This window comes from Canis lupus, chromosome 4 (genome assembly GCF_003254725.2).
Source record: "Canis lupus dingo isolate Sandy chromosome 4, ASM325472v2, whole genome shotgun sequence".
NCBI lineage: Eukaryota > Metazoa > Chordata > Mammalia > Carnivora > Canidae > Canis > Canis lupus.
In genome coordinates, this window is record NC_064246.1 from 62,074,084 (window position 1) to 62,362,441 (window position 288,358).

At 37.8% G+C, this 288,358-nt stretch overlaps 2 protein-coding genes and 1 pseudogene across 9 annotated transcripts; 1 reads left to right on the plus strand and 2 right to left on the minus strand.

Moving 5' to 3' along the window:
* Nucleotides 1-641: 641 nt before the first annotated feature.
* Nucleotides 642-114,211, minus strand: NDUFS4 (NADH:ubiquinone oxidoreductase subunit S4). 6 transcript variants are annotated; one of them, XR_007410346.1, is made up of 7 exons: nucleotides 113,909-114,066; nucleotides 70,210-70,288; nucleotides 34,238-34,410; nucleotides 19,551-19,624; nucleotides 14,440-14,538; nucleotides 13,645-13,786; nucleotides 642-860 (listed from the first exon to the last, which is right to left on the minus strand). XR_007410346.1 is itself a non-coding variant. In XM_049109274.1 (6 exons), the coding sequence occupies exons 1-5, from the start codon at nucleotides 114,004-114,006 to the stop codon at nucleotides 17,928-17,930; spliced, it is 453 nt and encodes a 150-aa protein (XP_048965231.1). In that variant the 5' UTR covers nucleotides 114,007-114,066; the 3' UTR covers nucleotides 642-860; nucleotides 17,903-17,927. The 6 variants fall into 6 exon arrangements, 4 of the variants coding, with proteins under 4 accessions (XP_048965231.1, XP_025290146.3, XP_025290147.3 ...); XR_007410345.1 differs by having other exon boundaries at nucleotides 14,292-14,538; XM_049109274.1 differs by lacking the exons at nucleotides 13,645-13,786; nucleotides 14,440-14,538 and adding an exon at nucleotides 17,903-17,956.
* Nucleotides 114,212-166,019: 51,808 nt separating this feature from the next.
* Nucleotides 166,020-172,574, minus strand: FST (follistatin). Of its 3 annotated transcripts, none has more exons than XM_025434845.3 (6): nucleotides 172,335-172,574; nucleotides 170,119-170,310; nucleotides 169,454-169,672; nucleotides 168,856-169,080; nucleotides 167,960-168,187; nucleotides 166,020-167,231 (listed from the first exon to the last, which is right to left on the minus strand). In XM_025434845.3, exons 1-6 carry the CDS (start codon nucleotides 172,417-172,419, stop codon nucleotides 167,149-167,151), a joined length of 1,032 nt encoding a protein of 343 aa, XP_025290630.1. In that variant the 5' UTR covers nucleotides 172,420-172,574; the 3' UTR covers nucleotides 166,020-167,148. The 3 variants fall into 3 exon arrangements, with proteins under 3 accessions (XP_025290630.1, XP_025290629.1, XP_025290632.1); XM_025434844.3 differs by having other exon boundaries at nucleotides 167,960-168,190; XM_025434847.3 differs by having other exon boundaries at nucleotides 166,020-167,494; nucleotides 167,960-168,190.
* A 69,547-nt stretch (nucleotides 172,575-242,121) lies between these two features.
* On the plus strand, nucleotides 242,122-265,507 carry LOC112651644 (microtubule-associated protein RP/EB family member 1-like; annotated as a pseudogene).
* Nucleotides 265,508-288,358: the final 22,851 nt, after the last annotated feature.

A 288,358-nucleotide genomic window follows, 5' to 3' on the forward strand; every position in this document is an offset into this window, starting at 1 on the left:
ACAGTCATGAATGTGAATTTCTGGGCAGAATTTAGTATGGAACACAATTAATTTAGAATCAGACTCAAACTCAGAAAATATGAAGTTCTAATTGAAGAAGAACTTCAGAGGTGCCTGGCTGGCTCAGTCAGTTAACTGTCTGATTCTTGATTTTGGCTCAGGTCATGATCTCAAGGTTATGAGATCAAGCCCTACACTGGGCTGGGTGTGAAGTGAAGAGGAGAAGAAAGAGAGAGAAGCTTAAGTAGACTTAAATTAAAAGCTTAAATTTTAAGTAGACTTAAATTTAAGCTTAAATTTTAAAAAATTTTTAAAGAAAAATAAACAAGAGAACCTCAATAATAGGGAGATTTGGGTTTATGAGATTGCAATATAATCCAAATTTCTCTAATCTCAGAACAAGCAAATTTCTAAGATAGCATTATAATAATGATGGCTGGTAATTTATAAACACTCTTAACTTGAGAATGGCTATAAAGAACCAAGTGTAAGACTTCAATGTTGCAGCTGATTTCAAGCATTCCTTTTAATGGATTTTATGTACTAAAAGTATGATCACCTCAAATCTCTATAAATAGGAAATTGAAACATGTTCACTTTGATACATCAAAAAATATTAAAATAGGCACCGCAAAATATACTTATGGTTAAAGGTCAAATTTATTAGAAGATTAAGAGATGTATTATACCTGGACTATAAATACTGCACAGCTGACTTTATTCACAGTCAAGCACAGAGATATAGTCAGTGCCAACCTATTTTGTGGATACTCTTGTTCTTTTGTTCCAAGAAAAATTTGCACCGTAAGACTTGGACTTGGGTTTTGGAACCTTCCTCTCTTCAATGTCATAGCTCCACCCTACAAAACAAAAACAAACCCAGAGAAACACAATTAGAGATATCTCAAGAGCACAGCAAGTAGAAGCTAACTTTCATAAATTTAATGTTCATTTATTATGAAGAGTACATGTCAGCACATCTGAAATATACTTAGTAATGTTTTCCCTTATAATCCTGTGACAAGAGAGTCCAAAATATTGCCTGAAGATGATTTATTGTATCTCAAAACTGTCACCCATGATGTGACTTCTCCTTGCTCAATATTCTTTGTTCAATTACTTATGGTTATGTATTTATGTAAAATTTTTTATTTCTCTATGTGGTATAATATGCATCCTCTTTAATAACTGCAGTGCGGAGCATTGAGCAATATAGTCTGTCTCACTGTTTTCTAAAAGCTCATGTTTTCACAACAGTTTGGATCTCACTCAAAGCAATACAGGAAAGTGTACATAGTTATATACATATCTATGTACATAAATAATGGATTCGGAGCATTAAAAGATTACTTGGTCTAGCTCTTTGGACTATGGCAGGCTACTGATTAAATTCAAGAACTTTTTCAGCATTTGTATCAAGGGCTATCTATTTAGAATCCCATGGAAATACTTGATAACAATGCAAATTCTTTGTCCTGATCAAAGGCTCGCTGGATCTAATTTCTGGTAGGGGCTTGAGAATCTGTACTTCAACTATTGATCCTAGATTTTTATGCATAGAAGTTGAGAACTACTGGCCAAAACGATCTATTATCTTCTGAGAGTCTTTGTATCTTCTCTCCAAAGCCCTTCTCATTGTTTTATGATTTTGAAAAGTAGATTTATTCATGTCCATGTCTTCTGCTTTATTAGTTACTCAGTTCTTCTAAGTTATGGAGAACAACCCTTCAACATCCTCCTCTTTGAAAATCATTCTATTCCCTAGTGCAAGCAACCTCTGTAACTTTTACTTTTCTTCATAAGATTCATTTTCCATTCCTGTAGTTTATCATTCTATCTGAGGATTTTCTTCAAATAACTCATCTTGAAACACTTGATTCATTACTGAATCATGCAGTCATGTAAAAATGTCCACCAAACTCAGTATTATATGTCTAATTAAGTAAACTTCTTGATCTTGTGAGTCATTCTAAGTTCTAGTGCCTCTTGGTCAGTATAGTATTTGCTGCCACAAAAACTTATATTTCAATAGCTCCCTACAATGCAATTTTGCCATCAAAGTGAAGCCTGTGAAAATCAAAGCATATTGCTACTGCTGCTTATTTTAGTGTCCAAAAAGAGAAAATAATTAATAATTCCATTGCCAAAACTCCATCTTCAAAGAAAATCCATGTGCTATAAGGAAATTGAGGCAGGAAAGCAAATGAAACAAATGGTTTAAACATACAAACAAAACATCAGAATCCAGGAGAGAAAATATTGATTCAATTTACTTGCTTAAACACAGCCTTACTTTCATGGAGTAAAGTTTTGAGTACTTTCTAATCCATTAAAACAGAAAAAAATTAAAAAGCTGTCTCTTACTTTAGGAGGACCTGAACTTGTAAGTACATTAATAAGTGGCAAATAGCATTTCAAAAACTTTACTAATGGGCCTAAGAAAGTACCTACTTCATAGGTTGTCATGAGGATTAAACAAGCTTATTCATGTGAATGCTTAGAAAACACCTGGCCCTTAATCATTTATTGGGTTCTATGAAAAAGGTACTTTTCTAAAACCTTTATATGAACTAATATTATTTCCTTTATATAACTAAGGAAACTGAGGCACAGAGTGGTTAGTTAACTAGCACAAGCTCACTTGGCTAGGAAGGGACAGAATCAGGACTTATCAACAAAGACAATCTGGGGCGCCCAGGTGGCTCAGTTGGTTAAGCATCTGCCTTTGGCTCAGAGTCCTGGGATCAAACCCCACATGATGCTCTCTGCTTGGTGGGGAGTCTGCTTCTCCCTCTCCTTCTGTCTGCAGCTTCCCCTGCTTGGGTGCTCGTTCTCTCTCTCTCTCTCTCTCTCTGTCAAATAAATAAATAAATACAAATCTTATTTAAAAAAAGGACAATCTGATTCCAGAGCTTCTGCCTTAACTAATACTGTGTCTCATGTGGTTTACAGCAAGCACTTGATAAATAAGCTATTCTTTCTGTCTCAAATTTTATTTGCAACTTTCTAGCAACACATCTTCTATATGAAGTGAAGCATTAATGTGAATAAAATTTCCATCACATTGGAACCCATTACTTTCGAATTAACTATAGAAAGGAATTTTGGTAAGCAAATTAATATTGTGAACTGAACATGATAACTTTAACATTATAAACTTCTCAAGCATCTCCTACATTAACCAGCAAATGATGCTGTTAATTATTTAAAAAAAACTCAATTCAATAAAGCAGGTATAATAATATTTACTGAGCATTTGCTATTCATTTAATAAACATTATTAATTGCATACTGTATGTCAGGGACTGCTGAGACACCAGAGGTAAAGCTGTGAATAAATCCCCAAACTACTTCAAGCTAGCAGAAGAGAAACTGATAAGTAAATGCATAGTATATTAGGTGTTAATATAGTAATATCTATGATTAAAAATACATATTTTATGCTAATGAGCACTAAAGAGAAAACACCTTAGAGTAGGTACACAGGGAAACCCACCCTCCTTGAGAAGGTCACATTTGTCTGAACACCTGAAGGAGGTCAAACAGTTAGCCGTGTGGATGTCTGGGAAAAGAGCTTGAGGCAGGAGCATATCTAGTATTCTATGTTGTTAAGTCTTCTACTAAGTGCTTTAAATGTATTTTTACAGAATTTTAAAAGATCGTAGGTTGCCTGGTTTATAAAGTAGGCATTATATATACTCCAACTTTATATCTAATTATTAAGGAAAAATAAAGCACAGAGAAGGTAAATAAGCAGCCTAAAGCCACACAGCTAAGTGGCAAAGTCAGTGTTTTACTGAGGTCGACTTTAAAATTATGGACCGAATCACGTCATAAATAGTTTAAACTGCATTTCTTTAAATGCATCTTGTAATTGTAATTTTTATCTATTTCACCCATTTCCTTTCAATCTTTGTGATTTTTAACCCCCCCCCAGTTTTTATAAATGTGTCTCAAGAATGCCTGGAAAGTAAGTCTATGTTCATCATATGTCCTCCCACTCCCACCCCAGTTGTGGAGGAAGGAAAAGGTTTCTAGTGTAGATGCTACATCCTGTTATAATGATTGTTGGTAAGTTATCCAAGGCCTCCATGATCTCTTCTTGCCAAATGATGGGTGAGAGAATCTATGCTCCCTCCCTACCCCTGCTTCCCAATATATACTCTCCAGCCCAATAAAGACATTGTAAGAGGAACTGAAGAAGAAATGAGGAAACACTTGGACATATTTAGGAATTGGTATTATACACAAATAAATACATACCTGATACTCTCTCATTTACATGGTTAATCTTTCAACCACTGGGGAGAAAAATTTTTTTTTACTGCATCAGAATGCAGATGTAGCTCTATTATCTGTTTTGTTCATGGAGTTTCAAAATGCTGTCGGGGTCACTGCAATGTGAGATGACTGGGATTTTGTACACATAAAAAAACAACTGGTTTGGGTTTTCTCCTTTAACAAAGGAGTGACCTGGCTCTTGGGAATTGTGAGCCAGATCATAGTTGCTGTTGATGGTGATAACAATAAATAGAAGTATCATTATAGGGACTGGAATGTGGACGGGCAAAGCACCTTGGAAAAACAAAAACACACGTGGAAGAAACTAATATTTGCTAAGAATACCCATCTCTATATTATTATTGCTCTACCACAGCCACCATGATTATTAGGATGTAGAGGGGGGAAAACCCTTTTTCTCGCATTTTTCTGTTAGAAACAACTTTGTTCCCAAAGCTGCACAACCAGCTAATACACTTCTCTGATTAAGTAGGTATGAGGAAATCTAATGATAACTCACAAGAGACTGAAACTCAAGTCAGAGTCTACATAAATCTCCATTTGGATTTTCTATCACGGAGAAAATTTTTCTACTATGTAGGACTGATGCTAGGATGAAAATCTGCTCTTTTGAGGGGGGGGGGGGTCCTCTATTACAAATCAGACCACATTTCCAAGCATTCTTCTCCAAAGTATTTACCTTACAATGTGTAGATAAATTATTTTATTGGTCCCACTATACTTCATACTACATACAATCTTTCCCAAGTTATTTTTTCTAATATTGTGGCAATATACCAGCTACTGGAACAAGCAGTGAACTTTAGCTAAAAACACAAAATAACCATAAGAATAACAACACTTGAAAGGACTGTAAACATTTGTACTTAATGGATAAGTTACATGAATTATGCTTATTTTCTACTTCCTATTTGGAAGTTGTTCTTAAAAAGAACATAACCTGGAAGAAACAACATAAAAATTTAAGAATGGAATTTTATATGTAAAGTGTTAAGCTTCTATAAGAAATTTCTTTTCAACACTAAGAGTTTTTTTTAAAAACTCAAACTTAAGTTTCTGTATTAGATCATGGAAGTGAAAACACTTGCATTCTCTGAAGAATGCTTATACAAAATCAAGGTGTAGTGTATGGCAGTGGTCCCAATATGTTGTTCTATTAGGACACTGAAAACCAGCCCTTACTCTTCCCAGCTGTGCAACAGAAGAAGATCAAAGCAACTGAGTCCAAAGCAGCTGCCCCAGGGATGGAGTAAGCTCCTAGGGCTGCCGTCACTTCCCACTGAGGAGAGCAGCCATATGGCACGGATTAACCACAAATCCAACCACCAGCACCTAAATGATGAGAAGCTGACTCCCTTTGCTGTTTCACACACTGGAATGCTTTCACAAAAATATTTTGATCTTTAAGCCCTAGTATCAGAGAAGTACCTCTGGCAAATACTGTAGTAAACTTAAAATGTGACCTGTAATATCTTATGCTCAATTTCATTTTTGGAAATATGCCCATTTATTTTGTTGATCTCCAGGCTGTGGTTGAGTTATTCTACTTCCTACAATATGAATGTTTGGTGAAATCTTTCAAATGCACCTCCATAAAAAAGCCCCAAACTCAAGAATCAAAGACCAAAAAACAACACAAAAGGCCTCTGAACAAAACAAGACCATGAAAATTAACTTGTGAGTTCTATGTATGAGACAGAAAATTGATTCCATTCACTTTTATATACAGAACCATTTTATTTATGGTTCAGTAATGCAAAAATAGAGAAATATTCATTAGTGCTTTTATTGTTTGTGAAATGTTACTTCTGGTAACCTTGGTTCAAGTCCTATAAAATGTCTTTCTCCTGTAATAATCTAATCTCAAACCCTGATAGTTCAGAAGTGAATAGTTTAATAGTTTTTCCTACTCTCCTTCTGTGTACAAAGCAAGAAGCACTGCATAATTTGGCACAAAATGACATAACTGGGAGTCACTGCTAACAGAGGCAGAGGATCAGAATAGAAAATGCTTTGGGAAGCCAAAGCAAGATATATTGATACTTGAAAGGTTTTGTATCCACATTATGCCTCCGTAAAAGCACAGCATAAACTTTTAAAATATAATTTAAAGAGGGGGGAGAGGGCTGTGATAGCCTTTGAGGGATTTCACTTTACAAGTCTTGGGCCAGAGCAGCCCAGGTGGCTCAGCGGTTTAGCGCCGCCTTTGGCCCAGGGCCTGATCCTGGAGACTTGGGATCGAGTCCCACGTCAGGCTCCCTGCATGGAGCCTGCTTCTCTCTCTGCCTCTCTCTCTGTGTGTCTCTCATGAATAAATAAAATCTTTAAAAAAAGAAAACACTAAATTAAAAAAAAATAAAAAATAAAAGTCTTGGGCAGCCTGGGTGGCTGAGTGGTTTAGCACCACCTTCAGCCCGGGGTGTGATCCTGGAGACCCCAGTCCCACCTCGGGCTCCCTGCATGGAGCCTGCTTCTCCCTCTGCCTGTGTCTCTGCCTCTCTCTGTGTCTCTCATGAATAAATAAATAAAATCCTTTAAATGAGTGAGTGAATGAATGATAAGTCTGTCTACTTTGAAATTCCCAAGTACCTAATACTTGGCAAGGGAAGAGGTTCAGATTAATTTGCAAGCATCTTAGATCTTCTTTTAGAAAATAATATGGAGAAATAACAGGGGTTGGGATACATTTGCAAAGTAACTCTTTCCACAAAAATTATATAAAATTATTTAAACAAGCAAATAAGGTGAAAATGTGAGGCACCTGAAATATTTATTAGATTAGTAACATTCTACACCTGCCACAGCTGCAACACCTCAAAAATAAACCCACCTTTGATGTGATAGTCAATGGCCCCCTTAAATTTTATCTTTTCAAATAATATAGTTGCTATACAGTATTATTTTTATTTTCAAAGCAGTAATTGGAACCACATTATTCAGAATTTGCCACAAAATAAACTGGTCGGTGTTCCAAAAGTACATGTGAAAATCAGTCATTAGAAATTGAGAACATATTTTTTCTAGAGAAAGAAACTATACAACAGTGGTACATGTCCAAAAATCACTCTCAGAGATTTTGATGTAACTGGTTTGGGTGTGGTCTGTGCATAGGGATTTCCAAATCCCATTTAACCCATAATATACTAGGAACCTCACTAAGCCACCACGTATAACCTTATCTCCATGAGAAAAATTATTTTAGACCTCCAACAGGAAATTTAAATCTCTCTCCCCACCCCAACATTGTCTGTTTCTCAAGAAGCTTAGCAGTTCAGGAGTCAAGCTGAACATTTTTCTGGCCACAGGACAGTACCTGGGACTGGGGATTGAGAAGAAAGAACTACAAAGAAGAAAACTGGGGCTTCAACAAAAAATTATGCAGTGTCTATAGCATGCCAGATCTTAGCCCTGATCGTGGTCCTTGAGTTATATTGAAACCTTGTAAGATGTAGGTACAAATAATCCTCATAATTTGTGGATTCTGTATTTGTGAATTTGCCTGTTTACTAAAATTTACTTGTAAACTCCAAATCAATATTCATAATGCTTCCATGGTCATTAGTAACATGCACAGAGCGATGAAATTTGAGTCACCCAACATATCACTTCCTAATTGAGGTCAAGCAAGGTAATGCTCTGCACCTTCTTGTTTCAGATCTCATACTGTAAACGAGTGTCTTTTTCCGTGGTCTATTTACAGCTACATTTTTTTGCTTTTTTGTGCTTCTTGGTGATTTTGCTGTTTAAAACGGTGCCACAAGTATAGTGCTCTAGAGCTTTTTAGTGTTCCCAAGTGTAAGAAAGGCTCAGATATATCAATACGTATGCTAGATAAACTTCATTCAGGCATAAGTTACAGTGCTGCTAGCTATGAATTCAATGTTCATGAAATCAATAATATGTATTAAATAGGTGTTTTTTTTTTAACATTTTTTTTTTATTTTTTTAATTTATTTATGATAGGCACACAGTGAGAGAGAGAGAGGCAGAGACACAGGCAGAGGGAGAAGCAGGCTCCATGCACCGGGAGCCCGATGTGGGATTCGATCCCGGGTCTCCAGGATCGCGCCCTGGGTCAAAGGCAGGCGCCAAACCGCTGCGCCACCCAGGGATCCCTAAATAGGTGTTTTTAAACATTTGAACACTGGAGACGCCTGGGTGGCTCAGCGGTTGAGCTCAGGGCATGATCCCAGGATCCCGGGATCAAGTCCCACATTGGGCTTCCTGCATGGAGCCTGCTTCTCCCCTCTGCCTGTCTCTACCTCTCTGCTGACTCCCTGTTTTGTTTTTGTTTTTTTTTTTAACTTTGCTCTCTACTAAGTTTGGGAATTGGTTTTATGGTCTAATCATTTGATAATTCCCTTAAATAAATTAATGGTTTCAGAGATCTGTTGTCTAAATGGGTGAAAAAAAAAGACAGAAAATCTGGTCTGTTGGACTTTGCAGTCTATTTGAGCTCAAACAAATGAAGAATTTGTATTCACTAAGAGAACAGCTATTTAGCATGGATTACTGAATTTCCTAATTCTGTTACCTGTGACTGAAAGTTTAGAACTAAAGTTATAAGCTGTGTGACTGACTACTGACTGGTCTGTCTATATGTGTTAATTCAGAAGGGTCTTTACCTCTCATTATATGTATGGGTAATGTTTTTCCACCTCTACATGTTATTAATGAATTAGATTATAAAATCTCTTAAAGGGGCTCTGTTCTGAATGGCTTATAGAAAAAAATAATTCCTAAAATTCTTAGAAAATAAGGAAATTCAACTTCTAAATAGTCTTAATGTGGTAGCTCAATAAGGCATTCAACTCTTGATTTTGGCTCAGGTCATGATCTCAGGGTCATGAGACTGAGCCCCAGTGGCCTCCACATTCAGTGGTGAGTCTGCTTGAGATTCTCTCCCTCTGTATCCTGCCAGCCCTTGCTGGGACTCCCCAACTTCCCTCCCCTTCCCCCGCCTCAAAAAAGTAATCTGAGAGACAGAGAGAAAGAGATGGAGGCAGAGGGAGAGGAAGGCTTCCCACAGAGCATAGAGCCCGACGTGGGACTTGATCCCAGGGCCCTGGAATCACGACCAGTGCTACAGGCAGATGCTCCACCGACAAAGCCATCCAGGCGGCCCTCAAAAAAGTATTCTTAAACATCTAAGGAATTCGAGTTCAGGGCAGCCTGGGTGGCTCAGTGGTTTAGTGTCACCTTTGGCTCCCCAGCGTGATCCTGGAGACCCAGGATCGAGTCCCACGTAAGGCTCCCTGCATGGAGCCTGCTTCTCCTTCTGCCTGTGTCTCTCATGAATAAATAAATAAAATCTTTAAAAATAATAATAATAATTATTATTATTATTATTCAAATTCAGATAACATAGATGAGTCTCGGGGTGCCTGGCTGGCTTAGTCAGAAGAGCAGGCAACTCTTGATCTGAGGGTTGTGAGTTCGAGACCCACACTGGGTGTATAGATTACTTAAATGAATAAATAAAAACTTAAATAAATACTTAAGTCTTTGAAAAATACATATAGCTGATCTTTGGGAAATAAGACAAATTTAACAATTTTGATTTAATAAAAGCAGCTATGTTTATTTAATAAAAGCAGCTATGTTTTCTTTATTAGTGTTAAATATAACACAAGCACAGAACTTTATTGTTTCAATATGTTCTTTCTAAACTTATTTTAAATTTACAGATCAAATAAGCTAGCATTACTTCTGTTTAATGTTTATAATCCTAAAAAATATAAATTTGCATTTATCCAAAATCATTGATTATTCTGGTAATTTTAACAGTAATTGTGTTTTATAGTATGTCACTTTGAAAAATAATTTCCAAGATCTTTGGATAACTTAAAACCTTAGATGATGTTAATGGATATTTATTAAATACCTAGATCATTTCTAAGAATACTGAACAACCGATTACTAAGCAAAAATTTAAGTTTATATACTTTTGCTTCTTGATTTTATATGGTACAGAGAGGTTGTACCTTTGGGTTTGTTAATGGATGCGTTCATTTTTGCCATTTAGAGAAGTTCCACTATAAAGAGTGCATGTGGTTGTAGAAAGTTGTTAAGTGAATTTATAAGTTTTGCTAGTTTACTTAAATATTAGTGTGTAACAGTTTTCAATGATCTCTGTTTCCTCTATGAAATCAGAGTAACTTTGATTAAAAGATATAATTAACATACAAAATTTTATTAGGAGCAATAGTGGCAAAGAGGTATAACTTCATATGCAAGGTAATGAGATGTGTTTCTGTTCTTCAACAGAAAAAAAAAAAAACAGTATAGAGAGGTCCCTTTCAGGCAACTGACCTGAATAATGGAAACTTGATCAAGAGAAAAGGACCCAGCGTGACCACCAAGCTCATGGTAAACAGGCTCACTAAGCTACCCACCTCAAAATAGCCATAGGCCCTAACTGACCAATTACAACTAGGCACACAGTTCCTAAGATTACCAAAAATTCCATACTCTTTCACTCTGCCCAATAACTGTGGTCCCTCACCACCTCCTCATCTCAGTCTTTCCTTTGCGGTCTTGTCCACAGCTTCCTTGCAGTGTATTCAATAAACCTCTATCTCTTTTGTTGTGCCTTGGGTGAATTCTTTCACCTCCTGCACTGTCACAGCCACCCTTATTAGTCAGGTCACCCCATAGTTAAGTCCTAAAGCTAATGTTCAGAATGAGAAAGAGAATGGTGAAGGACAAAACCTGAATGGATGCTGAAAGTTATGTAAGATTTAAAAAAGAAAGTTGTGTTTGGCTTACGGTATGTCTAAAAAGTCTGAAAAGCTATGAAATGTGTTAAAATCTTAGCAAAGTTTGCTCAGTTTGGGTGCGCTTATTTCATTAGTTCACTGTTTACTGCCTCTATCTACAACACGAAGGGTTATTCTTTTTGTCTAATCTGCCTAGATTTCAAAGTTTCTGCGGCTTACCAGAATAACTTTAAATGCTTTATGCTGACTTTAGGTCCTTGATGACGTCTGTAAGAGCTCAGGATCTTTACAGTCATGTTACCTTTTATGTCTATAAGTTTTATTATCCCTTTGAAATGAGCAGTCAAGTACTGTTTGTCCAGCACCCACGATCCTATTCCTATCCTAAGTGTGCAAATCTACTGACATTTTTAAATTTTTGTCTTCCCAAAATAACAGCCTAAATGTAAAATAAGATTCAGATTATCTTTGTACCTAAGAAACTATTTTCATGATTCCCCAGAGGGCCTCTGGAATATCACAAAGATGTATTCTTTCAACCTTGTGAAAAGAGAGATACTGGAAATAACTGGGTTTATTCGACATGATACTATTTACGAATATAAGAGTTATCAAGTCAGAAGATGCTTAACCCTCCTGAGGTTAAATCTATATGGGTAAAATGTTAATAGAAATATTTCAGAAATTTATGTTATATGCTAAATATAGATTCTCAGTGCCCAGTAGTCCATGATGTTTTATTTATCAGACACAATTTCACTTATCTTTAAAAACATTAACTTGGTTGCATCTTCCATAGTTTGGAATCCTAGAGGATCATAGTTTGGATCACAGAGGCCAGTATATGCAAATTGGGAATCCAGATCACTTATCAATGGAGTTTTATTAATATGCAAATATTTAGGATCTACCCCAGATTTACTGAATCTCTTTACTTGATTTTCTTGACATATTTTTGGTATATTCTTACTATATGTTTGACACATTCAGGGTATATTATATCTTAGGATTAATTATTTCTCTGTAAATATTATGTTCACGTATTTTTATAAATTAGATGCACATTCACTGTTTTCTTTGAAAACAGGCTTTATGGTTTAGCACCGCCTTCAGCCCAGAGCCTGATCCCGGAGACCCGGGATCAAGGGGCTCCCTGTATGGAGCCTGCTTCTCCCTCTGCCTGTGTCTGTGCCTGCCTCTCTCTCTCTCTGTCTCTCTCTCTCTGTGTCTCTCATGAATAAATTTTTTAAATTTAAAAAAAAAAAACAGGCTTTAATACTGATTACAGATATTTTGTCTATAACATTTTTGGTATGACTTTAAGTTGCATTATTCTTATTTTGAATGCTTATATTTCATTTCTGAAATTTACCAGTAATGTTAATTACAGCCATCTTAAGTCTTTTATCACTTAGGAATAGATTTTTTTGTTTTATCCTGATGCTATCCTGAAATCCATTACAGGCCAGAGTGCTTTGTCTTCAACAAAGAAAGAGCCTCAGAGCTCCATGGAAGACTTAGGTATTCTTGGGTATAGGCTTCTGATGCCGTAAATAATTGTAAGACCATACCAGTAGACTGAGTCAGGATTTCCAGAACTCTAGCTGAGGAGCAGACAAATTTATGACACAGTGAAGCCAGAGTTAATGATACAGGACTGAATGCATTGATGAAGGCTGAATATAGTTTTTGTTTGGAATATTTCTGATATTGTTTCAATGTTCTATTTTCTGGGCAGTTAAGGAAGTCCTTTCCCTTTTCTCCTGGGGTATCTATAATTTAATAGACAGTGTTTTGTAAATTAAAATTGGAGTCATTTGTAAATGATATTAGTTTCCCTGCATGACCCCTACAGAACTGGGTAACTCTTGTTGAATATTCTTATATTCATGGCAATATAGTAATTGGCACATTTTCAATATGTCCTCCTTTTTATTAGAAAATAAGTGTAACCAATGGCTATGAAATGAAGGCCTTACCTAGATTGACATATTTGACAATGCTACTCATTTAATCAGATATGACCACATACTTTTAAGGAACTAAAGTTGACAAAAATCCTTCTAGGAAAGTGGCCTGGCACCAGGCTAACTTAAAAATTCCTCAAGGTAGGAAGGAACCTTATTTTGAGGACTTTCATATTTCCCTGAGAAGGGAAGGAAAATTTGCCCAAAGTAATAGGTATCACAGAAGAAATCTGGTGGCAAGTTATTGGTTGCGAAAAGCCTAACCTGAGATTCCTTATGAAAAATTTCAGCAAAGCAAACTTAAGAAAGCTTATATGGTGAAGAGCAGCAGAACTGTGGCCTCCCAAAATGCCTTTTTGGCATACGGATTTGGAGCTGGTTATTTAAAAAAAAAAAAAAAGTAAACACAGGAAAATCTCTGAAAATGAAGAAATTGCCCTTTTGTGAGGGACATTTACATTTATAAGGGAAATCTCCATTTGTAAAGGTGTCTCCCACTCTGTATTAGGAAGTAGAGGATGACTAAAACTCTGGAAATTCACCAATGGAGAAGCGTTGGAATTAAATCTGCCTAACAGTTATACCCTTCTTTATGGTGCATTGCCTCCCAAGACTCACTCTCCCCAGCATCCTCTCCCCAGATCTATTGTCTTTACCTGGAGATTTTATTTAGGTGGTGGTAAAGGTCATTCTGGAGTTACACAGTTTTCCCGGGTGTACAGGAGGTATACATGTTACTAAACCTGTTTTTTTCTCTGTTAATCTTCCAATTATGAGGGCAGAGGTCTCAGCCAAGACCTATAAAGTTAAATGGAAAATTATTTTTCCTCCTCTACAATTGCAAATTATTCATTCTTGCTATACCTAAATAATCAGGCCAAATATTAGCCCAATATTTTGTGATCATAAATCTTTGGGATTTTCTTTTTAACAAAGCAGAAGGGTAGAAACAAATTATGTTTCAATAGAAAACTGCATTATCTATAGTATGCCTTTCCCCTTCCAGGTTATCAGATTTCAGTTTAATTCCTAGTCTTTCAGCTATTTTATTTCTTTTTAAGTTGTATGACTGATAGATATGCAAATTATGTCCTGTGTCCTACTGGTAGTGATTTAATTAACTGCCCTTCCCCCACAAAACGTCCATCTGTCTCCATTTGCATTCCTTTTTTCCACATACATTTGTGCTGTTTTGACTTTTACTTTGAACTGGCTATAACATCTACCTAGTTCCTTTATATCGCATGAATAAAATAAATTCTTTAACATGAATTTTTATATCTGTAGGAGTCCTGATTCTTACCTTTTGAAACAAAGGTGTCTTTTTAACAAATGAGTGAATGTTAGCTTGAGACCCTTGTTAGTAGGTTTTAAGGTAGGTGGAAGTCCAGACTTTGCTGATGGGTCTACTTCTGGGATAACTGTAAATCCTGGGTTGCAGTTCCAATTACCTCCATATTTTCCTCAATCCAGGGCTTGACCTGTCTGCTTCCTCCCCTGCTTCTACCTTCTATTACTTCAGAGGCGGGTTTTCTTCCCCAATAGATCCACTGTGGACAGAATGCAGTTTCACAGTTTATCCTCTATCCTCCTACTCCTGAAAGAAACCCTCCTCTATTTTGAGAATTTCAAAGAGTTTTTACAGCTAACAACAATGAGAAAAACACAGGGGGTAAAATGACCTACCAAAGGAAAGTCACAAAGTTTCAAATCAGATCAAACGGGGAAAAGGCCATTTCTGGTTTCATTAGCATGTAAATGGTAGGAGACCCTACCCTTCTATCACTGACATTTTTCCACAGCCATCTTCTCCGGCTCTCCTAGACGCAGCTTCCTTCTCCTCCCCGCCCTCACCCTCAACCCTAGAAGGAAACACTAGGAAAGACAAAAGCCACAATGGGTGAGAAAGGTAGGTCTTTTCAGTATACAAAGAACTAAAGTGAGGTTCATCTACATTTCAGAGGAAACCCCAGATACTCTTTTCTCTTTTTACAAAGAAAGGTTATCTTTGAAGAGTTCCTCTGGAATATTTGCTGAGCTCAAAGAGAGACCTTCAGGAGGAGGCCCTGGGGTTAAAGCCAAAAGACACAGGGGTATTTATATTTTCTTTACTTAGTGTGTATGGGGGAGGTTGAGAAGTAAGATTTGGAGGAGTGGAAGGTAGGGAGCAGGGAGAAAAGCCACAGGGAGGGCATTCAGTCTTTTCTCCTTTCCCATACCCTAGTTTCACAGAATTAGCCCTCTGAAGAAGCGAGATATGGTGAGAAGAGAGACCTAAGCAAAACAGAAGCAGGGGGGTAGTTACAGGAGTTATTAATAGCAAGAAGAAGAGAACTTCTTTTAGTCTCAGAAATTATATATTCTTACATAAAATTCTTATATAAAAAGATGAACCTGCACAGTACCTTATATGGTTAAGAAATGAAAAACGGGTGATTAATGGGATCTTGTGGTATAATATAGGTCTCTTTTAGCTATTTTATTTCATTATTATATTACGTGTAACATAAGAGTTTCCACTTATCCTTGATTCATACTGAGTAAGAGTAAAGAATAGAACTATACTTCTCAAAATACAAAACGTGAAGTTTTCAAAGTTGGATAAGGTTTTCATATTTATGATATTCACTATAGAATATGTATTAGTGATTCAGAATATGTATACAACGTATATTCTGTACATTGCTAATAAGTACTATAGATCAGTGCTGTCCAATAAACATAATGTGAAACACAAATACTTTTAAATTTTCTTTTCTCTTCTCTTCTCTTCTCTTCTCTTCTCTTCTCTTCTCTTCTCTTCTCTCTCTTTCTTCTTTTCTTTTCTTTTCTTTTCAAGTTCATTTAAGTAATCTCTATACCTAATGTGGGGCTGGAACTCCAGAGCCCAAGATCAAGAGCTGCACAGTCTTCTGACTGAACCAGCCAGGTGCCTCAATTTAATTTTAAATTTTCTGATAGCCACTTTTAAAAAATGACTAAGGAAATATGTAACATTTATTTTAATTGTATTTTCCTAGCCCAATATATATCCAAAATGTTATCACTTAAATATGTAACCAATGTAAAAACTTAAGTTTTTTTTATACCAAGTCTTTGAAATACGATGTATATTTTACACTTATTGCACATTTCAATTTGAACTAGACACATTTCAAGTGCTATACAATCTCATGTGGCTACTGTATTGGACAGTGCTGACTTAACTGATGTAGGAAACAAAGGCAAAAGAAAAAAATTAAATTTCCTTACTGTCTACAGCCCATTGAAAGTCCTTGAAATAGGCAGAATGACCTTCCTCAGAGAGCTTAGCTATCCCCATCCCCAGGATCCTGTAAGTCTTAATATATAAATATTTCTTTGAAAACTTCCTTTATCTCTACCCCCCCCAAGATACTTAGCAAACATATGGCCCACTGACATACATCTGAAAGGTCTCAAGACTGAGTTTTTACCAAACAGTAATAAATGACCTTTTCCTAATAGCTAGCCCCCTCAGGATCCTGGAAACCTTGTTTCCAAAATACTCTGGAGGCTTGTGCTGTCCCTTACCCCTTCCCAACCTGAAAGTATATAATCAGTCACCCAGCACAACCTCAGAGCTTTGGGTCCTGTCCCTGTGGGTCCTGTTCCCGTGCTTTTAATAAAACCACCTTTTCACATCGAAGAAGCCTTGTTCCTCATTGTACTGATTCTCAAATAGTCCCTGAGTATACAAACTATCTTTTCCTTGAGGCAGTTTTACCCTAACTTCCTATTTCTTGACACTATTAAAAGGCAAACATTTAATACTCCTAAATGCATAACCTTTGCCAGGTTTTTTCATTATCAACACAGAATCATCTATATTCAACAAAAACACATTTTCCCTCTAGAGCATAAAATGGATAAGGTACTGGGCTAGAAAGTAAAGAAATAAAACTGGATGAGTTGGCCCATGAGCTTAATTTCCTTAAACCTGTAGTTTTTGAGTATTATCTAATACAACTTTTCATTTCAAAGAGGAAGGAATAATGTTTATCAAAGGTTAAGTATAGTGAAACAAGACTTGTTCAAAATCTCCTGTATAGCAAGCAGACAGTTATGGAATGAGAATCCTAGTTACTAATCTCAGTCCAATAGTTGTTACATATTAGTGCTTCTAAATTCTTTCTAATGCTTTCATTAACCAGGACATTGGTTCATCCAACCTTCAATAGCATTATCTTATAAAAAAATGATGTGGAGGGAGAGTGGATCCTTTTTTATGTCCCCACCACTATTCACCTACCCATGAGAGGCAAATCCGAATGTGATAAGATGTGGGTAATTTGGAAAAGATCCTCAATCCCATGATTCTGTACCATTTCAATGATTTGCTTAGACTTGCTGCCTCAATAACTAGAGAAACAGGACTATCTATATAAAGTCTCTTTACATAAAATGATTTATATTGCTGACTTAAATAAATGAGGCAGCTCACAAGTATTATAGTGAATTCAAGGGTGGAATAATCAGCTTCAAATTCCTTTTGCAGAGAAATGTATTTTACAAAGTCCGTAATTTTACCACGTATCGCATGTCCATTAAATAGGTTTTGTGCGACATGTTGGAGACAAGGCAGTGGCTAAGATGGATATGATTCCTGCTACATTGTAAGGTTAAAATTCCTGATCCACTGTTAGCCTGCAGTATTATAAGACACTACCCACTAAGCTTTTTCAAGTTATACTGTTTATTGACTTTGATAACGTTCCTCAATTTTCTTGCCCAGGGAGCAGAAATCAGAGTGGGAAAGTACCTGATTTCAACAGCAGCAGAGACTAGTTCACACCTGCAATTCACATGGCAACTGTAGTCATGTAGTCCTGGTGACCACTTAGACATTAACCAGAGATTTAACAGTTTAATTAGATTTCCTGTTATTAAACTCACATTGCAGACCTCAAATGAATAATTTTCAAGGTGTCAGACATGAAATATGGTAGGCTGCAAAGATGGAAAACATTAATAGAACTGTTTTTGATAAGCTATATTAGTTTAATTAAAAAGCAATTTAATTTAAATCAAAATAATATTTTAAAGACCACGATCACTTTGAGAATAATTATATAATTAAGAAATTTAGAAACTGCCAAGAACATGTTTTAATAAGAAGCTTTACTTACTAAATTTGTTTTTAGATCTTAAAAAGTCTACTACAAAGAATAGGATAAACTTATAAATGATTATAACTTAACTATGTTCTTTTTTTTTTTTCTTAACTATGTTCTAAACACTTATTAACTACTTCAATCCTTATAACAATGCCCATTGTACGTAGGAGAAAATGGAAGTGCAAAGGCATACAAATACTAAAAGAGCAACATGGATCTAAACTCAGGCAGTTTGGCTTCACACTCTTAATCATAAGCTATGTAACACTAAATACTAAAAGGCAAGTATTTTAGATAACAAGCTTTATATAGTACTTTCACATTTATATGTCAAATATGTTACATAACACTAATAATATTTTACATTTACATATTGCCTTAAATTAACAGCTTACTTAAATAGACATTATCTCATTCAAATAGATAACTTAGATTCAAATTCACCTGCTCATTTAGAATAGAAGAATGCATTAGGTAAAAATACATACTAGTGCTTGTAAATCCAACAGAAATACAGCAGAAATGTCAGATGGAGAGAGGTAAGGGTCAGAACTAATAATTATCAAGTATCTGTCATGTATGAGATACTGGGCTAGGTACACTATGAGTTAAGTATCATGACTTCAAAGGAAAAAAGTCCATTATGAAATTAACCCAAAATCATGTAGCTTCCAAATTGGCATAATAAGGATCAGAATTCAGACTGGACTGACTCCAAAGCCTCTCTTCACTACCATGTTGCATGGCTTAATAGATAATGAGAAAAAAAATTTTGCATTTTTGTTTTAGGAACATCAATATAAACAATAGTTTTAGGTGGCTACCTCAAAAACTAATACCCTCTTAGGCTGCATTAATCTAATTGCAGAGTTGAGATTATGCTTGGTACTATACCCATCATATCTAGAAAAGTAGCCCACAGACATTTAGGCTTACATGAAGTTTTACAGAGAATAAGGGAGCAATAACTATTTTCCAAATAATCGAAGAGCCATTAGGTGGCATTATAGATTATAGATGGAGATTTTTGTCTCAGAGTAAGAATAATAAACAGGTATCAAAACTAGGATAGGCTGCCTGCCTTATGAGATGTTCAACTAGAGTTTATAAACTAAATGTTAGTGATTTTTGCAGAGGGAGTCCTAAATAAGGTAGGAGTAGAAGTAGTTTTACTCCCTGCCTCTATTTCAAATTAGAGCATTTTGGCTCTTACAGGTTATGTGGGCATTCCATTTTAGACTTTTTTTTGGAGGGAGGAGATGTTCTAATGGTATTAAAAAAAAACTAAAAACTACTGGATTAGATATACTATAAAACTTCTCTCAACTCAAATTCTATATCCCTGACTGGTTTTGATTAAGGTCAAGAATATAAAATCATATCTTGATTTTATTTGTCAAAGCAAAACAAAAACAGACCAAACATACCATTTTTTTCTGCAAAGGCAGCTGCATCTTCTTTAGTACTGAAGGTTAAAACCATGTTGGACAAAGGGTCAGCCCTGTAAGAAATTTTTTTTCCAGGATTTAGCATTAAATTTGCTTTAAAAAACAAAACAAAACAAAAAAAAAACCATGTTTAAAATACAGTAAATGTTTAGAAAATAAATGGTACAATATCAGATAAGTATACTATTGAAGGAATATCTTATTTTAAAACTGCTAACTCCTTGAATATCTTTTCCTATGTTAAACTGAGATTTTCTTTTTCTTTTTAAAGATTTTATTTATTTATTCATGAGAGACACAGAGAGAAACGGGCAGAGACCTAGGCAGAGGGAGAAGCAGGATCCATGCAGGAAGCCTGATGTGGTATTTCGATCCTGGGACTCTGGGATCACACCCTGAATCCAAGGCAGACGCTCAACTGCTGGGCCATCCAGGCGTCCCAAACTGAGATTTTCTACACTATACTGTCAAATTTAAAAATTTATAACTGCAAAGACATTCTGCAATTTTGGGGCTTTAATAAAATCATTTATTCACCCCTTCAGGAAAAAATAATAGAATTGAATATTTAAAATCCCAACAAAATTCTCAAATTGACCTTATAAATTCAATATCAAGATATTTACTGGTGAGTGCAATTGTCAGTACTATCATTACCCTAAAAAATAGATGGCAACAACACCCACTCTTCTAAATGAACCTTCCAGCATTACAGACAATAATTAAGCATATGACCAGATGAAAAATTAAAGCTCCAAGAATTAACATCTGATTGAGTTCTTCAATACAGGATAGTGATAATGTTTACAAGTCTACAAGGAAACTTCTTGGGTGCCTGAGTGGCTCAGTTGGTTAAGTGTCTGCCTTTGGCTCAGGTAATGATCCCAGAGTCCTGGGATGGAGCTCCACCTCAGGCTCTTGGCTCCAAGAGGAGCCTGCTTCTCCCTCTCCCTGCTGCTCCCCCTGCTTGTTCACGTATATGCACTCTTTCAGTGTCAAATAAATAAAATTATTTTTTAAGAACCCAAGTTTATATAGAAACTTCACAAAATGCACAAAATATATTATTTCAGAAATATCACTTTTATCAGTACATTTATTAAAAGGTAGAACACGGTTTGCTCCAAAAGTTTATTATAAATCTCTCAAAGGCAAATATAGCATTCTGTGAAACATCATTTAGAAATGTGGAAATAAAAAACTAAGATTTAGAAAGTAATGTGGATAATGGGAAGATATGAGATACACATAGGGAGAGAATTTATGGGAAGTAGCCCTCACTGGAATTAAGATCCATAAATTATTGCTGCTGAACTTCTAGTCCTCTATTATGGCTCCTTTGAGATCCTCATAATGATAGGTATTCTTACCATGTCCTCTCCTTGTAAGGAAAAAATGCTTTACACATTGGTTAGCTATATTAGTACCAATAACAAGTAATTTATTGACCTCTCCTTTATGCACAAATGGTTTCTCAGTTGATAATTTGGATAAAATATACTGAGAACAAAAATGGCAACATAAATATGATTCAGTAATTTTTTAAAAAGATTTATTTATGAAAGAGAGAATGAGCAGGAGGGGCAGAGGAAGAAGGAGAATCTCCAGGAGACTCCCCACTGAGCACAGAGCCCAACACAGGGCTCAATCCCACAGCCTGGAGATCACAGCCTGAGCCAAAACCAAGACTCAGACGCTTATCTGCGCCACTTAGAAGCCTCTGATCCAGTAATTTGGTAAGCACTGACATTCATGTTAGCTTCGTTGAGAATAGGAAACAAAACAAAAACTGTAGGAAAAAATTGGGAGCCAAAAGCTCCATTTTCTGCAAAGGTGGTATTGCCATTATTATTCTCATTTTATTGAGGAAGAATTACATACATAAATTGAACAGTAACAATGTGCATCAATAAGCCAACATTTTTCCAGCACTCCGTTTCTATCCTTTTCATCCTCCATCACCTACCTTTTGAAGTTCTAAGTATGTTGCCACTACCAGCGTTCACCCTTTCTTATCCTTTCCCCAAACTACCATACTTTCCTAACTAATCTTTCTTCTCCCTCCTTGACTCCAATCTACCCTTGACCATGTTGTCAGCTTAATTTTCCTAGTTTGACTCTTAAATTCACTGTCCAACTAGAAAACTTAAAATAGTTTCCTCTGTTTACCACATGAATTTCAAAATTTCCTACACTTTAGCATTCCAGCACTTCTCCAATATGATCAGAACCCACTTTCTACTCTTCTTTTGAATTATGCCCCTTGGAGGTAACCAACTAGCCAAACAGATTGCTAAGTGTTCCTCTAAATGTAGCCTATATGTTCCCACCAGCTCAATCTGTTCCTCCCACTAGAAATATAGAGGAAGACCAATATACAGCATAGAGAAGTCCATCCCAACCATCTCTCATGGTTTACAATGAATATCAGTCTTTTCTATGAAGTATTTTCTTTTATATCCAACTTCCTCCAACTATAAATAACCTCTTTTCCATCTTTACTAAATATAATTTGTACTTATGTTTTTAAACTTTACATGCTCAATCCCCAATTACTGAGGTTCCAATTTTGGTAATGGCAGATTTACCTACCATTAAAATAAGATTCATCTGCCTAACAATTACATAATAAGCTGCGGACAAAACAAAAAAAAATCCAACTGTCTGAAGGGAAGAGCGTGACCAAATGCAGGAATGAAAATGGAAAGGATTAGACCTTTGAAAGAAGGGAACCACAATGGATTAGATTCAAATTGATTGAATTTTCCCCCTAAAGGTACTCTCTGGTACAGACATTAAAACCCATCTAGAACTCAAGCAGAAAGCCATAGTCTTATCAGCGCAAGGAATCTGAGGACCGGAGTTTTTAGGATTGCCAGAGCAGCTGCAAAGTAGGGGAGGAAAGAGTGAAAAGGAGGAATTTGCAGAGGAGGGAACTTCTGCAAACAAATGGGCAGGGCTCTAAAACAATAGCTGAGAAGCCTGAAAGAATTAACCAGAGATTTCAGCAGCTGTTTCCTTGCTACAGGGAAGACTAAATTTGGAGTCCCAAAGAGTTAGAAGGACTTGGTTAAGTACTTTGTGCTTTCCACCAAGACCTGCCTTTTTATTATTATTTTTCAAATTTTAAGTAGGCTCCATGCTGGGCATGGAGCTTAACCTGGGGCTTGAACTCATACCCGGAGATCAAGACCTGAGCTGATATTAAGAATCAGACACTTAACCAACTGGGCCACCTATGCATTCCTATACCTTTTTATTTTTTAACACTATGTTTCTAGGACTATGACTACAGAGTAAAACTGAAACAGACCCACCCTACAAAGCATAAAATATACCCTCTACAAATTCAAGGTAATCTATTTGTAATTTAACTGTCTGCTGGAACAAAACTCATCACATTACCAGTGTCATTAAGTGGATAGGCATAAGGATAGAGAATTTAGAGAATTATACTTTTTTTTTCTTTTCCTTTTTTCAGAATGAAACTTAATAAAAATTGGCTTGATCAGGATTAATTAGCATATTAATAAAGTCATAGGTTCACCTGATGTACAAGAATCTTCATTTTAGTATTATGCATAATAACTCCAACTGAAAATTGTTGTTCAAAAGACAGCAAGCCTGGGGGCACCTGGGTGGTTCAGTAGTTGAGTGTCTGCCTTCGGGTCAGGTTGTGATCCCAGGGTCCTGGGATTGAGCCTGCTTCTCCTGCTACCTATGTCTCTGCCTCTCTCTGCCTCTCTCCTGAATAAATAAAGAAAATCTGAAAAAAAAAAAAAAAAAAAAAAAAGACAACAGGACTAAAATGGAGTCACTTGTACTTAGCCCCATATCAGCAAATCAGCACTTGACACCTATCTTAACTGCAATTTCAATTTCTCTCAGGAATGAATAAGTCTTAAACTAGTCAAGCTGGAATACCAATCAGAGGCAAGGTAATCTGTTCTTTCCTTGTCCTTGTCCTTGTCCTTTTTTGCCCGTAAGTCTTTCATTTTGTAAAGCTTTTAGTAGCTTCTATTTGCTAGATGGAATGCTGCTGGATTCATGAATCACTGAATTAAGCCAATTTGATCTTCAAATTTACTCAGCTGAATTTTGTTTTTAACCAATTTAGTGGCAGCTGTGGGATCTGAAGCAAATTTCTGATGGCATTCAGATACAATAAGCAACAGGTGTGGTACCCACAAACCCTTGAATTCTTGGTTCATCATTTCCAAGAGCCATGAGTAAGTTTCTCTTGATTCTGGGCTCCACTCTCTCTGCACAATCCCAATCTAATTGGCTTACAAGCCAGTTCCATGCTGGAATTCTGGCTTAACTGGTGGAAACCCCCAGTGTTGATTCTGTCCCAAGACCCATGTGGGAACTGTTAGTGGCAGCTGCAGTTTCCCGCTGATGTGGTGCCTCCAGTCCCCATCTGTTGGTGTCGGCTAGTTTAATCCTTTCCCCAGTCCAAGGTTCCATGGTGGAAATCACTGGTGGTACACACAGGACTATCTCATGGCCAAACACAGTAACATCTCTAGGTTATTGCCAATATACTACGATATACATGTTTGTTTGTCTTGTGTTGGGTAAAGGCTAATGCTAATGCGGATCTTGGAAGCAAAGAAGCTGCAAAAATTGGTAGGAACATATTGAGCACTTAAAAGCTGTTAGAGCATTCACCAACTAACTCAAAGATCCCCACGTTAGTATAAATTGGCTGCAGAATAGATTAGATTGACACTATATCACTGCCAACCTCAAAATATCTGTGCAATGAGGTACGCTGCAAAATATCACAAAATCCCCAGTGTAGCAGCACATCCCTTTTAGGTATACGTTTGGCTCTGAGAGATCCAAAGATTTAGCTTTAAAAGAAAAAAAAAAAGAAAAGAAAGAAAAGAAAAGAAAAGAAAAGAAAGAAAAGAAAGGAAGAAAGAAAGAAAAAGAGATCCATAAATTCTAAAAAGTTAAGCATGCCACCTTCTGGCACACCTGCATATTTTGTCTAAAAACTATGGTCTCAGAAGTTCTATAGCTTGGTGAAATATCTACCAAAATGTCAAAATTTTATTAGAGACAACCTAGAATTACACTGGCCATTATGGAAAACGTTCCAATTAGATGAGATCATTCATTTAAGAAATGCACTTGAAAACAAGGGTTCCTGAACTGAACAAACAGAATGGGATACGTATTTTAATTGGTATTCAGAAGATTGCAAAATGTATCAAGATTCCAAAATTACTTCATTAAAAAATATGAAGCAAAAGGCTAATGAAAAATTAAAGACACAAGAGGTACTTTAAAAAGATATAAAACCGGAATGATTCCTATTGCTCCCCTCTAATCTTCCTTTACTTTAGTATTCAACATTCTACTGATCTATCTAAACTGCCTTTCCACCCTGAAGAGACTATTCAAAGGTTACCTTTTATGATAAAATCATTCTTTCACTCCTTGATCAAAGACCAAACTAAAAACCATAGTTAAAGAACTTCCTAAACCCAAGGATGATCCACAAAAGTTTTCTGAAGAATTTATTCAAGTCATTATGAGGACTTATGACCCCAGGCTGCCAGATCTTGTGCATATGCTGGTGGGACGTGGGGAAGCCCAAACAGGATACAAAGCAGGATGGTGTAACTCCAAGGATGATATCCCAGATCCTTAACCTTCAACCTGGTTCCCTTGTGGACAAGAAAAGGCTCACAGAACAGCCCACTGATTTTTTTTTTTAAGATTTTATTTATTTATTCATGAGAGACAGACAGAGAGAGAGAGAGAGAGAGAGAGAAAGGCAGAGACACAGGCAGAGGGAGAAGCAGGCTCTATACAGGGAGCCCGACATGGGACTCGATCCTGGGTCTCCAGGATCACACCCTGGGCTGAAGGCAGCGCTAAACCTCTGAGCCACCGGAGCTGCCCCCACTGATCTTTAAAAGACATTCCTAGAGTCTTCCCTGTTCACATTGGTAAATTATTCAAAAGTGCAGAAAAAAGAAAGATGAATCTACCGCAGACTTTAAGCTTACTTGGAAGCTCTCTTCCTGTGGCATTCTGGGCTCTATACAATAACTGAGGTCACCCAATTTGCTCTAACTGTCCTATTTGTAAATGGATTATCTCTTGAGATTAGTGGATTGACAAACAAGCAAAAAACAGGATGGGAGACAACTGACTGAACCTGTAATCACAGCTGAGCACTTTGAAAGGACTTGGGAACAGCACCACGAACAGAATTCTGCCAACCTACTAGCCTTACAACTACAATAGCTCCAAGACCAGGCACCTAAAATAATGTCCAGGTCCCCCATATCACACCCTCCTAGGGGTCCACAATCAAAACAATGGCCCAAGTGTTGATGCTTCATTTGCAATCAACCAGGACACTAGAAAAAAGTATCCTCAAAGGTTCTATGCAAATCTGTCAACATCAGCTCAAGTGAAGCAGATGTTTCCTCCAGAAACATTAGTAAAAAAAATTTTAAATATATATATTTTAAGATTTTATTTATTTATTCATGAGAGATACAGAGAGAGAGGCAGAGACACAGGCAGAGAGAGAGAAGCAGGCTCCATGCAGGGAACCCAACATGGGACTCGATGCCAGGTCTCCAGGATCAAGCCCTAGGCTGAAGGCAGGCGCCAAACCGCTGAGCCACCCAGGTGTCCCCAGAAACATTAGTAAAATCTTTAGCTAACTGAGCAGATAACCTTAATTTATTTTATCTACTAGAAAAACAACTTAGATTCAACTTCTTTTATAACTAGTGAGTTATATATTACTACTGTACCTGATTCATGGCAGTAATTTTAAAATAGAAGTTATAAGTTCTCTATTACATCTCTCTGTAGATCTATGTGTTGCAGATAAGTTATTTTTTTTTATCTCTAGACGGTATTGGTAAAATTAATTTGTAAAAGAGTTCTATTTAATTGGCTTAAGGAAAATTAAGCACTTATATGAATTAAGGTATTCCTAAAATTCTCAGATAGACAATAGAAACTAATCCAACTGTTACTCAGATTCATGAGATCTGGGAAAATATTCAGCATCAAAGCTAATTTAAGTTTGTTGGTTTAATTAAAATAGTTCTTTAGAATTATCAATAGTGAATTTAATGCAGACATACAACTTTTATTCTATTTGGGCTTAATAGTCAAGTATGTTCATATTATCTCTGTTATGGAACTTGTCAGGAAAAAAAATAATATGAATTTTCACAAGTGATCTAAACATAATTTTTGAAAATGAGTGAATTAAAGATTTATTTATTTTCGAGAGAGCACACATGTGCCAGAAAGGGAGGAGGAGCAGACAGAGAAAGAGAGAAAGAGAGAGAGAGAGAAGGAGGGAAAGAGGGAGGGAGGGAGGGAGGGAGAAAATTTCAAGCAGACTCCTCACTGAATGTGGAGCCTGACTTGAGGCTTGATCTCATGACCCTAAGACTAAGATCATGACCAGAGCCAAACTAACAGACACTTAACTGACCAGGCTACCCAGGTACCCTAAGAACAAATGAATTAAAATAGGCTTAAGCAAGATAAAAAGCTTTAAATGAATTTTTAGAATAGTTTCCCCAGATTTTTTTTAAGATTTTATTTATTTATTCATGAAAGACACAAAAAGAGAGAGGCAGAGACAGGCAGAGGAAGAGAGGTAGGCTCCTTGCAGGGAACGTGATACAGGACTTGATCCCAGAACCCCAGGATCACGACCTGAGCTAAAAGTAGACGCTCAACCACTGAGTCACCCAAGTACCCCTCTCCAAGTCTTTTTTTAACCCGAGACCTTAACGTTGTGTTAAATTAAGTGATGGAATATAATTAAATCTCTAGATCATTTACAAATAATATAAAAACTGAAACATTACTGAATATACGTTTATCTACTTTTGGCTTCCTTTTACTGAGGAATTAAAAGTATTTGGATCTATTAGTAAACATGCTTTGTGCCTGAGAAAATTATTATGAGAAAACAAGCATTTCTAGAAATAACAAAAAGTTTAAGTCTGCCAATCCACAGAATGCTAAAGACAATTCATTACTGTTTACTTCTTAATTTTCATTAAAAATTAAAATTTTTAGGGGCACTTGTTTGGCTCAATCAATAGAGCATGCAACTCTTGATCTCAGGGTCATGAATTCAAGCTCCACATTGAGTATGGAGCCTACTCAGGTTTTTTTTATTATTATTATTTTTTAAGGTTCTAGGGTTAAAAATTCTAACATATATAATTAAAGCCACTAAGGTTTATGGAAAAGGAATTTTTGGACAGGAATATTAAGCATGGTCAAGACTGGCTAAGACCAGAATGACTTTAAGTGAATGTGTTTTATAGTAAGCTAGTGCAGGAGTGCCTGGGTGGCCCAGTCCATTAAGCACCTGACTCTTGATTTTGGCTCACGATCTCAGAGTTTTGAGATCTAGCCCTACATTAGGCTCCATGCTGAGTATGAAGCCTGCTTAAAATCCTCTCTCTCTCCCCCACGCTCCTCCCCAAATCACATGATAGATAGATAGATAGATAGATAGATAGATAGATAGATAGATAGATGATAGATAAAGGGAACTAGTGCAAAATCAGAATGTGGTTTTCACTCTGTTAAAAGAACAAAGTTTTCTTGGACTATTTGGTCTGCTTTTGATGAGAGACTAAAAGATTCTTTTTCCTTTACCTTTTTATATAATCTGCCTAGAAAACAAAGATTTTATCTTGTCAAAATAATTTCCTGTGTTTCATGTTTTTATCACATCTTTAATTACTTAAGAAAACTGAATCTTGGGCAGCCCAGGTGGCTTGGTGGTTTGGCGCTGCCTTCAGCCCAGGGCGTGATCCTGGAGACCCGGGATCAAGTCCCACATCAGGCTCCCTGCATGGAGCCTCCTTCTCCCTCTGCCTGTGTCTCTGCCTCTCTCTGTCTCTGTGTCTCCCATGAATAAATAAATTAAATCTTAAAAAGAAACAAAAACAAAAACAAAAAAAACTGAATCTTCCCCATTAAAAGAACTAAGGTTATTATTTTGCAATGATCTAACTTTTTCTATTTGCCTTCCAAGTCTTTAACTGTCGCTACGGTTAATTGGGTAACTACTGTTTCACAGTAACCTATGATCCCACCTGACCAAGTGTTTTCTAATCTGTGATTTTTTGATCAACTTCCCAAAAATCATAGTATTTCTGACTTAAACTAATTTTAGTATTTTTCTAGGGGGTCCCTGGAAAATTGGAAAAGATTTGTATTCTCTCCTTATAAAAAGAGAGATGTTAAACTAATTAGGCCTACTTGAAATGTTAAATGAGGAAAAGCACTGTCAACTAGTATTAAGCCTTCTTTATGTTGTTTTTATATAGGCATGTATTATAAGTGTTCTAAAAAATTATATGAAATTCCTAGAAATCTGATGTCCTGGTATAATGTTATATCATTCATAATTCTACTTATCTTAAAATGATGTGTAACACACACACACACACACACACACACACACAAATTTCCTTGTCTATTCCATTTTAAGGGACTCTTGTCAGACCTTTAACACAGTTAAGTCTTTTAAGGCTTTTGTCACTCAGAGATGTTGTTTTACTCTGATGCTTAAGTGTTCCTGCAAAAGTACTACACATTCATGGAAAGGATTTTGACAAGTACAGGTTATTTTTTTTTTTAAGATTTCTTTTTAAGTAATCACAATACCCAACATGGGGCTCAAACTTACAACTCCAAGATCAACAGGTACATGTTCTACTGACTGAGCCATGCCAGGTGCCCTGCCAATGACAGGTTTCTGATAACTAAAATCATACAACTGAACTAGAAATTCCTATTTCCAGAACTATTAGAAAAAACTGGATTTAAGAATTAATAACATGGTTGGCTCAGTTCAGTAGAACATGTGACTCTTTAAAAAAAATATATTTATTTATTCATGAGAGACACACACACACAGAGAAAGAGAGAGAGAGAGAGAGAGAGGCACAGACACAGGCAGAGGGAGAAGCAGGCCCCATGCAGGGAGCCCGACATGGGACTTGATCCCAGGTCTCCAGGATCACACCCTGGGCTGAAGGCAGGCGCTAAACCACTGAGACACCTGGGCTGCCGAACATGTGACTCTTAAAGGCCATGAACCCCATGTTGGACACAGAGCCTACTTAAAAAAATAAAGAATAACATAGGACTGAATGAGGAAAATTATAATTTTTATCACTTCTTGTTTGAAATACTGCTGGTTCTTTAATGTTTTGCTTTTCCAGATTTGGCAATTTGGTAAAGTATACCTTTGTAAATAAAGATGAAATACTAAAGTATTCTTTTTTTTTTTAAGTAGGCTCCACACCCAGTGGGACTTGAACAAATGACCCTGGAATCAAGAATTGGCTGCTTAACCAACTGAGCCACCCAGGCACCCCAGGAGTATTCTTTTCATAGTAATATAGTTAGTTATTTACATAACTTCAATAAAAGTCTGTTCTCCTTATAACATAACTGAAAGTACTGGTTATGGGACACCTAGGTGGCTCAGCAGTTGGGCATCTGCCTTCAGCTCAGGGCGTGTGATCCTGGAGTCCTGGGATCAAGTCCCACATCGGCTCCCTGCATGGAACCTACTTCTCCCTCTGCCTATGTCTCTTTCTCTCTCTGTGTGTGTCTCTCATGAATAAATAAATAAAAATAAAAAAAATAAAAAAAGGAAATACTAGTTATGTCACCAAGGCTTTAACTGGAGGTTTTACAAGTAAAATTTGATGGCCGGTCCTTCAGAGGCTTTTGAAAGTCCAAAGATTCCTTAATAAAAATTTCAGCAAAGCAGTCTTCAAAAAGAGCTTATATGGTCAGTCACTATTCTCACTGCACTTATATAAACAATCAGGCCAAGTTTACTGTAAACAAATGAGTTTTATGGTGATTATCTTTGAGTTTGTTTTTTTGTTTTGTTTTGTTTTTTTTTTTAAAGAGTGGAGTTACTTGTAGAGAATAAGATGTTTGTACCTTTTAAATGTCAGATTCTGGCCCTATTAACTATTTTTGAGGTTTTGTTACATGTCTGCATGTATCCTGAATTTTTCTAGTTTCCTCAAATATCTGGCTACAACTCTCAAAACTAGTTTTTCTTTTTTTTTTTTTTTAAGATTTTATTTATTTATTCATTCATAAGAGAGAGAGGAGGCAGAGGGAGAGGGATAAGCAGGACCCTGGGACCACAATTCAAGCTGAAGGCATACACTTAACCAACTGAGGCACCCCGGTGCCCCTAAACTAAGATTTTCAATTCTCTCCCACCTTTGGGATCACTAAGAGTGCCCTTCAATCTCCTTGGAAAGGTCTCTACCAGTTCCCCCTCACCACCTAGATGGCAGCCAAACTCCAAGGATTAGAAGAACCCCAAGCACATATTTCACAGCTTGAAAAGGCTTCGCCTAATATCTAGTCCTGTGAAAATGTTGGAAACCTTCTAAATAAACTGAAGAAGTAGGTAACATTGATGTATGCTACTTCCTCCCAAGACACCAGATCAAGACCATATTTTAGCCAATATCCTCTTTGTCATAAAAAACTCTGATAGATATACTAAAGACCCCTCAGTCCATTTTCCTGTCTTTTATTAACCTTAAAACTTGGGGAACTTTGCATCCAGGCTCTATATAAAGAAAAGGACACGAGACAAGGGTAACCAGAATAAAACCACAAGTGCGGTCTACAAACCATTAAAATATTACTGGCTTCCATTGCTGATGCCTTTCCAGTCCAGAGCCACAGATTAAAATGGGAATTACTGGGAGGCATTCAGGATTCACTTCCTTTGGCAGGACTCTCTTTCCCTGGTCAACACCACCTGCTATGGATTACCACTTCTGAGGAAGTTGAAACTCAGTTACATAAGATCACTGAGAAAGCCACTTGGCAAAAAAAGGTGAGTCCCTCCAGGGAGTCTTTCTTTGACTTAATTGATTTTGATTGGTTTGGGTCTTAGAGAGTCCTCGGTTCTAAAGTCCAATCCAAACACTGGGAATTATCTCACTTATTATAATCATACTAGTTTTCCCTGGCATGCTGTGTTCTCTCAAAGGTTTTAAATGCATGTTCGTAGCCTCTACCCACTAAGCAAATGATCTCCCTAAGACTGAAACATCAAAAAAGAAAAGAATGACCAGCTTAAAAATATGAACCTGAAGCTGGGGTCTGTCAAAGAGATCAAGACCTGTGACGACACACAAAGGATCAACAAAAGCTGTGAGAACTTTAAAAAGTGGTAGCTGGGAACAATGTTAATGCCTTAAATTTTAATCATATCTCTCAGTTAAGCTGAGAGTCTAATCCAAAAGGTGAGGGGTCGGTGGGGGTGGGGGGCAAGGATTGTTAAAAATATAAAAATAGGCCCAAAATGGGGTCACTTGTGCTAAGCCTCACATCAACAAAGAAAGATTTCATACCTAACCTAACTGTAGTTTCAACCTTTCCCAGGAATGTAATCTTAAACTAGTCAATCCTCGAATTTCCTAGTCAACAATAGTGAGGTAATCCTCCCAATAGGCCTCTTCTGTCCCCAAAGAAAGATGAGGTAATCCATGCTTTCCTTATCTCTTGCCCCTTCTGCCAATAAAAGTCTTCCATTGGGATACCTGGGTGGCTCAGCAGTTGAAAAGTCTGCCTTTGGCTCAGGGTGTGATCCCGGAGTTCCGGGATGGAGTCCCACATTGGACTCCTGCAGGGAGCCTGCTCCTAACTCTGCCTATGTCTCTGCCTCTCTGGGCCTCTCATGAATGAATGAATGAATAAATAAATAAATAAATAAATCTTTAAAAATAAATAAATAAAATAAAAGTTTTCCATGTTGGAGGCGCCTGGTTGGCTCAGTCAGTAGAGAATGTGACTGACTCTTGATCTTGACTGTGAGTTCAAGCCCTATGCCAAGTGTAGAGACTACCTGAAAATAAAAATTTAAAAACATAAAAAAACGACTTTTCCATTTTGTATAGTTCTTTAGAGATCCTATTAGCTAGATGGGATGCTGTCTGATTTATAAATTGCTAAATAAGGCCAATTTGATGGTTAAATTTATTAACAAAACTACCCAAATACCATCAATAAATAGTGCAATGGATATGAGTCTTACATATAGAGAAAAAACATTAAAATCTCATGTAACTTAAAGAGCAATCATGACATTTCAGGGGCACCTGGGTAATCAGTCGGTTCATCATCTGTCTTCGGCTGGGGTCATGATCCCAGTAGTCCTAGGATTGAGCCCTGCATTATTAGGCTCCTTGCTCAAGGGAGTCTGTTTCTCCCTCTTCCTCTACTCCTACCTCTGCTCCAGCTCCTTCTCTCTCTCAAATAAAATCTTGAGTAAAAAAAAAAAAGGAGTAATCATGACATTTCAAATACTGAGTATGGATACCTAAAACACTCTTTATATATTATTTTACACATAAGATATAATTCTATATATTTTGTTAAGATATTTATTTATTTCAGAGAGAATACAAGAAGCATGAGTGGTAGGAGAGGGAGAAGCAGACTCCCTGCTGAACAGGGAGCTTTAATGTGGGGCTCAATCCCAGGACCCTAAGATCATGACCCTAAGACCATGATCATGAAGGCAGACTCTTCACTGACTCAGCCACCTAGGTGCCCCTATAATTCTATTTAAATTGCAACATGGCAGATGCTTTAAAAACTCTCCAGGTACTTTGATAAAAGAAGATGTTAAATGTCATACTTTTCTAAAATTGGACATAATTTAAATGGATAACCACCTTCAGCTGGAGACTGAACACATAAAATGTTCTAGAGTCTCAATTAGACTGATAATTTTTTGGGACGCCTGGGTGGCTCAGTGGTTGAGCATCTGCCTTCAGCTCAGGGCATGATCCCAGGATCTGGGATCTGGGATCGAGTCCCACTTTGGGCTCCCTGTGGGGAGCCTGCTTCTCCCTCTGCCTATGCCTCTGCCTCTCTCTCTCTGTCTCATGAATAAATAAATCTTAAAAAAAAAAAAAAAGACTGATAATTTTCTAACTTATCTGGCTATTTTCTCTAGTAGCAGCAGCTTGTATTGAACTAGGGGTAGTTCTGCTATTTAACACAGATATTCTATTGTGTTCTACAAAGAACACAGTTCTGCTATTTTATTCCACCACAGATATTTAGGTCACTGACTTACTTCACTGGTGCCACAGAATTTATAACCACTTTGTTCCAATGCACTGTAAATCTGTTAATCACAAGATCACAGGAACTTACAAGTTTCCCTCAAAATAGCTAATTTCTAAACTCATCTCCTTACAAACAATGACAAAAAATAATTTAAAAATAAACAACAAAAAAATAAACAAAAGTGTTATTAAATTATTAACACTATTCATACATCGTATCTTAAACTAATATACGACATTTGAGAACATACTAACAGTGCTCACATTATCAGTCATTTCATCCAATAAATACTCCGAAAAGACTGGTTCTAGGATTTATTGTGCTGGGCCACACATACATAAATACTAAATATATATGTCTATCATTGAACACGATATCTACATAAATGGTCTCTCAAAAAGTACTATCAAAGGATATACTGTACATGAAAAAGTTTACAATTCAATATATTTACAAGGAAAATCTATACAGAAAGAGGGCAGAAAACAATATTCAAATTAAACCAAAGTACTCACGTTGATGCCCAACCCATCAAAGGATTTTCCCATCGCTCCCTGGTATCAAACTCCATCTTCCATTTCTTTGTGTTATTTACTCCAGACTGCATGTTATTGCGAGCAGGAACAAAGATCCTGACTTTTCTAGTTTTGATATGCTCTTCTGGAACACCAGTTAAAGTAGTAATATCCTACAGAAAAACAAGCAAACACATTTCTAACAGCTCATATACACTCTGATGTACTTTTGCTGCTTTGTATACCCATATAACCCTATTCAGATTTCTCAACTGGGGTTTTTAGCTTTCTGATTTCACCAACTCTACTATTTACCCTATATATTGCTATTTTGACATCTGAAAAAGATATATTGGGAGTAGTTAGGGTACAGTAGAAAAGGGTTCATGAAAAAAAAATTTAGGTGCCTTCTGTCCAACAAAACATTGGTAATTTCTGAAGTGTTTGCTCGTAGATGAACCTGTCATCAGTAGACTCTTATTTCATGAGCTGGTATAACTAGTAAGAGAGAAAAATTGTGAATGGAGTAAGGAGATATAAAATATTGATAACTTTTAAATAGAAAAAAGTCCATTACCAGTGATTTGTGTCAAACTGCTTACAACAAGGCATTTCTTTAGAGAAAGGCCTAAGCATTTTGGCAAACAAAATCAATTAACAACTTTAGATACTACCATTTTATCTCTCTTTGGTGAAATCTACTGAAAAGAAAATGATACATCAAATCTACTCTGCAAAAGTAAACCAAAAAAGTTACCATTGTTTTCATTTCACCTTTCTGTAAAAATTGTGTAGCTTTCTCTTTTTGAAAAAAAATTTTATCTAGTAACAAATGCTCAACTGACAAATGCATATAATTCTGATACCCCAGTTTAGACCTATTTCTCAAATATGGTACAATCAGGACACAAAATAGTAAAGTAATTCAGAATTTAAGTCTCCATTCAGTAATAGTAGAAACACTATATTTGATCAAAGTAAGATCATATCAGGGTTAACCATATTCTTATAAATGAAGCATTATCATATCATGGTTCACTTACTAAGGTAAATTTTAAATAACTGGTTAAAAACAACAGAGTAAACATGAAAATGATACCAAACTTGTGAAAACCGGAAAATTCTGTGAATTTCAATTTAATTGTAATAAATCCACTAAAGACAAATGTTTATTTAATTTATAGTTCCACTCTAAACAATATTATGGACCAAATAATTGTGTTAACACTTGGTGCTGCAAATAGGTACTGGGCAAATACTAAATATATTTCTGACTGCACTGGCCTTCCTACTCAGACTTAAAAAAAATTGTTTAGGGGCACCTGGGTAGCTCAGTCCATTGAGTGGCTGCCTTGGGCACTGGGCAAAGGTCAAGATCTCAGGATGCTGGGATTGAGCCCTATGTCAGGCCTGCTCAGTGGGGAGTCTGCTTCTCTCTCACTCTCTCTCTACCCTTCCCCCTGCTATGCTCAGGCTATCTTTCTCTAAATAAATAAATAAATAAATAAATAGTTTAAAGTTATTTTAGCTGGCAACCAATCTTCTGCTTGACATGATGTCTTTCTACTTACACCAATAACTAGGTGTGGTTACTTTGTCACAGCTTGTCTGGAGAAACTACCAAAATAACCCATATAAATATTTATTATACAAATACGCACTTCTAGTACATACCTACATTTTTAAAGTTTCTTTGTATACAGGATAAAAGCAGAATATGCACAACTGGCTCATAATTTTTAAACATATAACTAAACTAAGTTTTAGTTGATCATTTTTAATTGTCAAGTTCAATTTCAAAGAAATTTCAAGTATGATGACATCTGATGACTTAAAGAGCTTAAAGAAACTCATGGGAAGTCCTCAATAATTTGTCATATTAACTTATTTAATATTATATATTGATGTTAAATACATATATTTATTTTATACATTTTTTCAGCTATAGCTGAAGTGGGATATAACAAACAATGCACATGTATTATAAAATTACAGGATAAGGTATCATTTCCAAATTCCACAGCAAACCCTCCAATATGAGTTGAGTCCATAAACACTGGATCTACAAGTTAGCTACTTTTTAAGACTTACAGGAAAGGAAACTATTAAACTCTTAACACTAATTAATTAGCTCAGAAAGATGAGATGACAGGAAACATTACTTTCTCTTTATAATCTCCTATATTGTGAGATATATACACTAAAGTAATTTTTTAAACTTTTAAAAAAGGAAATAGCATTTCTTGATTTGTACTATCTATTAAAATAGAATAGGAAAATGATTTTTTCTTTAGGATGGAAAATCTCTCTTAAGTGGCTATAAAATGTTACCGAGCTCTTTTTATTTTGAACAACCATGAGTGCCTCCATAGCTTCTCAAAGTATAGCATTTTTTAAATTGATATTCCCCAATTTAAAGTTGATATTCCTCAATTTAAAGTTGGCACTGGCACAAATAAGTTACTGAATTTTGAAGACCAAGTTGTCCTGACACAGAATCCGTTTTTGCCGGCAAAAGACATGTAAGGTACTGCAGCCCAGTTGAGCTGCTGCCAAAGACGAGGATGAAAAGGCTTGGCATCGCTCACATACTTGACACCTAAAGGGCACAGAAGCTCTAAAATTCCTAGTCCCTGTAGGCACACTCTTAGTCTAGACAAACTGATTTCTCACACTTTTAAAATGCATTACGACACTATTGTTATCATTTCATCCACACAGCTTCAGCTAGTGACAGAAGAACCTGTCCTTTAAGCCACATTTCAATGGGCTAAAAGCTCCCACTCCAAGATTCCATTAAAACAATGTAATACTTGAAAAGAACTATGAGGCACTATATTGAAATCTTTACTTGTGCCTTGAAATCTTTGCTCTCCCTCAAAATAAATAAATAAAAACATCTGCAAACTAAACTACACTGAACCAAAAACCAAAGACATCAACTCTAGATTTCTACTCTGGTATTGCAATTTGGATCACCTGTGGTTTAAAACAAAACAAAACGCTGCTTATAAAAGATATGTTTTGAAGATGTCAATATTGCCTTTTATAGATTTCTCATTTTACTGGTAAAATATTTATAAATAACAATTCATGATATTCTATGACCACAGAAAAGCTAAATCGCATTTGATAAGAAGTCTTAAAGATTTTACCTGAAGAAACTCAAGACTCACTAGCTAATAATTATCTATAAATTTTAACACATCAAGTTACCCTTTGGATAATACACACTAATTTACTGAATTTCAAAACTTTTAAACAGATGAGTAAGCATAAAACCTATATTCCAATTATTAAAGAATGTCATTATCTTAAGTTTCACAATCATAGGTATAATAATGTGATTTTTAAGAAGCAATAATTAGTGATTTGTAGACTGAAAGGCATTCAAATATCTGCTACTGAAAAGATGCATATCATAATTCCAAAGTTCCACTCTTTCAGTATCATCTCTTCTACAATTTTAAATTCTGGAAGAGCGTACAGCTGACCTTCTATTTCATAAGTCTAGTTCAATGGAAGAGGAATTTTAAAAATCATTAAGAAAGTACATGCCAGCATATGTAAATAAACTTTATTCTTTCAAACACCGATTTCCATTATAAAATATTAGTTTTCCATATAAAAACTGTATGATTCGGTTATCAACTGTCCCCATTTATGTTGTGTGAATTCAACTTTTTTTTTTTTTTTTTTTTTTAACAAAGGAAGCAGGGAACAAGCAATGGGAAGTTGGTGTCAAAATGCAGAAAAACCTCCCAGCAAGCTTCTTGCAACCACCCAGGATTTAGAGTCTTGCTGGTCGCTCTCTTTTCAATACCAGAATTTCACACATTTCAATGACTATTATGACTTCAAAGAATCAAATTTTCATCATTGTCCGTCATCTGCCGGTTGATTTGTATAAAGGAGTTCTTCTGCATGCACTCCAAACAAAAGCCTCCTTACTTTTGTGGCTATATATCAAGTTTAAAAGTTTTGTTTGTGACAGTTGTGTCTTTGGTAAATTAGGGTAACACTGAAGGAGTGCAGCTGCTCTGCAGGAACCTCCTTTTTGGCACCATTTCACTTAAATAAAAACTGAATAATTAGCTTCTGCCTTTATTAAACCACAAAAATGCCACTGGCCTTAGTAATTACTTCCAGTTGCCCCACCCACTTAACCTTAATAGTTTACACTTGTCATAAAGAGAAATAAATGAAAAAGGTTTTCACCACTTTGGGGAATTTTTGATCTCCCCGTACATCCGTAAGAGCCAAAATTTTAACCAGGCTTTTTGATAATAAGTTCACTAAAACACACTGTTGAAAAGTTTTAATAAAGCACATACTGGAACATTAAGTACAAATATTGTTACAGAAACTTGTTCTACTGCAAACTTTTAGTTACCAATTATGTATTTAAATTTATTCCAGGGCTAAAACTGATCTAAATTTGAAGACTGCGTTTATATTCTACTTCAACCATGAGAGATGTTAAAAAGAAAACAATTTTAGATCTGTAATAAAAACTTCCTTTCAAGTACCCCACAGATACTTAGCACAAGAAATTCATGAAATGATCTCATAAATAATGAAGGGCATTTTATAAAATAAATTTTACACTTTGAAAAATATAAAGAGTTGACAGCATAACCAACAAATGTATTTAGTTATCACGGAAGAACTTGAAGCACTTCTAAAAAAAAAAATCAGTGGCCATAAAAATTAAGATACAAATAAAAATTGCAAAAATGCACTGATGTGGGAATCCAACCAGGTGATGAAACAGTGTTGGAATATAACATTACATTTTGCATACTGGGTAAGGGTATCATGGAACCAAAAGCTTTAAATAAAATGTTAAGATAGAAATAGTAACATGCAAATGACTGCAAATCATAAAACAAGTAAAAAAACTAAGAATTAGAGACATTTCTCAATCTCAAACCATTTTCATTACTCCCAGATCCTTCTGAGCAGGAGCAATGGTTAAAGCCAAAGGGCTGAGTCCCAAATGTGGGCAAACGAATAAGCTTTTCTTAATTTGCTATCTATAAAATCAAAATGAGGTAAAATGACAACTAACATACATAAAATGCATACCTCAGACAACAAAAAGAATATATCTCATTTACTCAACATATTTTTCAGCACCTACTATGTATTAGTTATTGGACACAATGCTCAAAACAGTACATGCATCGTCTCTATTCTCATGAAAATTAATATGAACTTTTTAAAAAGGACAGGGTGAATAAATAGTAAAAAGCTGGTGTTAAGATGCAGAGAATCTCCCATCTTCCTTGAAAACTTTGTAATCAAAATACAACAAAGGGTTTTGTAATTAGAGTCAGTAAATTGCTACAAGTCTGGAGAAGAGAAAAATGTAGCTTTTCCAAAGAGCTGAATGTCCCATTTGTTGTATACATCAAAAACACGGAGTCAAATATACATTAAATTGGTTTTACAAAGTATGAAAACACATACTAGTAAGCCTATGACACTCATGTAATTGAAAAAATAAGATATAATTTGCCTTTATTTGTTTCAACTCAAAATCAAAGATCCTACTATGCCAATTTAGTTATGCCAGGGGCTGCAGAGCATATAAAGACAAAATTTTGGAACACCTGGGTGACTCAGTGGTTGAGCATCTGCCTTCAGCTCAGGGCGTGTTCCCAGAGTGGTGGATAGAGTCTCTCACTAGGCTCCCCACAGGGAGACTCCTTCTCCCTCTGCCTGTCTCTGCCTCTGTGTCTCTCATGAATAAATAAAATCTTAAAAAAAAAAAAAAAAAAGACAAGATTTTATTCCTAAGTTTACAATTTGTACACCCATAGTGGGAGTAATGTGTGGGAGAAATAACTAAATAATCATATCGTGAAATACAATATTGGGTAACAGCAAGGAAGTAGAATTCAGATAAATCTGGAGGAAACCCAGCCAGCTCCACCATTTGTTACATGTGCAATACTGACAAGCTATTTCACCTTTCTGTATGTCCGTTTCCTCCTTTAAACTGTATCACAGTACCTGTGTCATAGCACTGTTTGGAAGGATTAAATCAGGTTTTAAAGGTGAAAGAGTATCAGAAAATACATGATGATGAGGGACAAAGAAGATGATTCCTTCAGGATACTTATGATTTTAATGAGACTGGTAAACACTGTAACAGTATTAGAAATTTATAAAAATATATCCATATGCCTAACACCCTAGCAACTGTTTTAACTGTTTTTACCTACCAATAATTATCCATATCATATCCACTTTACATAGTTAAACCAATAATATTTTGCACTGATTATTTTTAAGTATCATATCACTACGTTTTTTAACCCAGTGCTCATATTTGTTTTAATGGCCTCATTAAAAATCTATTAAGTTGATATGTCACATTGTCTTAGCCATTTTGTCAGGGAGCCCTCTTGTTTAACTATAGATGCCAATAGTTAACCAGAAATAGACAAGACTGCTTAACTCAAGTTCTAACTAAAACCCATTGTGCTTATTTCTTATTGCACTTCTTCAGGCATTGACAAAGACATTTTGCAATGACTGGAACATTCCAACACCAGACCAGAAAAGCCCAGATAGTAATGGAATGCCTAGAAGACCATACCCCACGTATCCCCTTCTCAGCCCATATGGGATCATGGTCTAAACACATATGGACTGCCACCCATGATCATACACTCTGCTTGCTTTCTTATATGGAACCCCCACCCTCCTCAAACTCTCCCAATAAAACTCTAGGTATCCATTTTGCCAGCAGAGAAGTAGGTTGTAAAGGCTTGTGCCTGCCACTTGCAAAGGCTGCTGGCACCTGAATTAAATTTCTCTCTTTCTCTTTTCCAAATCCTTGTCTCTTGAGTTATTGGCTTCTGTCGCAACAAGTTTGTTCAGCAATAGTGTTGGCAAACACAGCTAGAAGCTATGCTTCAGATTTTTCCAGGCCCCTCAGGAATCCCTGGGATGGAGCAGTTGGCTAACACAGTGCACGGGGATTCACTCATTTATTTCCTGAGTTAGTGGCTATGACAGACTGATCAGCAACAATTTCTCATTGTTGAAAAATCAAATTGTTTCATTATTATTGCCTTTCAAATACACTGCAATGAAAATCCCAGTAAGCTGATTCCTTTAACTGTCATGGAGGGTAAAATTGACAAAGTCAAAGGTTATAAGAATTTTCAGGGTCCCTGAAATGTTATCAAATTGCTTCCCAAAACTGTGGTCAAATTTTATATTGCCACCAACAAGATAGGCCAACTTCCATTTATTCTTTAAAGGCATAGAAACACAGGTATATATTGAATTTATTGGCTTGAATTTATTTAGTGTGTATTCTTCCACATGGAACTACAAAGGAGAGGATGAGTTTGGTGTTTGACTTGTAAAAACATATCAAAAAATTAACAAAATTTCTTCAAAATTGACCCAAGTGATATTATGTTACTTTATAAGAGCAGCTACCAGAAGAAACCAACATGAGATGGTAACACTCACCTAAAATCTAACTACCTAAAATATAATTCTGAAACATCATACAAATATGCAATCTCTTTGTAATTGTAGGGACCAAGGGCAGGACATCTCAAGACAGGACAACTTAGCATGAACATTATTTTGATTTAAAAACAATCAAAACCCAGCAGATTTAGGAAAATCTCTTTACTTCCCCCCTTAACTGCCTGCTTGTGCCAGAAAAAGAGCTATTAACAGAGTCCTCTTTACTAAGAAACTTATGTATATAATAAGGCAATTTTTTTAACACCTCTTCTTACTTTCCCACTAATGGTCTTTCTGCCCATTGTAGCTTCAGACTCCTACCCTCTCCTTAGCTCAGATAAGCATCACATTGCTCAACTGTGTTTGGAATTCCATGTCTATGTGAATTGCCATATGTACACTATTAAATTTGGTTTTCTCCTGTTAATCTGTCTCATATCAACTTGATTCTTAGTTCATCCTGAAGGACCCTGAAGGGCAGAATAAATTCTTCCTCCCCAACATAATGGTGTGGGGATGGCAAAAATTTTCAGATCAGTACTGTACACAGTCTATTTTGTAGTGCATGATTTGACATACAGGGTAGCTAGATCAAGTCTGCTAAGCAGCTATTTCATGACAGAATAGTACGATTTTTTTTTTTCAGAATGCTACAATTTTAAAAAAATGATACAGAAATAAACTTCTCCCCCCCAAATCAGGAAAATCCATTGGAACACATCAATCAGTTTTACAGGGAAACACTTGAAACAATCTTTATTTTCTATAAACTTCGAAACAAGTGAAAGTTACTACAAAAGTCATGCTTCACAAATAAATGATCAATATTGCCTCAGTGAAAACCAATATGCTTCACTGAAGCATTCTTAAGTTATTAAGCTAACAATTTTTTAACTTAACAAGAAGAAAGTTATAATAATAATGATCAACTTTTTAAGAATTAAAAAGACTTAATTTTTGCTTTCTAATCCAATGCTCCCAAAGGTTTTGGATTTTTAAATCACTAAGTCATGTAGCTATATAAGACATGTGAGAGCTTTTTCAGAAACTGAAAAGGACAAAAGAGTGTAGCCACAAAGCACTTGGAAGTCACATATTACAGTTTGTAAAGATCCAATTTGTATTTTTTAATCAAATAGTCCTCCACATCCCCTGGTAACAAATTAAAAGGCTGACATAAATTAAAAATTATTACAAAAGCAAAAAAAAAACAATTATTACAAAAGTGACAGCAGTAAAGAACTAAATAGGATATAACTGCTGATTAATATTAAGGCAAAGGAATAGAAGAAGGTAAATAAACTTCTTAAAATCAAGAGATGATTTAAGCAATAAATGAAATTAAATCTGGAAAGGAAGCTGGAAATAATAAAAAATAATGGGTCCAAAGCTAAATGCTTCTGGTTTAATAAAGCAATATTCAAGAGGCAATGATATGAAAGTCAAACTACATTGTGAGGAGGCACATAAACTATGTAAGACAATTTCTTGTTAATTTAATGTAAGAATAAAAGTGAAAGTACCCAAGAGAAGTCTCCTTTTTGCCTTAGGAAATGACAGTTAACTGAAAATATTAGTGACAACAGGGGACCCCTAAGCAAGTAAATATATACATGCACATACGCACGCATGTGCATACATATCCATTCATATCTTAAACATTGTATTATAACTCAAAAAGCATACATGTACATCCTTTTAATAAAATAATAACAGGGCCAGTACTTAACAGGTATAGGTCCAGTGAGTAAATTCCAAATGTCATTTCTTCCACTAGCCACCAAGAAAATATATCATAGTTTTGGCTTCTTTTTTTTTTTTTTAATCTACTTATATTTATTATTCATGACAGAAACAGAGAGACAAAGAGGCAGAGACACAGGCAGAGGGAGAAGCAGGCTCCATATGCACGAAGCCCGACGTGGGACTCGATCCCAGGTCTCCAGGATCAGGCCCTGGGCTGAACGCGGCGCTAAACCGCTGAGCCACCCGGGCTGCCCAGTTTTGGCTTCTTAAATATGAAGTTAGAATATAAAAACATCTGTGAAACATGCTGGGTCCAAAATTTGTTTAGAATTTTGTGATTTCTTTACACTACAATCTTTTATAATTGTTTCACCTCCACTTAATTCGACAGAAATTGTTTATTAGAAATTCATCGGTATTGTCTTTTCAAAGTATTCAACAGAACTGTCACGAAAAGAACTTTGTCCCCTATATAGCAATCAGATCATAGTATTCAATTAAATTATGTAATTACAATTTCAAGTAAAACTGGCATAAAAATCTGTGGAAACAAACACAACTGAGTCTTAGTAAGCATATGACTCAATTACAAAGAGCTGAAGTCTGGAAGTATACTAAAATGAAACCTAAATTAAGCCATAGTATGTAGTGTGTTCGGGTGTCAGAAAGTATGTTTTAAAGAAAGAGCTGAATCAGTAACTGAGCAAATTGTTAAAGGTAGGTTAAAAAAAAAAAAGGTAAAATATTCATTAACAAAGCCATTATTGTACAAGAACTGTCACAGTGTAGAAAGTACATGGACTTTTACTGCCACCCATGATGGAGTAATTGTTACCAGACTTCCTCTTGCCATATAAAACTGGGAAAATTATTTTAAGCAACTATTTTCAGGTACTGGACAACTAGATAGTAGGCAGAATCATACTGTAATCCCTGGAAAAAGAATTCATGATGTAGCCCTTAACTGTCTCAGCTTTATCCCTGGAAGCACAGTGCAGACCACTGGGAAGCCCAAGCAGAACACAGGAGTTCTCAAAGCAGAGTAGGTAGGGACCAGTTTAGGGATGGTGAGGTAACAAACATTTGTGAAGCAGAGTTCTAAAGAGGAGCAATGAGGCAAAATAAATAAAAGGCAACCGAATTAGAAATAAAGAAGTAAAATCATCTCTGTTCACAGATTTATAGGATTCCATATACACTCACAAAAACTGTTAGAACTAATGAACAAGTTCAGCAAAGTGGCAGGACAAAAAAACAACACAGAAAACATAGTTGTGTTTCTAAATGCTACCAATAAACAATATGAAAACAAAATTAAGATAATAATTCCATTTACAATAATATCAAAAAGAATAAAATGCCTGGGAATAAACTTAACCAAAAAGGTGAAAGACATGTACACTGAAAACTACACAACACTGCTTAAGGAAATTAAAGATGTCAAAAATAAATGGAAAGACATGGCATGTTCATGGACTGAAGTCTTAATATTATCAAGATGATAGTATTACCCAAATCAATGTACAGACTCTATCAAAATCTCAATCAAAATCTCAGTGATATTTTCTACAGAAACAGAAAAATTCATCACAAAATTCATATGGAATTTTTGCTTCAAAACAATCTTGAAAAAAAAGAAAAAAGTTGGAAGATGCAATTGTTTTGATTTCAAAACTTATTACAAAGCTATAGTTCTTGAAATAATATAGTACTTGAAATAATACTGGTATAAGAAAAAAAAAACTGGTAGAAGTATGGATAAAGGCCAATGTAATAGCCCCAAAATAAACTCTTGCATATACGGTCAACTGATTTTCTTTTTTTTTTTTTTTTTAAAGATTTTATTTATTTATCCTTGATAGACAGAGAGACAGAGAGACAGAGAGAGAGAGAGAGAGAGAGAGAGGCAGAGACACAGGCAGAGGGAGAAGCTGGCTCCATGCCGGGAGCCTGACGCGGGACTTGATCCCGGGACTCCAGGATCGCGCGCCCTCGACCAAAGGCAGGCGCCAAACCGCTGAGCCACCCAGGGATCCCCAGGTCAACTGATTTTCAACAAGAGTATCAAGACCGGTCTACTTCAAGGTTTATTAATAGTGAAGAAAGAATGCTAAAGCAGAAACGGGACTTCAGGTACCTTCTAGATTGTGAGACCCAGTGCCTCTCTCCCACTCTCCTGAAGACTTTTGTCTCCTTTGACAAATATTGTATGACTGTGCTCATAAGAGGAACCAATGATAGGCAAATTCATAGAGACAGAAGGTATAATAAAGTTACCAGAGATGTGGTGAAGTGGGTAATGGGGAGTAAATGGGGTAACCCATTTAATGAGTTCTGTTTGGAAACGTGAAAAAGTTCTGGTAATGGATACTGAGGATGTCTGCACAACACCTGTAAATGAGCTTAAGGCCACTGAATCATACACTTAAAAATGGCTAAAATGGTGAATTTTGTGTTATGCATATTTACCACAATTTAAAAAAAAAAAAGAAAGTGGAATGGCATCTTTAAAGTGTTAAATTAAAAACTTTCAACCTATATCCAGTGAGAAAGTCCATAACATTCAATATCCCCTTACCCCACAAATTCATGTCTTGAAAGCTTAATTCCAAACATGATGGTATTTGGAGACATGATGGGCCTTTGGGAAGTAATTTGGTTTAGATGAGTTATGATGTAGGGTCCTTATAATGAGATTAATGCCCATATAAGAGACACCTGAGCACGTGTTTGCTCATGCCTACCCACACACTCATATTCACTCTCATTCTCTCTCTTGTTCTCTCTCCCTCCCTCTCACTCTGCCATGTGAGGACAAGGTAAAAAGGCAGCCATCTACAAGCCTTGAAGTTTATCCTAACCAGAAACCAACCATGCTGGCATTTGGATCTAGACTTCTAGCCTCCAAAACTGAGAAAATAAATTTCTGTTATATATATACCCCTCAGTCTATGGTATTTTGTTATGGCAGCCTGAGCTAAGACAAGGTCTTTCAAAAGCAGAGGCAAAATGAAGGCATTTCCAGAACACAACTGTTGAGAGATTCTGTCCCAATAAACCTGCACTACAAGAAGTGTTCAAATGAAGTTCTTCAGGCTGAAAGAAATACCAAAGATATAGAAATCTATATCTATATGGAGGAATGAAAAATACAAAAAATGGCAAATTAGTGAGTAAATATAAAAGATTTTTCTCCTTGTTTTGTAGTTTCTTTAAAAATAACTGATTGTGGAATCCCTGGGTGGCTCAGCGGTTTAGCGCCTGCCTTCGGCCCAGGGCATGATCCTGGAGTCCCCGGATCAAGTCCCACATCAAGCTCCCTGCATGGAGCCTGCTTCTGCCTCTGCCTATGTCTCTGCCTCTCTCTCTCTCTCTCTCTCTCTCTAAGTCTCTCATGAATAAATAAATAAAATCTTTAAAAAAAATAAATAACTGTCTAAAGCAGTATTAATAATTTACTATGAGGTTTACAACATTTTTGGAAGTAAAATGTATGTCAACATTAACACAAAGGACTAGTGTAACAGATGGAAGCAGCGTTTCAAGGTTATGTTACATGTAAAGTGATATATTACTAGTTTATGGCAGAATGTAAAAACTTAAGAATGCATACTATAAATCCCTAAAGGAACTACTTAAAAAAAAAAAAAAAAAAAGAAGAAGTACAGATAAACATTGACAGAGGAGATAAAAAAGGTTTCTAAAAATGTACTTAATCCAAAATTATGAAGGCAAAAGGGTAGAGGGTGAAAATCAGATGGGTATTAAAAGGCAGATTATACTTTAACAGAAATATACTATATTAACAAAAATGAAGGATAAAAAAAATGAAGGATAAAAATTATATTATCAACTCAACAGATGCAAAAAAGCATTTCACAAAATTTAACATTGATTTATGATAAAAATTCTTTTTTTTTAAGATTTTATTTATTTATTCATGAGAGACGGTGATAGAGGCAGAGATACAGGCAGAGGGAGAAGCAGGCTCCATGCAGGGAGCCCGACGCGGGACTCGATCCTGGGTCTCCAGGATCACACCCTGGGCTGAAAGTAGTGCTAAACCGCTGAGCCGCCCAGGCTGCCCTATGATAAAAATTCTTAACAAAGTTAAGTGTAGAGGGAATGTATCTCAACATAATAAAAGCCACATGACAAGCCCAAAGCTAACATCATACTCAATGGTGGAAAGCTGAAAGCTTTCCTTTAAGATCAGAAACAAGACAAGTATGCCCACTCTTGCCACTTCTGTTCAACATAGGATTGGAAGTCCTACCCAGAGCAATTAGGAAAGAAAAAGATATAAAAGACATCCAATTAAGAAAGTAAGAAGTAAAATAGTCACTATTCTCAGTTGACATACTATTACATATACAGAAAACTAAATACTCTACCAAAAAACTGTTAGGGGCACCTGGGTGGCTCAGTTAGTTAAGGATCTGCCTTCAGCTCAGGTCATGATCCTGAGGTCCTGGGATCAAGCCCCATGTTGGATTTTCTCTCTCCATCAAGTAAATAAATAAAATCTTAAAAAAAAAAAAAAAAAAAAACCTGTTAGGGATCCCTGGGTGGCGCTGCGGTTTGGCGCCTGCCTTTGGCCCAGGGCACGATCCTGGAGACCCGGGATCCAGTCCCACGTCGGGCTCCCAGTGCATGGAGCCTGCTTCTCCCTCTGCCTGTGTCTCTGCCTCTCTCTCTCTGTGACTATCATAAATAAATAAAAATTTTTAAAAAAAACCTGTTAGAATTAAAAGTGAACTTAATATAATTGCAGGGAACAAAAGTAATATAAAAAAAACCTGGTGCATTTCTACACACTAGCAATAAACTATCAGAAAGAGAAATTGAAAAAACAATCCCATTTCAAATAGCATTCAAAAAGGGTCCCTGGGTGGCTCAGTCAGTTGAGCATCTGACTCTTGATTTCAGCTCAGGTCATAATCTCAGGATCATGAAATGATCCCTGTGTTGGGCTCTAGCTCAGTGCAGAGTCTGCTTGTCCATTTCCCTCTGCTCCTCCCAGTGATTGTGCGCGCGCTCTCTCTCTCAAATAAATAAATAGATAAATAAATAAAAAATAAATATAAAGTCTTAAAATAAAAAGTATGGGGACACCTGGGTGGCTCAGGGAGTGATCCTGGAGTCCCAGGATCAAGCCCCCATCAGGCTTCCTGCATGGTGCCTGCTTCTCCCTCTGCCTAGGTCTCTGCCTCTCTCTGTCTCTTTCATGAATAAATAAATAAAATCTTTAAAAAAATAGCAAGAAAAGAACATATCTAGGGGTACCTGGGTGGCTCAGCCAGTTAAGGATCTGCCTTCAGCTCAGGTAACAATCCTGAGGTCCTGGGATCAAGCTCCATGTCATGCTCCCTGCTCATCAGGGAGCTGCTTCTCCTCCCTTAGTCCCTCCACACCCCCATGTTTGGGCGCACACACTCTCTCTCTCAAATAAATAAATAATAATTAAAAAAGAAAATTCCCAGGAATAAATTTAACCAATTATATAAACCTATATACTGGAAACTATATGATATTGATAGAAGAAAATGATGAAGACATAAAAAAATGAAAGATAGTCCATGCTCATGGATTAGAAAAATATTGTTAGAATGTCCATAGAACCCAAAGCAATCCACAGATTCAACACAATTCCTATCAATATTCCAATGGGGGTTTTCTTAAATGGAACAAACACAGTCCTAAAAAGGACCCCAAATAGCCAACCATTCTTGAGAAAGAACAAAGCTGGAGGAATCATACATCCTGATTTTTAACTATATTGCAAACCTACAGTTGGCATAAAAGTTCACATAGATCAACAGCACAGAGTAGAGAGCTCAGAAATAAACCCCTTATAGTCAATTAATTTACAACTAATGAGTGAAAAATACAAATGGAGAAAGGACAGTTCCTTCAAAAAAGGCATTTGGGAAAACTGAACAACCCATGAAAAAGAATGAAATTAACTACTATCTTATACCATATACAAAATTCTCAAAATGTATTAAAGAATAGAATGTAACACTTGAAACCATAAAACTTTAAGAAGAAAACACAGACAGGGGTGCCTGAGTGGCTCAATCAGTTGAGTGTCTGCTTTTGGCTTGGGTCATGATCTCAGGGTTCTGGGATCAAGTCCCACATCAGGCACCCTGCTCAGTGGGGAACCTGCTTCTCCCTTTCCCTCTGCCTGCAGCTCTCCCTGCTTGCATTCTGCCAAATAAATACATAAAATCTTAAAAAGAAGGAGAAGAGGAGGAGGAGGAAGAAGAAGGGTTAGAGGAAGAGGAGGAAACACAGACAATAAGCTCCCTGACATCAGTCTAAGCAATGACTTTTCAGATTTGACACTGAAATCAAAGGCAAGAAAAGCAAAAATAAATAATTGGACTAATCAAATGATAAAGCTTCTACACAGCAAAAAACCACCAACAAAATGAAAAGGCAACCTATTGAACAAGAGAAAATGTTTGCAAATCATGTATCTGATAAGGGGTCAGGATATATCCAAAATATATAAAGAATGCATACAACTCAATAGCCAAAACAAAAACAAAAACAAAAACAAACAAACAAACAAACAAAAAAACAACCAAACCAACCTGATTTAAAAATTGGCAGAAAGGGGTGCCTGTGTGGCTCAGTCTGTTGGGCGACTGACTCTTGGTTTTGGCTCAGATCATGATCTCAAGGTCTTGAGATCAAGCCCCGTGACAGGCTCAGTGCTTGGTGTGAAGTCTGCTTAAGTTTCTCTCTCCCTCTCTCTCTGCCCCTCCCTCTGTCCTTGCATGCTCTCTCTTAAATAAATGTCTTTTTTTAAAAATTGGCATAAGATCTGAATAGATATTTTTCCAAAAGGTACATGAAAAGATGCTCAACATCATTAGCCAGCAGGGATTTTAAATACAAATGAAAATGATAGGACACCTGAGTGGCTCAGTGGCTGAGAGTCTGCCCTCAGTTCAGGCATGATCCTGGGTCCAGGGATCGAGTCCTGCATCCGGCTCCCTGAAGAGAGCCTGCTTCTCCCCATGCCTATGTCACTGCCTCTCTCTCTGTGTGTCTATCATGAATAAGTACATAAAATCTTAAAAAAAAAAAATCAAAATGACAATGACATTGCTATACACTTGTTAAAGTGGCTACTATAAAAGACAGGAAATAACCAGTGATGGCAGGTATGTGGAGAAAAGGGAACCCCCTTTGTGCACTGTTGATGGAAATATAAACTTGTGCAGTCGCTATAGAAAACAGTATGGAGGGTCCTCAAAAAGTTAAAAATAAAACTACCATATTATCCAGCAATTCTACTTCTGGATATTTATCTGCAGAAAACAAAAACACTAACACAAAAAGATACATGCACTCCCATGTTCACTGTAGCATTATTTACAATAGCCAAAATATAAAAACAACCTAAATGTCAATGAATAGATGAATGGATAAAGAATTCATGGTGTGTGTGTGTGTGTGTGTGTGTGTGTGTGTGTGTGTGTGTGTACATAATGGAATATTATTCAGCCATAGAAAAGAATGAGACTTTCCCATTAATGACAATATGGATGGACCTCACAGAAACTGTGCTAATGAAATAAGTCAGAGAAAGACAAATACTGCATGATTTTTTTTTTTATGTGTGGAATCTTAACAACAATAACAAAACAAAACACCAAGTCCACGGATAGAGAACAGATTGGTGGTTGCCAGACATGAGGACTGGAGTCAAAGAAATGGGTAAAGTTGCCCCCCCCCAAAAAAAAAAGAAAGAAAGAAAAGAGAACTCACATGGGGATTAAAAGGCAGAGATTGTCAAACTAGGTAAAATAAAAGAGCCAAACTTTATTTATTTATTTTTAAAGATTTTAATTATTTGAGAGAGAGGACACAAGCAGGGGGAGCAGCAGGCAGAGGAGGAGTGAGAATCAGGCTCCCCACTGAGCAGGGAGCCCAATATGGGACTCAATTCCAGGCCTCTGGGATCATGACCCAAGCCGAAGGCAGATGCTTAACCAACAGAGCCACCCAGGCGCACCTACATGTGCAAGAGACAAACTTTAAATATAAGCTCACAAATAGATTTAAAGTAAAGGGGTTAAAATATGATGCACCATGCAAAACTATGAAAACAGGAGCAACTATATTAATATCACCAAAGCAGACTTCAGAATAGGGATCAGCACCAGGAAAAGGAGGACAGTACAGAGGGATAAAAAATATCAATTCATCAAGCACACATAACACTCTTCAATGTTTACGTATCTAATAGTAGAGCTTCAAAGTAAGTGAAGCAAGTAAGTGACCAACATAAGAAACAGACAAATTATAGTTTGAGATGTTAACACTACTCTCAGTAACTGACAGAAGATACAGACAAAATTATTAGGAAGGATGAAGAAAATGTGAACACTATTAACCCCAACTTAAAACTGAATTGAAATTTATAGAACACCAAACTCCAAAACTAGAATATGCACATTCTTTCCAGGTATACATGGAACATTCATGAAGACAGGCCACATTCTGAGCCATTAAAAAAATAGTCTCAAAAATTTTCAGAACTGAATTCAGAGTGTGTTTTTGACTACAATAAAGTTAAATTAAATTAGAAACCAATATAAATGTAGTTCACCAAAGAGAAGTACTATAGACATTTTAAAAGATGATCACCTACATTGTTCTGGAAAGGTGTTGTAACAAGAAAGAATATAGACTGACACATAAGGTAGGGAGAGTGTTTCTTTCTTTTTTTTTTTTTAAGATTTTTATTTATTCATGAGAGGCAGAGAGAGAGGCAGAGACACAGGCAGAGGGAGAGAAGCAGGCTCCATGCAGGGAGCCCGACGTGGGACTCGATCCCAGGTCTCTAGGATCATGCCCAGAGTGGAAGGCAGATGCTAAACTGCTGAGCCACCCAGGGATCCCAGGGAGAATGTTTCATAACTTCCTCAGATACATTCTTTATACCATAAACTCTGTTAAAATGTATTATAATAGTAACAGCAGTACTGTTATGCATTTTGTATACATTTATGATAGAAATCTCATCCAGAAATCGATAGTACAATGACAGCTAACTTCATAATGTTGATCTTCAGGATGTACTAAACTTTGAAGCACTTTCAATGCATTTAAGTATTATGTGTTTTTGTTGTTCTCTACTTCTTAGACATATTAGGTAGAATCTGTTATACCCATATATATGCCAGAGTCTGAAAGGTATCCATAGATGCTAGGACCACGTATGCTAGGACTATGAATGCTAGGAAAAAAAGCACAGGCTATGAAGAGCCATATCCCTAAAATTATACAGAGTTAATTACTAAAAACCTCAGAAGTATTCTGTATCAATTATCTTTAGGTATCAAAAATATTTGAAATATTGATACTAACCCCTTTGATTTAATAATCCCACTCAAAGAATCAATCCTAAAATAATGATGTTATCAAAGCCTACACTTAGGTACGAAGTTGTTCGTTCTAGCACTGTGTATAATGCGAAAAATTTTAAATAATGGGAAGCATAACAATAGATGTTATTATGGTATAGCCATACAATGAAACAGTACATATCCATATATCCATTTACAATTATGCTTTTGAATAATTTTAAAGATATTCACAATATAATGTCAAATGAAATGAAAAAATGAAAAAATAGGATATCAAACTATAAAGCATGATTTGTGTTATACATAAATATGTTGGATGTTGGTGTGTTCAAATATTCATATAAAAATGGAGTAATATCACTAAGACTGAAATTAAAGATGATTTTAATTTTCTTTGTATTTTTACATTCCAAGTTAATATTTCTACAATGTACTTATTTTACTGTTAAAATCAGTAAAGTTTTTAAAATTATATGACTGTAACAACTGAATATAATATATAATAAGATGAATAAGGCCTTCAGAAACTTCTTTGGAGTAATAGTTTAAAATTCCCATTAAAAGGTTATAAGCAGGGCACCTAGGTGGCTCAGTCAGTTAAGCGTCTGCCCTCAGCTCAGATCATGATCTAGGATGGAGCCCCATGTCAAGCTCCCTGGTCAGTGGGAAGCCTCTGCCTCTCCCCCAGTTCATGCTCATTCTCTGATCTTTTTTTAAAAAAAGTTTATAGGGGGATCCCTGGGTGGCTAAGTGGTTTAGCACCTGCCTCTGGCCCAGGGCATGATCCTGGAGTCTAGGGAATGAGTCCCACATCAGGATCCCGCATGGAGCCTGTTTCTCCCTCTGCCTGTGTATCTGCCTCTCTCTCTCTCTCTGTCTCTCATGAATAAATAAACAGACTCTTTAAAAAAAGTTTATAAATGACTAACAAACCTTCTCACTGAGGGGTGCCTGGGTGGCTCAGTCGATTGTGCCTTTGGCTTACAGAGCCCCACTAGTCTGATGGACTCTATGCTCAGCAGGGAACCTGCTCTTCCCTCTCCCTCTGCCTCCTGCTCCCCCTGCTTGGGCTCTCTCTGTCAAATAAATAAATGAAATCTTTAACAAAGAAAAAAAAATTCTCATTGAAACAAAACTATATATCAATACATCTATACAACTGATTGTCAGAAACTATATGAGATAGTTACATCAAAGATGATTTAGTAAAATGCCACAGGCTGTTAGAAGGCAAGTTACATAACAAAAATAATTAAATACACACACATACATACACAAAGAACACAATGATGTATTAACATAAGACCACTGTAACTGAGGTCAATATTTTGCTCCAAAATCCCCAGCACTCAAGTGTCTGAGTAGAAATGTGACTCAGAATAGTAGTCTTCTGGGATCCCTGGGTGGCGCAGCGGTTTGGCGCCTGCCTTTGGCCCAGGGCGCGATCCTGGAGACCCGGGATCGAATCCCACGTCGGGCTCCTGGTGCATGGAGCCTGCTTCTCCCTCTGCCTGTGTCTCTGCCTCTCTCTGTGTGTGTCTATCATGAATAAATAAATAAAAATTAAAAAAAAAAAAAAGAATAGTAGTCTTCTCAAGACTTCAGATTCAGTTATGTATCACAATCGTAATTTCAGTTTGCTTCTCTTCATACAAACAACTTCACGTAGGGGGAAAAAAGGAAGGAAAAGAGCTTTTATTGAATGATGAAATAAATAAGATATTGTATCTCCTCTTGTTTAAAGTAGATAGTCTCAAAAAAATAATAATAAGTAATAAGTAGATATTCTCAATTAACTTCCAAAACAAATCTGAAGGGGATCCCTGGGTGGCGCAGCGGTTTAGCGCCTGCCTGCCTTTGGCCCAGGGCGGGATCCTGGAGACCCGGGATGGAGTCCCACGTCAGGCTCCTTGCATGGAGCCTGCTTCTCTCTCTGCCTGTGTCTCTGCCTCTCTCTCTTTCTCTCTCTCTCTCTATGTCTATCATGAATAAATAAATAAAATCTTGAAAAAATAAAAAACAAAACAAATCTGAAAAGGTGTTTTTATTTTGTAAGATGAGGACATAGAAGTTAAATAACTTGCTCAAAGACTTACAATTAAAAGAACGGATTTGAAGATCTAGTGCAGTCCATAGTCTTTCCAGTGTCTCAAAGCCTCTTACTAGGGTGAAAATTTCAAAAATATAATGTACAAATCATGACATTCTTTTTCCAGTCAATAAATGTCTTCAAAATCCTATACATTCTCAAAGAGAAAAATAAGGCAATGAGAAAAGAAAGAGAAAATTAGGCTCTACCTATTAGAGGGTAGGGCCGTCTCTGTCTCTTCTCTCTAGATCTCCCAGTATTTGGGGGAGAAGAAAGAAGTATGAAGAAAGACAAGAGTAAGAAATGTGGAAGAAACAAGAGAAAGGGAGAAGAATAAGAAGAGTAGAAGAGACTTAAGAGACATAATTGAGTGGAAAAAGGAAAAGAAAGATAATGTCCAAAGCCTATTTCTTTATAGCCAATTGCTGAAAGGGGAAAATGAGAGGGGCAAAGGAGAAACACAGTCAGAAAGCCAGAAAGATGGCTGTCAGCTTCAGAGACAGCAAAAATGAACAGTGTCACAAAGACAGGGAACTAGCTATATAAATACTAGAGAGAGACAAATCTCAAAAAGCAGAGAGGAAGAAAAAGAAAGGAATGGCAAAGAGAGAGAGAAGTAGAGTCAAAGTTAAGACAAAGACAACTGTCACCACTGGCCCACACCACTAGCTGAAGCAAGGTACAGAAGCTTAAATGTATTTGGGGCTTTGTCAGCACCTACTTGGTGGACAGCAGCTCAGTTAATTTATCTTCCTCACAGTGATGACAGATCTCTATTTTTTTCCCCTTTTGATGGAGGAAGGGGGGGGGGGTGTGGAAGGGCCATAGAGGGGAGAATTAGAGGAAGTAGATAAATTTATTATTTCAGGTCCCAATATGATCTTTAACAAAAAGCATTTCAAATTGAGAAGAGTTTTTTAATAGGAAGAATCACTGAATTGTTATACCATATGTAAAATCTAAAATACAAAGGCAAAATCAGGATCCATTTTTAAATGGCTGTTAAAAATTCAATCACTTGTAGAAAACTTTATGTAGGAAAACTTCATGAAAACTATAAAAATTATCTCATGAATGTCAAAAAAAGACATAGGAGTAAATAAAAATGGCAACAAGTAAACCACTTCTTTGAACTTCTCTGAAGTGCTCTTTAACCATCAAGAGCTAAGTAATTCTTAAGCTTTTTTGATCAGTAAATCAGATCAAATCACTTTCCTACTTAAAACCCTAAATTCAAACTTCTAACCATCAACCTAAAAACTGTACCTGATTCAATCCCTGACTACCTCTTTGACCTCATTTTGTTTAATCTCCCCCCACCCCTCCCATTATGTCACAGCTTTCCTTCTCCTGACTACTACCAGCTGGCTTACACTTTGGAACATTAGCTTCTTCCTCTGACTGGTATGTTCTTGGATTCTCATATAGCTGACTCCTCACTTCAGATCTTAATTCAAATATCATACCTTTTCAAAGTGGCTTGTCTTGATTGCCCTATAAATAACCTCCATTCTACTCAAACCCCGTAGCTACTCTCTATCCCATCTCTTTGCTCTTTCCTATGATATTCATTAATCTATGGAAGTATCCTAATTATTTATAAAGTTGGTATACGCTTACATGTGAGAATGTAAACTTTAAGGGTAACAATGTTGTTCCATATTTACAACTATATGCTCAAATAATACATACAGGTGCTCAATTATGGTACATATGTATATATACATATGTATACACACACATATATGCTTAAAAATGTAATACACAAATGAAAAGGTACAGTAAGATTTTATGCTATAAATAAGAGACAAGTAAAAAAAAAAATCCCTTATAGGATCTTCAAAACTACAGGCTGTCATAGTTGAATATTCCTAGCCCTAGGGGTGGTTCAGTTGGTTAAGCACCCAACTTCTGATTTCAGCTCAAGTCATGATCTCAGGGTTATGAGATTGAGCCCTGTGTGGGGCTCTGTGTTGGGGGTGTAGGCTATGTAGGATTCTCTCTCTCCCTCACCCATTGCCCCTCCCCCACCTTCCTCTCTTAAAAAAATTTTTTTTAAATATAAATAAAGAAATAAAAAGAAAACTCCTAGCCCTAGAGTAGCTTTAATTTCTAAACACTCTAGGCACAGGCTACATCAGCCATATGTGAATGGTTAATACATTATGATGCTTACTAAACTAGGAACCTTATTTTAATAAGGTTTTAATTTCTTGGATGTCAAATCTCGAACTAATCAATTATGTCTAAAAATCTTTTTGACAGATTTTAATTAAAACAATGTATGCTTAGTGGTCATTGTAATACATGCAAATCTGTATACTAATCAGATCCTCAGTTCTTGAAATTCCATTAGTGTTCTCAGTCCAACATATGTCCTATGTGTTGCTTAAAGAAAGCCAAGATCAAAATTTTTTATATCTATTTGGTGGAGGCATTAAGACTTAAAAAACTCACTCAATTACTAATACGCAAATACTCAAAGCTGAAAGAAGTATTAAACATGAAACAGGAATGGAACAAAAAGCCTATTCATACATTCTTGAAAAGTATGCCTTATTGAAGAAGCAGAGTTTTGTGAAGACAGTACACTGCATATAGTAAGGGTTCCATATCACTATCCATTTTTTAACTTCTCATCTTGTAAAACATGAATGATATTTGCAAGCTTGCCAGTGGTATTTTAAACAGTTAGAATCAGCATAGACTAAGTCATATAAAATTAAAAGGCCTGAATGAAGAAACAGAATCGAAGTTTGCTAGTCTCGAATTCTGAGGTCTGCATTTTCCTTTCCTTTGCTCTAATTCTATTCCCTGAGATACATGAGATAAAGAGAAAAAAGTAACTGTCACCAGAAGATGTTACTCCCATTTTCTTTACTTTCTCTGACCTCTGCATTTGTTAGGTACTTACTATAATATGATGAACATCAGGCTTTCACAAGTTTGAAGCAGATATTTGGATGTATTATTGAGTTTTGAAATTATCTGGGTAAATTGGCCAATTAAAAAAGCAGTAACTCTAAAAACAAAATACTCTACTACCAAATAAGCAACAATTAAAAAACTCACCTGTACTCAAAGTATAAAACATCATGTACCTACATATTCTGATATAAACACTGATGATTTTTTTCAATTATATTCAGTCAAATGAATAAATTAAACAAGCAATTTCCAAACAGATAACATACAGTTTCTGTACCTTGAATTCATTAAAGAAAAACAGATAATGTATTTTCACATATAAATTGTATAATCTCTAAAATATGACCCAAAAAATTTTAATCAAAATCCAAACAAGTAAAATATTATCAATTCTACTTTATTGAGAGCCAAAGCTCCTACATAATAACATGCAAGAATTTTAAATTCATGAAAGCAAGTGTCAAGTACTACACACAATTTCCATACACAGCAGGTAGTAAAGCAAGAAAAGAACTGACACAGTTACTCTCCTTAAAAGAGACATACAATGGAGAACTGTTATACAGCGCTAGCATACTACAGATCTATGCATTAAAGATGTTGTGGCTATTAACAGTTTAAACCTTTACTGTATTTTGCTAATTGGTACATAGAACTTTAAAGCTTTTGAAAGATAAAACATTCCAGTCAGTTCAATTCTCCAGCATTGTTCAAGTATTCCAAGTAGGAACAAAGAGGAAAATAAATCTGCTTTAATTGCTGAAGAATCACAGATAATAGAGATGGCTGAATACTGTAGAGGAAAGATCTTTTGTTCCTTGAACAATTTTAATATAGAAAGATCATTCTCTATTTTAAATTAAATGGTTCCTGCCTGCATATAAAAATTACTATTAACATCCATTTCCTCTGTAAGTACGTAAGTACAAGTTTTATATAACTTGATAATATGTGAAAATAACTTATTTTAATTGGGAGTATGTTTCAGGCAACAAAGTTATGTAATTAGTGTGATTTTATTAAAATAACTATATAAAAATGATCTGACTTGTTTTAATCACTATTAAATGTACAAGTTAACTGAAGTTGTTTTAAAATTGATATGTTACTAATGAGTAGAAATATTTCTATTTTAAAGGATCATTTTACTCTATTTAGATAAATCATCAATAATTTAAGAGTATGTTTCATCTGTAAACATAAAAACAGGCTATTTTAATATTAGTTCATAGGCTTAGGTATATATATGAGATAGGAATATTAAATGCAATTTAATAACCTTCTAAGACATATAAGCAACCACTTATGTGATTAATATTATTGGTACAAAATACATTTACGGATTAATCTATCCCAAATGTGTAGGAAGAACATTTCTTCTGAACCATACCAAATCTTAACATTTATTACTTCAGTTTTTGATATTTTCCAAAATCAGTTATCTCTTCCCTTTCCCTCCTCTCCCCTCCATCTCTCCCTCTCTCCCCTCTATTTCTTTCTCTCTCCGTCTCACACACACACAAAATAGTGCTTGAAAAAAGGCCAATTAAAGAATGGCCATGTTACTATAAAATTTACATTTCCAAAATCATTAGTCATTACTTCTTAGAATTTTAAGTAATAGTATTGCTACAATTTTAATAGGCTATTCAACAATTTTCTTCAGTAGCTAATGGGTAGTGTAAAACCACAGAGAGAAGTACATTGTAAAAAAAACTAGTTGTTTTTAAAACATAAAACTATATTGCAAACTAACATTTATATTTAGTAATGCTTTTTCTCTTTTTATTTTAATAGTCTCATCTAAATACAAGAATATAAATAAGCATCTGTAGGCTGAAAAACACGAAGAAACATTATTCCATATTTAGTGAAAGTCTTAAAGAAAAAAAAAACCCACATGCTAAACTGCCACCATAGAAGGTTCTCAAAGACTGCTATTCTTTGATGTAAAATGAAATACTACTTAGTGAATAAAACATAAAAAACTCCTGTCTACCCTTCAAAGAGACATATCCTTTGACCCAGTGCTCCAGACTAAAGCCTTGAAATTTTTGCACAAGAATGCTGCATGAGGAAAGTCCAGACAAAACAGACACTTGAGATGCTAGAAGGCTGTATAACCCCAACTGCAGACACTAGTCCTTCCAATAATCTAGCAGAGATAGCGCTGCCATGCACCAAAAGTAATCTCACCAAAAGAAAACTGACCCCACACCCCCACCAAAAAAGCAAGCAGTCAAAGCAAATCTAAGCCTTTAACTTAAGTTTTTATCTTTTCGTGCTGGTCACCTCTTAATGATTGATTTTTATTTCAAGCTTGCAGATTTATAAAAAGTTTTCATCTGTAAACTTCTAATATGTTAGGAAGTAAAAACAACATAAAACAAGTACTTGTGTAGTAAACATAATTGTTTTATTTCTGTAGGCTTGCAAACATTCATTTTTATAAATTTCTTAGAGCAAAATCAAGCAATGAAAAAATTTTAAACCTATTTAAGTGACAAAAAAATTCTATTCAATAACTTGCTGCTGGCAGACATTCTAAAACAGCAACATTATCACTCAGTTAGTTGACTGAGCATGCTACCAATACCATGTACTTAATCAAATAGCAGTTACATGTAACAAATTATCAGCAAGTAACAAAGCTTTAACTGGTGTTGTTATTGCTCTTTGGAAGAAACTGTCAAGTAGTAAAATAACAAATTGGTAATATCCAAAACACTCTATTTTACATGTATACCTTATTTTTAAAGAAAATAAATACAGACTACTTAAAATGTCCAAAATATTAGGATTTTATATTAATAGTGTATATTGTAATTTCTCAAGAAAAAGCTTAGAAATGATACCAATCCTCCCGGCTCCACTGACTTGAATTGTATTACAGACTGCTAAATGTTTCCTTTTTCCTATGCGTTATTTGCGTTGAGGATGCAGGGAAAACTAACCATAATTCCTTTGTAAGATTTTTAAAAGGTAGTGTTTAACAGGTTTTAAACAAAATAACTAAGCACCTAAAATAAAACAAGCCATTCAAATTTACATGTGTCTGGCACACATAAGTGCCCAATAAATATTTACTGACTAAATAAATGAAAAATGAAGAAAAGATGGCAGCCAACATAATTTTACAGATTATCGTAAGGTACAAACTCATCTCACATGTTTTATTAATAAGTTAAAACAATTCTTACATATTATGAGTATTTTTCTGCTTCTGTATTAAAATTTTAATTATAGCAGTAGATAGGTAATAAAGGTAACTGCGACAAACAGGAATTGGTATTTAGAAGAGGTAATAAAGATGATTAAAAACAAACCAAAAAACCCCAATCAAAAACATACCTTTTAATGTTTAAAGTTTAATGTATGCCTTAGTTGTTTTGTGGGAAAGCACCTACACAAAATCTTTAAAAGAGTACCGAAAATTTAATTTCTTTTTGTAGTCCAAGTGACTACAGAAAGACAACATGTTCATGAGACTTGCATTTTCATCAAAAGTATTGAAAGGAGATGGAGGTGAGGTGGCATAAAAGAAGGAAAGTTACTCTCTTAATAAAACACAGAGGCAAAAACATTCTTCACCTAATCTCTATGGCAAAGCAGCTCCTGCAACAAAAACTAAGGGCCAAAAAACCATTAGTAAGCTTTCCTTATCACTTTTAGGAAGTATCTCATATTTGGAAATAATAATGGTGCAACCCATGAAAAGAAATTTTTTTAACACTGTGCTTCTACATGAATTGACAAGATTATTTTAAAATGCTGTCATCTTTTGATATTTAAAATTTTACTAGTTCATTTATTAGCAAATGAAAAAGACAGTTTATGAACAAGAGAAGACATGCTTATGATCGACCAATTAGAAATTTACTATGTGCTCTGACATAAAATTTATTATTAACTGTAATTCAGGAATTACAATTTTATTCTCTGAAGATTTGTTCTCCAATATGTCAATTCTGTATATAGTTCTAAAATTAGAGAATAGATTCTTTACAATAGAAAATGCCAGGCAGATTTACCCCTCTAAATTCCATGTCTTAAAAAGAAACCAGAAAACATGTTGTCAATATACAATTGATGCCCAGAATAAAACATTTTATTAAATTCTGCCTGTCAGATGTGATAGGAAAAAAAAAAAAAAAAAAAAGCTTCACTTGATTAACATGCTGTTTGAGCATGTTAATTTATTAAGAATAACAGTTAAAAATAAAAATAGCATATATTTAAGAAGAAATAAAACTGACTTGATAACAATACAAATAAAAAAGGATCTGAGGTTTTAACTATTCATGAAATCCACATTAAGGATGAAGTATGAAAACCTAAATTTTAAATTGCTTTATTAGAATTGCTGAGATTAAAAGAAATAGAGGTAATAATCCCTGCCATACCCTGCACCACACACCTAGAGTAACTTAAGAAATCCTGGCAACAACATTTAAAAGGGATTCAGCCAAACTAGAAATTAATCAAGAGGATGAATTAACTGGAACTCATGTGAAATGAACCAAAGCCCTGGGGATGTTTAACCCAGAAAAGAAAAAACTTAGGATAATGATTAACAAACATTTTAGTCTCAGGATTTGTTTATAAGCTTAAAAATTATTAAGCCCCAATGAGGTTTTATTTATATGAGACACCTATAGATATTTACCATGAAAGAAATTAAAATAAAGAAAAATGTAAATATATATTTAATTTAAAATAAATTGATTATATATCTACATAAATAACATTATAATGAAAAATATATTTTCAAAAACCAGTAAGAGTGCCACTGATTTGCATTTTTGAAAATCTCTAATAATCTAGCTTAATAAAAGCTGAATTCTAACATGTTTCTGAATTCAAACTGTTGCGCTAAATTGTCTTGGTTTCAATAAATGAAGAAAATAAATGTAATAAGAAAAAGGAGCGATTTTTTCATAGTCTTAATTTTTTTTAAAGATTTTATTTATTTATTCATAGACACAGAGAGAGAGAGGGAGAGACACAGGGAGAGGGAGAAGCAGGCTCCATGCAGGGAGCCCGATGTGGGACTTGATCCCAGGTCTCCAGGATCACAACCCAGGCTGCAGGCGGCGCCAAACTGCTGCACCACCAGGGCTGCCCAGTCTTAATTATTTTTATGTTCAGTTACATTAAATTCATTGCTCTTAATAAATGAATGAATGAATGAATGAATGAATAAATAAATAAATAAAAATTCATTGCTCTTTCTTGCACTTTTTTTTTATGTGCAACTTTTTTTTTTAATTTTTATTTATTTATGATAGTCACATACAGAGAGAGAGAGAGAGAGAGAGAGGCAAAGACACAGGCAGAGGGAGAAGCAGGCTCCATGCACCAGGAGCCTGACGTGGGATTCGATCCCGGGTCTCCAGGATCGCGCCCTGGGCCAAAGGCAGGCGCCAAACCGCTGCGCCACCCAGGGATCCCTTTCTTGCACTTTAAATGACACTTTTACCCATGCATGATTTTAAAATATCATATATTGGTCTATGGAAAATACTATTTCATAGAGGTATGCAGATCTTACAATTGTTAGCACGTTTCATGATATGTTCGTTAAAAATCATGTTTGTTAATACCACCACTGTGCTCACTTCGGTAGCACATATACTAAAATCGTTAATACTACCACCAATCCTATTAGAACAGTCTTTAAGTATTGAAAAGATGTCAAGCTTGATCAGATCAGTGGTAAAATCAAGTTCTACAAAAATTCTAATTTTCACTTGAAAGTTTGCAGTTTATCATTGGCAACATTTCTTTGAAGTTCGTTTTTGAGAAAATGTCTGCCATGTAGTAAGAACTGAAAAACCATCATTTGTCTGTCATCTGTTACTGTTTTTTCACTTAAAAGGTGTTTCATGAAAAACGTGGCAGGGTTGTTTGCAACAACTCAACCATACAGATGCTTTGCCTTGAGACAATTGTGGTACTTTAGCAAGAGTGTTTTATGGGTGTGACTTCTGTTTCTTTACACGGAACATAAAAAGATGTTTATGCAGCATTGAAATTTTTTAAACTAATAATTTTTGCTGATTTATCAAGGACATTAAGTGAAACTGGAGTTTTTTAAAATCTCAAATGCAAGAAAGAGAAATACAAAGTAGTAGCACAGATGTACTACAGCTGCTTTTGCACCTTAAATGTCAATGTAAACACATCCTTGTATAATTTTTAGAAGTCTGATCTGTGGACTCTTATGAGGGTCTTAGGCCAATCCCCACCTCCACCCTGCTCAGATCACCCTTTGAGAACCACTGAGTTAGGATGACCAAAGAGCTGTTCTCAAATACACAGGAGGCTGTCACGTAGAAAATGGCATGTCCTAGATAGTAAGGGAGACCTTGAACCAATGGATATTAGTTATAAAAAAGCAGATAATCACCAAATTAGGAAACAATCTTTACCCCTTTTAAAAAACGGAGATGTAATTTATAAACAAAAAAATCTATCCTTTAAAGTTTACAGTTCTTTGTTTTAAACAAATGAACACAAATAAAAGATTTTGAAGAAAGAATCAACACCATAATCCCGATATAGAACAGTTACATTACCCCACCCAAATTTCTTAATGACCTTTTTCGTATACTCTGCTTCCACATTCAGTCTTGACAAACAGTGATCAATTTTCTGTCTCTAGAGTTTTGCCTGTTCTAAAATGTCAAATAAATGGAATCACATAGTATGGTAGCCTGTGAGTCTGGCTTCTTTTACTTAACATAATGCACTGGAGATTCATCCAGATTTGTTACTAATTGGTGAGTAAAAGTCTATTATATAGATGTACTGAAGTATAAGTTGTGGTACTTCCAGTTACTGTAATGATCAATAAAGCTATTAAAAACATTTGTAGGGATCCCTGGGTGGCGCAGCGGTTTAGCGCCTGCCTTTGGCCCAGGGAGCAATCCTGGAGACCCGGGATCGAATCCCACGTCAGGCTCCCGGTGCATGGAGCCTGCTTCTCCCTCTGCCTATGTCTCTGCCTCTCTCTCTCTGTGTGACTATCATACATACATACATACATACATACATACATTTGTATGCAGGATTCTGTGTGAACATAAGATTTCATTTCACTTGAATAAATATTGAGAAGTGAGACTGCTAGGTTAAATGGTAAGCATATATTTGCCTCTGTAAGAAACTACCACACTGTTTTCCAAAATGACTGTGCCATTTTGCATTCTCACCAGCACTATATGAGAGTTCCAGTAGGTCTGCATCCTTAAAAGCACTTGGTCAATTTTTTTAAGCCATTCAGATAAATGGGTAGTGGTATCTCAGTGTAGTTTTAATATTCATTTCCATTATGACTAATGATGTTGAGCATCTTTTCGTATGTTCATTTGCCATCTGAATATATTCTGGGTAAAGTGTTCATTTTTATTTGAGTTAGTATCATATTATTTGGTTATAAATGTTGATTTTCTGGATACAACTCCTTTATCAGATATGTGTTTTATAACCTCCCAATCTGTGCCTTGTCTTTTCATTCTCTTAACAATCTCTTTCAAAGAGCAGAAATTTTTGACTGTAAGGAAAACCAACTTTATAATTCTTTTTAAAAGTAGGCTCCACACCTAGCATGGAGACCAGTGTGGGCCTTGAACTCATGACCTTGAGATCAAGACCTGAGCTGTGATCAAGGGTCGGATGCTTAACCGACTGAGCCACCCAGGTGGCCCCCAACTTTACAGGTTTTTAAAAAATGGATTATGCAGGGACGCCTGGGTGGCTCAGTAGTTGAGCATCTGCCTTTGGCTCAGGATGTGATCCCGAAGTCCTGGGATTGGGTCCCATATCAGGCTCTCTGCATGGAGTCTGCTTCTCCATCTTCCTGTGTCTCTGTGTCTCTCATGAATAAATAAATAAATTATTTTTAAAAAAACAAAAGAAGATTATGCTTTGTTTTGTAGCTATAAAACACATCTAACCCAAGGTAATAGTCTCTCCTACATTCTCTTCTAGAAGTTTTATAATTTTTAGTTTTACATTTAGAACTATGAGTTTACATTTAAAACTTTGAGTTAATTTTTGCATATGGTACAAAATATGGTTGGCGGTTTTTGTTTTGTTTTGCATTTGGATATACAATTGTTCCACCTTCATTTGTTGGGAAGACTATTTTTCTCTCAGAAATAGCTTTCTAATAATTATGGCTGATTAGTAATATAAAAAGTAGCCTCGGGGATCCCTGGGTGGCTCAGCAGTTCAGCACCTGCCTTTAGCCCAGGGCATGGAGCCTAGCCTGCTTCTCCCTCTGCCTATGTCTTTGCCTCTCTCTCTCTCTCTCTCTCTCTCTCTCTCTCTCTCTGTGTGTGTCTATCATGAATAAATAAATAAAATCTTAAAAAAAAAAAGTAGCCTCAAAGAAATGAGAACCAGTTAACTGGAAATTTTTTAAACGGAAGTTTGAGAACGAGTTGTTCACTACAATAAAAAAGGACAGAAGATGAAAATGATCTTTCCAAATCTCGTGCTTTGAAGTTCCCCAAGAAAACTGTCTTGGAGAAGGCTTACAGGTCTTCCTTCATGTTCCTAACCCTTACCTCCAGCAGTTCAGCTTTTATCTAGTTAATTACTTACTGGATTTCCCCATAAAATTTCTCTTGAATAAAAGATTGAAAAATCTTTTAAATGAAAAATGACTGGATCCAGTAATATAACTATGTAACATCTAAAGTTATCCTCTGGTTTTAAATTCCTGGGATTCATTTTCCAATAACCACAAAAATTTATCACCAACTAAGTTTAGTTCACATGCTTAAGCCCTGGGCTATATAACAGGTATCACCTATATTAATTTTAATGCATTATGTAAGAATATCTAACAGAAATCATGATAATGGCCGATTCCCTTACCTTACAATTAAGATTCCAGTTTTTATTCAAATCCAGGTACAAATATATCTTTAAAAGGGGGAGGGGGCATTGGGGTGGCTCAGTGGTTGAGTGTCTGCCTTTGGCTCAGGTCATGATCCCGGGATCCTGGGATCAAGTCCCACATCAGGCACTCCAAAAGGGAGCCTGCTTATCTTTCTGCCTATGTCTCTGCCTCTCTCTGTGTGTCACTCATGAATAAATAAATAATCTTTTTAAGAAATTTCAGATACAAATATAATACTAAACTAGTGTTGAGTAGTTAATTAAAATGGTATACTTAGCTAATAAATTGGTTTCCATAAAATACTGATATTAAAATTCTGTTTCCATATCTTCTAAAATACTTATATTTACTTCACATTTTGAAATATTTTTATCATTAATGTTGATATACAGTAGATCCCATACTCTTGTAGCCCCTCATCCATGGTTTCTCTTTCTGTAGTTTCAGTTACCCACAGTCAACCACAGTAAGGAAGCTAATGATTCTCTTTCTAACATATTTGTCTGGAGGTCAGTAGTAGCCTAACATTACATCACAATGCCTACATCATTCACCTCACTTCATCTGATCACGTAGGCGTTTTATCATCTCACAGCATCACAAGAAGGGTTAAGCACAATCCAGTAAGGTATTTTGAAGAGAGACCACATTCACATAAATTTTATTAGAGTATAGTTACAATTGTTCTATTTTATCAGTGTTGTTAATCTCTTACTGTGCTTAATTTGTAAATTAAACTTTATCATAGGTATGTATGCATAGATAAAACATAGTATATATAGGGTTTGTACTATCCATGGCTTTAGGCATCCACTGGGGAGTCTTGGAACATATCCTCTGTGGAATGGGGGAAGACTACCATACATTTTTAGAATAATTTTTGTTCAAAATGCAAATATAATAATAATAATAATAATATAATCAACTCCAACTGCTCAGTATTTCTAGAAGTACTCTTTGGCCACTTGCCATTATGCTATCAACTGAACCTTTCATCCAGTAGTGTATGGAAACAAGACCTGAAACTCCCTATCAACATTATGTTATGTATTTGATTATTTAATACTTGTATTTTAATATAAATCTAAATGAGGGATGCATGGGTGGCTCAGTTGTTGAGAGTCTACCTTCAGATCAGGACGTGATCCCAGAGTCCTTGGATCGAGTTCCACATCCAGCTCCCTGGAGGGAGCCTGCTTCTCCCTCTGCCCATGTCTCTGCCTTTCTTTGTGTGTCTCTCACAAAAGAATAAATACAATATTTTTTTTTAAAATTTTAATGAAAACTCTTTAGTGAATGGCTAAAATTCATGTCTGAAAATTACCTATGGGATTCAGTTATCTGTTTAAATATTATTTCAACTATGAATAATTTATAAGTAAGACTTAAATTGATTTCAGCTGGAATAGACATGTTAACTAATACACTTCAAAAAAAAAGAAATAACAAAGCTGGGAAAATTTATACAGGGCAACAAAATTTGTTGGAAGCATGCATCTGATTTAATGAGATAAAAACTCAAAGCAGACTGTATACCTCTCTGATATGATTCACAGCATCTTGTTTAGAGGAATAGATTACTACCTCACTTATTATTCTTCAAACCAGAAAGGAGAGAACTTAGAAGCATTACTAATAAACTCTATAAAATTTGAAAATCTTATAAAGAGTAAACCCCACAATATTAGATAAGGGGTTTAAAAGATGGTCACTGAAGGGATGTCTGGGTGGTTCAGCGGTTGGGCATCTGCCTTCAAGCTCAGGGCATGATCCCAGGGAGCCTGCTTCTCGCTCTGCCTATGTCTCTGCCTCTCTCTCTCTGTCTCTCTTATGAATAAATAAATAAAAATCTTTAAAAAAAAAAAAAAGATGGTCATTGGAAAAATTAAAATAGTACCCTCATTAATTAATGAACACGTCATATGTAAATCATCCTCCTCTTACACACATACATGTCTCATTTCCTTTATACTTGACTAAGCAAGTGATGTTTGATTATTATTTGAAGAAGAAGTAGAACGTCCCTGGATAAGAGCTAAGGGATTAGTGAAAAGCATCTAGGCAGAGAGAACTGGAATGTGAATGCCCTGAACGAGGGAAAGGAACAGCAAGTTCCAGGACTGGTGTAGCTGGAGCAGAGTGTATAAAATACAGTGGTACAAGGTAAACTTAGAGAGGAAGGCAAGACTTAAATCATGCAAGACCTCAAAAACCATATAAGGATTTTTTTTCCCATGTTAAGGATTTTAATGCTTACTTTTAGGTCAGTAAGAAAACCAATGGATCTTACACAAGAAGTGACAAAACTAGCATTTAAAGACTATTCTGTTTATCTTTTGGAAAATGAATTAAAGGAAGATTAAAATATCTGTAGAGAACAATTTAAAAAATTCTGCAGCAATTTACAAAAAAGATGATGGTAGCCTAGACTAGGATGATGGCAACGTCAGCAAGTGAATCTAAGAGGAGATAGCTTAAAAGATAAAACTAACCAGCCTTAAGCAGAAGATCGGAGTTTTCCAAACTATTTCTCCATTGTCTGTTAACTTATCTATTTATGTATCTGTTTATATCTTTAGCGGTATAAATGATGTTTAGAGCTTTAAGTGTGATCTATTATTTAAATTATGCTTACAGAGTCGACACTGAGTGATAAAAGAAATGTACAAATGGAAGAAGAGAAGAAACACACCTATACACTTGATAATGGTAAACCAGATAAAAATGAAAAACATGATTACACTATTACACATTTTTACAAGTCTAAGACTATAAAATTTATACTATTTTCCAATATAAGCATAAATAAGTTGCATCTAAAATAATACCACACATAGAAAAATTTTTTATGTGACAGTAACCATAATTCTATCTGCTACTAATTAACAGAGTATTATTTATTTGTTGCTAGTTCTAATCTCTCATGCATAATTTAGTAATAAATGTAATGTGTGTGTGTACACATATATTTACATACAATAAAAACAACCATAAAATAATTGGTTCCAAAAAAACCCAATATACTTAAGTTTACATACTACCTGGTGTTTTATAACTTAACTAAACAGGCGTGTAACGAGAAAATTAAAAACTACACATATTCACTTACATTTATATTCTTGTTCAATTCATATTCATTAATTTTAAATGTTCTGATTGCTACTTATAAACACCACAAAAATGAAGCCCTTTTTAACTTTAATCTAGTATCTGCATATGACTTAATATCTGTGTATAATGCTTAACACAAATTATCTTTTTGTAATAAGTATTTCCTTTTAAAATATATATACAGTATAGATATTCAAATTCACATCATTTTCCGGTAAGAACCAGAACACCATTCTGAAAAGCTATTGTACAAAAATAACCCTGAAGGCAGAATCATAGCAGCGTATAATAAAATTCTTACCAATTTTTCATCAACTGTTATGAGTTGCGTGTCTCGAGCTTGGTCCTGTGCCAACCTCCATGTGGAAGTGCTTAATGACCTGCAGTGCAAGACTTTAAGTTAAAAAATGATCCATGCAATGAAAAAAGAGAGGCAGACAAATCTTACACAAATGAGCTACTTTAACAATATCTGTCTTATAAAACAAAAAAGAATAGAAAGAAAGAGAAGAGGGCACAAAAATCCTTTCTCTCCCCAATTAGTTCTGTCTGCTGAGTTTTTGGCAGACTCACTTAAGAGTTCACAACAGGCTGCACTTTATGTCAGTCTATAGGCTCTCTGTCACAGAAAGGCCATCAGTAACAAGTACCATACTCCATGAGTGTACAGTAGCTAGTTTGTCACTATCAGGAAAAAAAATTCAAAGCTATTATCACTCCCTCTGGAAGGCTGATTCCTAAATGATCATATCAGAAAGAAAAAGAAAAAAATCATATTCTTAATGGCTGAAAGTAAATATTGTTAGAATTTAATTATATAATGTTAACAAATGAAGTTTCTTTACTCTAATTTCAAAAAAAATTAGTTTAAATAGAAATGATTTATATGATAATGTTAACTAATGTTATTAGTTTAGTCCTGTATCTCATTCACAGAATTAAAGAAAGTCTAAATAGTTAAAAGAAATATTAAGTCAGAAATAAAATGGGCACCAAATCTAGTTCCTTTATATTAGCATCCTCTGACCCTTGCCCCAAAGAAATTACTTAAAACTACCATCTTTTTTTCCCTTCATATACACACTGTACTTTATACTAATGAATGCCATGCCGTCATTGTTAAATTTAGCATTTTACATTTTCAAAAATACTAAGCCATCCTATGCAGATTTCTCCTTCAAAATGTAGCTTATACAATCAAGACTCAGGTTTCAAAACTGACAGAATATACAGTATTAAGTTCTTCTTTATTTCTTTTAAATTTTTTATTTATTTGAGAAAGAGCAAAGAAGCAAGCATGAGCAGGAGGGGAAGGGCAGAGGGAGAGCAATCCCAGGACCCTGGGATCAGGACCTGAGACAAAGGCAGCTGCTTAACCAACTGAGCCACGGAGGTACCCCAAGTTGTTTCTTTTTTAAATGAAGTATAACTACCATCATAATTCTGACACAACATAAACACTAATACCTAATGCAAACCATCATGCCTTCAACAGCTAAGGTGTACACAGCTTTATAGAAAATCTACCTACTAATAGCATAATTTAAAGATAACAATCCAAAAGGCCTTTTTGCTTTATGAACATATATTTTTTAAATGCCAGTTATTTCCAAAAATTAATACTTTATTATTTTAAATACTTTGCTCAAATCTGTACATTCAATGCAATCCCTATGAAAATACCATCAACTTAATTCAGAGTTGGAACAAATAAATCCTAAAATTTGTATGGAACCAGAAAAGAACCCAAATAGCCAAAGGATAGTTTAAAAAGAAAACTAAAACTGGTGGCATCACAATTCTGGACTTTAAGCTCTATTACAAAGCTGTAATCATCAAAACAGTATGGTACTGGCACAAAAACAGATACATAGAACAATGGAACAGAACAGAGAACCCAGAAATGGGCCCTCAACTCTATGGTGACTAATCTTTGACAAAGCAGGAAAGAATACCCAATGGAAAAAAGACAGTCTCCTCAACAAATGGTATTGGGAAAACTGGACAGCCACATGCAGAAGAATGAACTGAACCATTTCCTCATACCATACACAAAAATGGACTCAAAATTGATGAAAGACCTAAATGTAAGACAGGAATCCATCAAATTCTTAAAGGAGAACAGAGGCAGCAACCCCTTTGACCTCGGCCACAGCAACTTCTTGCTAGACACATCTCCAAAGGCAAAGGAAACAAAGGTAAAATTGAATTATTGGAACGTCATCAAGATAAAAAGCTTTTTGCACAGCCACGGAAACAGTCAATAAAACCAAAAAAGGCAACCTACAGAATAGGAAAAGATGTTTGCAAATGACACATTAGATAAGGGGCTGGTATCCAAAATCTATAAAGGACTTATCAAACCCAACATCCAAAGAATAAATAATCCAATCAAGAAATGGGCAGAAGAAAAAAAAAAGAAAAAAAAAGAAATGGGCAGAAGACATGAACAGACATTTCTCCAAAGAAGACATACAAATGACCGACACATGAAAACATGCTCAACATATCACTCAGCATCAGAGAACTACAAATCAAAACAACAATGAGATACCACCGCACACTGATCAGAATGTCTAAAATTAATAAGTTAGGAAATGGCAGATGTTGGGGAGGATGTGGAGAAAGGGGAACCCTCTTACACTGCTGGTGGGAAAGCAAGCTGGTGCAGCCACTCTGAAAAACAGTATGGAGGTTCCTCAAAAAGTTGAAAATAGAGCTATCCTATGACCCAGCAATTGCACTACTAGTGCAATGTAGTGATCCAAAGAAGCATCTGCACCCCAATATCTATAGCAGCAATGTTCACAATAGCCCACTATGGAAAGAGCCTAGATGTGCCTCAACAGGTGAATGGATAAAGGAGATGTGGTGCATATATATAAAATAGACTACTATTCAGCTGTGAAAGAAAGAAAGAAAGAAAGAAAGAAAGAAAGAAAGAAAGAAAGAAAGAAAGAAAGAAAGAAGAAAAGAAAAGAAAAGAAAAGAAAAGAAAAGAAAAGAAAAGAAAAAAGAAAAGAAAAGAAAAGAAATCCTGCCATTTGCAACGATGTGGATGGAACTAGAAGATATTATGCTAAGTGAAATAAGTCAATCAGAGAAAGACAATTATCAGATGATCTCACTCATATGTGGAATTTAAGAAACAAACAGGATCATACGGGAAGAAGGAAAAACAAAACAAGATGAAATCAGAGACAGGCAAACCATAAGAGACTCAATCATAGGAAACAAACTGAGGGTCATTGGAGGGGAGGAGTTGGAATGGAGCAACTGGGTGATGAACACAGACAAGGGCATATGACATAATGAGTATTGGGTATTATATAAGCCTGATGAATCACTGACCTCTACCTCTGAAATCAATAATCCATTATATCTTAATTAATTGGATTTAAATAAAATTTTGTTTTAAAATATCCTGCTCAGAAATACATATACACAGGGACACCTGGGTGGCTCAGTGGTTGAGTGTCTGCCTTAGGCTCAAGTCATGATCCTTGAGTCTCAGGATCAAGTCCCGCATTGGACTCCCCACAGGGAACCTGCTTCTGACTCTGCCTATGTCTCTGCCTCTCTGTGTCTCTCATGAATAAGTAAATTTAAAAATCTAAAAAAAAAAATAATAATAATTACATTTACACATCTACATGGAAATTATTTTAATTGATACAGTTAAAATACATGTTATGTAAAGTAGTATGATTAACACTCTTAAAAATCAATTTACTCTGGAAATCATTAAGATCAACAACATGACAATAAAAACATCCTGAATACTCTTAACCAAATTCATATACTGTAAGGGAAAAAAATGACGCAATGATAAGGAAACTCAGGAGAACTTAAAATATTGGAAATATTATAAAATGTAGCTACATTTCAAGAAAATGAGGCTGCAAAAGCTCCTCTAATGAAGAGAAGTGCTAAATCAAAATAGTGTAAATTATTCTACATAGATTAAAACTCTATGGTAATAACATAGATTAAAATTCTATAATCCATGAACTGTGTAATTTTGGATTATACAGTGGATTTGATTTAAACAATTTTCTTGGGGATCCCTGAGCGGCTCAGTGGTTTAGCACCTGCCTTCGGCCCAGGGAGCACTCCTGGAGTCCCAGGATCAAGTCCTGCATCCGGCTCCCTGCTTCTCCCTCTGCCTGTGTCTCTGCCTCTCTCTCTCCCTCTGTGTCTCTCATGAATAAATAAATAAATAATCTTTTAAAAAATATATAATAAAAAATAAACAATTTTCTTAAATTGTGTAATAAAATCTTATTGTATATTAAGTCATAACCTAAAGCAAAATTTTAAAAGCATAAAGATCTATTTTTTAAATTTTAGATTAATCTCCAACTAATCATAATAATGAAGTTATATATCACTTTCTGAAAACAGATAATAACTTTTACAAACAAATACACAGATGAAAAATCATATCTTTATCAGGCTATATATAAAAAACAACAATTAAAAAGTGGCAAAAGGGTACCTGGATGGCTCAGTAGGTTCAGTGCCTGCCTTTCGCTCAGGTCATGGTCCCAGGATCCTAGGATTGAGGCCCACGAAGGGCTCTCTGCTTCTTCCTCTGCCCTTCCCCCTATTCATTCTCTCTCATGCTCTTTCTCCCAAATAAATAATTAAATAAAAATCTTTTTTTTAAAAAAAGTGACAAAAGACATTAAGTAAAGTAACCCTACCAGAAAGAATTAAAAATGACAAAACTTTTGAGAAGTTTTCTTTTGATAAGAAAGCACTTTTTTAAAAAATGATTTTATTTACCCATTTGAGAGAGAGAAAGAGACAGCACGGGCAGAGGGGAGAGGCAGAGGGAGAAGGAGAAGCAGACTCCTCCCTGAGCAAGGAGCTCAACGTGGGGCTCGATCCCAGGACCCAGAAATCATGACCTGAGCCAAAGGCAGATGTTTAACCATCTGAGCCACCCTGGTGACCCCCAAAAAACCTTAAAGATAAACCAGACTGCAAAGAAATCATAAACAGGAATTTTTATTATTTGAAACTATATTCATATCATTTATTACAGAAAATTTTGCCTAAGAACACACACGTAATATGTGCATATGTATACGTGCATGTATGTGTTATTAGGTCTTATTAGGTCATGTGCTATGTAGCTACTCCCTAAACGTAGAAACAGTAATTATTTTTAAAAAATCAAATCTCGGATATGGAGAAGGATTTTCCTCCAATTATAAAAAGTTAAGGTAGGAACAAAGATCTAGAGTCAATTATAAACACAGTATTTAATTAATTATACCTATAAAATATAAGCTACAGTTATTCTTATTTTTTTTTATTTTTTTTTTCAGATCTGAGCTTTTAAAAGATTTTATTTATTTATTTATTCATGAGAGACACAGAGAGAGAGGCAGAGACACAGGTAGAGGGAGAAGCAGGCTCCATGGAGGGAGCCTGATTTGGGACTCGATCCCAGGTCTCCAGGATCAGGCCCTGGGCTGAAGGCGGCACTAAACCGCTGAGCCACCTGGGCTGCCCCTACAGTTATTTTTAGATTAGATGCAAAATATAGCAAATATCTATTTGTGGATTAGCCTTTAAAGAATGTTATATCAGTAAATTGCTAGGCAGGAAATAAAGTGTTTTTTAATAATATAAGAGTATAAAAACATTAAACCAGAAATAAAACCTAAAAAGTATAAAAGGAAAAAATGACAAAATATAAAAACTTCTAAACCAATGATACTATAAAAGAAAACAAAAGATAACAAACAAGAAGAAAATATCTACAATATAAAATAGTAAAAAATCCAAAACAGGTTAAAAAGCTCCTAGAAAAAAAAAAAAAAGCTCCTAGAAATCAGTAAGTAGGGAGAATTCTTTTTTTTTTTTTAAGTAATCTCTATGCTCAGTGTAGGGCTAGAACTCGTGACCCCAAGATCAAGATTCACATTGCTCTACTGACTACATCAGCCAGGTGCCCCAGAAGGAATATATCTTAAATTTCAAGAGGGAGTCACATGACAAAAAATCAAATAGCCTAATTAAAAATGGGGAAAGGATGGAAAGGGACTTGAATGGCATTTATCCAAAGATCTATAGTCAATAAGCACACAAAGAGATACTCAACATTACTAATCATTAGGAAAATGTAAATCAAAACCACAATGAGATACGACTTCATACCCATTTGGATGGTTATCAAAAAAAAAAAGTGTTGCTGGGATATAAAGAACTAGAACACGGCGCATTGCTGATGGGAATGTAAAATCATGCAGTTGCTATGGAAAGCAGTATGGCAGTTCCTAAAAAAATTAAACCAAGAATTACCACATGATTCAGCAATTCCACTTCTGGATATATACTCAAAGAATTAAAAGCAGGGACTCAAATAGGTATTTGTACACCAATGTTCCTAATAGCACAATTCACTAAATAGCCAAAGGCAAAAACTGCCAATATATTAATAATCTTATGTTATTGGGTAATGTATCACAAAACTAAAAAGTATACACGTAGAAATGATAAGTAATCATTAGTAAACAGGTAGTAATTTTAACTTCGCTATCACCTATTTTTGAGAAATTAGAAGTTTTATTTGCCTCATGAACTTGCCTTTCTGTGTACCTGTTTTTTAAGTGGCCGTTTCACATTTTCAGGTTTCTTAAGAGTCAACTTTAATTCTCAGCCCAAAGGATAAACTCTCAGGGCTGTGACTGTTATTACCAAAGACTGTTATTATACTGAGCGTGTCATTTATTATATTTAGTTTCCCTGTACAAGTTTCCCATAAGAAAATGAGATATCCTGGAAATGGAAAACAAGAGGTCTTATTTCTAACTCTGGTTTTAGTACCTACTATTTCTGTTTATGAGCAAATCACTTAACCTTTCTGCACCTCAATTTGATTCTTTGTAAATTTATAAAATAAGGACTTGCTCTGAAGTTTGTGCTAGTGGTTTCTGTGATTCTAGTAAGTGGAAAGAGTATAGTTCTACTTTGTTTCAATAATCCCTTATGGAAATGCTAAGTAATAAATAACTCATAATAATCTGTTTTTCTTTAAAACTCTAAGGAGTTAAAACTTTCAAAAACATATATACCACATTTGTTTATCCATTCACCTGTTGATGGATATTAAGGTTGTTTCTGGTAATGACATTCATATGCAGATTTTTGTGGGGATGTAAGTTTGCAACTCATTTAGGTAACTACTTAGGGACACAACTGCTAAACTGTATGTTATGACCATGGTTAGCTTTAAGAAACTGCCAAACTGTATTCCAAAGTGGCTATACCATTTGTGTTCCTACCAGCATGAATGAGAGTCATTGTTGTTCCACATGCTTGTCAGTATTTGGCGTTGTCGGTTTTTTGGATTTTAGCCATTCCACTAGGTGTGTAGTGGCATCTCACATTGTTTGAGTTTTCAATTCCCAATGAAATAGGATGTGGAAGACCTTTTCATATGCTTATTTGCCATCTGTATATCTTTTTTGGTGAGGTGTCTGTTCAGATCTTTTGCCTGTTTTTTTTAACTGGGTTGTTTTCCTATTGTTGAATATGAAGAGTGCTTTGTATATTGTAGATACAGGTTCTTCATCAGATATGTGTTTTGCAAATATAGTCTATCAGTCTATGGTTGTCTTTTCATTGTCTTAAAGTATCTTCCATAAAGCAGAAGCTTTTAATTTTAGTGAAGTCCAACTCATCTATATTTTCTTTCATGGATTTTGCTTCTGGTGTTGTATCTAAAAACTCAGAAGCAAACCAAGGTACCTAGAGTTTTATGTTATTTTCTAGAAGCTTGACAGTTTTGCTTCTTACTTTTAGGTCTATGATCCATTTTGAGTTAATTTTTGTGAAAGGTGTAAAGTCAGTGTGTAAGTTTGTTTTTCTCCATGTGGATATATTCTAGTTCCACTTGGTGAAAAAATTATCTTTTCACCATTGGATTGCCTTTGCTCCTATCTCAAAGATCAATTGACTGTATTTGAGTAATCTATTTCTGGGCTATTGTTCATGTTCTATTGATCTACTTGTTTATTCTTCTGCCAATGCCACTCTATCTTGGTTACTGATAAGTGTAGTGAGAATGAAATCAGTGTTTAATCCTCTAACTTTGTTATTTTTTTACAGTATTATGTTGACTATTTTGGGTCTTTTGTCTTTCCATATGAATTTAGAATTGCCTTGCCAATACCCATGAAATAACTTGCTAGAATTTTTATTTGGAAGTGCTGGATCTGCAGATCAAGTTGGGGAGAATTGACATTTTACTAATACTGAGTCTTCCTATCCACAAACATGGAATGTACCTTCATTTATTTATTTTGTGATTTATCAGTTTCCTAGTTTTTTTCATAGACATCTTATATATATTTTGTTACATTTACCTTCATATATTTATTTCTTTATTGGTGCTAATGCGAATGATACTGCATTTTTCTTTAAAGATTTTATTTATTTATTTGAGAGAGTGTGAGCAAGCATGAGCAGGGAAGGGGCAGATGCAGAGGGAGAAGGAGATTTCCCACTGAGGAAGGAGCATGATGTGGGCCTCAGTCCCAGGACCCTGAGATCACGACCTGAGCCTAAGACAGAGGCTTAACCAATTGAGCCACCCAGGCACCTCTGGTATTGCATTTTTTTTTTTAAGATATTATTTCTTTATTCATGAGAGATAGGTAGAGAGACAGAGAGAGAGAGAGAGAGAGAGGCAGAGACATAGGCAGAGGGAGAAGCAGGCTCGATCCTGAACCTCGGGATCACCTCCAAGCCGAAGGCAGATGCTCAACTGCTGAGCCACCCAGGCGTCCCTGATATTGCATTTTTAATATCAAATTCCAATTAGTCCTTGATGGTGATACAAGAAAGCAATTGGTTTTGGATATTAACATATCTCACAAATTGCTATTATAATTACTTTATAGCTCTAGATTGTTTTTTGTTAATTCTTTGGGATTCTTCCTTACAGTGTTGTCATCTGCAAGCTAGGACAGTGTTATATTTTCTTTCCCAATATGTTTAGTTATCATTTCATCCTCTTGCCTTATTACCACTAACGAAGACTTCTAGTACAATGTTAAATAGAATTAGCAAGAGGGGATATCTGCCTTTTCCCAGTCTCAGGAGTAGTTACTCATCATTAAGTATGTTTGTTGTAGATTTCATGTATATGTTCTTTATCAGTTTTTGGAAGCTCCCCTCTATTCTTAAGTTTGCTGAGAGTTTTTAGTATGTTGGGTATTGGATTTTGTCTTTTATGTGACAATGTGATCAAGTGATTTTTTTTTAGATTGTTGATGTACTGGATATTAATTGATTTTCAGATATTGATCCAGCCTTGCATATCTGGAATACATCCTACTTGGTTGCATTGTATAAATATTTTTATTTTGTTGAGGATTTCTGCATCTGTGTTCGTAAGAGATAATGGTCTATAGTTCCCCCCTCCCCCGCCACCCTTTTTTTCCTGGAGTTGGTAGTTAAGATAATGCTGGTTTCATCAAATGAGTTAAGACATGTTCCCTTCTGGAAGAGAGTGTAGAAAATTAGTATCATTTCTTTTTAAATATTTGGCAGAAGCACTGTCTGAGCCTGGTGCTTTCTTCTTTTTTTTTTTTTTGGAAGGTCATTAATTATTGATTCAATTTCTTTAATAGCTGTAGGCCTATCCAGATTATTTCTCTTTGTATCAGTTGTGGTAGTTTGTGTTTTTCAAATAATTAGTTTATTTCCTCTTAAGTTATATTTGTGGGCACAGAGGTATTTATAATACTTATTTATTATCTCTTGAATGCCTAGGTGTCAACAATGATGACTTGCTTTTGTTTCTGATATTGGTAATTTTTGTCTTTTTTTTTAAGATTTTATTTATTTATTCATGAGAGACAGAGAGAGAAAGAGGCAGAGACACAAGCAGAGGGAGAAGCAGGCTCCATGCAGGGAGCCCGATGCGGGACTTGATCCTGGGACTCTAGGATCATGCCCTGAACCAAAGGCAGGCATTAAACCACTGAGCCACCCAAGGATCCCATCTTTTTTTTTTTTTTTTTTTAAGATTTTATTTATTTAATTATTCATGAGAAAGACAGAGAGTGAGAGTGAGAGTGAGAGTGAGAGCGAGAGCGAGAGCGAGAGCGAGAGCGAGAGCGAGAGCACGCGCAAGAGTGAGCAGAGAGACAGGCAGGAGAAGCAGGCTCCAGGCAGGGAGCCTGATGCGGGACTTGATCCTGAGACTCTAGGATCACGCCCTGAACCAAAGGCAGGCACTAAACTGCTGAGCCACCCAGGGATCCCCTTTGTCTTTTTTTTTCTTGGTTAGCCTGACCAGAGATTTATCACTTCTCTGATCTTTTCAAAGAACAGGTTATGGTTTTGTTGATTTTTATCCACTTTAACAGTTCTATCAATTTACCAATTTCCTGTTTACAATGTCCTTAATTTCTGCAATAACTTTTATTTTTTTTCCTCTGCTTGACTTATATTGATTTATATTGCACTTTGCTATAGTCTCCATTGGCAGAATCTTGGATTATTGAATTTAAACTTTGTCTTTTCTGATGTATATATTAAGTGCTAAGTTTTAAACACTGCATTTGCTGCATCACACAGATTTTGAAAAGCTGTATTTTCATTTTCATTTAGTTCAAAATATTTTAAAATTTCTGAGACTTCTTTTGACACATAATTTATTTAGAAGCATGATGTTTTGTTATCTCCAAATAACGGGGGATTTTCCAGTTTTCTGTTACTGGTTTCTAGTTTAATTCCATTGTTGACTGAGAGTATACTCTGTGTGATTTCTATTCTTTTAAATTTGTTAGGGTGTGTTTTATGGCTGAGAATGTGACTAACTTAGTGAATGTTCAATGTGAGTTTAGAAGGATGTATATGCTGCTGTTGGGTGATGTATTCTGTAAATGTCACTTAAACCACGCGCAACTGATAAATTGAATACCACATCTGAGGCTAATAATGTACTGTATGTTGGCTAATTGAATTTAAATTTTAAAAAAAGTAAAAAATGCCAACTAAATCTACTTGATTGATGTGCTCTTCATTTCAGCTGTATCCTTACTGATATTCTGCTGGATGGCTCTGTCAGTTACTATTAGTATAGATTATTTGAAAATAAAATCTTTTTCTTTTTTTTTGAAGAAGAGTGTTGAAGTCTCCTAATGATAATAAATGAATTTGTTTCTCCTTGTAGCTCTTTTGGGTTTTGCTCCACATTATTTGACATTCTTTTGTTGGTCCTACATACCTGAAGTGTTGTTAATATCTTCTTGGAGAACTGACCCCTTTCTAATGATGTAATACCCCCTCTTTATTCCTGATAATTTTTTAAAAGTGATCTCTACACCCACCGTGGGGCTCAAACTCATGACTCTGAGATTAAGAAAGAGTCAAAGAGTCAGATATTCTACCAACTAGCCAACCAGGAACCCCATTCCTGATAATCTAGTTTATCAGAGATTAATACTGCTATGGCAGTAACATTTGATTACTGTTAGCATGGCATATCTTTTTCCATCTCTTCACTTTTAATCTGTCCATGTCTTTATATTTAATATGGTTTTCTCTTAGGTAACATATAGTTGGGTCTTGTTTTCTTTTTAAATCCACTCTGACACAGTTTCTCTTTCAATTGGTGTATTGAGACTATTCCTAAAGTGATTATTGATATAGCTGGAATTAATATCTAGCATGTATAGCTCCTCTGCTCTCTTTCTCTTTTTTAGGTGATTTCTGCCTTGGTTTCTAAGAGTCCTTTATATATTCTATATATTAGTGTTTAAACTGCTGTATATGTTGTACTTTTTATGATATTTCCTTCAGCTTGTAGTACACTTGTTCAGAAGTTATTTTTCTTTCACAGTTTGTGGGTATTTTGCCTTGTGTCTTGGTTAAGAAAACTTTTCCATCCGAATGCTATTTTAAAAACTCTTATATTTTATTCCAGTAATTTATACATAACACAGTGTGTGTGTGTGTGTGTGTGTGTGTGTGTATGAATCCATTTGGGATTCTTTAATAGATGGTAGAACTATTTTATTACAGGATTCAAACATTTTTCTTCCATGAAAGGCTAGCCAATCATTTCATTATTATTTATTAAATAGTCCATCCTTTCGCCACTAATTTGAAATTGCACTTTTATTATATAATAGACTTACAAATCTACATGATCTGTTTTTGTATTCTGATCTGTACTGTTTATTTGATCTGTGTGCCTGTGCTAATACCATATTTTAATTATTGTAGCATATTAGTAGGCAAGGCAAATCCTGCCTTTTAGTTTTCAAAATATTCTTGGTTATTTTTGTAAATTTTTTCTTCCCAATGAGAATTATCTAATTTTATAAAAATTCTGTTAGAATTTTTTATATTTAACTTGTAGATTAGGGACGTGTGGGTGGCTCAGTCGGTTGAGCATCTGACTTTAGCTCAGATCATGATCCCAGGGGTCCTGGGATCAAGCCCCGCATCACGGGCTCTGTGCTCAGTGGGGAGTGTGCTTCCATCTGCCTCTCCCTCTCCCCCAGCTTGTGCTGTCTCTTTCTTTCAAATAAATAAATAAAGTCTTAAAAAATAAAATCTTAATAATTGACATCTTGAGGTGCCTGGGTGTCTCAGATGGTCAAGCATCTGCCATGATCCCAGGATCCTGGGATTGAGCTGTGCATTGGGCTCCTTGCTCATCCTAGAGCCTGCTTTTCTCCCTCTCCCTCTGCCTGCCACTACCCCTGCTTGTGCTCTGTCAAATAAATAAATAAAATCTTAAAAGAAAATTGACATCTTACAGTAAATTTGCTTCCAATTATTTACAAGACATTGTAAAGTACAGCAACTCAGTTCCTTTAAGGCATTCCAAACCAGAAGAGTTATTTTTTATTGGCCACTATACCTCAATGATTTGACCTTCCTAAACATGTATTTTTCATATATTCATTGTATTTTGTAATATAATTACTATCATCACCATGACATCTATATTTCTTATTTCTTTTATTTTTACTCATTTAGGTTTATTTTGCTAACTTGTTGTTACAAACTGGGGTAGATTTGTTTCTCCTTTCCTTTTTCATTTTCCATCGCACCCTCCAATTTCTTCATTATCACCCTCCAAAACCTTGATCACATTCTCCTTCTTTTACTCCTCAATTTCATTCCAAGGTCTGTTATGTAATAAGCATAATTACCCTTATCCCTCTTGCACAAATCTTTCCTTCATCTGTTGGATGACACTCAAAGGATTAGTTTAAGTTTTTGGCTTGAGTTGTGTTCAGAGGACAACTGCTATTAGTCTGTGCTGCAAGTTCCATCTGGCTCAGAAGAATGGGAAAAAGGATACCTATGCAAGAGATTGTTAATTTTTATGCACCTGACAAGGGGAAAAGTTTAAGATAACATTAAGTATGTAGGTAAAGATTAGAAATTTTGTGATAAATCTGAATTAGAATCAAGGAACTTATTTGTGACTAGATTATAAGCTATTTTCACTGTTATTTCCACTGAATACCAGAGCATTTGTAATATCCTTGCCTTTCCTTTCACTACACATATTTTCACATTGAAATGATCCTTTGAACCCCTCATCTTTATTTTTTCCATTAACAATTACTTCTTTCTTGCTTCTGCATAGTGAGTACAGTGTAATGACAGTTTAAGTTTTCTCTATTGATTAAAGATTTTGAATCTTTAAAAACAAAAAAAAAATGGGACGCCTGGGTGGCTTAGTGGTGGAGCGTCTGCCTTTGGCCCCCAGGTGTGATCCTGGAGACCCAGGATCGAGTCCCACATCAGGCTTCCTGCATGGAGCTTGCTTCTCTCTCTGCCTGTGTCTCTGACTCACTCTCTCTGTGTCTCTCATGAATAAATAAATAAAATATTTAAAATAAAAAAATCTTGAAGACTTCAAGAGCATTAGCTTGAAGGTGACTGACCCAAATACCAAAGTATTTTAAGTCTGAGATCATTATTGTGACATGGAGAGTGTATATATGTTTTTTATTGTAATTTTCAGTTAGAACTCTTAGAAATATTTTCTTGTGGTTTAACACTTCTTAATGGAACTGAATACTTTCTGGTTTAATGTGAATTTGGATTAATTCAATTTGCAGTAAATTGACAACAGAAGTAGTAGGTTTAATCAAAAGGTTGAAATATTAATTAATTCCCTAATAATTTCTATAGGATTAGGAATTTTACTTTTTCTAGAAGTTGATCAGTTCATTTCTGGTCTTTTAAAGTTATTGGTTCAATTTTAATGTTTACAAAACCATCTTCAGTTATTTGTACGGATGTTTTTATTATCTATAGTTGGATACAAACTAATACTCAGTTGCTTAAAACAACAAGTCATTTGTTTTGCTCACAAATCTGCATTTTAGGCAAGAGTTTGGCAGGGAAATTTGTCTCTGCTCCATGTCGTATCTGCTGGGATGGCTCAACTTGGGCTAGAGGATCATTTACATGGCTGGCAAAGTGATGTTACTGATGTCTCCCCATCTGGGTCTCTCTGTGGGGCACCTTGGACTTCTTCACAGTATGGTGGGTGGATTCCAATGGTAAATATCCCAAGAAGCAATGTTCTAAGAGACAGAAAATGGAAACTGCAGTTTTTTAAGGCCTGAGCCTAGAAATACACATAGCCTTAGTTTGGTATCATATTGATCAAGTAGTCACAGGGCTCAGATTCTAGGAATAGGGAACCTGCAGCTGTTGAATGAAGGGAGGAGTGTCAAATTTGGGGCCATGTTTTCAATTTGCTACATGGGATATGAAGGATGGGAATTTTATTCTCCTTAGTTGATAAAGTTAGTTTGCTTCAAAGGGAGAATAGTGTTAGTACTTGGAATTAAGTACTATTTATTCTTATTTAGATACTATTTTCTTTTTTTTAAGATTTTATTTATTTGACAGACAGAATACAAGCAGAGAGAGTGTCAAGCAAAGAGAAAGGGAGAAGCAAGGTCCCTGCTGAGCAGTGAGCCCCACAACATGGAGCTTGATCCCAGGACTCTGGGATTATGACCTGAGCTGAAGGCAGATGCTTGACCCACTGAGCCACCCAGGTGCCCTCACATACTATTTTCCATTGCTGATGGTTTCTTTTTATCTTTTCCCCGTTAAGACTTTTTGAAGATTATATTTTGAGGTAATAAAAACAGTATTTGCAAGGTGTATATGATGAAGTTAGAAAACTCCAAAGAAATCAAAGATCCTATAAATACATAGAGATAGGAAGACAATATTGTTAATGCCAGTTCTTTCCAACTTAATAAGCAGATTCAACACAATCTCTTTCATTAAGTGGAACTAGAATATATCCACATGGAGAAAAACGAACTTACACACTGACTTTACACCTTTCACAAAAATTAACTCAAAATGGATCATAGACCTAAAAGTAAGAAGCAAAACTGTCAAGCTTCTAGAAAATAACATAAAACTCTAGGTACCTTGGTTTGCTTCTGAGTTTTTAGATACAACACCAGAAGCAAAATCCATGAAAGAAAATATAGATGAGTTGGACTTCACTAAAATTAAAAGCTTCTGCTCTATGGAAGATACTTTAAGACAATGAAAAGACAACCATAGACTGATAGACTATATTTGCAAAACACATATCTGATGAAGAACCTGTATCTACAATATACAAAGCACTCTTCATATTCAACAATAGGAAAACAACCCAGTTAAAAAAAACAGGCAAAAGATCTGAACAGACACCTCACCAAAAAAGATATACAGATGGCAAATAAGCATATGAAAAGGTCTTCCACATCCTATTTCATTGGGAATTGAAAACTCAAACAATGTGAGATGCCACTACACACCTAGTGGAATGGCTAAAATCCAAAAAACCGACAACGCCAAATACTGACAAGCATGTGGAACAACAATGACTCTCATTCATGCTGGTAGGAACACAAATGGTATAGCCACTTTGGAATACAGTTTGGCAGTTTCTTTCCATGGTCTTAACATACAATCCAGCAATTGTGCTACCAGGATTTACCTAACTGAACTAAAAGCAAATGTTCACACAAAAATCTGTACAAGAATATTTATCATAGCTTTATTTATAATTGCCCAAAACTGGAAGCAAACAAGATGTCCTTCTATAGGTGAATTGATAAACTATGGTAGAGCCATATAACGAAATATAATCCTGTGAGAAAAAGAAACTGGGGCAGCCCAGGTGGCTCAGCAGTTTAGTGCCGCCTTCAGCCAAGGATGTGATCCTGGAGACCCGGGATCGAGTCCCACATCAGGCTCCTTGCATGGAGCCTGCCTCTCCCTCTGCCTGTGTCTCTGCCTCTCCCTCCTTTCCTCCCTCTCTCTCTCTCTCTCTCTCTGTCTTTCATGAATAAATAAATAAAATCTTTTTTAAAAAAAAGAAAAAAGGGGGCAGCCCGGGTGGCTCAGCAGTTTAGCGCCTTAGCGCCGCCTTCAGCCCAGGGCGTGATCCTGGAGATCCCGGATCGAGTCCCACGTCGGGCTCCCTGCGTGGAGCCTGCTTGTCCCTCTGCCTGTGTCTGCCTCTCTCTCTCTCTCTCTCTCTCTCTCTCTGTGTCTCCCATGAATAAATAAATAAAATCTTTAAAAAAAAAAAAAAAAGGAAATTTGCTAGAGAAAAGTATTTGCAAATTACAATAATCTGACAAGGGATAGCCAGAATATATAGAGTATTGCTAAAATTCAACAATGAAACAACTAACCCAATTCAAAAATGAGCAGAGGACTTGAACAGACATTTCTCAAAGGCCAATAAACACTTGAACACTGTTCAACACATCACTAGTTATCAGGGAAATGCAAATAAAACTAAAAGACACAACATGATACTCATTAGAATGACTAAGGAAGGGAGGCAGGGAGAGGGAAGAGAGAAAATGCTAGCAAGGATGTGGAGAAAATGGAATCACAGGCAAGAGTGCAAAATGGTGTAAATACTATGGAAAACAGTATAGCAATTCATTAAAAAATTAACAATTACCATATGATCCAGCAATTCTACTTCTGGGTACATACCCTGAAGGACTGAAAACATATAGCAGCATTATTCACAGTAGCCAAAAGGAGGAAGAAACCCACAGATGGGATGGATTAAAAATAATTAGTATATACATACAACAAAGTACTATTCAGCCTTAAGAAGGATGGAAATTCTGACACATGCTACAAAACAGATGAACCTTAAAGAAATGATAGATGATATAAGTCAGTAACAAAAAGACAAACTGTATGATTCTACTCACAGGAAGTACCTTGAGTACTGAAATTATGAAAACAAAAAGTACAATGGTGTTTGCCAGGCATTGAGGGGAGAGAAGAATAAAGAGTTATTATTTAATAGGTAGAGAATTTCAGTTTTAGAAGATGAAAAAAACATTCTGGAGATGTATGGTGGTACTTAATGTCACTGAACTACACTTAAAAATGGTTAAAATTGTAAATTGTGTATTATGTATATTTTACACTTTTAAAAAAGATTATGCCTTGTAAAGAAACTGTTGACCCTGTTTACAACCACTAATAAGGAGGAATACACACATGCAAGTTTGTCAAAGCCAAAGATTTATAACTGCCTAGAAAACAGCTTCTTTAGGTATGTAGAAGCATATCTATATACATAATCAATCATCTCTTCACAAATTTTTCAAAAATCAAATTGAAGTTGTTGAACTTTAATATAATCACTCTCTGTACTGCCTCATGTAGTATATTTTCCAAAAAAAAATCTATAGTGCATGTCTGTATAACACTAAATAAGTCATATTTCACTAACATACTTAATACCAATTACCACCATAATGATTTTTCAGACCATTGCTTTAGCACCATTATTTAGCACATTTTATATAATAGTTGATACTTTTTATGTTATCAATAGTTGTTAAAAGCAAAATCTCTTCAATATATTTAGGAAGTTATAAAAAACAAAACACAAGGAAAAGCAAGCCCAGATGAAAGAACTGACTGGTCAATTAAGTAACTACTAGACATATTCAATTATCTACCTTGTTATAACCTTCAGCATCAAGATCCTTAATTCATCATAGTAGTATTACTTCAGAGGTACTATCTTTAAAAAAAAAAAAAAAAGATTCTACTAATCAACTACACAAAATTCTCTATGTTCCTCATAAGACTATATTATGTGTTAATCACTACAGTTGTGCCGAGTAGTCTAGTTCTCACTCCAAGCATATGGTAAGATTATACCTCACTGCCATCTCTAAAGTTTGGTGTGGGCATGTGACTTAGTTCAGGCAATGAAAGAAAAAGAAGTGACACTATCTAGTAGCTTTAAAAATCAGTGCATTAAAAAAAAAAAAAATCAGTGCATAAATGCCTCTTTTCCCCTGTCAGAGAAACCAACAGTGGTTAGTCTGGGTCCCCAAGTGAGGACAAATAGTGAAGGAATAGAGCTTCTGGCTATCCCACTAGGGACATGAATCATGAACAAGAAATAAATCTTTGTTAGTTTAAGCCACAGATATTTTTGGATTTAGTATCTTGACTGATACAGCTTGATAAGCAATTCTCTATTCATGTATTTCTCTAGGGAATGCCATATGAGAACTTAAGTTATAGGATGTCTGTTTCACATTGACTGAGGTTGGGAGTATTACATATTGAGAGTTTACTATTTTCAAGTGAATCAAGATGTCACTTTTTAAAAGCCCGTTTCTGGTCTTTAAAAGCAACATGATTTTTTTCTTATAGCTCCAAAGCTTAAAGGGGTCAAAAGCTCTAAGATGATTTGCTTCATGCCAGCTTTAATGCTACTGTTTCATCTTAGACAGATTACCTAATTAAAAAAAAAAGTTATGAATTTTATCCTCATTTATCTTCACTTAGAAGTATTCCAACTTGTTGCTTATTTTGTTCAGCTTAGGAATCTTTTGGTTTAAAACCTCTGCTATAAAACAATTGGGATTATGTCTGTATTAAAAATATTTTTTAAAAGATAATAAACAATAAATCTGATCACAGATAACGTGCTGAAATTATAAGACATGAAAACCGAACAGATTAGTATTCATCATCCAGCAATATTCCATCAAAGAGAACAGCTAGTTGGTAGGTGCTGCTCACTCTTCAATTCATAGATGAAGTATCTGTCCCTTAGCAAACCTGGCACCCTGGGTCATACAATTTCTTACAGGCTGATGATTACATGGTTAAGAATAATTACAAATACGTTCAGAAGAAAAAAATCACTAACATCAATATTTTTTAAACTTCCTGAAACAACTCAGAAAACTGTCATATAGTGACTTCAAAATCAGTCAGACCCATGTTAAAATTCCAGATTGCAGCTTAAGAGGAATATGATCTGAACAAACTACTTCACAACTCTGCACTTCAATTTCCTCATCTGCAAAAATAAGGATAATAATACCTCACAGAATGACTCGCAGAATTAAACAGCATGTTAAGTAACTGGCATGGAGTGCCTGCTGAGAGAGAAATGTTTGATTCTTTCCCTCTAGTAACATTACCAGCTCATTTAGGAGTAAAAGAGGAAAGGCAACCCTACAATAGATGAACAAACACATCTTTTCAAGAATTACTCTAAAAAACATAAACTAAGTTTTCTTTTTCTGTCCAATTAACCATAAACTTCTACTAAATCCACTGATTCTGTCCTTATTCCCTCCCACCTTCACTAATAAAACACTTACTTGATCTCCCTGACTCTAGTCTTACCCTTTTTTTTTTTTTTCTAGTCTTATCCTTAAAGGCATCTTCCACCTCAGCAAGTAATTATACCCAATCATTCCACTCCTTTGCTTAAAATCCTTCATTGCCTAGTGGTAATTTATCTCAAAATATGGAAGTGTTGGGGTGCCTGGGTGTCTCAGTCATTAAGCGTTTGCCTTCGGTTCAGGTCATGATTCCAGAGTCCTGGGACTGAGCCCAGCATTAGGGTCCCTGCTCAGCAGGGAGTCTGCTTCTCCTGCTCCCTCTGCTATTCCCCCCACTTGTGTACTTGTGTTCTCTGATTCTCTGTCAAATAAATAAATAAAAATATTTTAAAAATATATATGGAAGTGTTTAGGGATGGAGTACCAGGATTTTTATAATTTACTTTCAAGTAGCTTAGGTAGAAAAGAATATATATGTTTGTATATTTTGCTTATAAATAAATATATCTCCATTTTGCTTACCTATATACATATAATACATAAAAGCAAAATGAGCAAAAAACACACCAAAGTATTAACAATCATAAATCTAGGTGGTAGGTTTCTGAATTCATTATAGTCTAACGTTTTTGTATATGTGAAAATTGTAATAAAATTTGAAAAATCGGGGGATGCCTGGCTGGTTCAGTCAGTGGAGTGTGCAACTCTTGATCTCAGGGTTTTAAGTTCAAGTTCCATGTTGGGTATAGAGATTATTTAAAATAAGAACTTCTTAAAAAGTTGAAATACTGAAAGGAAAATGGAAAAAATATTAGCCAATTATTTATATTACGTTAAATAATATAAATGCTTTATTTATAGAAAAATGGAAAGGAGTAAAGTATTTGCTTAAGTAGTTGCTTGAATATGCACAAACTCCAAACATAAGAAACTAGTAACAGTTCATTTCCTGGAGGGTGAGGAGAGCCGTGGTAAATGAGCAAATGAAACAGAGAAGAAAAAGCCTCCTAAAATTTACTTTATATATACAGAATTCTCTGACTGCATTATCTCTTCAAAATATTACATTGAAAAGTAATGTTGACCATATTTTTACTCACTGCATGTGGTTACTGTGAGTATTAAATGAGACAATGTATATAAAGCTTTAGTAAGTGCTTGGCATTTGGTCAAGATTCAATAAATGTTATCTAGTCCAGCTGTTGAAGTAAGAAAAAATAAATCTTCAGTATTAATAGTCCCATCTCATACTTACAAGTTAATTTTAATCTACACCCTCAATAGTTAGTTGTGCTCTCCAGAGGTGATTGCTTATTTGATGTGGTCTGAAATGGTGGGGTTTGGAGCCAACAACCAAGAAAGAATTCTTGAGATGTCTTCTGTGCAAAAAAGGTGTATAAGATTTTATTTATGAGAGAAAGAAAAAAGAAAGAGAGAGAACAAGTGGGGGGAGGGGCAAAGGAACAAGCAAGCTCCCAGTTGAGCATGGAGCAGATATGGGGCTTGACTCCAGGACCCCAATATCATGACCTGAGCCGAAGTAAGATGCTAACTCACTGAGCCACCCAGGCACCTCAAAAGGTGTTTTATAATTTCAGTACCATGGGGACAGGATCCATGGGAAGAAAGAGCTGCACTGAGGTCATATGGAGCAGCCGATTATATACTTTTAAGTTCAGAGGGGGTCAGGGATTGCATTAAGTCTCTAAAGAATTTTGGAAGCAAGGTTTCCAGTACTTTGAATAGGCTAGCTATTGTTAGGAAAAGATCATTTATTACTGTTTAGTAAAAACTCAGTCATGAGACCCTTCAGATGTGTATCAGTGGGCTATATGCTTGGAGGATGATTACCAACCAGTATCCTGGGGAACAGAGATAAAGGAAATTTCCAAAGGAATTATTTTATATATTAAAGAAGACTTAAGGATTCAAGGGGGTGGGGATAAGATTGCCTCTTGCCCTTAGCAAAGTATTAACACTGAGGCAGCTGAGTCCCTAGAGGAAGGTCATTCGGTCTGTTTCAAGGACTTGTCAATTGTAAGTAGTAAGGAAATTTCATTTTTCTTTTGCCTTTGTTTCTCACATAACCTATGGACCTGAATTCCAAACATCACTATTAAATTTTGTACCAAAAGATTTTTCTGACTGGTGTAAAGCAAGATTGAAATTATTTTTCCTTGATAAAATGAATGATATTTGAAATATATGATTGCTAGGAAAACTGTAAGGGCACCACAATTTAGCAAGCTCAGCAGCCTAGACTTTTAGAATACTCAAGGTCATTTGGACCTAGATCTCCCACTTCAAAGAATGCACTGTTTGGATATGTGGGTGGCTTGATCAGTTAAGCATCTGACTTCCACTCAGGTCACGATGTCAGGGTCCTAGAATCGAGCCCAGCATCCCTGCTTTGTTTCTCTCTCTTACACACACTGATAAATAAATAAAATCTTTTAAAAAAAGAACACACAGTTGTCTGACATAACCATTCTTGCTATCAGACTATTGCTATTATATATCTTTAGTCAACCAAGTATCTCATCATAGGGCCTGTGAACCACCTCTTCATGAAGGAACATGCTACCTGACTTGACAGCAGCACACCATTCTGCTAAAACACACACAAAAAACACAGACCCAGAATGGAGTCATTTATGCTGGGCCAAGTCACCAAACTGGGGCTTAATATCCAACTAATTGCACTTTTAACCTCCTCCAGAAATGTGGTTTTAAATAGTCAGTCTGGAATTTACTGGCCAGCACCAATGAGGTAATACAGGCCTCTCTCCATCCCCCAAAGGAAGATGAGATAATCAACCTAATAAGACGCCCCACTCCCCCTACCCAAAAGGTGACCTACCGGAGAGAATCCTTTGTTCTGTTTATAACTTCTTTGTCCTGCTTTTAGAAACGTTTCCCTTCTGTACCCTAATTCATGAATTAGGCAGCATGCATCCTTCTACTTGCTAGATGGCATGCTGCCTAATTCATGAATCAATTAATAAAGCCAAATAGATTTTTAAAATTTACTTGATTAAATCTTTGTTTTAAAGATTTTATTTACACAGAGAGAGAGGCAGAGACACAGGCAGAGGGAGAAGCAGGCTCCCCACAAGAAGCCTGATGCAGATCGCGATCCCACAACCCAGGGACCATGACTGGAGCCAAAGGTGGATGCTCAACCGCTGAGCCACCCAGGTATCCCTAAGTTTTTGTTCTTTAACAATTCCTATCATCAGAAGTTTTTACCATCTACCCTTAGTGAGCCAAGGTATAGCCTCACAGAGTTACTGAAAAGATTAAGTCAGGTCTAAATGATAACAAGCACTTAGTGATCTATTAAGGCATCTTTTTAATGTACAGCATAGTGATCTATTCCAAGTAACATTATTAGCAATCGTTACTATTAGTTTAGAGAAACTAAAGCTGTTAAATTAACAATTCCTTTGAGAAGTTTTAAGTTTTGCAGGCGCCTGAACGGCTCAGTCAGTGAGCATCTGACTCTTGATTTTGGTTCAGGTTGTGATCTCTGGGTTGTGAGATCCAGCCCTACATAGGCTCTCCACTCACCGTAGAGTCTGCTTGTCCTTCACCCTCTCTACTCTTCTACTCTTCCCCCTGCACATGCATGCTCTCTCGCTCTCTCTCAAATAAATAAAGAACTTTTAAGTTTTTATTAGATTAACCCTAAAATTCATATCAATTCCAAGACAAGGATTCTCCCTTAGGCTCGGGCATGATCCCAGTCCTGAGATTTACCCCACGTTAGGCTCCTTGCTCAGTGGGGAGTCTGCTTCTCCCCCTCCCTCTGCCATTCCCCATGCTTGCACTTGCTCTCCCTGTCAAATAAATAAATAAATAAAAACTTAAAAAATTGTTTTCAGATTAAAAATAACTAAATAAGGGTTATTTAGTTGGCTAAAGTTGTTTAGGTGTTGTTTAGGTTTAAAAGTTTAAACTTTTTAAAGTTTAGGTGGCTGAGTTGTTTGGGCATCTGCCTTCAGCTCAGGTCATGATCCCTGTGTCCCAGGATAGAGCCTCACATTAGGTTCCCTGCTCAGGAAGGAGTCTGCTTCTCCCTCTCCTTCTGCCTCCCCCTTCATGCGCACGCGCACGTGCACTCTCTCTCTCTCTTTAAGAAATAAATAAATATTTTTAAAGATAACTAAGTAACAATTCATTTCCCAAAACAGCTATAGTAGATATTTGCTACCAGTGCCCTGTTTTAGAGCAGCCTTTTTTGAAATCAGGCAAAAATCAAATAAAGATTTAGTAATAAATTACTGTAAATAAAGATAAGTTAACAAAAGAAAAACTGAAAATATTCTGAAACTGTTTAGCCAAGCAATGCCACTCTGAAATACCATATTAGTTTTAGAATAATGCATGTCAGGAGCACCTGGATGGCTCAGTTAAGCAGCTTTCTTTTGGCTAAGGTCCTAATCCTGGGGTCCTGGGACTGAGTCTCATGTTGGGCTCCCTGATCAGTGGGGAGGCTGCTTCTCCCTCTCCCTCTGCCCCTCTTCATTCTAGCTCTCCCATTCTCCCTCTCCAAAAAAATAAATAAAACCTCAATAAAAATTAAAATAATACATGTTTGTATAAAGTTAACACATCTATTAATCTATTTTTAAAATTTCAAATAGGGGTGCTAGAGTGGCTTAGTAGGTTAAGCGTTTGCCTTCTACTCAGGTCCCGACCCCAGGATCCTAAAATCAGTCCCTCGTGGGGCTCCCTGCTCAGTCGGGAGCTTATTTCTCCTTCTCCCCTCTGCCACTCCCCCTGCTTGTGCTCCCTCACTATCCAATAAATAAATAAAATCTTTTTTAAAAAATGAAAAAAGTCAAATAGAATCTAAAACAACCAAAAATGTAAAATATGATCTAGACTTCTCTTTTTTTATTTATTCATTCATGATAGAGAGAGAGAGAGAGAGAGAGAGGCAGAGACACAGGCAGAGGGCGGAGCAGGCTCCATGCAGGGAGCCTGATGTGGGACTCAATCCCAGGACTCCACAATCATGCCCTGGGAGGAAGGCAGGCGCTTAAACCGCTGAGCCACCCAGGCTGCTCCCATAGCAGCATTTTCTTAAGCAGGATAGCATTTTAGATTTTTGTCTTCCTTATAAAGCAACCATTTAGGTTTTTAAATGTAACTATCAAGGGCAGTTCCTGTCTCTCCTCACCCCTCTCTTTCCCCATCTTTCTCTCTCTTCCCTCCTACAATTAAGGTTCTGCCTGCCTACACTGTTTCTTCTTTCTGCTTTGTCCTCCTTGCACTGACCCTACCTCAGCATGCTTTGTCTATTGAAGTCCTATTCAACCTTTAGGTGGCACTTTAAACATCACTTTCTTTGAGGAGCATTATGTGAATTTACAAGTTAGACTATAATACTAATCTTAAGGTTTTAGAATCCTCTGGTGTTAACTTTTACCTTTACTAGTTCTTGTTATGCTCCATTGTAATTGCTTATTTTCTTGTCTCTGTTTCCACTAGACTTAAGTTCTTTGAGAGCAGGAACTATTTCTTCCTCACCTTTGTTTTCACAGCATAACATAGTCCTTAGCAAAGAACAGATACACTTAAGATCTGTGGGCTCATTTGATTATGGAATAGTATGAACATATAAAAATATTTCATAGCATTTTCTTTTTCTTTTTTAAGATTTTATTTATTCATGAGAGACAGAGAGAGAGAGAGAGAGAGAGAGAGAGGCAGAGACACAGACAGAGGGAGAAGCAGGCTCCATGCAGGGAGCCCGATGCGGGACTCGATCCTGGGACTCCAGGATCATGCCCTGAGCCAAAGGCAGGCGCTTAAGCAGGAGCTAAACCGCTGAGCCACCCAGGGATCCCCATCATAGCAGCATTTCTTTCTTTTTTTTTTTTTAAAAGATTTTTTTATCTTTTCATACACAGAAGACAACAAAATATATATGCACAAAAGCACAAAAGGCCACATAAAACCAAAGCCACACACACACAAAACTTGATAGTGGTTAGCTTATTAATAAATAAAAAAGGCTGCTTATTATTCAACTAGTCATTTTATGGCCTTCATACCACTTTAAAAAACAAAAACAAAAAGGGGTAGCCCGGGTGGAGCAGTGGTTTAGTGCCGCCTGCAGCTCAGGGTGTGATCCTGGAGGCCCGGGATCAAGTCCCATATCAGGCTCCTTGCATGGAGACTGCTTCTCCCTCTGCCTGTGTCTCTGCCTCTCTCTCTCTGTGTGTGTGTGTGTGTCTCATGAATAAATAAAATCTCTAAAAAAAAAATCACTATAAAATTTATCCAAATCCAGTCAGTAAAACTGTATAGACTGAATACTGACCAAAGTAATTAAAAATCCCACCAACTTAAAAAATTAATAAAATAAAATAAATAAAAATCTGTCTATCAATCCTACTCTCAATTAATCAAAAATCTATTGAGAGGCAGCAAGGTGGTGCAGTCGGGAACATCAGAAATAAAATCCTAGCATTTTCTTTTTCTTTTTTAAGATTTTATTTATTCATGAGAGACAGAGAGAGAGACAGAGAGAGAGAGGCAGAGACACAGGCAGAGGGAGAAGCAGGCTCCATGCAGGGAGCCCGATGCGGGACTCGATCCTGGGACTCCAGGATCATGCCCTGAGCCAAAGGCAGGCGCTTAAGCAGGAGCTAAACCGCTGAGCCACCCAGGGATCCCCATCATAGCAGCATTTTTTTTTTTTAAGATTTTTTTAATTTATTCATTAATGAGAGAGAGAGAGAGAGAGAGAGAGAGAGAGAGGCAGAGACACAGGCAGACTTCTGCTCAGGGCAAGATCTGGGGGTTGTGAGATCCAGCCCCACCTTGAGCTCATGCTCAATGAAGAGAGTGTTTAAAAACATTCACCTAAAAAAAAAAAAAATTTCACCTAGGTGGCTCAGTTAGTTAAGCCTCTGACTTTGACTTAAGTCATGATCTCAGGGTCCTGAGATCTAGCCCTGTATCTAGTTCCCTGCTCAGGGGGAATTGCTTCTCTCCCTCGGCTCTTCCCCCTCCCTCTGCTTCTGCACTTTTGTGTACTCTCTCCTCTCTCTCAAATAAATAAATAAAATCTTTAAAAAAAAATTCACCTAAAAAGGGTTTTAAGTATAACTGACATAAGCTGTGTATTAGTTCCAAGTGTACAACACAGATTCAATATTTGCATGTATTGTGAAATGACCATAGTTAACATCATCTTACAGAGTTCCAAATTTTTTTCTTGTGATGAGAACTTTTAAGACCCACTCTTTTAGCAGCTTTCAAATATGCAATAGTGTTATTAACTGTAGTGCCTATGCTGTATCTTAAAAAGATGCCTTAACTTAAAAATAATTTAGGTTATGTTGATGAATACCCAGGCAATGAAATATCCTCTGAAGAAAATTCTAAAAGATCTGGCAACAGCTATAATACTTCAACTACAAAATAGTGTATCTATGTTCAATAAGCCTGGTTAAACTTTGTTGACTGTTTATATTTATATTTTTATATGTTCATACTATTCCATAATCAAATGAGCCCACAGATCTTAAGTGTATCTGTTCTTTGCTAAGGACTATGTTATGCTGTGAAAACAAAGGTGAGGAAGAAATAGTTCCTGCTCTCAAAGAACTTAAGTCTAGTGGAAACAGAGACAAGAAAATAAGCAATCACAATGGAGCATAACAAGAACTAGTAAAGGTAAAAGTTAACACCAGAGGATTCTAAAACCTTAAGATTAGTATTATAGTCTAACTTGTAAATTCACATAATGCTCCTCAAAGAAAGTGATGTTTAAAGTGCCACCTAAAGGTTGAATAGGACTTCAATAGACAAAGCATGCTGAGGTAGGGTCAGTGCAAGGAGGACAAAGCAGAAAGAAGAAACAGTGTAGGCAGGCAGAACCTTAATTGTAGGAGGGAAGAGAGAGAAAGATGGGGAAAGAGAGGGGTGAGGAGAGACAGGAAGAGGGGGACCAGAAGCAGGGAGGTGGGGGAGGGGGAGAGCATGAACAGTCAGGGTTACAAGTAGTTTAGAATCACTAAAATATAGTTGTGTATGACTGGGCCAGAGTGGAAACGGTGAGAGGATGAATGCCAAGGAATGAATAGAAAATGTGAACAGGGAATATGAAGGACTCTGTGGCATGCTGAGAAGTAGGGATTTTATCCTATAGGCAACATGGAGAAAAAATTAAGACTGATGACATGGAGACCAGTTAGGAGGCAGGATGATACTAACTATGGCTACAGTAAGGATGGAAATTGAATGAGCTAGTAAAATGAATACTAGGATTGAATGACTAATTGAGAAGAAGCCTAGGAGAGGGAAGAGACAAGAATGATAGATAGATTTCTGGCTAGATAACTGGCAAGTTATTGGTGACAGTAACTAAGGGAGTGGTGGAGGAGATGCTGATCATCAAATTGTTCCAGATATTCTGTGATTTAGAGGCCTGTGGAAAATCCAAGTGGAGACACCCTGATTAGATCTAAGGGTCCAGAAGTCTAGAAATTCAGAAAAAGATGCAGAATCACATCTTAATGGAAAGTAGGTCCTAAAGCCAGTGTGTTAGGCAAGAACTACAAAGAGTAAAAATTATCTTCAGAAATCCTGTAGGAAGCCTCCCACCAGTAAAGATATACCATCTCTTTTTTTTTTCAAGTTTTTCTATTAAATTCTAGTTAATTAACATATATGGTAAAATTGTTTTCAGATACAGAGTTGAGTGATTCATCACTTACATATAACAACCAGTTATCATCACAAAGGATATACCATCTCTTCATAAGCCAGTCCTCTAGCACTAGAACAACTGCTATTCCTTAGTTAAGTACTAAATAATAACTAAGTAGAATAATGAAAGAATTAAGTTGAATTTTTAAATGTTTTTAAAACATTTTCTACCCTTTAGTTGTGTACTTTTTTGAGTGAAAAGTATATATGATGCAAATGAACTACATTTAGCCTTTAGTGTAAAGAGATGGTAACTGAAGTCATAGTAGATAACAAGATACAAGGAGAGCATATTAGTTTTCTACTGCCTCTGTAACAAATTACCATAAAGTTGGTGGATTAAAACATCAATTTATTCTCTTATAGTTCTAGAGCTCAGAAGTCCAAAATAAGTCTCACAGGTTAATAATGTGTCAAGCAAGACTAGGCCAAACTTAATCCTACCTGCAAAGTCCCTTTTGCCATCTAAGGGAACATTCACAGGTTCTGAGGATTAGGACATGGATATATCTGGGAAGAAGGGACAACTATTCAGCCTACCACAGAGTGTATGCAAAGAATAAAGGTATTAGTTATTCTCTAGTTCTTAAATTGGATGATGTGCACACATGAATTCACTTTGCCATTATGCTTCCTAAAATATGTTACATATATTCAAGTGTATATAAAATATTATACAGTATAAAACATTTTTAAAAGAATAAAGAGCTATTAAATCAAATGAGAAATACTGACAGTTCAAGGAAAAGGCAAAAGATTCTGGGACACTCAAAGGTAACTGAGGAGGAGGAAAGCCAAAGTATAAGTCAAAGGAAGAATCTTTCAATAATGAGAAAGTCATCTCTTTGGATTGCAAAGGTCACATAAGATAAGGATTGAGAAGAGCTTATTAATTTAGCAACAGGGTCACTGTCGACCTTGATGAAAGCTATTTACGTGGAATGGTGGATGCCAAAAATAGACTGCATTGAGCTGAAGAGTGCAGGGGAGGTCACAATCTGGAAAAAGCCAGGTGCAGATAATTCTCTTATATACTCATGAATAAAATATGTAAATAAACAAACAAAATCCAGGTTGCTCTCATAATCCAGGAAGAACTAGAATCTATGAAAGATTTATGAAAGGAAAAAAAAGAAGGTAAGGAAGGAAAAAAGAGCAAAAAGGAAAAGAAAAACGCCACAAAAGAAAGAATAATAGGGGCTCCTGGATTGTTCAGTGGGTTAAGCATCTACTTCAGCTCAGGTAATGATCTCAGGGTCCTAGGATGGAGCCCCACATCAGGCTCCCCGCTCAGCTGGCTGTCTGCCTCTCCCTCTCCCTCTACTCCTCCCTCCACTCATGCTCTCTCTCACTCGCTCAAATAAGTAAATAAATAGGGGGATCCCTGGGTGGCTCAACGGTTTAATGCCTGCCTTCAGCCCAGGGTGTGATCCTGGAGTCCTGGATGGAGTCTGCTTCTCCCTCTGCCTGTGTCTCTGACTCTCTCTCTGTCTCTCATGAATGAATAAATAAATAAACTTTTAAAAATAAATAAATAGGGCAGCCCTGGTGGCGCAGCGGTTTAGTGCCGCCTGCAGCCGGGGGTGTGATCCTGGAGACCCGGGATCGAGTCCCACATCGGGCTCCCTGCATGGGGCCTGCTTCTCCCTCTGCCTGTGTCTCTGCCTCTCTTTCTCTCTCGCTCTGTGTCTCTCATGAATAAATAAAAAATAAAAAAAAATCTTAAAAATAAATAAATAAATAAATAAATAAATAAATAAATAAATAAAATCTTTTTAAAAAAAGAATAATAATGATGTTGATAACATTATTGTTATAATTTATCAGGCACTTAGCATACACCAGGCACTGCTGTAAGGACTTTATATACTTTATGAAAGAGAGATAATGATGTCCATTTGTAAAACAGAAAAAATAGGCACAAGGTAGGCAAAGAGCTAGAAAGTGGCATAGGCAGGACTCAACTATAGGTGGAACTGACTCCAAAACGTGTTCCTAACTATACTAGACTGAAATGTTTGACTGGACTGATACATGAAGTGAACTAGAAAAGTTCAAGTATGAGGCTAAGAATATAGCCTGGCAGCATGGTTAATATTAGGAGTTAATATGTCTATCTCTGGAAAGCAGTTTTTCCTGCAGTTTGGGTCAAGAACACTAACTAGTAAGAGTTTATTAAGGGGACTGGCCAAATTAACAGTTTGAGCTTGAAGTCGAAAGACTGAATTTGAAACCAAAGTAAAAATCTGAGCCCTAATGAGGGGTCACTTACAAGCAATAACTAAGACATACTTAAACCATGAACTTCAATCAGCAACAGAATAATCATGTTTTAAGTCTCAAAGGAAGAGGAAACCAAAATTTGTAAAATAACCTCAGATGCATGTTATAGCCATTCCAAAACAAACTATGCACTAAACTCGTATGCTGAAACACATTAATAAGATGGAAGACTAAGCTACCATCGTATGAATAGTCAGAGATGACAGTGGGACAGGAACAAGAAGCTAGGGCAGCCCAGGTGGCTCAGCGGTTTAGTGCTGCCTTCAGCCCAGGACGTGATCCTGGAGACCCGGGATCGAGTCCCACGTCAGGCTCCCTGCATGGAGCCTGCTTCTCCCTCTTCCTGTGTCTCTGCCCCTCTCTCTCTGTGTCTCTCATGAATAAATAAATAAATAATCTTAAAAAAAAAAAAAAAAAAAAAACAAGAGCCTAAAATGCAGCTGTAGGAAAAAAAGTTTTAATTATCTTTGAATCATTTAGGCAGTACCAGTAAAGAGAAAATATATCCTCAACCCAGAGAATCAGATCATGTAAATTACCAGCCACCAGCCTTACCTATCAACATTCTCAAATCCAAAGGAAAATCTGTAAGTTGATCTCTAATTGTCAACCTTGGATGTCATCTCCCTAGTACATAGCAGAGCAGTATTCTGCCGTCGTGAATTTCTTAAACATGAAATTTACAGAAGAAACCATCTCTTTCCTAGAGAACTTATATTATTTTTTAGTTAAGTGAGTTGTAAGACCTAAGTTTCCCAATCCTTTGTCATGTCCCTCAGAGTAATGGTGAATGAGCAAATTCCAATAAATGTGAATTATTTACAAGCCTAGGAATAAACTATAATTGTCAAGAAATCATCTAAACTGATATCATTCATTTTCATGACATGGAATAACATACCTAAATCAATTACCTCAGTGCCTAAGTGCTCAATAAATAATAGCTATTAGAATTATTATTATTAGCACCCTCCCTCCCAAAAATCAGTTATAGAGACCCTTGAGTTATAAGGAAGCCTGTAACCAACACCTTCCGTGCTCATGTCACAGCCTCTTGGCCTCTTTTTCATTTGCTACAGCTACAGAAACTCAGGATTCAGGTTATCAACCAACATTCCTTGTCGAGTGAACATTATGACTCAGATCTTCAGGAGCACAAGTATAGCTCAAAGTACATTAGAGTTAATAATACCTTCAACCACAGGTGAATGACAACTGTGGATAAATGTTCAAGCGTTCTATCTTTCAAATAGACAATACTGAGGGACATTCTGTATTTTCTCAGGAAGTTCCAGGGGAACTGAGCCTCTATCACTTACAGAAGCAACTTCAGTATCACATTTTTTTCTTCCTTCCCTGTTTCCTAAACTCCTCATTTTTAGTTCCTATGTCAACTCAAATAAATCACCTATACTCATAACTGCCTCAGACTCGACTTTAAGAAATGGCAATCTGGGGATCCCTGGGTAGCTCAGCGGTTTAGTGCCTGCCTTCGGCCCAGGGCGTGATCCTGGAGTCTCGGGATCGAGTCCTGCATCAGGCTCCCTGCAGAGAGCCTGCTTCTCCCTCTGCCTGTGTCTCTCTGTGTCTCTCAGGAATAAATAAATAATATCTTAAAAAAAAAAAAGACAAGGCCGATCCATAAGACCCAAGAAACGACCATCTAGCCTGTGCTTGAATACTTCTATCCTACACATTCATCCCCAAAGCAAATGTTCCAAAAAACATCAAGGCAGATGTTCCCAGTAAAAGCCTGTAGAAATGCAGTCCTTTTGAAGTAGAAAAAATTACAAATATTTCTGAATGAATGAATAAACCCAGCAAGCAAAATTCCAGAGTTCCTTAAGGAAAAAGGTAAAAAGGAGAACCTGGGTTAGCTCAGTCTGTGAAGTGTCTGACCTGGGCTTAGATTATGATCTCAGGATTCAGGGATCGAGCCCCACATCAAGCTCCATACTCATTGGGGAGTCTGTTTCTCCCTTTCTTCTCCTCCCCCTGCTCCTGCACTTTCTCTTTCTCATATAAATATATAAAATCATTAAAAAAAAAAAAAAGGTAAGAAGCCAGCCTACATAATATATACACACATTATTTGTTCCCTAAAGATATCTCAATATAAAATATTCCTGTCCTTAATTTTTGTTCAGGAGGCCTAGCTTTCATTACACCTAATTTCCAACGTCATATATATATATATATATATCTATATACACATACACACACACACATACAAGTAGAATTACAAAGAATGACAATATCATAGTAAACCCTTAGGCTATTTACTCTCACTAATTATTTCTCCTAACATTTTTATTTTATTTTTTAAATGATTTTTATTTTTTAATCATTTATTTATTTATTCATGAGTAACCGAGAGAGAGAGGGGCAGAGACACAGGCAGAGGAAGAAGCAGGCTCCATGCAGGGAGCCTGACATGGGACTTGATCCCAGGTCTCCAGGATCATGGCCCAGGCCTAAGGCAGGCACTAAACCACTGAGCCACCTGGGCTGCCCTTATTTCATTTTTTTTTTTTAAGATTTTATTATTTATTTGAGAGAGAGAACAAGCAGGAGGGGCAAAGGAAGATGGAGAAGCAGATTACCCACAGAGCAGGAAGCCAGACACAATGGCAGGCTCTGATCCCAGGACCTTGGGATCACGATCTGAGCTGAAGGCAGATGCTTAACTGACTGAGCCACCAGGTGCCTCTCCCCAACATTTTTAAAACTTGGTACCAAAGATAAGGATGTTCTGTCCCTCCCTGCAGTATGTGCACGCTCTCCCTCTCTCTAAAATAAATCTTGGGGCATCTGGATGACTCAGTCAGTTAAGCACCTGCCTTTGGCTCAGGTCATGATCCCAGGGTCCTGGGATTGAGCCCCTCATCAGACTCCTTGTTCAGCAGGGGCCCCCCTGCTTCTTCTACCTCTGCCTGCAGCTCCCCCTGTTCGTGTGCTCTTTTACTCTGTCAAATAATTAAAATCTTTTAAAATAAAATAAAATATTTAATAACAACAACAAAAAAAGGAAAACAAACAGCCCAATTAAAAAATGGGTAAAAAAATACAAACACTTCCCCAAAATTCAGTATCATCAACCATTAGGGAAATAAATATAAACCACAATGAGTTAGCTATCACAGAAATACAAATCAAAACCACTAGATACCACTTCACCAGATGATTATAATAAAATAGTAACAAGCATTAGCAAGGTTGTGAAGATGCTGGAACTCTCATTCCCTGCTGGTGGGAATATAAAATGGTGCAGCCACTTTGGAAAGAGTACGGCAGTTGTCAAAAGGCAAAACAGAAAATACAACATTATCCAACAATTCAACATTTCTGTATATTCCCAAAAGAATAGAAACATATGTCTACACAAAGCTTGTATAAGCATGTTTTATAGGTCATTATTCATAATAGCCAAAAGCAGAAACAACCCCAATGTCCATCAACTAAGGGATAAATAAAATGTGGTATGTCCATACAACAGAAAATTATTTAACAATAAAAAGGAATAAAGCACTGATACACGCTACAATTTGAAAACATTACTCTAAGTAAAAGAAGCCAGTCACAAAAGATCACATGTGATTCCATTTATAGAAAATGTCCAGAGTTGGCAAATCTACAGAGACAGAAAGTAGATCAGTGATTGCCTAGGGCTGGGAGAAAGGGAGAAACAGGAAGTAACAGCTAGTGGGCATAGAATTTCTTTTTGGGTTAATAAAAATGTTCTAAAATTGATAATGAATGGTTGCACAACTCTGTGAATATACTAAAAACCATCAAATTTTACTTTATGTAAGTGAATTTTATGGCCTATAAATTCTATCTCAATAAAGATGTTATTTAAAAATCACAATGAAGGGATGCTTGGGTGGCTCAAACATCTTATTTTGTAATGGGGTGAGCACTGGGTGTTATACTATATATTGTGTATACTATGTACTATATATATATATACACATATACACACACACTAGGGTGTTATACTATATATTGTATATACTATGTACTATATATATACACACACATTATATATAAATTCAAAGTGAATTTAAATTAAAATTAAAAATCAAATAAATAGGGCAACCCAGTGGCACAGTGGTTTAGTGCCACCTGCAGCCCGGAGTGTGATCCTGGAGACCCGGGATCGAGTCCCACGTCGGGCTCCCTGCATGGAGCCTGTCTCTCTCTCTCTCTCTGTGTCTCTCACGAATAAATAAAAATCTTTTTTAAAAAAGTCAAATAAATAAACAAACAAACATCGACTTCAGTTCAGGTCATATCTAGGGGTCCTGGGATCAAGCTCATGGGAGGCTCCACGCTCAGTGGGGAGTCTGCTTGTCTCTCTGTCAGCACCCCACCCCATTGTTTGTGCTCTCTCTCCCTCAAATAACTAAATAAAATATTTTTAAAAAAATAAAATAAAAAATAAAACCCACAATGAAGTATCATTATACATCTACTAAAATGGCTAAACTAAAAAACACTGACAATATCAATGTCAATGAGGAGGCAAAGCAACAAAACTTTCATACATTGCTGACAGAAGACCAAAATGGTACAACCACTCTGAAAAACATTTTAGCAATACCTTGTAAAGTTAAATATATATTACCAATGACCCAGGATTCTCCCTCCTGGGTAGCTACTCTAGAGAAATGAAATCATGTTCACATAAACTCCTATACACAAATGTTTATTGATAGTGGCTCTATTTATAACCGTCAAAACCCAGAAATAATCCAAACGCCCTTCAAGGAGTGAATGGATAGATTATGGGACACATCCACACAATAAAATATGTACTACTTAGCAATAAAAAATGATAACTAATGATAAACACAACAACTTGGATAAATCTCATGCTGAGTGAAAGAAACTAATCTTCACAAGACTATATACTGAATGGCTCCATTTATATTACAGTCTCAAAATTACAAAACTATGGAGATGAAGAAAAGATAACTTACTGCCAGGGATTTTAAGAGTAGGGAGGGATAACAAGAGGGAGTCTTTTGGGGTAATGAAGTCTTTTGGTACCCTGTACCCTGAATATTGTGGTGATTACACAAATCTATACATGACATGTATTAAATTCTAAAAACTGTTCCCCAAAAGGAAAAAGTGAATTTTTCTTTATAATTTTAAAGATAAAATTTTTTAAATTCCAACTTAAGAGTCAACTTTTTTTCATTAATTCAATTTTAGCTAAATTATCAACTCTGATAATCTCATTTAGTTAATAGTACAGTATATAGCTCAAAGAACAATACTGGCAAAATGGAACCCATCCTCAGGAGTACCAAGAGGTAGAAAAGCATTAGGAAATCTGGTGATAAAAAAAAAAAAAAAAAAAAAAAAGGAAATCTGGTGATAAATTAATAAAGGGTAAAAAAAGAAAAAAACAGATATGTTAAGCCTGGAGCACAGACTTAAAGGGGAGAATGGGTAATGACAAAGGTTTTCAATTATCTATCTGCAAGGCTAACATGTGCATGGGGGTTAGAATTTTTCTATATAGTATTAAAGGGAAACATCATTTACCAATGAATTTAAAAGTACAGATGGGCTACCAAAAATTCAGCATTTATTCCTCAATTGTTAGATAATAAAGAAGCAGGAAATTCTAGAAATTCTTGCATTAAACAAAAGGTCAGGTAGGATGATCCTACAGTTTTATCCCAACTCAAACACTGTATGAATCTATGGACTATAACTTCCAGAGTTAACCTAGCAAAGTAGAAGGCAATGAACATCTAAAAAGGTAATCCTTCCTGTCAAAATATCACCTGTCATTGAATAAAGGTAAAAATTATAGAGCGCTTTGAGTTCCAAATTTTTAAGAAGACTAAATAAATATAAAATCTTAACAAAAGCCATATTGAGACCTATTTTATTTCCCCAAATCTGATTTGTCCTAAGAATATTAAAATTAAATTCAAATTACTAATGCCTAATTAAATATAATTTCATTAAACTTAAAAGACAAAAGTTACAAATATAAATTTCATGCAAATTTCTGTAAGTATAGTGAAGAAATCTCCTGAAAAAGAAGTGCTCTTTCCACACAAAAAGTGGTAGTCCTCAAAAGAGCCAAAACATCTGCATTCACTTTAAAGCTCATCAAGACAGACTGACATTTTTAGGAGAAGCATATGGCTTGCTGAACAGTCATCTAGAACAGGATCTTTTGTCTAGTAAACCCTATTCAAGGACCATTTACTTATGTATGGAGTGGCTGAATAAAGGAAAGAACATATTTTCGAGTCCTAGAAGACACAAAGAAATAAACTCTTCATCTAGCTTTGTTAAGGATATAGCAAAACATATCACAAAAGCAGCCACATCTTTACTCTCAGAGACTATGCTCTCAACATCTGAAACAATTCTATGAAAACACTGAAACAAAAGAACTCTAGAAAAGTATGCAACTTTCTTAGAGAACTATATCTAGCCAAAGACCACCTCCCTAAAAAAGGCATTTCCATTTTAAAGGATAAAACACTTTCTTCTTAAAACTTCGAAGGGCAGAGTTCAACAGCTGCGCTATATTAAACCTGAGCCCTTCCAAAAGGAAGAACAAGAGTCTCTAGAGAGCAAGTAACATGGCCTGCTTTCTCCAAAATTATCAAAATGCCTGCTCTGCCTCAAAGGAAAATTTCTCCAAGAAAAAGCCTCCATACAGTATATCGGAGAAAAGCATAAAACTTAATTTAGATTAGGGAAATATGCAAAAATGGAATTTTTCTTTGTTTCTGGAAATCTCCACCCACCCCCACCCCCCCCAAGGAAAAATGCGTTTTGAAGTCTTTAAGATATAGCATGGAAACTATTTTAAAACTCACCAACAGTAGTTTCCAGCCCTAGCTTCCCATCAAAATCACCACAGAGCTAAGCCTCAACCTAAATTTACTGAACTACTATATATTGGGGCCAAGGCATTTGAATTTTTTATGCACACACAGGTGATTTTGATGCACAGCAAGGGTTTAAAAACCACTAAACTGATCATAATGCCATAAAAGAAAAAATTAAGTCTAATGAATAAAGACAAAAATAAAAAGGTCATATTTGACAACTAACTAGTTCTAAAGAACCCAAAATTGTATTCACCTATCCAAATAACAGAATAAAATTTGAAATAAAAATTCTAAAGCGCACTCATGCCACTACTTAAAAGACAAAAGACAGAATAGTTTGCTAAAATATCCAAATTTTTAGATGAAAGTCGTTGTGAAGAATTTGGCCACTCCATAATTCAGGTATCATAAGGTTCCACCAGGGTCTTTGGATACTGCAAACTAAAAAAGAAAAGTTATAATAAGAGCTCATGTATTGTATGTAATCATCTGCCAAACTTAAAGTTCAAGGTTTTAATCACAACAATATAAAATTCAGCCATCATCCCAGCTTCATTAAGCCTACTTTATTTTACACAAAATCCTAACAGTTTACTGGCTTGGTATTCAAACTCATGATAAATGAAAAAGGGTAGTGAAACTGCTAAAGAGAAGCAAACCAATCAAAAAAGGACACAAAAACACTATTAAAAAGCAGACAAAAGAACTCAGAAAGTATAGCAAACACTTGATAGTTTTTAAAGGCATCAGCATACAATAACTTTCTCCTAATGGTCACTGGAATAAGAAATATATGTTCTGTTTACCTTGCTTAACACATATCACATGCATTTTGTTTAACAGGGTAAGAAAGTATAATAAGCAAGTCACATATACAAAATTTCTCACCAAAAAATAATTACAAAACCTAAAGGAAAAGAATAAAACAAAAAAAGTAGCTCTCATTGTACAAAAGGCACAGTGGAAGTGCCTTCACAGTGGAAGTGAAAGTAAAGAGCATCAGATAGTTTCTCAAATAAACACATTTGCAAAAGAAAAACAGAGAAAACACTCAGGTTTTAATTTACTATTATCAGACATATATTTCAGACTACTGAAGTCAACATGTTCCTTTAGACTGCTTAAACCGGACTATTTCCTAATAATGCACATTTAAAAATCTGTTTCCTCATCTGTTATGTTTCCTCATCTGAAAAATAAGAACCTTGGTTCATAGGATTACTGTGAGAAATAAATAAGATAACACAGGTAAAGTACTGGCGCAGTGGCTAATATACAGTGAGACATAAATGTCAGCTATTAGTAATTTGTGCTCAGAACAAATCCCATAAAAATGATTGTCAATTTTCATCAAGGTATATATTTTTTAGAAGCTTTTCCATTTGAAATTGTTTTATTCTATATTCACCCCATCCCAGAAAACATGTATTACAAGGGAACCAAACTGTTCCTTCTTTCTCCATTAAGTCCAATGTAACATTAACTTTTTAAAATTTCATGTGAAGTGGCTTACAGAACGCAAATTTAATAATCACATTTAGTTACTCTTATTCCTAAAAAGTACTCATGTTCCATGAATATCCTTTCCCAAATAAATTCATTTCCACTTCTTTTTAAAAATTTGAATACAGGGACGCCTGGGTAGCTCGGCGGTTGGGCGCCTACCTTTTTATTTACCCATTCATGAGAGACACAGAGAGACAGGCAGAGACATAGAGAGAGAGGCAAGCTCCCTGTGGGGAGCCTGATGTGGGACTGGATCCGGGGATTCCGAGATCATGCCCTGAGCCAAAAGCAGATGCTCAACCGCTGAGCCACCCATACGTCCCTATGTGATAAACATTTACCTGTTATTTGTGAGCCATTACATGGGTGCCATGAAAGATACAAAAATAGGTAAAAAAAAAAAAATTTCCAGCTCTCCTAAAGCCTGTGGCCTCACTCAATGGTGCTAAAAACTGCTCGTTTACAAGTATGTATGTATGTATGTACATGTAAACGGGGGTTAGTATAGGTTGTTTATGTTGAAGCAACCAACAACCCAAACATCTTTGTAACTTACAACAAACACTTTATATTTTATATAGCCTGTAAGAATCAGCTTCTAGCTTTACTCCATGTGATATTCGTTTCAGGATCTAAGCTAAAAGAAAAAAAAAATCCCACCTAAAATATCCATCTCATAGGCAGAGGGAAAAGGGACATGGCAAAACATGGGACAGCTCTTAAAGCTTCTGCTTGACATGGCATATTATTGCCAGTAATATTTCATTGGCCCAAAGAAATCGACTAGCTAATAAGGTAGAGATGTATAATCCTGTCACAGAGAACACAAGCAAATATTTTAAATAATATCATCTACCACAATATCTATCATGAAGATGAAAGAAAAAAAAATTCAGATATTGGAACCAATAATAAAAGTAGTGTTTATTTAGGCAAGGTTTACTATGTGCCACTATTACTATTCTAATATTTATTAGTATTAAAATATTTAATTCTCCTAAGAAGAATTCAACAAAGATGTCTACTACTGAAGAAAACAGACCAACTATGGATATTTCTTAATGAGGAAAATAAGCAAAACAACGAAACCTATTAGAAGGTATTTTAGGGGTGCCTGGGTGGCTCAGTTGGTTAAGCGTCCAACTCTTGATCTCACTCAGGTCCTGATCTCAGGGTCATGAGTTCAAGCCACACCTTGGGCTCCATACAGGGTGTGGAGCCTACTTAAAAAAAAAAAAAAAAAAGACATTTTAGAGATATTTCAAGCTCACTAAACTTGGCTTTGATATGTTTCAGAGACAACAAAAGTAGCTGCCCTTCAGAGAGAAATTTATCCAGCTTATCTGAAGTAGAAGCCAACACCTGGTTTTATTTTTATTTCTTTAAAGATTTTACTTATTTACTCATAAGAGACATAGAGAGAAAGAGAGAGGCAGAGACACAGGCAGAGGGAGAAGCAAGCTCCATGCAGGGAGCCCGATGTGGGACTCCAGGATCACACCCTGAGCTCAAGTCAGCGCTAAACCGCTGAGCCACCCGGGCTGCCCATGGTTTTAAATATCCTAAATGTTTCTCCAAATTGAGCTGAGACAGTTTCCCAGCAAGGTGTGATATACACAGAATTCTGGTCAACCTTAGGACTGTCATCTTTACTACATCTTACTCACTGGAGGTTCCTGGAGACTCATAATTTCATACTGGCTTATCTAATGCTGGAAAAGGAAATAGGGCGACACAAAACAGCCCCAGACAGGAGCACAAAATAAGCCTCACAAAAAAGATCCATCCATACACTTAGTTCCCACAACAGTCATTAATACCCTACGCAGACCCTAAGGAACTGTGCTGAGGTAAACACAAGACTCAGTTCAAAATGAGAAGTGATAAAACAGGGCTAGATAAGTACCTGTAAATAGGTTAAAGAAAACAAAAACTACTGTATCAAGCATGGAGTCCAAAGTATTGCTATTTGAAACAGAGCACCAGTTTATCTAGCTTTTAGATTAAAATCCTAAATTGTTAGCCTTACCGTGGACAATTCCATAGAAAAGTCAGGGAAAGTAAGAATACATGTAGGCTATTTATCCAGGTTTCCCCCCCTTCTCATTCAATCCAGAGAAATGAGAAGCATGTGGAAACTGGGACACTCTAGAGCATGAGCTCAGTAACTAGATCAAGCGAATCATCTACACTATTTTTTTTTTTAAGATTTTTATTTATTTATTCATGAGAGACACACACACAGAGAGAGAGAGGCAGAGACACAGGCAGAGGGAGAAGCAGGCCCCATGTAGAGAGCCCAACGTGGGACTCGATCCCAGGTCTCCAGGATCACGCTCTGGGCTGAAGGCAGCGCTAAGTCACTGAGCCACCCGGGTTGCCCCATCTACACTGTTTATTTTTTTTTAATTTTTTTAATTAATTAATTTATTTATGATAGTCACACAGAGAGAGAGAGAGAGGCAGAGACATAGGCAGAGGGAGAAGCAGGCTCCATGCACCAGGAGCCCGACGTGGGATTCGATCCCGGGTCTCCAGGATCGCGCCCTGGGCCAAAGGCAGGCGCCAAACCGCTGCGCCACCCAGGGATCCCATGTACACTGTTTAAATAATTTTTAACCCTTATGTATGTTGGGTTTTTTGGTTTGCTCTTATTTTTTACTGATATACTATAGTTAATGTCATACAAGTTAATGTAACTGCTTCTTTCCTTCTACTGATAATTCTTTTCTTCAGTATATTTTTTGTTCACTACTCCCCTTCTTACCAAATGCCTGATTCTATCTTCCTCATTTTACTCAAGTGATCTGAAATGTTACATTACTTGCAAATGTTTTATAAGCATTACAATAAAATGAATTTTAGATTTAGATTATCCCATTAATTGGTGCTTTCCTTTTTAAAAAAAAAAAAAGTTAAAGGTTGTGTTTTATTTGACAGAGAAAGCACAAGCAAGGAGTGTGGCAGGGAGAGTGAGAAGCAGTTTCTCTGCTGATCAAGGAACCAGACACACAGCTTGACGCGCAGCTGCATCCTAGGGCCCTGGGATCATGACCTGAGCAGAAACCAGATGCCTAACCCACTGAGCCACCCAGGCACCCAAAATGGCTCGCTTTCCACCCACAAATTTTTCAGATCATTACTTTCAAATCATAATGGAAAGAGAAAAATTAAGAATGAAAAGCCAGGGACGCCTGGGTGGCTCAGTGGTTGAGCGTCTGCCTTTGGCTGGGGCCATGATCCCAGGATCCTGCGATCGCATCCTTCATCAGGCTCCCCATGGGGAGCTTGCTTCTTCTCCCTCTGCCTATGTGTCTGCCTCCGTCTGTCTCTCATTATAAATAAACTTGAAAATTTCCAAAATCCAGTATCTTAAGTTCAACTACAACAATAGCTGACAAAATGGCTGTGACCTAAGCTTAGATATACAGTCTTGTCTTCAATTAGCCACGCACCAGTGGATCCTTCACATTTGTTTTGAGTTCTAGGGCTACTGTGAATACATTATTAGTTGGGAGTGCAAAATTAATCTCCATAACGTCTAGGAGAACAAGAACTAACCTGGATCACCTCTCTTAACAGCCTGACTCAAACCAGCGGGACATTTTACTTAGAGAAGCGCTTAGCCGTCTTCGAGTTCCCCACATGTAGAATGGTTGACCACAAACTTGTTTACCTTTCCTCAATCTTAGCATCCTTATGTTTGAACGACTACATTATGTGTATATCTACTACTGCCCTCAAAGCTTCAGCGCTTTTCGAAAGCCACCCACCCTACACACCCAGAACACCCTCTTCTCCCCACCTCCCCAACACCCACCATTTAAACCCCTAAAAAAAAAAAAAAAATCCTCTCCAGTTAACTCTCCTTCTAATTCTCTGCATTCCCTTTATATTTTAATATAATTAGCACTTGACTAGATCAATTCCTAACCACTCCCAACTGTCCATACAGTCTTTCCAGGTCATTCTAAGCACTTAGCGTAGTCTCTCCAGAGCCTGCATAAGGATATTCCATATACACACCCTGGTTTCTAATATAAGCAGCGAAAACAGCGATAAAACATTATTCTTTGCAGACAAAAATACTACTGTGTGTGTGTGTGTGTGTGTGTGTGTGTACGCGCGCACGCGCGCTGCTGCTGTGTCAGTAACAAAGTCAGGAAAATTCGGAACAGGGAAACCGAGAATGAAGTGATGCAGTCGAAATAAAACCACCATCACAAAAAAAATAAAATAAAAAAAAAATAAAACCACACACACACAAAAACAAAAACAAACAAACGAACAAAAAAACAACAACAACGCTGCAAAGCAGAACGGTAACAGCAACAATCCCTGAGTCACTGTGGAGCTTTTAATAAGATTCTGGAGAGGAAACACCCCGACATCACCACCAGCCGTTTCAAGATTACCTTCCAAAGATTACTGCCAGGGACATGTCCACTAACCATCAATTCCGGCCAAGCGGTCTGAGGAATAAAACAGACACTCTTTCTGCACAGAGACCCACTATTACCACCTAAAGCCGAGGAAGGGAGAGAGGGGTTTAGCCTTCCCGCAAGGAGCGGAGGGATGGGCCCACAGGTGAAAAACCGAGGAGCGCGCAGAGCAGGCGGAATGAGGAGGAAGACTCCTCCCCTCCTCTGGGGGCGAGGGCTCGGCCCACAGCCCCGGAGACAACCCCACCCCGCAGACCCTCTCCCACAGCCTGAGGCCGGGAGCTGCCACGAGGCCACGCGTCCTCCGCCGCCGTCCCCGCACTCACGCCCCCACTCGCCGGGGCCGGCGCCCCTGAAGCGCGGCCAATCCCAAACCCGCCTGCCCTCTCCGGACCAAGGGGTCAGCGGAGAACGCCTTCCCCGAGGCCTTCTCCCGGACCCAGTCAGCGGAGACCTCCGCAAAAGTGGAAGGACCCCAGGAGCTGGAAGAAGAAGAAGCCTCACAGTCCCGTTACCTGGTAGGAACCCTGGAAACGGAAACGGCGGCTGCAGCCGCGGCCCTTTTCCCCCACAGCATTCGCCTCAGCGCCGCTGACATTGAGACCGCCGCCATCTTGCTGCAGGCTAACGCCAGGACGGGTCTCCGGAAGGGACAAACTTCCTTCGATCTCAAGCCTCTGCAACTGCCGCGTCCTGGGGTGTCCCTTGTGTGTGTGTGTGTGTGTGTGTGTGTGTGTGTGTGTGTGTGTGTGTCTACTTGCTTCATTTCTGTTGGGCGCTTCGTTAAATACTGCAGTTTAGAACTGAGGTGAAAGGTTTGATTGAAAGAAATAAGAAGGCAAAAGGATGGGAGAAAATGCAGTAGTGCATTAAGTGTAAATACCACTTCCATAGAGTGGAATCCTTGTTTGTTGTTAGGACTGGTTATTTAATGAAAAGACACAGACACCTCCCACCCCCAGCACACACACACCCAAAAAACTGGAAAATTTAAACACCTGCAACTCATAATTTTTTCAAAGGACTGAGCATAGAGGGCTCTCCGGGTTCTTGAGAACCTAAAGTAGTACTTTTCCAAAGTGTTGCCAGATTCAGTATGTAAGCCCTCAGGAAAGGACTGTATTCAGTTTGATGTTCTCTGGTTGTAAAGATCATATTTTCCACTTTGGACATATGGCCTGGCAAAGGGTTATTTTTTTGACGTGTGGGTGTATATGAAAAACGAATGGAGCACAATATTTGATATCCTTGTCTTCCCAGTAAATTCTGAATTTGCTATCATCATCTAAACACACCAAGAATATTATTAATGCTTCATACATATAATGCAAAAATGATCTTCTGAGACCAGTGTTGGAAACATCTTTGAATTGTAGGCTACTGACCTTAAAAACAATGATTAACAGAGTTCTTTAAAATACAAAAGTTAGTTTTACGGAGTTTGTTTTTAAAGAGATTTAAAAAAGAATGCTCCTGCATTTATTTATTTATTTATTTATTTATTTATTTATTTATTTATTTTTGCTTTTAAAATTAAGCACTTGAAAACATAACCTTTATTAAAAGAATAGGATTAGCAGGAGGCTGGAGAATAACTTGGTTCTGCATTATGGCCAGTTAAAAGAAAACGCAATACATATGGAAAGAGGGGAAAGAAAGAGATTCAGCACCCTAATACCTAGCACCTAGCTCTAAAGAGAAAACCATGTCCAGGGAAAGAGGAAATGCACAAAAAGATGAAAGAAGGCAAGGGAGAGATGTCTCAGAGGGTATTTTCTTTTAAAATTTTTATCTTGAAATAATTAGAGATTTCACAGGAAGTTACCAAAATAGTACAGAAAAGTTTTGTGTGCTTGTCACCCAGTTCCTCCCATTGATACATCTTATGTAATTATAGTACATATTAAAGCCAGGAAACTGACATTGATATAAATGTTTGGATAGTCCTATTATCATTCTATCACATGTGGCAATTCATGAAAACACTACCACAGTCAAGGTACAGAACTATTTCATCACCACAAAGATCTCCAGGGGCTACCTTTTTATAGTAACATGCAGGGGACTAACTCTTGGCCACCATTACAGTTGACTCTTAATGCAGGGATTCAGGAGACCTGCATAGTCAAAAATCCGTACAATTTTTGACTCCCCAAAACATAACTGCTAATAGCCTACTATTGACTAGAAGCCTTACCAATAACACAGTCGATTAACACATATTTTGTGTGTTATATGTATTTTATACTGTATTCTTATAATAAAATAAACTGGAAAAAAGAAAATGTTATTAAGAATTCCTTGTGAGGGATGCCTGAGTGGTTCAGTTGGTTAAGCGTCTGACATAGACTAGGTCAGGATCTCAGGATCCGGGGATCCAGCCCAGCTTTGGGCTCCCTGCTCAGCAAGGAGTCTGCTCCTCCCTCTTCCTCTGCCCCCACCCTAGCACTAGGACTGGAGTGCGTATGTGCTCTCTCTTTCAAATAAATTAAATCTTTAAAAATATTTGTGAGTTCCAGCCCTATGGTCGGTATAGAATATACTTTAAAAAAAGAAAGTTTCTGTTAAAAAGAAAGGAAAGAAAGAAAGAAAGAAGAAAGAAAGAAAGCAAGAAAGAAAGGAAGAAAGAAAGAAAGAAGAAAGAAAGAAAGAAAGAAAAAAAATAAAAGAAAGAAAATCATAAGGAAGAGAAAATATATGTACAGTACTATACTATATTTACTGAAAAAAAAATCCATGTATAAGTGGACCTGCATAGTTCAAACCCATGTTGTTCAAGATTCAACGATATTGTTTCCATTCGTGTAATTTTGACATTTCAAGAATGTTATATAAATTGACTCATGCATTGTATGACTTTTTGAGATTAGCTGCTTACACTCAGCATAATGTCCTTGAAAACCGTTCAAGTTAATGCATGTATCAATGGTGCATTCCTTTTTATTGCCGAGTAGCATTCCTGGTGTATTAGGATCCTCCAGAAAAGCAAAACCAATAAGATATATGTATGTACAAACTTATTTTTTGTTTAACTATTCACCTATTACAAAATATTTTGGTTGTTTCCTGGTTTCGGCTATTACAAATAAAACTGTTGGGGGATCCCTGGGTGGCGCAGCGGTTTGGCGCCTGCCTTTGGCCCAGGGCGCGATCCTGGAGACCCGGGATCGAATCCCATATCAGGCTCCCGGTGCATGGAGCCTGCTTCTCCCTCTGCTTGTGTCTCTGCCTCTCTCTCTCTCTGTGACTATCATAAGTAAATAAATAAAAATTAAAAAAAATAAAAATAAAACTGTTGGGAACACGTGTGGCTTTTTGTGTAGACATAAATTTTAATTTCTCTGGGTTAAATATCCAAAAGCACAATGCTGGGTCATGTGACACATGTATGTTTGGTTTTTTTTTGTTGTTTTTTTGTTTGTTTGTTTGTTTGTTTTTTCAGAAACTGCTTAGGGGAAACTGGATGGCCCAGTAGTTGAGCATCTTGCCTTCCTTTCAGTTTGTTATCCTGGGATCTGGGGATAGAGTCCTGCATCAGGCTCCCCGCCTCCCACCCCCCCCTCCCAGCATGAAGACTGTTTCTCCCTCTGCCTATGTCCCTGCCTCTATCATGAATAAACAAATAAAATATTTAAAAAAAAAAAAAAGAAAGAAACTGCTTAACTATTTTTCAAAGTAGCTATACCATTTTACATTCCTATCAGCAATATATGAGATACATTTTCTCCTTTTCCTCATCAGCATTTGATATTTCACTGTTTATTTTAGTTCATCAACATTAATAATAGGTGTGTCATGATATCTCATCATGACCTTAATTTACATTCCCCTAATGGCTCATATTATCAAATGTCTTTTCATGTGCTTATTTGCCATCTGTATATTCTATGCAGTTAAATATTTCATTCTTTTGCTCATTTTCTAATTGCATTATTTGTTTTTTACTGTTACAATTTGAGAGGTCTTTATATATTACAGATATGAGTCCTTTATCAGATATGTGGTTTGCAAATATTTTCTCCTATTCCGTAGTTTGTCTTTTCATCCTCTTAACAGAGTCTTTTGTTCAGTAAATATATTAAGTTCCGATGAAGTCTAGATTGGTCATTTTTATTTTTTTATTTTTTAAGATGTTATTTATTTGAGAGAGCATGTGTGTGTTCTTGGGGGGGGTGGGCGGTACAGGCAGAGAGATAGAGGGAGCAGACTCCGTGCTGAGCAGGGAGCCCAATGCGGAGCTCAATCCTGGTGCTCCAGGATCATGACCTGAGCCGAAGGCAGATGCTCAACCAACTGAGCCACCTAGACGCTCCTAGATTGGTCATTTTTAAATTCATGGTTTGTATTTTTAGTGTCATGTCCAAGTACTGGTCACCAACCCTATGTCCTAAGCATTTTCTCCTATGTTTTCTTCTAAAAGTTTTTTAGTTTTACCTTTTACAGTTAAGTCTATCGTCTTTTTAAAGTTATGTCTTTAGTTAATAAAGTGTGAGGTTTAGGACAAGGTTGAATTTTTTACCTGTAGATATCCAGTTGCTCCAGCACTCTTTTTAGAAAGACTTTCTTCCATTGAATTGCTTTTGTACCTTTATCAAGAAATCAATTTGGCCATAGTATTTCTGGGTTCTCTATTTCAGGGGGAATTTTAAGCCCTCGGTGGTATTGATGTTGGGTTAAATTTTAATAGAGGTGCCTTCTTTATTAAGGGACTTATGAGGGACACCTGGGTGGCTCAGCAGTTGAGTGTCTGCTTTTGGCTCAGGGCGTGATCCAGTCTCAGGATCGAGTCCCACATCAGGGTCCCTGCCTGGAGCCTGCTTCTCCTGCCTACATCTCTGCCTTTCTCTCTCTGGGTCTTTCATGAATAAATAAATAAAATCTGTAAAAAAAAAAAAAAAAAAGCAACTTATTATCTGTCCCAGTGTTCATCAGGGGAACTTACTGTAGCCTTGTTCCTAGCCCCATTGACTAAAACTCAACCTCTCCACCTACCACCTATTCCAGTCCCTTCCTTTTGTGAATTTGGAATTTGAGGGAAGACTTCACTGGTCTGTTTGCCTTTCTACACACCCTTTGATCCAAAATCAACATTGCCAACAATATACTCCTGTAGAATCTCTGGTTCTCTTGACATTCTGCGAGATTCCCTCAGCTACCCATAACTGCAGTCCTTGGTGATCTCACATATAGGATATATGCCTAAGAACGAAACAAGAATAACTTGTTTTGTGCCTTTATTTATTTAATTTTTTACAATTTCACCTAACTATAGACTCTACCACAAAGCTTAATAAAATGTCTAGGTCTAAATACCAGTTTAACATTTCAATAGGAGTATTAATATTGACTTTACTTTTTGCTTATATTTCATGTATGGTGACCAGAAACCTCCTTCTAAACAGCTTATCATTGCTAAACAAAACATTTTTTAAAAAGATTTTATTATTTATTTGAGAGAGAGAGAGAATGCTTGCATGAGCAGAGAGATGGGCAGAGGGAGAGAGAGAAGCAGACTCCCAGCTGGGCAAGAAACTGCCCCCCCTTGATCCTAGGACCCCAGGATTATGACCTGAGTGGAAGGCAGCCACTTAACTGACTGAGCCACCCAGGTGCCCCAACAAAACAGCAATTTAAGACACTTGTTTTACTACTAATTAGTACTCACTATCTAACGTTATCTGACTCATCAGTAGTTTGGCATAGCTTTTAATTCACTGAGCATCTTTTTTTTTTTTTTTTTTAATTCACTGAGTTAATTTAAACCGCTTTAACCACATTTCCCAAATGACATTCTGAGGAACAATAATTGTAAGAGACATTAACAGGTACTCCTAAAAATTGCTTCCATAATACTAATGCTTCAAGGAACAATTGTTCTCATTCTGCAATAAATATTGATTGAATAAAATAATTTTAATTTAATTTACAAAACTTAGTAAACTATATAATTTTAAACCTTATTTCTACCTGGAGATCTACACTGGGTCCTACGAGGTTACCACATTCATTCCGGCCTCCAGTTTACACTCTGTCCTGGAAACAAACACATGATCATGTCACCTGTATGAATCCCTCCAATGGCTTATCATTGCTCTCAGAATAAAATCACTTCTCCTGAACTGACAAGTTCTACATGGTTTGTCCCTCACGTTTCTCTCTAGACCATTGACTGTCTTTTGGTCCTGCTCCAGGGCCTTTTGCAAACTGTTGCCTACTAAAGTGCTCTTCCTTGCCTCTTCTCTAGTCATCCTCCTTGTTCAGATCATAGCTAGAGACTCCTTTGGTAGAAATTGTAGGTATCTTATAAACATTTCCCATCTTCGTCTCCCTTGCTGACAGAGCCTGACTCCTGCTATAGAGGCTAAAAAAATGTAGGATAATTGCTTTCCCATGAGCTTTTGCAGCCAGCACACGGGCATGCCAAGGCCAAAGGCATCTGAAATCCCTTGTGGGTAAAAAAAGCTTCTGAAAAAAGGAGATACACAAAGAGAAATGCCTCTTTTCCTGCCTTTGAATGCAATTGTATGAAGACATAGAGCTGTGGCATCCCCTCAGCATTAGGGAGTAAGCATATGAACCTACCCAACCAGAAAGGATGGAATAGCAGAGAGGGAAAGAGCCTAGGGTTTTGTTCTTTTTTTAATTTTTATTTATTTATGATAGTCACAGAGAGAGAGAAAGAGAGAGAGAGAGAGGCAGAGACACAGGCAGAGGGAGAAGCAGGCTCCATGCACCGGGAGCCCGACGTGGGATTCGATCCCGGGTCTCCAGGATCGCGCCCTGGGCCAAAGGCAGGCGCCAAACTGCTGCGCCACCCAGGGATCCCAAGCCTAGGGTTTTAATGGCATTACTGAGCTTCTGAATAAACCTTGATCAAAATACCTCCTCCTTCTTGTTATAAGAAATAAGTGCCTTGAACTGTTTAAGTCGCCATCGGCTAGATATCCTGCAGTGGAAAACATGTTTATTGATCCTCTTACACAGGGAAAATTTCTCTGACTTCCCTGACCACACCAATTCCTCTTTTGGTAGACACACCTAGCTCCATGTCTTTCTCCTTGGAGCACCTTCCATGCTATTTTAATGCAATGTAATCATCACTTTCTCCAGAAGGTAAAGTAATTTCTCTGTGGACAGGGATCATATCCATTTTTGCTGATCATTTCCCATACCTAGCCTAGGCCCTGCCACATAATAGGCCCCAAAGAAGGTACAGAATAAATGAATTATTGAGTAAATGAAGGAATGAATAAATGAAGCTAACTAGAACTGTAAAAATGTGGATCATGGGGAGGGCCTTTTCTTTTTGTTATTTTTGCTTAGATAAAGCTTGTAAAATTACTTTTCATGTGGCTGTCCTCTCACAAATCTTATTGGTTTCTAATATTTCATCTTTGATCAAATGTCATTTCCTGAAGACTGGGTTGGGATGTCGGGGGTAGAGGCCTCATGTTGCTGGCAAGAGACCTGAAACCATAAATCTACCTTTTACTAGACTTGCATTAAAAAAAAAAAAAAAAAGTTTAATAACCCCTTTCATTTCCTTATTTCTCACATTTCAAATACAGGATATAGGCCTGAAATGAAAGAGAAATAATTTGCTGTGTGCATTTATTTTATTTTATTTTTTTACAATGTCACCTAAGCTATACGTTCTACTGCTAGGATTAATAGATCCTAGGTCTAAATACCATTTTATTATTTCAAATAGGAGTATTAAAACGTGAGTCGATTTTACTTTTTGCTTGCATTTCAAGCATGGTGGCCAAAAGAAACATTTAGTTTAGACTTTCTGATGGCATGTGAAATTTACAGTGGATCTGAAGTTGTCTGGTTTTAATTTTTTCCCCTTGCACATGGGTCTTCAATAAAGCATCCAGAAGAAAATAAATTAAAACCAGACATTTCTATCAGAGGTTTCTCATGCAATCGCTACAGACATGCAAAATTCCACCATCACTTATTGGCTACAAACTAATATTTTAAATCACATCTTATTTTTCAGTGCTAATTTAATTGAAAACCTTGAATTAATACCTTATCATCTTAGAAAATTATCATGACATCTGGCAGGGCTGCTGAGGCTTTGGCAACGAATGAAATAATTTCTACCTAGAGTGAAGAACTGCCGCTTGAAATTACTTTTGAAAAAACAAAGGGTACAAACAATCAAAATTCCTAAGAACTCAAGGAATTTTTGTACATAATTTTGATCACATGTCCCATCACAATCTGGACTTCCAATCCTAAATTTTCAACTGCTTATAGCTCATTCTCAAACTTAAAATGTAGAAATCCAAACTACTTATATTCTTTCCCTTTCTCTTACCCAAAGCATATCTGTTCCTCTCATCCAGTATTGTCTATCTTGGCCAGATACCACCATCTTTCTTCCAATATATGATGTTATCAACTGTAAAATGCATCATTATTTTCTGTACTATTAACTACAGAAAAATAGAGCAAGTAAGCCATGACACACTACCGATTATATATACTGATTTCAGAAAGGCAAAGTGTGAAGAAATGCACATTTTAGATGCAAAGAAATATAGAACTATAAACATGAAGACTCAGATTCAAAAGTCAAGATCTCTGTAATGAGCAAATAATGAGGTAGAAGGAGCCTGAATACTCCAGCCATCCTTCAATTCTGTAAGAACTGCCAACCCATTATTCTACCATCATTTCCCTATTCTTCACTCCCTCCCTTAATGAAGACTCTCCCCTCTTCTCCAAATTAAATTCCCTGGCCAGTAATCATGATTATTTTCTTGCTTACACTCACAACTCCCTTGCCTTTCTCTCAGTTTTTTGTACTCAGCAAAACTGAGTCCAATTCTCTTTCCATCCTGCACCTACATCCATGCAGCTGATCATGACTGGGGAAAAGCATCAAACCATACCAGTTTGCCGTTTGCCTCACTTGACCACAAACCTCAAACTGACCCTTAACACTATTTGGCAATCATATTAAACTTTCCTATATTCTTATAATCATACATTTTTAACCTCATTCATCCTCACATTTTATTAAATGACTCTTTCACACCTTCACTCTCCTCCAATGTCTGTTACATCTTCTCCCATCCTCACTTTTTAAAAATATTCCTTTAATTTTTTAAATTTTTATTATTCTTTAAAGTTTTATTTATTCATTTGGAGGAGGAGGGACAAACGAAGAGGGAGAGAGAAAATCTCAAGCAGAGTCTGCTCTGAGTGCAAAGCCCCATGTGGGGCTCAATCTCATGACTGTGAGATCATCCCCCTAGCTAAAATCTAGAGTTGGATGCTCAACCGACTAAGCCACCCAGGTGCCCCACTTTTTTTATTTTTTTATAAATAAACTCTATGTCCAAAGTGAGATTCAAACTCATGACAAGATCAAGAGTTGCATGCTTTACCAGCTGAGCCAACCAGGCATCCTTATCCTCACTTCTTGCCGATGACTTTCCTACTTCACTGGGAAAATTTTATTCTTTTTAAAAATTTATTTATTTATTTTAGTAATCTCTACTAAATCTCTACACCCAGCATGGGGGCTCTTCTGACTGTGCCAGTCAGGCACTCCTATTTCTCCCATTTTAAAAAATAAAACTGACCTTGACTCAATTTTATCCCACTAACTACTGCCTCATTTCTTTGCAGCAATAATCTTCTAAGGGTTGTCTGTATACACTATCTCCATTTTCCCATTCTCTCTTCAACCTACATAGGCATGCTTTCTTTCCCACCTCTGCACTGACACTGCTCTTTCAAGGTCACTAATGTCCTCCATGTTGCTAAAACCAAGGATCAAATCTCAGACTTCACCATATTTGACTTATCATTAGATTTTTTTTTAATTTTTATTTATTTATGATAGTCACAGAGAGAGAGAGAGGCGCAGAGACATAGGCAGAGGGAGAAGCAGGCTCCATGCACTGGGAGCCCGATGTGGGATTCGATTCCGGGTCTCCAGGATCGCGCCCTGGGCCAAAGGCAGGCGCCAAACCGCTGCGCCACCCAGGGATCCCTTGACTTATCATTTGATACAATTAATGACTCAGTCCTTAATAGTCCTTAATACACTCCTTTCACTTGGTTTTCAGGACACCATACTGTCCTGGTTTTCCTCCTACTTCATTTGCATGCTCCTCCTCACATTCCAGTGCTGGTTCCTCCTTCTTTCCCAAACTTAATATTGGAGTATCCCAGGACTCAACCCTCAGTCTTCTTTCCATCAACCTTAACAATCTCATTCAGGGGATGCATGGGTGGCTCAGCGGTTGAGGTCTGCCTTTGGCTCAGGTGGTGATCCCGCTGTCCTGGGCTCCAGTCTCCCATCAGGCTCCCTGCTGCCTCTCTTCCTCTCTGCCTCTCTCTCTGTGTCTCTCTCTTTTTTTCTCTCTCCCTCTCTCCCTCTCTCTGTCTCTCATGAATAAATAAATACAATCTTAAAAAAAAAAAGTCATCTACCAACGGCTCCCAAACCTTTATCTCCAGCTCAGTGTTTTCTCATGAATTGAAGACTTGTATTTCCACTTATTTACTTAATTTCCTCACTTGGATACTCAACAGATATCACAAACTTAACACGTCCAAAACTCCTAAATTCCTGATCTCTCCCAAATTTGTTCAACCGACAGCCTTTCTGTCTTAATTTTATCATTGCAGCTATTCAAGCTAAAAACTTTAGAGTCACCCCTCCCTCTCAGGAATGCTAGTTCTGAAACATGTTGGGATGTTTCTGAAAAATGATTCCATACGATGGAGTGGCCACAAAGTCCGTATATATAAGACTCAACAACAGGCAGTTAAAGATCTAAAAACAGCTACCAGAGACTGCTTTGATGACTCTCAACCATCAGCACTGAGAGATGTCCAGGTGAGCATAAGGAAAAAAGTTTTTATTCAGTTATTAGAAGAACTCATTCAGTTAACTCCTCCTACCATGCTTAAAAACTTCTGGCCACTTTGTATATCCCTGGTTAGATATTCACAACATATTGGAGTATTCCTTAACTCCTCTCTTTTTTTTCTCACCCGAATAAGTTCCTTGAAGGCTCTACCTTCAAAGTATAACTATAGTATGACCACTTCTCATACCTCTATTGCTAGCTCACAGGTCCAAGCTACCATCACCTCTTGCCTAGGATGCTGCTAGTATCTTTTAATATATCTCCCTTCTTTTGTCTCTGTTTCCCACACTGTATTCTCAGCTCAGCTGCCACATGGTCTTTTTTTTTTTTTTAATTTTTATTTATTTGTGATAGTCAGAGAGAGAGAGAGAGAGGCAGAGACACAGGCAGAGGGAGAAGCAGGCTCCATGCACCGGGAGCCCGACGTGGGACTCGATCCCGGGTCTCCAGGATCGCGCCCTGGGCCAAAGGCAGGCGCCAAACCGCTGCGCCACCCAAGGATCCCAGTCTTTTTTAAAATATAAGGCAATTCATGTCACCCCTTTGCTCAAAACCATCCGATAGGTCCTCACATTAGAGATGATCTAACTCTATTACCTCTCTTAGCTTATCTGCTCTTCTGCTCTTCTTTCCTTCCTCACTGTTTTCTTCAGTATACCAGGCATTTTCTCACCTTAGGGCCTTTGCATTGATTGTTCCCTCATCTAGAACATATTTCCCCCTATATACCAACATGGCTAACTCTGTCCTCTCATAGGTCTTTGATCAAATGTCACCTTTTCTTTTTTTTTTCTTTTAAGATTTTATTTATTTATTTATTTTATTTATTTATTTATTTATTTATTTATTTATTAAGAACAATAAGGAATGTTCAATAGTTCAAAAATATTATTTCTCACTCACAAGAGACACAGAAGGAGAGGCAGAGACATCAGCAGAGGGAGAAGCAGGGTCCCTTCAGGGAGCCTGATGCAGAACTCGATCCCAGGACCTTGGGATCATGCCCTAAGCCAAAGGCAGATGTTCAACAACTGAGCCATGAGCCGCCCAGGTGTCCCAACAGATCAGACTTGAAAGGGGCACACATCACTTCTATCCACATTCTAATGGCCATAAATTAGTCATATAGTCATATTTAACTACAAGAGGAATTCTGGAGAAAGTAGTATATCTATGTCCTTTGAAGGAAAAGGAAATGGACTTCGGTTAACACATAATAGTCTTTGCCACAGTCTACTCTTCTGATAATTAAAAATCTCTTTTCTCTTTTCTCCTTGTATATAGAAGACACCCATTCCCCTCCCAAGGAAACAAAGCAAAACAAAACAAGTTTCATGCAGAGGCTGCACCCAGATGAAGCTGATAGTGACATACTAACTTGGTGCCTACCAATATGAACCAAAAAGAGAAGTTTTATGTCCCCCAGTGCCATCAACATATATATGCAAGTTACAATGGTGGAATTGTGACAGATAACTCCATTAAACACTCCTAGTCAGGAAAGGAAAAGATTAGAGATACACGGCTATCAATACAATACACTTGGCAACTTTGAAGTTTTGTTGAGCAAACATTTTGAAGGTCCTTACCTTACACTCTGATTCTTTTCTCTAGTAGAAAGTCCCTTATTCATTGTTCCCTGCGTTTTCTAGACCCTTGCCCTCTGGGAAGTACTTCATTGTCCAACATGCTCCATAGATACTCCTGCAATATGCCCTTCTTGGGAGCTGCCCACTTGTTACTGCTTGCTCCTAATGTGCAAGTTTGAGCTTGAAACTATGTTAATAGTTCAATTCCTTCAAAATTGCAGTACATTTCTGATTGATGTACTTTTTCCTCAGTTTCATGTGTGGGTAGCCACACCTAAAAGTCCTTCCTAGGCATAACTTTCAAGCCTCATTGATTTTTTGCTTCCTTGCTTCTTCTAATAAATCATCTTCCAGTTAAATGCAACTACCGAGTGACCCTCACTGATTTCTTGTGGAACAGAGATGAGATGTCCTCATGGAGCTGTTTCCCAATTATACAATTGCTAGCAGATGGTTGTGTTTTAATCTACCAAATTGGGGGTTGTTCATGATACAACAATAGATAATATATGTCACACCATTACGTTTTCTTTTAACTGGCCAGTTACCTTCGGGGCACCTAGACTTTGAGTAGGAACGTCATACCTGTATTCTGATTTTTGCCTCAGAAGAAGTCATAGTAACACTATTAATATTTAGGCAGAAACAACAGGTGTGAACTATCCTGAGCAAACCAGAACATAGCAGATGTTTTATAGCTCTTTGTTGTCCAAAACCTTTATTTTCCTTCAGTCTTCTTTCCTTCTCTATAGGGTGTAGAAGTAGCTGACTTTTGGAATTTTTTCAGGAACTAGATTTCTGGACTCAATCCTCTTTCATTTCTGTTTGCAAACCGTGATTCTTTTCTGAGTACATTGGTTTCCTGCAATAGCTTGCTGATAGCTTTCCCATTCACTTCTACCAGCGTCACAGAGGTTATAGGGTCTTCCTTCAAGCTATCGCTGGAGACAGTTTTGCCATGTGTTTTACTTCTTGATAACATGATTCTGTTTCTAGCCTCTGATTCCAGTCTCCTCATTGCTTGATGTTCGACTACTAAGCCAACGTCACACATTTTCACTTGTTGTTTTTGGCAGAATCCCACGTCAATAAGGAATGTTCAATAGTTCAAAAATATTATTTCTCACTCACATAAAGCCCCAAATAAGTATTCCTGGTTGGGGGGAGGAAGAAGTTCTCCCCTAAGCTAGTTCTATCCTGTGGCTCTGCCCTTTATACGGTAAGTTTTCAAAGTCACCATGTTCTGAGTCAGGCTGGCAGATGGAGAAACGGCATTAAAAGATCATATGCAGGAGACTTTTATGGGGTAGCCCTGGCAGTGAAGCACATCCTATTAGCTGAGTACATCCTATTAGCTGAAACTCAGTCACATAATTATACCTCACTGCAAGGAAGGCAGAAAGGGTTGTATGGTTGTATAGTCTAGCTGTGTGCATGGGGGAGGGTGGGGGGAGAAGAAGAAGAAGAAGAAGAAGAAGAAGAAGAAGAAGAAGGAGGAGGAGGAGGAGGAGGAGGAGGAGGAGGAGGAGGAGGAGGAGGAGGAGGAGGAGGAGAAGAAGAAGAAGAAGGAGGAGAAACTTTTCTGAAAAACCAGTCAATCTCTGCTACAATAGGTCACAGAAGTAACAAGATATTCTCAGTTTGCAGTAATTCACTCATTAGGAAAAAAGGCAAATTTATGGATAATATAAATGTCCGTAATCTAAAAGCATTGTGCATTGAACTTTGATTTCTTCATTTCCTCTCTACATTTGAATATGTATGTGACTGGTATTCTTGGAAGATCCCTCTCACCAAATAATATGCAAAATATAGATCTCATTCCTGTAAGGTTGATTGGTTTCATAATTTTCTCACCCTTCAGCAGCTCTTCCTTTGGTAACACTGGCAGACTAATCTAAATTGGATCACCTTTTGAATCTTCTTTGAAGCTAAATGCTCTATTCCAATAAACTTCCCTATTAGTTTGCAGGGAACGTAAAATAAAAATAAGACATAATAAAAAAAGAAGTAGCTAGTCAGCATAGAATCAGAAATCATCTAGTCTACTTCGTTTAATTTTCAAAGGATTGTTTTGTGCTTATTCTACTATATTATGGGTGCTGGCAGTTAATAAGCACAAAAAGAATATATTCAAGATATGCAAAGGAAATCAGTGCTGGGTAATAAAGAGTTCACTATACCAAAAAAAAAAAAAAATACTACAAACATTTCTATAGTTAATTCAGTTTTGAAAACTTGCTTCCAAAGTGCGATTGTCACTATTCTATGCAGAATTTTTAAAAATGAAGAACATGACAAAGCTGTCAACAGTTTTTCCAAACAGATTAGACTTGTCTTTTTAAACTCTTAAAACATAATCATGAGAGAAGCTAGCAATTTTGTTTGCTGAGCCTTCTTTTTTCTCATTGCTCAGTTTCACTAAGACTGTACCTCTTTTCAGGCATTAAAGAATTGAGTAAGAGTCAATAGATTATATTACCAAAAGGAATATTAATTTCTGGAAGACATCAAGATTCCAAAGCTTGCCTTGAAATCATCAGTTAGTCACGTGGCCCAATTGCAACAATTGAGGAAAGCAGGATGGAGCTATCCCATGCCACTAAAAGGCTTAGCATACTAATGGCCCTTTGACACTACCAGCCATTCAGAAATCAGACTTTGTCATGCTGAAGAATAGACCACTCACCCCCAACAGGAAGCATTGGAGAGGCAAACGTGACAGTAATTCCCTGTCAGATGAAACTGAGGTATTGTTTTGGATTCCATCATATGTGAAAAGAATTACCCAGTCATAAATTTAAAATATTCTTTCTTTACCTGTTAGCCACTCCTTGTTAGAGTTAAGTATCTGTGATGGTTAAGGTTAACAATTTTGAAAATCTAGGTGTTTTTGAACAGGTTGTGAAACTCGGGATTTGGCTACCTGCAGTATTTTGGTAATCTAAATATTGCTAAAGATTATAACTGTCTAAGAAAAACTGATCAAGATTCAAGTGTTTTCTACCTTTCCTTAGCTAATAGGAGACAGAAGACCGTGTGAAAAAATAAGGCAAAGTGAGAAATAATCTGCTTTAGAGTTATTTTTCTCTGTATTTATGCAGCTTTAAATGACCTTGTATTAACATGCAACAAAACACTAGAAACAATTCAGTGGAAAGCCAGCATAAAAACCCAGTAATGGTCCATGGAAACTTGGGGAGGTGGGGAACTCACACATTAACACATCAAAACTAATTTGAAGAGGATTTAATTGATCCATGGGCTGTCAAAAGAAGACTTCAGCTCGTAAATTACAAGTGGTTGTCTGCTCATTACCTTTTTTCTTTTAAAAATAGAATAGATATAATCTAGGGTTTTGTCTGTTTATATTTATTTATTATTTTCCACTTCTGTATTCAGTACCTTATTTTGTCTAATTATCTTGTGTTTGAATCATTTTTCAAAGGGGGAAATATTTATTTCAGGGAGATTATCTCTTGTTCCATGAAAGAGGAAAAAACAGGTTCAAATCAGGGAGACTTCATCAAAGAGAGTTGTAATCCCTATTGTGTCTGTGTATTCTTCCCATCGGTTTAGAGAATGTGATAAATATCTCTTTGAATCAAGCACTGGCATTTACTTTTTCAGGCTCCAACAATTTAAATGTGATGCAAAAATAGGATATTCAGATACAGTAATTTACTACACTGAGTTGCTTTTCGGTCTTGAAACACTACTTGTGTTCTTTTTTAAATGTCCCTTTTCGCTGGAAGTAGATTAATTTTTTTCTGTAATTTTAATTTTATAACTATTTTTTAGGGGAAAAGAAAAATAAAACAATATCATTCTTTGTGATCCAACACATTTCACTGAACCCAAGAAATGAATAATTGCAAAAGAAAAAGAAGCCTTTTAAAGTTTCATTTAGCTCTGAAAACCCTCCCCAGATCCTCAGCTCCAGCTCTTGCAAAAAGATACATTATTTCAGAGTTTTCGAACACTGTTGAATAGCAATATAGAATTTATTTTTCTTCACTACTCAGTCACCAAAAATTTTTTTAAATATTAATTTTTAAATTGTAACTTGGTTGTCCTGATCCTATTGCCAGGTTTCCACATGGTTTTAATTTAATGTTCCTCAGTTGGTATCTTCATTACTCCATGCTCCTCTCTTATTGAAGTATACTGAGTAATTATATTTTTCTTTTCTAAACAAAAAGAGTGATACAAATCATGAATAGATTTGAAATTTTTAAATGTTTTATTGAAAGTTTTTCTTTTCTTAATTTCAAAGACTGTAAAGCAGTTTTCTTAAGGGAGAAAAAATGTGTATTTTAAAGGATAACATTATTATCTGAGAGAATAGATACAAGTTATAAATTTTGCTTTGTTGTCCTGGAAGAGAAGAAAAAAACCACCTTATTTTAAAACTAAATTTGAGGGGATCCCTGGGTGGCTCAGCGGTTTTTGGCCTTTGGCCCAGGGCGTGATCCTGGAGTACAGGGATCGAGTCCCACGTTTGGCTCCCTGCATGGAGCCTGTTTCTCCCTCTGCCTGTGTCTCTGCCTCTCTCTCTCTCTGTGTGTGTCTTTCATGAATAAATAAATGAAATCTTTAAATAAATAAATAAATAAATAAATAAATACATACATACAACTAAATTTGATATTGTGGTGATTTATGAAATCTGGGGCTTATTCATTTTCTAGTAAGCAAACATAAACATTTAAAATTTCACAAAATAAAAATAAAATAAAATAAAATAAAATTTCACAAAATATTTGTAATAAAGGTATAATATGGGGCACCTGGGTGGCTCAGTTGGTTAGGTATCTGCCTCCAGCTCAGGCCATGATCCCAGAGTCCTGAGATCAAGCCTCACATGGGCTCCCTACTCAGCAGGAAGCCTACTTCTCCCTTTCCCTCTTCCTGCTGCTTCCTCTGCTTGTGATTTCTCTCTCTCTCCCCTCTGTCAAATAAATAAATAAAATCTTTAAAAAAATAAAGATATAATATTGTCAGAATACCCATTAGATTACGACATACACAGTCTTTTGAAATAAAAATTTTATTTCAGCTTTATCCTTGATTTTTTTGATGTGCTTAAGTAAATTCTTAGTAACTGTGTTTTGCTGACCTTACCAGTCCATAACTGACCTTTAAAAATACTACTTTCTTTTTTAGGACTTGAATATATAAAAGAACTAGTAAAATGAACAACATTTTAAAAACTAAGATTGAGGGATGCCTGGGTGGCTCAGCCTGGTTGGGCGCCTGCCTTCACTCAGGTCATGATACCGCGATCCGGGATCAAGTCCTGCATCCGGCTCCCTGCATGGAGCCTGCTTCTCCCTCAGCCTGTGTCTCTGCCTGTGTCTCTGCCTGTGTCTCAGTCTGTGTCTCTCATGAATAAATAAATAAATCTTAAAAAAAAACAAACAAACTATGATTGAATGCATTCTATGACATTCTATCATGTATTTTCCTTTCCTGTGATTTCCATCAGGTGCCCAGGCATCCTGGGCAAAGCTGGAGCCTCATTTCACAAGAGCAACTCCTCTCAGTGACAAGGATTCTGAGTACTTCACTTTCGTATGACTTTCTTCTCTGCTGGGATGGTTTCCCCACTCCCTCAACCGATCAGGCACTCAACCTACAAGGAAAATGTGGCCAGTCTCTTCTTGGAGCGTCAATTTTACTCTAGGATAAATATATTGAAACCTATTTGGCATTAAATTTATTGAGATATGATGGAATACAATACAAAACTCTCATAATGTTTTAGATCAAACATAAGACTCTAAAGAAACTTCAAGATTGTGAGAGAGCCTTCCAGGTTCTTCATTCTGCAGCTAGGGTGCTTAAGCAGAAAAGTGTGAGAAACACTGAATTAACACTCAGAAAGGTGCAACCTTCCCCCCAACTCCCCCCCGCCTGACTTTACAGTGTTTATATATACACGATTATCTTCAATGAGTTGTTTTTTTTTTTTTTAAGATTTTACTTATTTATTCATGAGAGACACAGAGAGAGAGAGGCAGAGACACAGGCAAAGAGAGAAGCAGGCTCCACACAGGGAGACCGGGACTCCAGGATCACGCTCTGGGCCGAAGGCAGGCACCAAACTGCTGAGTCACCCAGGGATCCCATTCAATAAGTTTTCTTTATCCAAATTCTTCTATCTCTAAAAAAAACCCAGTGCTCTGAAGCTAGGATTTCTGAACAAGAGAAGACCTGGAATAGTAGAGCAAATTCTACTGAAATCTAAATTGAGTGATGAATGGTGTTTCAAGGATATTGCATTACTGAGTCACATGTAAGGAAGTAATATTGTTATTATTATTTATTTGTTTGTTTATTTATTTTTAGCTTTTATTTACTTACTCATAAGAGACAGAGAGAGAGAGGCAGAGACATAGGCAGAGGGAGAAGCAGGCTCCATGAGAGAACCCTGATGAGGGACTCGATTCCAGGACCCTGGGATCATGACTTGAGCCAAAGTCAGATACTCAACCACTGAGCCACCCAGGCACCCCTCTTGTTTTTCCTTTTAAAAAAATGAAAATGTTTTCATACTTCTCAATATATATATTTATTGGGACACCTGGGTGGCAGTAAAGAACTAGTAAAATGAACAACATTTTAAAAACTAATATCGAGGGATGCCTGGGTGGCTCAGTGGTTGGGCGCCTGCCTTTGGCCCAGGGTGTGACCCTGGAGTCCTGGGATAGAGTCCCACATTGGGCTCCCTGCATGGAACCTGCTTCTCTCTCTCTCTCTCTCTCTCTGTGTCTCTCATGAATAAATAAATAAAATCTTAAAAATATATATTTATTTATTTATTTAGAAAAAACTAAACAATATCAAGAAAGAAAAAGAAAGAACTAAAATTCACCCTAGGCCTTATCACACTGAGATTAATGTTGTTCATTGAACAAAATATTTATTCAATGCTCACTGTATGACAGAGGTGTCTTTCTATACACACACACACACACACAGAGAATTTTACATTAATAGTGACATATCGTGCTGTTCTAGTACTTCCTTTTTATAATAAAAAATAGTCACAGACAACAAATATCTCTATATCCTCATTTTTAATAGTTGTCTAGTAATTCTTTATGCAGTGCTGGACTATTTACTTACCCATCGTTTTTACAGCTTTTCTTAATTTCTAATCCCCACACCAATCTTTTGAGACTGAAGCTTTCTCAAGTTTACTCCAAAAATAAATATTTCTGCCATTTATGAATTTTTGACTGAAGAATGCAAAGACAGGCCTTGTATATATGTATGAGTTTACATATTCATATATGAATATATGTCTGCAATATGTATATATGCTTGACATATGTATGTACTGATTTTTGCCATATTTATTTTTAAGTATTTAAAATTATCCTCTCCACAGGTTATGAAAAGAAAACAAATATCTTTACCAATTCCATCCAAATAATAGGTTGTCTGCAAAGCAAGCCAACATAAGTCCTCTTCTTACAACACAATTATTTCCTTTGAAAGATGTCTTTCCAAACTGTAACCACTGTCTTGAGGATGAATCCACCTAACTGGATCTTAATTCTCAGAAAAAATGCACAACTTCAGCATTGTCTTCCTTGGTTTTTCTCGACCCTTTCTTTGTGCTTCATCTTCTCATGGAGTTAGTCACCCAAACTGAATTTCCTCTGGGGAAACTGTATGCACATTTTCTGCATAATCTCTTGAGGTTAAAGGCTTTGAGGATCTTTGTACATAATGGAAGAGGAGAGTCCTTTGACTACAATTGTCTTAATCCTTAAGATGTTTTGTGTGTAGTGAATGGGGAAGCCATCATTTCTTCTAAGGCTTCCTGAGACAGAATCTGCAAGATATTTGCTTCTTGGTGATTTTATTGAGTAATGCATTGAATGGATGAAGTTAATAATTACTAGATAAGCACATGCTAAACAAGTTCTCTGTAACTATATTTTAAGGTTAATTGGTGCCCTCAGGTTATATCTAATTATATGTGACAACATTTCATAATGAAAAAGACATTTGTCTTGTTGAACTAACTAATTTCTTTAGTTGAGGATGCAGGTTGAACACATTACTCCTGACTACATTTGGTGTATTAAAAAAAATTTCTTATTGTAGGGGAATTTTATTTTTTTCACTCTATTTTACACAGAGATAGTCTTTTGCTTAATAATTATTTTGTTTTCAATATCTTGATCTTAAATCAGAGTTCATACAGAAGTCTGTTATAAATGGAATCATAAAATAATTTCATGCTGTATGTAGCTAGATTTAACAGAATCAAAGGAACAGTCTCTCCTTTGTTTCTTTAATTGTTCCCAAAAGAAAATTCATAGACTCACATCTCTCCTCCAGTTACTTAACCTGCAGAATATTGTCAAATATAATTGATATATTTAAGAACTTGGAAGCCCAGTGGAAATATTGGATTTCTCTCTCTAGAATGTTTTTTTTTTTAAAAAGAGACTTTTATATTTTTCTAGAGTGCAACTGCTGTCTTTAGGTAATAAAATGAACAAGGTGATTCCTGAGTTTGCTTTAGCCTCATAACAGGGTGATCTAGCAGACCATACCAGCTTTGCTTATTTTTTTTTAAGATTTTATTTATTTATTTATTCATGAGAGAGAGAGAGAGAGAGAGAGAGGCAGAGATGCAGGCAGAGGGAGAAGCAGGCCTCATGCAGGGAGCCCAATGTGGGACTTGATCCCAGGACTCCAGGATCAGGCCTTGGGCCAAAGGCAGGCGCTAAATGGCTGAGCCACTCAGGGATCCCCTGCTTATCTTTCTCTTATTTTCTCCAGAGATAGATGAACCCCAGCACATTAAACAGGGGATTACTCAAAAATCCCAGAAGTTTGATTTCCAGAGTCTATTTTTTTATTATGTCTTGCTTTGGTTGTGGAAATATAGACAAATAGGATTTGAAATATTTTGGAAAGTAATTCTCAAATCTTCTATGACTAGTCATGTATTCCTTCGTTGTGACTCAAACTCCAATCTACATTTTGTAGGATTAAACTTGAAAATAAATTTAAATGACTATTAAACTAATGCATGCTTATCATAAAATATTTTAAAGGCATAGATCAGTATGAATAACTATGTCCATAATACTACCATCCAGAGATACCATGATGGGCATTTTGATGCATTTTTTCCTAGTCTCTTTTCTGTATGCATATACATTTTTATGCATATATTTGTGACTCTTCTGTTTGTCCATATTTAAATGTATTTGTCTAAGATAGATTCCTAGATGTGAGATTACTGGATAAGAGAATTTTTTTTTTTAAGATTTTATTTTCTTTTTTTTTTTTTAAGATTTTATTTTCAAGTAACCTTTCAACCCAATGTAGGGCTTGAACTCACAACTCCGAGATCAAGAGTCACATGTTTTAATGACTGAGCAAGCCAGGTACCCAAAGAATGGATATTTTTGGTCTTAAGTGGTCTTAAATCCTATCACATTGTTCTGAACAGATTTGTAACAATTTATAGCTTCACCAGCTGTGGATGTGTATGCCTCTGTTTTTTTTTGGGGGGGGAGTCATTTGACTATATTGAATATTCATTCTCACTAAAGCTAATTTGATAGGTATAGTGTGTGGCCCCTCAAAAACATAAATCTAGGGACGCCTGGGTGGCTCAGCAGATGAGAGTCTGCCTTCAGCTCAGGTCATGATCCTGGGATCCAGGATTGAGTCCCATATCGGGCTCCCTATGGGGAGCCTGGTTCTCCCTCTGCCTGTGTCTCTTATGAGTAAATAAATAAATCTTTTTAAAAAAAAGATTAAAAAGACCATAAATCTATACCTTAATATTGAGAGTCTGTGAATATTACCTTAGGTGGCAAAAGACAGGATTAAATTAAAGATTTTGAAAAGAGGATTTATCCTGGATTATCTAGGTGGGCCTTAGGTGCAATCACATGTATTTTTTTAAAGATTGTATTTATTTGTTTATTTTATTTTAAAAATATTTTATTTGAGAGAGAGACAGAAAAAGAGGGCTTGAGCATAAGCACAAGTATGAGGGAGGGGCAGGGGGAAGAGGGAGAAGCAGACACCCCTCTGAGCAGAGAGCTTGACAATGTGGGCTCCATCCCAGGATCCTAACATCATGACCTGAGCCCAAGGCAGAGGCCTAACCACTGAGCTACCCAAGTGCCCCGACATATATTTTCATAAGGGAGAGGCAGAGGAAGTTTTGAGGCAGACATGCAGAGAAGACAAGGCAAAGACAGAAGCAGATATTGGAGTGTTGGGGACAAAAACCCAGGGATGCTATGCCAGCAGTCTCCAGATGATGGAAGATGTAAGGAACAGATTTTTCCTGAAGGTCTCAGGGGAATGTGGTTTTCCCAACACCTTGATTTTGAACTTCTGCCCTACAGAATTGTGAGAGAATAAACTTCTATTTTTTTTTTAAGATTTTATTTATTTATTCATGAGAGACACACACACACACACACACAGAGAGAGAGAGAGAGAGAGGCAGAGACACAGGCAGAGGGAGAAGCAGGCTCCATGCACGGAGCCTGACGTGGGACTCGATCCTGGGTCTCCAGGATCAGGCCCCGGGCTGAAGGTGGCGCTAAATGGCTCTTCCATTGTTTTAAGCTACCAGGCTGTGGCGATTCATTATAGCAGCCACAGGGAAGGAATAAAACAGGTAAAAATCGTATTTCAGTGCTGCTTTTATCTACATTTCCCACACCAGAGACATGGTTATTTTATTTTAAAATTTTTCAAGTGCTTGCTTCGGCAACACAAATACTAAATTTTTTTATTATTTAATTAATTAATTAATTAATTAATTTTTAAATATTTATTTATTTATTCATTCAGAGAGAGCGAAGAGAGAGGCAGAGACACAGGCAGAGGGAGAAGCAGGCTCCATGCAGGAAGCCCGATGAGGGACTCGATCCTGGATCTCCAGGATCACACCCTGGGCTGCAGGCGGCGCTAAGCCGCTGCGCCACCGGGGCTGCCCTATTATTTTATTTTTAAAAATCTTTTCAATTAAAAAAAGTTTTAACGATTTTATTTATTTATTCATGAGAGACACACACAGAGAGGCAGAGACATAGGTAAACGGAAAAGTAGGCTCCCTGCAGGGTGCCTAATGTGGGACTTGATCCCAGAACCCTGGACCATGACCTGAGCAAAAGTAGATGCTCAACCACTGAGCCACCCAGGCACCCATTTAAAAAAAAATTTAAGTAATCTCTACACCCAACATGGGGCTCAAACTCAGGACCCCAAGAAAAAGAGTCTCATGCTCTACTGGCTGAATCAGCCAGGTGCCCCAAGACATGGCTATTTCAAATTTTGTTTACTTGGGGACCCCCGGTGGCTCAGCGGTTTAGCGCTGCCTTCAGTCTGGGGTGTCATCCTGGAGACCCGGGATTGAGTCCCACGTTGGGCTCCCTGTAAGAAGCCTGCTTCTCCCTCTGCCTGCATCTCTGCCTCTCTCTCTCTCTCTCTCTCTCTCTCTCCCTCTCTGTGTGTCTCTCATGAATAAATAAATAAAATATTTTAAAAAAAGACTGTGAAGAAGAGGAGATGAGGATAATGAAAAACTGTCCATGACTGTACCATTTATTGAGATAGAAAATATAGAGGAGAAGCAGGTTTGGAGAGAAAGTAATGAATTCAGTTAGAATGGCTTAAGGTGTCTGTGAGACATCCATGTAAACTGTCTAGTGGGCTGCTGGCTGCAAAGCTAGAGTTCAGGACAGAGATCTTGGCTAAAGCCATACATTTGTAGGTCATCAGCATTTTGAAGCTATCCACAGGTATGAGACTTTTCTAGAGGGAGTGTTCAGGATACAAAACAAACAAGGCCTGGGATAGGACCCTGAAGAACTACATAAGAGAGGTGTTCAGAGAAAGAGAATCTTAAGAAGCTGAGAAAGTAATAGAGGCACATCAGAGAAGAACAGTTTTTAAGGGCAAAATGACCAATAGCATTAGGCTGACAGAGGCCAGCTTGGAGCACCTCCAGAATCTCCCTTAGCTTTCAGACTGAGATTCCGCTCAGCTGATGATGGAGCATGATAAGGGCATCAAGTCAGTCCAGTTGTTTCTGCCCAGTACACAGCTTTTTTAAAGGAGCAATTTTTGCCCTAGAGCTTCCTGTTGAATTGACTGAGAATTTTTCAGGTTTGAATCACTATCTGAATGTCTTCTATGCCCCCATCCAGCTCTCTCCCACATTCAGAATTTGCAGACACTATTCCCAAATATACCTCTTAGATTCCTCACTCTGTCCACCTTTGACACATGATTTTGCAAACATTTCCATGGAATTAGAGGAATTAGAGGAGGCTGAAGAATAAATGCATTGTGGAGTTAAAGACCTTTGATGGTGAAGAGGAGGACGATAGCAACTGGAGGGGGGCTCAAGCCAATAGGGACTTCATATTAAGACAAGATGGGCATGCCCTATTTCAATCTGCTAATTTGTCCCAAGATCCCTGAGAAAAGTGAAAGGATGGAATCCTGAGCATAGCTGGAGGGATTCAGCTGAGAAAGGAGAAACCTTATTCCATCATGAGAGTAGGGAAGAAAGGAGAGATGGGCAGTGAAATTTGCAGCTGCTGTAGTGGGTGAGATCATCTGCTGAGGAGACGGGCCCAGGGGATAAAATATTCAAGAACATTCAAGGACAGCTTAGAGGGTTCATTGTAGCTATCTACAGGATGGTTAATGGTGAAGGGCTAGAAGCATTCCAATTTCTGCAAGGTCTAAACTGATGGGAGTATTCATGAACACCACTTGTATCAGCTACGGTTCCCAGCAAGAGACAGACAACCCACTCAAGTTGCAATATCGAGAGGAGAAGGTAACAAAGGGAATTTTTAAAAAAAGATTTTATTTATTTTTTTTAAGATTTATTTATTTAGAGACAGCAAGAGAGGGGCAGAGACACAGGCAGAGGGAGAAGCAGGCTCCATGCAGGGAGCCCAATGTGGGACTCGATCCCAGGTCTTCGGGATCACACCCTGGGCTGCAGGCGGCGCTAAACCGCTGCGCCACCGGGGCTGTCCAACAAAGGGAATTTTTATAAAGGTTTGGGAGGCATATAAAGGAAACAAGAAAGTAAAGTGCAGCACCCCAAGACTGGTAACCCAGGGCACTGCCATAAGTGCCAGGACTGAAGTGGGGGAAAGAGGAAACAACTACTGGAACTCAGAGGCTGAGAGAGCTGCACAGAGAGGCTGGATTTTAGGAGCAGGGACCTTTGATAGGACAGGAGACACAGCCCTTCATAGGGATCCACAAGTCGGAGTTGGGGGAATAAACACTTAGACCTCACTCTCCCTAATCCCTTCCATCTGTTTCTTGACCACTCCCAACCATAAGCCAGAAAGCAAAGGAATCTGTATTGTGGTTCCCAACAGATCAGCCTCCTCAGGGCAGATCAGGGTGGAGAAGGGTGAATCTGGAGGATTATGATATGTCCTGTATTAAAATGTACCATAAAACTACCAATAAAAAAAAGTGTGTTACGGCTCACAAATAGGCTTATAGAAAATGCTGGTGAGCCTAGAAATAGGACAAAGTATGTATATGTGTATTTATTATACAGTAAATATCAGTGAAACAAATCAGTGAAACAAAAGATGAATTATTCACCAAATTATATTTTCACAGTTGGCTAGTGATTTAGGAAAGATGTTAGGGGCAGCTGGGTGGCTTACTTGGTTAAGCATCCGACTCTTGATCTCAGCTCAGGTCTTGATCTCAGGGTTGTAGGTTCAAGCCCCATGTTGGACTCCATGTTGGGTGAGGTGCCTACTTTAAAAAAAAAAAAAGATAAGTTAAATCTCTACTTTTAAATCCCTATAAACCTAAAGATAAATCAATGATTTAAATGTAAAAGAACTTGAAGAAGAGGATGAGGGGTTAAAAGAAAAAAAATAGTTGAAGAAAATATAAATGTATATATTTATATTTCATTGTTCACATGTTGTCACAGAAATAGAAAGTGCATTAGATTTCAAAACATCTTTATGATAAAGAATAGTATAAACAAGCTGAAGGATGAATAAAAAACTAGGAAAAATTCACAACTCAGGTTAAAAGATTAATAGCCATTATGTACGAATGAAAAAATTTATATATATAAAAAAAGCTCAAAAATAGCAATGGTAGGTTTTAACAAGCCAATGATACATGAAAAAAAAAAAAAAAAAACACACACACACACACACACCTGGTGTGTGGTGGGGCACCTGGATGGCTCAGTAGGTTGAGCACCTGACTCTTGATTTCAGCTCAGGTCATGATCCCAGGGTTACATGATACTAAGTTCACATCAGGCTCCTGTGCTCAGTGAGGAGTCTGTTTAAGACTCTCTCCCTCTCACTCTGGTCCTCCCCCCAAACACCATGTGATAAGTAAATAAGTAAATAAATCTTTAAAAAATGAAACAAACCCACAATTGGTAAATAAAAATGAAAATACACTCAATTATATTAATAATCAAAGATATGTAACTAAAAATAATTGTAAATATAATTTCCACATCTATAAAGTTTTAAAACAACTCATTACTGGGAAGCAAAAGGCAACATACTCTCTAATTCACTACAAATATAGAAATTGTATTGACAACTTTCTTTTAAGGCAAATTGACACTGTTTATCAAAATACAAAATGTATATCACCTTTGACACACCAGTCTCACTTCTAGAGTTTATTCCAAGGGGTAATTTAGACAAGTGCGAAATGATATAGCTCATTCTGAATGAGTTCATTGAATGCTCATTTCTGGCTTTGTTTTTAGCCTCCTCCCAATCCATTAATTTGAAACTGGATGAGAAGATTAGGGTACAATTCTACAGTGGAATACTCTGTGGCCATTAAAATTAATACATTTTTATTTAATTCATGTGAAAATATATCCATGAGATGCTGTCCATGAAAAAGGAACCACATATGGAATAATGCCATTTATTTAAAATTGATTATTGGGGCACTGGGTGGCTCAGTTAGTTAAGTGGCTGCCTTCAGCTCAGGTCATGATCTTAGGGTCCTGGGATCCAGCCCCATGTCAGGCTTCCTGTTCTTCGGGAAGCCTGTTTCTACCTCTCCCTCTGCCACTCCGCCTGCTTGTTCTCTCTTTCTGTCAAATAAATAAATATTCTTTAAAGTAAAATTGATTACTAAGCATACGAATCTGGAATCATAATATCTGTAAAGATAGCCACAAAATTGTTAGCAGCAGTCATCATTTAGGTAGTTGGTACTTTGGGTGCTTTTTCTTTTTTTTTTTTTTTTAAGATTTTATTTATTTATTTATTCATAGAGACAGAGAGAGAGGCAAAGACACAGGCAGAGGGAGAAGCAGCCATCATATAGAGAGCCCGACTCGGGACTCGATCCACGGTCTCCAGGATCACACCCTGGGCTGCAGGCGGCGCTAAACCGCTGTGCCACCAGGGCTGCCCTGCTTTTTCTTATTTGGCTTTTTCTATCCTCTGAATTTTTTTTTTAATTTTTTTAAATTTTTATTTATTTATGATAGTCACACACAGAGAGAGAGAGGCAGAGACACAGGCAGAGGGAGAAGCAGGCTCCATGCACCGGGAGCCCGATGTGGGATTCCATCCCGGGTCTCCAGGATCGGGCCCTGGGCCAAAGGCAGGAGCTAAACCGCTGCACCACCCAGGGATCCCTGTCCTCTGAATTTTTTTAATGAATAGGTGTGATTTTACCATATATATCTATATAGATATTGCTATGGTTATTTTTAATTTTTAAAAAAATATTTTCTTTATTTATTTGAGAGAGAGAGAGAGTGAGTGAGAGGATAAGCACCAGCAGAGGGAGTGGCAGAGAGAGAGGAAGAAGCAGACTCCTCTCTGAGCAGGGAGCCCAATTAGGGCTTGATCCTAGGATCTGGAATTATGACTTGAGTGGAAGGCAGCCACTTAACTGACCAAGCCACCCAGTTGCCCTACTATAGTTATGCTTAACATATAGTAAAGGAATGAAATAGCTTATGTGAAGACTAGAAGGAATTGTTATGTAGAGAATACAGAGGGATGCTTGGGTGGCTCAGGGATCAAGCATCTCTGCCTTTGGCTCAAGGTGTGATCCTGGGGTCCCGGAGGGCTCCCTGAGTCCCACGTTGGGCTCCCTGCGGAGAGCCTGCTTCTCCCTCTGTCTATGTCTCTGCCTCTCTGTGTCTCTCATGAATAAATAAATAAAATCTTAAAAAAAAAAAAAAGAATACAGAATTTCAGGGAAATATTGACAGTCCAGGTAAAATGGAAATCATGCATCTATGTCACCAATGTTAGTAATGATATGGTATTCTACAGTAGAGCTTAGTGTCTCTACAGTCTATCTTCTGAAAATTCTCCTTTGAGGGGTGCCTGGCTGATTCAGTCAAAAAGGCATATAATCTTGATCTTGGGGTCATGAGTTTGAGCCCCACGTTGTGTATAGAGATTACTTGAAAAAAAAAAACTTAAAAAAATTCTCCTTTGAATATCAGGAACTGATCTCAGGAACTCAGATTACAGAGTTTTACTATAAAGAGTGTGGAGAACATGATGGATGGAAGTTAACCATTAGACAGGAAGAGGAAAGAAAAAGGTTTATGTGATGGGAGAAAAGGAGACAGATTTGGAAGGAATTCAACTAGAGAGACAAGCATAATTGGATCCTTAAAGAGAGATTTGGTGAATCATTATTCTGGCCCTAAAGGAAGGTGTAGCAAGATGACAGAAACTCAGATAGCTTGAGGAAAAATCTAAGAACCTCCAGACATGTAGTCTGACTCATTGCTTTATCTGTCATAGCTTTGGAATGGTAAATCAGCAAAGTCCTGAGATATTATCCATAGCATGTGACCTTCATATGCTAATTAGCAGTAGGAGAGATGCTCAAGGATTTTAAGATTTGTACCCTCAATTCCAAAGTGGGTGTGTTGGGGGAGGCTCCCCACATCACCAAACAAGCAATTCCCAGACACAGCTGCGTGCCCTACAGTAATTCAACTCAATTCTATCTACCCAGAGATTAGTGTCGGATTCCACAGGTCAAAGGTTCAGTCCTACAAGACTGCCCTGTTCCAATTCTCTCTCTCTTACTCCCAACTTATGCCCAATTCAGATGCCAATTGAAAGTCGAAGTTGTTACCCGTGCTTCTGACCAAATGACTATGCATCAGAGATTACCATGACCCCCTCATTGGATATACTTAATTTGCTAGAGCGGTTCACAAAACTCAGAAAAACGTTTTACTTACTAGATTACCCTTGAGTTAGGTAAAGGATATAGCCCAGCCAGATAGAAGAGATGTATAGAGCAAGATATGAGGAAGGGCTCAGAGCTTTCATGCCCTCTCCAAGCATGCCACTGTCAACCTGGAAACACTTCAAATCCTGTCCCTTTGGCTTTTTATGGAGACTTCATTACATAAGCACAATTGATTAACTCATTGGTCATTGATGACTGATTCAATCTCCCACTCCTCTCACCAGAGGAGTGATGGGGGTGGATAGAAAGTTCCAATGCTCTAATCACAGGGCTGGTACTCCCAGCAATCCATCCCTATTCTTACGTGAGGTTAAGAAGTTACCTCATTAACAAACAAGAGATATCTGTATCAGCTCTCATCACAGGAAATTCCAAGGGTTTTAGAAACTTTGTGTCAGAAATTGGGACAAAGATCAAATGTAGATGTCTTTTTTTTTTTTAAAGATTTTATTTATTTATTCATGATAGACAAAGGGGGAGAAAGAGGCAGAGACACAGGCAGAGGGAGAAGCAGTCTTCTTGCAGGGAGCCTGATGTGGGACTCGATCCGGTGACTCTAGGATCATACCCTGAGCCAAAGGCAGGCGCTAAACCACTGAGCCACCCAAGCGTCCCCACACATAAATTTTTAATATTAAACACTTCAGAAACAACAGCCCTGTAATAAGTCAGTGATATTCAAAGCAGTGCTCAAGGAAATATGCTTCTAGCACTCAGGGGAGTCATTTTAGTCCTTCAGACACATTGTTAAGATAATAAAGATATCTAAATAAGGTTATAGCTTCAATTCTGATTTTGGATGACTTTACACAACCTTAAACTTATCATTTATTTTTAATCATAGCCCTTTAACATTGGTTAGGCACATGGCTTTTTCTCTTGTTCCCCTATCTTGAGAACTTTGATATTGATATACTGTCATTTAAATCATCTTTATGCTGTTAATTTTTGTGTGTGTGCTGAAAGAATAGTTCTTTGACCAGAAAATCTCCCCTCGCTGCCCCTCCCGCCTCCCAGAAAGACTTTTATACCTTTGCTGAAGAATTCAGTTTAAAGGGCATTGTACCTGGTCCAAGAATGAGATTACTTTGGTAATTATGATTCTACTTCTCAGAGGCTTCAAGAAATGACTTAAGCTCAATAATTTCTTTCTTTCTTCTTTCTTTCTTTCTTTCTTTCTTTCTTTCTTTCTTTCTTTCTTTCTTTCTTTCTTTCTTTTCTTTTAGATTCAGTTAATGTATTTATTAGAGAGAGAGAGAATGAGCATGTGAGAAGCAGAGGGAGAGGGAGAGAGAGAGGGACAAGCAGAGTCTCCACTGAGTGTGAAGCCTGACTCAGGGCTCAATCCCCTGAGATCATGACCCAAGTCAGAATCAAGAGCCTGTTGCTTGGTTGCTCAACCCACTGAGCCATGCAGACTCCCCAAGTGTGAGTAATTTCTTTATGTGGGTCCAGCTATGGGAAATGATATGGTTTAGTGGATTAGGCAGGTATATGGCAATTTTTTGGTGTGAAAAATTTTATATACAGAAATCTATGTAATGATGAATTAAGCTAAAATTACGCACAGCTACTCATTCCACAAATATTTATTGAGAGCTTACCATGTGCCAGACACTGTTTTAGGTGTTGGGTGAGCTGTGGTGAACAAGACAGACATTGTTTTTAAACTTGAAGTTTAGAATCTAATAGATACTAATATATTGAATAAAATGATTGAGATGAACTTAATCTCACTTAAGGGTGACCAGAGATTTGCTGGTGCATGCAATATTTCTTAGACTAATGGCAAGTAAAACATTTATTTAGTTTCCATTTTCATATTCCATTTGAAAGGAAATCAAATTTTGGGTTAGGTATATTACATTCCATAATGCTACATCCCATAATATTTAGCTTCATAACAAAGGAACCATAAAATCTCAAGTTCGTGGCTGGTTTGGTGTTTAAAGTACAGGCTGATGGCTTGAAGTTTTGTTTAGATTTCTTTTCAGTCTGAATAATGTTTTATTAATAGTCACTTTTTTTTTAAGCTGTCAAAATTAGTCTGGGGGAAAGTGCATACTCTCTTTTTATATCTCCTCCTTCACACATTGCTTAAAACATCAGAAAAATGTTTAAGTATTGAGAAAATACTTTTTTTGTTTTTGTTTGTTTGCTTTTAAGTCTTGATTCTTTGACTAATACCCTTGGAGAACTAAAGTTTTTTTTTGTTTTTTTTTTTAAGATTTTATTTATGTATTTATGAGAGACACAAAGAGAAGCAGAGATATAGGCAGGGAGAAACAGGCTCCTTGCAGGGAACGCGATGCAGGGAGCCCGATGTGAGACTCCGTCCCAGAACTCCAGGATCACGCCCTGAGCCAAAGTCAGATGCTCAACCGCTGAGCCACCCAGGAGTCCCTGGAGAACATAAGTATTAAGACTAGGTTCAACTTTGAGATTGAGGAAAAGTGTTATGTGTATACAGCAAATAGATAACATGTATTTCATAAAACCATTGCTAGTTGTGTGATCTTTTTTTACAGCTTATAGTCCAGATAAAACTCTGTAGATATGACCTTCATTTGAATCTGAAGCATGTTGGAAATCAGCATAGAGAAGAGAAGCTCAAATAAATGTAAACATTTGTAATTTTAAAAATAAAAATTCCCCTGTTTGCAAAAAACAGCCATTGCTTTGAAGTTTTTTTTTTTTAAATAGTGTTCTGTGTAGAATCAAATCATGGAAAAATGAAGAAACCAAATGGAATGAGCATTAGTAAGTGTACAGTAAAAAAATAAACATCAACTAATTGTCTTTGTGAAAGGGGATCTAAATCTAGTAAGCAATGCTCCCCAGTCATTGGAAATGACATGGTGAAAGTTACAATCAAGTTGTGGAAAGAAAACACAAATGATGATAAGGAGAATTTATTAAAAAGAGCTTACTCCCTAATATATTTACCTTGTTTCCACATTCTCTAAAGAGAACACCAGAGAAGTTCTAGAGCATGATTGGCATTGGGAAGCAGCAATCTCTGTGCAAGGAGAACACAAGAAGGATGCAATGTTTCCTCAGATAACCATAAGTATAGCCAACAATGGTTGCACATGCATTGAAGCCAGCTCCCAGAATTTACTTCCCCTAGCCCAAGTCTAAATCACTTTCATCTTTAACTGAGATGGATCTCTAACTGTCCTCCTCCACCTACCTATTCATGTCTCTCCACTTTCTTCCTCCTCCTCCCCAATCCTACTTCCTCAATTCTGCAGACAGTAGAATTTTAAAAAAATTTAAAAAATCTGTTGATCTCTTTGCTCTGCTCAAATTCTTTAATGACTTCCAATTGCTCTTTGGATAGAAATTTAAGTCCTACAAGTTTCTGCACGATCTGGCTCTTGCTCACCTCTTCAGCTTCATTTTCTACCTGTCTTTGCCTCTCTCACTGAATTTCAAATTCAATGTCCTATTTGCTGTTTCTCAAATAAACCAAACTCTTTGATCCCTCAGAGTATTAGCACAAGCTGATTCTGTCTGTCTGGGAAAATCTTCATCACCACTCCCATCCCAACGCAGGCCATCACTGTCTGCTAGTTCCTCCTCAAGCCCCTTGTCTCAGTGTAGGTTAGGATATATGTTATTACAGTATCCTATACTTTGCCTTTATACATATTGTATAAGTAAAATTACTCAAACCAATAGTAATTTTAGTAAAAATGTGATAGATTGTTTATTGTCTCTCTCACTGGAGTTTAAGCTCTACCTTGTTTATTACTGCATACTACATGCCTGGCATTGTGCCTCATGGCTGGTGCTTGATAATTATCTCTGGAATAAATAGGTTGTAGTGTAAGACATGACAGAGCTCAGTGGAAAACCTTGTCGTTGCCTTGTCCATTTTTACCCTGAATCAAGAATCTCAGCTTTTTGTTTTATCTAAAAACACTAAATCACCAGAGAGGGCTGTCTGGCTGACTCAGTTAGAGAATGTGACTCTTGATCTTGGGGTCTTGAGTTGAAGTCCCATGCTGGGTGTAGAACTTACTTAAAAAAAAAAAAAATCACTGAAGAAAGTGAATGATACAGATTTTGCTGAATACTTTTTTAGTGCTGAAGAAGAGAAAGATCATGTACCACACAGTAATGCTTAACTGAAAAATTCCTATTAGACAATTCCATTCTTCCTCTCAAAGTTCCGTTTTAGCTTATTGGCTTACCTTTGACCTTCCAAGCAGCCTGTACAGCTTCCTGGACTCTTAGCCTCACTGCTCTGATTTTACCATGTCAATGACGATCTTTCTCTGTTTCTTTTCTAAGGTGGAATATTGTAGCTTCCATCCTTGTACTAGTTTGCTAGAACTGCCATAATGAAGTACCATGAACAGGGTGCTTTAAAGAAGAGAAATGCACTGTTTTATAGTTCTAGAGGCTAGAACTTCAAGATCAAAGTATTGGCAGGACTGGTTTCTTCTCTCTACTGTCAAAGAAAATCTGTTCCAGTCTTGTCTAACCTCTGTGGTTATGATGGCAATCTTAGGCATTCCATGGCTTGTAGAAGAATCATCCTGACCTCAACTTTCATCCTTATATGGCCTTCTCCCTATATGCATCTGCATCTAAACTTTCCTTTTTCTTTTTTTTAAGATTTTATTTATTTATTCATGAGAGACACACACAAAGAGAGGCAGAGACACAGGCAGAGTGAGAAGCAGGCTCCATACAGGGAGCCCGACGTGGGACTCGATCCTGGATCCCCAGGATCAGGCACTGGGCTGAAGGTGGCACTAAACTGCTGAGCCACCTGGGCTGCCCCAAATTTTCCTTTTTTTTTTTTAAACGATTTTATTATTTATTTATTCATGAGAGATAGGTAGAGAGAGAGAAAGAGAGAGAGCGGGAGGCACAGACAGAGGGAGAAGCGGGCTCCATGCAGGGAGCCTGACATGGGACTCGATCCCGGGACCCCAGGATCACGCCCCAGGCCGAAGGCGGCACTAAACAACTGAGCCACCCGGGCTGCCCAAATTTTCCTTTTTATAAGGACTCCAGTAACATTAGTTAGAGTCCACCCTAAATGGCCTCATCTTAACTACTTACATTCACAATGGCCATATTTCCAAGTAAGTTCACATTCTGAGGTATTGGAAGAAGGACTTCAATGCATCAATTTTTAGAGGGCACAATTCAACCCATAACAATCCTCCTACTCCTCATCCCTTTCCATAAAGGAAAAGCTCTCAGGCTCCATCTTCCTTATTAAAAAGGTTGGAGGGAATTATTGGTAAGGGAAATTGTTAGTAGCAAATACATTTTGTGTTCAAAATAATTTCCTCTTACAAGGGACTGAAAAACTAAGAAGTCAGCCAATCTTTTCTATAGATTTATCTTCCAAAAGTATAGACCATTTGACATCATTCTTTTGCTCAAAGATTGAGGGTAGGTGACATCTTGTCTCTCTTGGTAACCATTGCATCTCTAGTAACTGGCTTCCTGCCAGTCACATAGTTGGTGTTCATAGATATTTTTTAATGCAATTAAAGAACTTTTTTTTTTTAAGATTTTATTTATCCATTCATGAGAGACACAGAGAGAGAGAGAGAGAGAGAGAGAGAGAGAGAGAGGCAGAAACACAGGCAGAGGGAGAAGCAAGCTCCATGCAGGGAGCCTCTTGTGGAACTCGATCCCAGGATTCCAGGATCACATCCTGGGCTGAAGGCAGGGGCTAAACCGCTGAGCCACTCAGGGATCCCCCAATTAAAGAACTTTAATGACTGTTTTTCACTTTCAGAACAAAAACCAAATTCATCAGTCTAACCCACAGCAATTTGACTACAACTTATCATCGTAGCTGATCTACTACTCTACTCCTTTATTATTATTTTTTTCAACCATATACCTTTAGCTGTAAAAACCGTACTGCTATGGTTCTGAGTACACTCTCCACTTTCACTTTCACTCCATTCTTTTTTTTTTTTTCCACCTACATCCTTTAATTCAAACTTTTCCCTTTGCCTGGAATGTGTTTCTATCTTCTAGCTAGCCAGCCTTTAAGGCCCAGGTCAGACAGTCCCACCTCTTCTGATAAATCTTTTTTCCTCTAGGCAGAATTAATCTCTTTATCAGATAGCCTCATAGCACTTTGTATACTTCTGGCAACAGATCTCATGGTAGGATTATTTAGAATTGTGTCTATCTCCCAAGTAGATTAGAATTCTTGTAGGATGAAGGACGTGTCCTATTCATGTTGTTATCTTTCACAAAGCCAGAAACACTCTTTGTACTATAGGTTTCAATCAATACGATTTTAATTAATGAGTTTTATTTTTTTAAGTAAGCCCTTTGCCCAACATGGGACTTGAGCTCATGACTCCAAGATCAAGAGTTGCAAGCTCTACTGACTAAGCCAGCCAGGAACCCCATAATTAGTGAGTTTTAAATTATTAGACTTGGGCAGCCCAGGTGGCTCAGTGGTTTAACGCCGCCTTCAGCCCAGGGCCTGATCCTGGAGTCCCAGGACGGAGTTCCACATGGGACTCTCTGCATGGAGTCTGCTTCTCCCTCTGCCTGTGTCTCTGTGTCTCTGTGTCTCGGTCTCTCTCTCTCTCTCTGTCATAAATAAATAAAATCTTAAAATAAAAAAATAAATTATTAGACTTCTTCTCATGCTAACTATTTCATTTTTTTTCCACTATAAGAACTCTTTTGGAATAATATTTTTTGGACTTCCCTGAAAAACTCTAGAATGACAAAAAAAATTACTATAAATTCAATAATATTTTAAAATAAATTTGTGCTCTATTTATCACCAAAGCATCTACAGACATAGGAAAAAGTAAGTGTTGATATTTTAATGTTTGGTATGTATGTGGATTTGTGGAATCTTTACAAACTCAGAAGCTTACAAGTTGCAAATACTTTTCTAGGAAATAAAGGCCCACCGGAGCTTTTCGGTTGGGTAATGACAAAGTTAAACCACCCCAAAATGAGATACATGTTTTTCAAAATTATCTGTCATGCACTCATATCTTTTTTGTCATCCAATGAATATTTTCAGTATACAGGAGGTACCAGGTAGTACCACTGGAGATGAGGAGAGGTGGTTGGATTCTGGATATATTTTGAAAGTAGAAGTAGTAGAAGCAGTCCATAGGATTATGGACAGATTAGATGGAGTGTATGAAGGAAAAGAGTTGGTGATGACTCCAAGGCTTTTGACTGGAGCAGTTGGAAGAACAGAGTTGCTGTTTGCTGGAATACAGAAGACTGTTGGGGGAGAGGTTTGGGGATGGGGCTAATCAGGAATTTAGTTTTGAATATATTCATTTGAAATAAATATGAGTCAAGAGAAGATGTATGTAGGTATATGCTAATGTGGGTATCTCTTCAATGAATATAAAAAAAATTTGAAGTGTGTTAGAGCTGTCTCACACCAGCTCCTAAGAGCTGATCATTACATTTTTAGGCATTTTTGAGCCAGTTAAGAATTAATAAGCTGTTGGGGCACCTGGCTGGCACACGACTCTTGACATTGGGGCTGTAAGTTCCAGCCATACATTGGGTGTAGAGATTACTTAAAAATAAAATCTTTTAGGACACCTGGGTGGCTCAGTGGTTGAGCATCTGCCTTTGGCTCAGTTCATGAACCCAGAGTTCCGGGATCAAGTCCCACATTGGGCTTCCTGCATGGAGCTTGCTTCTCCCTCTGCCTGTGTCTCTGCCTCTCTCTCTCATGAATAAATAAATAAATAAAATCTTTAAAAAAATAACAAGCTTTTATTAAAATTTAAGCTGTATGAATGTATAAAGTGTATTAAAGAAATTATAGGGCAGCCCAGGTGGCTCAGTGGTTTAGCGCTGCCTTCAGCCCAGGGTGTGATCCTGGAGACCCAGGATCAAGTCTCACGTCCGGCTCCCTGTATGGAGCCTGCTTCTCCCTCTGCCTGTGTCTCTGCACACCCCCCCCCCCTTCTCTGTGCCTCTCATGAATAAATAAATAAAATCTTTAAAAAAAAGAAATTATACTAAGACAAATATATATATATATATTCCCTTTGCCTCGAATGTGTCATACATACACACATATTTGTGTGTGTATGTGTGTGTGTGTGTGTGTGTGTTATAGGCTCTGTGCTCAGTATGGAGCCCAGTATGGGGCTTGAACTCATGACCCTGAGATCAAGCCCTGAGCTGAGATCAAGAGTCAGACACTTAGCAAACTGAGCCACCTAGTCAGTCACACCAAAAGTTTTAAAACTCATCACTTCCTAATTATTTAAATGTTGTCTGTGATGATGAGGTTAAATCTTTTGTATCTATTCAGCAAGTATTATAGAATGGTGTGCATCTCTTTTCAGTTCTGGTTCAGGTGATATCACATTGGTAGCTTGAAATTAACTATGATAGGATAATTACCAAATGCCACAAACCAGGTTTTTTTTCTCTCTGGAAAGCTGATTGTTAAATCATGCTTACCAGCACAATACTGAAAAATCCTCAGTGGAAAAAAATCATATATCCTTATTACATCATTATCATCACATTCGCTTTTATTTTTCCTGCTATATACGTGAAAACAAAGCAACAAATCAGGAAGGTGGACAGAAGATAAAGAGTGGGTGAGTAGCTAGTATAGTGTATACCAAGCAAAAAGGGTCTTATAAAATAGACCAATTTTGGTACATCTATGCAGCTTACCACTTTGTCTTAAAAATAAAATAAAATAAAATAAAATAAAATAAAATAAAATAAAATGCCAGTTCCACACAGATGGGGAAAAGTCTATAAGATTTAAAAAGTAAACAAAATAAAGTACAAAATGGAATTTACAGTATGGTACTGTTTATGCAAAACAAAACGAAACAAAAAATACAGGTACATGCTTGTTTATGCAGTGAATATTTCTGAAAAATATACAGGAAAGTGATAATTTTAGCTGCATCAGAGGAGGGGAAATTGTTGACCAGGGTACAGGAGTGGGAAAGAAACATACTTTCCCTAAGTATCTTTTTGTTCCCTTTGAATTTCATAGCAGGGGTATACATTTCCTATTCAAATCAAACAAAAATACTTATAAAAAAAGTACCTAAATGGTTTTAAGAACATGATGTATAAATAACTCAACCTAAGGTGGGAAAAGGAGTAAGTTTTTCCACGTTAAATTTGTATGAATTTTGCTTTTTCAAATTCAATTATGATTCCTTAACATGATTCTGTTAATATGATATGCATCTTCTAAATGTAAATGCTAATTTTTTGGTTAACAATTTAACCTATAAACTTAAGGCTTCATTAAGCTCAAAGCATGTTTAAGTTTGCTTACTATAAGAAACTGTATGTGTTAGAATATTTGTTACATAAAATTATAGTCACTCACTTAAAGTAATAAATATATTTATCTTAGGAATTTGAATATATTTACCTTCTTTTGATAATGAACACATTGAATATGATCTTACTGGTCTTATAATTATCCTCTCCATTATATAAATAGGATACGCTCCTTTGTTAATTACAAAATGTAGCAGATTCTGAGTCTAGACTTTTCTCTCAGTTTTGCAAAGAAATAACAGTGCTTATAGCAGACTCATTATCAAAAACACAAAAGAAAAACTTGTGCTTTCAGGCAAATCAGTACTGTAGTCCTGGAGACGAGTCTGAACAGAGGGTGGTGGAATAGATTGCTTTAGCCTCAAAACTGGAGTGTGCTAATATAACACGTGAAGAGGTTGCATGAAACCTTCGTTTTGGTTATCAGTGGAAGCTGCTGGTCTTTGCTGCTTAGTTTCAATCGGAGAGCCTGGAACTGCTGTGTTCACTAAATTAAGTACAAAAAGATAAATGCGCACATTCAGGTATGTTGGGTAAGGAACCAAAGTTTAGAAGCAAGGTCAGCAAAAGCAGGTTTTTTGTTTTTTGTTTTTTTTTTTAAACTGTGTGATATGAGGTAGATCGAACTGAGAAGCAGTTTTACCAGGCTGTGGTAGAGAAATTGTTCTTTTCTTCAATGTTTTTTCGCTCCCTTTTCTGTATGAATTAAGGATTGAACAACCAAATATCAGGTCTGAATAGGAAGTCTTAAATGGCGTCTGTGTCAGTCAGGGTTCTGACAGGAAGAGGGAATTCACCCCAGATGGTTTGTCTGAACCTACGTTCAGGACAGGACTACTACTCACTGTGGTGTGGGGAGAAGTAAGAGAGTAAGCAAGCTCTGTGAGGCACCTGGAACAGCAACAACAGAAAGCCCTTACTTTCCCCCATAGAGGAAGGGACAGGGGAAGAAGTAGAGTTCTGGAGCTCGGAGAGAGCGGGGAATGTGTACATACAGCTGCCCTGCTTCTCCTGGTTGGTCATGGAGGAAAAGTGGATACAGCCAGAGAGTGGTGCTGAAGCAGAGAAGGAGCAGGGAATAAATACCCTACATCTCTCTCCTCCCATCCTCTGCTCCCTTCTCACTGGCCTGGCTAACCTGAGAGGAAAACTAGCCCCCAAAGGGTGATTGGAAGATGCAACCCACACAGTCCAACCTTCCAGGAAACAGAGCAGGAGAGAGGAGGATGAAGAGTGGACAGGGAGTGGAAGTGCAATAGAATATAAAGTAATCTCTGTGCCCAATGTGGAGCTCAAATTCTCCACTCCAGGATCAAGGGTCATAGGCTCTACTGACTGAGCCAGCCAGGCAACTCATATGGGATCTCTATGTGAATTGAGGTAGGGTTTTGAGGAAAGATTCTCTCTGGATATCTGTTCATTATATATGCATATGCATCATTGCCATAGGATGTTGCATATCATATGTGGAGATATATAATTAATATTCTACATAATCAGCCAAGTGCTTGCATAAATTTTCAAGTTTTTTCGCCCAGAGGAATTGAATGATCAAATTAAAAGCCGGAAAAAAAAAAAAAAAAAGCACATCCAACTTTAACTAAAGAATAAGAATCTAAGTAAGATTGGAGGATTTTGTGAAGAGAAAGGAGAAAAAACAGTTAACTCTTCCCTTCTTCCACATTCTGGAAGGGAAAGCTGCAATTCAAAACTGTAATTTGTGAAAAATAATTTAAATGAAGGAATATTAGCATTTGATAAGGTCTCATTTTCTATTTAGTTTCTTTTTAAAATTTTTCTACTTAGTTTCTTTTTTTTTTAATATTTTTTTTCAATTTTTATTTATTTATGATAGTCACAGAGAGAGAGAGAGAGAGGCAGAGACACAGGCAGAGGGAGAAGCAGGCTCCATGCACCGGGAGCCCGACGTGGGATTCGATCCCGGGTCTCCAGGATCGCGCCCTGGGCCAAAGGCAGGCGCCAAACCGCTGCGCCACCCAGGGATCCCTCTACTTAGTTTCTAATGGAGAGTTAAAGCATATTTCTTTTGGCTGTGAAAAATTTTCTTTTTTTTTTTTTAAAGATTTTATTTATTTATTCATGAGAGACACAGAGAGAAGCAGAGACATAGGCAGAGGGAGAAGCAGGCTCCCCAAGGGGATCCTGATGTGGGACTCCATCCCAGGACCTCAGGATCAAGTCCTGAGCCAAAGGCAGATGCTCAACCGCTGAGCCACCCATGTGCCCCTGTGAAATATTTTCTTAAGGAATAACTTGCTCTTATCAGAAAGAATGGGTATGTATAAATACATTTGCCAAAAAAACTTGCAAACTTTTTATTTCCAAGATGGAGTATAACAAGTAAAACTAAAATATTGCAATAGATTGGGGCACCTGGGTGGCTCAGTTGGTTAAGCATCTGCTTATGGCTCAGGTCATCCCAGGGTCCTGGGATTTAGCCCTGCATCAAGCCCTGCATCAAACCCCACATTGAGCCTGCTTCTACCTCTCCCTTTGCCTGCTGCTTTCCTTGCTTGTGACCTCTCTGTCATATAATACATAAATAAAATCTTTTTAAAAAAATTACAATTGATTAAATTGTTCAATACTAACAATTATTTTTTCCAGCATCACTTTACATCCAAAAGGGAGAAAAATTAACTTCTGTCCTGATAGAAATTGGCAGCACACCAATAAAAACATGTGATAACACAATTAATTGCTTTAAGGCTCTTGGACTGTGTTAGTAGCCAGGTGGAGCCAAAAGTATTCCGTCTTGTTAAAGTTTTTTTTTTTTTTTTCTTAAGATTTTATTTACTTGAGAAAGAGATAGATCATGAGCAGGGGGAGAGGGAGAGGCAGGCTCCTGCTGAGCAGGGAGCCCATTTGGGGGTCAATCCCAGGACTCTGGGATCATAACCTGAGCAGAAGGCAGACACTTAACCGACTAAGCCAGCCAGGTGCCCCCTTGAATAAAGTTTTAATATGAATTTGGTTGTTATTCTTTAAATTGTATGCTAAATACTTTCAGCACCAAGCAGTATGTGATAGGACTGGAATTTCTATTGTTTTCCTGGTCTGAGAATTTTCTTAGGAATGTTAAAAGAAACGTATGTTGGTAAATTAAATTGTTTTTTTTTTTTTCTCAGAATTCTGACTCCTTTCCCCACCTTCTCTGTGTTAATGTGGCTACTATAGTCATAAAACTGGGTATAAAAGTATGGCATGTTTTTAATCCATGAAAAGATTTAGGTTTTTTTCCTACTGAAGCTCAAAGAACTAAATTTTCTACAGCTCTAATTTTGATGCTTGGCTTATGTTTACCACCTTCAAAACTGGTATTTAAGGGTAAAGAATTGTAGAGTAAACATGGGTACACTAGAACGTGTTGAAATGTGGTGATGTCTCTTATAAACTGTTGTAAAACTGAAACACTTTTCAAGTGGGACTATGAAGTTCTACTTAAATTATCTGGGTAATCTAAAAAGTAACAGCTTTGTTATGGATAAAATTCATATACATTCAATGTATCCATTTAAAGTGTACAATTTGGGGCGCCTGGGTGGCTCAGTCAGTTAAGTGGCAGCCTTTGGCTCAGGTCAATCTCTAAATCCTGGGATTGAGCGGGGAAGTCTGCTTCTCCCTTTCCCTTTGCCCCTGCCCCCTTCCTGTGCTCTGTGGAGCTCTCTCTCTCTCTCTCTCAAATGAATAAATACAATCTTAAGAAAAATAATAAAGTGTACATGGTGTTTATATAGTCACAGAGCTTTGCAACCAGCACTACAATCAATTTTAGAACATATTCAACTTCTGAAAAAGAAATCTTATACCCCTCAGCAGTAACCCTAATCCCCCATTTTTAAAAAAGATTTTATTCATTCATGATAAACACAGAGGGAGAGAGAGAGAGAGAGAGAGAGGGAGAGGGAGAGGCAGGCTCCATGCAGGGAGCCCGATGTGGGACTCCATCCCAGGACTCCAGGATCATGCCCTGGGCAGAAGGCAGGTGCTGAACCACTGAGCCACCCAGGGATCCCCCCTAACCCCCCCATTTTTAACCCATTCTCTCAGTCCCTGGCAACCACTAATCTTTCTGTCTCCAGATTTATCTCTTCTGAATATCTTAGCAAAAAATTACTTTGGCAAACTTTTAAAGGTGCGTTATTTCTCTGACAAATTCTGAATTTTATATTGATTTAATATATATTTCTTATTGATTTATTATCCATTGATATACATTTGTCTATATTTTCCTCCTCATTAACTACTGAAGCTTTGTATTAATTTAATAGTCAGGTCATATATAAGATTTTTAAAAAATATTTTATTTATTTATTTGAGGGAGACAGAGAGAGAACACCAGTGGAGGAGGGGGTGCAGAGGCAGGGGCAAGGGGCAGAGGGAAAAGGAGAGGGAGAAGCAGACTCCCTACCGAGCAGGGAGCCTGATACAGGCTGATCTCCGGACCCTGAAATCATGACCTTAGCAGAAGTCAGACACCCAGCCAACTGAGCAACCCAGGCACCCCACATATAAGATTTTTGAAAAGCTTGCAATTGATCTGAAAACTGCTATCATAAAATATAAATAGATGACACTTGTGGGTTTTCGTTGAGATGCAATACTGGCCCATAAAATCTAGACCCCTTAAGGAGAATTTTAAGCAGATATATCAATAAGTCAAATAAAACAGCTTTTATAATGTTACTTTAGCCCATATTCATTTTGTCTGCTCCCACTGGAGCTATATAGGTGAAGACAAATATTTATCTTGATCTGGCCTTTTTTCTTTTGTCACCAGGATCTTTGGCCCATGTCATCAGCACTGGAGATCTCACTTTGCTAATGTCGGAGAATTCTTACATTTTCACTAGCCTTTGCTTGAGGGTGAGTTGGGAGTCCTCTGGGAGATGTTGTAAGCGCTAGCTCCTGCAGGGTTCCACCAGAGACTGAAGGTCAGGAAGCTTTCACTTGCAAAGCATTCCACCTTTTCTTAACTATTGTTTGTTATTTGGGAAATTGCTTCTGTCTGTTTGCTTCATGTCATCATTCTCTGCTTTATTTCTCTGCCCTTCCCACGTTCCTCTACCTTGGGCTGCCTTCCTACCGGATGGAGCATTCTACTGGTAGTAGATTGTGAATGGCTTCCTCGTTGAGTGCTTCAGAGAAAATACTCTTGAACTGATATTGTTGAATTCTGTAGTTTCCTTCTGGCTTGTAGTTCTATTTTTAACCACTTAATGCCTAGCTTTTGTTTAGATTAGCTGGTTGTATCTACCTACTGTTGTGGTTGCCAGGATCTTTGGGACACCCTCTCTACCTTATACTTCTCTATGCTGATTTCTACCTTCCCAATTTAGAACTTAACTCTAAATTTCCCATCTTTTTTTTTTTTTACTAGGACTTAGGGACTTAGTTTTGCCAATCAGATATACTCCCATAAGATTTTGATTTGGAATCTATCTGAGGAAAAAAGAGGGATGAAGGACTTCTCTTTGTTGGGAGCAGTAGGTTTTCTGGGTCTACTGTACTGTAGAGGTGCAATTTCCTGATCTTAGAAGAGGAAGCGTAAGCTCCACTTAATGCCAGGCTGGTCATAGAGTTCTTTTTTTTTTTTTTTTTGGTCATAGAGTTCTGCATTCACTAGCATAGGAATTGCAGTGAAAACCACGATGATATTGAAATACTGTGGAAGGTACAGAAGACTGTGTTGCTTGAAAAGCTAGGGAGTGGAGACTGGAACTCTTGGCCCACAAAAGGCAGTCAGAGCATTTACATGTGTGAAGCATACAGATGTGTGAAGCAAGCCAGGTCAAGGGTAACAGGGAAATGGGAAGTGCAGTGAACTAGGGAAAGCATACCCTAACCAGAGGGGAGATTTGCCACCCGCTGTCTGCTCTGCTCCTGGTAATTGTACCTGTGTGGTGTCAGGCTTCCTGATTTTCCAAGAAAAAGTAGAAATCTAGATTTCTTTTTTTAAAGATTTTATTTATTTATTCATGAGAGAGAGAGAGAGAGGCAGAGACTCAGGCAGAGGGAGAAGCAGGCTCCATGCACGGAGCCCGACGCGGGACTGGATCCCGGGACCCCAGGATCACGCCCTGAGCCGAAGGCAGAAGGCAGATGTTCAAACCATGAGCCACACAGGCGTCCCAAAACCTAGATTTTTTTTTTTGGTGGAATTTCCCAAGTTTTAAACATTCTCAACTAATTCAGAATAATTTTCCAGGTTTGTGTGATCCATAAAATATAAGTCAGATCTAGTCCGCAGGTTGCCAGCTTTTGATCTCTGTTCTTGGTGAGAGAGAGCACAGGCTCATAAAGAAGCCCCACAAGAATGGTGAGATAGGAAGGTGTGGAAATACAAAAGCCAGAGGAGGGGCAACTGGGTGGCTCAGTGGTTGAGGGTCTGCCTCTGGCTCAGGTTGTGATCCCGGGTCCTGGGATTGAATCCCACATGGGACTCCCTGCCTGGAGCCTGCTTCTCCCTCTGCCTGCGTCTCTGCCTCTCTCTCTCTCTGTTGCTCATGAATAAATAAATAAAATCTTAAAAAAAAAAAAAAAAGCCAGGAGAATTGACAAGAGTAGAGTGGTTAACAGTGTACAAATCCAAGAGAAGTCTGTTAGATAAGGATAGAATAATGTCCATTGTGTCCATTGTATTGGGAGCTTGGAAGTCATTGATAACATTTGTCAAACTCTTCAGCTGACTAACAGAAGAGACCAAATTGCAGAGGGTTGAGGAATAAGGGGGAGGTGAGGCAGTGGAGAGGCAGCGGAAACCCATCAAAGATCATTCCGTAGGTTGTTTCTAGCGGGAGACACAAGAAGGCTTTTTTTTTTGAAAGCCCAGCCAAGGCTGAAGTTTTTTTTTTTTACATACGTTTTTGTGCATGTACGTGCATCTTTGAAATGAATTATATTATATTATATTATTATTATTTTATATTATTATTATTATATTATTTCAATTTTCTATCATTTTAATTAATTAATTACTTTTAAGGAAACTCTATGCCCAGTGTGGGGCTTGAATTCATAGGTATAGGTGTGGAGAAGGTAGATTTCACTGAGCCACAGTCAGGATTTTGGCCAGAGAGTGTATGTAATTGGACAGGAATTCACAGAACCACACAGTTCTGATGAGAGAATCATTGCAGTGTTTGAAGGAGGAAACACTATGAGACTTTAGAGGAGCAGAATGGTAGGATATTGAACGAGAGGCCCTTCTAGTCTTGGTTCAAGCTATGAACCTTGGGACATTGTTGCATCTGGATGCATCTCTTGGAAGATGTCACTTAAAATTGTTTCAAGCCTGTATGTCTATTACATGTGGTTGTTTGGATCTCCCTGTTTTTGGAAGAGGTGGGCCAGATGAGTAGCAGTTTTTGCCTTCTGGCACATGGATGAAACTCAACCACTATTTTAAGAAGATGATGCAGAACTCCTAGATGTTGCCAGCAGGTGCCAGGGAAGGGAAGTGGACCCAATGTCAATTTAAAGGAGGACCAAGGGACGCCTGGGTGGCTCATGGTTGAGCATCTGCCTTTGGCTCAGGGTGTGATCCGGGTCTGGGGATCGAGTCCTGCGTCGGGCTCCCTGTGAGGAGCCTGCCTGTGTCTCTGCTTCTCTCTGTCTCTCATGAATAAATAAATAAAATCTTAAAAAAAAATAAAGGAGGACCAAGTCTGGAAAGTTACTACTATTCATTCAAAATTTATTTTATTTTATTTTTTTTATAAATATATTTTTTAAGACTTTATTTATTTATTCATAGAGATGCAGAGAGAGAGAGAGAGAGAGGCAGAGACACAGGCAGACGGAGAAGCAGGCTCCATGCAGAGAGCCTGACGTGGGACTCGATCCCGGGACTCCAGGATCATGCCCTGGGCTGCAGGCGGCGCTAAACCGCTGCACCACCAGGGCTGCCCTCATTCAAAATTTAAATCTCTGGGAGCACCTGGCTGGCTCAGTTGGTAGAGCATGCAACTCTTGATCTTGAGATTGTGAGTTCAAGCCCCATTTTGGCATGGAGATTACTTAAAAAGAAAAAATTCAAGTCTCTTCTTGATAAACTTCTCAATTCATCTGGCTGAAGGGATGGTGAAGGCAAGTCCACAACTCCTAGCCAGCCCAGCTTAAGCCTCCTGGGGAAGATCTCCCTTAATATAGTGAAAGATGAGGGCAGCCCTGGTGGCTCAGTGGTTTAGCGCCGCCTTCAGCCCAGGGCCTGATCCTGGAGACCTGGGATCTAGTCCCACGTCGGGCTCCTTGCATGGAGCCTGCTTCTCCCTCTGCCTGTGTCTCTGCCTCTCTCTCTCTATGTCTCTCATGAATAAATAAATAAAATCTTAAAAAAAAAATATATATATATATAGTGAAAGATGAGAATATTAGGGAAAATGTGCCTTGTGCTATCTCCAGATAAGTACCTTTATCACCAGGAGGCACACTGGCAACATGAGGCCACATTATGTGTGAGAATCATGGCCAGATCAGGCTGGGGGAATAGGGCTGAACATGGCTTCCCTGGACCTCTGCCAGAGACCCATTACACATGTTTTTTTCTCTTTTTTTTTTTTTTTTTAAGATTTTATTCATTTATTCATGAGAGACACACACAGAGAGAGAGGCAGAGACACAGGCAGAGCAAGAAGCAGGCTCCATGTAGGGAGCCCGACGTGGGACTTGATCCCGAATCTCCAGGATTAAGCCCTGGGCTAAAGGCAGTGCTAAACCGCTGAGCCACCCAGGCTGCCCTCTTCTTTCTTTCTTTTCTTTTTTTAATATTTTATTTATTTATTTGAGAGAGAGAGAGTGAGCACAGAGGGAGAGTGAGAGGGAAAAGCAGACTCCCTGCTGAACAGGGAGCCCAACAGGGGCTGGACCCCAGGCCCCTGGGATCATAACCTGAGCCTAAGGCAGATACTCAACCAACTGAGCCATCCAGGTGCTGCTGTAAATGAGTTTTCTGACTGTCTTTGGAGCATCAACTAACCAGGGCTTATTTGGAACTTGAAATAATTCGAGGGCAGTAGTTCTCAAACTTTAGCATGATTAAGAATCACCTGAAGAAGTTGTTAAAATGTAGATTCTTGGACTCTATCCTCAGTGAATTTGGTTCAGTGGTTCTGGGGTAGTGCTCTGGAACTCATATTTGTAACAAGTTCCCGAGTAATGTTGCTGCTGCTGGTCCAGGCATTACACCACTCATGTAGCACCAATTATGTTTGGGAATTTTATTGACTGGGTTTTGGTTGGTTCCACATATCCAATGACTAAATTGTCCATTTTGATGACTTCTCCTGGGTTTCTGATCCTGTAGAAGACTCTGCCTTAGGAATTCTAGGTATTGTTGGCCTTTAAAGTAATCCAAGTACCTGTTGTCATTGGGACATAAACCCATAGTAATCTCAAGAAAGTATAGAGACTGGCCTTTATGGGATGTATCGTGATCATGATATTGTCCCATCAATTTTTTTTTTTTTTTTGGTGCTGAAAAAGATAGCAATCTATCAAGATTTCTTCTTCAAACTAGAAAAAATACAAAGCATCCTCTTCCTCACCAAGATTGTAACTTTTCTTCTAACTTTTTACTTGCCTCAAATTACTGAGAAAAGCTTATACGCACGCATTCTTTAGCCAGAGCCCTGAGTCCTTAGGAAATTAATACAAGAGACTTTAGGTGGGAGTGTTTCTGGCTTCCAACACTACCAGTTGGTTCCTGGGCCATATTCTTAAAATAGAAAAATGACCAATTACAGCTCTGCCAGGACTACATTTGGTGTAATCCAAAGAATATGTTTTTAAGTGTCTGAAGGACTCAGCCACAGGAATCTTGACGGTACCAGCCAAGATATCTGAGGTCCAGGGATGGCAAAACTCAGGGACCATTCAGTACTCATGGGGGGATTCCAGCTAAATAGAAGCTGGGATTGGGACATGTCTGGGCAGGTCTGCTGAATATGCAGGGCAGGCATGCCTGGAGTCTATTTACATGACAACTTTTGGCTGAAGAATGACTGTATGCTGATCTGAATGGAAATTGGAGTGGGAATAACAGAAATGTGTCTGTTTTAGGACCCAGGTTTTGATAAATGTTCTTAAATAAATGAGTTTATTAATGAAATAATAGGTCATCTTTTTGTTTCTTGGGATCACACAATTTATGTTAAGATTCTTGACAGTTTGAAAATAGCTTGTTACTATCTTTAGGAATCTGTAGTCCTCATGTAGGAAATCATATCAAAATGAAAGAAATTTATTTAATTTAGTTGACTACCTGGGATTATATTGGGTATGTGAGAAAAGGACAAAGGACATATTTTGTGGCTTTGGCAATATTGGTGGATTAGTGAATTTTTAAAAATTTCCATAGGAAATAATGTATTTAAATGTTATTTTGAACTGTGTACTCTTGCAACAGTACCTGGAATTTGTGAATTGTGTCAAATATTAACATGGATAAAATACTTCTAAACTACATTTACTTTCCTTTTAAAAACTGTTCACAATTGTGCTTCTAGTCTTGATTGGTGCCATTCCTCATTCATTACATTTTCAAGATAGAGTTTGGTTGATGAGCCACAATTCCACTTTTGTTTTTCTTTAATTCATAACAATTATTACTATCTTAGAGGACACTCATTTTTTATATGCCAGGCACCCATCTAAGCTTTTACACTTCGTAACTCTTTTAAGCCCTATGGCATTAAGGGGAAACACTTTCATTATCCTGACTACATACATGGGGAAACTGAGGCACATAGAGATTAAGTTACTTGTCCAAAAAATATATAGCAAGCAGTGAAGAAAATCATGGATTTAGAGCAGTTGCAGTGTTTTAGCATAGTTACTAATCTCTCTAAATTTACTAATCTCTCTAAATTTTAAGATGATTTTAGAAAAGAAAAGGCTGTGTCTCAGTTTGGGTATGGTTTAGGTGCCATGAACTCTCTCATTGCCAATTTTGATTCTTTAAGTAGTCTTGGTAAAGTCAATGGAATTATTTTCCAGAGACTTATGGTCAAATAAATACATTTTTAAATGACTCTGATGCTTCAGTTGCTTTCCTAGAGAATGGGAAAAGCAGTCTACTGTGTACCTCTCTTTGAGAAGGACTTTTTTAGGTTTTTAAACTTTTTATTTGGATATAATTTCAAACTTCCAATTAAGTTGCAAAAATAAAGATAGCATTAGAAATACCCATATACCTTTTACTCAAATTCACTTATTGTTAACTTTTTACTCTAAATTTTTTTTATCATTTGTATGCTTCCTTGAAATACATATGGCAAAAGAACTATAAAGTTATATTTTTTCTTTCCAAATCCTTTAAGGGTAAGTTATATATGCTTTGGTCCTTCCCCATAATTCCTTAGCATATATTTCCTAAGTATAGGGGTAGTCTCTTTTGTGACCACATTACAATAATCAATTTCAGTAAATTTAACATTGATTTAATAATTTATGGACAGTATTCCAATTTGTCAATTGGCCCTCTAGTGTTATTTATAGCATTTTCCTCCTTGGGTCCAGAATGCAGTCTAAGGTCAATTACCTTTTACCATTTAGCTGTCACATTTGAGAATAATTTGTTATGCCAGATTTTATTTTTGCCATAGTCTAGAAGCCATACCCATGCACGTATATAATCTTAATTTAGGTGGGCATCTGATGAAAATTAGACATCTGATAGATTTTTTTCATTATTACTTAATATCTTACAATTCCTAATGATGATTAGGATGTAGTCGTATTAGTCAGAAACTAGTTTTAATTAGTTAACTAGTTACTAACAACTATTTCCATTATATTGTATGCCTAAGTGAATTAGACTTTTTTTTTAAAGATTTATTTATTTATTTATTCATGATAGACACAGAGAGAGAGAGAGAGAGGCAGAGACACAGGCAGAGGGAGAAGCAGGCTCCATGCAGGGAGACTGACGTGGGACTCCATCCTGGGACTCCAGGATCACGCCCTGGGCCAAAGGCAGGCTCTAAACCACTGAGCCACCTAAACTGCCCTTTTCAAAGATTTTTTGAAACATAGTTGAACTTCCAACAATAGCCTAATGATATTAATCTAATTTTAATTTTAGAAAAGACTTCAATTTTTTGGATCTAATTAATCAAGTACAGGATTACTGGAAAAGTAGGGAACTCCAAGAAGAAAACTGAGATACTGTCTAGTGTGTAAGAGAAATGATTGATGCTAACAAATATAACATAAAAATTTTAAACAAATAATCAGGATGTTGTTTAGAGGCAAGCTGCTGATTTTATCACTCCCCCTTGCTAAGACACACATTGGTCGCTGTTAAATCTGACGTTTTTACTCTGATCGTCAATGGCAGCTTTAAAATGTCTGTAGCATCCCAGGACAAAGTAACAAATCAATCTCCAGGAAGGGCTGTGAAACAGTATCTGCTGGCTCTTTCCTTTCCCAAGAGCCCATCCCTAGTGGCAGGCCAGTAGCTTCTGGGCACTGGAGAAGTTATGACCCTTGTCCTCCCCAGGGTTGATGGCAGCCTGTTTGTCTTCTGCAACTCCCTTTCACCTTTCTCTGGGAAGCTGGGGGTGAAAGCTAACAAACCCTACAGGTTCCCAATCATTATTTAAACTGCCTACCCAAGAGGCCCCTCTGCCTTCACCAAATTTGGTGGCCACAGTTGGGAGCCAAGAGTCCCCTAAAATCATTTTTAATAGTTAAGAGTAAAGAGGGTTTTCAGAAAAGGGACAAAATTTTACAAAGATCTTAGGTCATGGTTTTTGAAAAAAAGATTGTATCTATTGGTTGAGCAATGTTGGCAATATTGACTGTTTTTTGCTCTTCCGTCCCACAGGCCCAGACTTCACTTCTTTGCCTCTTGCATTCCTTTGATATTTTTAATACACTTAGGCAATGAATTAGCACTCAATAAATTGAAAATTCGTATTATCTAGTTACATATTACTATGTATTACAGGGACCACCAACTGGTGTCCCCCCAATGTCAGATTTAGGCTCTAGTAGTGTGACTTGGCTGTCTTAATGTAACCTGCAAAATATTGACACACATTCTCGAGTGTCATTACATAATCCCGATAAACCGTGGAGGTGACTGTGGCAATCCACCTCTGCCCCATCCTCACCCCAAGTCCTTAGAATTCCAACCCTATAATGCCTATTTCTGTAGTTGATATTCCAATTTCTAGAATGTGCTTGTCAAGTACTAGTCTATTTTCACTTCTCCTTATGATGTGCTTTGTTTTTTAGAGATCTAAGATCCATTTTATTTAGATGAAGGAAGATAAAGGGTTCTCCTGGCTCTGGAGATGAGCTTACAAAAGGACAGCTAAGATGATGGTGTTTGTAGGTATGCAGTCGCTCCTGCAAACGGGTTGCTGGACCTTACATCCCTTTATTTTTCGGACTCCACTGAAGTGATTTGTAGTTTACTTTTGCTATTGTCCTGGCTCACTCTACTTTTCAGCAAATGTATCATATACACTTTAACTTGAAAGCCCAAACACCTTCTTTCACATCACCAACAATTGAGACCATTGGCTTTTTAAAATTTTTTTATTTTTTCACTCATCATTTATTTACAAATACACATTATAACTTTTATATACATTGCACATTTACATGGTAGAAAAGTACAAAACTATATATTTAAATGAATTTATATTTAACTTGCCATGTTTGAAAATATAAAATTGCATCAGAAAAAAGTATTATGAAAAGCAAGAAACTTGAACTGATAAAGCTTTGATATAACTTTTAGTGACACATTGTTTGAAAAAGAACTAATTTAAGAGGTACAGCAGACTAGCTTAAAGGAAACACCTAACAATAGGTTGAATGTATAGCATTCCCTTCCATCAGCCTCCAGATACCCACATCACTCAATTTCTTTGGATTTGTAACATCTCAAAAGTACATTATGAGAATTCTAACATTACTATCACCCTGTCTCTCACAAATCACAAGAGAACTGAACTAGGAGTTTCCTCAAAGGTGTATCCTCTGTACCTTCTATTTGAGTCAGTTATAATGCCTTTTGGTCAGTCAAGATTCCTTGTAAACAAAACCCGAGGGATCATGTATGTACAGAACAGGCAGCAGAGAATCCAATAAATAAACATGACAGAAACTGACATGCAAGTTTGTTAAAGTGGAAAAAGAGTCTAACGACGGTGAGATGGGAGGGAGACAGATGAGTGAGCAAATAGTAAGGAATGGACTTAAATGGTTTACAAGGAAAAAAAAAAGCTTTTACTTTACAAGCAAGAGACCTCACAATAAATAACAACTGCTCTTCCTTTCACGAATAAATTTCTTCAAAAACAAGGTGTACAGTCAACCAGACATTTTATGTATAAATTATAAAACATGACACAGTATAAATAAATGTCTACAAGTCTCAACTATGGGCCTCATCCAGTAGACCTCACAATGACTGCCTCTCCGTGTCCAATGAGTAACAAGGTGGCCTGGGAGAGAGCTCTAGGACAAAAGTCCTTTATGTATAGTTTCCCCCCCAAATAAATAAGCGTACACTTATTTACAAGTATGGACAATATATTTTTTTTTCTTTTTTCTTTCTTTCTTTTTCTTTTTCTTTCTTTTTTTTTTTTTTTTTTTTTTTTTTGACAAAGGCTATGTCAACACTGAACATTGGTGGAGGGTTTACCACTCTAGAATGGAAGATATAGGAAAGCTGTAGTCCTGGTCTTCATCTTCCTCTTCTTCCTCGGTATCTTCCGAAATGGCTAGATGGGGGAATACAGGGGAGCTGTTGTTTAAATACGGACAACAACAGCGCAGAAGCAGCTCAGTGTATGTTTTCAAAGCCCTCTGATACAGCCATATTACAGCGTTGCATTTTTATGTGACTTGCAGTGAGATGCTTTGTTTTTGGCATCTGCTGTTATGCAATAAGTTTAAAAAAATTTTTGTTTTAAACATAATCTATGAAGTCAAAAACTGCAGAAAGTTCTGAAGAATCAATGGCTCAGGTTTTACGGGCAGATTCCTGAAATTAGATAAAAAGCGCTCTTGTGTTCTAGGTATAACTGCTTTGGGTCCTTAATTCAGAGTTAGTAGAGGCAACTGCGAAAAGCAGCAGCCCATGTGTGATAATATAAAGCTGTCTTTGAAAAAGAAAAAAAAAAAAAACTTCTGAAGCAGTTAGTTTAGATTCAAGTGTTAATAAAGCAAACTGGCAAAGCACATAACTAAAGCAAAATAATTAGGGGCAAATGACTAGGAGTGGGTTTTTAGAGGCAAGCCCGTTGATGATCCTTGGACAAGTCCTAAAGTCAGGAAACATTCCAGGGAGTTTTTCTGTGGACCACTGAATTGCTGGTGAAATTTAGCAGTTACCTAATTTAAGGAGAAATGGGCTTATATTGGAAGGTTTTCGTGCTTTTCATGTCTCCATTCCCTAGGGCTTGCCTGGGAAAGCCTCAAATTGCAGCAAGGTTAAAATTGCACTTACAGTTGCAAGATCCGGAGTGCTTTACTTCCAGCAGCACACCTGAGGAGCAAGCAGCTTCCTTCATGGCACACTCGCTGGCATACGTGGCATTGTCACTGGCACAGACGGGCTCCTCAGACTTACTCTCAGGGCACAGCTCATCACAGAGGGAACACCGGCCTCTGCCAACCTTGAAATCCCACAAACACTTTTTTCCACCGGTGCACTGGATATCTTCACAGGACTTTGCTTCTAGGATATAATATGCCGGTGATAAGTAAACTGATTTCTCCTTTTCCCCATATCTCCCTTTCCTTAGTCCCATCAATAAATATAAATACACAATTTATTACTCACTAATAGGATAGTGGAGATATCATGCAAAAATGCTTGATAATAAAATCGAAACTCACACACATTTCCTGCATATCCTATTGGTACATGAAAATAGTATTTTGGGGGAACGGATTACCACAGGATCCTTGAGTTAAATATGTATTTGATTATTTCCCACAAGTGGAATCTTTTGAAAGCTAAAGCATTCCATCAGTTATTAGAAACTGGTAACAGATTTTAGGAGCTGTTAAGCAATTATTTCTTGCTTCCAGCAAGTCTAGCACCTAAAATATGTGTAAAATCGAGTGAGTTCTAAGTTTCCTAAGACAGAAAATTGTTTCCTGTTTCTTGCTGGCATTTCAACATATATACCAATGCTTCTTGAAGATAACGGTTTCCTTGAGGAATGCTGTATTTACAACAGTTTCCCCAAACTGGACAGTATGTAGGTCTCCCTTTGGGGAAACGATGCATTAGGAGAGGCTTGGGGTTTATTTACTGATTAACTCCGCAGTTTTAACACTACACCTAGCCGTTCTGATCCTGTTTCCATTTTTCCTTCCTTAATCCAGAATACCTACTGATACACTTTCCCTCATAGGCTAATCCAATCGATCTGCCCAGTAGGCAGGTAGCCTTTCTCAGGTGACAGGCACTGGGGTAAGTCACTCCGTCATTCCCACAGAGATACTGTTCAGAGGAGGTGGGCTCTGGGCACATCCGGTTACATGTCACACAGTAGGCATTATTTGTCTGGTCCACCACACATGTGGAACTGCCTGGACAGAACACATCCCGACAGGTCTCTGAAATAAAGAGGGAAACTGTGTCAAAAACAGGCACTTCCTGGCCCTTAGGCAATGAGCATTTGGTATTGCCAAGGAAATCCGAAAAGGGAAGGACCCAGCTTTTCAAAAACCAGTTTAGGAACCTTGTGGTTTTCAAGAGAAAAATCTATGACTCTAGGTTGACCCCCTCAGTGTTCTGAAGAAGCCTTCGGAATATATATATATATATATATATATATATATAATATATATATATAAGGACTACTTTATTTTGCATCATTATCATCATAATTATTAGGCTCTTATAGTGGGGCTGTACCATCCCCCAGAGGTCTTCCAGAAGGTCCACCTCTGGCAGAAAGTGGGAGGAGGGGAGCCAGGTAGGACCTACTTTTACATTTGCCCTGGTACTGGACTTCCAGCTCCGGCTGCTCTTTACATCTGGCCTTGAGGAGTGCACATTCGTTACGGTAGGTTTTCCCGTCCAGCCCGCAGACTGGGCCCTTCCAGGTGATGTTGGAACAGTCTGGGGCACAGACACAGCGGGGTTTGTTCTTCTTGTTCATTCGGCATTTTTTCCCGGGGCCACAGTCCACGTTTTCGCAGGTCTCTACGAGGTGGAAAGGGGCATGGATCAAAACCTGGGCCAGGCAGTCTGCAGGTCAGCCAGGAGGGTGGTGGAGACCTTGTACAGTCGGGTGGCCAGGAGTTCGCACCAGAGGGGGCCGGCTCTCTCCTAGAAGTTGAGGAGGGGGTGGAGGCCGTGGTCTGCACCCTATACCCGAAATCTGCCATCGAGTGGGATTCAGCACCATACTTGGCTACTAAGTCCAGGAAACTTTGGCAACTGTGTTTAGCCGGAAGATGTGTAAACAGGTGAGATTCAACCCGAAAGGCTAACCAGGGCTGGGGGGGAGGGGGTTAGGGTGGGGGAACAAGATAGAGGGAACCCACGGACAGAGCTCGGCGGGGCCCAAACCCCAGCAGGGCAATGGGGAAGGTGAGGATAAGACGCCCTCTACTGAGGGCCTGCACACTGGGGAGGAAGAGTCCTACCTTTGCAGGGGATGCAGTTGGGGGCGCCCCCGTTGAAAATCATCCACTTGAAGAGCGTGTTGTCATTTACATCCTCCTCGGTCCACGAGGTGCTCAGGCGGCCGGTGCTGCAGCACTCTTCCTTGCTCAGTTCTGTTTTATATAGGACCTGGCAGCGGCCGTTCTTTGCTTGGCGGAGCCAGCAATTCCCAGCTGCGAGGAGACAGGGGTGGGAGGTGGGTGAGCGAGAGGCGGGGGTGGGTGGGGGGTGGGGGGGGAGTGAGAGGAGGGAGGCGGCGGGCTCGGGAGGGAAGGAGACCCAGCGGGGATGGGGAGGGAGTGACTGTGGAGGAGTAGAGAGAGACGGCAGAGAAAAGCAGAAAATAAATCGAAGGGAGTGAAGAGGTGGGGAAAGGGGGGGGGGGGGAGGCGGCTGCAGAGGTGGGAGGTGGGTGAGGGGGAAGCGGGGCGCGAGCCAGGAGCCAGAGCGCCCCAGCCCCTATCAATGTCAGTTACCAGTGACCCAGACACAACACGTGCAGCTTGCATTGACTTTTACTAGACTGTTTACTTTTATTCGTCCCATTTCATAACCTGCAGCGACTCGAAGAGCAGATTAAAGAACCTGACAAAAACAGGATGCGACGGATGTTTTTACATGTCGGTTTCACGTAGGCGGCACGGGTATTATTTGTGACAGGGGTTAAGAAAGTAGGAGAACTTGAGAGAGAAGGAGAAAGAGCGAGGAGAGACCCACACCGACACGCACAACAGGAACACATCAAGGAAAAAGAAAAAAAAAAAAAAAAAAAAGAGGCACTTGGGAAAAATGAAAGCAAAAAAAAAAAAAAAAAGAAAAAAAAAAAGCAAAAGCCAGCGGGCCCTGCCCGGAGCTGCCCCGCGCGGCCTCGAGGCGCAGCCCGCCCGGCGGCCCGTTTTGCAATCCGCCAGACCCGGAGGACGCCCGCGGCCACCGCGAGCTTTCGAAATCTCCGAGGGCTGCTTTCGCCGGCGCCCACGTCCGCGGCACCCGGGCAGCGCCTCGCCCCGAAAGGCGGGCAACTCAGCCGCGCGGTGCCGGCGGCGAGGGGGCAGTGCCCGGGGGACAGTTTACAACACGCTCAGGACGCTACCGCCGGGGCCAGGAGGGCTCCGGGTCTGCCTCGAGAACAGTGTAGGGGGGCTGGGGGGGGGGGGGGAGAGGCAAAGGGGGAGCTTCCTGCTCTTTCACGTTCACCTATCTCCTACCTACCGAGGAACCTTTGCAAGTTCATTTTCCCTCCTTCCTCCCCCCTTTTCACGTTCGGATTTTGGTCGGGAAGACTTCTTATGAATCATCTATATAACTTGCACGATAATTGGCCGGCAAGCTGCTATTATTATTATTACTATTGTTAATTATTATTCAAAAAAAATTGGGCCAAAAGACTAATTGGAATACATCTAATTTACAAAGAAGAGACCAAACTTTAGTCATTTGCTCTTTATGCATCTCAGAATTTAGAGAAGTTGTGAGCTCCTCGCTCTTCTACCTAAAGTTAGTCGGAGGAATGAGGCACAGGGGTAAAAAAAAAAAAAAATGTAAACTACTCAAAACACTCCAGGGGAGAAAAAAATTTTTTTTTTTTTTTTTTTTTGCGGGGTTTGGAGGGGGGTGGTTGGGGGGTTGGAAGAAGCATCCACTAGGCAGAAAGCTACTCTTCCCTCTAAAATTTTCAGCATCCACATCTCCAAGTTTGGGCAAAGTTGCTGAAACCACGTCCCCCCGGCCACCAAAGACATTTCAGGATCTCCCCCCCCCACCCCCCCCGCCGCCATCCCCCGGTCATTTCTCAAAGTATCCAAAAGATGTAGGAGGGGAAGAGGGGTAGATGGCAAATGGATCGGCTGAAACCTCCAGGCTACTGATGCTTGTCCCGTTCTCCAGAGCCAACACCGGGGAGATAACATCTCAACTCATTATGTCCAGAACTTGGAGCATCTAACCCTAACTACTGAGCGAGGCTCGGGCTCACTCCCTTTTCCTTTTAAAGGATAACCGCGCTCCAAACTCGGCTGGCGGTCCCAAAGTGTCACAGCCTTCAGTCTCCGCACTCCGCTCCATCCCGGAGTCGCTAAGTTGGTCCAACGTCTCCCGAGAGCAGCGGTGCCGAGAGCAGACCCAGCGCCCCCGACAGAAAAGTACGAAGCCCCGGCCGCAGCCGAGCCTCCCCTCGCGGCGCATCCCCCTCGCTTACCCTGGGCGCTGCGGTCCTCCATGAACTGGCACAGCAGCAGCAGCAGGAGGCAGAGCCCGCCGGGCGGGTGCCGGGGACCGACCATCCTGGGGGCAGGCGCGGGGCGAGGAGCGCGGCGGCGCGGGCAGCGGGCGCGGCGGCGGGTGGCTCCGGCGAGCGGCGCGCGTCGCAGAGGCGAGCGGCGGAGGGCGCAGCGATCCCGGCGCAGCCCCGCGCTCGCCGCCGGCCGCCCGCGCGATTCAATGGACGTCAGAAGCCGGGCGCAGCCGCGCTTTAAATCTAGACGGGGGTCTCCGCGGTTTGCGGTGGGCGGTCTCCCAGTGTGTGGGGCAGCGGGAGGGCGGCCGCGAGCTGGGGTGTGCGCGGCTCCTTGGGGGTGGGGAGCTTTTAAAAGTTCAGTGTGAATCAGGTGACATTTCCCACCTTCTGGAAACCCTTCCCAATTATCTGTTGGAGGTGCCCGAAATCAAAGCGGCAGGAGGGGAATCGCCGAGTTCTTATTTGCGTAGGAGGGAGAGGGAGGGGGAAGGCGCAGGGGCGGGGGGGTGGGGGCGACGCTTCGGGGGTGGGGAGCGGGGAAGAACACCCACTTCAAGTCCTGCACGCCGCCGCTCGCAGGCAACGCCGGCGCGCCCGGGGTGGCGGTGCGTGCGTGCGTGAGTGTGAGTGTGAGTGTGAGGAGTGTGAGAGGGGGGCGCGCTGGGGGCGCTGGAGGCGGCGGGCGGCGCCGGGGGAGCCCGGGAGTTGGTCTCCGCTCCGCCGCTCCGCCGCTCCGCCGCTCCAGGAGGACTTTGCAGACGCCCCGAGAGCCCGGGGCCGCTGGGACCGCCGCCTGCTCGCGGTCGGGGCGGAGCGCGGGGCCCCTGGCCGCCGGGGCGCAGCGGGGGCGCAGCCGGGGCGCAGCGCACGCTCTTAGGCCCCCGCGGCCCCGGGCGCGCGCCCCGCGGGGTTTTGTGTCTGGGTCGGGGCTGGCCCGACTCTGCGGCCACCCCCGGCCCGCAGTTGGGGCTGCGAGCCCCGGCCCGGGCGCCTTCCACCTCGGCTGGGAGGGGCCGAGACGCGGCCCTGGGTCTCGACGAGTCCCGAGCAAAAGAAAAAAAAATGTTGAGCACCCCAGGCCCAGCCCCCCCCCCCCGTCACAGTCTCGCCCTCTCCCTTTCTTTTCTCCCCTTTCACTTCGCGGCGTCTGGAGTCGGAGCCCCGAGCGGGGGCGCCGACGTAGGCGGTCTGCACCCCCACCCCCACCCCACCCCCACCCCACCCCACCCCCACCCTCCCCGGCGCGGAGACTCCCCAGTTTCTGTCCTGTGTGCCTCTGTCTGTCTCTCCCAGTCTCCTTCTCGGCTCGGTCTTCTCTTTCTCCCTCTTTTCTCTCTCTTTCTCGGTTCGCGGAATAAAAAAGATTGCAACATCGATAATGAACTTCTGTAGCCTCAGTTTATTAAGCACAGTGCCTGGCATTCTTCGCTGAAAGTTGGCGGGTCTCTCATTTATAACATTTTTGGCACCGCTGAATGAAACCGAGGAGGCGATATTTCCTTTTATATAAAACGATTACTTCACGGAAAATGCTATATTGTTTATTCCAAAGCTGCCTTTTAAATTTCCATTCTTTTCGCTTCTGGAGCCCGAAGGACAACAGACAGCGAAGTATGCAGACAAAATTCTTGGACATTCGCAGGTCACTGGGATTTGTTCTACGGATTTCAAATCCGCCCCTCTTCGCCCTCCCTCAAGCCTCCCCCCCTGCCAGACCGCCACCCCCCATTCCTCCTCTCGCCCTCCCCCCCCACCTTCCCTCAGCCCCCCCCCCTCCACAACTGCAAATAACTCAGTGATAACAGATTTTTTTCCACCAACTGCAGGAGATAGTGCTAATCTTTTAATAAAAGATCCCATTACAATGGGATCTGTCTGGACAGACTATAATAGATCCCGAAATACAGCCGTGCTAATATTAGAAGACAGTTGTTTGGGTGCCTCTCAGACGGGCCCAAGCCCCCCTTTGAAAGTGGGCATGAATCACAAAGCCCCGCGGCCGCCGCACCTGCACCGCGCGCATTCGGTGCAGCAGGCTGGTAAAAACGGGTGACCTCGCCGCTGCTTTTCGCTTTATAATTACCGTCCTGAGGACGGGAGAGGAGGGGTGCCGGCGGCCCGGGGGTGGAGGGCTGGCTTTTTGGTGACTTCAGACGGCTCTGGGGGCTCCACATCCTTCTTAGTTTTTTCAGATTTGTCTTCTCTCTCTCTCCTCTCTCTTCCCTCTTCTCTCTCTCCCTCTCGTCTGCCCACCCTTTCCCTTTTCTGTTTCCCTCCCCTACCCCGAGTCTGCTCAAACTCTCCCCGCTTCTCCCTCCCCTCTTTCTTTTCCCGTCTTCCTTTCTCTCTTCCCTCCAACGCAGCATTAATGTAGGGTTGTTTAGTGCCCTCTAATGGCAGACGACATTAACAATTAATAGCAAACTGTCCCCTTTGCAGGAGCCGCCACTCAATGGCAGAGTTCCAAAGTTGAATTTATTTCTTCTTTATTCAGGGAGGTGGAGAGAGTGCTTATATAGTAAAGTGCTGGAGGGAAAGTATGTTTTCTCCCTTTCAGGTCCTTCTTTTTCCCCCAAGGAGAACAGTCAAAAGAAAGGGGAAAGCTAACAGTTATTGTTATTTGACTTGTGTGTGTAAAAAACTTGTCTTTTAATAGCAGCAAAGAGACACAGTTTTGTTTTAGCTGGGTTTATCAAACCATGAATCTAGGACTGGAAAATAAACTAGATATTCTGAATAGATAAAACATTTTAGATGGTAGATGGCTGGATCTCATGGCAATGCTACCAAATAGCCATTAACACGTTTTAAGACCCACACATAATTCTGTGAATTTATATTTGTCCCTGTTTAAGGACACTTATTGGTCCTGAATCCACTGTAGTCCCTCAAATCTTGGAAAATGTGATTATAATTAGAGTTTTCACCCTAGGACCATACAAAACACTTAAATTTTACTCATGCTTGGTCATATATGAAGTCATCTTGCTTAGAGGAAAGTAGGGTCACGTTTTAATCCGTGGTTTATTTTCCCAGTACTTCTGGGAATATGATTCTAAAGATCATAATTTCTTCATATTTTATAACATATACCAATAAAAATAGTGACGTAACTTGCATGTATTATTAGATTTAGCTTGTTCCATTACATGTGCATATACAGTATGTTGACATAAAAAGAGCATACAGATAGATACAATGACTTTTGGGGGAGAATCTATGTGGATAAATAAAAACAATAGAGTCAGTTTTGCTGGGTTAATAAATATTCGAAATTTTTATCAAAAGTATTTGGTTTATCTGAGTAGTTAATATAGAGAGGTAACTGGTGTCATAAACACTTTCTAAATTAACTTAATCCAAGGTGTGTCTACACAATTCTGTATGGTGGGTAAAAAGTAAAAATTCTGTTTCTATTTGATTTTTTGTCTACATCATGCCAAATACTCAGACTGATCATTTGACTAAATCAACTGCATTGACTAATTGCTTTGGCATCATGTAATTGTCTAGGTTGGCCAAAGCAGACGCAGTAGCTCTCCTTGTAAAAAAAAAAAAAAAAAATGCCACCTCTCATAGGAGTGCCCCAGTACCAGGGGCAGACCCATACAGGATTACTTCTCGCCCTAGAGAGGGTGGCCCTGCAGGTCAGGGTTGAGGTCACTGGCAAACACATTGTGGAAAACACAAATGCTGTGTTGCTTTTACCCTTGTGAATAAGCAGCTTGGTGTTTGTTTAATGATACAAGCTCATCCTGTTTTTCAGCTGCACCTTGGATAGTATTGATCTGTTTGGGAGAATGTCTGCTCTGAATCGGCACAGATCAGTCATTAGGACTCTTGTTGGCCTGGGTTATCTTCTGGCCAATTCAAGGAAATGAGACATAGGTCAATATTGGTTCCATATGGGCCTCCTGTGAGCATCAGCAAGAGATCCATCCGATTTCTGTGGTATGAAATGGTATCACACCTGTTCAATACCATCACAGAAAAACAGCTGCTATATATATTTTTTTACTGTTTTATCTCCTGTAAATGTTAAATATTGGGTTTGTGGATGTCTAAATGTCAAGAGGACATTTTAAAATAAAAATGCCCTCTTTCATTTTTGTTGTATGCCTCTAAGTTTGACTTCTTATTTTTTTCCTTTCTGCTCTGCCAAAAAAGTAAATGTAAATTATGAGAAACACAATAGGACCACTTTGTAACTGACTTTCTGGGCAGCACACAAAAAGACTGCTGTTCTCTGATTGTTTTTTTGTCAGCTTCAAAAGCTGTCTTCCTTCTGAAGTTTATAAATTTAAAATATTAGAGTTTAGCAAATGATTCAATCTAGCTTCCAAGATAGCTATTTGAAATCATATGAAATTGCTGTTTGAGACCAGGACGGACCTGGTTGAATTTCAGTCTCTAAAAAAAAAAAGAGAGAATATGGAAGGGGGTGGGATAAAGTTATGCATGGAAAATTTGAAAGTCATGAACTGAGTAGCTTTTACTTTTTTGCCTGAAAATTAAGTGTTCAACTTTTTTGAAGTTAGGTGTTTTGCAAAATGGATATTAAGATTTCAAATGCAGATAAACAATCTTATAGAACTTAAGCACTTGATATAAAGGCTGAATGATTTTAAAATCAGATTTTGTTCTTCTAGGTACAAAAACAGTACTTAATGCGTCATGGTCTCTGGATTGTGCAACTTCTTAGGCTAGAATGAGGATTTGAAGTGGGGTTGGGGGGTAATAGTTCTGTATTGGCTGAACTAAAAAGTTAAGAAATGTGAGTACATAAAAGCAATGTTTATTCAAGATGATGTCCAAATCAATTAAGTTTTTAAAAAAGTCATTAGAATGTATGTTTTTTTGTATAGTAGTGAGAAAACAATTGATTACCTGGACTTTTCTCTTTTCAGTGTTGCTTTGATGTTATGTAGAGCCAGTCAATCATGGGCAGCACTTTCTTTCTGATATTACTTGTTTCCGTATAACATTTTTTAAAAAGCATTTTATTTTTTTAAAGCAATCTCTACACCCAGCATGGGGCTTGAACTCACAACCCTGAGATCAAGAGTTGCAAGCTCCACTGACTGAGCCAGCCAGGCATGGTTCTATACATTTTTATTGTCTTATTCTCCCCTCCAATTTTAGAAATACTTTGGGTTTCCAGCAGTCATCTAAGATATGTGGCACATAGTCACTTAAACTAGTTCTATCAGCATATTCGAGTTTATTGTAATTAAGTCATTAAAATGAACTTTAAAGAAAAGTAAAGATTTCAAATTGTACCTCTGGATAGGAATCAAATATTGGATTGATAGAAAATAAATAAATAGCTAACTGTATTTTAGGTTTCATTTGACAATTCCTCAAACAGTTAAAAATATACCTGCCCTACGACCCAGCAATTGCACTGTTGGGGATTTACCCCAAAGATACAAATGCAATGAAACGCCGGGACACCTGCACCCCGATGTTTCTAGCAGCAATGGCCACTATAGCCAAACTGTGGAAGGAGCCTCGGTGTCCAACGAAAGATGAATGGATAAAGAAGATGTGGTTTATGTATACAATGGAATATTACTCAGCTATTAGAAATGACAAATACCCACCATTTGCTTCAACGTGGATGGAACTGGAGGGTATTATGCTGAGTGAAGTAAGTCAGTCGGAGAAGGACAAACATTATATGTTCTCATTCATTTGGGGAATATAAATAATAGTGAAAGGGAAAATAAGGGAAGGGAGAAGAAATGTGTGGGAAATATCAGAAAGGGAGACAGAACGTAAAGACTGCTAACTCTGGGAAACGAACTAGGGGTGGTAGAAGGGGAGGAGGGCGGGGGGTGGGAGTGAATGGGTGACGGGCACTGGGTGTTATTCTGTATGTTAGTAAATTGAACACCAATAAAAAAAAAAAAGACAATACAAATGATTAATATATTTAGATGTGACTGAAAGTATCAGTGTGTGATGTTTAGCACTTTTAACCCTTATTTCATTTATACTTTCTACTGCATGGAAAGTGCAAGGTGAGCAAATTAGTATTTGCCGTTTTGTTTTCCTGCTTTGTGATTGAAACATCAAAGTCAGAGCCACTTTCCTGATTATTCAATGGCTGAAGGTGAGTTCGCATGCTGTAGTCACTTTTGTATATTTTGGTTTCTGTTACCTCATTTTAGCTTTCATAGAGTGGCAGTGGTTTGCACATTTAATAATTAGTTCTTTTCTAAGTGCTTGCCTATTCAATATTGCAGTCAGCAGTTGATGTGATCGCTATCTGATCATCCATGGTGTCATTTGTACTTATTTTTTATTTGACCTGAATCCTGTCTCATTTCTAATGTCTGATTTGCTCCAAAAGTAAAATATTATATTTATGATAGGTCCAGAGTTCATGAGGCATTATACATGACTTTAGACATCCTATTGCGTCTTTATATACATTTTTATTTGGTCATCTTTCCTCAAAGGGGAATTAATTCCAAATTCATTTTGCTTTTTGCCTTTGCACCTTTGTCAAAAAACAAACGACCCTTATATGTGGATCTATTTCTGGGTTCTTTTTTTTTTTTTAAAGATTTTATTTATTTATTCACAAGAGACACGGAGAAAGGTAGAGACATAGGCAGAGGGAGGAGAAGCAGGCTCCATGCAGGAAGCCTGATGCAGGACTCGATTCCAGAACTCCAGGATCATGACCTGAGATGAAAGCAGATGCTCAACTGCTGAGCCACCTAGGCCTCCCAATTTCTGGGTTCTTCATTCTGTTCCACTGATATATTTATTGATCTTATGCCAGTATCATATTATCTGGATTACTGTGACTTTATAGTAAGTAATGAAGTCAGATGGTGTAATTCCTCCAACTTCAGTCTTTTTCAAGATTGCTTTGGATATTCTAGTTACATTTTCAAATACATTTTAGAATCTACTTGCTGAATTCTACAAAAAGAAAAAAAGGTTGATGGGATTATGGCCACGATATGTTGATTTGGGGAGAATTGAAATTTTACAATATTGAGTCTTCAAAGCCATGAATATGGTATATCTTTCCATTTACTTACGTTTTCTTTAATTTCTCTCAGCTATGATTTGTAGATCCATTTTGTATTTTGACTGTCACTGAAAAACATGCTGAAGGGTAATAAATGCAGTTTTCAACTCTTTGTCTCAAAATAACTCGATGAGTTACAAAGATTTTCTGTGCAGGCTTATGCTTGTCTTCATACTTCCTACGGTTGATTGTCTGTGGAGAGTCAAAAGACAGTATTCAGTACGCTTTCCAGGAGTGGTGTTCTTACTCATTAAAATCTGTTGCATGCGTTCTTTTGATGTTTCTCTTAGATTATAGTCAGTTCTTTAAATGAGTAATTTCTGTCATGATGAGATTTACACTCAGTGAGTGTTAAAAATGATCTTCTAATGGTGAGTATTTTGTTGAATATTATTTCATTATTTTTATGTGAATAGATTCCTTTTAAAAACTGAAAACATCATTATGCTTAAGTTTTAAGCAGTGGAAACACACAGTTCCCATTGTGTCAACATTTGGGTGGCAGTTGCTTTCTGCCTTTATTCTATATTGGAGAGTTATGGCATCTTTTCATTTGTCATTGCTCTCCCTGATTCATTCATCCTTCTCATAACGTCTCATTTTCCATTCACCAGAAGAAGTAGTACTATAACCTAAAATTGTACCTTTTGCAGCATGTATTGGCTTATTTTTTTTCATGTAAATGTTACATTCAAAAGTAAACTATACTTTGTATTGTTTATCCAACCGTACTATTAAATATTTAACAATGGGTTGAGGTCAAATGGTGATGACACAACATGTGGAAATACGGGACAGATGATGCATTAAGTGTTGAAATAAATTATTTCAACACATGGCGAGACTTGCTATTTTTTAGATTAGAATAGGAATATATATATTATGAAGATTAGTAAAGGAATGACTTAAAGACAGTCTTGGTCAAGTCTTGTGTGTTTAATCTCCCACAAATAGCCAGTCTTTAGCAACGGAAAATTGTTAGTATATAAAGGAGACTCATTTAGTTGGTTCTCCAATACATTAGATAAATGATTCTTCTGAACTGGTCTCAGTGAATTTTCCTTGCAAATAAGAATATGAGAACCATCAACAGGAACCATGTGTTAATGGCTCACGTGCTGGGCAGATGGAAATATAGTGTAGAAGAACCATTTAGTTGAGATCATTTTGACCTCAAGACTTCTAATCTTTGCTTTAGCAGAAAACATTGCTTTGGCCAGCCAGATGACACAACCATCACACTGTCAACATTTTCATTTTTGCCAGAGCACCAGATTTCCTGAAGAAATGTTTAGGCAATGATTCCTAGCTTTGCTTTTTTTTTTTTTTTTTGGACGTCAGGCTTTTAATACCAGAAAACAAACCATAGACCAAGGGGGTGGTTCTAGTTCAGACTGATTTTTTTTTTAAATGATTAGCATTTATTTTACTTTGAGCTGCTGAAACATTAGTTGTTTTACATTTTTGCTTCATAGAAATATCTACTATTTAGAAATTAACTATTTTATATGCTTTCTAGCTTATGTTGATTCCAACTTGAGGGGTCTTCTTGGTCAATTGGCATTGACTTTGCAGAATTTATTAGTTTTCCTTAATTTTCTCTGGTCAGTGTTTCTCTAAGTTCTTCAATTTTCTTCAGTTTGTCCCTCAAGAAAGAGCATCATCACCTAATTATGTAGTATTTTGTATCTTCTCAATGGCCCAGAAATGCGTTTTCCTTTTTGTTGACTTTCAGCCCTTCTTGCATCTTCATCCTCCTTTGATTATTTACTCTCTGTCCAATGGGTGGGTTTGTAGGTCCAGGCGCCACTGGCTACAGTCTTCATGCAGGAGCCACAGTGCCAGATGTCCACTGCTTGCCTTTTCATCTTGGTTTTGCCACAGAAGGAGCAGGTATACTTGGCGTGCTGGCTAATCTCAATCTTCTTCACCATCTTCCTGAGGGAGGTCCTGTATTTACCCACGATTCCAACCTTCTTGGTGCATTTGGCCAAGTCGCTGCCAACCAGGTCTGAGCCCAGAGAGGAAGCCTAGCTTTTTCTTATTCGCGGTTCCTTTAAGAAGCTATTGAAAGATATGAATAGTGTACAGCCACTCCCCAGAATAGTGTACAGACACAAACACATATATACCCACACAAAATTTTGCATCCATTTTTAAAGAGGCCATAAACATTTGAAAATCCATGCATAGATCCTCTAGGGTTCCGTGAACTCTAGATCACAACCCCTGATTTTGAAAGATCCAACTGCTAGATGGACTGATTGTTTTGCCAGTACACTGTGATCGGTCTACTTGCTTTTCAAGAACCATTCAGATCCCAGTGTGTCCTCTTTGAAATAATTCCATATAGTAGAGTGTCTTACAAAATTAACCAATGTCACCATTACAGCAACTGTCTTGAGAGAGTTCAAAGCACACATCCCCCAATATGTATCTACCTATTATTTTGTTCTTTAATAATGATGTATTGAGTATCTATCCCATTCCAGGCACATGCAATATACCATCTCAATTTTTTTTAACGATCTTTTCAGATAGATATTATTTTTTTCAACATTGTGCTATGAGATTCACTCATACTGCTGCATATCATAGTTTATACTTTTTAATTAAATGAATATATCACCATTTATTCATTGTGTTCTTGAAGTTCACTTGAGTTGATCCTGGTTTTGACTATTATGCTAATGTTGATATAAATATTCCTGTACTCTGTTTTGGTGCATATATAAACACTGAGGAATATACTGTTAGGTCTATGCCTAGGAGTGGATTGATGAGTTAGAGGTTCACCCATGTTGTTGTGGGCCAGTGGTTTATTCCCTTTTATTGCTGAATAGTATTTCATTTTTTGTGAATATATTGCAATTTTTTTATTTTTACAAATTAAAATATTTTATTTATTTAATCATGAGATACAGAGAGAGGCAGATACATAGGCAGAGGAAGAAGTAGTCTCCCTACAGGGAGCCTAATGTGGGACTGCATCCCAGGACCCCAGGACCTGAGCCAAAGGCAGACGCTTAACCACTGAACCACCCAGTCGCCCCTGCAATTTGTTTATTTGTTCAACTGCTGATGGATGTTCTAGCCATTCCCAGTTTGGGACCATTGCAAATAAAACTGTATGAATATTCATCTTTTTGTGAATATATGTTGTGAAATATTCATTTCTCTAGGGTGGCTATGGAATATCTAGGAATAGAATTGCTGGATCATACAGTAAGCATGTATTTAACTTTATAAGAAACTGTAAAATGTTTTCCAAAGTAGTTCTACCATTTTAAACTTACCAGCAAAGTAGGAAGATTTGAGTAGCTGCTCATCCTTACCAACATTTGTAGTGTCAGTTTTCCCAGTTTTAAGCACTAGAGTGAGGAAAATGATATATCATTGTGGTTTTAATTTGAATTTCCCTAAATGACTAGTTATGTCGAGTACTTTTTTATGTGTTTATCAGCTGCTTATACAGGTTCTTTTGTGAAATGTCTGCTCAAATATTTTGCCCGTATATTTTATACCAGATAGATATTATTATCACTGTTTCCTAGATCCCTCCACAAAACATAAAACAAGGCTGAGTCAGGAAAACTGTATAGCCCAGCATTTAGGAAGGGGATTTACTTTAGGATTTCCAAGGAGTAATGAGCAAAAGAAACAGCACTGTAGTTACTATTATATTCTAAACAACTTAACATGCTTTTACAGATAATTTTTTTTCTGCTTAGGTTACTCATAAAACCTGTATTTAAAGCACACAAAATATGCTAGCAAAAATGCCTATAGTCTTCCTTTTTTTTTTTTTTTTAAAAAAAAGAACTGAATGGAAATTTTATTTTTTTTAGATTTTTTAAAATTTTTTATTTATTTATGATAGTCACACACACAGAGAGAGAGAGAGAGAGAGAGAGAGAGAGAGAGAGACAGAGACAGAGATATAGGCAGAGGGAGAAGCAGGCTCCATGCACCGGGAGCCGACGTGGGATTCGATCCCGGGTCTCCAGGATCGCGCCCTGGGCCAAAGGCAGGTGCTAAACTGCTGTGCTACCCAGGGATCCTGCCTATAGTCTTTCTGTGGCTTAGTTTCCAATATAATTTTAACACTTATTTGTTTATTTATAAAGATTTTATTTATTTATTTGAAAGAGAGAGCAAGAAAGAGAGAGTGTGTGTGCAGGAGTGTGTGTGTGTGAGGAGGGGCAAAGGGAGATGGAGAAACAGACTCCACACTGAGCGTGGAGCCTGATGTAAGGCTTGATCCGAGGACCTGCAGATCATGACCTGAGCCAAAGGCACATGCCTAACTGACTGAACCACCCAGGTGCCCCTTAACACATATTTATTAAATATCTATTATATTCTCCAGACCCTGTGATGGGGATAGAGGAGCAAATGACAATCTCGTTGTCATTTCCTCCGAATTTTTGAAATGACAGAGAAGCAAATTTTTTTTTATAATAAATTTATTTTTTATTGGTGTTCAATTTGCCAATATACAGAATAACACCCAGTGCTCATCCTGTCAAGTGCCCCCCTCAGTGCCCACCACCCAATCAGAGAAGCAAATATTAAATCAGTATGTACAATAAATTGTGGTGAAGATGGCCAGGGAAGGTGTCCCTGATGAAATGACATTTAGCTAAGACCCTACATTTGAGGAGGGGTTGGTCAGGAGAAGGTGCTGCTTGAGGAAGATGGTAGAATAGTGTTTGTGAAGTTCAAGAGGCAAGAGAAGAATCATTTGAGGAACCAAAAGAAGTCTGGTAATTACCAAAGCACATACTTCGAGAGGAAGAGTGGAAATTGAGAAGATGGAAGAAGTTGATGGTGCAGATTATATTAAGTTCTCATAAAAACCTTGGGTTTAAAAACAAAACAAAACAAAACCTTGGGTTTATTGGTTTTCCAAATGAAAACCATGGGAATATTTTAAGTAGGGAGTGGCATGAGGCATTTTTTTCACTTAGACATGTTCTCTCTGCCTGAGCTAGAGATAGATTTAGAAGGCAGTAACTCTGATGAAAGGCTACCTTTTGGAATACCATCCCAGTAGCTGAACTCTATCAGGGGATGAAATAAGGATGGATACATGAGATGATTAAAGGTAGAATTGATAGGTTCTTTTGATTGACTAAATGTGGGAGACAAAAGAAGGAGACAAGGATGACTCTTGGGTTTCCAGTATGAATAAATGAGTGGGTGGTGGTATCATTTCTTGAGATAGATAATAAAGGAGGAAGGGCAAGTTTCTATTTGGGACTGTGTTTAAGGAGCCTATTGGATTCAAGAAATTTTGAATGCTCTAAATTGCCAGTTTTTTAAAAAAGAGATTTTATTTATTTATTTGACAAAGACAGAGAGAGGACAAGACAAGTAGGAGGGGGTGGCAGGCAGAGGGAGGGGGAGAAGGGAGCCTGATTTGGGGCTTGATCCCACCACCCTGGGATTATGACCTGAGCGGAAGGCAGATGCTTAACTAACTGAGTCCACCCAGGCACCCACCAGCTTTATCTTTATGAATAAATCTATTATGGTTAACACAGGTTAGTTTTCCTTTTTCACCCTGGAAACAGCCAGATCTACCTAGATATGAGTAATTACAACCAAGAATACAAAGACTTTGAGACGAACAAACCAAACGAATGAGAATGGGTGGTTGTTTTATAGACCAATACCCAAGAAAATACATGTTCCTCTTTGCACTTTTTATTTATTTAATTAAAAATATTTTTAAAGATTCCTTTCTTTATTTATTCATGAGAGACACAGCGAGAGAGAGAGAGAGAAAGAGAGAGAGAGAGAGGCAGAGACACAGGCAGAGGGAGAAGCAGGCTCCATGCAGGGAGCCCAATGTGGGTGGGACTCGATCCCGGATCCCGGAATCACACCCTGAGCCAAAGGCAGATGCTTAACTGCTGAGCCACCCAGGCATCCCACTTTGCACTTTTCAAGCACTAACTTTATTATTTTTTTTTAAAGATTTACTTATGTATTCATGAGAGACACACACACACACACAGAGAGAGAGAGAGAGAGAGAGAGAGAGAGGCAGAGACATAGGCAGAGGGAGAAGCAGGCTCCCCACAGGGAACCCAATGTGAGACTTGGTCCTGGATCCTGGAATCACTCCCTGAGCCAAAGACAGACACTCAACTGCTGAGCCACCCAGGGGTCCCTTAAGCACTAACTTTAACGGGTAGCAGCAACTCAAGATATAAAACTTACACGAGGAGGAGAGCAATGGGGACCAAGCACTCTCTCAAGGCATACAACTGTGTGGAATCTTTGTCTTGTGTAAAGTGACCTCGGTCTATCTAGGGTTCAGGGCCTGGAGTGGAGATGGAGAGATTGGAAGATGAGCTACCCCTGACATTTATTCATACATTAAACAGTATTTGTTTTGTGTATAGAATTAATTGAATATAATTGAGTACCAATTTATAGTAAAATCATTAGATGGGTGATTGTGGGGGAATTGACATTTACATGGTGCCAAAGAAACCAGATGATTTCCTAGTTTAAGAGGGATACCACAACATAATGGAGCGATCTGACCCAAATCCACTGGTAAATTTTTGTATTGCCAAGATAGGGCAACCAGCTTTAGGTGTGTTCTGTTGTAATAGAATGCAAAGAAATAACATCACCCATGATGAACTATAGCCAAAAATGTGTAAATCGAATGTAATCAAGCTGTGGGTTCTAATTTCTCATTTCTGGGAAATTCAGGAGAGAGAGGAACTCCATCTCAGGGAAATGATCAAATTCTGAAAGTGGGTCATTCTACCAAACAACTGACCTGGTTTCATCAATGATGGAAGCCTATGGATAAATACTCCCCCTTTTTCTCCCAGATAGATAGTCTTGAGAAAAAGTTTCAGGTTATTCTGTGGGGTTTAGCAACTAGTCCCTGTAAAGGTGATAATGTGAGCTTGATAATACACACAATTTAGTGGCTTGTACTATATATATATATATATATATATATATATATATATATATATATTTTATTTTATTTATTTATTTATGATAGTCACAGAGAGAGAGAGAGAGAGGCAGAGACACAGGCAGATGGAGAAGCAGGCTCCATGCACCGGGAGCCCAATGTGGGATTCGATCCCAGGTCTCCAGGATCGCGCCCTGGGCCAAAGGCCCGCGCCAAACCGCTGCGCCACCCAGGGATCCCGGCTTGTACTATATTCACAAAATTGTGCAAACATCACCATCATCTAATTCCCAAATGTTTTAATTACTCTAAAAAAAAACCCTGTATGCATTAGCAGTCACTCTTGTTCCTCTTTTCCCCTAGCCCTTGGCAACAAGGATTTTACTTACTGTCTCTATGGTTTTGCCTATTCTAGACATCTCATGTGAATGGAATCATACAATATATAGCCTCTTGTACCTGGATTCTTTTACTTAGCATAATGTTTTTAAGGTTCATCCATATTTTAGCCTGTACTACACTCCTTTTATATGGCTGAATAGTACGTCATTGTGTGGACATGCCATATTTTGCTTATCTATTCATCAGTTGATAGACATTTGGGTTGTTTCTAGTTTTTAGCTGTTATGAGTAATACTGCTATGAACACACTCATACAAGTTTTGTGTGACACATGTTTTCATTTATCTTGAATTTATATATCTTGGAGTGGAATTATCAGATCATATGATATCATTCATTATGCTTATCTTTTTGGGATACTACCAAATTGTTTTCCAAGCAGCATTTTGGAAACTGTTCATACCATTTTATCTTCCACTAGCAATGTGCGAATGTTCCTATTTCTCCACATTCTCCCCAACACTTGTTATTAACTTTCTTTTTGATTATAGCCATCTTAATAGGTATGAAGTGATATTTAGTTTTTTTCCCCAAAATAATAAATTTTATTTGAAGCTAAAGTTATACAAAGAGACCTTAGAATGAGGAAACAGATGACAGCAACCTAATAAATTTCTGAGTAAAACAATTCAAATGCACAACAGTAAACTTTGGTACTGGTGGTTGTAGTTGAGGAAAGTAGCTTATAGAACTTGCAGCACAGCATAAACAATTCATTTCAGGAAGAAACACATTTTTCAGGTAGAGTGAAAAGCTGTGAGATTACAAATAAGCAGTCCCTATCAATACAGAAAGGTCCAAGTCTTGCAACTAAAGCACCAGGAGAGGATGAGTGGGTGGGGTGGGAGGGAGAGACTTCCCAAGCTGAAGGGCATTTAGTTTTGTGTCTAGGGCATAATTTCTTGTGTCCTGCTGGAAAGCCTCTTTGTGGCTTTGATTTACATTTTCTAATTCAGTTTTTTTTAATCTTTAAAATATTTTATTTATTTATTTGAGAGAGCGAGAGAGAGCACGAGTAGGGGCAGAGGCAAAGAGAGAGCGAGAGAGAGAGAATGAGAATCAGACTCCTCGCTGAGCAGGAGCCCCCAGGGCTCCAGATTCTGGGCTCCATCTCAGGATCCTGGATCACAACTTGAGCCCAAGGCAACTGCTTAACCAACTGAGCCACCCAGGCACCCCTTCTAATTCAGTTTTAACATACCTTAGTTTAATTTACTGTTTTGTAATTTAAAAAACTTTATTTATTTATTTATTCATGAGAGACACAAAGAGAAAGAGAGAGAGAGAGAGAGAGGCACGCAGAGGGATAAGCAGGCTCCATGCAGAGAGCCCAATGCAGGATTCGATCCTGGAATCTCAGGATCACGCCGTGAGTGGAAGGCAGGCGCTCAACCATTGGAGCCACCCAGGCGTCCCTGCTTTGTAATTTTTAACTTAAACTTTTATTTTATAATTTTCTTGGTGCCATGAAAATCTTGATTTCTTATATGATTAATAAATCATTTATTTTCCTTGTCTTATGTTTCAACATCTTACTTTTTTACGTTATAAAAGATGTTAAAACCTTTTAAAAAATGTTTTCTTTTAGGATTTGTTCTTAGATTTTGGCCTTCTTTGTGGAGAGAAAGTTCTTTTTCACCGGGCTAGATTTGGAAAAGAGAAAGGAGAATTTACTGAAGCAGAAACATAGGAGAAGGGTAATGGTATATCTTGGTGGTATTAAGGAAAACACAAAACCTTTTCTTTTTCCCTGAGTACAAAGAATTATGTTTTACTGCAGAACATGTGGAAATATAGTAAAGGGGAAAATTGAAATCATGTGTTTCCTACCACCCAGAGATAGTGATTATTAATGCTTTGGTGTATATGCATACAAAGTTTTTCCAAGTATAAAAGCAATAATTCAGAGGATCACCAATACCAGTCCAATCAGGCAGGCAGAACCTTGCCAACAAAGACCTAGGTATTCTAGAAATATTTCTAATATTTCAAGATTCTTGCTAACATGCAGGGTCTAGCTCTGGGAGGGGAGTAGGTAGGGTTCAGGGAAGGTTCTTAGCCTACAGACTGAGTTTTGAGCAGGGTTCCAGATCTATCAATGAAGCAGGAATAGAGGACAGGATGGAAGGCTCCTGAGTCCAAGGGAACTGGTTTATTGCCAAGCTCTATAAGAATAGTAGGGTTATAGCTTCTGTGGGCATCTTTTTCCTGATAGGGCTGTCTCAGGAAAGCAGATAGACTTGACCTCTATAGATGGAACTCATCAGAGGTTCCAAACTTGGGTTTGGAAGAGAAAGACAGGCAAACCAAAACAAGGACTAACATTGTGCAGGTTGAAAATGAGTCTTATTTCTAATTATATTATACATTTTCCGGAGAAAAATATTTAAAAGTATGTTTAAACATGGTGACTTTTTTTTCCATCTGAAGCTATTAGTGGGCTTAGTTGAATGTTTAAAGGAGAGTATCATAGAGATGTGCTCACAGAATATGTTAATGACTATTTTTAATGATAGAAGCAGAAAATTGCATTGTGTTATGGGAAGCAATTAGAGATATTTGAGGAATGTGTGTTCTCGTTGCCCTTACAATAGCTAAACAGCTTTTAGGTTTCAGTCAAAGTGTTCCCCGCCCCGCTCCCCCCCCCCCCCCCGAAAGTTCTAAGATGCAAACTATACATCAGTGGAAAGCCTGGTCCAGTCGTGGGTGTTCAATAAATATTAAACACCAACAACAATCGTTGAAGTTTCCTATGTTATGTCTGCTCCAGAAAGGATTTCTTTAGCAGAACTATGGATTAAGGATAGCCTGGGGCTGCAAGAAAGAGAGACATAGAAACTTTGCCCACAGCCCAATCCCACACACCAATGTGTCAGAACAAAAGATCAGTATATGGCAGTAACCTCTGCGGTCCTCTGGGCACACTGAGCTGCCTTTTCTTGCTATTGGCCTTTTATGAATAAGGAGTTGAATCAGCCTGTGATAAGGCAACTGAGAAGTGCTGGCATTTTGAAAGGGATAACCTGTGAATATGGTCCTGGGTTTTACTTACATATTTACATCTCCTCAGGTCTAACTGCAACTTGAGAAGAAGCTGGGAATAAGGAGATAAGTATTCTTTGGCCCAAATGAAGGGCAGAAGTCAGTCCCCCCTCTGATCTGCAGTCTGGATCTCATATCTGAGAGTTGAATCTCTATTGCATGCAGGACAAGTGCAGATTGTGCAACAGAGGGCCCCTGTGTGCATCTGACAGGAGAAGTTTGTTCCGAGTGTCATAGTGTTGCTTTCATCTTGATAGACCAGCACAGTCTGGATGAAATGGTTGGGGGAGGGTGCTGGGGAAAGGAGAAATGCTCAGGTAGCTGAACAATGAGAGCTTACATGCTACATGGCCAGAAATGAAAGGGAGCACACAGATGGCTCAGTGAAACTACTGGTTAGCTAAGGCAACTGAGAAAGCGGAGTGGGGAATTCAGAAAAAAGAACATTTGTGAAGGCTGAAAATAATCAGAGGGCTCAGAAACATGTACTGGAAAAGTGATGGGAAATACAGTTATATGTCCATTAGCCACAGCACCATCACCATCAATCATCTTTAGTCTATGATGAAAATTCAAAACTCAAGAGAGACCTGTCTTGACTTGTGTCTATACTTCACGTTGGAGTATTTATTTTTGTCCTCAGTATTAGAAGACGCTGCCGCTGATGGCATTACTATTCATGTGTGTGAATGCGGTGCAAAGCTGCTCCATTAATGACACACAGTCCCATCTTGTCTAAGTACACATGTAGACAGTCTGTCTATCAAGGTTGGTGGCTTTCCCTCTTCACCTCCAGGGCTGCATGAAATCTCCGTTAACAAAAGCTCCTCTACGTGTCAAGTATGCAGCATCATCGATCTGTTGCCTGCTATGGTTCCCAGGAGTCAGAGGATATTCTGCATCACTAACTGTTGTGCTTCTGCACATTCTTCCCGCTTCTCTTTTGTTGACCCTGCTTCTAATCAAGCTTCTTTGGCTTGTAGTGGGTGCAGCCGCTGATGTTCAGGGGCAGAGAGTCATTGAGCAACAGCTTAGAGCCTGACGGAGTCACTATATTCTGGATCGTTGTTTTTGGTACTCCTATGTTTCCACTGATGTTAATTATGGTCTGTGGGTGAGGGCTGTGGAGATTGGCGGGGGAAACAAGTGCGAGCCCAAGTTACTGTCATTCTTCCTCATTTTGAGAGATGCTTACAATGCACAGGTTTAATTTAGTTGACTGGTGCCATGCCTTGGTCTTTTTGAAGTGATGTCCACAGAAAGAAGTTTTTTTGAAGGTGACCCCCCCCCCTTTTTAAGCTACCATGCATCTCTGAACAAGTTGCCTAGGAGGTGGTATTTGCATTTAGTTCTCCCGGTGGATTTCTGGAAGTTTCCTCTATGAGGATGGCAATATCACCTCAGGCTTTGGATTACATTTTTCACATTGATATGATTTTGTATCATCTAGGACAAAATTCCATGGAATTGAATGTTTTTTTCTTGCATGTTGGGTTTAGAAGTACAGCCACTGAATATATAGAAGTTCCTGAATGCACCAATGTTTTATGATACTGCCTTCTGTGCTGGCTTGATATTTAAGAGGATGCTGGGCATAGTCTGATTCTGGCTTTTAGAAGCATGGTTTTGTCTAGCACACTGCACAAATAGATGTACCCAAATTCAACTGGTGGTGGAGAGCAGATTTCATAGCTGGTGTAAAGTCTGCCACCAAATCTAACATGCTGGCTTCATTATTATTTTAGGAGTTTAGGGAAATTTTCTTGTCAAGATACCTACTTGTTAAGAATCTGGTGTAAGAATCTGAGTTAGGCTAACAAAATACATTGAACCAATAGTATCAAAGATGTGGAAGTAAAGTAGGTCAGGGTTAAGTTTAAGAATTAAAGTTCTGTGCTTTTTGATGATAATGTCTGATACCACAAAACTTGGTCCTCTTGCTGCACTGACGAAAAAAGCATGTTTCTAAAACAGGTGTGACATTTAGACACTTTTTAAAAAAAGATTTATTTATTAGAGAGAGAGAATGCGGGAAAGCGCACAGCAAGGGGGAGGGCCAGAGGGAGAAGCAGACTCCCCGCTGAGCAGGGAGTCTGACATGGCACTTGATCCTGGGACTCTGAAATCATGACCTGGGCAAAGACAGAGGCTTAACCAACTGAGCCACCCAAGTGCCCCTAGATACCTGTTTTCTTTACCATTTTCCATATTCTGCTTTTATTGAAACTGTTCTTTTCCATAGAGGTTTACATGGCTTGGTCGAAATACAAATAAAAGAGATGAATAGAAATAGGAAGATTTCTATTATTTATTAAGTAGAGTGGTTTATATGATATGGGCATAAAAATTAGAAAAATATATATTGGATAAATATGAAACATTTAATATATATAAATGAGACGTATTATACATTATTACAATAATAATAAATTACAATATTAGGGGGTTAAAGAGGGATTTGCCTTTCTACTTTCAGGTATTATTTGGATTTTTGTAATCAATATGTAAATTTTATAAAGAAAAATACATATGTTTATCAATTATCTTGGGCTATCTTTGAGGAGAATCCCTAGTTCTCTATAAAGTGAAGCAACATTTTTTTATAGATGCTCAGGTGTACAAGGATAAAAGATATTTTCAGACAGACTCTTGGTCAGAAGAGAGAACCTTGAGTATTGGGGGTTTATCAATCTTGAGAGATATAATTGAAGAGAATAAACATTAAGAGTTAAAGTAATTAAATAAAAAATGAAGGTTGCCCCTGGTCATAAATATGTGACTGTTCATTTTATTATATACAGCTAGTGTGACTGATGCCTTTGACCCACAAGGAGACAAAAGAAGAGATAGATGTGATCTCATCCCATAAGGATTATCTAATTAAGGCAGAGAGTACAGACCTGAACAGCAATCGACTAATCCCAAAGCAACCTAAAACCAAGTGCAGAACAATGTGGTGAGCATGCTATACATAATTTAAAAGAATTCAAGATAGGAAAACACTCAGCTTAGTTAGTCATGGCCATTATGTGTCCAAGAAAGGATCATTTGAAATCAACAAATCTAATTCAAAAAATAAATATTAGGATGAATAAGTCATACTTAGTGTTCCTCAGAAGATTATAATTTTTATAATCCTTAGAGATAAAATGCAACTGGAGGATGGAGGAATCTATAGTTAATTTTTCTGAAGACATCGAAGTGTCATAACATACGGAAAAGACCTCAAAAGATGGGAATTACTTTATTACAAGAAGCATGGCTAGATGAATATGCCAGGCGAAAGCGCAATAAGCAGCATCAATGTACGAAGGGTATAGGATTCTGGGACAGGTTGTTGACTGGAGTTTGGGAAGATTAAATGGTGCAGGTCCCAGAATAACATATTAAGACACTTAGACTCTATCCTACAGATAATATAAAGTCATTGAAGGCCATAAAATACGAGCAGGTCTGAAACAGTTACTATGAAATATATACAAAAAATTGTAATTCAGAAATTAAAACAACAGTTCTGGTCTGCACAGGCGCAGTCCTGCTTCAGGGTACAAGATGCTGAGCTTCTCCGACCGAGCAGAAGCTGCCACCGGGCTGCTGGGAACGAGGCTGCCTACCTCCTTGGTCCGGAGTTCCCAGCCCTGCAAATCTGAGGGCCTGACGGTGACCTGCTCAAGCGTGGTCACCTTCTTCTTCTTCTTTCTTCTTTCTTCTTTTTCTTCCTCTTCTTCTTCTTCTCCTTCTCCTTCTTCTTGATTTTATTTATTTATTTTTTATTTATTTATTTATTTATTTATTTATTTATTTATTTATTTATTCATTCATGAGAGACACAGAGAGAGGCAGAGACACGGGCAGAGGGAGAAGCAGGCTCCGTGCAGGGAGCCCGATGTGGGACTCGATCCCAGGTCTCCAGGATCAGGCCCTGGGCTGAAGGCGGCGCTAAACTGCTGAGCCACCCGGTCACCTTCTATATAGACTGGCCAAAGTGTCAAAAGGGCATTCAAAGTCTGCCCCCACTCTCTTCAGAGGACCTTGAGGGATCCCAGACCTTTGTCATACCCCCTGTCATCCTTCGAGGCTCAAGGAGAGAGCTTAATGCCATTTCTGAAATCTCTTCCAAGAAAGTAAAACGAGCCAGCTCTGTCACCGCTCCTCCATCATCTCAGACAGACGTTCTGAGTCTGAAGATACCTTGAGTCCCTGTGAGACACCCACAGGGTGTCTGGGAGCAGAATCTCAACCCCCAAACAGCCGGCAGATGAGCTGTCGAAGCCCTCAGACACAGCAGAGGAGCCTGCGACCCCCGGGCTTGAGGCTCTGCCCACGGCGGTGGTGCTGATGGAGAAGCTGGGTCCCTGCAGAGACAGGTCACTAGCGCGTTGTCTATGAGGGTACACTCCGTTTACAGGCGGGCAGGTGCTTGGCCTGGGCCGACCCATCTCCGAGCCAGGGCAAGGAGAGGGGAACCCCTTTTTGAGAATGGGAGTGCAAGCCATAGCCCAGCTGCAGACCTGCCTCTGGATAGCTTTCGCTTAGACTCTGACAGCAAGTCTATCCATCTACAGGGATAATGAAGGCGCAATTTGTGTAACATAAAATGCAGTATTTTAAAGTGTACATTCAGTGGGTTTTAGTATATTCCTGATATTCTGTAACCATCACCAGTGTCTAATTCCGGAGCATTTCCATTACCCCAAAAGGAAACCCTGTACCTTTTAGCAGTCACTTCCTAGTCTTCCTTCTCTCCAGCCCCTGGCAACCACTAATCTAATTTCTGTTTCTATGGATTTGCCTATTCTGGGCATTTTATATAAATGGAATCATACAATTAAAAAAAAAAGCAAAACAAAGCATAAAAATAGAAAAAACCCTCCACTTCAGAAAGAAAGCCTATGAAATAAGCTCATAGCTTCTCAAACAGGTGCTATTGACATTTCAGGCATGCCTATGTAACTAATCACACCACAGATGATTCTGACCAAAAGATACTACAATGTATACAGTTTTTGGCACACTAAATCCTTTCCCATATAGCACTGAAATAATGTCTGAAAAATAATAGTTTTATTTATAGTCACAGCTTTTTGCTTCATGTTGTACAAAAAAGAAAATCCCCAAAGCAATATCAAAAGGAAAACAAAAGGTTCGAGGCACAAGAAAATCACAGTTTTACTTAAAAGCTGTTCTTAGTTTCTAACTACTATTACTATTACTACTACCAATTGCTACTTACCTTTTATTGGGTTCCTGCTATGGGATATATATATATATATATATATATATATATATATATATATATACATTTAAAATGTTAAAAAATATTTTATTCTAGAGAGCATACTTAACATGTTAAGATCTACCTTCTTAACAAATGTTTAAGTGCACAATATATGATAGTTGACTAAAAGTACAATGTTGTACAGCAGATCTCTACAGCTTATTTATAGTGCTTTATGAAACTTTATGGTTGTTGATTAGTAGCTCTCTATATCCTCCTCCTGCCTCCCTAATAGCTCTTGGCAAACACCCTCTGCTCTTTGATTCTATGTATTTGGCTATTTTTGATAACTTATATAAATGGATTCATGTAGTATGCATCTTTCTGTGGCTTATTATATTACACTTAGTATAATATTGTCAAAGTTCATGTTGCATATTGCAGAATTTCCTTTTTTTTAAAGGCTGAATAGTATTCCATTGTATGTATTGTATGTGTATACTATAGTTTTATACTATAGTTTCTTTATTCATTCACGTCTGATGGACAGTTAGGTTGTTTCTACATCTTGGCTATTGTGAATAGTGCTGCAAAGTACATAAGAGTGCTAGTATCTCTTTGAGATCCCGATTTCATTTTTTTTGGGATAAATACTCAGAAGTGGGATTACTGGATCATATGGTGGTTCTATTTTTAATTTGTCTTAAAGATTTTATTTATTCATGAGAAACACACACACACACAGAGAGAGAGAGAGAGAGAGAGGCAGAGACACAGGTAGAGGGAGAAGCAGGCTCCATGCAGGGAGCCTGATGTGGGACTTGATCCTGGGTCTCCAGGATCACACCCTGGGCTGAAGGCGGCGCTAAACCACTGAGCCACCAGGCTGCCCTCTGTTTTTAATTTTTGATGAACTTCTATACTGTTTTCCATAGTGGCTGCATCATTTCTGCATTTCTACCAACAGTGTACAAGGGTTCTAATTTCTTCACATTCTGACCAATACTTGTTATCTTTTGTTTTTTGATAATAGTCAACCTGACAGGAGTGATATGACATCTCATTATGGTTTTGAATTGCATTTTCCTGATCATTAGTGACATTGAGCATTTTGTCATATACCTATTGGCTATTTGTATGTCATCTTTTTTAAAAATTTAAATTCAATTTGCCAACATTTAGTACGTTATTAGTTTCGATGTAGTTTTCAATAATTCATCAGTTGCATATAACAGCCAGTGCTCATCATATCACATGCTCTCCTTAATGCCTGTCATCCAGTTACCCCATCTCCCTACCTATCTCCCTTTAAGCAACCCTCCATTTGTTTCCCAGAGTTAAGATCTCTCATGGTTTGTCTTCCTCTCTGATTTTTTTCTATTCAGTTTCCCCTCCTTCCCTTATGGTCCCTTGCACTATTTCTTATATCCCCCATATGAGTAAAACCATATGATAATTGTCTTTCTCTGATTGACTTATTTCCCTTAGCATAATACCCTCCAGTTCCATCCACGTTGATGTAAATAGTGGGTATTCATCCTTTCTGATGGCTGGGTAATAGTCTATTATATATATCCATATCTCTATATCTATCTATCTATCTATCTATCTATCTATCTATCTATCTATCTATTTATCTATCTATCTATCTATCTATCATCATCATCTATCTATCATCACATCTTCTTTATCCATTTATCTGTTGACATCTTGGCTCCTTCCATAGTTTGGTCTTCTTTTTTAAAAAAGTGTTTTATTTTTAAGTAATCTCTGTACCCAGTGTGGGGCTCGAACTCACAACCCTGAGATGGGGAGTCCCATACTCCACCAACTGAGCCAACCAGGTGCCAGAAGTTGTGTCTTCTTTGGACAAATAATGATGCAAGCTCTTAGCCCATTTTTAAATTGTATTATTAGTTTTTTTAAATTATTGAGTTGTAAAAGGTCCTTATATATTTTGGATATTAACCCCCTTTCAGACAGATGGTTTGCAAACATTTTCTCCTAATTTATAGGTTGCTTTTTACTCTATTGATTGTTTCCTTTGCTGTGTAGAAGTGTTTGATATAGTCCCACATGTTTATTTATTTATTTATTTTTGTTGCCAGTGCTTTGGGTGTCAAATCATTGCCAAGATCAATGTCATAAAGCTTTTCCCTTATGCTTGTTTTCTAGGAGTTCTACAGTTTCAGGTCTTACATTTAAGTTTTTATTTTGAGTTGATTTTTGTGTATGGTATAAGACAAGGATCCAAATTCATTCTTTTGCATGTGGATATCTAGTTTTCCCAATACCATTTGTTGAAAGATTGTTCTTTCGCTATTATATATTTTTGGCACTCTTGTTGAATATCAGTTGACAGTATATGCATGGATTTACTTCTGGGTTCTCTTTTCTATTATATTGGTCTATATGTCTGTCTTTATGACATTACCATTGCTATACTTTATGTTTTGAAATCAGGAAGTGTGATACCTCCACCTTTGTTGTTTTTTCTCAGGATGGATTTGGCTATTTGTGGTCTTTTGTGGTTCCATATGAGTTGTAGAATTGTTTTTCCTATTTCTGTAAAAACTGACTTTGGGATTTTGATAGGAATTGCATGGATCACTTTGGATAGTTTGGACATTTTAACAATATTAAGGTAAGTAAAGTAAGCCCATATATTATTCTAAATGCATTACCTATAAGAATATTAAAAAAAATTTCTAATTCTAAGTTTTGCTTTTTTTTTTAAGTAGACTTTTTTTTTTTTCTTTTCTAAAGTGGAGTCCAACATGGGGCTGAACTCACACCCTGAGATCAAGACCTGAGCTGAGATCAAAAGTTGGAACTTAACCAACTGAGCCATTCAGGTGTCACACTAACTTTTGTTTTTTAAATGAACTGTTTATTTTAGAATAGTTAAGATTTACAGAAAAGCCTTGAAGATAGTACAGAATGTTCCATATACCTGACACTTAATTTCCCCTATTATTCACATTTTACATTATTAAGGTACATTTGTCACAATTAATCAATATTTGTACATTATTATTATTTTTAAAATTTTTATTTATTTATGATAGTCACACATTGAGAGAGAGAGAGAGAGAGAGAGAGAGAGGCAGAGACACAGGCAGAGGGAGAAGCAGGCTCCATGCACCGGGAGCCCGACGTGGGATTTGATCCCGGGTCTCCAGGATCGCGCCCTGGGCCAAAGGCAGGCGCGAAACCACTGCGCCACCCAGGGATCCCCTGGTACATTATTATTAACAGAAGTCCATACTTTTTTTTTCACATTTCCTTAGTTTTTCATCTAATTTCTTTTTTCTTTTCTAGGACCCATCCAGGATACCACATTTCCTTTAGTCATCATATTTCCTTAGGCTACTCTTGCTGTGATGGCTTATGATAGTGTTCTTAATTATCACAATAATTCCATGTGGTAAGACTATAGGTTGCTTATTTTTTTACAGGTGAGAAAACTGAGGCTAGGGTCACATGGAAAAGGAAGTCAACCCTGGAAATCTGGGCCAGAGCCCCCACTCTCAACCAGCGTACTGCTCTGCTTCTAATATTGGCTATTGGATACAAGGTAAATCAATGTACTACAACACACCTGAACCATGATATAAGGAAACATGTGATAAATGCTTTAGAACCTCCAAAGGTAAAGGTTACTTCTGGTTTGTAGGAGCTTAGTGAAATTTGAGAAAGATTTTATTATTATTTTTTCATTTTTATTTATTTATTTTTAATAAGTTTATTTTTTATTGGTGTTCAATTTTCCCAACATACAGAATAACACCCAGTGCTCATCCCATCACGTGCCCCCCTCAGTGCCCGCCACCCAGTCACCCCCACCCCCGGCCCTCCTCCCCTTCCACCTCCCCTAGTTCGTTTCCCAGAGTTAGGAGTCTACCATGTTCTGTCTCCCTTTCTGATATTTCCTACCCATTTCTTCTCTCTTCCCTTCTATTCCCTTTGACTATTATTTATATTCCCCAAATGAATGAGACCGTATAATATTTGTCCTTCTCCGATTGACTTACTTCACTCAGCATAATACCCTCCAGTTCCATCCACGTCGAAGCAAATGGTGGGTATTTGTCGTTTCTAATGGCTGAGTAATATTCCATTGTATACATAGACCACATCTTCTTTATCCATTCATCTTTCGATGGACGCCGAGGCTCCTTCCACAGTTTGGCTATTGTGGACATTGCTGCTATAAACATCTGGGTGCAGGTGTCCTGGCGTTTCATTGCATCTGTATCTTTGGGGTAAATCCCCAGCAGTGCAATTGCTGGGTCGTAGGGCAGGTCTATTTTTAACTCTTTGAGGAACCTCTACACAGTTTTCCAGAGTGGCTGCACCATTTCACATTCCCACCAACAGTGTAAGAGGGTTCCCTTTTTTGAGAAAGATTTTAACAATGAGATGAAGTTTGAGCTGGGCCCTAAAGATTGGGAGGAATAATTGTATAATACTTTATAGTTCTTTTTAAATATGTTAGAATACCTGTCCCAATTCATTTTTATAACATCTTCAAGGATAAATGATTGGTTTTGTCCTGGAGTGAATGGCTTGAAGACAAAAAGTTTTAGGTCTTGGTTTGGTAAACTTTCAATATCTAAACAAAGTCATAGAATTTTATTTTACTTGCAAAAGGACAGAACATTTTAAAAATAGGTTTTTTAACCTATGAACATTTAGTCTTAGAATTAGTTTGATCACATTCCCCAAATCTCAACCAATTAAAGATGATGATGAGGTCAATTTTGTTTGATTAATTCATTGTTGATTCTTTTACACCATTCTGGCACCTAGAAAGTATTGAATAAATATTTGTTGAATGAGTGAATGAACCCTGATTCAATTCAGAGAGATGTTAAAGATTTCTTGATAATAGACTTAGCAGATGGAGGCTAGTTAGGGTTTCTCTTCTCAGATAAAAACACTGTTAGAGAATTCTCAGCATCTTTTAGGACTTGTACATGTTCAGACTCTTTGGAATCTCTATAAAAGAGAAACAGAGAAGTTCTAGAGAGTGCCCTTTTGCTCTTCCCACCAACTTTTCCATCACCCCAAACCCTAACCCTCTGAATTTGTAAAAATTCATTCTCGGAATGTTCTAGGAATATGTTCTATTAATGTTTATAACTCTTCTAGAAGGTAAGAGGTAAGTCTTAGTATATGAAGTTTATGTATTTGAAATGAACTCTAGTCAGCAATTATTTTTAAATGACAATTAGTAGCTTTTGTATTAATAAACTATGTTCACCTGGGGCAACAATTAGGTGATTCATAATTGGTTTTATAAAGTAAACTTTTTAAAATGGTCCATTTTGGTTCAGAGGAGAACGTGATATATTTGTCATATATTTGATCTTTAGAGTTTGGAGAAAATTACTAAAATTTTAAAATTTGATATCAATGACAGGTAGGATTGAAAATATGTCCTTTGGAATTATGACCTTTTCCCCTTTGCCATCTTCCCCCAACTAAGAGGATATGTTTTAAAAAAGAAAAACTAGCCAGTTGGACGTAGTCCTGGCAGATTGAATCTAACCTTGCATGAATCTGGAAAACTGCCCTCTAGTGGGACTTATTGAAATTTAGGCCTAGAGGGTTCCAATAGAGTTTTGTCTTGGGGTCAAGGGTTGGATAAAGTTCTCTCTCTTTTTTTAAAAAAATATATTTTATTTATTTATTCATGAGAGAGAGAGAGAGAGAGGTAGAGACACAGGCCGAAGGAGAAGCATGCTCCATGCAGGGAGCCGGACACGGGACTTGATCCTGAGGCCCCAGGACCACAGCCCAGGGAAAAGGCGGTGCTAAACTGCTGAGCCACCTGAGCTGCCCATGGGTAAAGTTCTCTATCTTTTCTCAGATCTAAAGCAGTGATAGAAATGGCAGCTTAAGGTAGAAAGAGTAAAGATCAAATATGATCCATAGAATATGCATTTAAACATTTTATTATTCTTTTTGTTTATCAGCTCATGTTTTAGTAAGACCTGTATTTTCCAAGTGGTTATAAATATGTAAAAAAGATACTATAACTCAAAATAAAATTAATACAATTGAAAAAGGTGTAGGTAGACTAATTTTATGAAGAATAAAGGCATGGTCATTTACTACGTGGTAACTGGTTTTGATGTTTGATTTTGACTGTGACTTTGAGAAAAATGGTAACACCTTTATTTTATTTTAAAATTTTATTTATTTATTCATGAGACACACACACACACACACACAGAGAGACAGAGACAGAGAGAGAGGCAGAGACACAGGCAGAGGGAGAAGCAGGCTCCATGCAGGGAGCCTGACGTGGGACTCCATTCCGGGACTCCAGGATTATCCCTGAGCTGAAGGCGGCACTAAATTGCTGAGCCAACCGGGCTGCCCAACACCTCTAAATTTAAACTTAAATTCTGTTTTTTGTACAATTATGTTCCTATGTGGATACCTTGGAAATATTCAGGCAATTCAATGGATCTGTCCTGACAATCAAGGCATAAATATGTATTAGCACCATAAGAGAGAAACTCTGAGGGTCATCCTAATGGGCAGGGAGTAGTTGTCTCTTACAGGGTTTGATTTGACCCCTATTTGTTTATAAGATAAAGGATGTTGAATGGGAGAGCACTGAATATCTTTCAAATATTCATTCTCTAGCCAGCAATTAGAGATGCATAACTTCAGTTCTACATACCTCCAGTCAAGAATTCTTTGTCAACCTACCTCTGGGAAACAAACAAGGGGTGGTGGAAAGGGAGGTGGGTGGGTAGGAGGGTTGGGGTGACTGGGTGATGGGCACTGAGGGGGGCACTTGAAAGGGTGAGCACTGGGTGTTATGCTATATGTTGGCAAATTGAACTCCAATAAAAAAAAAAAACCAAAAAAAAAAAAAAAAGAAAAATAATATTGTTAAATAATTTCACTGGAAAAAAAAAAGAATTCTTTGTCAAAACCTAGGCCATTATCAATGAATACTTTAATTCCCAACAAACACCCAAGTACAGTGATCAGCATCAGAATTACCTGGAAGGTCTGTTAAAAACAGTTACTTAGGGGCCTGGCCCTAGACTAGTTTGGGCAGAATCTCAGGGTGGAGAGATGAATGAGCCATAGCGATTCTTATATCCACTGAAGTTCTGGAATCCCTGAAGTGATATATTGAGAGCCCCTTGAGAGCAAAGTTCATTAGAATACAGGATAGGTACCTGAGAAGGAGGAAAGACTCTGCCAAGATGAAGGGAAGAGGAGAGATGGGGTAAATGGGAGATAGCAAAGGTGAACTTCAGCCTTTTCATGATTCTGTTCAGGATCCGTCCCCAGAAGAGTTAGTGTTATTCTGGTTAATGATTCTATGACTAATTTCCCTCATCAAGAAAACGAGAGACATGAAAAACTTTTGGAAATGGCAGTGGTAGCCCATTAGAATGCATTGAAAAACAAAGAATTCTCAGAGATAAACTTAACTGAGCCCCAAGGGGTAGAGGCTTTTCATTTGTGCTAGCTCCAGTGACATGTGGTGTAGATCCAGATATGTCCTGTGTCTTGTGATTACAGTCTTTCTTTTGAAAACAGTTGCTGACAATCTGTCAATCCTTTGTTAAAGCTCAGCCCGTTTGAAAATGCGGGGTATCAGCTGCTGTTGCTGTAGGTCCATTTCTGTTTTCCAGCAGGTGGGTGTGTCTGTTTCTTTCCTTTCATCTCCATCCAGGCTTTCTTCTTTCAGGCACTTTCCGGTTTGTCAAGCCAAGTATGCCTGTCATGTTGGAACCCAGCCCTGGGACACTCACCAACTTCTCTTTGTGTTAGTATCTCCCTTGACTATGTTTCCACTCTTCCTTATCTTCCTAAAGCCTACCAATCCATTTGTATGGTCACCTACATGTCCTATTCTCCTTATTGTGGGTGCTCAAAAACCACCAGTTTCCCTGCTGGCCTCACCTCTGTGTTTTCACTTCTTTTAGACTACGCCAAGCACAGGCCCCATAACCAAGATGTTCAATACACAGCAGCTATTATTATTCATATTATTTTTGTATGAAAATGTTCCATGTTACTATTGCTCATAATGCTTTTCTTTCTTTGTACTTGTGTGGATTTTCTTGGATTTGGGCTTCCAAGAGAGATGGGAGACTAGGAAATACAGCTCTTACTCATGTGAACCAAGAATAAGGGGACTGTGAGCAGGAAGGAGAGCTGTGATCTATAAACATGCTATTCACTGCCTACTCAGAAAGGGGTTTCTCTCAGGATCAGGCCCTTGGTGACTTTTACCTGAGTGTTGAAGTGGTTTCCTCTTTAAGCACAAGCCATCCCCAGAGGAATTTGCTTGCTGGAAGACACATGGTTCCTTCAGTTACACTTTGTTGAGTGAAAGCTTTGAAGTCCTATTTGGACCAGCTCAGAATGTCCTAGGTGAGTCCTACCTGGTGGGGTAATGGAGCCTCTACCATATTATGGGTTTTTGCTATGTCCTGGCTCTGATGGTAACATAATTCTCCGGCTTCCTGATATGCTATTCCATTGCTGCTGATTTCTGCTATTCTGCACAAGAATTCTCTAGATTGAGGAGCCTATATATAATGATGTCCCTGGCTTATTAATTTGAGATCCCCAGGAATGAGCTTCCGGTACAATCTATTCTTTCTTTCCTTTTCAACTTCCAAACTACAACATGAAAAACATAAATACTTATACCTAGGATTCTTTGATTGGTGTCTCCCTATAAGTCACAGGTTCTCACACATTTTCTACTCCAGGGGTTCTCAAAGTGTTACCACGCAGGGGAGCTTTTTCCATGGAATTCTGCTATGTCTTACTCTTTCACACTCTCTCTATTAAAGGTTACTAATTCCCATTAGTAATAGCCTTTAAGAATGTTGGGAAGGAGCACAGACTGATTAGGACTCTGATAGAGTGAGAAAAATATTTCTTATTTTTCTAGTTTTATTGGTATAATTGACATATAACATTGTATAAGCTTAAGGTATACAGCATGATAAAAAAGGTATACAGCATGGGCAGCCCCAGTGGTGCAGTGGTTTAGTGCCGCCTGCAGCCCCGGGTGTGATCCTGGAGACCCGGGATCGAGTCCCATGTCGGGCTCCCTGTATGGAGCCTGCTTCTCCCTCTGCCTGTGTCTCTGTCTCTCTCTCTGTCTGAATTAAAAAAAAAAAAAAGGTATACAGCATGATGATTTGATGCTTGTATATATTGTGAAATGATTGTCAGAGGAAGGTTAGTTAACACCTCCATTACCTCACATAATTACTTTTGTGTGTGTGTATAGTAATAACATTTAAAATTTAGTCTCTTAGCAACTTTTAGGTATATAATACAGTATTTTTAACTATAGTCATCATGCTGTACATTAAATCCCCAGAACTTATTCATTTTATAACTGGGAGTTTGTACCCTTTGATGAACATCTCACTATTTCCCTACCCCCATCTCCTGATAACCACCAGTAGAAACTCTCTGTTTGATGACTTTGGCTTTTTAAAAATGCCATATATAGGTGATATATAGTATTTTTCTTTCTCTGTCTGACTTATTTCTCTTAGCATAATGCCCTCAAGGTTTATCCATGTTGTTGCAAGTGGCAAAATATCCTTTTTTCCTTGTGGCAAAATAATATTCTATTGCATGTATATATACCACATTGTCTATATCTATTAATCTGTAGACACTTAGGTTGTTTCCAGGTCTTGGCTATTGTAAGTAATGCTGCAGTAAACATGGGAGTGCAGCTATCTCTTCAAGATCTTGATTTCGGGATGCCTGAGTGGCTCAGTGGTTGACCGTCTGCCTTTGGCCCAGGGCGTGATCCTGGAGTCCCGGGATCGAGTCCCACATCAGGGCTCCCTGCATGGAGACTGCCTCTCTCTCTGCCTGTGTCTCTGCCTCTCTCTTTGTGTCTCTCATGAACAAATTAATAAAATCTTAAAAAAAATCCTGATTTCGTTTCCTTTGGATATATGGTCAGATATGTTATTGCAGAATCATATGATAGTTCTGTTTTTAATTTTTTGAGGAACCTTCATACTGTTTTCTGTAGTGGCTACACCAATTTATGTTTCTACCAACAGTGCGCAGCATGCCTTTTCCTTCACATCTTTTAAGTATTGTTACCTATGTTTTTAGTGTTAGCTGTACTAGCAGGTACGAAGTGACATCTCCTTATGGTTTTGATTTGCATTTCCCTTCTGATTAATGATGTTGAGCATCTTTTCATGTATTTTTTGGCCATTTGTATGTGTTCATTGGAAAAATACCTATTCAGGTTCCCTGCCTGTTTTTAAATTGGACTGTTTGTTTTTTTTTTGCTGAAGAGTTGTATGAGTTCCTTATATATTTTGGATATTAAAGCCTTATCAAATAAATGGTTTGCAAATATTTTCTCCCATTTCATAGGCTATCTTTTCACTTTGTTGATTGTTTCTTTTTCTGTGTAGAAGGTTTTCAGTTTGATGTAGTCCCACTTGTTGAAATAAACCCATGCATACCTTGGAGATATTGCAGGTTTGGCTCCAGACCACTCCTAATAAAGTGAATTCTGCAGTAAAGTGAGTCAACTGAATTTTTTGGTTTCCCAGTGCATATAAAAGTTATGTTTACGTATACTATAGTCTACTAAGTGTGTTATAGCATTACATCTAAAAATGTATATATCTTAATGAAAAAATACTTTATTGCTAAAGAATGCTAACCATCATCTGAACTTTCAGGGAGTCTTAATTTTATTGTTGATTAGAAGGTGTTGTCACAATATGGATGGCTGCTGACTGATCATGGTGGTGGTTGCTGAAGGTTGGGGTGGCCATGGCAATTACTTAAAATAAGAAGTTTAACTCATTGACTGACTCTCTCTTTTATGAATTAATTCTCTGTAGCATGTGATGCTGTTTGATAACATTTCATCTACAGTAGAACTTTCAAAATTGAGGTCAATCCTCAAATCCTGTCACTGATTTATCAACTAAGTTTATGCTCTGAATCCTTTGTTGTAATTTGAACAGTCTTAACCAGGAGTAGATTCCATCTGAAGAAACCACTTTTGGGGCATCTGGGTGGCTCAATTGGTGAAGCATCTTCAGCTCACATCATGATTTCAGGGTCATGGGATTGAGCTTCATATCAGGCTCCATGCTCAGGGGGTAGTCTGCTTGTCCCTCTCTCCCTCTCCCCACTCATGTTCTCTCTCTCTCTCAAGTAAATAAATAAAATCTTAAAAAAAAAAGAAACCACTTTCTTTGCTTATTCATGAGAATAAACTTCTCATCTCTGAAAATTTTATCATGAGGCTGGGAAAACTGCAGAAGAATGAAATTGGATCTCTATCTTACACAACTCACAACAATTAACTTGAAATGGATTAAAGACTTAAAGCATAAGATCGGAAACCACTAAAACTTCTAGAAAAAATACAGGAAAAAGCTCCTTGATATTGGTCTTGGTGGTGATATTTTGGATGTAATATCAAAAGCACAGGCGAAAAAGAGTGAAAATAAGTAAGAAAAATACTTCTTGAGCTTTAAGTTATCTGTCAGAGTAGACGATATAGGCCTTTTCTTTCTATACTAATTCCTCCTCAACCATTACAGTTAAGCAGATAAAAATATATCTGAAAGCCCATCAACCAACCTACAAACAAACAAATCCAACTTCTCTCCCAAATCTCTGAAATTGTCCCAAAGTCAATCTTTCCCCCACCCCTTTCCTGATCTTCCAGATTCGATTCACCCATTTTGGACTATGTTTCTTTTGAACTTGCTTTTTACATCACCTTACCCATCACTGGCAGCTCTGCCCTTGTTTTTGGCCACCCCCCAAACATCACTCTCCCGAGAACCCTCAAACAATTATTGTTTGTGCTTCATTTGATGCTATTTCTTAGATGTGTGTGTGTGTGTTTAATTAGTAAGACTGTTTACTTTTTTTTTAAGATTTTATTTATTAATTCATGAAAGACACAGAGAGAAAAAGAGAGGCAGAGACATAGGCAGAGGCAGAAACAGGTTCCATGCAGGAAGCCCAATGTGGGACTGATCCCAGGACTCCAGGATCAAGCCCTGAGCCAAAGGCAGATGCTCAACTGCTGAGCCACCCAGGCATCCTAGGATTGTTTGCTTCTTGAAGGTACTGTAGTTTATACCCCCTAGAGAAGCTAGGATACTGACTTTTAAAAAAGCAGCAGCTCAATAAAAGTGTATTGATTGGTAACTGATTTTTTGCCTTAGTTAATACTTTATAATTTTCCTGCTTGCCCAGTCCTGCTTCTAGCCAACATGGGATTATGTATGGCACCTGGAGACAAAAATGACTTGGAGAACTGAAACCTAGGGATAATCCTATAAGCTCATTTAGAACAAAGGTTTAATTATCCCCCTATCAACTGAGCCTTTTATCTGAGCTGAGTTGCAATAAGGAACAAATTGGTGAGTTCCATTTGCTCTGCTTTCTTTGGCTGCTGTGAATAGCATAAGGAACACAAGTCAGAGTGAAGAAGCAAAGAATCTATACAAGACAGGTAGGTTTTATTAGTCATGTTGGCCAAAGAGCAACACATGTTAAGTGTATTATTGAAAACATGCTTGACCTTTCTGTGTGGAAAAACAAGCATTGGACAATTTGTTTCATGATAGACTAAGAGTAGTCTGGGATTGTTACTTTCTAGTCCCTAATTTTCCTCATTTATAAAACCAAAGGCTAAGTGGTACTGTCCCTGGAAATGGAGGTGGCCAAGTGCCAACACGGGGAATAGAAATAAGAAAGGGGATGTGCCTTTTCACTGCTGCCAAATGGGCGGGCTTTCTCCTTCCTCCTGTGTCCTCACTACCTTCTACCTTCTCAGGGTCAATAGCCAGAGGAAGCTTGTGACCGGTGGAAAGCCTATTGCATGCTAAAGGGATATTAATTCTACCTCCTAGAAACCTCTTCAGTCCATCTACCTCTTTCTTCCTCCACCATGACCTCCCTAGCAGTGGATTTATATTCAAAATATTTAATAGCTAGTGCAGTACAAGATTCTGACCTTTCATAATGGAAGTTGGTTATAAACCACCAAAATAATCATACTGGTCAGTTCTTTTATTTGGAATCTAAGGTCCATTTGCCTCTGGCCTCGACCTGTAAGGGCCTCCTAAAAGAACACTACAATGCACCACAATCCACTGCAAAATAACCAGAGTGATCCTGTTCAAGTGAAAATCTTATTTAGTGATCTCCTTACTCTTACTTCCTAAAACCCTTCCATGGCTGTCCAAAGCTCTTAAGATAATGGCAACCTCCTTAACATGGTCTTTAAAGCCTCACATAATTTGTCACCTGTCTGCCTGTAATATAATTGATAGCCTGTTTTCCACACAAAGCTGTAAGCTCCATGAGAGTAGGGACCATATTTGTTTTTTTCCCACAAGTGGTTCCCTAGTGACTACTTAGTATAGTGCCTGACACAAAGTAGGAGCTCATTAAATATTCTTTGAATGAATAAATAAATCATGAAATAGTCCAACTTTTCCAACATGTATTTTCATATCTAGTCCAGGATTCTTATTGTATATACATGTGAATGTTTTTAATAAATAGTTTTACAGAGGATACTTACTCATATTTCTTATATTGTTGAACTACAACAGTATTTTCCTAGTGGCAGATGTCAGACACCTGGGTGCTATTCTAGGCTTCCTCTTCTGCCCTACCCCCAACTAAATTGTCCTGTGGCACTATAGTTCTTATTTCTGAAAGATTCTCCCAATTTTCCCCTTCTTTTCAGCCCTTGGCTTTGCTCTGGTTCAGGTCTCATCATTTCTTGCAGTTACTTCCAACCTGATCTACCTACTTTTTTTTTTATTCCTCTTTAGTCTGTCTTCTGAAAACCTGCCAGGGTAATTTTCTAAAACTGATTTAGTCATGTCATTCTCTGGCCTTAAATTCTTCGAGGTACCTATCCTATAAAGGATCAAGTTATAGCACAACACATAAAAATTTTCATAATTTGGGACTCCTCTACTATGGTTTGAGATCTTATTCATTTAATAGTTATTGAACACCTACTATGCACCAGGGGATCTCTTGGAAATATGGTGAATAAGATTGTACTTTCTTTGCCCTTATTGATAACACTGTCTAATGGTAGGTTCACTCCTTAGAACAACCATACAGAGCTAATATTTGTGGTTCCCCAAACCTACCACATTCTCATATTTCTTTGTTGTGACTAGAATGCCCCTTCTGTTCCTCACTTCTACTCACATCTATCTGACAAACTCCTATATATTTTTCAGGGCTTAATTTAGGAACCATTTTCTTGGGACACTTTGTCTGATCTCCTCTTGTCCCCCAGGGAGGATTTACTGTTCTTTAATTGTCCATCCTCTATCAGAGTACTGGTTACACTGTTTGTGTTTCTTTATTTTTCTGCACACTAATCTATAAATGCCATATCTCATGATATTTTATCTTACTCATCATCATCTTTCCAGAGAATAGAAGAGTATCTTAAGTGGTAAGCAGGTATCCAATAGTTTTTTTTTTTTTAATTTTATTTACTCATGAGAGACACAGAAAGAGAGAGGCAGAGACATAAGCAGAGACAAGCAGGCTGTATGCAGGGAGCCCGATACAGGACTCAATCCTGGGACTCTAGGCTCTGGCCCTGAGCCGAAGGCAGATGTGTTTAACTGCTGAGCCATTCAGGCATCCCTTAATAGTTTGTTGACTGAGAAAATGTTTCCTTGGAATGTGGGACCCAAGAAGATATGGTTTATATTATGGGTCCTGTGCCAAACAGTTTCAAGATACTAAGAAATAATAATTTATTGATATATTTTATTTATTTATTTAAAGATTCTATTCATTTATTTGAGAGAGAGAACACAAGCAGGGGGAGTGGAAGGGGGAGAGGGAGAAGCAGGCTCCCCACCAATCAGGAAGCTTGATGCAAGGCTTGATCCTGGACCCTAGGATCATGACCCAAGCTTAAGGCAGATGCTTACCCAACTGAGCCACTCAGGTGTCCCTATTGATATATTTTAAAGTTCAGTATATTTTAAAGTGTAGGGATCCATTTTATTCAATATTCTTTGTTTCTTTAAAAAATCTTTATTTATTTATTTATTTGAGAGAGAGAAAGAGAGAGGAAAGGGGCAAGGGGCAGAGGGAAGCAGGCTCCCCTGATTCAGCAGGGAGCCTGATTCGAGACTTGATTCCAGGACCCCAGGATCACATCCTGAGCTGAAGCCAGACACTTCACCAACTGAGCCACCCAGGTGCTCCCAATATTCTTTGTTTAAATGGAATCCAATTATAAACTGACCTTTTATAATGCTTATTGTAAGCTATGATAATTAGCTTGTATAACTTGAATGATACACATAAAACTGTAACAACAGATCTCATTAGTAAAAATTTTTGTTTGACTCTTTCCCACTTTGATTTATGATGGACTTTGGCATGGTCTGGTAAGGTAAATGTTGATATTATCCCTCTTGGAATTTGCCAGATTTTATTCCTACTGATGGAGATAGACATTTTAGCAATTCATTTTCAAGCTGGGTCTGTCAGCCATCTCTTTTTCCTCAGGACACCTATTTTATTCCATTTTTTGGTTATCTTTAAGCATAAAGTCAACATTAACTACCTTCTGTGATAGCAGAACCAGGTTAGAGCTCTCCAGGGTATGAGGATTCCAGTGGAGTACTAGGGATTAATCTTGTCAGTACACAAGTATTTATTAAGCATGTGGTCTGTGCCTATCTCTTAGTAAGGTACAATCAATTATTTCTGTTCTATTCTCCACTGTATTTCCAATGTCTAGTAATGCTTAATGAATATTTTTTTTAATGAATAAAATTTTGGAAAATATGGATTCTATTTACGGAGGGGTTGGGAAGAAGAGTAGGGAGAGAACTATTCAGTACATTCCTGCTATGTGCCAGGCTCTATGTTCACACTTGCCACACATTGTAAGTTTTACAAGAGCCCTTTGAGGTGGATGTGCTTATTTTTTTTTTTTTTTACATTTGTCCCTTGTTTTCCCTGTTGCAGAGCTAAGGAGTAAAATATGAATCATAGAAACAGTATTGTATTCTTAGTTCTGTACATAAACTGCCTCTATTGACAGACTTTAGCTCTTCCAAAGTCCCCCATCACCAGTTATTATGGAAAATGAGGGCATCCCCTATGTAATTATGAAAATTGTCTTGTATTTGCCACTGCCCTTCCTTTTGCCACATTGTGTCTATCATTTTCTTTTCCTCCCCAATCTGCTGTGGATATTTCTACCTGCAGATGTTTCCTGGGGTTGGGCTGTGCAATATTCTATGGCCTTGAGGCTGTTCCATTGTCACATAATGATCTGTTTTGTCTGCAGATGCCAACAGTGTCATCTTGGAGAAAAACAACTAAGTGTCCAGATTATCTCTCTCCAGCAGAGGAGAAAACATCTGGAGGAAAGAGCTGTTGTGGAACAAGACACTCATCTGATGTGCTCTTACATCAGATGAGTGTCTTGTGTATGTGTGGAAATCAGGGGCATGGAAATTGCTGCTATGCTACTGGAGGAGGGAGTGTAGCTGGAGCTTCAGGATAGAGTCCACGTCTGACTCAGTCGACCTGAAAATAAAGTTTATTGTTAAAATAAGTCTTTCAGCCCCTTGGGAGTAGAAGAGAGGTTAGAGATATTTGAAAACTGATAGAAAATGTCCTTGGGGGAGCAAGTAGTATATCCTTATTTGTAGATAACCACCAAGGTCTAACTAGGTGAAAGATATGATAAGAATAAAAAAATTAGCCTGGCAGATACTGTTAACCTTTTCCTCTTTCTCTATCTGTGAAGGAAGAGGAGGTTTCTGTTTTTGTTTTTGCTTCAACAGTCCCAGGAACTGGGGTTTGTTCTGATCAATGTCTGGGGTATGCTATTTAAAGGAGCTCCCAAAGTCTAAATTTATATCCAGGACACAGGGCAGAGAACTATTCAGGAAGAAAAATAGATTGAAATGTAAGGGATGCTGAGAGAAATAAAGCAGTAGTATGGACTAGAGTTTTAAGGGTAGAGAAGATAAGTGTGTGTGAGAGAGAGAGAGAGAGAGAGAGAGAGAGAGAATGATTACTGAGCAGCTGTTATGAAGACTTAAGAGATAACAATGAAAAAGAGGATCTTGAGGGGATATGCTTTCTCTTTGAAAAATCTTAGTAAAAATTTAAGGTGTTTCTAAGTGTATCTTTGAGTTTTGAGTTGGACTTCTGTTTCTGTTAGATACAGCACTGGTCTAAGACTGGCCATGAGAATGGTTCAACTTTGTTTCACCATCTAATGGGGAGCCGTTATGAAGCCATGAAACCATTGGCAAACAGTGATGGAATGTGAGGTGCAGACAGCGTTTCCAGAGACCAGACAAAGCAGGAATTAATTTGCACTGTGGTTGTTGGTGAAGGTTTCAAAGAGTTTAATGGAATGTAGCTGGAGTCAGATCTCAAAAATACATAGGATTTGCATAAATGGGGAGAAAAAAGATTTTGGCGGGTGGAAATTTGCCTACATAAAGGCATGAAGTATGAATGAACATTGTATCTAAGAGGGGCTAGTCACAAGTTTAGCCTAAGAGGAAGAGAAGCAAGAGTGATGAGTAGTAACTGGGAATTAGAATGTATCAGTAAAGTGGGGTCAGGTTATAGAGGGGTTTAGAGACTGCACCAAGGAGGCTATGAAATTTACAAAGAATAGAGTGTATTCTGTAGAGTGATGAAAACTAGAGTTTAAAAAAGAGTCATCTGGAGGAAGTGATTGAAATGGAAGGAGCCTGGAGACTTTTTGTTTTAAATCCGTATGTGTGAGGCATTTAGGGTTTGGATTTGGTGGAGAGGAAACGTTGAAAGGACAAATCATAGGACGGCAACTAATTAGATATTCAGGACAGATGTGAGATCAGATTTAAATATTCTAATTTTTCTGGTCTAGAGGTTTTGGATAATTATGGCTTCATTCTTTCACATATCAACTTATTTTTCACTCATTCATTGAGTATATATTGATATGTAATATATTTTTCATACTGGAATACAGTGAAAAAAACACTGAAAAGACATTGAAAACTTCCTGATTTTTTGGAGCTAACATTCAAGAGAGGGAGACACAGAGAATAAAAATGTAAAAAGTAAAATATATAGCATATGAGCTGATGGTAAGTTCTTTAAAGAAAAAAATGAAGCAGGGAGGGGGAATGAGTTGTGGATAGGTAAAAAAGTTTACAGTGATAAACAATTGAAGTGGGGGATTTGGATAAAGAACTAGTTGTCAGGGAAATATGGGATTTGGACATATCCATGGTGTTACTTTCTGAGAAATGTAGGCAAATAATTCTTACGGGATATTAGGATTGGGAATGTATATTTGGGAGTCACCAGCATAGCTGTAGTAAGTGAAGTTCTCATTTAATCCTTAAAGAAGCAGGAATTGATGGAAGCCTGAGATCTTAACCCTGAAAGCTGCCCATATTTTGGGAGAATTTCTTGGGAAAATGAAGACAACTCAAAGAGGAGCAGTATTCATGATGTCACCAGAGTTAGAAAGAAAGTCAGGAAAAGAAGAGAACTTTATCCTTAAGGATGTTTTTCTGTTCTTATATAGGTTATAACTGAAAGGTTAAAAGTTTGTCAATAATGTCTTCCTATACCCACAATCTTAATCATCCTCTAATAATGTCTTGAGACAGTTTCTACAAGAATCTGGAAGCTTGCTTATTGAAAGGGCGAAGAGCCCCTTTGTTGCCCAGAAATGAATAACCAAAATAAGATTTATTTTTCTCTTAACACCAAATGAACCATTAAAATTACAGTTCCCCAAATAATGAGTACCTTATGGGTCTTTCAGACCTTGTAGAAGTGTTTATTTCACAGCTAATGCATCCATTACTTTGTATTAAACTATAGTGTCCTTCTATGTGTCAGCCCCTGATCTTCAGGTTCATACTCTAACACAAACACCACTAATGTGGCAGGGCATGAAGGCCCTTTATACAGGGAAAATCTAGTAAGCAAATATAATCCATGAAACAAAAAGTAAACAAATAAGTGACTAATACTGTGGTCTGAAGGGAATGGTTTACCAATTAGGCAATGGCTCCTCATCATTTTACAAGGTAATGTTACTAATCCCTTCCTACAAAGTTAAGTCTCCTAATGTACCTGACATTTGTTTCTTTCACATAAGAATCTTTTTATTTTTAATTTAAAGGTTACTAAGGTAGACAGATGAAGGAAAGAATGCCCTGAGACTCTGAGGGATTGAATTATGAGTCTTAGTCTGTGAATTGTAAAGGCATCCTCTTCTGACACTCTTGTGTGAACTTGTAGGCCGGTATGATAAACAATGGTGAAGCAACAACAACATAATTCAGGAGACTTTAAATGATTGTGACCTACATCTCATATTACAAAAACTTAAATATCAACGATCTCTTGTAAGTTAGTATGTATTTGCGTGAAAATTTAATAAGAAAGAAATGAATACCATTTAATATTGGTCAAAAGTCCCTGAGACACTAATTTAAAAAGTTAATTTACTACCTCTTTGTTGTATTTGTTAAGTTATAGGGAAATGATGGCAATGATTGCAACAAGAATTTCTTCTCTTATAATAATGTCCCATGAAATCCTTAGAGGCTAAACATATTTGTTTCCATCCTTAAGTTACACAGACCATCTTTCAGTACTGGAAAGAAGCAAGCAATCATCCTTAGTTTTGATGCTCATGAATTATGACTCACGCCCTGTTTGGGAACCTGGAATACTTGAATAGTATTATCCTTGACTTGCAAGCTCAGGTTTTGCTATTGGAAGGAAATGCTTCCATTCTCACATTCTCTCTGCTCTCTCTCTCTCTCTCTCTTTTTCTTTTTTTAATAAAGTTCAGAACTAAAAGGAGTAAACATTTTTTAAAAAATATTTTATTTATTTAATAAATGGCTGTCATGAGAGACACACACACACACACACAGAGAGAGAGAGAGAGAGAGAGGCAGAGACACAGGCAGAGGGAGAAGCAGGCTCCATGCAGGGAGCCTGATGCGATGCGGGACTCGCTCCTGGGTCTCCAGGATCACGCCCTGGGCTGAAGGCAGGTGCTAAACCGCTGAGCCACCCAAGGATCCCAAGAGTAAACATTTTTAGTTTGAATATTTTTTTATTTTTCCTTTTCTGTAGATATTAAGCATAATATCACTATTCATGATCTGATAATGACAAGTGTTTGAAGACAATGTGATGTCATTTATTTTAGTTGCCTGTTTTTCGTCAGACTAGGTATTTCTCTTACTAAAGTTGATTCACTTTTGTATTTATTGTTTCCTTTGTTGGGAAAAAGGAGTGCTTACTTTTATAAGATATTTATTAAAAAATTAACATATACCAATTCAATATCATTCTCAGTACCATATTTAAAATAGCTTAAATATTGTTTTAGATGTAGAGTTCTGTAAAATCAAGGAAACAGTAGTTAAATTGATTTTCATAATCCCTCCATAGGATCATCTGGAATATATTAAACATATCTTCCCTTAACCTTACCATAAAATCTATGGGGAAATAACTATTTTTACAAAAGTGAATCATTCTTATTTGGTTACTGAAACTGAGGGCACAGTCAGATTTCTTTCTTTGTTAAACTAACTCCAAAGATGCTTTACTACATGGTTTAGTCTGGCCAAATAAAAAGAGAAATTGAGACCAAGATTCAAGAAAAGTATGTGTAGTGTACAATATCTGTGTTGGGATATGCTTTGAAAGACTGAAAAAAACTTTACATATATTTTAACATATCACATATCTTTACATATTATTAACATCTTAAAAAGCTGGACATAAAATGAAATGTGTAAAAGCCAACATTATGTCATGAGGAGCAGAAAAGAGAAGAAGCAGACATTATAACTTTCTTATATGCTTTATACCAAAATTCTTAAAAAAAAGAAACCAACCAAGAATGTGGCTTGCAGCCATAGGTGTAAAATAGATTATAAATTAATTTGGAAGCAGGTGTTTCCATGGTTGTGGGAAGAACAATGCCAAATGAACATTTCCATAGCATTAACAGAGCAGACTGTGGTTATGCTTACAACAGGCAAGAAAGAGAAATAAGATCATAATGCTGGAACATATTCCTCACTTTCTGAAACAAAACCTGGAGCCATAAATGCTGCAGCTGGAAGAGTTTTGTAGGAGTTTTGATCTTGGTGGGCGAATTCGGCATTAACATCTTTAACTCAGATGCATAGCTTGCAGTAAAATCCATATCCACAAGTTATTTTCTATTCCCAACTGTGAAGTTTCTGTTCTTTCTTTTTCTTTTAAAAGGAAATAAACAAAGACCAAAAATTATTGTATTTGTTAAACTTCAATTTATCATTTCTTGGAGCAAGTAAAGTTGCAAAACAAATTCTCAAGCTAGCCATATACATAGTTATGGTATTATTATGCTTTATACTCACTGGCACAGAATCCCATTCCATTAGTGAGCTGTGTTGAAGAATAACAATGTCTATGCTTTCATGGGTGATATTTTCCTCTGATAAGAGTTGTGTTTCTACTTGATTATAGATTTCATATACTAGTTTTCCTACACCCAATTCTAGTAATTCTCCTCCCCCATCTTATTTTCATTTTAGGGTGAGGAAAAAAATCTAACATAAGACTCATTTGTCATTTTATTCCCTGGCTGCCTCTGAATGACAACTGTGATATCTTTTCTATTCTATTCTTCATAGAACTTAGACATATTATCCAATACATATACACAAATTAAAATGAAAAAGTTACCTGGCCCTCCTAATAGCCATTTGCTTGATTATTAATGAGATTATAATATAGCACAGTTGACTTCATAATTAAAATATGTAAATACATACACATTTAATATAAAACATATTTGAATATATGTATATAAATACTAAAGATGTAAAGAAATAAATACAAACAGTTGATCTTATTATGTTTTAGTCATAGCTTCAATCTCTGCTTGTATTTTTATTAACTTAGAACTACTAGGCAAAAAATAAATAAATGAATCACGTATCAAACAATTATTTCTTACCATCCTCCTCAAATTGAGTAATCATCTACTGAATTGCCTGGTTATTTAGGTTTGGTTGAATCATATGGCATTGTTATTTCCACAGGAGAAACACAATTGAATATTATCAATGTCATATGGTTCAGTCTAATAGATTCAGTTTCAGTCAGCAGTCACGTATTTCCCTCGGCTGCTTCTAACTAAAAATATATGTATCAGAAATCTTTCTTCTGTGCACTTCCATTGTAGGGATTCAGCTTTCCCCCACTAATTTACCATGTGTTCTTGTTTTTTCTTCAAAGAGCCCATTTTTTTCTGCCTTCATGTTCTTTTTCCTTTCTTCTATTGTTTCTGGGAGAGAGAGAGACAGACGGAGAGAGGGAGAGAAGGTGAGAGAGACAGAGAGAGAGAGAGAGAGAGAGAGAGGAGGACTAGAGAAAGATGGGGTGTGATCTTTCCCCATGAAACTGTTCCCAAACCCTCCTAAAGGTTCTACACTCAAAAAATGGGTGTGAGTAGATTTTTGTAGAAACCAGTAAACATACTGGGCTTCCTGCCTAGACTGATGTGTGGGAGTATAGAGGCAGAGCCCAAAGAAACCAGTCTGGAGCACTCAAAAGAATCATGAGGAGGATTTTGCCTTTCACAGTCCTATAGAATTTGGGTTTTTCCAAGTTTAAACACAACTCCAAGTTCCCTATTTGATATATGTTCATTTTGGAGTCCTGTCCAGTATCATTGGCATTAAGGGGCAGACCTGAACCAACAGCACAGCCTTAGAATGACTTCTAAACTGTAGGGTGTATTGTACACGGAGATTAGGGGTTTGTTGGATTGGCTAAAAATCCTGATGATTTTGGAAGTTCCATGTAAATTTAGAGTAAAGTTGCAGTAACCATTCTGAGATAAGCAATATAGCCTTTGGGGGAAACTGCACTATTTAATATTGGCTACTTCATAAAGGAGCCAGGTATATGCTGAATTGTAAACAATATGGGTGGTAACTTTTGTCAGTATAAGGGACATAAGAACATACTTAGCACTTCCTGGTATGCAGTGTGGTTTTGTGAATTAAGAGAAGAGACATTTTGTGGTAAACTCCAACCAACAGGAAAAACCACTGCTCTTTCAGAAATCAAGTTCAGGAAATATGAAAGAAGCCAGAGAGGTGACTACTCCAGCACTATGAGCAAAGGTGCTCATATGAACATTTAACATTTTTTGTATGTTGCTGAGGCCCTAGAAGAAAGAGCTGCAGAAGGTAGGGGGCCCACTTAACAATATCCCCTCCAGTATGGGTCTGACTCTGAGGGTGAAGAAAATGTGGCATAGGGTTTACATTGGGAGTTGCACCCCCTTCCTGGGGCTCCCTTAAGCCTGGTGCTGTTGACTGTATTAATGATAGTGCTGCATTCATAGACTTCTCTCTGATTCTTTGGAGACCTGTGCTGCCAGAAAGGACTTTGTGTGTTGGGCTGAGTGTGAGAGACCCTTCAAGTAAATAAAGAGGCAAAGCCAGAAGAGGATTCCAACAGAATTGTTAGAGATTGGATTTCTCTATGGCCATTGGAGAAGAATGGGGAATGTGAAGGCTGTAGGGTGAGGAAGGTCTGTGATATGGAGGAGAACTGCAAGCTAGGTAATCCACATGCTGCATTTTCTCCTTACCTTTTTCTGTGGGGGAGAACTTGGTAAAAGCTGTCCAGACTGCTAATATTCCCCTTTTTCTCCTTCACCTAGAAGAAATTTTAATAAGGTGCAGAAAATTACATTCACTGGAGTTCACTTAGTTGGATAAACGCTTATGAAAGTGCTTGGGGTATAGAATGAGATTCCAAGGATATGGATGGAACTCTTTTGAGCTAGACAGCAAAGAATTTGCTTACTTCTTGGAAGGGAGGAAAGGAGAGACCGGTACTGGTGAACCCACTCAAATAATGGTGGGTCACAACTCTATAATGCAATCTTTCTTTGTGACTTTAAATTTGTAATCAAGGTAATAAATCCAAGAAATACTTGAGCATGAGTGGATTTTTAGTGGAAGCCAATAAAGAGACTCCATGTGGAGTCCTGGAAGTGTAGGGATGGGAGAGCATGAAATCAGAGAGAAGGATGTGAAACTTGGACATCACCCAGAGAATTCTGCACTCTCATAGGCTGTATAATTGGCAGCCAAGTTTAACCAGATCCGTGATGGATGTGTGTGTGTGTGTGTGTGTGGTCACCTAGCTGCATAAAAGGAGTCATGTCTTCCTGGAATCTTCCTGCTCCAGGACTGTATGTTTCCATGACAACACTTGATACACTGTATTGTAATTACAATCCTTCCGACTTTTTTCCTCCCAGACACAGGCATTTCTAATCCACTGAGCTATCACTGTTCTCCCTTTCAAAGGCTCCCTTGTCTCTCTGTTTCCATAGAAAGTGCATGTAGAGGAGGCAAAATTCTTTCAAATAATTTTAACCTTGTCCCTATCAGATGGATCTAATAAGACCAGAAAAAAAAAAAAAAAAAAGGGATCAGGGAATCCCCTTGTAAATCCTATGTGACTGCCATACTCATTTCTGCCTTCATATATTGTTTATCCTAGCCTGCCTAAATACTTTTATTCTGTTCAAATCTTATCTATCCTTCAAGGCCTACCTAAAGGTACAACTCCTGAACTTCTCTTTAATCTTTCTAGTCCTTGCTGATCTCCTTTCTAGCATTAATCTTATCTCTCTAATTCTACTGCACTCCTCTTTGAGGATGAGGCATATTTTATACTTCTGAAACCTCCATAGTGCCTAGCACGATGCTGAGTGCATAGTACGAAATTCATTTAAACATGTGTTGCTAGCTATGTGCAAATATTATCTATTGATTAGAAATGTAAGCCCCTAGGGGTCAGGGCCTAGGGCTTGTAGGTGTTTTTTGTTTGTTTGTTTTTGTTGTTTTACACAAAGTTTCATATATTTTCATTTATTTAACTATTTTGAACAATGAGGACCATGAAAGCACTAGAAACCTCATTAAAATTCTCAATGGGATGTATGCTTGCTCTGATAACTTATGATGGATATGAAATAGCAATGAGCTATTCTGTAGGAGTATTCCTAGTGGTCAGGAGAACAATTATTATAATCATTACCTACTAAGATTTTAACTGATTTTCCTTTGTGCAAATATTTCTGTAAAACTTCTTAAAGGACCCAGTATTTTGACTTTGAATTCATCTGCATTGAATAATGAATTATTATTACTAAAGGAGAGATAAGAGCAAAGTATAAGTAGAAAATTAGCAACCATTATAAGATTGGAAAATGGAATTAGTCCAGAGTGTCTTTACTCAAAGATCTCATACCTTCCTTAAAGCCTTATGTTATTAATAATAATAATAAAAAACTTTGTCAGCTACTTGGATCCAGAGAGCATTCCAAGACCAACATAAATGGTTTCATGGAGCCAAGTGTTCAGGGTTTGCATAATTGCTAACACTGTACTTCTCAACTTTCATAAGACAAACCCATCTTCAAAATTTATTTATGAGATGAATAATTGAGCCTGAAAATTTGATTCTGACATTTCCTGTCCCTATTGTGGACCTCTGAACAATTGTCTTAATCACGTTTTTAGTGGTGTCCAAGAATGACATTCTTCTGATGACTTTTAAGCAGAAACCACATAAATTTTTTTAGCATTAAGCGATAGACTCAATTTTGGTAACCATTTCCTTTGGGGCATGCAGTTGTGCCTCTTTCACTTGTGGAGTAGGTCCTACTGAAAGGGAGCAATCACACCCTTCCCCCAATCTTCCTTCATGCCATCAATACGTAGAAGATTTGACTTCATGAAAAGCCTTTCTGTATCATAGACAAAGGATATTCTTTTTCATCTCTGTAAAAGTTATCTTTCCCAGGGAATCACATAGAGAAGGGTTGGGTAAGGCAGGAATGAACTGACTCATTGATATATCTCCCATGAACTCTCTGGATTGCTTTAGAGGGATGAAATTGAGCAGTTGAACCACTGTCTAAATTCCAAGGCAGGGAACTGGCTTAAGGACAACAAACACAGTTCAGGCCTACATAAAATAGAGGGCTTTCTAGGGGATCAGAAAAAACCTGTTTTGCACAGGTGCTACTCTAATTGTGATCCAGAGCTATGGAGAATTTCACAGTATGCTGCAATTCCTGCATTGTGACCACAGCTGCTATAATTCAAGCTCCTCCCCACCCTGTGTGGTGGTCTTGCATTGTTACATAGGTCCATAATAGGAGGCACATAGAAACACAAAGGAAGATATCAAGGCTTGGGCCTGATTCCAGTGAGGGGGTAGCTTTGCTCCCACAGTTAGGTTTTGTTTAATAGGGCTTTGGAGAGGCAAATGCACACATAGAAAATTTCTTCCAATATACAGAACCACTTGTTTTAGCAGTTACCAAATAAAGATTGCACTTGCTTTTAAGTTAAAGTAGAGGTCAAATGAAAGAAAAAGAACTCTGGTATTCCAGAGACTGACACCTAGGCCAAAAGGATATAAGTTTCTGTTAATAGTGCTTTTTGGCATTCTCACCCTTAAAAGGTGGTTAGGTCCTGATTGTTAGTAAGTCTTTTGTACACAAAATGTTATATTACTATTATTGATTCTGGGGGTAAGAATAGAAAATGTCCAATTATTTTCTTTAATGAGTTCACTTGATTGAAAGTGGGTCATTTAGTGGTCTGCATTTAAACTGGTGGTTGTTGGGGCACATGGGTGGCTCAGTTGGTTAAGCATCTGACTTTGGCCAGGTCATGATCTCAGGGCCCTGCAATCGAGCCTCACGTCAAGCCCACATCGGGCTCTGCACTCAGCTGGGAGTCTGCTTGTCCCTGTGTCCCTCCCTCTACTTGTGCTCTCTCTCTCTCTCTCTAAAATAAATACATAGGGATCCCTGGGTGGCGCAGCGGTTTGGCGCCTGCCTTTGGCCCAGGGCGCGATCCTGGAGACCCGGGATCGAATCCCATGTCGGGGTCCCGGTGCATGGAGCCTGCTTCTCCCTCTGCCTGTGTCTCTGCCTCTCTCTCTCTCTCTCTCTCTCTCTGTGACTATCATGAATAAATTAAAAAAAATAAAATAAATACATAAAATCTTAAGAAAAAATAAAAGCAACTGGTGGTTGTGAATGTCCTTGGGTGTTGTCATCTCGTATGGTGTTGGCACAATATTATAACACATTTGGCTTAGTAAAGTAGACCAGAGAGATAGAGAAAGAGAGAGAGAGAGAGAGAGGGAGAATATGAGCAGGGACGGGGGGAGGGGGAAAGGGAGAGAGAAAAGCAAACTCCCTGCTGAGCAGGGATCTGTACACGGGGCTGGATCCTAGCACCCCAAGATCACCACCCAAGCTGAAGGCAGATGCTCAACTGGCTGAGCCACCTGCGCACACCCTGCATTGTTGTTGTTGTTGTTGTTGTTTTTAAGACTTATTTATTTATTTGAGAGAGAGAGAGAGAGCAATGTAATTGTGGTGGTGGTGGTAGGGGCAGAAGGAAAGGGAAAGAGAAACTTTAGCAGACTCTGTGCTTAGCACAGAGCCTGACTTGGGCTCGATTTGACAACTCTGAGACAAGGGCCTAAGCCAAAATAAAGAGTTGGATGCTTAACTGGCTGTGTCACCCAAGCACCTGATAGAGTAGACCACTGTTTAAGATTGTATGTTTGGTTTGCTATACTTTCTGGGATGAGGAAATAAAGAACTTCATCTCTGTGAAATTAATCTTTAAAAAAATCAACAAATAACTTTTTTTAGTTATTCAGAATTCCTTTTTGAACTAACAGTGTGATTGCTTTTTAATTTTGAAAATTTTGTCACCTTAGCCTAAGTGACAGATCTTTACTCTTAAGCTATTTGGGGGCATTCCTACCTCCCCAACTTTCTATAGGACTTTTCTTTTGTCTCTCAACTCTATGTAAATTCTTTACTGTCATTTTTTCACATAGCTGTATTTCAGTGCTTTTTCCTTCCTGTACCCATAACACCATATATATTTTATTGGTAAGGGGATTGTAAATTATTTAAAGGTTAGGGACTGTGGCATACTTGTCTTCATATCTCTATTAATCTGAATGCATTTATTAACTCAAAGATTATCCCCCGCCTCTTACTTCTTATACAAACCTTTGTTTCTTTTTAAAATATACTCTCCTTTTGTCATCCTACTAAGAGATATACTTTGTTAGTAACTTTAACATAGTGGTCCTCAACATTAGGATTATATGGAAAACTTCAAAAAAGTGCTGATTCCTGGTTCCCCTCCCCAGGAATTCTGATTTGATTGGTCTGTAGTGTGGCCTGGGCTGTAAGGTTTTAAAGGAGCTTTCTACATGATTCTAATATCCAGTCAAAGTAAAGGGCCACTGCTCTAGTGTCCTGTCAACTTCAGACATGAGTTTATTTGAGTTTGCACTGTGTTTAGCAATTTAATTTTGCAATGATCTTTACTTATGATGATGATGATGATGATTATGATAACAATGATGATGAGGACCATAACTACTAAAAGTTATTGAGCACTTCTTATATGCCACGCACTAAACACTTTATAATTTATTTTACCTTCCCAAAAATAGTAAGAGGTAAGATATGCTATTACTCCCAATTTACAGAAGAAGGAATTTAGACATAGTGAGGTTAAGTAAATTGTATTAAGTCACATAGCTGATAAGTGACAGAGATGAGATTCGTACTCAGGCAGGCTAACTTCAGAGCCCACATTCCCAGCTGCAGCAGTATGCTATGGTCTGTCACACCTTCTTCTTGGAACAGTGACTCTTGATTAATGGGGTTTTCCAATTACCAGAAAAAAATTGCTAGTCAGTCATATAAATTTCCCATGTTGCCTTCATCTATATATAGCTCTGCAATGAGCAGTATGATGAGGAGGAAATTTCTTTCTTCTTTCTTTCTTTCTTTCTTTCTTTCTTTCTTTCTTTCTTTCTTTCTTCTTTCTTTTTTTTAGATTTTATTTATTTATGAGAGACAGAGAGAGAGAAAGAGAGAGTGAGAGGCAGAGACACAGGCAGAGGGAGAAGCAGGCTCCATGCAGGGAGCCCGATGTGGGACTCAATCCCGGGTCTCCAGGATCACGCCCTGGGCTGAAGGCGGCACTAAACTGCTGAGCTACCTGGGCCACCCAAGAAATTTCTTCTAAAGAATGAATACACAGATCAAGATATATAAGAAAACATGCCACAGAACCAGAGATCTCAATCATGGCACTTTTGACCAGTAGCAACCCCTTTCTGGTTGTGACAATCAAAAATATTTCCAGACATTGCCAAATGTCTCTCTCATCGAGCCCTCATCGAGAATCACCACTCTAATCAAACAGCTTTCAAGCCAGTAATAGTAATTAAACTTAAAGTAGTAAGATGTTTTGATTGATAGTGACACTTTTTTCAAAACAAACATATCATAGTTTATTTATTCAAATGAGTGTTTCTACCCAAGTAATCAACTTGGAACTCTTATTTATCCAACAAGATATTTAGAGCCAAGTCTGGTCAGCAAGGTATGTTGATGAAGAGGAACTGTAGATTTTGTAACTCTAACAACATGGTCTCTCTTGTATGACTCATAAACTGTCTTTGACAGCCATCAAACAGGAAGAGTTCAAACTAATGTTCTGATTAGTGATGTTCTTTGCAAGAGCCCTTCCAGAGTTTCTCCTCTAAAGTATAATACTAGGAATGCCTGGGTGGCTCAGTGTTTGAGTGTCTGCCTTTGGCTCAGATCCTGGAGTCCGGGGATTGAGTCCCACATCGGGCTTCCTACATGGAGCCTACTTCTCCCTCTGCCTATGTCTCTGCCTCTCTCTCTGTGTCTTTCATGAATAAATAAATGAAATCTTAAAAAACAAAACAAAATAAAACACGACAAAACCATAGCTGCTTTAGTCTTGTATAAGGCTCTCTGGAGGTGGTGCCTTGAGCCTCTGTGTTTTGTTTTGAAAATCTCCTCAAGACATCTTAATGCATAGACATGTTAGTGAATCAATTTAATAAGACATAAACTTGGTTGAGTAAAGGTAGCCTGCAATCCATGTTTTCCATGACTCATAAAGCAATAGTGGGGCCAGGTCAGGCTTCTGAGCAGGGGAGTAACCTTCTGTAGTTTTGGAGATACCAAGATGATAATATTGATTTAATATTAGAGAATTCAAAAGGGGTTAAATAACCTATCTTAGTTTATCCAGCCAGTAATGGCAAAGCAAAGGAATAATTCTCTAGTTTTTTTATTTTAGTTCAGGGGCAGACCAGAGAAAGAATTAAGAAATTTGTTGGACAGCTGGAGTGGAAGAGAAGTTAGAATAATTTGGAAGGCATCTGTATGTTGAGAGGTCATTGAAGAGCAGGAGGGAAGAAAACTGAACACCTGCCATATGCTAGTTTGTATCTCATTTAATCTTACCAATATCCCAACAGAGTAGTAGTGGCACATCAAGGGAGCTGAGGCTCAGAGTGGTCAATAATATGCCCAATGTCACATAGACTGAAAGTGAAACTTAAATCTATGTTTGCTGGCTCCAGAGTTGATTTGGTCTTTTATCTGAGGCAGTGGTTCTTTACTCCGCAGGTTTCCCCCCTCAGGGACAGCTGGCAAGGTCTGGAGATGTTTTGGGTTGTCACAATTTAGGGTAGGGTGGGACTGCTACTGGTATCTAGTGAGTACAGGCCAGATACACTGTTCGACAATGCACAGAACAGCCATAAAGAATTATCCAGCTCAAAATGGTGCTAGTGTTGAAGTCAAGAAAACTTGACCTAGAAGTATGGTTGTAGCTCAAGAAGTTGGAAATTAAAGGCAACTTTATGAGTGAGATAATGAGATGGCTCCAAACATTCATGCATTAGTTAGGTGTCCAGTTAAATCGAGCTGTGCTTCATCTCCTTCCACTTGAGAGTTATTTGGGGCTGATATGTTGCTGTCTACATTGTAAATGTGGAAACTGACCTTCTCATGCCTTACTGTGCTTCTCTACACAAGCTTTCCTTTAAGATCTCAGATGGATTTACCACAAGAATAGCCTTTGTGCCAGTTTGTAACCACCTGTTAAGATGAGGAGGCTTTTGACTCCCTATTTTTCTTTCTTTTTTCCTCTTGGTTTATTATTACTATTATTATTTTTCTTTTTTATGGCCCATTGAGTTCTTGGCAGATCTGTTAGACACTTGCTCCAAGTTTCTCATTTTGGGTCCTTTGTTTGAGGGAGAGGTCCTTGTTTACCAGGACCCAAGTGGAAACGTCTAGAGGCCACAATAAGGCAGCCATTTTTAGTCACTTTCCACCTGGGCTGAATATGAGCCAGAAGATAAGAGGCAAAACATATCCCATTATCAGGCCCCTAAGCCATTGACTGCCCTGATTTCTCTCACGGATATTCTTGTTTCAGTGCCAGTAAGCCCACATACTCTGTTTGTGGTGGCTTGGAGCCAAAATCCAGGTGTGATATTCCAAAGCATTCTTGTAGAGGAGTTTTCAGCTGGTATTTTGTTTACCTGCATTTTTGGCTAGTCTCAATCCTTTGGGAGCCAAAAGCTTACAGAACTGTAACATTTCTAGCTCTTACCATACCTGTCTATAAAATATGCATGAATACAGACTTTACACAATGTGTCTGTAGCCTTTGGTGACCCCTTCCTTGCCTTTATCTTTTTTCAGGAAATTCCAAGAGGCTATGGAAACACCTCCTATCTAGTTCCTGCTTTTTGGAAATCTGGTACCCTCATAAAGTGCTCTGAGCCCCCTGGCAGGAAAAAAGGCATCTTATAAAGCCAAGGTCTATTATTTTTGGGATTACTTCCTATTTTTTAGTAGAAGATCCTTCTCAAATGTTCATGTTAAGATAGTACTGGAGGAAAATTATAACAAAATATAACAGCCATAAATAAATTATACCATTCTATTCATTCTAGGAAGAGAACTAAAAATACCTAGATTTGGATTTCAGTGTGTTTGGCTTTGAGATCACAGTCATTTCCTAAACCCTCCTCTTTGGCTTCTTTGGGGCCTTTGTGATGTTCCTATCATTTGGGGGCTCGGATGTGTGTGTTCTGGCTGGCTCTGTGACTTCCTCCTGCTCTTACTTCTGCTACTGCTCTAGGCCTTTATCTCTGATGTCCGCCTTGGCCTCTGGTTTGCAGGGCAGTAGGGCAGGTAGAGGGCACAGGTCAGTAGACAGAAACAGCGGTAGAGGGTCTGCAGACAAGTTCTGTTCTTATTACTTATTATTGTTGACATGTAGAGTCTTTCAATCTTTTTTCTGTCATCTGTTAAATGGGTATAATGCTGTCTGGCTTCTTCACCCTACACATGAATTAAGAGGACTTTACCTTATTTACTAAATCAATACAATGCCTGGTGCCTAGTAGCCACACAATAACTATGTGTTGAATGAATGGATAAGCATCATGTAAAAGTCTCTAATTCTAAATGAATTTAAGGTACTGCTTTTTGGGGGAAGATGTTGCACTTTAAACTACTCTGTTTTTAGCATACAGAAGATAAAATATTTTGACATTATTTCTGCCCTAACTTGCTCCTGGCCTCGGGCATGCAACTATCAGAAGAGCACAAGGAATGAGATTATCATAGACCTTTTGATATCAGTAGTGAGGGAAAGTTCAGAGCCTCAGTGTGATTTTAGTGGAAAATGCTTATTACTATTTATTATGTACTTTTCATGTATAGAATCTTCATCTAGATTTTTTTCCATCTCAATTTTTAAGATTTATGTGAAGAAGAGAATTAGATACAGGATGTAGGGTCTAACTTAGTCCACTGCATTGTATATTTCCTGGAGACTTTGAAGCAAGGAGAACCCTGGTCTTGCCCTGCAGTTCAGGTGGAGTGAAGCCATCTACAGTCTATGCCCATAAGCATGATATATGCACCTTTGGGCTTGCGCATATGTACACACACACACACACACACACAATCAGGACAGCGGCAGCTCATTTGATGGCTAACCTTGATGCTGAAAAGTGCAACTTAAATATTTATACTGAGAGGGACAAGTGAGGACCAGAAATAGCCTCATGGAAATTCAAGTCAGATTTTTATAACAAATGTGTTCGCATGAAGTCAGGTTTTGCACCTGAGTTTGTGAAAAAACCTTTTGGATTTTAGAAACTTTTAGATGTTTGGGTTATGGAAAAAGTATTATGGACTAGTGTTTCAAAAACACAATTAGGGCAGCCCCAGTGGCCCAGTGGTTTAGCGCCGCCTTCAGCCCAGGGCGTGATCCTGGAGACCAGGGATTGAGTCCCACGTCAGACTCCCTGCATGGAGCCTGCTTCTCCCTCTGCCTGTGTCTCTGCCTCTCTCTCTCTCTCTCCCTCTCTCTCTGTCTCTGGGTCTGTCATGAGTAAATAAATAAAATCTTTAAAAAACACAGACACATAATTAGCTTTATTTTTTGGAATTCTGTTGAGACAGAAACTTTGTTTTATCCAGAACCTTGTGGAGGGAGGTAGGTGACTTGCTTAGAGTTTTTTTTTTCCTACATAGAAAGTCTATAGCGTTTTTGCTCACAGTTATTTGAAAATAAGTTCAATGTATTTCCTGGTGCCGGCTGTTAAAATGGCCTGGATTCCACTAGAGGGCAGTTGGTCCTTGTCTCAGTGGACTTTATGGTTACCAGATCTGGTCTTCACCTAATTAGTTAAGTTTGGCCATTGACAACCACTCATTTCTGTTTCTATTCGGCACTTCTCTGTCCCACTTGACATCACCCACACATCTGTAGGTCAGTGATTTCCATGCTTCCATTTCCAGCCTACACTGCTTTTCTGAGTTCCTGCTAGTATCTCTAGTTGGTTGTTTTAAAGATCACTCATTCAATCTGGACAGGTTGAGGATTGACCTCAAGAACTCCATTGCCTGTTCTCCACATCCAATTCTCTTCTTGTGTTTCTTGGCTCAGGGAAAGCCACCACTATCTATTTGCTTATGCAAGCCTTGGAACCTAGACTTGCTTCATCCTTGACACTCCCTTTTCCTATATAATTACTTACTGAATCCTTTCTGTTTTACTTTCCAAATATTTCTCATGGTTTGTCTACTTTTCTGTCTCCTAGCTACCACCTTCTTTTACTTGGCTATCAGCACCTAACTGGTCTCCTAGTTCTAGGCATGCCTCCCTCCTTTTTTTTTTTTTTTTTTTTTTTTTTTTACCTCTGCTCCTCCTGCTCCCAACTTTAGACCTTTCAATCACTCTCGTTTTCCTTCTGCACAACTTGTAAGTCTCTATCCACTATGAAATACTGTTTTTTAAGTGTATGAAAATCCAATGTGGAAGAAGGTAGTAAGATCTAAAGTCCTCATAATGTGGATTGACTATCATTTATTTACTATTCCTCTATTAGTGGGCATTAAGGTTTCTACATTTTTTTTTTCAATTACAAACCCTGCTTTATTGGATCTCCTATTTTTGTGCATGTATTGAGTTTTTCTCCTGTATGGAGTCCTGACAGTGGAATTGCTAGATCAAAGAATTTGCACATTTTACACTTTGATAGATGTTGTCAAATTAAATCAATATATACTATTTGAGAATGCTTGTTTCCACTTTTCAAGACCTAATATTTAAATAATTATTTCAATTAAATACCATCTGATGGATGAAAAATATTTAATTATTGTTTTGGTTTGTATTTCCCAGAATAAAACATGGAGGAGAATCTATGTGTTTAGTGGAGGTCTGTCTATCTCTCTCATATCTTTTGCCCATTTTTAAAGACTTTTTTTAACTTAGAAAAGCTTTTCATAGTCATTTGTTTAGACAATAAGCATTAACAACCACTGGCATTATGTAGGCATAATTCAGCTAGGTACTGGGATTTCAGAGAATACAATACATATATAATACACAGTGCCTACCCTTTGAAGGGTGGTGTGGTTGGTGGGAATGAAGACTTAAAGAGAAAATAAATGCCATAAGATGTTACAACTGTCATGTTAGATGAATTGCCTGCTTAAGAATATTGGGTTGTGGGCAGCCCAGGTGGCTCAGCAGTTTAGTGCCGCCTTCAGCCCAGGGCGTGATCCTGGAGACCCAGGATCGAGTCTCATGTCAGGCTCCCTGCATGGAGCCTGCTTCTCCCTCTGCCTGTGTCTCTATTCCTCTCTCTCTCTCTCTCTCTCTCTCTCTTTCTCTCTCTCTGTGTCTTTCATTAATAAATAAATAAAATCTTAAAAAAAATATTGGGTTGTGTGGTACTTGTTTAACAGTCATGGCATAACATTTCATCTCTCTAGTAGCTTATTGCTCTATCCTTAAATGTAACTTTTTATATATTTAAATCAGTAATTACTACTTATGCTACTAGTTCTGAAGGCTATAGAATTAAGAATACTCTTTGAAGTAATTTAGTGTTTCGATATAAAATGACTTAAAAAAAAGATTTTATTCATTTATTCATGAGAGACACACACACAGAGAGGCAGAGACACAGCAAGGAGAAGCAGGCTTCATGCAGGAAGCCCAATGTGACTTGATCCTGGGACTCCAGGATCATGCCCTGAGCTAAAGGCAGACGCTCAACAGCTGAGCCACCCAGGTGACCCTCTTGTTGAAAGAAATTGAGGGGTGCCTGGGTGTCTCAGTTGGTTAAGCATCTGCCTTTGGCTCAGGTCATGATCCCAGAGTCCTGGGATGGAGCCCCCCATTGGGGCTTCTCTCCCTCTCCCTCTGCTGATCCCCTTGCTTGTGCTAGCTCATGTGCACTGTATCTCTCAAATAAATAAATAAAATCTTTAAAAAGAAAAGAAAGAAATTTAAAGGACATAAACAAAAAGAAAGACCTTCCATGCATAGGGATTGGAAGAACAAATATTGTCAAAATGTGTATACTACCCAAAGTAATCTACAGATTTAATACAATCTCTATCAAAATACCAACATCATTTTTCACAGAACTAGAGCAAACAATCCTAAAATTTTTATGGAATCACAAAAGACCCCCAAATAGCTGAAGAATCTTGAGAATGAAAAACAAAACTGGAGGTATCACAATTCCAAACTTCAAGTTATATTACAAAGCTGTAGTAAACAAAACGGTATGGTGCTGGCACAAAAAAAGATAAATAGATCAGTAGGATAGAATAGAAAGCCTAGAAATAAACCCACAACAATATGGTCGATTTATCTTTGACAAAGCAGGAATGAATATACAATGGGAAAAGACAGTCTCTTCAACAAATGGTATTGGGAAGACGGGACAACTATATGCAAAAGAATAAAACTGGACTACTTACCTATACCGTACAAAAAACCTCAAAATGGATTAAGGACCTAAATGTGAGACCTGAAACCATAAAAATCCTAGAAGAGAGCATAGGCAGTAATTTCTCAAACACCAGCTGTAACAACATTTTTCTTGATATATCTCCTAAGACAATGGAAACAAGAATAAAAATAAACTACTAGGACGACATCAAAATAAAAGGCTGCACAGCAAATGAAACAACCAACAAAACTAAAAAAGTAAAAATAAACTACTAGGACTACATGAAAATAAAAAGCTTCTGCACAGCAAATGAAACAACCAAAAAAACTAAAAAGGTATGGGGGAAGATATTTGCAAGTGACATATCTGATAAAAGTTAGTATCCAAAATATATATAGAACTTACACAACTCAACACCAAATAAATAAATAAATAAATAAATAATCTGATTAAAAATGGGCAAAAGACATGAATGGATGTTTCTTCAAAGAAGACATACAGATGACCAACAAACCAACATGAGAAGATGCTCAGCATCACTCTTCATCAGGGAAATGCATATCAAAACCAGAATGAGATATCACCTCACACCTGTCAGAATGGCTAAAATAAAAAACTCAAGAAACAAGTGTTGGCAAAGTTGTGGAGAAAAAGGAATGCTCTTGCCTGTTGGTAGGAATGCAAACTTATACAGCCACTGTGGAAGATAGTATGGAGGTTCTGCAAAAAATTAAAAAAAGAACTATGATCCAGCATCACACTACTGGATATTTACCCAAAGAATTTGAAAACACTAATTTGAAGGGATGTATGCACCCCTATGTTTATTGCAGCATTATTTACAGTAGCCAAATTATGGAAGCAGCCCAAGTGTCCATTGATAGATGAATGGATAAAGAAGGTTATGGTATATATATACATAATGGAATATTATTCAGCCATAAAAAGAATGAAATCCAGGGGTGCCTGGGTGGCTCAGTCAGTTAAGTGTCTGATTCTTGATTTTGGCTCAGGTCATGATCTCATCTCATGATCTCTGTGCTGTGCATGGAGGCTGCTTAAGAGTCTCTAGTCCTCTCCCTCTGTCCCTCCCCCATAACTCACATGCACACACTCTCTCTAAAAAAAAAAAAAGAAAATTTGCCATTTGTAATGACATGGATGGAGCTAGAGAGATAATGCTAAGGGAAATAAGTCAGTCAGAGAAACACAAATACCATATGATTTCACTTATGTGGAATTTAAGAAAAAAGTAAAGAAATAAAGAAAAAAGAGAGAGAAACCAAGTAACAGACTCTTAACAACTGTAGAGAACAAATAGATGGTTACTAGAGGGGTGCTGGGTGTGAGATGGTGAAGTAAATGAAGAAGATTAAGAACACAATTTTTCTTTTTAAGCATAATCCGAGTTTAACAGACTAGACAGGAGGTGTGGAGTGGGCAGGATTATTGGTCAGGTCAGTACAGAAAAGATTAATATGCCTTCCTCTAGGCTCTATAACTGTGCTAAGAACCCTCAAAGTGGCAAGGGGCAAGGAGGGTGTCAGAAGTATTATAAAACTGAAATGTGATAGTATATGCAATAGTTTATAAACCATGAGATGTAAGTCATAGATATAATTTTTTTTGGTAAAAATATAAATCCCAACCATGGGCATAGAATTTCAGTTATAGAATGGGTTTATAATCAACAATCTGGTTGGAAAAGAACATGGTTTAAAGTTGTGTTTGCATAGCAAACACCTTGTTTTTGTTTAAATTGTGTGTGGGTTGGTAGGAAAGGAAGCAATGTAGATTATGAGTTGCTACAATACCACATGCATCCCCGGAGATATTCCATGGCACCACTGCTGAACCTCACAAATATTTTGTCAAGATAGACATTGAAGGGCACCTGGGTGGCTCAGTGGGTTAAGCCTCTGACTCTTAATCTTAGTTCAGGTCTTGATTTCAGTGTGGTGAGTTCAAGCCCCACTTTGGGCCCCATGCTGGGCATGGAACCTATGTTAAAAAAAAAAAAAGATGGACATTGAAAACAGAGATAAACTCTGACCTCCATTTTGTGGAGGGATTTGCCATTACCAAGTCAGACTGAGTGTGGTGCTGTGGAGGATGGGCTGAGAGGGAGATAAAAGTCCCAGGCATATGTTTTTTCTCACTTGAGGATTCTGGTAGGGACTACTGGTGAGATAAGACCCCCTCAGATACAAAATTTGCTACGTGGCAGGAAAACTATATTACCTGAGCCTGTAGAGGAGGTCTTCCCTTAAATTAATTTAAGGTTTTTATAGTATCGAGGATCTGGAGTAGTTTTAAGTGAGCATTCATCATTCCTTATCTCCCTAGCTAGATCCCCTAGCTTAGGAAGGTATTTTTCTCACATTCTCCAGAGTTCAAAGAGCTTACTGAACAACAGACACTCAATATTTATTCTTCAATATTATTCTATCATATGCCACACCAGAGCACATTTGTTTTCACAACATTTAATTAGATTTCCCGGAAATGGAGAAGCCATTGGCTTTTTTATGGATTTACTATCAGTCTGAAACCCAAGAACCTTTCCAATATTTTAATACAAACCAGTCATACTGACTTAAATTAAAGGAATGTGTTCAAAGTAGGAATAACACTGATAAAAGAGGCTTTTGATACGTCCCGGATAGCACCCAGCCTCACAGGATGACATTTTGGTGAACGTGAGTAAGACATGGTATCAAAGGGAGATTTTTCTTTCCTGAAATATTTAAAGCATAGTTTGCTTTTCACTTGGCAGAACAACAATAACAACAACAAAAGAAACCACGTGGTCATTTTTCACTTTGCGAAGCATTCTTTACAGATGCCTATCTAGTTGTTCTTGGATGGCTTCAGGGCACTGACACCGCATTCATCTTTTGAAAGTTCTCCACCAGGTCCAAGTGGCTGTTGTTGATCCCAGGAATGGGTGAGGCACATCATGCCTTCCAAAGGTTCAGCATTTTATTTGACTATAATGTAGCATGCTCATGAACTTATTTGGCTGAAGATTCTGTCTTTCACTGTATCTAGAACCTTGTAAGACAACAACATTCTGTGTTTCTAATGTAAATTTAGCAGCAGTACCTAGTGCAGTGCCTAGCACATAATAGATGCCGAATGAATACTCCAAGACAGAATGGTCTAGCCATTATCTGCAAACCTAGAAATGTGCTGAAATTCTTGTATAGATGTCTACAAGAGCCTCCTCTCCTAAAACATCACCCTAAACTCTGCTCTGTTGCTATTTGGGACTAGATAATTCTTTGTAGTGGGGGGCTGTCTTGTGCATTGTTGGAGGTTTAGCAGCATCCCTGGCCTCTACCCACTAGATGCCAGTAGCATTCCTCAGTTTTGAAAACCAAAAATGTTTTCAGACATTGACAAATGTCCCTTGGGGGGCAAAAGTCACTCCCAGTTGCAAATCACTGCCCTAAACTAAGCCTGATTGTGTGAAACAGATCTAGCTCTAGGCATGAGTTGAGTCAGCAGTTGTAAATAATGAAATATGATATGAACACCCTGGAAATGCTCTTTTGACCAATAATACCTCTCCTGCCCACAGCATCCTCTAGGAAAGCTGATCATAAGCACTGTAGTTGGGATAGTTCCAGAAAGTTAAGAGCAAATGACTGAGCAATCAGCTAGGGAAATGGTTCATTTTTGATGAAAAAAAAAAAAAAAAGGACAGTCACTCAGGAGTCATGCAATCACTTGTAGAAAGCTGGTGTCCAAGAGGTAATGTGGTATACTGTGGAACAAAAATGGAAAGTGAATCAGGAGACTTGTATTTTAATCCTGGCTACTGACCAGCTCTGTCTTGTAGGGAACCTCTCTTCATTTGTTTGATAACAAGGGGGCTCAACTAAGTGACCCATAAGGGTCTTCTTAACCCTCTTGTGTGAAAAATTATGGATTTGTTTATCTAATGAATAGTCTGTTGTTAACCTATTTTTATAGATGAGGAGCCAGGCTTTGGAGGAATGTAATGCAGGAATCAGAGAGGTAGAGATTAGAAGTATTGGAAGATAAGTAACAGGGTTTGGGGAATGACAAAGTCTAAGATAAGGGTAATGGAACTTGTGCTAAAGGGAAATCAGAATGTACAAGGAAAACACAAAAGCCATTTAATTTTGCTGTTCTGTGTATGAGTGTGTGTGTGTGCGTCTGTGCACATGTGTGCACGCAGGTTGGCGGGGGTGCTGAGTCGGCCACAGCCAGCAAGCTAGCTTTCCTTATGGCTCCTTAGGGAAGAGAGATTACTCAGGAGAACAGTCTCTTTTGCCAAATATGAAAACCACCATCATAGGTTACTGAAAGCAATGGGCACTATTGTGTGTGTATGGAAGTTCTCACTGGAACATTCAGTGGATTCAACTACATTACCTTATTTTGCAGATGTACATGTCAAAACAGCCCATAAATATTATGTCTTATGGAAACCAATGTCATGATTCATTGACTAAAAAAAGTAAAATGGCCTGAAAGATTCTGATATTCAATAACGCAGAACTGAGGGTACAACAAACCTGGCTGGAATTTGAATGTTTGAAGAGTTTTTCAGCCATTTTGAGTTTGATAAAAGAGCAAGCTCATTTTATGAAGCAGTCTTAACCTTACTTTCTAAATATCATGTGTATTTGAAAGGAAATTCAATCCATATGTTTTTGATTAATTTTACTTAAATCATCAAAATATTATTTCTTAAGGGTTGTTTGATGTCTAAGAAGTATTTAAGCCCTTTGAATAATTTTTAAAATATATATATTTTTTCTCTTTAAAACAGGAAATCACTTTTTAAAGAGTTTAGATGGGTTTGGACACAAATGAGATTCAGACTTATCTTGACCCTGTAAGATTAGGGAAAGTTTGAAACTTGCCAAAATAGACTCTCCCATTCCTCCCTAAAAATCAGTACCTTCTGATATTATATTGTCAGCAGAAATATTTTGGGCATTGTCCAACAAAGTAAAATATTTTGTTATAGTTTTCTCTCAGTCATAGGGTTCGTAACCTCAGTAAACTTTGATTCCCCTCTCCCTCCTTTGTATTGGTCTTTGTATCAGGTAAGTCACTAAGTTCTCTAGCTCTTTCAATCTGTCTCTTTCTCTTGATTTTCATTGCCTTCACCCCTTTCAGGTTTTTGTCACATCAGATCTACATCATGGCATTTACCATCTGGCTTGTGCCTCTCCCTTTCTAGTCTCTCCCAGCACCGCAAATGTATGTTTTTGCCTTTTAATCCTTACCCAAATCCTCACTAAGTCCTTACTAAAATCATCACTCTCCCACTAAAGAATCTCCAGTGGTTCCTAAAGCCCATGAATCCTTTAGTTTTCATTTGCTGGCCCTGGCATACCTTTTCAAATGTATCAATCTTTGCTGACCAATGGAATATCCCTTCTCAGAGTAGTTTGAGATAACTCAAACTACACGTGTACTTAGGTCTGAGATGCCCTTCCCCCTCTTCTTCCTGCTCTTTCAGTGAGAACTAACCTTGGTCTCACCTCTTTTCTGATGACTAGTGCCAATGCTATCACTCTATTTATTTATTTATTTTTAGAGATTTTATTTATCTTCTTCTTTGCCAATTTGAATGCCTTTAATGTCTTTTTGTTGTCTGATTGCTGAGGCTAGGACTTCCAGTACTATGTTGAATAGCAGTGGGGAGAGTGGACATCCCTGTCTTGTTCCTGATCTTAGGGGAAAGGCTCCCAGTGCTTTCCCATTGAGAATGATATTTGCTGTGGGCTTTTCATAGATGGCTTTTAAGATGTTGAGGAATGTTCCCTCTATCCCTACACTCTGAAGAGTTTTGATCAGGAATGGATGCTGTATTTTGTCAAATGCTTTCTCTGCATCTAATGAGAGGATCATATGGTTCTTGGTTTTTCTCTTGCTGATATGATGAATCACATTGATTGTTTTACGGGTGTTGATCCAGCCTTGTGTCCCGGGGATAAATCCTACTTGGTCATGGTGAATAATTTTCTTAATGTACTGTTGGATCCTATTGGCCAGTATCTTGTTGAGAATTTTTGCATCCATGTTCATCAGGGATATTGGTCTGTAATTCTCCTTTTTGGTGGGGTCTTTGTCTGGTTTTGGAATTAAGGTGATGCTGGCCTCATAGAACGAATTTGGAAGTACTCCATCTCTTTCTATCTTTCCAAACAGCTTTAGGAGAATAGGTATGGTTTCTTCTTTAAACGTTTGATAAAATTCCCCTGGGAAGCCATCTGGCCCTGGACTCTTGTGTCTTGGGAGGTTTTTGATGACTGCTTCAATTTCCTCCCTGGTTATTGGCCTGTTCAGGTTTTCTATTTCTTCCTGTTCCAGTTTTGGTAGTTTGTGGCTTTCCAGGAATGCGTCCATTTCTTCTAGATTGCCTAATTTATTGGCGTATAGCTGTTCATAATACGTTTTTTTTTTTTTCATAATACGTTTTTAAAATCGTTTGTATTTCCTTGGTGTTGGTAGTGATCTCTCCTTTCTCATTCATGATTTTATTAATTTGAGTCTTCTCTCTCTTCTTTTTAATAAGGCTGGCTAATGGTTTATCTATCTTATTAATTCTTTCAAAGAACCAACTCCTGGTTCTGTTGATCTGTTCCACAGTTCTTCTGGTCTCGATTTCGTTGAGTTCTGCTCGAATCTTTATTAACTCCCTTCTTCTCTTGGGTGTAGGATCTATTTGCTGTTTTTTGTCTAGCTCCTTTATGTGTAAGGTTAGCTTTTGTATTTGAGTTCTTTCCAGTTTTTGAATGGATGCTTGTATTGCGATGTATTTCCCCCTTAGGACTGCTTTTGCTGCATCCCAAAGATTTTGAACGGTTGTATCTTCATTCTCATTAGTTTCCATGAATCTTTTTAATTCTTCCTTAATTTCCTGGTTGACCCTTTCATCTTTTAGCAGGATGGTCCTTAACCTCCACATGTTTGAGGTCCTTCCAAACTTCTTGTTCTGATTTAGTTCTAATTTCAAGGCATTATGGTCTGAGAACGTGCAGGGGACGATCCCAATCTTTTGGTATCGGTTCAGACCCGATTTGTGACCCAATATGTGGTCTATTCTGGAGAAAGTTCCATGTGCACTTGAGAAGAATGTGTATTCAGTTGAGTTTGGATGTAAAGTTCTGTAGATATCTGTGAAATCCATCTGGTCCAGTGTATCATTTAAAGCTCTCATTTCTTTGGAGATGTTGTGCTTAGAAGACCTAACGAGTATAGAAAGAGCTAGATTGAAGTCACCAAGTATAAGTGTATTATTATCTAAGTATTTCTTCACTTTGGTTAATAATCTATTCATAAGAGACACACAGAGAGAGAGAGAGAGAAAGAGAGAGAGAGAGGCACAGACACAGGTAGAGGGAGAAGCAGGCTCCATGCAGGGAGCCTGACGTGGGACTCGATCCTGGATCTCCAGGATCAGGCCCTGGGCTGAAGGCGGTGCTAAACCGCTGAGCCACCTGGGCTGCCCTATCGCTCTCTTTAGAGTTCTTGTATCACTCTCTTTTAAGCCTCTCGTCTCTCTGAGTTTGCGCCTGATCTTATGCTGCTGTAGAGAATCCTTTCACTTCATGATGTTTATGTCTTGCCTTTTTATCTGGACTGGAGACTTAGTTCTAAAGCATTGGTTCTCCAAGTGTGGTCCCTGGACCATAGCATCAGCATCATCTGAGAATTTGTCAGAACTATAATTTTTTAGGTTTCACTCCAGAGTTGCTAAGTCAGAAATTCCAGGTCAGGGGTCCAGCACTCTGTGAATAAGCCTTCCAGATGATTTAGATACATGCTCACTTTCGAGAACCACTGTTGTAAAGAAAAGGACAAATCTTATGCTTCTTTGTATCTTCCACAATGCCAGGGCAAAGCTGAAATGTAGAAGTTATTAAAATTCTAGATAACTTGAATTTTAAGACAAATGCTCAACAACATGCAAAGAAGAGCGTTAAAACACTTTCAAAAGTTTGTTATAAAAAAAAGTTTGTTATGAAACTTTAAGAAATAAAAAGCTACTATTTCTTACTGATTGTCATGCAGGATTATATAGACTGCAAGTTTATTAGTAATTCTCATAAGGAGAATTTCTTCATTTTTTTCCCTTTTCTTAAGGATTTTAGTGTTGTTCAGTACTGAGTAGTCAGATGATAGAATTCAGCACATTATGTTTCTAACATTCTTGAAACTCTAAATCTGTAGTTTATGGATGATTTTTTTTTTTTTGGAGGTTGTGTGCTTGGTGGCCATATGTGAGCATGGAGAATAATTTCCTTCTATTTCTTATTAAAATCCTTTATGATAGCTTAGAACTCTCATGCAGTAATGAATGTGCTACAGAATAAAAAAATAATGATATACAGAGAAATCAACCCTTTGTGTGTATCTATACACCAAAAGGGGAAAAGTGAATTTAACTCATTATTTTTTGAGAAATATAAATATTGCATTCTTCTCTACCCTCCTCTAATCAAATTTTACACATCACCAGAGTTTACAGGCTTCAGTGCTGAGGTTAGCTTTAACCCTGTTATATCTTTTCTTTACTCCCCAGGAAAGCTGTATAGTCAGTGATGAACCCTATAAAGTCCCTGGGTCTGGCGTCTGCCAATTGAGCAAGCTTATAGTTGCCTTGAGCCAACTGACAGTACCCGTACATATGAGCCCAGGAAGATGACAGAGGAACCATGGGTCTACCTTAAGTACAATTGGTAACACCCTGTAAGCCTGTTTTTCGATTAGGGGCAACAAATTAGTCAGTACAGTCTTGGAGGAAGAGTTTGTGCTTTGGAGTCAGACAAACCTGAGTTTGAAGTCCAGCTCTCTATCTCTAATTAGCCATGCTTCTTACTGTTTTTTTCTTTTGGAATGAGGTTTCCAATATGTATCCTGCAGGGTTGTTGAAAGAGGATGGCTAATATATGCAAAGTACATGATCTAAGTTAGATGTAGTCAGTAAATGTTGGTCTCTAATAATTACTGTTTGTAATTCTTTTAATTTCAAAGACATAACTTGAATGAAGTCATCCCCTGTTGGGCTTTTTTAATTTCAGAGAGTTCTGCTTCTAATTCTAATTCAACACAAGTTGAACAATTTTTCTTTTGTTTTCTCTCTTCTTTATTGAAGCTGCACCTCTTGAGTTTCTGGAAAGCAGGTGGGTAGCTACATTAGTACTACCATTTATTGAGAAATCAAGTCTGTCTGGATCTTCCTTCTTTCATTGAACTAGTATTTATTGGATGCTTACTCTCTGCCAGACTGAGGATACGCAAGTGTGCACTGAGTACGGGATCAGAGCATGGTCTGCTTAATTCCAGCCAATAGTCATTTCAGAGAGCTGAAATGCAAACTTGTGACTAGAATTACCGTATTGTTCATACTTCCCTACAAATTCAGATTTTGGAGTTGTGGAAGCTGGTATATGCCTGCATGGTGAGATTTAATACAAGGACTTAATACAAGAACATTTCCACCATCTACTAGTATCATGAGAACCACTGTTGTTCAGGAAGAAACCTGATGTTTCCTCCACTAGAGTTAGTGCTTAGTCAAGGCCTTGGCTCTTTTATTCTCTGATGAAGAAGAATATAAGTTAGAAGTAATACTTTTTCCTTGTAGCATTCTCTGAACACATTAACAAAAATTATCTGATCAGCAAAGCTATGCTTAGTAAAGAATAGAGAATTAAGAGGATAAATGTACTGAGCATTTTCTTTGGAGGCCATCTGGAGAGGACTGTCAGGGCCAGTACAGGCAGGCCTGAGTGGAAGGTCTTGGGCAATTAGGGCCTGCGGTAACTTCCAAGATGGCTGCCAGTGATTCTTGCTTCCTGTTAGTTGCACTCTTATGTTGTCTCTATGACTTTGAATGAGGGTTGCTTTTGTGAACCAGTAGAATACTGTGGAAGTGACTCCCAAAACTAGGTCACAAGACATTGAGGCTTCTGCATTAATCACTAAATGAATCATTCTGGGGAAAGTCAGCTGCTGCGTTGTGAGGTCACTCAAGCAGTCCTTCACAGAGTTTCTTATGGTGAGGAACTGAGGTGTTCTGCCAACAATCAGCACTAATTTGCCAGGTATCTGAATGAGCCACATTGGAAGTGGATTTTCCAGCCTTACTGAAGCCTTCAGGAGACTATAACTCTGAATGACATCTTGACTTCAACATCATGAGAGACCTGAAAGTAGAACTACTCAGCCAAACCACATCCAAATTCCTGGCCTACAGAAACTGCATGAGATAATAAATATGTGCTGTTTTAAGACATTAAGTTTGGGGTAATCAGCAAGAGATAACTAATACAGAGCCCAGCATATGGTGCTAGATTCCTGGAGAAAAGAGCAAAGTTAAGGAAGCATGTATTCAAAGGGAAGATTAGAGATGCCAAAGACAGATACTTTTCTTACACTTTATAAAGGGGATAGAGATGGGGCTGGGAATGTTGGTGGGTGAGAGGAAGAAAATTTAATATGCAATTCCCAGAGTATGTGAAAGAAAGAAAAAAGGCAAAAAGGATGGATGTTAGTTTAGGAAGGACTCCTGAATGAAAAATTTGGAAATGCATCTATATTTCAACAGTAGGGAGGTTTTGAAAATTGATTTTTATTTGAGCATCATTTGGATTTCATCAAACAGTAGAGTCATAGTAATATAGGTAAAAGAAGTCTCCAGAGATTCTTTAGGCCTTCCCCTCCTTCTCCAAGATTCTAGTTAAAGACCAAAGACAATCTAACCTTTTAAGTCAACATGCCAATGAAAACAGCAGTTTCCAAGGCTTGGCAAAAGGTTTGATATTTATTTAAACAAAAAGAGGCTCTTTCTAAAATTATCTCCAACTATATGAAACTATGAGTCACTTTTGTACCTCTAGAAAGAACTTAAATGACATATATGAGCATTTAGGTAAGAAGCTTTGTATTAGAGATTAAAAATTTTTAAACAAATTGCTTTCTTTTCACATGGTTTTATAACTATGAACGTCTTATATGTTTTTAGTTGGGGAAAAGAATGAGTTTCTTTGGAAAGGGGCAAGGCAGGAAATCAGTAATGATTCATACCACTTTTTCACATGCTTCTCTGACGAGTTTTAATCACAAATCTGTGTCCACTTGTATAACAAAAACATTAAAAGAGGGTGTTTTAAACTGCTTCTTTTTATTAACCATGTATTTGGTCTTGTAAATAATACACGCAAGGACATCCTTGTTACGTCAGTTGGAAAACAGTGATTAACCACCTAAGCTGTATAACTAGGAGACAAGGATGTCTTGCAATTTTATATGTACTTCTTAAATAGCTATGTGTTTTCTCTTGTGCTATTTAATTTGATTTAGGTACTTTAAATTTTAGAATTCCTTTAATTGTTTTTGAATGTTAATGATCATTTCTATCTTACTCTACATTTGATGGCAATTTTTAGGACTCTAAAGATAATTTTCTATGCCACAATAGTCTTTTGAAAGAAGGGCACATTTATTTGAAAGAAATACACTGTTATTTTTAAGCTCCCTTGATACGGTTTTACTTTGGCTTTCACTTAAGTCTAATTCCTTTTCCCCTTTGTTTCTATTGGGATGAGATAATCTTAGGTTTGTAGAGTCTTGTGTTGGAAATGACTATGACTACACAGACATAGCATAATATTTAGTAGGAAGAAGAGAAAGAGAAATATCATTAGTAACGTTCACTAACCATTTGAAAATACTTAAGTCCTACATAACCAGAGAGGAAAATGCCTCTTAACATATTTATTATTAACTTGGGTGGCTGAAACATAGTATGTGCACAAAATTATGAACCTAAATTGAATAGGAAGAGAGGAATGGAATTTAAAAATTATGACAAGTGGGAGAAATGGTTAAGGAGGCTAGATGCATTAACAATGGCAGTAATATAGGACATTTATGAATAAGAAAATTACTTCGAGGTAGACAGCTCAACAGATGAGTAGGATAGCATGTGAATATAGTACATACTTCAGTAGGAGCCTATGGAGTTGAGCAGGGATTGGAGATCTTTTTCTGTAAATATTTTAAGCTTGGGGGCCATAAAGTCTTTGTCATAACCGTTCAACTTGGCAGCTGTAGTTGAAAGCTGCCATGGATAACATGTAAATGAATGGATGTGAACGTGTTCCAATAAAACTTTATCAGCCTGAGGGCTGTAGTTTATCAATTCTATTCTATAGTATATAATTTTTTTATTAACTTTTTTGTAGATCAAGAAATTGCATAATGTTTGCAGCAACTTCTGGGAATCTAAATAATGCTAAATGCTTAAAAATGTATATGGAAGAGTCAAGGGACACTGGAAACTGCAGAGATTTTTGTGGGTAGGAATAGAGTTGACTCCAGTTGACACTACCTTGAGTACATCTGCTGCAAATACCAGGGAACCACTTGGGAGAAAAATCAGTGTCTGTGACCCATTCTGTTTTCATTTCAGTGAATATTTCAGCACATAGCCTGTGCTGAGGACCTACATAGATGCCCTTTATATTGGCATTGTTAGGAGCCTTCCAGGTCTGATAGCCAGCATATCTCCCAGTAATCAGGAGAGATGATGTTCAGTTCTATTTTAGTTAACACAAACAGACAAGCTAACAAACAAACACAAAACATCTCCTTTTGATGGTTTGTAATACTCTTAAATGTCCTGAGATAGAAGATGGAGCCCTTGACACCTGGAGGGGTGATGGTGGAGAAGAGAAATCTGCATTTATACTGAGATGTGATTAAAACAGGGCTAACTTAACCCTCCTACCCCTTATCAAGTGGAAGAGGAGTAAGATACACCCTCTATAATATTCTTTGACTTCATAATTCAATTCCATTGTAGGACTCTATACTAAGAAAAATCTTAGAAAGACTGCTAAAGATTTATATATAATATTTTAATTTTAGTTTCATTTATTAAACCAAAAATGTAAAGAGGTTAAATATCCAACAGCAGGAAAACAGGTAAATATGTTATGCTACATATGAGACAAAATAATATATCCTTTTTTAAAAATAAAGATTTATTTATTCATTTTGAGAGAGAGAGAAGAGTACAAGTGGGGGGAAGGGCAGGAGAGACTCTTCCAAGTAGACTCCTTACCGAGTGAGGAGCTCTGTTCCACAACCCATGAGATCATAATCTAAGCTGAAACCAAGAGTTGAATGCTCAACTGAGTGAGCCACCCAGGCATCCCTAATATGTTGTCTTTTAAAACTGTTTTTTGAAGACAATTTTATGATAGGCAAATTCTTAATATGATTTTAAGTGAATAAAGAAGAAGACATATGATCCTAATTTTAAAACTTTTAATTCCAGTATAGTATAACAGTTTTACATAAATTTCAGGTGTACAATATAGTGATTCGGTGATTCAATACTTAAAGTAGTCATCAACTTAGGTTCCTGAGTGACAATGAAGAGCTGAATTCCCCTGCTGACCTGAGTACTCATCTAGAACTGTCACTTAAGGGAAAAAAAATGCATATCTATGGTGCTCATCTATCATGGTTGTGCCTAATAGAAAAATAAGTCCATGTGAAACACCCACTGGGGATTGCCAGAAACATTTGGTTGGGAGCAGAGATGACGTGTTTTATGGGAACCCAAAGATGTTCATAAATAAATAGGAATATAAACTAAAATTTATAAAATTAAAATTTTAGTTATTATTTATGTTACCACGTTTGCATCCACATGTTGAGGTCTCAGGAAGCTTGGGCTAACACGTATTTTAAAAATTTTATACTTTAGCATATATTATATTTCTTAATTGGGAGAGGTAGTGAAAAAGACAAACATATACATGAAAAATTGGAAAATATAAGTAAATTAAAAAATAAGGAGCAAAGAAAGCATAGAAATATAGTAAAGTATACATTGTATAGAAGGTAGAGACCTAGTAAAGATACGAGGCACATAAGCCACTGTGTCTTACATAGTTCCTGAAAACTGAGTGTAAATTAATTCTGATTTTACTATCAACCAGGTGATTAGTTAAATGATTAACACACCAATTTCTGATATGTGCAAATGTTTCCTTTGGCAATTAGTTCTGAAAGAAATTTCTCATTGGATTTTCACATAGGAAGCAATGTCCTTAGCAATATCCGCAAGAAAATACCAGAAAGGGTTTCACAGTGCTGCCTCTAGGTTAACTAAAAAGATACTGAATCAAAACAAATCTTAGGCAGAGAAAATCAAGAGAGTTGGAGGTGCACCTTGACAACAGAACATGGGAGATGATGGCCCCACTTGATCCGGGAATTAAACCTATATCTAGAGAAATGGTTGGAATCTATGTCCTTCAAATTGTCTTTATTAATATCCTTGCTCTACAGGAGGCTTTTTTTTTTTAACATGTTGAGCAGCAGGTTATTTTTAGGAACTTTCCTAGAAACTGCTGTAAACTCTCATTTTTTTTTCCATTTGCCCACATAACTGCTAGAAAATATTATCTTTTCAGTCTTGTGAGATTACCTCTTATTGACAGAATTTAATCCAGAGCCGAGCCATAGTTAAAAAGGATTTTGGGAAATTTATATCTGGGCATTTCCCTTGCGATAGTAAGAACATAGAGGAGGAAGCTATAATGTGAAATGGATAACAGACCATCTAGAACACTGCAAAATATTAGGTGGCAGATCTCCAATGGCAAGTCAACAAATAGAAAAGCAAACCAAATTGCCAACAATAGGTAGTTATTATTTTTTTTAAGATTTTATTTATTTATTCATGAGAGAGAAAGAGAGAGAGAGAGAGATAGAGAGGCAGAGACACAGGCAGTGAGAGAAGCAGGCTCCATGCAAAGAACCTAACGCGGGACTCGATCCCGCATATCCAGGATCATGCCCTGGGCCAAACCACTGAGCCACCCAGGGATCCCTTATTATTTGTTTTAAAATCACCTTTAAAACAAAATTATATGTAGGGATGCCTGGGTGGCTCAGTGGTTGAACATCTGCCTTTGGCTCAGGGCATGATCCTGGGGTCCTGGGATTGAGTCCTACATTGGGCTCCCCATGGGGAGCTTGCTTCTCCCTCTGCCTGTGTCTCTGCCTCTCTCATGAATAAATAAATAAAATCTTAAAAAAATTAAATGTAGAAATATTTGTATGTAAATGCAAAGGAAAAAAATACACACCAGTATGAGAATAAAAGTTTGGGAGTAGGATTTTATAGGACCAAAAGAGACTTGTACATTATGTTATCTGAAATTCATGCATATATGGTCAATTAATTTATAGCAAAGGAGCCAAGAATATATAATGAAGGAAGGACAGTCTGTTCAGTAAACTGTGTTGGAAAAATTGGACAGCCACAAGCAAAAATGTGAAACTAGACCACTATCTTATACCATACACAAAAATTAACTCAAAATGAATAAAGACTTGAACATAAGATGTGAAACCATAAAACTCCTAGAAGAAAATGTAGGCAGTAAGCTCCTTGACATAGGTTTTGGTGATGATTTTGTTTTGTTTTGTCTTTGTTTTTTAAAGATTTTATTTATTTATTTATTTATTTATTCATGAAAGACAGAGGAGAGAGAGAGGCAGAGACACAGGCAGAGAGAGAAGCTGGCTCCATGCAGGAAGTCCGATGTGGGACTCCATCCCAGGACTCCAGGATCATGCCCTGAGCCAAAAGCAGATGCTGAGCTGCTGAGCCACCCAGGTGTCCCGATTTTTTAATCTTATACCAAAAGCAAAAGCAACAGAAGCAAGAATAAACAAGTAGGACTAGGTCAAACTAAAAAGCTTCTGCACAATAAAGGAAGCCATAAAAAAAATGAAAAAGCAAAAAAAAAAAAAAAAAGAAAAAGCAACCTATTGAATAGGAGAAAATATAAATCATGTATCAGATAAGGGGCTGATACCCAAAATAGATAAAGAATTAATGCAACTCAATAGCAAAAATCAAATAATCTCATTAAAAAATGGGCACAAGACAAACTGTGGAAGGAGCCTCGGTGTCCATCGAAAGATGAATGGATAAAGAAGATGTGGTTTATGTATACAATGGAATATTACTCAGCCATTAGAAACAACAAATACCCACCATTTGCTTCAACGTGGATGGAACTGGAGGGTATTATGCTGAGTGAAGTAAGTCAATCGGAGAAGGACAAACAGTGTATGTTCTCATTCATTTGGGGAATATAAATAATAGTGAAAGAGAATAAAGGGAAGGGAGAAGAAATGTGTGGGAAATATCAGAAAGGGAGACAGAACATAAAGACTCCTAACTCTGGGAAACGAACTAGGGGTGGTGGGAGGGGAGGAGGGCGGGGGGTGGGGGTGAATGGGTGATGGGCACTGAGGGGGCACTTGACGGGATGAGCACTGGGTGTTATTCTGTATGTTGGCAAATTGAACACCAATAAAAAATAAATTTATTATAAAAAGATAAAATATTGTGCTATACTGTTCTCATCTAAAAAAAAAGGTCACAAGAGCTGAATAGACTAAAGAAGACATACAGATGGCCAACAGGTACATAAAAATATGCTCTAAGTCATGAATCACCAGGGAAATGCAAATCAAAATCACAATGAGATATCACTTCACACTTGTTAGAATGGCTGTTACCAAATAGACTAGAAATAATGTGGATGTGGAGAAAACAGAACTCTTGTGCACTATTGGTGAGGATGTAAACTGATGCAGCCATTATGAAAGCAATATGGAGGTTCTTCAAAAAATTAAAAATACAAATATCATATGATTCAGAAATTCCATTTCTAGGTATTTATCTGAAGAAAACAACTCAAAAAGATATATGCATCTCATGTTCATTGTAATATTATTTACAATAGCCAAGATATGGAAACAGGCTATGTCTATTGATGGAGGCATGAATAAAAAATGTAGTATGTATTTATACATGCATACATATATGCATATACACAATGGAATATTATTCAGCCATTAAAAATATTGAAATCTGACCATTTGTGACAGCGTGGATGGACCTTGAGGGCATTAGGCTAACTGCAATAAGTTAGAGAAAGACAAATGCCATATGATTGTTCTTATATGTGGAATCTAAATCACGACAATAACAAGAGACAAACTCATGAAGAACAGATTGAAGATTGCCAGAGGTGGGGAGCTGGGGGAAATGCGTGGAGTTTTTGTTTTTTAATTACTTTTTAAAGTTTATTTAATTTTTTTCAGTAGTCTCTACGCCTAACATGGGGCTTGAATTCACAATCCTCAGATCAAGAGTTGTCAGTCAAGTGCCCATTTTTCAGTTTAAATAAATTGAATAATAATAATAAAAGAGGAGATTAATTTCTTATTCTACATATCTCACCATACAACAGGCATCGAACTCATGGTTCACTCACAAGCTTTTAAAATGTCAGATGCCAAACAGGACATTTATGATTAAGAATCTGGGTCTGGAGTTGTCTACTCAAAACTTGAGTTGGAACCAATAACAGCTGATGTTTGAAAGAAACAAAATTGAGTCAACTAAAGAGAATAACTAATCCCATGGATTTAGGCCTTAGAACCTTGGGATAGGTAATACATCTGGCTCAGAATAATTCATACAGATGAATTTTCTAGTTGTGATATGCCATTCTTATCATTTCAGTTACTGTCTCTTGTCTTTGGAAGATGGGTAACATTCATTCAGTTGATTTAAATTTATTTGGTGCTCATTATGCTGGTTGTGATTATCCTGTTATATTTAATGAATCTTGAGAGAGGACTATATATATATTTGTTCATGTTAAAAGGAGGGCCCCTATAGCTACATGTGGGGCCCCAGGTACATTAGAGCAGTCAGGTAATATATCCCTTTCAATATATTTCATTTAAAATTGTAATGCCTGGAACATTCAGTTAAAAATGTTTTTTTTATGACTTGTTAATTTTAGCTATTCTCACTCGTGTAAAGTGGTATCTCATTGTGGTTTTGATTTGTATTTCCCTGAGGACAAGTGATGCGGAGCATTTTTTCATGTGCTCAGCCATCAGAAAGGATGAATACCTACCATTTACATCAACTTAGTTGGAACTGGAGGGTGTTATGCTAAGTGAAGTAAGTCAGTCGGAGAAAAAAGCTTATCATATGATTTCACTCATATGTGGAATATAGAAATAGTGTAAGGGACCATAAGGGAAAGAGGGGGAAACTGAGTAGGGAAAAATTATGGATGAAGACAAACTATGAAAGACTTGTGACTCTGGGAAACAAATGGAGGGTTGCTGAAGGGGAGGTGGTTGGGAGAATGGGGTAACTGGATGACGGGCATTAAGGAAGGCACATGATGTGATGAGCACTGGGTATTATAGTATATGTTGGCAAATTGAATTTAAATAAAAATAAATGAAATATATTTTTAAAATATGAAATTTTGTGTATTCTATAATTAAAAAAATAAATGGAACTATCCTGGGTTAAGTAGTACCTTAACATAGTAATAGCTTAAACTACTAATTTCTATGATAGGATATTCTGTGATTACTCTGAAGTCAATGAATGGCAGAAAACTTTAGTTCAATTTTTGCATTAGCACTATATGATATGACTTTGGAAAAGTAATTTCATTTCCTTTTTCTTTTTTTAGGATTTATTTATTTATTTGATTTTAGAGAGAGAGAGAGAGCATGAAGTTCAGAGACAGAGGGAGAGAATCTTGAGCAGATTCCGTACTGAATATGGAGCCTGACTCAGGGCTTAATCCCATGACACTGAGATCATGACCTGAGCTGAAATAGAGTCGGACGCTTAACCAAATAAGCCACCCATGTACCCTTAATGATTTGATTTTCTTAGAACTCTGTTTTCCCAGTTGCAAAATAAGGGATTCTATTAGAGAATTTCTAAGATCCCTCTCAGCATGGATAGCCTATGATTCTAGGATTTGTTAGAAATATTAGAAGCATGGAATAGTTCTAGGTGTGTGAGAGGAAAAGGCACAATATTGCTGGTCTTTGGGAAGCAAGAGGAAGTGCCCCAAATTACTGAGGATTCAGAAATTTAACCTGTGAGCAGTTGATGGTAACTTTTGCATACAGTAAAGTTTTGCTGAAGTTCAGCTTTCTTTCTCTTTCTTTCTTTCTTTCTTTCTTTCTTTCTTTCTTTCTTTCTTTCTTTCTTTCTTTCTTCTTTCTTTCTTTCTGTTGTATTCATTTGTTATGAGAGATGCACAATGAGAGGCAGAGACCTAGGCAGTGGGAGAATCAGGCTCTCCTCAGGGAGCCTGATGTGGGACTCAATCCCCAAAGCTGGGATCACACCCTGAGCTGAAGGCAGACACGCAACCGCTGAGCTACCCAGGTGTCCCATGAAGTTCAGCTTTCTTTCTATAAGACACTTGAAGTTACCCAGAGATATTTATTCTTATGTCTATGAACAGGGATTATATTCAGATAGTTTGTAACAAAATTACTCTATGTGCTATCTTTGGAGGGCATCCTTTCTGATTGTTTGGGTCAATTCTTGTATGGATTGTTGAATACTAATCCTAGCCATACATCATACTTATACATCTAAAGAGGTATATATAGTCCTTTCTTGTTTCCATTAGGAAGAACCTAGACGTTGAGTCTTAAGGTTTTACCATTTTCTGCTATTAGGGGATCAAATTTTGCAAGCAGTTTATGTCAGAGCTGAAGATCCACCTCTCAGGAATGAAAGACTGAAAATGAAGGTGAATATCTTTCCAGTAAAAGTGAAACTAGACTTCTTATTTATACAATCCAAGGAGAGTAAATACATAAGGGCCAAATATATCAGTTGAAAGAAGTCTATTAGTAAAAAAGCATATTAGCAAAATTAGATGTAATGATCTAAGTTTTTTGTTATCTTTGTAATAATGATATACTTTCATACCATTTCTTGGGCAGTATTATTAACTTTTGACATTTACTAAGTATCATTTATGTCCTCAGTACTGCATGCTATATAACAGAGTCTTTTAGAGATGGTATTATAAAAAAATTCTAAGAAACATACTTACAAAGACTGATAACCCATGCATTGGGGCCAAAAGGGGATTTTGTATGTTCATGATAGGAATAGTCAATATAATTAAGATGTTAATTTTTCTCAGATTGATTTAGAAAGTCAACTCAAACCTCCAGTCAAAAATATCAGCAGACTCTTTTCTTCTTCCTTTCCTTTCCTTTCCTTTCCTTTCCTTTCCTTTCCTTTCCTTTCCTTTCCTTTCCTTTCCTTTCCTTTCCTTTCCTTTCCTTCTTTTTCCTTTCCTCTCTTGGACAAACTGATTCTAAACTTTATGTGGAAACGCAAAGGATCTAGAGGACAAAAATGGAAGACATACAACCATCTAATTTCAAAACTTATGATGAAACTCCAGTAACCAAGATAGTGTGGTATTAGTTTAGTGTAAAGATAGACAAATAAATAAGTGGTACAGAATAGAAAGTTCACAAATACACACCATGCATATGTGGCTAATTGATTTTCAGAAAAGGTATTAAAACAACTCAATGAGGAAAAAATGATCTTACTTCACATTATATACAAAAATTAACTCAAGATAGATCACAGACCTAAAGAGCTAAAACTAGAAAATTGCTAAACAAGAACACGTGAGGGCAACCCCGCGGGCGCAGCGATTTAGCGTCGCCTGCAGCCGGGGGCGTGATCCTGGGGACCCGGGATCGAGTCCCACATCGGGCTCCCTGCATGGAGCCTGCTTCTCCCTCTGCCTGTGTCTCTGCCTCTCTCTCTCTCTCTTTCTCTCTCTCTCTCTGTGTCTCTCATGAATAAATAAAAAATAAAATCTTAAAAAAAAGAACATGTGAGAAAATCTTACAAAACAATTCAAATGGTGAGCTTTTTGAGGCTGACCCACTCCATCATTTATCATTTATCATTTATCATTTATCATTTATCTCTTTTTCCTCAGTACCTAGCACAGTGTCCAGCCATAGGAAGTATCCAAGGAACGCTGGAACTCAGACCTAGATTTGTTCTTGTATTTCACATCCTTGGTGTATTCTCTCAGGGTTAGGTTCCACTCCCTTTATACTGCACTAGTGGAGAACCGGGAGCTGCATAAGCCTCAGCCCCCAAAGGAATTTGCTCACAGCACTTCTGAAATGAAAGAAGGGGGTTTCCCAGTCTTGGCCCATAGTTGATATCTCCTCAGTTCCTAACTGATCCTACTCTAGATTGGACCTGGTAATGCAACCTCGTTGGCCACCCAGGTTGAGACTCTGAGAAAATACAGTGAACTAGAGTGCTGAGGGTTATCAGTGAAAAGGTGGTTCATCCCAGGGTAATAGTTGTTCCACAGGATTATAGTGAAGGGCACTTAAATTACCATAAACAAGTAAAATATTTATTTTTAAAGAATGCACAGGAAGGACATGATGCTATTTCTTAAGAAGGGGAGACTTTGTTCATTTCCTGTTCTCTGAATTAGAGATCTCTAATTTCTTTTACTCATAACCTAGACAGGTCCTAGAAACACTGTAATTGAGAACTTTTTTGTCTTTCCTCCTTTTAAGTCTCACCATTACGCTAGCTATTTTCTAAGCACTAGTGGCATCTTCATTTAAAACTTTAACTAGGGACACCTGGGTTACTCAGTGGTTTAGCATCTGCCTTTGGCTCAAGGAGTGATCCCAGGGTACTAGGATCAAATCTGTCCCGCATCGAGCTCCCTGTGGGGAGCCTGCTTCTCCCTCTGTCTGTGTCTCTGCCTCTCTCTCTGAAATAAAATCTTAAAAAAATAAGACTTTACCTAATCTAGTCTGCATTGGAGTTAACACTAGATCTGAGTCCTCCTGGGGATCTGTTGTCATTTAGCAATAGAAGTCCTATTTTTCAACAGGAATATATGGACCGTGGTTTCTCACCATGCTCAGAAAAGCATAAAGAAAAATAAAACCATAAAGAACTCACCTTGTCCATTTTTGAACTTCAGATCCATATGCCCTCTTAGTAGTATCCTAAGCTTCACATCTTTTTTCTTGATAGAGTTTCATTCCCTTCCCTTGTGGTTTATACATTATTTTGTCTTATAGGAGGAGATGCTTTACTTGCAAGCATACCTTTTCTTCATGTATCACCAAATGAGTACTGCTAGATAAATTACTTTTAATTCAGGTCAAGGTTTACTCTTAAAACTAGAGGGCTTCATCCAGAAGAGGGCCTATTCCAGGATCTAGAGTTATTTTGAACACTCTCCACCATAAGTTGGCACTTGGCTAAGTCTACTCCTTATGCTTTAATGGTTATATATGAAAATCATTTGAGCAAGATCTATGATAATTATTAGATTGTTATATTTGAAGAATCCCTGATAACTAAGTAATTTATTCCTTTCTCCAAAATGACTGCATTTATCTGCTTGGATGTTGTATAAACATTCATTTAATTTTGAGAGTAAATTAGCAAAGGATTATCTTCAGGCAGCTAGAGGGGTGCATGTGTGTTTGTATATATATATATATGTATATATATATATACATATATATATATGCATAAAGCATAAGAACCTGAATAAGATTTTATTTGTATTTTTTGTTATTGGTTCCCAGGAATAGAGGGTCTTATGAATTATAATTCTTATGAATTTTCCCTCAAGGGAAAGTTACACAATTATGATTAAAATGTAGCATTCAGAGAGGTCTATGTTAAGCATTCCTCAGCTTTATCAGGGATACCCTGAAAAGCACAGTGGCAGGAGTAATTTTTTTTAAACTATGCCAACCTGGAAGGGTTCTACCATTTACTTTTTGATATAAACAGATTCTGTCCAGCACTTACCAACAACTTGACCTACATTTTGTAGTACAACAAAAAATTTCAGTGAAAAATAGAAACCAAGAGTTCTGGATTTAAAGCTAGAAATATTTAAGACAGGGAGTGTTTATAGGTACTTCTTTCTGTTTATCATCTTAAAATAGATGCAGTACCAATGAAGGTTCTAGGATTTTATTTTGGCCCACATTTAAAATGTTCTGAGTAAATGCATGTGGTTTACTTTTGCAATGTTTACAGAGCACAGTCAAATAGCATTTAATGTCTAGGGTTAACCTCAAAATATTATCTGTTTTACTGAAGTAGAGTGTCGTATCCTGAGCAGGGCAGGACAGTAGGTGCATTTATTCTGTGAAATTTTTTCAAAGCCAGTTCCATGAACTCTACTGAAACTCCAATCCTTAGTTCAGTGATAATTATTTATAGTAAATGGTATTTATTATTCTCTTATGTTTGGACTTTGGGTAGAGGACAGATACTGTTGAATACATTGAAAGGGTTTCAGGAAAATAAGGAAGGAAATTTCTTTTCCTTTTAATAATGCAGCACTTGTAGGAATGTAGGCTATATGCTTTAGGCCAATGATCAGTTATGCCTAGTTATAGACAGTGATGATTTTGTTGGGCCAATTGTCTGTTATCTCAAGAATAGGGAAATATGCCTGGGCAGGGGGCTGCTGGGGATGTTTCTCTAACCTTTCCTCAAAGTAGGAAGCTATTGGGTGTTGCCTGGTACTACCTCCAACTCTGAGGAGACCTTACTTTTTCATAAAGATATGGAGCCTTTCTTTATAGGATTCAAATTCTATTATGATGTTCTCTAGTAAAAAATTACAGAAAACCTCAGAGTGTCTGCTGGCTCAGTTGGTAGAACATGAGACTCCTGATCTTGGGGTTGTGAGTTCGAGCCTCATGTTGCATACAGAGATTACTTTAAAAAAATAACAGAAAATCTCCTTTTATGTAAGCCCTTTCTTGTTGACTAGGGACAGTTTCTCATCTTCCTCTATTCCTTTTAACTTTGAAATATATAGGGACTCTATTTTCCCTTTATTTTTTAATTAAAAAAAGATTTTATTTATTTATTTGTCATGGAGAGAGAGAGAGAGAGAGAGAGAGAGAGAGAGAGATCGAGAACGCATAAGCAGGGGGAACAGCAGGCAGAGGGAGAACAGGCTCCCTGCTGAGGAAAGAGCCCCATGTAGGGCTTGATCCCAGGACCCTGGGATCCTGAACTGCTGGGATCCTAACCTGAGCCAAAAGCAAGTGCTTAGCCTACTGAGCCACCCAGGAATCCCTTTTATTTTGATTTTAAACCAGAAGGAAGTAGAGATAGAGTAACAGAAGAACAAATTTCTAAATAACAGAGAAGCAGCTTCTTTTATAAGGCTGAATTTAAAACATTCCCCTGAGTTTTTGGCTAGGGCATTTTTGGGCTGCCTGAACATATTTACCAGTCCACTTGCTATGAACAAAGTCACCAGTATGCGTTTATGGATGCATCTATTTCCTTTTTGTCTGTGTCATCAGGCCATGAGAGCTCTTTTAGCTTAGTTACTTAAAGTCAACGCACAAAAACAAATTCTCATAAAATCGACTGGAAAAAATTAGAGAACCCATAGCTGATTAAACATCTTATTAGATTAATCTATAAGAATTTAGATACATGTAATTATACATGTTAATTTGTATAAGGATTAGTGTTTATAGCATTAAATAAATACTGACCCACCCAAGTGCAAAGCAAATCAGTTTGAGAGCAAACTAAATGTTTTTTGGAGATGTTTTCAGACATACCTCAGAATCTACTGCTTGGTAACTTTTGCTTAAATGTGTGTATGGTGGTTATTTTATATGTCAACTTGACTGGGCTAAAGGATGCCCAGATAACTGGTAAAACATTATTTCTTATGTGTCTGTGAGGGCATGTTTTTAGAAGAGGTTAGCATTTCAGTTGGTAGGTTGAATAAAGAAGATTGCCTGCACCGAAGTGGATGTGCATCTTCTAATACATTAAAGGCTTGCATAGAACAAGCCAATAGAGGAAGGGTAAATGTGCTCTCTGCTTAAGCTGGGATATCCATCTTCTCCTAACTGTGGGCATCAGCACTTCTGGTTATCAGGCCTTCAGATAGGGACTGAATTATACCACTGGCTTTCCTGGTTCTTCAGTTTGTAGATAGCAGATTATGGGTCTTCTCAACTTTCATTATTGCATGAGCCAATTTCTATAATAAATCTCTATATCTATATCTAATCTATCTTACTAGTTCTGGTGTGTGTATGTGTGTGTGTTTTCAAGATTTTATTTATTTATTCACGAGAGACGCAGAGAGAGAGAGAGAGAGAGAGAGAGAGAGAGAGAGAGATGCAGAGACACAGGCAGAGAGAGGCAGAGAGAGAAGCAGGCTCCATGCAGGGATCTGATGCAGGACTTGATCCTGGGACTCTGGGATTATGCCCTGGGCCAAAGGCAGATGCTCAACCACTGAGCCAATAGCCTTCCCTGTTTTCTGTTTTTTAGAATCCAGATATAGCACATAAGGTATAAACAAAATCACTCAACCTTAAACCCTCATTTTAGGGATGTCTACTGGTTTATTTTCATTGTTTTTTTGAAAAGTAAAGTATATTACAGTGAAGTAAGACATACTCTGATTGTGACTTTAGAAATTATTTATACGTTTATTGGAAATATATCCAATTGAAACAACGTAAAAGTTCAACACTAAGGCATTGGTTATATATATTAAGATGATTAATATAATATTAAGCTGTTTAATAAATATAAATATAATTAAAATAGTATTGCCAATAAATATTTACTAATATAGAAATATCTTCATAAAATATTGCTAAACTTAAAAAGTCCACTTAAAACAAATAAGCATATATATTGTAACACTCAAAAGAGGGAAATTTACATACATAAGAAAAGTTCTAGAATAGCATTATTCTATTTAAATATATTACAAGTCACAAATGCATTTAAAGTTTTCTAGTAGCCACATTAAGACAAGTGGAAAGAAATAATTGAAATTAATTTTAATAATATATATTAATGGACAAAATATATATTTTTTAATAATAAATTTATTTTTTATTGGTGTTCAATTTGCCAACATACAGAATAACACCCGGTGCTCATCCCGTCAAGTGCTCCCCTCAGTGCCCGTCACCCATTCACCCCCATCCTCCTCCCTCCTCCCCTTCCACCACCCCTAGTTTATTTCCCAGGGTTAGGAGTCTTCATGTTCTGTCTCCCTTTCTGATATTTCCTACCCATTTCTTCTCTCTTCCCTTCTATTCCCTTTCACTATTATTTATATTCCCCAAATGAATGAGACCATATAATGTTTGTCCTTCTCCAATTGACTTATTTCACTCAGCATAATACCCTCCAGTTCCATCCACGTCGAAGCAAATGGTGGGTATTTGTCGTTTCTAATGGCTGAGTAATATTCCTGTATACATAGACCACATCTTCTTTATCCACTCATCTTTCGATGGACTCCGAGGCTCCTTCCACAGTTTGGCTATTGTGGCCATTGCTGCTATAAACATTGGGGTTCAGGTGTCCCGGAGTTTCATTGCATCTGTATCTTTAGGGTAAATCCCCAGCAGTGCAATTGCTGGGTCGTAGGGCAGGTCTATTTTCAATGGAACAGAATAGAGAACTCAGAAGTGGACCCTCAACTTTATGGTCAACTAATATTCGATAAAGGAGGAAAGACTATCCACTGGAAGAAAGACAGTCTCTTCAATAAATGGTGCTGGGAAAATTGAGCATCCACATGCAGAACAATGAAACTAGACCACTCTCTTTCACCATACAGAAAGATAAACTCAAAATGGATGAAAGATCTAAATGTGAGACAAGATTCCATCAAAATCCTAGAGGAGAACACAGGCAACACCCTTTTTGAACTCGGCCACAGTAACTTCTTGCAAGATACACCACGAAGGCAAGAGAAACAAAAGCAAAAATGAACTATTGGGACTTCATCAAGATAAGAAGCTTTTGCACAGCAAAAGATACAGTCGACAAAACTAAAAGACAACCTACAGAATGGGAGAAGATATTTGCAAATGACATATCAGATAAAGGGCTATAAAGAACTTCTTAAACTCAACAGCAAAGAAACAAACAATCCAATCATGAAATGGGCAAAAGACATGAACAGAAATCTCACAAAGCAAGACATAGACATGGCCAACACGCACATGAGAAAATGCTCTGCATCACTTACCATCAGGGAAATACAAATCAAAACCACAATGAGATACCACCTCAACCAGTGAGAATGGGGAAAATTAACAAGGCAGGAAACCACAAATGTTGGAGAGGATGTGGAGAAAAGGGAACCCTCTTACACTGTTGGTGGGAATGTGAAATGGTGCAGCCACTCTGGAGAACTGTGTGGAGGTTCCTCAAAGAGTTAATAATGGACAAAATATTAACTGACAAAATTATTAATGATATTTTATATATTTTTGTATAAGAGAATATTTCACATGTTTTTGAAATTCACTGGGTATTTTACCATTAGAGCACATTTCAGTTTGGACTAGATATATTTCACATGTTCAGTAGTGTCATGTGGCTAGTGGCTACCATCCTGAACTATGCAAAACTAGAAGAACATGCATCAAAAAATTAATAGTGGCTGTCTATAGATGGTAGAATTATGAATTTATATTTTGCTTACTTATATTTTCTAGTTTTTACAATAAACATCTATTACTTTGATAATAAGTTTAAAAAATCCATGTTTAAATAAGTGTTTCATAAAGTGTGGTGAAACGTCCATTTGCTTATATCTCCAAGAAGTCCTCTAATGGAGGAAGATATAATAATCTGTGTTTACAAGACAGTTGAAGTTTATGAATTGAGACTCAAATCAGTACTATAGGTAGTCAGGGGACTGTATATGTGTGTGCATGTGTGTGAATGAAGATGGTGTGTGAAGAGCTTTCTGTGAACCCTGACAATTCCCACAGTCATGCATTGTGGCAATTCCCATAGGATACATGGTGGCCCTGAGGCATGAGCAACATAGCCTTTCATTGAGGATCATTAACCTGAAGTGATAGTCCTTAACATCAGTCAGTTCCATTTTTCTTCACTGGAGTATCTTCATATTTGTTAGCCCAGAATGACCCACTGTACTAAACACAAAATCAGGCTAGATAGTTCTTGGGTTGAGTTCTAGAGGTTAAACATGAATATTTCAGAGCAGTTGGGGCCAGTTTCCCATCAAAAGTAACCTCTTGGGAATTTGGAGTACTCAAGTATTAGCCAAGTTAGGGTCTAGTTCAATATTCCTCTGAAATGACACACTGGAATTATTCTGTCAGAGGGAGCTATGGAATGTACCCTACCACGTGATCAGAAAGCCCTGAACTGTAAACAGTGAAACTTTTAGAATGCCAAATGGAGTCATATGGAGATCAGTGACACTTTATATGCTATCATCTTAGTGGCCTCATAACAAACACTGTATTCATTAAAATTGCACTTGAGGTACCTTGACCTATGTCAATGATGGGCTAAAATATTGGACTAAATAATTTCTAATTCATTTGGCTTTTATTATACTAAAGTTAATCATAAAAACTCATATGGTATTAATGCCTGTGTCATAAGTCCTTTATCAAATTTCTACCCACAATTCATTATTAATTTTTCAGGAGATTCCCAGATGTTCTGGGGATGGAGTTATGGCAAACATGAACTGGTTCCCCAAGGTTATGCTTAGAGCAGTTTGAGCCAATCTGACAACCTCATGTGCTTTTAAGTATAAAGCACCTGCCAAGCCACATGTGCACCAGACCACTGGAATTCCCTGGCATTGTTTTCCTGAGCAGGAGGCTAAGGTAGTGGGGTACTCATAAAAGCACTCAGTATTTCTTTCTTTTTGTTTTAAAAATAGAACATTTCTACAAAATAAGCCTCATCTCTGGTTTCCAAACCATAAAATTCTGAAGCAAGTTCTTTTAGGAAGTCACTGTATTTCTGAATGAAACTTCATCACTAAGTCCCATCATCCTTTTCTTTTTTTTTTAATTAAATTCAATTTGCCAACATATAGTATAACACCTAGTGCTCATCCCATCAAGTGTTTTCCTTAGTGCCTGTCACCCAGTCACCCCATCCGCCCCCCACCTCTCTTTCTGCAACCCTTTATTTTCCAGAGTTATGAGTCTCTTGTGGTTTGTCTTCCTCTCTAATTTTTCCTCCAGTTTCCCTCCTTTCTTTTATAGTTCCTTTCATTATTTCTTTAATATTTTATTTACTCATGAGAGAGAGACAGAGACAGAGACAGAGACACAGAGAGAGAGACAGAGAAACAGAGAGGCTGAGGGAGAAGTGGGCTCCGTGCAGGGAGCCTGATGTGGACCAGATCTCTGGTCTCCAAGATCACACCCTGGCTGAAGGCAGCGCTAAACCGCTGAGCCACCCAGGCCGCCCCGCTTTCACTATTTCTTATATTCCACATATGAGTGAAACCATATGATGGTTGTCCTTCTCTGATTGACTTTTTCACTCAGCATAATACGCTCCAGTTTCCATCCATGTTGAAGAAAATGATGGATATTCATCCTTTCTGTCTCATCATCCTTTTCAACTGTTGCAACTCTCTGCAGAGAGTCTGATGATCCTTAGCAAAACCATTTTACTTAGTGAAGATACTAACGTAAAATTAAGGAGATACAATACCTTTATTTGGGCCACAGGAATTAATTGGCATTTTTTAGCCCCCTCCACCCCCCTTTTTTTTGACTTAATGGCACAGTAGCTATGACACTTAACTGCTCTGTTCCCTGTAATAGAGAACAGGGGAATGGAAAAATTAGTCTCTCTTCTCTACAAGTATAGTCACAGAAAACTTATAACCTATCAAGCCTAGGACTTGGAAAAGATAATTGGGTGATCCTTGTTTACTAAAGATTTTGAAACTACTTCATATCAATTTAGGTAGGCCAACTGCTTTAATGCAAGTGTTGGGTAGGGAATAGGTGGGCAGTATCCTTCCTCCACACAGTCATTCAGAAGTCCAGGACAATGGAGGCCTTGCCAATTTCAGTATGCAGATGATCCAGGTTTCCCACTAGGGGAATAGGGCAGAGAGGAAAATGCATAGGAGAATTTTATGGACTGGAATTGGACATGGCATGTAACATTTCCACTCACTTTTCATAAGTTAGTATTCATTTATATAGTCTCACCTAACTGCAAGAGAGACTAGGAAATGTAGTCCCTGGCTGGGAATCAATTTTCTTTTATTTTTTCTTTTTTTTTTAAATTAAGATTTTATGTACTAATTTGAGAAAGAGATAGAGAGAGTGCAAGAAGAGGGGAGAGGGAGAAGCAGGCTCCTGGCTGAGCAGAGGACCCCATCTGGGTGGGGCTTGATTCCAGGACCCCGGGATTATAACCTAAACCAAAGGGAGACACTTAACCAAATGAGCCCCCAGGTGCTCCTGGGAATCAATTTTCAAATAATCTTTACACTATGGATGAGGGGCCATAAATTTTTGCTTGACAATTAGTTAGCTATCACTGTTTAATGCTCTGCCCTTTTCCTTTTGAGAAATTTAGGCAGATGAAAAATTAGAGCTAACAGATTAAAGAGAACAGATCATTTCCCCCAGGAATAGCCTTAATGATGGTACCTTCACCTCAGCTGTACACTGTCTCCATGAAACTTGCATAGAAGAGATTGAAGAAGAAAGGAGATGGGAGGAAAGAAGGAGAGAAACACTGAGGGGAAAAGATGGAAAAGATAGTAAAAAAATATGATGAGGTGATAAGAAGATAAGATTGTACTACACTGGATATTCTTGGGGATTAAAAAGAGTTTCCAGCATTTTACATCTCTCTTATTTCCTTATTGTGCCAGAAGACAACTTTAGGTAAGCTGGGCTCTGGGTTCCCTTTACTACAGACATGTTCTAGTAATAGTGGGTTAGTTGTTTTTATCACTACACTAATGAAAAGATAATCCATTTGCAAATGATTTGCAAACTACACAGGATTATCTGATTGTAATTATGATGGGTTTTAGCATTAGACATAATACACATTTTTAAAGGTTATATTGCTGGGCTAAATGAGAAAATCACAATTTACTGATTGCAATTCCATTTTACTAAATAATGTATTGATGTGTAAAAATTCATATAGGTAAAGACATACATCCTCAGTGTGTAGCTTGATGGATTTTCACAAAATGAATGTCAAGAAACATAACATTACCAGCATCCAGAAAATCCTCCTGTGCCTATTCCTTGTCATTATACTCTCTTTCTCCAGAGATACCTTAACTTTCTATAATTCGAATTATATAGTATGGATTTTTTGTGACACAATTTATATTGTTGCATATGGCAGTAATTTGTTAACTATATGTATATTCTCTCTCTCTCTCTCTATATATATGTATGTAATATAGTCATATATATTCAAGAGTATTTTTTTTTGTTTCCAGTTTTCAGCTATTATGAATAACTCTGCTAGGAACATCTTTGTACATGTCCTGTTGTCTACAGAGGTACACATTTCTATTCAGTATTTACCTAATAATGAAATTTATATCTCATTGAATAGGCAGATATTCTCTTTCAGTAGATACAGCTAAGCACGTTTTCAAAGTGGCTATAATAATTCACCTTCCCAGTAGCAGTGTATTCAAGTTCCAGTTTTTCCACATCCTAGCCAGCACTTATTGTTAATCTTCTACTTCCAGTCACTCTGATGGATATATAATGGTTTCAGATTTTCTGGTGATTAATGAACTCAAGAGCCCTTTCCTATGTTTATTAGTCATTTGGGTAACTTCTTTTGTGAAGTGCCTGCTTATGTCTTTTGTCAATTAAAAAAATGTTACTGTTTTTTTTTTTTAAACAGTAAAAAAATGTTTTTCTTATTGCTTTGTAGGAATATGTCATCTGTTCTGGGTATGAGACCTTGGACAGATGTCTACATGCACATATCTTCTTTCATTATTTGGTTCATTCTTTTTTTAATAGGTCTTTAAATATACAAAAGTTACTAATTCCACCATCATTTTCTTTAAGAATAATGCCTTTTTGTGTAATGTTTAGGAAATCTTAGGGTGCCTGGGTGGCTCAGTTGGTTAAGCATCTGACTCTTGATTTTGGCTCAGGTCTTGATCTCAGAGTCGTGCAATTGAGCCCCATGTCAGGCTCTGCACTGGGCGTGGAGCCTGCTTAAGATTCTCTCTCTCTCTCTTTCTGCTCATGTATACTCTCTCTCTATTGAAAAAAATCATATTACTTTAATAATGTATAGAGTATACTTTTTTAAAGGACTTTTATTGTGCCACCTTTCATATGTAAATACACAATCAAATTAGAATTGATGTTTTAATATGGTATGAGGAAAGTTCAAGCTTAATGCATTTTGAGTCAACTGGATATCCAATTGACCTAACATTATATATAGAAAAGACTCTTTTTTCAACACTTGTAGTAGTGCCGTGTTGTCTTGCTCAGATTCCCGTTTACCAGGTAGTGCATCTATGCTGTCAGATGCTGTGTCAACAGTTCATGGCTGATGCTCAGACAACTGGTTCTTTTAAAAAAAAAAAAAGATTTTATTTATTCATTCATGAGAGACACACAGAAAAAGGCAGAGATATAGGCAGAGGGAGAAACAGGTTCCCTGCAGGGAGCCTGATGCAGGACTGGATCCAGGACCCTGGGATTACAACTTGAGCCAAAAGCAGATGCTCAACCACTGAGCCACCCGGGTGTCCCCAGCTGGTCGTCTTTTAATGGGAACCATCTACCCCTGGCAGTTACATCTCCACTGAGGATGTTCCTGAGCCAGTGAATGATGAATGTAGGAGCATAAAAGCCTGGCTTTTTTCCTTGGGAAGGGTTAACCTGTGTTGGGTTTATGCTTCTGAGCCTCATCCTGTGGATTAAACTATAGCTAGCTTTCATCAAAGACTGCACCTTTGCGTGCCTCCTTCTCCTTTCCTAATTCTGCCTAATTCTCTCTATATAGAATTTTTTTCCTGAAGGGCATTGTCTCAATAAATCATGTATACTACAAACCTGGAACGAGACGAAGGCAGAATCGAAGCCGGGCACAGGCAGTGGACGCGGTCCCACCGAGAGCCGAAGATGCAGTGAACGTATACTCAACGACCGTCACCATTGATAACCTAAGTCGACATGATATGCTGGCCTGGATCAATGAGTCTCTGCAGCTGAATCTGACAAAGATTGAACAGTTGTGCTCAGGGGCTGCCTATTGTCAGTTTATGGACATGCTATTCCCTGGCTCCATTGCCTTGAAGAAAGTGAAATTCCAGGGTAAACTAGAGCGTGAATACATCCAGAACTTCAAAATACTACAAGCAGGTTTTAAAAGAATGGGTGTTGACAAAGTAATTCCTGTGGACAAATTAGTAAAAGGAAGTTTCAGGACAATTTTGAATTTGTTCAGTGGTTCAAGAAATTTTTTGATGCAAACTATGATGGAAAAGACTATGACCCTGTAGCTGCCAGACAAGGTCAAGAAACTGCAGTGGCTCCCTCCCTTGTTGCTCCAGCTCTGAACAAACCGAAGAAAACTCTCAGCTCTAGCAGGGCAGCTCCACAGAGGCCCATTGCAACACACAGAACTACTGCAACCCCTAAGGCTGGCCCGGGTGTGGTGCGAAAGAATCCTGGTGTGGGCAACGGGGATGATGAAGCAGCTGAATTGATGCAGCAGGTCAATGTATTGAAACCTACCATCGAAGACTTGGAGAAAGAGAGAGATTTCTACTTTGGAAAGCTAAGAAACATTGAATTGATTTGCCAGGAGAAAGAAGGGGAAAACAACCCTGTATTGCAGAGGATCGTGGACATTCTCTATGCCACAGATGAGGGCTTTGTGATACCTGATGAAGGGGGCCCACAGGAGGAACAAGAAGAGTATTAACAGCCTGGACCAGCAGAGCAACATCCGAATTCTTCACTCCAAATCATGTGCTTAACTGTAAAATATCCCCTTTTATTATTCTTAGAGGACTCACTGGTTTCTTTTCATGAGCAAACAGTACCTCTTCTTAAAGTGCACTTTGCAGAAGTTTCACCCCTTTTCCAATGAGTTTGAGTTAGGAGCTTTTACCCTGTAGCAGAGCAGTATTAACATCTAGTTGGGTCACCTGGGGAACAGAGAGGCCGACCATGGGGCTCACTGTGTGGATGCTGGTAACACTCACTGCTGGAGAAGGTGCTTTTATGTCATACACTGAGGTGGAGTCCTCAGTAGAGAAATGTAAAGACTGATTTGAATTTCAAGCTAATGTGAAATCTTGGCAGAGAACGTTTTAATAAATAAATGCCTTAAGAGTATTTTTAAAAAATAAATAAATTATGTTTACTACAAACCCTATTTCAGGCTCTGTTTCTAGGGAACTTAACCTAATACATTTGTTTCTAGAAGAGGGACGTACACTCTAAGAATGGGATCCCAGGTTGGATCATTTTCTGTCAGTATAATAGAAATGCCTCATCATCAGTTGCAATAATCTATTATGATATGTAGTAGAAGTACAACTGTTGAGACTTCTACCTGTGGTGAATGGGAATGTGTATAGGGGAAGAATTTGCACTGGCTTGTTCAGTATCTCTGGCATTTGGAAGGTAGCAGAGAAAGAATATAAGAATTGTGAAATTGGGTGGGTATTGTTGATTGCCATTGAAAAGAGAAAATCATAGGCTCAGGACAATCCATCACAAATTTCATGCTAAGTGTGAGAGTTAGGGGACAGCTTACATAGCTTTCAAAGTGATCTCATTTTCTACTAGTGAGGGAGAGATGGAGATGAAGATCAGGCATAGAACCTCATTTTTAAGAGTGGCAGAACTTTGGAAAAGGCTGAATTCTCAGCCTAGCCAAATCTATGCTAAAGATAAGTGCCTGATAGGGGATCTCTGGGTGGCTCAGTGTTTGAGCACCTGCCTTCAGCCCAGAGCGTGATCCTGGAGTCCCGGTATCGAGTCCCGGGATCGAGTCCCCACATCGGGCTCCCTGCAGGGAGCCTGCTTCTCCCTCTGCCTTTGTCTTTGCTTCTCTCTCTCTCTCTGCGTGTGTGTCTTTCATGAATAAATAAATAAAATCTTAAAAAAAAGTGCCTGATAAAGAGTGAGACCTTAAGACCTGATATGATTGATGTTATCTTGGTACATAAACTTGAGCATGCAGATTCTCTTGTGCTCTCTATGTTTACAGATGTGGCATCAACTTTCGACTGTTGGAAAACAGAGTCTCCCTTTCTTGAAGATTGTGAGACAGGCAGCAGTATTATGTTGGTTCACCTCTGGACCTGCCCTTACTTAACCTTCCGACTATTAGGTCAATACCAGGATTAAATTTTATCATGATCTAGCTATGTACTGGGAAAACTATGGAGGGAGTGATTATTACATTAGTATTTACCGGAAGTCCTAGTTAATGCAGCAGGGCAATAAATAAGTGATAAATAAATGAATGAATAAATGAATAAATGATCTCTTTTACAGATCAGAAAAGAAAAAATAAAACTGTCTTTGTGGGGGGAGGAGCAAGATGGCGGAAGAGTAGGGTCCCCAAATCACCTGTCTCCACCAAACTACCTAGAAAACCTTCAAATTATCCTGAAAATCTATGAATTCGGCCTGAGATTTAAAGAGAGACCAGCTGGAATGCTACAGTGAGAAGAGTTCGCGCTTCTATCAAGGTAGGAAGACGGGGAAAAAGAAATAAAGGAACAAAGGCCTCCAAGGGGGAGGGGCCCGCGAGGAGCCGGGCTGAGGCCGGGGCGAGTGTCCCCAGGACAGGAGAGCCCCGTCCCGGAGGAGCAGGAGCTGCACCAACCTTCTCGGGCGGAAAGGGGCTCGCAGGGAGTTGGAGCAGGACCCAGGAGGGCGGGGATGCCCTCGGGCTCCCGGGGACAGTAACAGCAACTGCGCGCCCAGGAGAGTGCGCCGAGCTCCCTAAGGGCTGCAGCGCGCACGGCGGGACCCGGCGGGACCCGGAGCAGCTCGGGGGGCTCGGGCGGCGGCTCCGCGGAGGGGGTTGCGCGGCCCCGGGAGCAGCTCGGAGGGGCTCGGGCAGAGGAAGAGGCTCCGTGCGGAGGGGGCTGCGCGGTTCCAGGAGCAGCTCGGAGGGGCTTGGGCGGCAGCTCCGCTGAGGGGGCTGCGCGGCCCGGGAGCGCGAATCCACCAGCGCAGGCTCCGGAGCACAGGGCGCCGGGACACAGCCCAGGATCCCGCCTCCCCCGGGACAGGCAGAGGCCGGGAGGGCCCAGGACAGCGAGGACGCTCCTGCCCCAGCTGAGCAGATCAGCGGCCCCGCCCCGGAGCCTCCAGGCCCTGCAGACGGAGAGCTCCGTGGTTACTGCGGGGGCTGAATCCAGGGCTCCAGAGCTGCCCCGCCACTGGGGCTGTTCCTCCTGCGGCCTCACGGGGTAAACAACCCCCACTGAGCCCTGCACCAGGCAGGGGCACAGCAGCTCCCCCAACTGCTAACACCTGAAAATCAGCACAGCAGGCCCCTCCCCCAGAACACCAGCTAGACTGACAACTCCCAGGAGAAGCCAAGGGACTTAAAGTACACAGAATCAGAAGATACTCCCCCGTGGTTCTTTTTTTGTTTGTTTGTTTTTGTTTTTGTTTTTGTTTTGTTTTTATTTTGTTTTGCTTTTTGATTTGTTTCCTTCCCCCACCCCCTTTTTTTCTCCTTTCTTTTTCTTTCTCTTTTTCTTCTTCTTTTTTTTTTTTTCGTTTTTTTTTTCTTTTTCTTCCCTTTTTTTTTCTCTTTCTCTTTTCTTTCCTTCTTTCTCTCCTCTCTTTTTCTCTTTTTCCCAATACAACTTGCTTTTGGCCACTCTGCACTGAGCAAAATGACTAGAAGGAAAACCTCACCTCAAAAGAAAGAATCAGAAACAGTCCTCTCTCCCACAGAGTTACAAAATCTGGATTACAATTCAATGTCAGAAAGCCAATTCAGAAGCACTATTATACAGCTACTGGTGGCTCTAGAAAAAAGTATAAAGGACTCAAGAGACTTCATGACTGCAGAATTTAGAGCTAATCAGGCAGAAATTAAAAATCAATTGAATGAGATGCAATCCAAACTAGAAGTCCTAACGACGAGGGTTAACGAGGTGGAAGAACGAGTGAGTGACCTAGAAGACAAGTTGATAGCAAAGAGGGAAACTGAGGAAAAAAGAGACAAACAATTAAAAGACCATGAAGATAGATTAAGGGAAATAAACGACAGCCTGAGGAAGAAAAACCTACGTTTAATTGGGGTTCCCGAGGGCGCCGAAAGGGACAGAGGGCCAGAATATGTATTTGAACAAATTCTAGCTGAAAACTTTCCTAATCTGGGAAGGGAAACAGGCATTCAGATCCAGGAAATAGAGAGATCCCCCCCTAAAATCAATAAAAACCGTTCAACACCTCGACATTTAATTGTGAAGCTTGCAAATTCCAAAGATAAGGAGAAGATCCTTAAAGCAGCAAGAGACAAGAAATCCCTGACTTTTATGGGGAGGAGTATTAGGGTAACAGCAGACCTCTCCACAGAGACCTGGCAGGCCAGAAAGGGCTGGCAGGATATATTCAGGGTCCTAAATGAGAAGAACATGCAACCAAGAATACTTTATCCAGCAAGGCTCTCATTCAAAATGGAAGGAGAGATAAAGAGCTTCCAAGACAGGCAGCAACTAAAAGAATATGTGACCTCCAAACCAGCTCTGCAAGAAATTTTAAGGGGGCCTCTTAAAATTCCCCTTTAAGAAGAAGTTCAGTGGAACAGTCCACAAAAACAAAGACTGAATAGATATCATGATGACACTAAACTCATATCTCTCAATAGTAACTCTGAATGTGAACGGGCTTAATGACCCCATCAAAAGGCGCAGGGTTTCAGACTGGATAAAAAAGCAGGACCCATCTATTTGCTGTCTACAAGAGACTCATTTTAGACAGAAGGACACCTACAGCCTGAAAATAAAAGGTTGGAGAACCATTTACCATTCGAATGGTCCTCAAAAGAAAGCAGGGGTAGCCATCCTTATATCAGATAAACTAAAATTTACCCCAAAGACTGTAGTGAGAGATGAAGAGGGACACTATATCATACTTAAAGGATCTATTCAACAAGAGGACTTAACAATCCTCAATATATATGCTCCGAATGTGGGAGCTGCCAAATATATAAATCAATTATTAACCAAAGTGAAGAAATACTTAGATAATAATACACTTATACTTGGTGACTTCAATCTAGCTCTTTCTATACTCGATAGGTCTTCTAAGCAAAACATCTCCAAAGAAACGAGAGCTTTAAATGATACACTGGACCAGATGGATTTCACAGATATCTACAGAACTTTACATCCAAACTCAACTGAATACACATTCTTCTCAAGCGCACATGGAACTTTCTCCAGAATAGACCACATATTGGGTCACAAATCGGGTCTGAACCGATACCAAAAGATTGGGATTGTCCCCTGCATAGTCTCGGACCATAATGCCTTGAAATTAGAACTAAATCACAACAAGAAGTTTGGAAGGACCTCAAACACATGGAGGTTAAGGACCATCCTGCTAAAAGATAAAAGGGTCAACCAGGAAATTAAGGAAGAATTAAAAAGATTCATGGAAACTAATGAGAATGAAGATACAACCGTTCAAAATCTTTGGGATGCAGCAAAAGCAGTCCTAAGGGGGAAATACATCGCAATACAAGCATCCATTCAAAAACTGGAAAGAACTCAAATACAAAAGCTAACCTTACACATAAAGGAGCTAGACAAAAAACAGCAAATAGATCCTACACCCAAGAGAAGAAGGGAGTTAATAAAGATTCGAGCAGAACTCAACGAAATCGAGACCAGAAGAACTGTGGAACAGATCAACAGAACCAGGAGTTGGTTCTTTGAAAGAATTAATAAGATAGATAAACCATTAGCCAGCCTTATTAAAAAGAAGAGAGAGAAGACTCAAATTAATAAAATCATGAATGAGAAAGGAGAGATCACTACCAACACCAAGGAAATACAAACGATTTTAAAAACGTATTATGAACAGCTATACGCCAATAAATTAGGCAATCTAGAAGAAATGGACGCATTCCTGGAAAGCCACAAACTACCAAAACTGGAACAGGAAGAAATAGAAAACCTGAACAGGCCAATAACCAGGGAGGAAATTGAAGCAGTCATCAAAAACCTCCCAAGACACAAGAGTCCAGGGCCAGATGGCTTCCCAGGAGAATTTTATCAAACGTTTAAAGAAGAAATCATACCTATTCTCCTAAAGCTGTTTGGAAAGATAGAAAGAGATGGAGTACTTCCAAATTCGTTCTATGAAGCCAGCATCACCTTAATTCCAAAGCCAAAGACCCCGCCAAAAAGGAGAATTACAGACCAATATCCCTGATGAACATGGGTGCAAAAATTCTCAACAAGATACTGGCCAATAGGATCCAACAGTACATTAAGAAAATTATTCATCATGACCAAGTAGGATTTATCCCTGGGACACAAGGCTGGTTCAACACCCATAAAACAATCAATGTGATTCATCCTATCAGCAAGAGAAAAACCAAGAACCATATGATCCTCTCATTGGATGCAGAGAAAGCATTTGACAAAATACAGCATCCATTCCTGATTAAAACTCTTCAGAGTGTAGGGATAGAGGGAACATTCCTCGACATCTTAAAAGCCATCTATGAAAAGCCCACAGCAAATATCATTCTCAATGGGGAAGCACTGGGAGCCTTTCCCCTAAGATCAGGAACAAGACAGGGATGTCCACTCTCACCACTGCTATTCAACATAGTACTGGAAGTCCTAGCCTCAGCAATCAGACAACAAAAAGACATTAAAGGCATTCAAATTGGCAAAGAAGAAGTCAAACTCTCTCTCTTCGCCGATGACATGATACTCTACATAGAAAACCCAAAAGTCTCCACCCCAAGATTGCTAGAACTCATACAGCAATTCGGTAGCGTGGCAGGATACAAAATCAATGCCCAGAAGTCAGTGGCATTTCTATACACTAACAATGAGACTGAAGAAAGAGAAATTAAGGAGTCAATCCCATTTACAATTGCACCCAAAAGCATAAGATACCTAGGAATAAACCTCACCAAAGATGTAAAGGATCTATACCCTCAAAACTATAGAACACTTCTGAAAGAAATTGAGGAAGACACAAAGAGATGGAAAAATATTCCATGCTCATGGATTGGCAGAATTAATATTGTGAAAATGTCAATGTTACCCAGGGCAATATACACGTTTAATGCAATCCCTATCAAAAGACCATGGACTTTCTTCAGAGAGTTAGAACAAATTATTTTAAGATTTGTGTGGAATCAGAAAAGACCCCGAATAGCCAGGGGAATTTTAAAAAAGAAAACCATATCTGGGGGCATCACAATGCCAGATTTCAGGTTGTACTACAAAGCTGTGTCATCAAGACAGTGTGGTACTGGCACAAAAACAGACACATAGATCAGTGGAACAGAATAGAGAATCCAGAAGTGGACCCTGAACTTTATGGGCAACTAATATTCGATAAAGGAGGAAAGACTATCCATTGGAAGAAAGACAGTCTCTTCAATAAATGGTGCTGGGAAAATTGGACATCCACATGCAGAAGAATGAAACTAGACCACTCTCTTTCACCATACACAAAGATAAACTCAAAATGGATGAAAGATCTAAATGTGAGACAAGATTCCATCAAAATCCTAGAGAAGAACACAGGCAACACCCTTTTTGAACTCGGCCATAGTAACTTCTTGCAAGATACATCCACAAAGGCAAAAGAAACAAAAGCAAAAATGAACTATTGGGACTTCATCAAGATAAGAAGCTTTTGCACAGCAAAGGATACAGTCAACAAAACTCAAAGACAACCTACAGAATGGGAGAAGATATTTGCAAATGACATATCAGATAAAGGGCTAGTTTCCAAGATCTATAAAGAACTTATTAAACTCAACACCAAAGAAACAAACAATCCAATCATGAAATGGGCAAAAGACATGAACAGAAATCTCACAGAGGAAGACATAGACATGGCCAACATGCATATGAGAAAATGCTCTGCATCACTTGCCATCAGGGAAATACAAATCAAAACTACAATGAGATACCACCTCACACCAGTGAGAATGGGGAAAATTAACAAGGCAGGAAACAACAAATGTTGGAGAGGATGCGGAGAAAAGGGAACCCTCCTACACTGTTGGTGGGAATGTGAACTGGTGCAGCCACTCTGGAAAACTGTGTGGAGGTTCCTCAAACAGTTAAAAATATACCTGCCCTACGACCCAGCAATTGCACTGTTGGGGATTTACCCCAAAGATACAAATGCAATGAAACGCCGGGACACCTGCACCCCGATGTTTCTAGCAGCAATGGCCACTATAGCCAAACTGTGGAAGGAGCCTCGGTGTCCAACGAAAGATGAATGGATAAAGAAGATGTGGTTTATGTATACAATGGAATATTACTCAGCTATTAGAAATGACAAATACCCACCATTTGCTTCAACGTGGATGGAACTGGAGGGTATTATGCTGAGTGAAGTAAGTCAGTCGGAGAAGGACAAACATTATATGTTCTCATTCATTTGGGGAATATAAGTAATAGTGAAAGGGAAAATAAGGGAAGGGAGAAGAAATGTGTGGGAAATATCAGAAAGGGAGACAGAACGTAAAGACTGCTAACTCTGGGAAACGAACTAGGGGTGGTAGAAGGGGAGGAGGGCGGGGGGTGTGAGTGAATGGGTGACGGGCACTGGGTGTTATTCTGTATGTTAGTAAATTGAACACCAATAAAAAAAAACTGTCTTTGTTCATATATAATATGATAGTCTATGCAGGAAATCCCAAAGAATTGGTAACAAATACTATAAAAATATAAGTAATTAAATAAAGGTCATAGAAAATAAGGTTAATATGTAAGAATCAACTTCTTTCCTGTATATTAGCAATGAACATTTCAATCTTGAAGTTAAAACAACACTATTTTTATATTATAACAAAAATTTAATATTTTGGTATAAATCTAAAAATATATTCAAGGTCTATAGGTGGAAAGCTACAAAACCCTGATGAAATAAATCAAAGAAGATCTAAATAAATGTTGAGATATTCCATGTTCATTGATAAGAAGACAAAATATTGTTAAGTCAGTTCTTTTAAGCTTGATCTATAGATTCAATGTAATTCCAATCAAGATCCCAGCAAGTTATCTTGTTGGTATTGAAGAAAATATGAAATTTATATGGAAAGACAAAAGACCCAGAGTAACCAACACAGTATGGAAGAAGAACAAAGTCTAAAGACTGACAACACTTGACTTAAAACTTACAATAAAGCTCTAGTAATTAAGATAGCATAGTATCAGCAAAGAATGGACAAATAGATCAGTGGAACAGAATAGCCCAGAAAAAGACTCCCACAAATATTGTCAACTGGTCTTTTATGAAGGATCAAAGGCTATTTAGAAGAGAAAGGATAGTTTTTTTCAGCAGATGATGCTGAAACTACTGGACATTCACATGCAAAACAAGTCTAGGCATAGACCTTATACCATTTATAAAAATTAACTCAAAATGTATCATAAATCTAAATGTAAAATGCAAAACTATTAAGCTTCTAGAGGATAACAGAGAATCTAGGTGACCCTGGGTTTGATGATGACTTTTTAGATATATAACCCAAAGCATGACACATGAAAGAAAAATTTAGTTAAGTTGGACTATACTAAAACTAAAAATTTCTTTATGAAAGACACTGTTAAGAGAATGAAAAGAAAAGCTACAGACGGGGAAAATATTTTCAGAACACGTATCTGTAAAAAGACTTGAATCTAGTATAAATATATATATATATATGTGTGTGTGTGTGTGTGTGTGTGTGTATGGAACTCTTCAAACTCTACAAGAAGATAACAACTAAATTTAAAAATGGGCCTAAGATCTGAAAGCCCCTACTAAAAAAATATTACAGATAGCAAATAAGTATATGAAAAGATGCTTAACATCATGTCATTAGGGAATTATAAATTAAAACAGCAAAGAGATAGCACCATACTACTAGATATCTATTAAAATGGTGAGCTAAACATTGTCTTGCCGTATGATCCAGCTATTACACTCCTAGATGTTTGCCCAAGTGAATTGAAAACTTATGTCCACACAAAAACCTGCACATTGAATGTTTATAGCAATTTGATTTATATCTATCCAAAACTGAAAGCTGCCAAGATGTCCTTCAGTAGGTGAATAGATGAACAAACCATAGTACAACATTTCCTATTCAGTGATAGAGAAGAATGAGCTACTAAGCTATGAAAAGACACGGATGCATCTTAAATGCATATTGCTAAGTGAAAGAAGCTGGTCTGGAAGGGTTGCATGCTGAATGGTTTAATTATGTGACTTGTTTATACAGATGATAAACAGTTTAGTAGTTTCCAAGAGTTTAGGGGTGGGGTGGAATAGGGATAGTAAAAGGGTCTTTTTGAGATCATGAAACTATGTTCTGTGATGCTTTGGAGATGGATACATGACATGTATTTGTCCAAACTCATAGAACTGGGCAGCCCTGGTGGCTCTGCAGTTTAGCGCTGCCTTCAGCCCAGGGCGTGATCCTGGAGACCCAGGATTGAGTCCCACGTCAGGCTCCCTGCTTGGAACCTGCTTCTCCCTCTGCCTCTCTCTCTCTCTCTCTCTGTCTCTCATGAATAAATAAATAAAATCTTAAAAAAAACCTCATAGAACAGAATAGCACAAAGAGTCGAACAATGTGTATAATAAAAAAAATCATTTAGAAAGTGGAAGATCCCAGATGTAATAAGAATGTAACACACCAATCTAATTGCTTTATAAATATATGAAACAGTTTCACTATAGGGGTAGGGGTGGTGGTGGGGAAACAGTGCTGACCTGAGTCACTTTGGAAATAAGTGGAGTGTCTGCAAAAGGAACTGTACTGAGGTATTCTACTCTAGTTGATAAAATTGTTTCTCACAGGGGTACAGGTTAACAATTCTGAAATTACTATATATGCATACTAGAATTGAACAAATAAGCAAACAGATGGCTGATGGTGGGAGCAAGGTGTGTCACTGTTGGAGGTTACAGGTAAGCAAGGAGATGAGGCTAGTATGATCTGTGGGGTAATGATCTAGAGTTGGAAACATTAGTGTGACCTCATGTTTAGCCTAATATAGACAAAGATGGTGACATATAGAAATATTTATAGGTATGTGTATATAAATACAGGTTTTATTCTCTTGCTTTTTCAGTTGAGAGGTCCTAGAAGCAATGATGTCTCAGTAGCAATGAGTGCATCTATCATCCAGATGTTGTACTGGAGAATGTAAAGGGGGAAGAGAAGTAAAAGGCACCTTGCAAGAAACGGCTGGCTCTAGGACTGGGACAAAGACTGTACACAATAAATCTGAAGTATGATGTAGTACTAGAAAGTAAGGAAGATCTCACATTTAAAAACTCTCCCACAATGCAAAGGATATGTTATGTCAAAGGGACATAAAAACAAACTGAAAGAGCTCCCAATGACCAAAATTGGAACAATCTGGGTAGCAAAATAAAGAAAGTAGTAATGGATTATAACACAAAGTGTAAAATAAGTAGTCATTAGTACACATTGATATAAATTATTGTATACATAAATAAATGGGAGAAGGGACAAATTTCTCATGCAGAAAAATTCAAATAATTTATGTATATACTTTATTGTCAAGGAGATGAAAGATAACTCCTCATTCCTTATATGTGGGCTGCACACAATGACTTCCTTCTAAAAGTACAATATACAAAGGAGGGAAAATAGCATCTTTAGTTGAGCATCCTAACAATCACTACCTCAGGCAAGTGATCAGGGTTAACATCAACAGTGAAAGTCATGTAGATAGTATGTACCATCAGTATGATGTGATGAGAGTGTCACTTTGCCTCTGGTTTTCCTCTCCAAAACCCGTAATATCCATCTGATCATAAGAGAAACATCAGACAAATCTCTACTTGACAAACATTCTACAAAATACCTTACCAGTACTCCTCAAAACTGTCAAGGTAACCAAAACCAAAAGTCTCAGAAACTGTTACAGCCTTGGGAGACCTGATGAGTAGGTGAATGTAATGTGGTGTCCTAGAACAGAAAAAGGACAGTAAGTATAAACTAAGGAAATCTGAGTAGTATGGACTTTAGCCAATACAGTGTTTTGTGTTGGTCTCAGCTTATTGTTAGTTAAAAAGAGAACTATACGAGACTTCTGGGTGGCTCAGCGGTTGAGCATCTGCCTTCAACTCAGGGCGTGATCCTGGAGTCCCAGGATCGAGTCCCACATTGGGCTCCCTGCATGGAGCCTGCTTCTCTCTCTGCCTCTCTCTATCTCTCTCTGTGTGTATCTCATGAATAAATAAATAAAATCTTAACCAGACTTATGGTTTTTATTATGATGGCAAATGCCCTTCAGCGACAATCATAAGGAAACTTTGAAAAAAAAATATTACTTACAAGACTTGGAAATTACATAGCACACCTGGGCCATGCAGTGAGGTTGCAGGTACAGAGAGAGAGAGAGAGAGAGAGTGCACATGGGCTGGGGGTTCTGTTTTTATTGGGATTGAGGGTGGGAGCCTACGGTTTCCACAGGGGTCACTCTTGATTGCCAAACTTAAAATATAACAGTGGGAATTTTTTGTTTTAAGATTTTATTTTTATTTATTTGAGAGAGAAAGAGAGAGAGAGAGAGAGAGAGAGAGAGAAAGAGAGAGGCAGAGACCCAGGCAGAGGGAGAAGCTGGCTTGATGCAGGGAGCCTGATGTGGAACTCGATCCCAGGACTCAGGATCAGGCCCTGGGCTGAAGGCAGCGCTAGACTAAGTGCCTAGAAAAAGATATGCCAGTGAAGAGGGTTTGAGCGACAATATTAATATCAAATAAAATAAACTTTGAGACAAAGAGTATAACTAGTCTAACTAGTATAAATTGGCTAGTACTTCCAGTATAGAGTTAAATGGGTATGTAGAAAGATGACTTCCTTAACTTGTTCTCGATTTTAATAAGAAAACATCCAGTCTCTCACAAATAAGTATAATGTTAGTTGTTTATTAGCTATTCTTGATCAAGTTGAGGAAGTTCCTCCACTATTTATAGTTTTCTGAGGGTTTTTATTATGAATTTTGTCAAATGCTTTTTTTTGGTGACAATTGATATGTTCATTTGTTTTTCAAATTTAGCCTAATGATATGTAAGACATTGATTTTTTTGAGTGTTAAATCGGTCTTGCATACTGGAAATAAATCGTACTTGGTTGTATCGTATAATTCTTTTTACGTATTGTTAGGTTTAATTTGCTAATATTTTGTTAAGGATTCTTACATCTATATTCTTTAGAGATATTGATCCATAGCCTTCCTTTCTTGTAATATCTTTATCTAGTTTTGGTATTAGGATAATACTGCCATTAAAGAATGAGTTAGGAAGTGTTCCCTCTGCTTTAGTTTTTTGAAAATAATTGTGAAGAATTGGTATCATTTCTTCTTTAAATATTTTATAGAATTCACTAGTGAAACAATATTAGCCTGGGGTGTTTTCTTTTTTGGAAATTTCTTAATTATTGATTTCAATTCAGTAGATATAGGGGTATTTGGGTTATCTACCCTTGTGTGAATTTTGGTGGTTTGAATATTCAAGGAATTGGCCACTTTCACCTATATTACCAAATCTGTAGGCATAGAGTTATTTGTAATATTCCTTTTAATATCCCTTTTAATATTCATGGGATTTGTAATGTGACTCCTACTTCATTTCTTTTTTTAATTTCAAATTTTAAATTTAAAAAAATAAAAAAACCAAATTTTAAATTTAAATTCTAGTTAGTTAACATATATGGTAAAATTGGCTTCAGGTGTAGAATTTAGTGATTCATCATTTACATATAAAACTCCATGCTCCGCAGCCTGGGTGGCTCAGCGGTTTAGCGCCGCCTTCAGCCCAGAGCATGATCCTGGAGACCCAGGCTCAAGTCCCACATCGGGTTCCCTGCATGGAGCCTGCTTCTCCCTCTGCCTGTGTCTCTGCCTCTCTCTATCTCTCTCTGTGTGTATCTCATGAATAAATACATAAAGTCTTAAAAAAAACAAACAAACTCAATGCTCATCACAAGTGCCCTCCTTAGTAACCATCACTCATTTAGCCCATCCATTCCCCCACTTCCCTTCCAACAACCCTCAGTTTGTTGTCTGTAAAGAGTCTCTTACCGTTTTCTTTCCCCTCTCTCTCTGTTTTCCCCTTCCCCTATGGTCATTTGTCCTGTTTCTTAAATTCCACATATGAGTGAAGTCATATGGTATTTGTTTTTCTGACTGACTTATTTCGCTTAGCATAATATACTTTAGCTCCATCCACATTATTACAAATGGCCATGTGGTATATATAAATATACCATATCTTCTTTATCCATTCATCATTGGATGGATACTTGGGCTCACTCCATAGTTTGGCTATTTTTTTTTAAAGATTTTATTTATTTATTTGAGAGAGAGAGCACACACGCACACAAGTAGTAGGGGAGGGGCAAAGGCAGAAGCCGACTTCCCACTGAGTGCAGAACCAGATGGATGTGGAGCTCCATCCCAGGATTCTAAGATCATGACTTGAGCTGAAGTTGGACACTTAACTGACTGAGCCACCAGGTGCCCCTTAGATTTTATTTTTAAGCACTCTCTACACCCATGTGGGGCCCAAACTCACATCCCCAAGATCAAAAGTCACATAGTTTGGCTATTGTTGATAATGTTGCTATAAACATTGGGGTAGGGGCACCTGGGTGGTTCAGTGGTTGAGTGTCTGCCTTTGGCTCGGATTGTAATTCTGCGGTCTCCGGATTGAGTCCTGTATTGAGCTCCCTGCAGGGATCCTGCTTCTCCCTCTGCCTCTCTCTCTGTATCTCTCATGAATAAATAAATAAAATTAAAAAAATACATTAGGGTACAGGAGTCCCTTTGAATTAGTATTTTTGTATCCTTTGGGTAAATACCTAGTATTTACCTAGTAGGGTAATTGCTGGATCATAGGGCAATTCTTTTTTTAAGCTTTTTTGGGAACTGCCAAACTATTTTCCATAGTGGCTGCACCAGTTTGCATTCCTACAAACAGTGTAACAAGGTTTCCCTTTCTCTGCGTCCTCACCAACATCTCTTGTTTCCTTTGTTGTTAATTTTAGCCTTTCTGATGGGTGTGTGGTGGTATCTCACCATGGTTTTGATTTGTATTAAATCAATGATGAGTGATGTTGAGCATCTTTTCATGTGTCTGTTAGCCATCGAGATGTCTTTTTGGAAAAATGTTTGTTCATGTCTTCTGTCCATTTCCTAACTGCATTATTTGTTTTTTGAGTGTTGAGTTTAGTAAGTTCTTTATATATTTTGGATACTAACCCTTTATCAGATATGTCATTTGCAAGTATCTTCTCCCATTCCATAGGTTATCTTTTAGTTTTGCTGATTGTTTCCTTTGCTGTGCAGAAGCTTTTTATCTTGATGAAGTCCCAATAGTTCATTTTTGCTTTTGTTTCCCTTGCCTCTGGAGACTTGTCTAATAAGAAGTTGCTGTGGCTGTGTTTTCCTTTAGGATTTTGATGGTATCCTGTCTCACACTTAGGTCTTTCAACCATTTTGAATTTATTTTTGTGTATGGTGTTAGAAAGTGGTCCATTTTCATTCTTCTGCATGTGGCTACCCAATTTTCACAACACAATTTATTGAAGAGACTGTCCTTTTTCCACTGGATATTCTTCTCTGCTTTGTTGAAGATTAGTTGACCCAATACTTGTGGGTCCATTTCTGGTTCTCTGTTCTGTTCCATTGATCTATGTGTCTGTTTTTGTGCCAGTACCATACTGTCTTGATGACTGCAGCTTTGTAATACAGCTTGAAGTCTGGAATCATGATGTCTCTAGCTTTGCTTTACTTTTTCAAGATTGCTTTGGCTATTTGGTGTTTTTTTTTTGTGGTTCCATACGAATTTTAGGATTGTTTGTTCTAGCTGTGAAAAATGTCGATGACATTTTGCTAGGGATTGCATTAAATGTTTAGATTGCTTTGCATAGTATAGACATTTTAATGATGTTTGTTCTTCCAATCCATGAGCTTTTACATTTTACATTTACAATACTTTTACATTTCTCTGTGTCCTCTTCAATTTCTTTCATAAGAGTTCTATAGTTTCCAGAGTATTTAGATCTTTAACCTTTTAGTTAGGTTTATTCCTAGGTATCTTATTGGTTTTGGTGCAGTTGCAAATGGGATGGATACCTTGATTTCTTTTTCTCCTGATTTGTTATTGGTGTATAGACATGCAACGAAGTTTTGCACATTGATTTTATATCCTGCAACTTTGCTGAATTCATGTATGAGTTCTAACAGTTTTTTGGTAGAGCGTTTCAAGTTTTCTGCATAGAGTATCATGTCTTCTGCAAAGAGTGAAAGTTTGACTTCTTCCTTGCCAATTGGATGCCTTTTATTTCTTTTTGTTGTCTGATCTGAAGCTAAGACTTCGAGTACTGTTAAATAGTAATGGTAAGAGTGGACATCCTCGTCTTGTTCCTGACCATAGGGAAAAGGCTCTCAATTTTTCCCCATTGAGGATGATATTAGCTGTGGGTCTTTCACATATGGCCTTTATGGTATTGAGGTATGTTCCTTCTATCCCTATATTGCGGAGGGTTTTTATCAAGAAAGGATGCTGTATTTGGTCAAATGCTTTTTCTGCCTCTACTGAGAGGATCATATGGTTCTTATCTTCTCTTTTATTAATGTGGTATATCATGCTGATTGATTTGTATGTGTTGAACCACCCCTGCAGCTTAGGAATAAATCCCATTTGATCATGGTGAATAATTCTTTTAATGTACTGTTGAATTTGATTTGCTAGTATTTTATTGAGAATTTTTACATCCATGTTCATTAGGGAAATTGGCCTATAATGTACTTTGTAGCGAGATCTTTGTCTGGTTTTGGAATGAAGGTAATGCTGGCCTTGTAGAAGGAGTTTGGAAGTTTTCCTTCCATTTCTAGTTTTTTGGAACAGTTTGAAGAGAATAGGCAATAACTCTTCTTTAATGTCTAGTAGAATTCCCCTGGGAATCTGTCCGGCCCTGGATTTTTGTTTGTTGGGAGATTTTTGATTACTGATTCAATTTATTTGCTAGTTGTGGGTCTGTTCCAATTTTCTATTTCTCTGTTTTTATTTTTGGTAGTTTGTAGGTTTCTAGGAATGTGTCCATTTCTTCCAGGTTGCCCAGTTTGTTGGCATATAATTTTTCATAGTATTCTCCTATAATTGTTTGTATTTCTGTGATATTGGTTGTGATCTCTTCTCATTCATTTTTAAAATCTATTTGGATTCTTTCTCTTTTCTTTTTGATAAGTTTGGCTAGGGTTATTAATTTATTAATTCTTTCAAAACCAGCTCTTAGTTTCATTAATCTGTTCTACTATTTTTTTTTGTTTCTATATCATTTATTTCTGCTCTAATATTTATTATTTCCCTCTGCTGGCTTTTGGCATTATTTGCTGGTTCTTTTCTAGCTCCTTTAGGTTTAAGATTAAGTTGTATATTTGAGACTTTTCTTGCTTTTTGAGGAAGGCCTGTATTGTTATATACTTCCCTCTTGGGACCACCTTTGCTGCATCCCAAATGTTTTGAACTGTTGTATTTTCATTTTTATTTGCTTCCATTTATTTTTAAAATTCTTCTTTAATTTCCTGGTTCACCCATTCATTCTTTTTAGGATGTTCTTTAACCTCCATGTATTTGTGGTCCTTCTAAATTTTTTTCTTATTTTCTTTTAAAGATTTTCTTTATTTATTTGAAAGAGAGAACAGAGGGAAAAGGAGGGTCCCCCTGAACAGGGAGCCCAATGTGGGGCTCAATCCCAGGACCTTGGGATCATGACCTGAGCTAAAGGCAGATGCTTAACTGACTAAGCCATTTAGGCACAACCTCCCCCGATTTTTTTCTTCTGATTGAATTCAAGTTTCATAGCATTGTGGTCTGAAAAAATGCATGGTATGATCTCAGTCATTTTGTACTAGTTGAGTCCTGATTTGTGACCTAGTATGTAATCTGTTCTGAGGAATTTTACATGTGCATGTGAAAGGAATGTGTATTCTGTTGCTTTAGGATGAAATGCCCTGAATATAGGTTAAGTCTATCTGGTCCAGTGTGTCATTCAAAGTCATTATTTCCTTACTGATTTTCTGCTTAGATGATCTGTCCATTGCTGTAAGTGGGGTGTAAAAGTCCCCTACTATTAATGTATTATTACCAATGTGTTTCTTTATGATTATTATTAATTGATATGTAGATTGCATGCTTCCAAATTGGGGGCATAAGTATTTCTAATTGTTAGATCTCCTTGATGGATAGATGCCTTAATTATGTTATAATGCCCTTCTTTATCTTCTATTAGTCTTTATTTTGAAATCTAGTTTGTCTGATATAAGGATGGCTACTCTGGCTTTCTTTTGATATCTATTAGCATGATAGATGGTTCTTCATCCCTTCACTTTCAATCTGCAGATGTCTTTAGGTCTAAAATTAGTCTCTTGGTAGCATGTAGATGGGTCTTGTTTTTTAATCCATTAAAACCCTATGTCTTTTGACTGGATCACTTAGTCCGTTTACATTCAGAGTGATTAGTGAAAGATACGAATTTAGTGTCATTGTATTACCTTGTAGAGTTGGTGTTCCTGGTGATGTTCTCTGGTTCTTTCTAGTCTTTGTTGCTTTTGGTGTTTTTTTTTTCTCCCTCCAGTCAAAGAGTCCCTCTTAAAATTTCTTGCAGGGCTGGTTTAGTGGTAATGGACTCCTTTAATTTTTGTTTGTCTGGGAAACTCTTTATCTCTTCTTCTTTTGTGAATAACAGCCTTGAAGGATAAAGAATTCTTGGCTGCATATTCTTCCCATTCAGCACATTGAGTATTTCCTTCCAGTTCTTTCTGGCTTACCAAGTTTTGGTGGACAGATCTGCTGCAAATCTGATCTGTCTTCCCTTGTAAGTTAAGGCTTTCTTTTTTCTTTTTTTTTTTTTAACCTTTTTGCTTTCAGAATTCTTTCCTTGTCTGTCTATTTTATGAATTTGACTATGATATGCCTTGGTTTTGGTCAGCTTTTGTTGAATTTAATGGGAGTTCTCTGTGCTTCTTGGACTTTGATGTCTAGGACCTTTCTCAGAATAAGGAGGTTTTCGGCTATAATTCTTTTGAGTAAACCTTCTGCCCCTTTTTTTCTGTCTTCACCTTCTAGGATTCCTATGATACAAATGTTATCACTTTTTAAAAAGTCAATGAGTTCCCTAAGTCTAGGGAAGTCTAGGGTTCATGGTCCATTACCTTTCTTTTCCCTCTTCTTTTCAGCTTCATTATTTTCCATAATTTTATCTTTATATTAGTGATTCACTCCTGTGATTCATCCATTCTAATTTTTATGTCCTCCACTTGGGATTGCATCTCAGCTACAGCATTTTTAATTTCAGCCAGACTAGATTTTAGTTCTTTTATCTCTGCAGTAAGGGATTCTCTAGTGTCTTCTATGCTTTTTTCAAGCCCCACTAGAATCCTTATAACTGTTGTTTTAAATTCTAGTTCAGACATCTTACTTGTATCTGTATTGATTAAAATCCCTGGCTGTGAGTGCTATCTCCTGTTCATTCTACCCCCCCACCCCCCCACCCGGTTCTTTCTTTTGGATTGAATTTCTCCATTTTGTCATTTTGTCCGGTAAAGAAAAGAAGAAAGAAAAAGAAAAAACAAAACAAAAACAGCAACAAAAAACTAGATCCTGGGTGTGTTTTGGTCTGCTTGCTAAAAGAATCTAGATCCCCAAATAAGAAAGAAAAATAAAACAAAATACAATGAAAGTAAACAAACAAAGAGAAATATGTATATATAAAGTATATATGTAGAAATAAAAGTTAAAGGGGGTACCTGGGTGGTACAGTCAGCTAAGCATCTGAATCTTGGTTTTGGCCCAGGTCATGATCTTAGGGTTGTGAGATGGAGCCTGGCTTTGAGCTCCCTGCTTAGCATGGAGTCTGCTCAAGACTCTCTCTCTCTCTCCCTCTACCCCTCCCCTGCATGTGCTCTCGCTTTCCCTAAAATAAATAAGTCTTTAATAAAAAAGAAAAAACTTAAAAATTAATAAAAAAGAATTGAAAAGAATAGGAAAATAAATTTAAAAATAAAAGTACAAAGGAAGCTAGATACTATTTTTCTCTAGAGCTGAAGCTTTGTAGCCCTCTATGAATAGTAAACTTTGTGCCAGTGAGCTCTTTGTGTCAGTCTCCCAGGAAAGGGGTCTGTTGTGCTGATTCTCAAGTGGCCTTGTCCTAGTGGAAATGCACCTCCATGGTGCAGAAGTGGGACTAGGTGTAAGCGGCTCCAGACTCCACTGATAGGCACTATTTTGCTCCCTGAAGATTTTCAGATCTAGTGGGCAAGATGAATATGGTGATGCCCCTCCCTCTAGCCCTGGAGCTCAAAGTTTGTACCCCCCACACTTCGGTGAGCTCTCACAGGAGAATAATTAATGGCTGTTGTCTCCAACAGAACCTTGTGTTCACCCAGCCTATGTCTGAGTTTTTTTTTTTTTTTGTCTGAGTTTTTTTTATCTCAGGTGTGCAACTGCGTTTCAGAACTTCAAATTTTGGGGACTCCTTCCTCACAGATCCATACTGGTCCTCCCAGGAAAGATCTTGCCACACTTCCGCCATTTGCTGGACTGTCCCAGGAAAGCAGCTACATGATCACACAATGGTTCACAGTTTGTGGCAGCACAGAGCAGAAAGCCAGTACTTAGACTCACTGTTTTCCTCAGACTTCCACTCTCCTATGCCTCAGAACAGTGCAGAACTTAAGCACCACTCATTCTTCTTGTGATCCAGGGGATCCTCAGACCATGGTGTCACACCTGGAAGTCTGTCCTGCTTTGCCACCTAAGCACCTTTAAGCCAGGCATTTCCCCCACTGTAGTAGACTTCTAAAAGTTCTGAATGTGTGCTCTGCTGCTTATAGTATTTTGCGGTAGTGTCAGAAAGCTGGTTCTCTCCCTTCCCCTATCCACAGCTATATCTCCCTGAATTCAAGTATCTGCACCTCTTACTTTCCAAAAGGTGTTCATTTTTCTACTTGTAGACTTGCAATTTTTTTTTCTCTCAGACCTCTGATTGATTTCTCTGGTGTTCAGAATGATTTGATATCTATTTAGCTGTATTTGCGGGATGAGACATCTTAGGGTCCCTCTAATTCTCTGCCATCCTAACTCCTCCCTGTATCTACTTTAAATATTTTACATTCGATGATAACTTCAGCTTTTTCACGGGGGCATTGGCAGCACTAAGTTATTGATTTTAGATATTTTTTCTTTTGAGAGCATTTAATGCTCTAGATTTCCTTCTAAATTTTGAAAATTTGTATTTTTGGTTCCATTTAGTGTGATATTTTATTGAGATTTCTTCTTTAAGCCATGTGTTATTTAAAAGCATGTTGCCCAATTTCCAAATATTTGGGCATTTTCCAGCCATCTTTCTGTTGTAGATTTCTACTGCACCCATTGTAGTCTGAGAACATACTTTGTATGATTTTTATTCTTTTTAACATGTTAAGGTGTATTTAATAGCTAAGAATGTGGTCTATCTTGGTGAACATTGCAATGCAAGCTTGGAAAGAATGTATTTTGCTGTTATTGGATGGAATGGTCTATAAATGTCAATTAGATCCAGCTGATTGATGGCGCTGCTGCATTCAAATATGTCCTTACAGAGTTTCTGCCTGCTTGCAGTCAATTACTGACAGAGAGGTATTAAAGTCTCTAACTATAATAGTGGTTTTGTTGGCTTTTCCTTGCCATTTTTTTTCCTTGCCATTTTATAAGTTTTTGCTGAATGTGTTTTGACACTGTTGTTAGGTGTATACATGTTTGGGACTGTTATATCTGTGTGTGTGTGTGTGTGTGTGTGTGTGTGTGTGTGTGTCGGGGAGGACTTTCTGGGTCATAAGGCAATTCTATGTTTAACTTTTTGAAAAATCACCAAACTGTTTTCCATAGTGGCTGTTATGTTTTCTTGTAGAATTGACCCCTTTTTATTAGAAATGACTCGTCTTTATCCCTAATAATTTTCCTTGTTCTTTCTGTAGTCAACTTTATTTGAAGCTACTATAGCTTTCTTTGATTAGTGTTAGTGTGGTTTTCTCTATGCCTTTACTTTTCACTTATCTGAGTCTTTATATTTGTCATGAATTTTGTGTGGCAACATATAGTTGGATCTTGTATTTTTTGCTTCAAATCTACTTTGACAATTGTAATCTTTTAGTTGGCATATCAATATCATTCACATTTAAAGTGACTACTGATATAGTTGAATTAATATCTACTGTGTTGGCAACTGATTTTATTTTCTTCATTTGTTCTTTGTTCCTCCCTCCCCCAATTTAAAATGGTCATCTTATATATGATTCTTTTTTATCTCTTCTTTTAGTAAATCTACTGTGCTTCTTTAAAAAAATTTAGTTGTTGCCTTAGAGTTTGTAATATATATATTTAATCTAAGTCTACTTTCAAAGAATATGTGTAGTGCAGGTAACCTATAACTGTGTTCCAAATTTCCTTCTCTAGTTCTCTGTGACATAGTGAGCATCCATTTTACTTACCAATATGCTGTAATTACCTAATTGATTTTGCTATTATTAATTTAGACAGTTACATTTTAGGCTAATTAATAATAAAAATAACTTCCACTTATTTTATTTTACTTTCACTTATTCCTTCACTGATGCTCTTCTTTTCCTTATGTATCCTACTTTCTGAACTCTATAACTCCTTTCTGCCTGAAGAACTGATTTTTTTAAAAAAATTATTTATTTATTGATGAGAGACACACAGAGAGAGGCAAGAAACATAGACAGAGAGAGAAGCAGACTCCCTACAGAAACCTGAGCCAAAGGTAGATGCTTAACCACTAAGCTACCCAGGCACCCCATGAAGAACTGCTTTTAACATTTCTTTTAGTGAGGTGTGTCGTTGATGAATTCCCTTAGTTTTTATTTTTTTGAGAGAATATTTCTCTTTCACTTTTTAAATAATTAAAATTTATTTCTTACTTTTTATATTTTAAAGTTTTTATTTTAATTCCAGTTAGTTGATATACAGTGTTATATTAGTTTCAGGTGTCTCCTTCACTCTTGAAGAATAACTTTGCTGGATATAGAATTCTACCTTGGTCGTTATTTTTCTCAACACTAAATATTTTACTCCACTCTCTTGTTAGCATAATTTATAATGGAAGCCTATTGTAATTCTTATACTTGTTCCTCTATAGATAATGTGTTTTTCCCCTTTGGCTTTTTAAAACATTTTCTCTTTGTCTTTAGTTTTCTGCAGTTTGACTACGATAGCCTAGGAGTATATATGTGCACACATGTCAATTGATGTTTTCTGAGATTTCTAGATCTGTGGTTTGATGTATGTCATAATTTGGAAAATTCTCAGCCATTTTTACTTTGAGTATTTCTTCTTTTTCTTTTGGTGTTCCAATTTTGCCTATGTGACCTCTTTTGCAAATTGTCCCACAGTTCTTGGACTTTCAGTTCTATTTTCTTATTCTCTTTTCTATTTGTGTTTCAATTTGTGAAACTTTTAATGATAGATCTTCAAGCTCATTGATTCTTTCCTTGATCATGTTAAATCAATTGATAAGCCCATCAAAGGCATTCTTTAATTCTGTTAGAATGTTTTTTAATCTTTTATTTAAATTCAGTTAATTAATATATCATATATTATTGTTTTTTACTTCTAGCATTATTTTGATTATTTTTTAGAGTTTCCTTCTTTCTGCATACATTACCCATTTCTTCTTGCATGTTGTCTAATTTTCCACTTAGAGTCCTTAACATATTACTCATAGTTATTTTAAATTACTTATCTGATAATTCCAAAATCTGTGTCATATTTAAATGTAGTTCTGATGCTTGGTTTGTCTTTATAGACTGTGTTTTTTCTTGCCTTCTAATATGACTTATTCTTGAAATCTAGGTATGAAGCATTGGATAATAGGAATTGAAGCCTTTAGTGTGAGGTTTTATGTTAATATGGTTAGGAGTTAT

Excerpts from the sequence above, each read along its gene's own strand:
- NDUFS4 (XM_025434361.3), bottom strand. The coding sequence starts at position 114,159 with ATGAAGCAAGTAGACACACACACACACACACACACACACACACACACA. Across the intron at positions 34,411-70,209 it reads TAACAGTTGATGAAAAATTG|GATATTACTACTTTAACTGG; the intron begins GTAAGAATTTTA and ends GTTTTTCTGTAG. Across the intron at positions 861-19,550 it reads TGCCTTTGCAGAAAAAAATG|GGTGGAGCTATGACATTGAA; the intron begins GTATGTTTGGTC and ends TTTGTTTTGTAG.
- FST (XM_025434844.3), bottom strand. The coding sequence starts at position 172,419 with ATGGTCGGTCCCCGGCACCCGCCCGGCGGGCTCTGCCTCCTGCTGCTG. Across the intron at positions 170,311-172,334 it reads GGAGGACCGCAGCGCCCAGG|CTGGGAATTGCTGGCTCCGC; the intron begins GTAAGCGAGGGG and ends GTCTCCTCGCAG. Across the intron at positions 168,191-168,855 it reads CTATGAGGGAAAGTGTATCA|AAGCAAAGTCCTGTGAAGAT; the intron begins GTAGGTATTCTG and ends ATTATATCCTAG.